This window comes from Ranitomeya variabilis, chromosome 3 (assembly GCF_051348905.1).
Source record: "Ranitomeya variabilis isolate aRanVar5 chromosome 3, aRanVar5.hap1, whole genome shotgun sequence".
Classification (NCBI taxonomy): domain Eukaryota; kingdom Metazoa; phylum Chordata; class Amphibia; order Anura; family Dendrobatidae; genus Ranitomeya; species Ranitomeya variabilis.
In genome coordinates this window covers 217,096,113-217,384,470 of record NC_135234.1, presented here as the reverse complement: position 1 = coordinate 217,384,470, position 288,358 = coordinate 217,096,113, and the positions used below count along the sequence as shown (strand labels likewise).

Genomic DNA, 288,358 nt, shown 5'->3' with positions numbered 1-288,358 from the left:
TCATCAAACATTAATGCCATAGCGGCCAAGAAATCATCCAAGTCATTTAACCGTGGGTCACGAGACTCAATCATCGGATTCGCCCAGGCGAGCGCTCGTGAGGTCAGTAGCATTATTACACACAATACTTTGGATCTATCAGTAGGAAAACGGTCAGCATGCACATCAAAATATAGCATACATTGATTCACAAAGCCAAGAAATTTGTCGCGATCACCATTAAATCTGAATGGGGGCAACTTAGGTGGGCTAGCTGGTGGCAGTTGCCCAGAGGGTAAAAGTCACTTGTGCAGCTATTTGCGTGCTTATGTCCTGAAAAGCCAGTCCATACTGGGACTCTATGCCAGCAAGTTTGTTTTCCTGGGCTGCGATGCGGTTGCTCAAGTCCTGCAAAGTCTGTCCAAACACTTGTTGATTGAGTTCAAAGCTTCCAAACTTCTTTTGCAAACCTTCCACATCTTTCTGCAGTGATCTAATTATGGAAAACATCTGCTCTAATCTGCTTTCTGCAGTCATTGTTCCAGAAGTCTCCTTTTTTTTTTTAGGCTAGAGTATCCTGTAATAATTATAGGGGATAACTCAGGAGACTCTTTGCGTGGAACAAGACAACTACAGGACACAGTTTTATAAGTGGTAAAGTCTATATTATCACACGGTGATTCAAACAGGTGCAGATATAAACTCAAGTCCACAACACTTGGTGCAAATAATAAACGCAGCTTAACAGTCTATAGGAAACTTCAGAGCAAAATGCAATCAAGCAGAACGTCTATGAAGCACAGTTATTCTTGAGGATACTTGACATGAGTAAATCCTTGTCTTAGTCCAGACACAGATAGATATGCTTATAGGCAGTTCAAATCATATCTTAGCTCAACCAGGGAGGCCTGGTTAATAGTCTCTGGTTAATGCAAAGCAGCAGCAGCTTACATGTCCAGCAAATACAGGTGGAAGTAAACACGAGCAGCAGATGAAGGAGGATTACTGGAAACTTGTGAATGCAGCAGGAACTCAGAGCAGAGTAGCAGGATCACCACACAGGTTCACAGGAGCAGGTGTATAGCCAGGGAGTAATCAGAGATCAGGAGCTGGATGCAAGGCAGAATACTCTAGTGCAGACTGAAGGCTGGGGTGGAGTTTTATAGCAGGAAGACACAGTGCACATGAGACCAAAGACGCCATCTTGGAAAAGGGCAGTAATGCACAAAAGGTAAAAAATGTTCAGAGTCCTGACAAATATAGGCCAAAAGCCTGAAGATTGAAGCTCAGCTTTGTTCAGTGGAGGAGAACACCAAGGAGCGGCAGACACCGTTAGTAGGCCCAACCAAACAAGTAGGCCAAATGCATTTTCATATTCTAAATATAGGCCGAAAGCCTGAAGATTGAAGGTTAGCTTTGTTCAGTGGAGGAGAACACCAAGGAGCGGCAGACACCGTTAGTAGGGTCCAACCAAACTAGTAGGCCAAATGCATTTTCATATTCTAAATGTAGGCTGAAAGCCTGAAGATTGAAGCTCAGCTTTGTTCAGTGGAGGAGAACACCAAGGAGCGGCAGACACCGTTAGTAGGGCCCAACCAAACTAGTAGGCCAAATGCATTTTCATATTCTAAATGTAGGCCGAAAGCCTGAAGATTGAAGCTCAGCTTTGTTCAGTGGAGGAGAACACCAAGGAGCGGCAGACACCGTTAGTAGGCCCAACCTAACAAGTAGGCCAAATGCATTTTCTGTTATGATCCTTAGTGGTTGAGGATCACAAATTACTCCAGCTAAGTAACAAACCTAGGACAAGCTCTAGGGAGGTGGCAAACTGGACTGACCGCAAATCTGAACCTATCCAAACACACTAGAAGTAGCCGGTGAACGTGCCTAAAAATCCTAGACGTCTCGAGCCAGCCTGAGGAACTAACTACCCCTAGAGAGAAAGAAAGACCTCTCTTGCCTCCAGAGAAATAATCCCCAAAGATATAGAAGCCCCCAACAGATAATAACGGTGAGGTAAGAGGAAGGCACATACACAGGGGTGAAAGCAGATTAAGCAAATGAGGCCCACTAATACTAGATAGCAGAAAATAGAAAAGAGAATCTATGCGGTCAGTAAAAAACCCTTACAAAATATCCACTCTGAGATTTCAAGAACCCTCACACCAACTAACGGTGTGGGGGGAGAAACTCAGTCCCCTAGAGCAACCAGCAAGTGAGGAAATCACATTTTAGCGAGCTGGACAAAAAAACATAATGATCACTGATAATCAAAAAATGATCAAACAAAAACTTAGCTTGTCTTGGAGAGACTGGGAGCAAGGTAGACACAAGGAATCTGAAGAGCACTGAATACATTGATAGCAGGCAAGGAACTGAGTCTCCAGGTGAGCTAAATAGGAAACCAACCAAGGATAACGAACCAGCTGATGCAGCCAACCTGCAGAAAGACAACACTACACAGTACCGCTTGTGACCACTAGAGGGAGCCCAAAAATAGAATTCACAACAGTACCCCCCCCTTGAGGAGGGGTCACCGAACCCTCATCAAGACCCCCAGGGCGATCAGGATGAGCCGCGTGGAAGGCACAAACCAAATCGGCCGCATGAACATCAGAGGCGACAACCCAGGAATTATCCTTCTGACCATAGCCCTTCCACTTAACCAAATACTGAAGTCTCCGTCTAGAGATACGAGAATCCAAAATCTTCTCCACCACGTACTCCAATTCGCCCTCGACCAGCACCGGAGCAGGAGGCTCAACAGAAGGAACCACAGGCACCACATACCTCCGCAACAAAGACCTATGGAGCACATTATGAATGGCAAACGATGCTGGGAGATCCAAACGAAAAGACACCGGGTTAAGGATTTCCAAGATCTTATAAGGACCGATGAAGCGAGGCTTGAATTTAGGAGAGGAGACCTTCATAGGAACATACCGAGAAGACAGCCACACCAAATCCCCAACACGAAGTCGGGGACCCACACCGCGGCGGCGGTTGGCAAAGCGCTGAGCCTTCTCCTGTGACAACCTCAAATTGTCCACCACATGGTTCCAAATCTGCTGCAACCTATCCACCACAGAATCCACCCCAGGACAGTCAGAAGGCTCAACCTGACCCGAGGAAAAACGAGGATGGAAACCAGAATTGCAGAAAAAAGGCGAAACCAAAGTAGCAGAACTAGCCCGATTATTAAGGGCAAACTCGGCCAATGGCAAAAAAGTCACCCAATCATCCTGATCAGCAGAAACAAAACATCTCAAATAAGTTTCCAACGTCTGATTAGTTCGCTCGGTTTGGCCATTAGTCTGAGGATGGAAGGCCGACGAAAAAGACAAATCAATGCCCATCTTAGCACAAAAAGTCCGCCAAAACCTGGACACAAACTGGGATCCTCTATCAGACACAATATTTTCAGGAATGCCATGCAAGCGAACCACATTCTGAAAAAATAGAGGAACCAAATCGGAGGAAGAAGGCAACTTAGGCAAGGGCACCAAATGGTCCATCTTGGAAAAATGATCACACACCACCCAGATTACAGACATTTTCTGAGATACTGGAAGATCCGAAATAAAATCCATGGAAATGTGCGTCCAAGGCCTTTTCGGAACAGGCAAAGGCAAAAGCAAACCGCTGGCACGAGAACAGCAAGGCTTAGCCTGAGCACAAATCCCACAAGACTGCACAAAGGAACGCACATCCCGTGACAAGGAAGGCCACCAGAAGGACCTAGCCACCAAATCTCTGGTACCAAAAATCCCAGGATGACCCGCCAACACCGAAGAATGAACCTCGGAAATAACTTTGCTGGTCCATCTATCCGGGACAAACAGTCTCTCTGGTGGACAACGGTCAGGTCTATCCGCCTGAAATTTCTGCAGCACTCATCGCAAATCTGGGGAAATGGGAGACAAAATCACTCCCTCTCTGAGAATACCAGCCGGCTCAGAAACTCCCGGAGAGTCAGGCACAAAACTCCTAGAAAGTGCATCAGCTTTCACGTTCTTCGAACCAGGCAGGTATGAGACCACGAAGTTGAAACGGGAGAAAAACAACAACCAACGAGCCTGTCTAGGATTCAGGCGCTTGGCAGATTCAAGGTAAATCAGATTTTTGTGATCAGTCAAGACCACCACACGATGTTTAGCTCCTTCGAGCCAATGTCGCCACTCCTCAAATGCCCACTTCATAGCCAACAACTCCCGATTACCAACATCATAATTCCGCTTGGCAGGCGAAAACTTTCTTGAAAAGAAAGCACATGGCTTAATCACAGAGCCATCAGAGCTTCTCTGCGACAAAACAGCCCCTGCTCCAATCTCAGAAGCATCAACCTCGACCTGGAAGGGGAGAGAGACATCTGGCTGACATAAGACTGGAGCTGAAGAAAACCGGTGCTTCAGCTCCCGAAAGGCCTCCACGGCCGCAGGAGACCAATTAGTCACATCAGAACCCTTCTTGGTCAAATCCGTCAAAGGTTTAACCACGCTAGAAAAATTAGCGATGAAACGACGGTAAAAATTAGCGAAACCCAAGAACTTCTGAAGACTCTTAACAGACGTGGGCTGAGTCCAGTCATGAATAGCCTGGACCTTGACTGGGTCCATCTCCACAGTAGAAGGAGAAAAAATAAAACCCAAAAAGGAGACCTTCTGTACTCCGAAGAGGCATTTTGAGCCCTTCACAAATAAAGCATTAGCACGCAGGACCTGAAACACCATCCTGACCTGCTTCACATGGGACTCCCAATCATCAGAAAAGACCAAAATGTCATCCAGGTAAACAATCATAAATTTATCCAGATATTCTCGGAAGATGTCATGCATGAAGGACTGAAACACAGAAGGAGCATTAGAGAGTCCAAAAGGCATCACCAAGTACTCAAAATGGCCTTCGGGCGTATTAAATGCTGTTTTCCATTCATCCCCCTGCTTAATGCGCACAAGGTTATACGCACCACGGAGATCTATCTTGGTGAACCAACTGGCACCCTTAATCCGAGCAAACAAATCAGACAATAGTGGCAAAGGATACTGAAATTTGACTGTGATTTTATTCAGAAGACGATAATCTATACAAGGTCTCAAAGAACCGTCCTTCTTGGCCACAAAAAAAAATCCTGCACCAAGAGGGGAAGAGGATGGGCGAATATGTCCCTTCTCCAAAGACTCCTTTATATAACTCCGCATCACGGCATGCTCTGGTATAGACAAATTAAAAAGTCGTCCCTTAGGGAATTTACTACCAGGAATTAAATTTATAGCACAGTCACAATCCCTATGAGGAGGCAGGGCACAGGACCTGGGCTCATCAAATACATCCTGGTAGTCAGACAAAAACTCAGGGACCTCAGAAGGAGTGGAAGAAGCAATAGACACCAACGGAGTATCGCCATGAATTCCCTGACAACCCCAACTTGACACAGACATAGCTTTCCAATCTAAAACTGGATTATGAGCTTGCAGCCATGGCAGACCCAAAACGACAACATCATGCAAATTATGCAGAACAAGAAAGCAAATCACCTCCTGATGTACGGGAGTCATGCACATGGTCATTTGCGTCCAATACTGAGGCTTATTCTCAGCCAATGGCATAGCATCAATTCCCCTCAGAGGAATAGGAAATTCCAAAGGCTCCAGGACAAAACCACAGCGCCTGGCAAACGACAAATCCATCAGATTCAGGGCCGCACCCGAATCCACAAAAGCCATAACCGGGTAGGACGACAAAGAACAAATCAAAGTAACAGACAAAATAAATTTAGGCTGTATAGTACCAATGGTGACAGGTTTAGCGATTTTTTTTAAGCGTTTAGAGCATGCTGAGATAACATGAGTAAAATCACCACAGTAAAAGCACAACCCATTTTGACATCTATGACTTTGACGCTCAATTCTGGTCAGAGTTCGGTCACATTGCATAGACTCAGGTCTCTGTTCGGAAAATACCGCCAAAGGATGAGCAGATTTGCGCTCCCGCAAACGCCGACCAACCTGAATGGCTAAAGCCATAGAATCACTCAGACTTGCAGGGGTGGGAAACCCCACCATAACATTCTTAACGGCCTCAGAAAGACCTTCTCTGAAATTTGCAGCCAGGGCACACTCATTCCATCGAGTAAGCACCGACCATTTCCGAAATTTTTGACAATACACCTTTGCTTCATCCTGACCCTGAGAGATAGCCAGCAACGCTTTTTCTGCCTGATTCTCAAGATTAGGCTCCTCATAAAGCAGTCCAAGAGCCAGAAAAAATGCATCTACATTAAGCAATGCAGGATCTCCTGGCGCCAGAGAGAAAGCCCAATCTTGAGGGTCGCCACGCAACAAGGAGATAACAATTTTAACTTGCTGAGCGGAATCACCAGAGGAACGAGGTCTCAGAGATAGAAATAACTTACAATTATTCTTAAAATTTAGAAACCTAGATCTATCTCCAGAAAACAACTCAGGAATGGGTATCTTTGGTTCTGACATATGGCTATGAATAACAAAATCCTGAATACTTTGCACCCGTGCAGTAAGATGATCCACACTAGAAGTCAGAGTCTGAACATTCATGTCTGCAGCTGAGCTCAAAACCACCCAGAGTTCAAGGGGATGAAAGAAGCTAAACAGACTGCAGCAAAGGAAAAGCGGGAAAAAAAAAAAATGTACTCAGGTCTTCTTTTTATCCCACTTCTGCGATGCATAAAACACTTTCAGGCCTGCTATACTGTTATGATCCTTAGTGGTTGAGGATCACAAATTACTCCAGCTAAGTAACAAACCTAGGACAAGCTCTAGGGAGGTGGCAAACTGGACTGACCGCAAATCTGAACCTATCCAAACACACTAGAAGTAGCCGGTGAACGTGCCTAAAAATCCTAGACGTCTCGAGCCAGCCTGAGGAACTAACTACCCCTAGAGAGAAAGAAAGACCTCTCTTGCCTCCAGAGAAATAATCCCCAAAGATATAGAAGCCCCCAACAGATAATAACGGTGAGGTAAGAGGAAGGCACATACACAGGGGTGAAAGCAGATTAAGCAAATGAGGCCCACTAATACTAGATAGCAGAAAATAGAAAAGAGAATCTATGCGGTCAGTAAAAAACCCTTACAAAATATCCACTCTGAGATTTCAAGAACCCTCACACCAACTAACGGTGTGGGGGGAGAAACTCAGTCCCCTAGAGCAACCAGCAAGCGAGGAAATCACATTTTAGCGAGCTGGACAAAAAAACATAATGAACACTGATAATCAAAAAATGATCAAACAAAAACTTAGCTTGTCTTGGAGAGACTGGGAGCAAGGTAGACACAAGGAATCTGAAGAGCACTGAATACATTGATAGCAGGCAAGGAACTGAGTCTCCAGGTGAGCTAAATAGGAAACCAACCAAGGATAACGAACCAGCTGATGCAGCCAACCTGCAGAAAGACAACACTACACAGTACCGCTTGTGACCACTAGAGGGAGCCCAAAAATAGAATTCACAACAATTTTCATATTCTAAATATAGGCCGAAAGCCTGAAGATTGAAGATCAGCTTTGTTCAGTGGAGGACAGCTGTATTGAGTGGCGCAGACAGACACACGTAGTAGGCCTAAAATAAAAAAGTAGGCTCAATGCAGTTTAAAATAGGTTACAGGGGTATACAGGCAGCATTGGTTTGGTCAGCGGAGGACAATTGCAAGGAGTGGCGCAGACTTTCTAGGCCTAAAATAAAAAGTAGGCTCAATGCAGTTTAAAATGGGTTACAGGGGTACACAAGCAGCATTGGTTTGGTCAGCGGAGGACGATTGCAAGGAGTGGCGCAGACTTACTAGGCCTAAAATAAAAAAGTAGGCTCTATGCAGTCTAAAATGGGTTACAGGGGTACACAGGCAGCATTGGTTTGGTCAGCGGAGGACGATTGCAAGGAGTGGTGCAGACAGACTTACTAGGCCTAAAATAAAAAAGTAGGCTCAATGCAGTTTAAAATGTGTTACAGGGGTACACAGGCAGCATTGGTTTGGTCAGCGGAGGACGATTGCAAGGAGTGGCGCAGACTTACTAGGCCTAAAATAAAAAAGTAGGCTCTATGCAGTTTAAAATGGGTTACAGGGGTACACAGGCAGCATTGGTTTGGTCAGCGGAGAACGATTGCAAGGAGTGGTGCAGACTTACTAGGCCTAAAATAAAAAAGTAGGCTCAATGCAGTTTAAAATAGGTTACAGGGGTACACAGGCAGCATTGGTTTGGTCAACGGAGGACGATTGCAAGGAGTGGCGCAGACTTACTAGGCCTAAAATAAAAAAGTAGGCTCTATGCTGTTCTAAACTGGTAACAGGAGTAAACTGGCGGCACTGTTTTGTTCGGTGGAGGACAACTGGAAGAAGTGGCTGACACAGCAAGTTGGCCAAAATAGTAAAGTGGGCTAAATGTCTGCAAAAAAAGTTCCTATATAAACAGGTCGCAAAGCTAGGTACAGGGGTGGGTTCCTCTGCTGAGTAGCAGATAGTGGTAGTTCACGCACACTATGCACAGGTCTAAATGGAGGGCAGGGCACCTGTATATTTTTACTATCATCTATCATTTCAACAAATTTGTATTGGCAGTGCCATTGAAGGATTTAACAGCACAGACTAAACAGTGGTGGAGCAGTGAGAGGTAAGTTTTGCAAGTGGTAGAGCACTGTTTGAGCTGGGGGGGACATGTTCTCGTGGGTGGCGGTACTGGCCCAGGGCCCCTCATATTGTGTCTGACGTTGGGTGTGCACCACCACCGCCAGAGACACTTCATTGTACTATGAGGAACCCTGTGCCAGTGCCGTCGGCCAAAAGTGGGCACACCCACCTGTCCAGGCAAACGGCACTCACAAGGGTGCTTGCGCCAAGTGGTGACCACGGCCCCGTGGGTGGAGTCAGCCCATTTAGGGAGGTGTAAAAATGGCCTATGGTGGACATACAGCAGCTGCAAATGGAGGAATTGGAGTAGTCAGTAAGAGGAGTCCAAAAGCAAGACCTTTTTACAGGAAAGCTACGTGTCAGCAGGGGAAGGTGGGGCAAAATAATTAGAAATCCATGATTGGTTCATTTTAATGAAGGTTGGATCATCAACATTTTGGGTAGCCAGACGAGTCCTTTTTTTGGTCAGTATTGAACCAGCAGCACTGAATACTCTTTCTGATAGCACACTAGCAGCCGGGCAAGCGAGCTCCTGCAATGCATATTCTGCCAATTCAGGCCAGGTGTCTATTTTAGATGCCCAGTAATCAAAGGGGAATGACGTGTGAGGGAGAACATCGATAAGGGAGGAAAAATAGTTCGTAACCATACTGGACAAATGTTGTCTCCTGTCACTTTGAATTGATGCAGCAGTACCTGTCGTGTCTGCGATCATTCCTGTATGTAACCCCTTTCTCATGTACAGCACCATGGAATTAATGGTGCTATATAAATAAATAATAATAATAATAATTGCGAAATCACTCCACAACCTGGTCATAAAACCCCTCTGTCCAATGCCACTTCTGATTTGTGCACCTCTAACACCTCTGCCAAGTTGCCCCCTGCAGCTCGTGTGAGAACCATCACCGCCGCTGTGTGCTGGGAATGCCTGAACCAAATGGTCTACAAGAGTTGCTTGTTTGGTAGCAAATATTTGCTCAAGGTTCTCATGTGGCATGATATTTTGCAATTTCCCTTTATAGCGTGGATCCAGGAGGCAGGCCAACCAGTAATCGTCATCGATCATCATTTTGATAATGCGGGGGTCCCTTTTTAGGATACGCAAGGCATAATCAGCCATGTGGGCCAATGTTCCAGGTGTCAAATCACTGCTTGTGCTGGGTTGAGGAGCACTTTCTGGCAAATCAACATCACTTGTCTCCCGCAAAAACCCTGTACCTGACCTTGCAACGCCACCAGTTTCTATTGCCCCCTGAGAAGCTTCCTCCTCCCATAAATATTCATCCCCATCATCCTCCTTCTCCTCCTCTTCGTCCGCCACCTCATCCAGGAGAGTTCCCTGAGCAGACAATGGCTGACTGTCATCAAGGCTTCCCTCATCCTCGGCTGCAGACGCCTGCTCCTTAATGTGCATCAAACTTTGCATCAGCAGACGCGTTAGTGGGATGCTCATGCTTAGGATGGCGTCATCTGCACTTACCAACCGTGTGCATTCCTCAAAACACTGAAGGACTTGACAGAGGTCTTGTAGCTTCGACCACTCCATGTCTGCCATCCAACTGCCTGCCCATGTATGTGTATTCTCCCACAAATACATTACAGCACGCCTCTGTTCGCACAGCCTCTGAAGCATGTGCAGTGTGGAGTTCCACCTTGATGCAACGTCGATTATTAGGCGGTGCTGGGAAAGCTTCAACGATCGCTGATGGTTCTGCATACGGCTGGAGTGTACGGGCGACCGGCGGATGTGCGAGCAAAGTCTTCGCACCTTCAGGAGCAGGGCTGGTAACCCCGGATAACTTTTCAGGAAGCACTGCACCACCAGGTTCAAGGTGTGAGCCAGGCAAGGTATGTGTTTCAGTTCTGAAAGGGCTATGGCAGCCATAAAATTCCTTCCGTTATTACTGACTACCTTGCCTGCCTCAAGGTGTACACTGCTCAGCCATGAATGAGTTTCTTGCTGCAAGAACTCGGCCAGAACTTCCACGGTGTGTCTGTTATCGCCCAAACACTTCATTTCCAACACAGCCTGCTGACGCTTACCACTAGCTGTTCCATAATGGGACACCTCGTGTGCAACACTGGCAGCTGCGGATGGAGTGGTAGGGCGACTGCGCTCTGTGGACGAGCTTTCACTTCTGGAGGAGGAGGAGGAGGGGTGTCGAATGCCTACTGCTAACTGTTTGCTAGACCGTGGGCTAGGCAGAACTGTCCCACTATGGCTGTCCCCTGTGGACCCTGCATCCACCACATTAACCCAGTGCGCTGTGATGGACACGTAACGTCCCTGGCCATGCCTACTGGTCCATGCATCTGTTGTGAGGTGCACCTTTCTACTGACTGATTGCCTGAGTGCATGGACAATGCGGTCTTTCACATGCTGGTGGAGGGCTGGGATGGCTTTTCTCGCAAAGAAGTGTCGACTGGGTAGGTCATAGCGTGGTACTGCGTAGGCCATCAGGGCTTTGAAAGCTTCGCTTTCAACCAACCGGTAGGGCATCATCTCTAACGAGATTAGTCTAGCAATGTGGGCATTCAAACCCTGTGTATGCGGATGTGAGGATGAGTACTTCCTTTTCCTAACGAGAGTCTCTTGTAGGGTGAGCTGGACTGGAGAGCTGCATATGGTGGAACAAGCAGCGGTGGTGGTGGACATGGCGGATTGAGAGAATTTCCTCTTTGTCACCGTGTAAGGTGCTATAGCGTTCGGGACGGGGCACCATAGTCTCATCAGGGTCAGATTCTGGCTCAGTACACTGCGAGGGCAATGTAGTGATCTGAGTCAATGGAACAGCATAATAATCTATCTGTGGCTGTGCATCTGTGCACTCCATGTCCGATTCATCTTGTAATGGGCTGTTAACAATTTCCCTTTCTAACCCAGGCACGGCATATGTAAAGAGCTCCATGGAGTAAACTGTAGTGTCGCCTGCCTCATCCTTCACTTTTGGTTTGGGTGAAGGACACAAGGAAGCGATTTGTTCCTGCCCGGGAGTACCCACTGACGACTCGCTGCTTTTACATTTTGCACTTTCCGAGGAGGAGGCAAAAGAGCTAGAGGCTGAGTCAGCAAGGAAAGCCAAAACTTTTTCCTGCTGCTCCAGCTTTAAAAGCGGTTTTCCTACTCCAAGATAAGGGAGCCTTCGAGGCCTTGTGTAGCCAGACGATGATGCTGGCTCAACAACTCGAGCCTTAGGTGCTATTTTGCTTTTCCCACTACCACCAGATGCTCTACCTCCACCACCACCATCATTACCAGCTGGCAATGACCGCCCACGGCCTCTTCCACCAGACTTCCTCATTTTTGGGAAAATGTAACCAAAGTAACAACTGTTATATGGTACTGTAAAACAAGGTAGAAGGTGTATATAAACTTGTTGAGAATTTAAATCTCCCTTTTTTGTGTGGGAGACCGCTGCAAAAAAAAAAGGCCCACTGTATTACACTACACAGTATAATTGGCCGAAAGTGGCTGGCAGATATACCACAAACAGGACTGACGCAGATGCACTTAGTGGCAATATAAATCTCCCTTTTTATGTGTGGGAGACTGCTGGAAAATCAGGCCCACTGTATTACACTACACAGTTTCAGTGGCAGAAAGTGGCTGGCAGATATACCACAAACAGGACTGACGCAGATGCACTTAGTGCCAATATAAATCTCCCTTTTTATGTATGGGAGACTGCTGGAAAAATCAGGCCCACTGTATTGCACTACACAGTTTCAGTGGCAGAAAGTGGCTGGCAGATATACCACAAACAGGATTGACGCAGATGCACTTAGTGGCAATATAAATCTCCCTTTTTATGTGTGGGAGACTGCTGCAAAAAACAGGCCCACTGTATTACACTACACAGTATAAGTAACAGAAAGTGGCTGGCAGATATACCACAAACAGGACTGACGCAGATGCACTTAGTGGCAATATAAATCTCCCTTTTTATGTGTGGGAGACTGCTGGAAAACTCAGGCCCACTGTATTACACTACACAGTTTCAGTGGCAGAAAGTGGCTGGCAGATATACCACAAACAGGACTGACGCAGATGCACTTAGTGGCAATATAAATCTCCCTTTTTATGTGTGGGAGACTGCTGGAAAAATCAGGCACACTGTATTACACTACACAGTTTCAGTGGCAGAAAGTGGTTGGCAGATATACCACAAACAAGAATGACGCAGATGCACTTAGTGGCAATATAAATCTCCCTTTTTATGTGTAGGAGACTGCTGGAAAAATCAGGCCCACTGTATTAAAATACACAGTTTCAGTGGCAGAAAGTGGCTGGCAGATATACCACAAACAGGACTGACGCAGATGCACTTAATGGCAATACAAATCTCCCTTTTTATGTGTGGGAGACTGCTGGAAAAATCAGGCCCACTGTATTACACTACACAGTTTCAGTGGCAGAAAGTGGCTGGCAGATATACCACAAACAGGACTGACGCAGATGCACTTAGTGGCAATATAAATCTCCCTTTTTATGTGTGGGAGACTGCTGCAAAAAACAGGCCCACTGTATTACACTACACAGTATAATTGACAGAAAGTGGCTGGCAGATATACCACAAACAGGACTGACGCAGATGCACTTAGTGGCAATATAAATCTCCCTTTTTATGTGTGGGAGACTGCTGGAAAAATCAGGCCCACTGTATTACACTACACAGTTTCAGTGGCAGAAAGTGGTTGGCAGATATACCACAAACAAGAATAACACAGATGCACTTAGTGGCAATATAAATCTCCCTTTTTATGTGTGGGAGACTGCTGGAAAAATCAGGCCCACTGTATTACACTACACAGTTTCAGTGGCAGAAAGTGGTTGGCAGATATACCACAAACAAGAATAACACAGATGCACTTAGTGGCAATATAAATCTCCCTTTTTATGTGTGGGAGACTGCTGGAAAAATCAGGCCCACTGTATTAAACTACACAGTTTCAGTGGCAGAAAGTGGCTGGCAGATATACCACAAACAGGACTGACGCAGATGCACTTAATGGCAATATAAATCTCTCTTTTTATGTGTGGGAGACTGCTGGAAAAATCAGGCCCACTGTATTACACTACACAGTTTCAGTGGCAGAAAGTGGCTGGCAGATATACCACAAACAGGACTGACGCAGATGCACTTAGTGGCAATATAAATCTCCCTTTTTATGTGTGGGAGACTGCTGCAAAAAACAGGCCCACTGTATTACACTACACAGTTTTAGTGGCAGAAAATGGCTGGAAGATATATATATATATATATAAAAAAAAGGGACTGTACTACAATAACAATCTCCCTACAATTATCTCAGAAAAAGTATGGCAGCCAGCAATAAAAAGGACTGCTGCACACAAAAGTGTGGACAAATAAACAATAGAATGGTGCAGAAAGGAGCAACAGGACTTTTGCTTTTAAAAAAGCAGTTGGTTTGCACAGCGGCGTACAAACAGCAATGCAGCTATCAGGCAGCCTTAGGGCTGTCCCACATGTCCAGATAATTCCGGTACCGGAAAAAATCGGTACCGGAGTTATCTGTGTCCGTGTGCCCGTGAGCTCACGTAGGCCATACGTGCGGCACACGTGTGCCGCCTGTGTGCCGAGTGGGTACCACACGGAGCGTGCAGGAGACAGTGCTAAAGTTTAGCGCTGTCCCCTGCATCGTGCTGAAGCCGCGATTCATATCTTCTGTGCAGCAGCGTTTGCTGCATAGAAGATATGAATAATAGTGTTTAAAAGAAAGATCTATCTGTCCACCGCTCTCCCACCCCCTGTGCGCCCCCCCGCTGTTCTGAAAATACTCACCCGCCTTTCTCGTTGGCTGTCGCGGCTTCCTGTCCTGCCTTCCTGCCTTCTACTGTATTCGGTCACGTGGGGCCGCTCATTTACAGTCATGAATAGGCGGTTCCACCCCTATGGGAGGTGGAGCCACATATTCATGACTCTAATCGGCGGCCCCACGTGACCGCATACAGTAGAAGGCAGGACAGGAAGCCGCGACAGCCAACGAGGGAAGCGGGTGAGTATTTTCAGAACAGCGGGGGGGGGCGCACAGGGGATGGGGGGGGTGCACAGGGGGTGGGAGGGCGGCAGACAGATAGATCTTTCTTTTAAACACTATTATTCATATCTTCTATGCAGCAAACGCTGCTGCACAGAAGATATGAATCGCGGCTTCAGCACCTTGTGGGGGGGACAGCGCTTACTGTAGCGCTGTCTCCTGCACACCACACGGAGACTGTCCGTGTGAGGTACGTGTTTTACACGGACCCATTGACTTTAATGGGTCCGTGTAATACGTGCGCTCCCACGAACACTGACATGTCTCCGTGTTTGGCACACGGAGACACGGTCCGCAAAAAATCAATGACATCTGCACAGATGCATTGATTTTAATGGGTCTACGTGTGTCAGTGTCTCCGGTACGTGAGGAAACTGTCACCTCACGTACCGGAGCCACTGACGTGTGAAACCGGCCTAATAAGCTACAGAGCTGATGCACAGAAATCTAGCCTCCACTGTCCCTGCAAAGAAAAGGTGGTGTTGGACAGTGGAAATCGCCACAGCATAAGCGGTTTGGGGGTTAATATTTCCTCCCTAACAATATTCCTGCTTCTGACGAAGCTGCAGCAACCTCTCCCTATGCTCAGATCAGCAGAATTAAGATGGCGGTCGGCATGCACGCCCCTTTATAGCCCCTGTGGCGCCGCAGAAAGCAAGCCAATCACTGTCATGCCCTTCTCTAAGATGGTGGGGACCTAGACCTATGTCATCACGCTGCCCACACTCTGCGTCCACCTTCATTAGCTGAGAAATGTTGCTGAAAGCGTCATACGAAACGCGACTTTGGCGCGAAGATCGCCGACAGCATGGCCGATCCCACGCTGGGATCGGGTCAGGTTTCACGAAACCTGACTTTGCCGAAAGTTGGCGATTTTTGAAAATGTCCGATCCGTTTCGCTCAACCCTAATAAAAGCCTCTATTGCAGAAGAATTTTCAGGTGGAATAAAATTGCTCTTTTTCCTTGGGGCTACTTTTTTTAAACTTAATTCACTAACGGAAATTCTCTCTTCCACAGGTTTTTGACAAAACCACTCTTTTGGTGTTATTGATCTGAAAAATTTTTGCAAATCAATATTTAATTGGAACCAGTTCACATGTGAGCTCAACCCAAAAGACAGTCCCTTATTCAAAACTGACACTTGGTTATTGTTAAGAATTTTCTTAGAAATATTTACAATTAAACCTGTTCCTTGCTCCTCATCGCCATTAATTAATAAACATGGCGCCATGATCTTCAGAGCGTCTCTGTGCAGCCGCGGCTCTAAGCGCTATGGGTCTCTGACATGGACGTCACTGACATGCGCAGTAGCTTCATGAGGACGCCGAGGATCTGGCACACACGAGAAGTATACAATTTTGAGTGTATTTTTTATCATGTTTCATGGGATTGGGACACCTGAATTTGTCTAATTGATTATTTAGTATATTTTAATCAAAAATCACGCTACACAAAATGTTTAATATAAACAAATAATGAATTTGAAAAGATTGTTTAAATATGCACGTATGCACTTTAATAGTCACCTATTATGAATGCACTATTTTTGTTTTTCTAAGATTGTGTGTAATTAACTTACAAGTGAGAAATGTATGTGAACTCAATAAAAGTTTGTTTCACTAATGTGTTCACTGCTTGAGAAAGGATATCACATCTGAAACGTTGCCACTCCATTTGGACAATAAATTCCACTTTTTTTCATACTTCTTTTGTGCTGTTTTCCTTTTTTTACTCTATTATTGGAAACCATTTGATTGCTGGTTGGGAAAGCTCTACATGATACTTGAGATAACACTAGATGCTCTTTTTCTCTCTAGATAGATAGATCTGTCTTTCTGAACATTATTTTTCAATGGAGTATGTAAATGAAGAGGTTGGACAAGAAATTACATCACAATTTTTTTTGTTTAATAATAGATCTTTATGTAGCTTACAAAAACGCATACAAATCTGCATGAAAAAAATGCATGAAAATCCGCATAAAAAACGCATCAAATCCGCACTGATTTTTACGCCCGTTTTCTGGGAAGAGATGCAGATTCTGTGCAGAAAATACTGCAAGCAAATCCGCAATGTGTGCACTTACCCTTAGACTGTTCATTAGGAGTACTAAGTCATACCAAGCTGGTAAGGGGGCATTATTGTGGTGGTCAGCGATTAATAACCAGCTATACACTTAGAAGGGTTTGTTGAATTACATGCACATATGACCAGTAATTGATGGTCGTTGTTCATACATGCAGATAAGTACAATGAGGTTCCAATTTAACTGCATTTTTTTTTTGGGGGGGGGGGGGGGGGGCTGCCACAGAAGATTGTCAGGTTTGGTCTGGTGATACGGTAAACAGCTAGGTAGATGGGTCTTAGACAGATTGGTACACTATTTAAGTTATTTTTGCCTCAATTTGTCTTCTTACGTCAAAACAGAAAATATGTTTGTTGGTTACTTATTTGTTCATTGGGCCATAAGATGAGCCACTAGGCCTACTGTATATATGGTGCCATTATTGGTCTAAGTTCAGACTCTTAGGGTATGTTTCCATGGTCAGGATTGCATCAGGATTTGATGCAGGTAAAATTTGCACCAAATCTGCACCTGAGGTCACTGGCAGGTCACCTGCATTTTGATGCGTTTTTCATGTGTTTTTTTTCATGCGGATTTGTGTGTGTTTTTGTAAGCTACTGTATATACTTGAGTATAAGCCGATTTTCAGCCCATTTTTTTGGGTTGAAAGTCCCCCTCTCGGCTTATACTTGAGTCATACCCAGGGGTCGGCAGGGGAGTGGGAGCGGGGGCTGGCTAATTATACTCACCTACTCCTGGCGTGGTCCCTGCAGGTCCCTGGTTCCCCGGCGCTGCAGCTTCTATCTGTACTAAGCCATCACATGGTACCGCTCATTACAGTAATGCAGGGTGGAGCCGCATATTCATTACTGTAATGAGCGGTAACGGTGACTGCTCAGTACAGGAAGAAGCTGTGGCGCCGGAGAAACAGGGACTGCACCGTGCCAGGAGCAGGTGAGTATAACAGGGAGGGGAGCGCTGCGCGATATTAACCTGCTCCCCATTCCGGGCGCCGCTCCGTCTTCAGCGTCTTTTGCAGTGACGCTCTGGTCAGAGGGAGCGATGACGTGGTTAGTGCGCGCCCTCTGCCTAAACGTCAGTGCAGAAGATGCTGAAGATGGAGCGGCGCCGGAAAAAAGTCAGGTGAATATTAAAAGTGCCGGGGGCCTGAGTGACGAGTGGTGAGTAAGTGATTTTTTATTTTTTTATCGCAGCAACAGCAAATGGGGCAAGTGTCTGTATGGAGCCATAATCAACGTTTGTGCTGCACTATATGGCGCAAATAACTTTATGGAGCATCTTATGGGGCCATAATCAACGTTTGTGCAGCACTATATGGCGCAAATTGCTGTATGGAGAATCTTATGGGGCCATAATCAACGGTTGTGCAGCACTATATGGGGCAGATATCTTTATGGAGCATCTTATGGGGCCATAATCAACATTTGTGCAGCATTATATTGGGCAAATGTGTCTATGGAGCATCTTATGGGGCCATTATTAACCTTTATACAGGATTATATGGGGCATATTTTAATATGGAGCATCTTATGGGGCCATCGTGAACTGTATGGAGCATTATATGGGGCTCCTGATTCAATATGGATATTCAAAAACACTTAACCTACTGATGTCTCAATTAATTTTACTTTTATTGGTATCTATTTTTACTTTTGACATTTACCGGTAGCTGCTGTATTTTCCACCCTAGGCTTATACTCGAGTCATTAAGTTTTCCCAGTTTTTTGTGGCAAAATTAGGGGGGTCGGCTTATACTCGGGTTGGCTTATACTCGAGTATATACGGTAAATAAAGTTATACAAAAAAAAAGGATTATGATGTCATTTCTTGTCCAACCTCTTCATTTACATACTCTATTGTACTCTTCATTTACATACATCTATTATATCTAGCTATCTATTGTATCTAGCTATCTATTGTATCGATAGATAGATAGATACAATAGATAGATAGATAATACCAAGCCCGATGTTTAGTAATAAACATAATAAAATGTTAATAAAGAGTTAGGCCGGGATCACACATGGGAGAAACTCGCACGAGTCTCTCGCCTCAATTCCTGGCACTGCCGCCAGCACTCGGGACCGGAATGTACGGCTGCATGTAGTTCTATATAGCTGAACTCTCCGGTCCGAGTGCCGGCGGCAGTGTCGGGTATTGAGGCGAGAGACTTGTGTGAGTTTCTCGCAAGTATGACCCAGGCCTTAAAAGCAATATCTGTTTAATTTAAAAAAATGTGAAAAAAATTGCTGTGGGCTCCCGCGCAATTTTCTGCACCAGAGAGGGAAAGCCAACAACTGGGGGACTGATGTTTGTAGCCTGGGAAAGGGTTAATACCCATGGATCTTCCCAGGCTATGAATATCAGCCCGTAGCTGTATATTTAGCCTTTACTGGCTATAAATATAGGTGGACCCCCCAAAAAATGACGTGTGGTCGCCCTATAATTTATAGCCAGAAAGGCTACGCAGACAGCTGCAAGCTGATAATCATAGCCTAGAGAGGGGCCATGGATGTTGGCCCCCCTTGGTTACAAATACCAGCCCCCATCCACCCCATAAATGGCGCATCTGTAAGATGCGCCAATTCCAGCGCTTAGCCTCTCTCTTCCCACTCCCCTATAGCGGTGGGATATGGGGTAATAAGGGGTTAATGTCACCTTTGTAAGGTGACATTAAGCCAGCTTAGTAATGGAGAGGCGTCAATAAGATACCTACCATTACTAATCCTATACTTGTGAAAGGGTTAATAAAACACACACACACATGCAGAATAAAGTATTTTAATGAAATAAAACACCACACAGTGACCATATTTTTATTGTATGCTCAATCCATGCGATGCCCTCGTCTCCTGGAAAAAAAGAAAAATAATAAACCAACAGTATACTCTCTGAGTCCAACATAGTCCTTAATAACGAGTGTCCCACGACGAGTCCAGCTCTGCTACATCTGGATGCCTGACATCCAGACATAGCAGAGCTTGTAGATGATCGCCAGAGATAATTCTCCAGCGATCACCTACACTGCAGTGTTCTCACAATCAGCTGATCAGCTGATCGTGGGAACCAGACTAGTGACCGGAGATAACCCCCGGTCATGTGCACGGCAGTTCTCGCGGTAAGCCAATTTATCGCAAGAACTTACTGTAGCTTACCGCGAGAACTGCAGTGGACGCGGGACTTCCAACGGCGGGACAGGTAAGAGCTTATTTAAATTAGGAGACATGCGTAGTAAGCTGCCTCTACGTAGTTACTACCCATGTGACTAATCATTAGATGCGATTTTACCACATCTAATGATTATCTATGGGAAATTTACGGTGCGGCGACGGAGTGTCGACGCATTGTAAACAGACATGCTGCGTTCTGAAAAGACGCGCCGCATGTCCGTTTACGCGGGTCTGCCACATGCATGTTTTAAGGTAAAATGGAGAGGGGATTTCATGAAATCCCCTCCACTATGCTGTAACATCTGGATGCTGTGTGTTTGATGCTGCGGCTCTGCGCAGCGTCAAACACGCAGCATTTCCTGACCGTGGAAACACACCCTTAGATTTTTCCAAGATAATTCCTCAGTTGTTTTGGTCTTGTCTGGATTACAAATCTATGAGCAGAATCAAGAAGGGTATTAGCAGACTGATAAGTAAATTCATGTCATCATAGTGCAGCTTTTCGTATTACCATACAGACTTGGAGGTTTTATCCTGAGTCTTTTTCAGATGTGATTTTGTGCATCTGTCAGAGATTGCTTTAGACACTTTCAATCTTAATATGTAGTACATAATGAACGCCCGGCGGGCTAGTTACACTAGTGTTCATTGAATTTAAATATTTGAGGACAACTCAATTAAGGACTGAACCGCTGTTTACTTAATGGTTATTAATTATTGATTATTTATTATTGATATATTGAATATTATGTTATATTTTAATAACGCCTTAAAACATTGCAGCCTGGCTCCCTCACAGGGGGTGATGTCATGCCTGGAAGCAAGAAGGGATCCCCATAGCAGGTACATCAGCATGCAACACTCTCCTAACTACAGACCAGAAGGGGGAACTCTAACACCTGATTTCAGGGGAGCTTCCCTGATAAGTTCTGGTCTGGAGGCGGGGTTAGTCAGACAGTCAGAGCTAGTCTGAGGAAGAAGAAGCAAGTGAGGTGAACCTGAGGGATTGGAGCTGCAACTGAGCTCATCCCAGGACTGAGCGCCAAAGATCGGACACCGGAATCCATGATTGTTTGGGAACTGCAGGCCCAGCAACTAAAACCAGAGGACCGGAGATTGCAGGTCTTCTGGTCCCATCTGACACCCAAAGGCACAGCGGCATACCAGAGCCTGGAGTCACCACGAGAAAGTGACACTTGGAACAGGCTGGAACAGGCTCAAGCTGTCTGCCATGTGGGTAGTGTTCCATTTAACTGACAGACAGTAAGAGGGACTTAAATAGAGCATAAAGCATCAGGAACCCAGAGAACAGTGCAGTAGGGAGGCTGCCAACCCCACCTGGCTAGGGGTATTCTGAATTGCTTCCAGGCTGCTCGGATCTCCAATACCACCTGTTACCTGTGCTCCAGACTGCACCTTTGACAAGGAATTAAAGGTAAAGAAAACTGCAGCCCTTGTGTCCTCTACTCCTTTTCCCGCACCCTCAGTCCTGCACCTCCACATCTACAATTCCCTTACCAAACTGTACCGGTAGCCCTGGGGCCCCGCTCTGCCTGTTGGGAGCTGAACCATCCCAGCTGCATCACCATTGGCCCCAGCGGTCTCCTTAAGCAGCATCAGCCATTCTTAGCCAAACACCACAGGTGGTGTCACAAACAATCCCCTACAAACATTCCCTCATCCCTTTTATTGTGCACCCAGGGCCATGGACCGGGTCACCGCTGCTGTGACCACCACTTTAAGATCCGGCCAACCCGGCTCTGAGTACACCATAGCCCTAGCGGGTGTCGCATTTCTGGTGTCACGAACAGGATGGACCGACCCAGCAAACTGGGTCCTGTGCGCCATAGACTTTATTAAGTGGTTTAATAACAGCCATTTTTCACGCCGCGTGGCATGCAAGGAGCAGAGGAGGTGTGTCTTCGTGGGCGAAGAAAAGAATGAGCGCGATGAGAAGCTGCACTCTGTGTTCTGCCTTCAGCGGGAGAAGAAGCAGGAAGCACCGTTTGGAAAAACTGTAAGGAACACCATCCAGACAGCCTGCAGAGCAGCTGTTCACTCCGGTAACATGTGCAGGGCCTGACTGAGGTTCACTAGGGAGTTGAAAAGCAAATGTCCAATCCGGGTGGAGACCCAGCGGCAGGCGTAGCCTCAGCCCCCATGATGCAGCCAGATCCAGTGGCGGCCGCAGCCCCCATAAACCGGCCGGATCCAGCAGCAGCCGCAGCTACAGCTCCCATAATGCTGCTATCGATGCCGTACATACCGGGAGCAGCCAGGTTACCGCAATACTCAGGGAAGTCACACACCCTGAGTGATTTCAAGGAGAGACTATGTAGTTTGTTTAAAGTGTATCCCCTGTCTGAGAGTCAAAAAGTCAGCATCCTCACTGGCTAGTTAACCGGTGTGGCCCAGAGGGAAGTAAAGTCATGGCCGGGCACTGATAAACGGACTGTCAAACACATCTTGGGAGGCTGAAGGACACCGTTGACACCCGCACTGCAGCAGATATAAAATTGAGATTCTTTTGGTGCAAACCAAGGGTACAGGGCAGAATACGGGACTATGCGCTTAACCTATAGGAAGCGCTACGGGCTTTAAATAAATAGATAAAAAGATGTGGGGTCCCCCTTTTTGATAACCAGCCAAGGTAAAGCAGACAGCTGAGGGCTAATATTATGAAGCTTGGAATGTCCATGGTTATTTGATCCTTCCCAACCTAAAAATACGATTCGCAGCCATTCCATAAATGACGCATTACATTAGATGTGCCATTTCTGCTGCTTTGCCAAGCTTTTCCCTATTATCCTGCTGCGATGTCAATCGGGGTAATGTTTTTGGGGTTGATGACAGTAGTTGGCTGACATCAAGCCCTGGTGTTAGTAATGGAGATGTGTCAGTCAGACACCCCCATTTCTAACCCAGTAGTAAAAAGAAATAAACACAGACAGAAAACTTTTATTTGAAAAAATCATTCTCCAAAAATTTCCCTCTTTCACCAATTTGTTAAAATAAAAAACCCGCCAGTCTGCCGTAAACCAATGAAGCTGTGTTCAGGTTCCATAGGTTTTGGATGCTTTGAGACCTTGTGGGAATCCATGGACTACATTGGACCTGTGTTTTTTTTATTTTTCATTACTAAATTGATGAACCAGGGAAAAAGTTGGGGTGTTTTTTTTTTTTACAAATAAAGATTTTTTGCTTGTGTGATTATTTCTTTTTACTATTGGGTTTGTAATTGGGGTGTTGAATAGATGCTTCTCCATTACTATCCCATGGGATTGATGCCAGCGGACATTACACAGCTGACATCTATACCCAAAAATATTGCCACCGCACCAGAGCAATTGGGAGGAGACGCACAAAGTGCCAGAATTGTTGCATCTAATGGATGCGCCAATTCTGGGGCAGCTGTGGGCTTGTATTTTTAGTCTGGGAAGGGGCTAAATAACCATATACCTTCCCAGCCTGATGATATCAGCCTCCAGCTGTCTGATTTACCTGTGATGGTTATCAAAAATAGGGGAGACCCCCATGACGTTTTTCATTTATTTATTTATTTATTTATTAACTTGTTAATAAATAAATGAAAAAATTGACATGGGATACAGTCTATTTTTAATAAATAGCCAAGGTAAAACACACAGCTTGGGGCTGATATTATCAGGCTGGGAAGGTCCATGGATGTTGGCCCCTTCCCAGCCTAATAATACAAGCTAGAAAAGGCTCTCATAGAGATGTACTGAAAAAAGGTCACTGCACCCCCCTCCCGCACATCCTCCATCTCCGATGAGCTATTTCAGAGCATGTCGTCTACATCAGCTGGAAGCTGAAAGCTCTGCAGCACTGCTTCAGCAAAGTGGAAACAGGATCTGCTGAAGCTAATTTGTCTAGGAGACAAACCACACACTGCAGCAAAGTTTTTGAAAGAAACAACAGACCAGACAGATCAGAGGCTCTCACCTCTGAACCTACAACCAGGCATGATCGTGTTAGATAATGGCTGTATCCTGGTTGCGGTTCTGAAGCTTGGCAACCTTGCACATGTACCATGCCTGGTGCTTGTGCTCAACTTAGCGCTTCAGAGATTTCTGAAAACCCACGCCGTGTGTGAGCCCATTTCCGCAAGTCCCTACATCTGCCGCTTACAAGTGCCACCTAACCGACTGGTCTGCGATATGATCATGCTCTGCAACTCCACCTTACTTATGTTGGCAAGGCTTTGTGAGCAGCAGAGGGCAGCAGTTGAATACCAGCTACAACATGCCTGTCATTCTTCCGGTAAGCCTTCGCACCTGTGTAGAGATCTTACAATTGCTGTTGAGAGAAGGCGCCTTCAAATTTGAGAGACCTGGAGCAGTTTGCCAAAGAATAAAGGTCCACAATTATTATTTAGAGATGTAAGACGCTTGTTAATTGTTATAGGAAGTGATTGATTGTAGTAATCTATTCCAAAGTTTCAGATAACATTTTCTTATGAAGTGTACATTTGTATTTAATGGTAAGGGATTTTACACCCTTCACAGAAAGTATGCTTGAATGAACACAATACAAATTTGTGAAATGCAATTTTCTGAATGCATTCATTATTAAATTAATAAATTACTGCATGTAAAGGAAAATCCCATCAATTTAGAAAAAAAGAGGAACTTGAGCGTTTCAAAGGTTTCTTTGTTTAAAAACTGGAAATTAGTATATATATTAACTAGGAAATAAATTAATCAGATTTGAATTTGTAACAAATTTTCTGGGAAAAAGACATAGAGATTTCACAATATACTAAAAATAGGTTGTATATGTGGTTGCAACATGTCTTTTGGTACTCTGTGAGTAGTGATTATTGCTTCGTGACGAGTATTTTTTATATCACTGTTATCATTCTTCTTTTTTATTCATATTAGGATTAGAGATAAGCGAACCCATGAATGCCCATGTTCGGCTGGTTCGGGCAGACTTTTTTTAAAGTCCTGTTCGGGTCGCAAACTTGACCGCGGACTCAGAACTATGTCAATGGGGAACCAAACTTGAGAGCTGCAAAATGGTTAAAAAATGATCATAGTAAAGGTTAGGGGGATGCAAAAGGATGTAAAATGAGGGAAGCAGGACAATTACCCTTCAAACAAATGTGGATAAGGAAATGACTTAAAGGGGTTATTTCACCATAGCAATCATGGTAAAATAGGAAGCAAATGGATATCACAGAGACTGAGGTTTGCTACCACCAATCCAGTTAAAAATTTCACCCAGGGGGGGGGCGAGTATCCGCATAGAAGAAGCTTACAAACGACACCACCAGACCATGGGGCACCGAACTCCCACAGATGCTGCTTCAAATTTCACAGAGGATGAAGAACAATACCCCTCACATAAGATTTTTAAAAATGTCAGCCATGGGGAACAATACCACCACAGAAGGTTTTAATCAATTCAGCTTCAGAGCATGGAGAGCAATACCTGCACAAATATTTTAACAAATTTCAGCCTCAGAGCATGGGAAACAATACCTCCACAGAATATTTTTTACAATTTCAGCCTCAGAGCATGGGAACAATACCCCACAGAAGATTTCAACAAATTTCAGCCTCAGATAATGGGGAACAATATCCCACAGAAGATTTTTTTTTAATTTCAGCCTTATAGCATGGAGAACATTAATACCACAGATGATTTTAGCAAATTTCAGCCTCAGAGCATGGGGAGCAATACCTACACAGAATATTTTTTTTAAATTTCAGTCTCATAGCATGGGGAGCAATACCTCCATAAAATGTTTTAACAAATTCCAGCCTCAGGGCATGGAAACAATAGTCCCACAGAATATTTTTTAAATTTCAGCCTCAGAGCATGGGGAAAATACCCCCACTGAAGATTTTTTTTAAAATTTCAGCCTCAGTGCATGGGAACAACACCTCTACAGACACTGATTCAAGTTTTACACCAAGAAGTAATGAGTTCCTGAAAGTTTCTGCTGTAAAATGTTGGTAGTTAGGGTAAGGTGCTGCAAAAGTAAGCAAAATGGAGGTAAGAACAGGACAATAGCCCTGCAAACAAATGTGGCTAGGGAAATTACTTAAAGCGGTTCTGTTGCGAGGCTGTGAACGAAGGTTCTTGCACCCTGTACAAATAGAGATAGGGAACTAACTTAAAGTGAAAAAAAAATCTTGAACCAGGAGGCTGAGGTCCCACTGTAGGTGGAGATGGATGTGGTGATGTACATGTAAGAGGTGAGGTAGGACGTAGCCTACACAGTTTTTTGTTTGTTTTTTAAAAGTGTTTTTATAAAAATAATTTGTTTAGCCCCTTACCAACCTTAACCGTGCTTGGTACATCATGGTGGGCTGGTGCTTACTGACCTTGGATGTGTGAGTACTCAGCACTCGGCACTCAGTGCAGGCGCAGTGCCCATACTGATCCTGGCATTTTAACCCCCTAAATGCTGCATTCGATTTTTGCCATGGTGACCCGATGTCATCATGATAACATCTGGGTCACCAGGCTACGGCAAGATCCTTAGACCATGTGCAGAGCACGGTATCAAGAGCTTGTGTCAATGAAGCACTGACAGTTATAATCCATTGCAATGCTCGAGCATTTCACTTCTGGATCCTGGTCCTCTTCCTGACTTGCTGACATAACATCACTTTTTGGCAACTGTGTCTTATCATCATCCACCACTTGCGACAGTAATTGTATTTTCTCACCATCATCTTCTTGTGAGTGTGGCTACTCAAATATTTGGGCATCGCTACATGCGATCTCATGTCCCACATAAAATGGGCAGGGTGAGAGGCCAAAATCTATAAATGGAAATGTGAACCGCTCTTCTGAGTGACAAAGTGTGGGATTACTATTGTGTGGGCACTCTGCATGGTGGGATCAGGGTGAGGATTATGTGGTTCAGAATCATGGCTATTGAAACTGGACTGTGTGAAAGACAGGGTGGTTCTGGCAAAGTGACCAGAAGTATTATCTGCTATCCATCCAACAACCTTTTCACACTGGTCTGGCTTCAAGAGTGGTGGTCCGTGCCCTTCTACAATTTGGGACAGAAAGCTAGGTCGACATGATGTGTGTGCTTGTGGTGCTCCCGCAGCAGGCACAGTTTCACCTTGCCCACAGCCTCGGCAGTTACCATCAGCATCACATCCACTTTCCTGTCCATTACCATGAGCTTTTCCCATTTTAAATTATGTATGTCGTTTTTCTATTGAGAATACTTTACAGTATTACTATCGCTGGAAAATTTTCCCACCTCAGATGGACTTCTTACTCTGCAGTATCAATATAGCAATGCTATTTCCAACCAACCAACTCTGGCTTTTCTTATTTTGATGCACATGTGCAGGATAAATGGCGTATAATATTTTTCTGATTGAAAAACTGGTTGGAATATTGGCACAGGAAAATTGGGAAAGAAGGAATATAAACCAGCTCACCCGTGACGCATAAACCAATCCTCGGGAGCACGGACCTGCTGTGTCCAGGCGTATAGAGTCCAAAAAAGAAAAGAATGTCCAGCTTTACCGAATCCGTAAAAAAGAGTTTTCTTTATTCACAAACTTTTAAGCATAGAGGATACAGACTTCAGCACAAGCCATATGGGTAAGAATCTCAACGCGTTTCTGGAGACTAAGCTCCCTTAATCATGACCATTCTTAAAAGTTTGTGAATAAAGAAAACTCTTTTTTACGGATTCTGTGAAGCTGGACATTCTTTTCTTTACAGGAAAATTGGACCACCTCACAAGGACTTGTCACTGTGCAGGAGCAATATAGCGATGCTATATCTAACCAACCAACACTGTCTTTTTTATTTTAATGCACAGCTTGCACAGTTTAAATTACATATAATATTTGTCTGATGAAAAAAGTTGTCAGGAATACTAGAACACACAATTTTTTTTAAAAAAACAACTCTGGATTTTTTATCTTGATGCAGAACTGATGAATTATAAATGGTGTATAATATTTGTCTGATGAAAACAATTGGCAGGAATACTGGAACACACAAATTTACCCACCTCCCATGGACTTGTTACTGTGCCAGAGCGATATAGAGATGATATTTCTAACCAACCAACTCTGACTTTTTTATTTTGATTCACAACTGGCACAGTATAAATGACATATAATATTTGTCTGATGAAAAAAGTTGTCAGGAATACTAGAACACACAAAATTGCTCACCTCATATGGACTTGTTACTGTGCCTAAGGGCTGTCCCACACGTCCAGATAATTCCGGTACCGGAATGAATCGGTACCGGAGTTATCCGTGTCCGTGTGCCTGGGAACTCACGGAGGCCATACGTGCGGCACACGTGTGCCGCCCGTATGGCGAGTGGGTACCACACGGAGCGTGTGGTACCCACTCTGCATGGTGCTGAAGCTGCTGAAGCTGCGATTCATATCCTCTCTGCAGTAGCGTTTGCTGCAGAGAAAATATGAAGAATAGTGTTAAAAATAAAGATTTAGGTGTCCGCCGCCCCCCCACCCCCTGTGCGCCCCCCCGCTGGTCAGAAAATACTTACCCGCTCCCTCGCTCCTTCCTGGTCTGGCCGCGGCTTCTCCTGCATGCGGTCACGTGGGCCCGATCATTTACAGTCATGAATATGTGGCTCCACCTCCCATAGGGGCGGAGCCGACTATTCATGATTGTAAATGATCGGCCCCACGTGACCGCATACAGTAAGCCGCGGCCAGACCAGGAAGGAGCGAGGGAGCGGGTAAGTATTTTCTGACCAGCGGGGGGGCGCACAGGGGGTGGGGGGGGGGCGGCGGACACATGGATCTTTATTTTTAACACTATTCTTCATATTTTCTCTATAGCAAACGCTGCTGGAGAGAAGATATGAATACCGGCTTCAGCACCATGTGGGGGGGACAGCGCTTACTGTAGCGCTGTCTCCTGCACGCACACGGACCCCAGACGGAGAATGTCCGTGTGAGGTCCGTGTTTTACGCGGACCCATTGACTCTATTGGGTCCGTGTTAAACGTGCGCTCCCACGAACACTGACATGTCTCCGTGTTTGGCACACGGAGACACGGTCCGCAAAAAATCAATGACATCTGAACAGATGCATTGATTTTTATGGGTCTACGTGTGTCAGTGTCTCCGGTACTGACAGGAAACTGTCACCTCACGTACCGGAGCCACTGACGTGTGAAACCGGCCTAAGCAATATAGCGATGCTATGTCTAACAAAAACAAATCTGGCTTTTTTATTCTGATGGAGAACTGGAGCAGTATATATGGCATATAATATTTGTCTGATGAAAACAATTGGCAGGAATACTGGAACACACAAATTTACCCACATCACATGGACTTGTTACTGTGCCAGAGCGATATAGAGATGATATTTCTAACCAACCGACTCTGACTTTTTTATTTTGATTCCCAACTGGCACAGTATAAATGGTGCATAATATTTGTCTGATGAAAAAATTGGCAGGAATACTAAAACACACAAATTCGCCCACATCACATGGACTTGCTACAGTGCCAGAACAATATAGAGATGCTATTTCTAAAAAAAAAACATTGCAGGCTTTTTTATTTTGATGCAAAACTGGTGTAGTTTAAACGACGTATAATATTTGTCTGCTGAAAACCATTGTCAGGAAAACTAGAACACGCAAAGTTTCCCTGCCCACCTCACATGGACTTGTTACTGTGCCAGAGCAATATAGCGATGATATTTCTAACCAACCAACTCTGACTTTTTTATTTTGATGCACAACTGTCGCAGTATAAATGGTGTATAATATTTGTCTGATGAAAAAATTGGCAGGAATACTAGCACAGGAAAATTTGCCGATCTCACAAGGACTTGTTACTGTGCCAGAGCGATATAGCGATGCTATTTCGAACTAACCAGCTCTAGCTTTTTTATTTTGATGCACCTCTGGCACAGTATAAATGGTGTATAATATTTCTCTGCTGAAAAAAATTGGCAGGAATACTAGAACACACACAAATTCACCCACGTCACATGGACTTGTTACTGTGCTGGAGCAATATAGCAATGCTATTTCTAAAAAAAACCAACTCTGGCTTTTTTATTTTGTTGCAGAACTGGTGCAGTATAAATGACGTATTATATTTGTCTGCTGAAGACAATTGGCAGGAAAACTAGAACACACAAATTTGCCAATCTCACATGGGCTTGTTAATGTGCCAGAGCAATATAGCAATGCTATTTCTTACCAACCAACTCTGGCTGTTCTTTTTTCATGCACAACTGTTACAGTATAAATGACGTATATTTGTCTGATGAAAAAAATTGGCAGGAAAACTAGAGGACACAAATTTGCCAACCTCACATGGACTTGTTAATGTGCCGGAGCAATATAGCAATGCTATTTCTTACCAAACAACTTTGGCTTTTTTTTTTCATGCACAACTGGTTCAGTATAAATGGCATATAATATTTGCCTGAAGAAAAAATTGGAAGGAATACTAGAACACACAAATTCTCACACCTCACATTGACTTGTTACTGTCACGTCGTTCTGTCTGTATCTGGTTTTCGGCATGACAATGCATGTCTTTGCTTTTGCTCCTTTCCCCCTAATTTAGCTGGGATACTGTTGGCTGTTACCTATATGGAGCCTGCTCAGCTCCCTGCTCAGCCGTACATGGGTGGTTAGGTCTTTGCTCTGCTGCATGACCATCTGCATGTGCGGTCCCTGGTTGCCGCTGTGGAAGCTGTCCGCAGCAGACATCACAAAGGTCCTTCGCGGCGCGCAAGCATCCCTGGGAACAGAAGCCGCCGCATGCATTGCGGAGAGGCGGGAGAACTGCGGGGGCCGTGGGAAGGTAAATATATCCATATTTTTTATTTTTATTCTTTTTTTACACGAATATGGATCCCAGGGCCTGAAGGAGAGTCTCCTCTCCTCCAAACCATGGGAACCATCCGGGACCGCTCCCCGCACACGCCGTATAAGATGACACTTGGTGTATAAGATGACCCCCAGTCGTCTTATACGCCAAAAAATACGGTAAGTATTTTAATCCCCTACCAACCATTGAGTTCTGGCTCCTACAGACCAGTTAGACACTCCTAATCAACTCGCTACCTGCATTAAAGACAGCTGTCTTACATAATCACCTTTATAAAAGACTCCTGTCCACAGACTCAATTAATCAGTCAGACTCTAACCTCTACAATATGGGCAAGACCAAAGAGCCTTGTAAGGATGTCAGGGACAAGATCATAGACCTGCATAAAGCTGGAATGGGTTACAAAATCCCCACTGTCAAGCATGGAGGTGGAAACAATTTGTTTTGGGATGTTTCTCTGCTAAGGGTACAGGACTATTTCACTGCATAAATGGGAGAATGGATGGAGCCATGCACCATAAAATCCTGAGTAACAACCTCCTTCCCTCTGCCAGGACATTAAAAATGGGTCGTGGCTGGGTCTTTCAGCAAGACAATGGCCCAAAACATACAGCCAAGGCAAAAAAGGAGTGGCTCAAAGAGAAGCACTTTAAGGTTAAGGTCATGGAGTGGCCTAGCCAATTTCCAGACCTTAATCCCATAGAAAACTTATGGAGGAAGTTGAAGCTCCGAGTTGCCAAGCGACAGCCTCAAAATCTTAATGATTTAGTTATGATCTTCAAAGAGGACGGGACCAAAATTCCTCCTGATTTACACAAACAACAGAGGTTACACCAGGAGGAGAAGTTGGGGTAAAACCAAAGAAGGAGAAGGAGGTGGAGTAGCACTCACCCAAACCCCACCAAATCAAACCATAGGAGATGGGAATGACTAACAGTGAACAGCTGAGAGCCTTAATTACTATTATTTATTATTATAGCACCATTTATTCCATGGCACTTTACATGTAAAAAGGGGTATACAAAATAAAAAACAAGTACAATAATCTTAAACAATACAAGTCACGACTGGTACAGGAGGAGAGAGGACCCTGCCCCCAAGGGCTCACAATCTACAAGGGACATTTAAGGATATAGTAGGTGAGGGTAGACCTGGTCGTGCAGCAGTTTGGTGATTACTGCAGGTTGTAGGCTTGTCAGAAGAGGAAGGTCTTAGGTTCCTTTTGAAGGTTTCCATGGCAGGCAAGAGTCTGATATGTTTTGGTAGAAAGTTCCATAGTAGAGGGAACACGTGGTAGAAATCTAGTATGCGATTCTGGAAAAAGGAGATAAGAGGGGAGTAGAGAAGGAAATCTTGTGAGGATCAGAGGTTGCATGCAGGTAAGTACAGGGAAACTAGGTCACAGATGTATGGAGGAGACAGGTTTTGGATGGCTTTGTATGCTATGGTTACGGTTTTGAACTGGAGTCTCTGAGTAATGGGGAGCCAGTGAATGGATTGATAGAGGGGATAGGCCAGGGAATAGCGGGGAGGGATAAGTCGATTAGTCGGGCAGCAGAGTTTAGAATAGATTGGAGGGGTGCGAGAGTGTTAGACAGCATTCCAAAAAGTAGGAGATTGCAGTAGTCAAGGAGGGAGATGATGAAAAAAAATATATAGTGAACAGCGCTCCATCCAGGTGTAAAAGTCTTCAAAGTAAACTTTATTTAAGCCATAGTAAAATAGCGACGTTTCGACCACAACATGGTCTTTATCAAGCATACATCAAAATACACAGGGCTGGCTTAAGTAGTGTGGGTGCCACACAGTGCACCAATCACCACTCAGTACCGCCCATTCAGTACAATTAACAGATAATATGTAAAAAACAAACATCAGTGGTATATATACATGATCAGTCACAGAAAATACCCATATAGTGTGTAGAACTTACCAAACCTTATCACAGTCATGCATTGATCTTTACGTATTTATTCATGATCAGTCAGCTGTCATTTTCTATTTACACCATCACCATGGGGACAGGCCGTCCCCCGGCAATCCTAAAATGTACCATGCCGTCCAATATAAATTCATGGCGCCAAAGAAGATAGCAACCAATCCCTATATCCGATATCCCAAACACCCCAATCTGTACCAATCGCAGGGAATCTAACAAAGATGCAGGTCAACATACCCGGGTGTACTGCCGGGTCTCCTAGGGCTCACCATACAGCGTCATCATGTGGCGCCGTCGCAGGAGGAAGCAAGCGAACCAGCATCACGTGACCACGGCTGCCGCTCAAACCCTGCCACAGCGCGCACGCGTCAACCACCGGACCTCCCCTAACAGGGCGCCGGAGGAGACCGCATGCGCACAATGCACGGCCGAAGCCGCAACACATGACCTCAGTGCTGGCCCGCCCTCTCCATCCGCGCAGGCGCCCATACCCCACAAAAGGACCATGGGACGTCCCTATCACCAGTGTGAAGGGAGCTAAAGTGCTAGCGCGAAAAGCCCTAAAATAGGAAACCAAACCGCGCAAGCGCATAGCAGCACAAACCCAGCATCTCGGAGGGAACACCCCTCCATCAAAAACATCAATCCCCCTCACATAAACCAGTAAACGGGGGTAGAAAACAGACCAAACAAAAACACTCCAAGGTATTGGAAGGATACCCATCATAATAAAAAACATGCATTTTAACAGTACCGTGCGACAGTCGGCCAGCAAAAAAGAAACTAAAATATATAAATATCCATTTATTATCATTATAGAATAAACATGATCCAAACTGACCAATCCATCCAGCCACCGACTGTCACTGGGTAACCTGAAAAATACAAAGTAAAACCAAGTATTATCAAAAATGTGCAAACCCACAAATATTAAAAACAAGCACACACCGATAAAAAAGCGGCATCACAGAGTCTAAGGCACATCAGGCACAAGCAAGTAGATTAAAGTCTAGATTCAGACCCTTAGGCTGCAGGGACCCCAATGTGTAAATCCACCTCATCTCTTTTGTTTTTAACATTTGTACCCTATCTCCACCTCTCCTTAGCATAGGGACACTGTCAATGACCCTAAATCTCAACTGATTCACAGAGTGTCTTTTCTCTATAAAGTGCCTAGGAACCGGTAAATCTGTCAGACTCGTCCGTATGGTGCTCTTATGCTTACTAATACGATTCTTCACCTCCATCGTGGTCTCACCCACGTATGTCAAGCCACACGGGCACACAAGCATGTACACCACATAGCTCGACAAGCAGGTATATCTCTCTTTCAAAAATATCTTTTTACCCGTGTGGGGGTGATAGAAGAACTCACCCTTCAAGGAGGGAGATGATGAGTCCACGGACTAGGGTTTTTGCAGATTCTTGGTTGAGGAATGTACATATCCGGGAAATATTTTTTAGTTGAAGTCGGCAGGAAGTGGAAAGTGCTTGGCTATGCAGATTGAAGGAGAGATCAGAGTCAAGTATTACCCCAAGGCAGCAAGCTTGTAGCACTGGGGAAAGTGAGCAGCCATTTACTTTAATGGATAAATCTATTACAGCATCAAGTGAGATGAGAAAAGATGATGAATTCTCTTTTGTCCATATTAAGTTTTAGAAATCTAGAAATCTAGCGGAGAAGAAAGATGAAATAGTGGACAGACATTATGGGATTCCGGTTAGTAGAGAGGTGATATCTGGACCAGAGAAGTACATCTGCATGTCATCGGCATAGAGGTGATACTGAAATCCGTGAGATTCTATGAGCTGTCCCAGGCTGAAGGTGTAAATGGAGAAGAGCAGGAGTCCTAGAACTGAACCTTGCAGGACACCGACAAATTGGGGGTGATGTGAGGAGATGGTGTGTGAGTGGGAGACACTGAATATCTGTTGTGTTAGGTATGACAAGATCCAAGATAGGGCCAAGTGTGTGATGCCAATAGATGAGAGGGTTTGTAGTAATAGGGAATGATCCACTGTGTCAAAAGCAGAGGACAGGTCCAGGAGAAGGAGGACAGAGTAGTATCGCTTGGCGGTTAGTAGATCATTGGTGACTTTAGTCAGGGCAGTTTTAGTGGAGTGATGTGGTCGGAAGCCAGATTGTAAGCGGTAGAAGGGAGCCGGAAGAGAGGTGGGAGTACAGCTCAAAATGAACTTATTCTAGTAGTTTTGAGGCATAGAGGAGAAGTGATATAGGGCGATAGCTAGATAGAGGATGGGTCAACAGAGGGCTTTTTGAGGATGGGTGTGATTGAGGAATGTTTGAAGCACCAGTTGATAATGATAACTTGAAGAGATGGGTAAGGGTTGGGCTGAAGACTGTGGTGAGGTTTGGGATGAAGTGGGAATGGATTTGGTCAAGTGCACAGGTGGTGAAATGTGATCTTGAGAATAGAAAGGAAAGTTAATCTTTTGTAATGGTCGAGAAGTTGGTTTTGAGGAGGAGAGCCGAGTAGTTAGGAAGACGGGTTGTGGGGGTTGTAGGCCAAAGCTTTCTCTGATGTAATCAATCTTCTGCTTGAAGAATGAGGCAAAGTCTTCAGCTAAGATAAATGGTTAGGGAGGAGGTGCTGGGGATGGAGGAGAGAATTGAAAGTGTTGAACAGTTGTTTAGGGTTGTGAGACAGGAAGGATATGAGAGATGAGAAGTAGGTTTGTTTTGCTGCAGCGTGTGGCCTTGAAAGTAGTGAGGGACTGTTTGAATATAATGGAGTGCTCGTTGGAGTTGGGATCTTTTCCATCTCCGCTCAGTGACCCTGGAAGCCGGCCTCAGTTCTTTGGTCAGGCTGGTGTGCCAGGGTTGTCTGTTGATTTTGAAAGCTTTGGTATCTGTGAGAAGGGCGACTGATTCAACAGCTAAAGCTATTATGGTGTTATAAAAGAAGCAGCAGTGTCCACATTGTAAGAGAAAGCAAACCCAACAGATCTATAGATAGCCAGAAAACGCACCAAGCAGAAAGTAGATATTAAAATGCCTTTATTAATTATAGTTGGCAAGATAAAAACAAAACAATTGTGCGCACAACAGGACTAAAAAGCAATACATATAATTGTTCAATGAATAAATGGTAATGGCTGACCCAGTTTATATATAAAAAAGTAGTACTTCCCACAAGTGAAAGTTTTTTTACATATGTAGTGTTGAGCGATACCGTCCGATACTTGAAAGTATCGGTATCGGAAAGTATCGGCCGATACCGGCAAAGTATCGGATCCAATCCAATACCGATACCCGATACCAATACAAGTCAATGGGACTCATGTATCGGATGGTATTCCTGATGGTTCCCAGGGTCTGAAGGAGAGGAAACTCTCCTTCAGGCCCTGGGAACCATATTAATGTGTAAAATAAAGAATTAAAATAAAAAATATTGCTATACTCACCTCTCCGACGCAGCCTGCACCTTACCGAGGGAAGCGGCAGCGTTCTTTGTTTAAAATTCGCGCTTTTCTTTCCTTACGTGAAGTCCCGGCTTTGTGATTGATTGCGTCGCAGTCACATGGGCGACGCAACCAATCACAGCAAGCCGTGACGTAATTTCAGGTCCTCAAGGATTTTAAAATTACGTCCCGGCGTTGTGATTGGTTGCGTCGCAGTCACATGGGCGACGCAACCAATCACAGCAAGCCGTGACGTAATTTCAGGTCCTTAAGGATTTTAAAATTACGTCCCGGCTTTGTGATTGGTTGCGTCGCAGTCACATGGGCGACGCAACCAATCACAAGCCGTGACGTCACGGGAGGCTGGACACGCGCGCATTTTAAAATGTGCGCTTGTCCAGCCTCCCGTGACGTCCCGGCTTGTGATTGGTTGCTTCGCGGTCAACCAATCACAAGCCGGGAGGCTGGACACGCGCGCATTTTAAAATGCGCGCTTGTCCAGCCTCCCGTGACGTCCCGGCTTGTGATTGGTTGCTTCGCGGTCAACCAATCACAAGCCGGGAGGCTGGACAACGCGCGCATTTTAAAATGTCTGTAGCCAGCTTCCCTCTCCCATAGAGGCACAATTGCTTACAGCTGCAGTAACAGCATTTCGTAGAGCGTCACTTCACTGCAGAGTAGAACGCAGACCAAACAGGACGCTTATAATCCATGGGCAGTCCGGAAGTAAAAAAGGGTTGTCCATGTTTGAGGACTTTCTTTTTTTTTTTAACGTAAATGCATGTTTGCATTTTGGCTTTTTAAAATGCGCGCGTGTCCAGCCTCCCGGCTTGTGATTGGTTGATCGCGACGCAACCAATCACAAGCCGGGACGTCACGGGAGGCTGGACAAGCGCGCATTTTAAAATGCGCGCGTGTCCAGCCTCCCGTGACGTCACGGCTTGTGATTGGTTGCGTCGCCCATGTGACTGCGACGCAACCAATCACAAAGCCGGGACGTAATTTTAAAATCCTTAAGGACCTGAAATTACGTCACGGCTTGCTGTGATTGGTTGCGTCGCCCATGTGACTGCGACGCAACCAATCACAAAGCCGGGACTTCACGTAAGGAAAGAAAAGCGCGAATTTTAAACAAAGAACGCTGCCGCTTCCCTCGGTAAGGTGCAGGCTGCGTCGGAGAGGTGAGCTTAGCAATATTTTTTATTTTAATTCTCTCTTTTACACATTTTTACATTAATGTTGTTTCGATACCGATACCCGATACCACAAAAGTATCGGAATCCCGGTATCGGAATTCCGATACCGCAAGTATCGGCCGATACCCGATACTTGCGGTATCAGAATGCTCAACACTACTCATATGTGTATAGAAAATAAAAAAGAACAATACTTCTACATAGCAGTGCAAAGTGCAAATGTGCAATGTGCAATACTGCAATTAGTGTTCCATGACACAGCAAAACATGCGATCCTATAAAAAAGTGCAATGTGCATAACATGGGAGGTACTCGATATATACCTTTCTCGGTCACCACGTCCCGTAATAGTGCACCCCAATTGTGTAAGGAACCTATGTAAGAGGGAGAAGAGATTCAGAGAGTGAGTGTGGATCGAGGTGTTTAAGATTTCTGCAAGGGTTTGCAAGTTTGTGGAGTGGGGATTGTTTACCTGGAGAGGAGATGGAAGAGAATATAAGTAGGTTGTGGTCAGAAAGAGGTAGAGGTGAGTTAGAGAGGCTAGACAGGAAGCAGAGGTAGGTGAAGATGAGGTCCAGTGTGTGGCCATCTTTGTGAGTCGCTGCAGAAAATCATTGAGCAAGGCCGAAGGAGGAAGTGAGAGATAGGAGTTTAGTGACAGCTGAAAGGGGAAATGTCAATGGAGATTTTGAAGTTTTCCATGATGATAGTGGGGATGTCAGCAGAGAGGAAATGAAGTAGCCAGGTGGTGAAGTGCTCTAAGAAGGTGGTGGCTGGTCCTGGGGGTGATAAATGACAGTCTGTTCGAGGTTGGAGGAGGAGTAGATGTGCATACAGTGCACCTCAAAGGAGCAGAGGGTAACCGAGGGTGGCAGTGGGATTTGGGTGAAGGAACAATTATCTGACCAGAGAAAACCAACTCCTCCACGTGCTTGCTGCTGAGGCAGAAGGTTTTCGGGAAGTTGGAATCCACCATATGAAAGTGCAGCTGGAGAGGCTGTGTCAGAAGGGGTGTGCCAGGTTTCCGTGATGGCGAGGAAGGAAAGTTTTTTAGTAATAAAAAGATCATGGATGTAAGAAAGTTTGTTGCAGACAGAGCGAGCGTTTCATAGAGCTTGTGTTAGTGGGACTGGGGAATCGGGGGCTGGGTGGATGGGTATAAATTTGGAAATTTGCATCTTTAAAGTTATTGCCTCCTTTTGTTGTGATTTAAAAGGAGTTGCAGTTTCTTTTTGATTTTGTTGCAGATCAAATGAGCACATGAAGTCATTATTGCCCTCTACTCCTCTTTAGTCAGACCGCATCTGGAATAGTGTCCAGTTTTGGGCACCGCATTTTAAAAAAGACATCAACAAACTGGAGCAAGTTCAGAGAAGAGCGACCAGAATGGTGACTGGTCTGCAAACCATGTCCTATGAGGAATGTTTACAGGATTTGGGAATGTTTAGCTTGCAAAAAAGAAGACTGAGAGGAGACTTAATAGCTGTCTACAAATATCTCAAGTGCTGTCACATTGTAGAAGGATCATCTTTATTCTCATTTGCACAAGGAAAGACTAGAAGCAATGGGATGAAACTGAATGGGATGAGACACAGATTAGATATTAGATAAAACTTTTTGACAGTTAGGGTGATCAATGAGTGGAACAGGCTGCCACGAGAGGTGGTGAGTTCTCCTTCAATGGAAGTCTTCAAACAGAGGCTGAACAGACACCTGTCTAGGATGATTTAGTGAATCCTGCTTTGAGCAGGGGGTTGGACCAGATGACCCAGGAGGTCCCTTCCAACTCTAACATTCTATGATTCTATTATTCTAAAAGAATGTTGTGTGTTTTGTTAGTTTCAAGTTGGTATTTATAATTTCTGAGGAAATTAATGCATTTACAGATTTGAGTACCTGTTGAATTGTCATACTTTAATCTTCTTCTTCACACTGGTGTATTTAAGTCTAGATGTGTCAGTTCCTATAACATCCTCACCAATTTCAGATGGGCTACTTGATGTATTAAAGAGTCTTGCTTATAGAAGGATCAGTCACAGTCGTATCTTTCATTTTGAAAGTAGAAGATAGCTTCGTAATTTATTTTGTACAGTTATTCCACAGTTATTGGGAGATCCAAGGCTTCAGTAGTCTCAAACAGGTCAGTATGGTTTATATCATTGTCAGACTCAGATTCAATGAAGATAATTCCTGGGTTGATTTGTAGGATCTTCATGTGAATCGCCTGCTGAGGGAGTTCCATCAGGCTCCTGAGGGTCCAGTGTTGCCTCGTAGAAGGGGGATACTGTCAATGCTTGGTTTGGGGATTTGATTAGCTGACCTGTTGCTGCATGATCTGTTCTCCTGTCTGCTGAGCTATTGCCTTTTCTCCCCTGTCCAAATGCTGATGATTCAAATTGTCATTTTTTTCCCATTCTTAGTTTTCACCTCTTCAGGTGTTCAATATTTCCATGTGTTGGCTTTCCCAATCACATTCTGGCTTGGATTTTCTATGTTTACTTTTCACTGCACTTCCTTGCTGGCTATACCTCCAGGTGGACTTGAGTTTAGAAGTTCCAACCCTTTAGCTAAGGGGTTTACCTTGAATGGTAAACAAATACTAATTGAATTTGTGCAGTTAGGCTATTTGTTTTACTTCCCAGTTCCCCTTCCTTTCACCTCTTTAGGTTTCTGGGAGGTTATACTTTTTCTGTTAACTTTTGGCTACCCTTAGTTTTCCTCTCTACCCTATATGATATGTTTACATTTTTTCACCATGGGTTTTCATATATACCTGCATGCTTTCCTCTCCTCTACATGGCAGTGTGTTGAAACTCCTCGATGTTCTTTTAGGGAGCCAGGTCAGAGGAGGTATTGTTGTGTTATCCAGCAAGGGTTTTTCAGTCTGTAAATGGGCCAGTTGGGTGTGGGTGCGATGTTTCCTTTTCGTAGGTCTTAGCTTTTTCCATTACCCATGAGTCATTGTGTGCCAAGTTCATAGCAATAGGTTCACTGTAAACGGTTTATACTACAATATAAAGCTATAAAGCCTTACTTTTTGCAGCAGCCCGATTGAAGCTCTTTGGGTGTCCATGAAAAAAAACATGCAATATAGTGCAAAAATTGGCATACTGAATAAAATAACTAATTTTGTAGTGGGCACACAAAAGCAAGTAATAACATTGTTTTTCACATCATACAGCCATGGGATTGAACCACCTTATAACATGGTCTTACTGTAGCTCAATTATATATTTAAACTGGTCTGTGTAAAACCCTTAAGTTGGTTGGTCTTGAGCCATGTATAATCAAATATACAAAGATAAAAAGTACAGTTACTATTATATTTACATTATATCTATTCATCCATTTTACAGATAAAAAGTAATGAAACCAGAAAACATTCAATTATCAGAGGAAGTTAAACCATTTGTGTTTCGATTCATAGGAGCAACTGAAATACATTTGTCAGCGCTTTTCTGAACATATGAAAATGAGAGCATTTCTGCTTTTCTGATGTTGATTTGACACTAAATCCTATTGTTGGTGTAGATACATGAGTGAATGAGCAGTTTTATCAGAATAATCTTAATTCATTGAATGGATCATATAATTTCTAATTAATTTAGCAAATAAAGCCACACATCCAGCTGTCCTGTGTCTTACAGGATTGTACTGATTTGTGAAATTAAAATTGGGGAAAATGTGTAAATGAGCCCCAAAGAGCACATTTATTAAATAGTATGTGGATATTCTTGGGTAGATCCGGGATGCGGTTAAATTGTCTCAAAAATGGGGATTCGAGTGGCAGGAGTTGCAGTTGAAGTCATAAATTTATATACACTTGCAGTAGGTTTAAGTAATTAAAACTCATTTTTATCTCCGCTACAGATCCCAAGTAGTTTTAGGAAGTTATTTAGGATGTCTGCTTTGTACACGACATAAGTAATTTTTCCAACAAATGTTAACAAACCGATAATTTCATTCATATTTCACTTATTCAAAATTGAAATGGATCGGAAGTTTAAGTGTCCAGCTTGACTGTGGCTTTGAATAGCTTAAGAAAATTACAAAAAAACAAGTCATGGTTCTAGAAGCTTCTGACCTACTCGCCTCTTTCACGTAGCAAAAAAAGGCAACAGTATTTACCTGCCATGTCACAGAAAGTAATGCACTAACAGGAAAATGCAGAAAACCTCCTTGAGGCAACAGAGGTGCAAAATACTGATGAGTCAACCATTCACAACCTGCCAATTAATGGAAGGGATGATTGCTTAGTTTTAAAATTGCACAAAATTAAAGCTTGTATAGAGCGCCAGTCACTCAGAGACAAGTAGTTTACCATGTCTGGCTTACAGCCTTTTTGTGACTCCCATTCTGTTAGATTAGGCGGACTGCCCAGCACTATGTAAGTACACACCAACAAGATAGACTTCAATACAAAGCTATAACCCCATCCATGAACTGGTAAGTTGCGAGTGGTTGTCTCAACAGTATTTTACACCTGAGGTGCATCCATCTTTTTTAAGGGGGTTTCCTGAATCCTGCAAGCACATTAGTTTCTGTGACCTGGGCAGGTAAATACTGTTGCCTTTTTTTGCCGTGTGAATATTTGATCTTTTTGGGGAAGCTGAATTCTTTTTTTCTGTAGCTATACTTTTAATTCTACTCACCTCTTTGTTTAACATTAGGGAATATCAAAACAAATCAACTAAGACATCGGAAAAATAATTGTGGATTTCCCCACTGTGATACTTGCTTGAATTCATCATTCATCTGTATATGATAGGGTATAAATACCATGGGACTATCATACTTTTCAGAAAGGAGACGCGTTTTTGTCTCCTAGAGATGAACGTGCTTTAGTGTAAAACATATAAATCAATCTAAAAACAGCAGAAAAAGTCCTTTTGAAAATGCCAGGGCAAATAGGTATTAAAGTATTGATATGGCATCCTAAATGGACAAATGTCCTTCTGATCTAGTGAAACAAAAATGTAATTGTTGGGCCATAATGATACAGGAAAGATATATATCTTTGTACTGTGTTAGCCAGTAGATAGAAAAATATTTAGACAAAAGAGTCCTCAGTGGTTGATACCTTTTAATGGCTAACTGAAAAGATGGTAACAAATTGCATGCTTTCGAGACTACGCAAGCCATAATGTGCATCGTTATCTATAGAAAAAAGTGTAAGTTTTATAAGCCAAAGAACACCATCCCAAGCATGGGGGTGGCAGTATCATGTAGTGGGGGGCAATTTGTTGTAGGAGATATTGATGCACTTCACAAAAAGATGGAATTATAAAATACATTATTGTCAAGATATTGAAGTAACATCTCAAGTCATCAGCCAAGATGTTAAAGGTTGGAGGCAAATGGGTTTATCAAATGGACAATGACCGCAAGTAAAGTTCCAGAGTTGTGGCAAAATGACTTAAGGACAAAACAGTGAAGCTAATGAACTGTCCGTCACAAAGTCTTGACCTCAATTCTATGGAAAATTAATGAGCTTTAACTAAGAGTTTGTCCATTTTTCATCAGAATTTAATGGCCAAAGTTCCAGCAACTTATTGTGAGAACTTTGAGCAAGACTTACCAAAATGTTTGGCCCAAGTTACATAGTTACATAGGTTGAAAAAAGAACCTAGGTCCATCAAGTTAGATCATTTAAATTCAAGGTTATCAATACTAACCACATTTATGTAAACTTCTGATACACTGTGTATGTAATGAAAGAAATAAAAGCTGAAATAAATCATTGACTGCAGTATAATTCTGACATTTCATATTCTTAAACTATAGAAGGGATCCCAACAGACCTAAGAGAGGTAATGTGCACTAGGATAAGATGTAAGGGCTTGTAGAAAAAAAACTGAGTTTTAATGAATGTGACTAAAATCTATATAAACGCATGACTTCAACTGTATGTGTTGAAGAAGTTGCTCTACCTACAGGTCAGTTATTAACCCCTACAAAAAAAATACAAAACTCCAGGTTAACCCCTTTAAATTATTAAAAGCACAATGCTGCTGCCCTCAGTATTGTTTCCTATAAAATTGACTTTATATTTTGCTTACACACAGTGACAGAAATCACAGTATTCTGGATGGACATTAGCGGGGTCATGCAAAAACAAATTTAATTGTATACAGTCATGGCCGAAAGTGCTAGCACCCTTGAAATTCTTTCAGAAAATGAAATATTTCTCCCAGAAATGTATTGCTATTGCATGCATTTTGTTATATTCAGTGGATTACGAAAGTATTCACCCATTTGCAGTTTTCATGTTTTGCTACCTCACAATATGGTCTGTTTTTTGTAGGGTTTGCATCAGTTCATGTAAAGAACATGCCTACAGCTATGCACATTTGTTTTTCTTTTCCATCTAAAGAAAACATTAACCCCTTTCTGACCTCGGACGGGATAGTACGTCCGAGGTCAGAAGCCCCGATTTGATGCGGGCTCCGGTGGTGAGCCCGCATCAAAGCCGGGACATTTCAGCTGTTTTGAACAGCTGACATGTGCCCGTAATAGGTGCGGGCAGAATCGCGATCTGCCCGCGCCTATTAACTAGTTAAATGCTGCTGTCAAACGCAGACAGCGGCATTTAACTACCGCATCCAGCCGGGCGGCCGGAAATGATGGCATCGCCGACCCCGTCACTTTATCGGAGGTCGGCGATGCTTCAGAATAGTAACCATAGAGGTCCTTGAGACCTCTATGGTTACTGATCTCCGTCAGCTGTGAGCGCCACCCTGTGGTCGGCGCTCACAGCACACCTGCAATTCTGCTACATAGCAGCGAACAGCAGATCGCTGCTATGTAGCAGAGCCAATCGTGCTGTGCCTGCTTCTAGCCTCCTATGGAGGCTATTGAAGCATGGCAAAAGTAAAAAAAAAAAAGTTAAAAAAATGTGAAAAAAATAAAAAAAATATAAAAGTTTAAATCACCCCCCTTTCGCCCGAATCAAAATAAATCAATAAAAAAAAATCAGACCTACACATATTTGGTATTGCCACGTTCAGAATCGCCCAATCTATCAATTAAATCACCCAATTAAAAAAAGCATTAACCTGATCGCTAAACGGCGTAGCGAGAAAAAAATTCGAAACGCCAGAATTACGCTTTTTTGGTCGCCGCGACATTGAATTAAAATGCAATAACGGGCGATCAAAAGAACATATCTGCGCCAAAATGTTAAAAACATCAGCTCGGCATGCAAAAAATAAGCCCTCACCCGACCCCAGATCATGAAAAATGGAGACGCTACGAGTATCGGAAAATGGTGCAATTTTTATTTTTTTATTTTTAGCAAAGTTTGGAATTTTTTTTCACCACTTAGGTAAAAAATAACCTAGTCATGTTAGGTGTCTATGAACTCGTAATGACCTGTAGAATCATAATGGCAGGTCAGTTTTAGCATTTAGTGAACCTAGCAAAAAAGCCAAACAAAAAACAAGTGTGAGATTGCACTTTTTTTGCAATTTCACTGCACTTGGAATTTTTTTCCCGTTTTCTAGTACACGACATGCTAAAACCAATGATGTCGTTCAAAAGTACAACTTGTCCCGCAAAAAATAAGCCCTCACATGGCAAAATTGACGGAAAAATAAAAAAGTTATGGCTCTGGGAAGGAGGGGAGTGAAAAACGAAAATGCAAAAACGGAAAATCCCAAGGTCATGAAGGGGTTAAATAGGACAAAATAAATGAAAACTTCAGCACTTTGTAGAGCCACCTTTTGCGGCATTTACAGCTGCTAGTTGCTTTGGAAAATTCTCAATGAGCTTTCCACATCTTGCCACTGGGATTCTTGATTATTCATCAAGGCAAAACTGTTCCAGCTCCTTCAATTAGATAGTTGCCTCTGGTGAACAGCAATCTTTAAGTCTGACCATAGATTCTGAATTGGATTAAGCTCTGGGTATTGACTAGGCCATTCCAAGCCATTTACATGTTTCCCCTTTTACCACTCGAGTGTTACTTTAGCAGTATGCTTTGGGTCATTGTCTTGTTGGAATGTGAATCTCCATCCCAGTCTCAAATCACTAACATAGATACAAAGAACCTGGCACTCAACTTAAGTGTGAAGCAACTCCGTATATTTATTGCAGTACCAAATTTGGTACTACAATAAATATACAGAGTTGCTTCACACTTAATTTGAGTGCCAGGTTCTTTGTATCTATTACACATGGTGTGGGAACCTACCTGTGCACCCTTAGAGTAGTGCTCACGTCTATTATCCTTACTCAAATCACTGACAGACTGAACCAGTTTTTGCTCAAGAATATTCCTGTATTTTGCACTATCCATCTTCCCTTCGACTCGGACCATTTTGCCTGACCCTGCTCCTGAAAACGTCCTCACAGCATGATGCTGCTACTACAATGATTCACTGTGGGGATGGTGTTCTTGGGGTGATGAACTGTGTTGGTTTGGCGCCAGACATAGAGTATACTTTGATGGCAAAAAAGATCAATTTGGTCTCATCTGACCACAGCACATTCCTCCATAGATTATGGAGTTGTCTCCCACATGTATTTTTGGCAAACTCAAAACGAGCCTTACAAGTTTTGTGTGTAAGTAAAGGTTGTTTTTCTGCTCACTCTTCCAGAAAGTCCATCTCTTTGGAGTGTATGATATATTGTTGTCATATGGACAGATATTACAGTCTCTGATTGGGAATGCTGCAGCTCCCTCAGGATTGCCTTTGGTTTCTGTACTGCCTCTCTGATTAATGCCCTCTTTGCCCACGCTGAAAGTTTTGGTGGGCGGCCTTCTGTCAGCAGGTCTGTGGTGGTACTATGTTCTTTCCATTTGATGATAAGCAATTTGATGGTGCTCTGGGGGAGCATCGGAGATTGGGATTTTTTTTATATCCCAACCCTGACTTGTACTTCTGAACAGCTTTGTTCCTGACTTGTTTGGGGATCTCCTTGGTCTTCATTGTGGTGTTTAGTTATAGGTGCCTTTTGCTTAATGGTGTTGCAGCCTCTGTGGCCTTTCAAAAAAGGTGTGTATACAATGACAGACCATGTGACACTTAGATATCACACAGTTGGTCTTCCTTTCACTAAGCATGTGACTTATGAATAGTGTTGAGCGATACCATCCGATACTTGAAAGTATCAGTATCGGATAGTATCGGCCGATACCCGAAAAGTATCGGATATCGCCGATACCAATACCCGATACCAATACAAGTCAATGGGACACCAAGTATCGGAAGGTATCCTGATGGTTCCCAGGGTCTGAAGGAGAGGAAACTCTCCTTCAGGCCCTGGGATCCATATTAATGTGTAAAATAAAGAATTAAAATAAAAAATATTGATATACTCACCTCTCCGGAGGCCCCTGGACATCACCGCTGGTAACCGGCAGCCTTCTTTGCTTAAAATGAGCGCGTTTAGGGCCTTCCATGATGTCACGGCTTCTGATTGGTCGCGTGCCGCTCATGTGACCGCCACGCGACCAATCACAAGCCGCGACGTCATTCTCAGGTCCTAAATTCCTAGAATGAGGAGTTTAGGGCCTGAGAATGACGTCGCGGCTTGTGATTGGATCCGATACCGATTCCCGATACCACAAAAGTATCGGAACTCGGTATCGGAATTCCGATACCGCAAGTATCGGCCGATACCCGATACTTGCGGTATCGGAATGCTCAACACTATTTATGAAGCTAATTACTTGCACCAGAAATTGTTAGAGGCTTCATCACAAAAGGGGTGAATACATATGCACATGACAAATTTTAGCTATTTGATCCCATAAATTTAATTTATGTAATAAAATAGGTAAAAAGCAAGGGAATGCATACTTTCGCAATCCATTGTGCATGTTTATTTCCTTTGTGTATTGGAATAATGCAAAAAAACAAAGAAAAAAAAGGCAAATTGGACAAAATTTCAGACAAAATACGAGAGACCTAGAGAGGTTTGCAAAAGACGTGGTGGCTTGAAAGTTGTAAAAGAGAACTATGTTAAGGAGAAGTACTGACCAAATAATGGGAACTTTACAGTAATCTGTATTAAGGTCTCATTATGTAAATGGGAAACTGAAAGATTTTCTGTCTGCTCAAAGTCCCAATCTGTCATTACTGCCTGAAATATTTCTGTGTCAACAAAGGATAATTTAACACAGCATTCATTTGTCAACCGAGGCCACATTGTGCTGTCTGGTGCCTATCACTGGCTAAAGCTAAGGAACCATAAGGTAATTTAGGCAATTTTACAGTTAATATTTTACAAAAGCCTAAGACAATTTGAAAATAATTTTACATGATATTATTGATGTTTATAATATTAAATGTGCAGTGGCGTGATATTTATCAAGTATATTAGTTTTCTAAAGTTCTTCGGCTGCAGATTGAGGCCAATTCATTCACTGTACAATAGTAAGAATTGTAGAGTAACTGTGTATATTTTATGTAAGCTTTTTTATACATTTCTAAAGTATTTGCATCTTGAAATAGCTTTTCGTATTTTCTGAAGTCAATGATTTATTTATGGATGTCGGTAAATTGAGATCCCAAAGATTGCTAAAATGTATCACTTGGATGAGACAGATGATCGTTCAGCTTCACCCACGAAACTCCACATCTCAGACTGTGGCTGGAGGTGTTTACAGTGAAGACATCTGTACTGTTAGACTTCATCAACTTCATTATATCAAAATATTAAGGAAAAAAAATGTCAGCTGAAATTGATCTGTAGTTTAGACTTTAAATCCACAACATCTCAGTTTATGTCATGGAATGGTTGCAGATTTCTCATAGATTTTCCCTACTGAGTTCAATTAGAAAGTCAAATTTGAAACAGATTGGTGTTTAATTATCTGTGATGAGTCTTCTATTTGTGAAAAAAGCCTTTAACTTTTTCCCCATCAAATACATTTTTCGCATTTAAATAAGTATAAGTGCTTACTATATAACAATTCCGCCAGGTAAAGTGTCTGCCAGATGCTGCAATAAGACTTAATGCTCTTTCAGACACTCGTTTGTTATGTACGCGTTCCATATGGGTTTTTTCCAGATAGACCTCTTACCTAGTATAGCCTATGGGGCTGTTGATTTGTCTAATTTATTTTGGGGACAGAGTGGTCAGCGCAAAATCAACACGTCCGATATTGATTCAAGTGACCAAAACGAGCAATGTAAGTCTATGACTCTTGAAAGAAAAAGTACAACACTTCACTAATTGCTAGATAGGAGAAGGCAGATACATTTTTGGAAATTAAGATGAAAATCTAATCAAACTCTATATGAAACCACTGCTGAATTTTAAACCGTTTTTCTCGTATATGAAAAAAATGGACGTCTGAATGAGCCCTTAGACTAGATGGAAAGGTGGCTGTATATTTCTTTAGCCCTCACCATTTAAGGCCTATTCAGATGTCAGTAAATTTTCTCTAATGCAAATAATGGTCCAAGTGTCATCATAGTTTTTGACCCAACTTTCATCAGAGTTTGGTCAGTGTGTCAGTTTTTACCATTAGAGTTTCATCGGTCCTTCTTGTATGAAAAAAATGCCAGTGGCATTATCAAACAATCTGGTAAAAACAGTCAGCACATGGATGGGATCCGAGAACAGTCCAATTTTTTCACAGACCAATAGACTTGCAGAGGCAATTTTAGTTTGTGACTTGATAAATACCGGACATGTCTCCGTATGTCTCCGTGATTTTGTGCGGATCACTTAGTCCTTGAAAAATCCGGATATGTGAACAGCTCCATAGACTATAATAGGTACGAATTCTATACAGTACATGAAAACTACTAATGTCTGAATGAGCCCTTAGGTGTCACCAGTATCCATAAGAGTGTAAGTGCTGATAAAACTAAAAAAAAAGTTCCGGAAACAGTCAAGCCTGCTTACTAAGCTGCTCCTGTGACTCTCAAAGAACTTGACAGAGAGAGAACCTCAAACATGCCCAGCCAAAATAGTTATACATACAAATAGGAAAAGAATTGTAGAACAGAATGAATGTCGAATATCGAATAGAAAGTTCTGCTGATCCAGAAAGGAACAATTTGGAAAGAAAGAGGAAACAGATAATCAAGCAATTAAAGTTCTAACCAGGGATTGCTTCTCCAAAGCGGAGCACAAAACCACACATTGGAAACATTTCTGATGGCAGTGTTTTATATCTACTGATGCTCATTTTCTGTGATGCAGGCACATTTTGGCCAAACCAAGACTCCGCTGTTCACGGATTTTACTTCTTAATTTATTTCTGCATAGCTTGGAAAGGTTCTCAGACGTCTGACAACAATACTGATTTTTTTCAAAAGTGATCCATGATATCTGGAAACCATGAAAACAATTATTTCATTTTCGTTTTTTATCGCAGGCAAGTATTGTAAAATAATCATAGCACTGTGGTGATAGTAATAATACTACTACTAATAATATTACATGGGTTATCCCCTTTCAGGAAATCTTTGTTATCATGCGCAATTTGGTTTCATACGCAGGTGTGCCCATTATCTGGCATGGTCTACTTCACTGACGTCACATTAACAGCGTGGCAGCCAATCAGTGAGCTCAGTGACTCTGAGTGGCACAGCCTATGAACTCACAGATTGGCTGCAGCGCTGATGTCATGATGACAGCAGGGCAGCCAATATCAGACACAGGGAGCAGTGGCAGAGACTCATTTGTGGACCAAGGGATAGTGAGCAAAGCTTTATTTATTTTTCTCATACCAATCTCTGCTCGGGCTGATGATTTCCTATAAGAGGACAACCCCCTTAATTATCACATATAAGTTCACTGTTAAATATTAGTATAATATAGTTACTGTGAAAATGGACTCACATAGGATAACTGCTTACGCTTAGGGGGTGAGTGAAGACCAATATACAGCTCTGGGAAAAATTAGACCACTGCAAAATGTTCAGTTTGTCTGATTTTTCTCTTCATAGGTATAGTTTTGAGTAAAATGTAAATTGTTATTTTATTCTATAAACTTCTGACAACGTGTCTCCGAATTTCCAAGCAATAGGTTTTGTATTTTTTTCTGACAAAGAAAAATGGTCAAAAATGAAAAAAAAACCAGTCCTTTGCGAAGAAAACAAGTTCATAAACAACAATACTAATGTTTTAACTCAGGAAGAGTTCAGAAATCAATATTTTGTGGAATAACCATGATTTTTAATCACAGCTTTCATGCGTTTTGGCATGCTTTCCACCAGTCTTTCACACTGCTTCTGGTGCAAAAATTTAAGCAGTTCTTTGTTTGATGGCTTGTGACTATCTATCTTCCTCTTGATTACATTCCAGAGGTTTTCAATGGGGTTCAGGTCTGATGATTGGGCTGCCCATGACAGGGTTTTGATGTGTGGTCTCTTAATTTTTCCCAGAGCTGTAGTTATAAGCATCCGAACCTGATTCAATATTGCATTTCTGTTTTTTTTTATTTTGCACTTTTTTTGTTTATGTCATATTCATTCTGCAATCTGGGCCTTTTTTTAAGTCCTATCTAATGTGGGTTTTTCCCCACCTGTTTTTTTTTTTAACTTGCCACTGTGGGTGGAATTTAGGGTATCCCATTGTTTCCACCAGATTCATCATGTGCAACCTTTCGAAAGTTGAAAAAATTATTGCAAATATATCCCAGTCCTTCCTGGAGAAATTTTATGTATGCCTGTAATTTAGACACAAATTTTGTAGCATTTAATCAGAGCAGGCCCTTCATGTCTTGACCTTCCTTATTGATGGTGGTCATGGTGCAGTGAGACCCCATTCTAAGCTTAGCTATGAGATCTAATGCGTACTGTGTATCAATTAAAGTTTTCTGCTTAAGCATAGAACATACACTACATGAACATATATTTATTACATTTTGGTAAGCAGAGGAAAGACATTTATAACGTACTAACACAATTCTATTCTACAGTTGGGTCAGGCTATCTTTTTGGACCAAGTGAAATAACAGGAGCACTAGGAGGTTCTGTGATCGTATCATGCTACTACAATCCCATCCCTGCCAACATCCACGGGAGAAAGTTTTGGTGCAAAATTGTCCGAAAAGATTGTATAACTATTATATCAACCAATTATATTGCACCAGGATACGCTAATGGCACTCATCTGCAGAATTATAGAGACCATTTCAAGATAAATATGATAGATCTACAACCAAAGGACAGTGGATTATACCGGTGTGGAATCGGAAATGATAATAGTCGATTTTTTTATCCCATTAATGTAAAGGTTTCTGAAGGTATTTGCCATTTTCTTGCTCTTATTTCATATTTCTGAATGTATGACTAGTGGCAACATTGCTGGCCAAAGCAGCTGATCACCAGGCTTTGTACTATTTTTATTGGTTGTCACTAATGTCTGTAAAGGGGTTGTCTGGTCACACTAAACACAGGATAGGTCATCTATATGTGATTGGTAGAGGACCGACAACCAGCAGCCCCATTGAACTGCTGTTATTTTCTCTGTCGGCCACCAGATGTAAACACTTTGTATGGCGGTAGAAGGCATAGCTCCTTTCAGTGTGTTGAAGCCACTGCCGGCTACTGCAGAACAGCTTCTATTCTTTTGAAGCAGTAATTATTGTTTTCCAGCAATAACATCTGATGAGTAGGGGTGTCTGGTGTTGGACCCTCACCAAATTGATATTAATGACTAATTTTACATATACCTATGTCATTAATATGCCATGGCTGGACAATCCCTTTAACAGATTCTTTTCTTAAAGGGAACCTCTCATGTGAAATAATGCTGTTAATCTGCAGATATGGAGCTAATCTGCAGGTGAATAGCACTCAGAAGTAGTGTTGAGCGATACCTTCCGATATCGGAAAGTATCGGTATCGGAAAGTATCGGCCGATACCGTCAAAGTATCGGATCTAATCCGATACCGATACCCGATCCCAATGCAAGTCAATGGGACGAAAATATCGGAATTAAAATAAACCCTTTATAAACTTGTAGGTTCATTCTACATGAAGGAAAACAACTAAGAATAATGTAGGATGTATTGGGGGACGTGGCGGAGACATTAAAGGCACATAGGTTTAGCCCAAACAAATAGAATAGCAGGTTTTTTTGTTTTTTTTTATGACGTTCGGTGTTAGAAAGATTTTGACTATGTTATTTATTTTTTTTTTTTTCAGATATTGATGTTTCACTACTTCCACGTCCTTCACCTTCTTTTTTACTTCTCCCACACTTTCTTCTTCATTATCCTCATCATCAGCTTCTTTGACATCAACTATCTTCACCTTATTCATCTTCTTCTTCTTCTACCTATTTTTTTTTTTTTTTTTTACATTGTTCATATTCTTTTTATTTAACTATTATCTTTTTCATATTCAACTTCTTCATCATATTCTTATTTGTGACAGGCATTCCCGTAGTTGTTATCTATAAAAGTTTGAAGATTACACCTTCCGTTCTGCCTGTCACAAAAGAGTTACATTTGTCCGCGTTCAGTTTGGCCTGCAGCATCAGGCTTTATCCAGGGGCACCACGAGGAGGAACGGACTCACCCCCATACACTGCTTAGTCTTCTTCTGCTTATAATTTAGATACTATCTTTTGCTCTGATATTTAGTCTTATGCTTAATGTTCTTCTGCTCTTTGTTCTGCAGCCTCTTGTTCTTCTGCTTCTCGGTCTCCCATGTCGTCGTCGTCTCCAGGGTCGTCGTCTCCAGGGTCGTCGTCTCCAGGGTCGTCGTCTCCGGGGTCGTCGTCATCGGGGTGGTCTTCAGGGTCATCGTCTCCAGGGTCGTCGTCATCACGGTGGTTGTCATCTCTGGTGTCGTCGTCATCTTAGGGGTGGTCTTCCGGGTCATCGTGTTTAGTCTCTTGAACTTGGAAATGTAGCAGAAGGTACAAGAAGGCTGAGAAAATGCCGAGAAACAGCTGATGGAACTGGAACTCGGATGGCTACCCGAAGGTCCAAGAGCCAATGGAACTACCGAGGACCAGCTGACGTTACTGGAACCCGGTTACTAAGCAGGAGGTACCCGTGCCTGAAAGCACTACCAAGGACCACCTGACGTTGGTGGAACTCGGATACCCAGAGGGAGGCACCTAAGCCAAAGGCTCTGCCCGGAACCAGCTGACGGTACTGGAACCAGGATGGGGAGCAGAAGGTACAAGAGCAAAAGACACTGCCGAGAACCAGCTGACGGTGCTGGAACCCGGATGGGTAGCCGAAGGACCAAGAGCCAATGGAACTACCGAGGACCAGCTGACGTTACTGGAACCCGGTTACTAAGCAGGAGGTACCCGTGCCTGAAAGCACTACCAAGGACCACCTGACGTTGGTGGAACTCGGATACCCAGAGGGAGGCACCTAAGCCAAAGGCTCTGCCCGGAACCAGCTGACGGTACTGGAACCAGGATGGGGAGCAGAAGGTACAAGAGCAAAAGACACTGCCGAGAACCAGCTGACGGTACTGGAACCCGGATGGGTAGCCGAAGGTCCAAGAGCCAATGGAACGACCGAGGACCAGCTGACGTTACTGGAACCCGGTTACTAAGCAGGAGGTACCCGTGCCTGAAAGCACTACCAAGGACCACCTGACGTTGGTGGAACTCGGATACCCAGAGGGAGGCACCTAAGCCAAAGGCTCTGCCCGGAACCAGCTGACGGTGCTGGAACCAGGATGGGGACCTATTCAAGCTTGTCTTCCTAGAGCCCCAACTAGCAGTGTTGGAGCAAAGGGTCAGCAGGAGGAGGAGATGGAGCAGAGTGTAGGCCGAAGCCTGCACTGGCGGCAGCTTTGGGTCTGTTGTGTCTGCTTGGCAGTTGCAGGACACGTTGCCGGCTGCACAGCAGGGGAACAGCTGGCGGTGCTGAACCCCACTGACACATTGGCTGGTGTTTTTCTCTGTGCAGCTAGCAGTACCGGGCCCCAACTGGCGGTGTTGGAGCCCGGCTCTGCAGGGGGAGCAGAGTGTAGGCCGAAGCCTAATTGAACCAATTTCAAAGGTAACCTTTAACCCCCCCTCAGGTGTTACAAAGTAGAAGAGCCACAGCTTATGCAGCAGTAGTGCTGCACAAGTCAAAGGTTGCTCTTTTAATTTTTCTCCTTGCACACGCTGAATGAAACACGTATAACATTTAGCCCTTTATACAGTCAAACTGTGTTGGAGGCGCGAGTTCCCTTCGTAATGAGACGCAGCACAGATGTCAAGAATCCCACCTTGGTGCTGGGTGCAGCCTCCTGAGCGTTGTTATTTGCTGTACAGGAGTCTGCGCTGTCGTGTTATCCCCTGGCCTAGCGCTGTTAGCGCTGCCCATCTTCTGACATCATTTAATGTCGGCCGGTGCGGTTTGCGATGACCATGAATCCCAGCCCCCCAGTGTCTTAACATTGTTAAAACACTGCGGGGCTGGGATTCATGGCCTGGCGCAGTACATATGTTCGCCTCTCGCTTGGGTTCTTACACCCGCTTCAGACTATGCGGCGTCAGCTGATCCCTTATCGCATGCCACGGCCATGAAGCCGCACAGTCTGAAGAAGGCGGAAGGAGATGAGGGACAGGCGAACTGATGCACTGCTCATGCCCATCAATCACACCCTCGCAGTCCCAATAAATAAGACACCGAGGGGCGTTGTGTGGGTCAGGGCGGCCGCAGAGGCGCAGGCAGCCAAACAATGATGCCAGAAGATGGGCAGCGCTACCAAGGGGGTTGCAGCGTGTCATTACAAAGGAAAGTCACACCTCCGGGACGGTTAAATGGTCACACAGAGGACACATTTTAGACGTGTTTTCAGTTCCACATGTGCGAGGAGAATACGTTTATGAGCCACCTTGCACACATGCAGCATTACCGCTGTACAAGGTGGCTGTAAAACGTACAAACGCCTGGGGGAGGGGGGACAGGTTCCCTTCAATTTCAGTTCTTGTGTCTGCGTGGCTTTTGCAGGACACGATGCCGGCTACACAGCAGGGGAACAGCTGGCGGTGCTGAACCCCACTGACACATTGGCTGGTGTTTTTCTCTGTGCAGCTAGCAGTACCGGGCCCCAACTGGCGGTGTTAGAGCCCAGGGTCAGCAGGAGGAGATGGAGCAGAGTGTAGGCCGAAGCCTGCACTGGCGGCAGCTTTGGGTCTGTTGTGTCTGCGTGGAAGTTGCAGGACACGTTGCCGGCTGCACAGCAGGGGAACAGCTGGCGGTGCTGAACCCCACTGACACATTGGCTGGTGTTTTTCTCTGTGCAGCTAGCAATACCGGGCCCCAACTGGCGGTGTTGGAGCCCGGGCTCTGCAGGGGGAGCAGAGTGTAGGCCGAAGCCTAATTGAACCAATTTCAAAGGTAACCTTTAACCCCCCCTCAGGTGTTACAAAGTAGAAGAGCCACAGCTTATGCAGCAGTAGTGCTGCACAAGTCAAAGGTTGCTCTTTTAATTTTTCTCCTTGCACACGCTGAATGAAACACGTATAACATTTAGCCCTTTATACAGTCAAACTGTGTTGGAGGCGCGAGTTCCCTTCGTAATGAGACGCAGCACAGATGTCAAGAATCCCACCTTGGTGCTGGGTGCAGCCTCCTGAGCTTTGTTATTTGTTGTACAGGATTCTGCGCTGTCGTGTTATCCCCTGGCCTAGAGGTGTTAGCGCTGCCCATCTTCTGACATCATTTAATGTCGGCCGGTGCGGTATGCGATAACCATGAATCCCAGCCCCCCAGTGTCTTAACATTGTTAAAACACTGCGGGGCTGGGATTCATGGCCTGGCGCAGTACATATGTTCGCCTCTCGCTTGGGTTCTTACACCCGCTTCAGACTATGCGGCGTCAGCTGATCCCTTATCGCATGCCACGGCCATGAAGCCGCACAGTCTGAAGAAGGCGGAAGGAGATGAGGGACAGGCGAACTGATGCACTGCTCATGCCCATCAATCACACCCTCGCAGTCCCAATAAATAAGACACCGAGGGGCGTTGTGTGGGTCAGGGCGGCCGCAGAGGCGCAGGCAGCCAAACAATGATACCAGAAGATGGGCAGCGCTACCAAGGGGGTTGCAGCGTGTCATTACAAAGGAAAGTCACACCTCCGGGACGGTTAAATGGTCACACAGAGGACACATTTTAGACGTGTTTTCAGTTCCACATGTGCGAGGAGAATACGTTTATGAGCCACCTTGCACACATGCAGCATTACCGCTGTACAAGGTGGCTGTAAAACGTACAAACGCCTGGGGGAGGGGGGACAGGTTCCCTTCAATTTCAGTTCTTGTGTCTGCATGGCTTTTGCAGGACACGATGCCGGCTACACAGCAGGGAAACAGCTGGCGGTGCTGAACCCCACTGACACATTGGCTGGTGTTTTTCTCTGTGCAGCTAGCAGTACCGGGCCCCAACTGGCGGTGTTAGAGCCCAGGGTCAGCAGGAGGAGGAGATGGAGCAGAGTGTAGGCCGAAGCCTGCACTGGCGGCAGCTTTGGGTCTGTTGTGTCTGCGTGGCAGTTGCAGGACACGTTGCCGGCTGCACAGCAGGGGAACAGCTGGCGGTGCTGAACCCCACTGACACATTGGCTGGTGTTTTTCTCTGTGCAGCTAGCAGTACCGGGCCCCAACTGGCGGTGTTGGAGCCCGGGCTCTGCAGGGGGAGCAGAGTGTAGGCCGAAGCCTAATTGAACCAATTTCAAAGGTAACCTTTAACCCCCCCTCAGGTGTTACAAAGTAGAAGAGCCACAGCTTATGCAGCAGTAGTGCTGCACAAGTCAAAGGTTGCTCTTTTAATTTTTCTCCTTGCACACGCTGAATGAAACACGTATAACATTTAGCCCTTTATACAGTCAAACTGTGTTGGAGGCGCGAGTTCCCTTCGTAATGAGACGCAGCACAGATGTCAAGAATCCCACCTTGGTGCTGGGTGCAGCCTCCTGAGCGTTGTTATTTGCTGCACAGGAGTCTGCGCTGTCGTGTTATCCCCTGGCCTAGCGCTGTTAGCGCTGCCCATCTTCTGACATCATTTAATGTCGGCCGGTGCGGTTTGCGATGACCATGAATCCCAGCCCCCCAGTGTCTTAACATTGTTAAAACACTGCGGGGCTGGGATTCATGGCCTGGCGCAGTACATATGTTCGCCTCTCGCTTGGGTTCTTACACCCGCTTCAGACTATGCGGCATCAGCTGATCCCTTATCACATGCCACGGCCATGAAGCCGCACAGTCTGAAGAAGGCGGAAGGAGATGAGGGACAGGCGAACTGATGCACTGCTCATGCCCATCAATCACACCCTCGAAGTCCCAATAAATAAGACACCGAGGGGCGTTGTGTGGGTCAGGGCGGCCGCAGAGGCGCAGGCAGCCAAACAATGATGCCAGAAGACGGGCAGCGCTACCAAGGGGGTTGCAGCGTGTCATTACAAAGGAAAGTCACACCTCCGGGACGGTTAAATGGTCACACAGAGGACACATTTTAGACGTGTTTTCAGTTCCACATGTGCGAGGAGAATACGTTTATGAGCCACCTTGCACACATGCAGCATTACCGCTGTACAAGGTGGCTGTAAAATGTACAAACGCCTGGGGGAGGGGGGACAGGTTCCCTTCAATTTCAGTTCTTGTGTCTGCGTGGCTTTTGCAGGACACGTTGCCGGCTACACAGCAGGGGAACAGCTGGCGGTGCTGAACCCCACTGACACATTGGCAGGTGTTTGGCTCTGTGCAGCCAGCACATCTGGGCCCCAACTGGCGGTGTTAGAGCCCAGGGTCAGCAGGAGGAGGAGAGGGATTACAGTGTAGGCCGAAGCCTGCACTGGAGCAAGTTGAAAGGGAAACTTTACCCCCCCCCAAGCGTTTGTAGCTGAAAGAGCCATCGTGTACAGCACTAATGCTGGAAAAGGTAAACTTAGCTCTTTTAATTATGGTCCTTGCACATGCTGAACCTAACACTTATGAAAAGTGTCCCCTCCTACCGTGATACCGTCTGGTTGGTGGAACTGTCCTTTGTGATGTGACGCAGCACAGCCGTCATTCTTACCCCCTTGGCGCCGTGCGACGCCTCCTCAGCGTTGTTTGAATCAGTCCCGGAGCCTGCGCTGTTAGGTTAGCCCTTGGCCATGCACACATTTTGCGCTGCCCGTCTTCTGACATCATTTGGTGTCAGGCTGGCTGCGCCTGTGCGGCCGCGCTGGCCGAGAGCCCGCCTCGCAGTGTCGTCTAATGTAATCCCACCGCGGGCCTGGGATCCGTGGCCATGCGCAGTGCATATCCTCGCCTCTCACTCCCCTCCCTACGGCTTCTTCAGACTGTGCGGTGTCACGGCCGTGGCATGCTATTAGGGACCAGCTGACACCGCACAGTCTGAAAAAGCCGTAGGGAGATGAGTGAGAGGTGGAGGTTCAGATATGCACTGCGCATGTCCATGGATCTCAGGCCCCCAGTGGGATTAAATCAGAAGACACTGCGAGGCGGGCTCTCGGCCAGCGCGGCCGCACAGGCGCAGCCAGCCTGACACCAAATGATGTCAGAAGACGGGCAGCGCAAAATGTGTGCATGGCCAAGGGCTAACCTAACAGCGCAGGCTCCGGGACTGATTCAAACAACGCTGAGGAGGCGTCGCACGGCGCCAAGGGGGTAAGAATGACGGCTGTGCTGCGTCACATCACAAAGGACAGTTCCACCAACCGGACGGTATCACGGTAGGAGGGGACACTTTTCATAAGTGTTAGGTTCAGCATGTGCAAGGAGCACCACGAAAAGAGGCACTTTTTCCCTTTGCATCATTACTGCTGCACAAGGTGGCTCCTTCAGTAACAAACGCCTGGGGGGGGGGACAGGTTCCCTTAAATTTAACTTGTTGTGCCTGCGTGGCGGTCGCAGTACACGTTGCCGTATACACAGCAGGGGAACAGCTGGCGGTGCTGAACCCCACTAACACATTGGCGAGGTGTTTGGCTCTGTGCGGACAGCACTTCTGGACAACAACTAGCGGTGTTGGAGCCCAGGGACAGGTGGAGGAGGAGGAGGTCGAGGAGGTAGGAGGAGGTAGGAGGGATTGCCACACACACAGCAGGGGAACAGCTGACGTTACTGAACCCCAATAACAGAGGAGGGACTGTTGGGACTGTGCGGACAGCACTTCTGGACGGCAACTAGCGGTGTTGGAGCCCAGGGACAGGTGGAGGAGGAGGAGGTGGAGGAGGTAGGAGGGATTGCCACACACACAGCAGGGGAACAGCTGACGTTACTGAACCCCAATAACAGAGGAGGGACTGTTGGGACTCTGCGGACAGCACTTCTGGACGGCAACTAGCGGTGTTGGAGCCCAGGGACAGGTGGAGGAGGAGGAGGTGGAGGAGGTAGGAGGGATTGCCACACACACAGCAGGGGAACAGCTGACGTTACTGAACCCCAATAACAGAGGAGGGACTGTTGGGACTGTGCGGACAGCACTTCTGGATGGCAACTAGCGGTGTTGGAGCCCAGGGACAGGTGGAGGAGGAGGAGGTGGTGGAGGAGGTAGGAGGGATTGCCACACACACAGCAGGGGAACAGCTGACATTACTGAACCCCAATAACAGAGGAGGGACTGTTGGGACTGTGCGGACAGCACTTCTGGACGGCAACTAGCGGTGTTGGAGCCCAGGGACAGGTGGAGGAGGAGGAGGTGGAGGAGGTAGGAGGGATTGCCACACACACAGCAGGGGAACAGCTGACGTTACTGAACCCCAATAACAGAGGAGCGACTGTTGGGACTGTGCGGACAGCACTTCTGGACGGCAACTAGCGGTGTTGGAGCCCAGGGACAGGTGGAGGAGGAGGAGGTGGAGGAGGTAGGAGGGATTGCCACACACACAGCAGGGGAACAGCTGACGTTACTGAACCCCAATAACAGAGGAGGGACTGTTGGGACTGTGCGGACAGCACTTCTGGACGGCAACTAGCAGTATTGGAGCCCAGGGACAGGTGGAGGAGGAGGAGGTGGAGGAGGTAGGAGGGATTGCCACACACACAGCAGGGGAACAGCTGACGTTACTGAACCCCAATAACAGAGGAGGGACTGTTGGGACTGTGCGGACAGCACTTCTGGACGGCAACTAGTGGTGTTGGAGCCCAGGGACAGGTGGAGGAGGAGGAGGTGGAGGAGGTAGGAGGGATTGCCACACACACAGCAAGGGAACAGCTGACGTTACTGAACCCCAATAACAGAGGAGCGACTGTTGGGACTGTGCGGACAGCACTTCTGGACGGCAACTAGCGGTGTTGGAGCCCAGGGACAGGTGGAGGAGGAGGAGGTGGAGGAGGTAGGAGGGATTGCCACACACACAGCAGGGGAACAGCTGACGTTACTGAACCCCAATAACAGAGGAGGGACTGTTGGGACTGTGCGGACAGCACTTCTGGACGGCAACTAGCGGTGTTGGAGCCCAGGGACAGGTGGAGGAGGAGGAGGTGGAGGAGGTAGGAGGGATTGCCACACACACAACAGGGGAACAGCTGACGTTACTGAACCCCAATAACAGAGGAGGGACTGTTGGGACTGTGCGGACAGCACTTCTGGACGGCAACTAGCGGTGTTGGAGCCCAGGGACAGGTGGAGGAGGAGGAGGTGGAGGAGGTAGGAGGGATTGCCACACACACAGCAGGGGAACAGCTGACGTTACTGAACCCCAATATCAGAGGAGCGACTGTTGGGACTGTGCGGACAGCACTTCTGGACGGCAACTAGCGGTGTTGGAGCCCAGGGACAGGTGGAAAAGCAGAGGAACACAATGTAAGCCGAAGCCTGATTGGAGAAAGTCGAAAGGGAACCTTTAACCCCCCCCCAAGGCGTTTGTAGCTGAAAGAGCCAGCTTGTGCAGCACAAAAGATGCAAAAGGAAAAGGTGGCTCTTTTCATTATGCTCCTTGCAAACACAGAACTAAACACTTATAAAATGTGTCCCCTGAAACCGTGAGACCGTCCCGGAGGTGGGACTTTCCTTCGTAATATGACGCAGCACAGCCGTCATTCTTACCCCCCCGGCGCCGTGCCACGGCTCCTCAGCGTTGTTTGATTCCGTCCCGGAGCCTGCGCTGTTATGTTATCCCTTGGCCAGGCACACTTAGCGCTGCCCATCTTCTGACATCATTTGGTGTCAGGCTGGCTGCGCCTGTGCGGACGCGCTGGCCGAGAGCCCGCCTCGCAGTGTCGTCTAATGTAATCCCACCGCGGGCCTGGGATCCATGGCCATGCGCAGTGCATATCCTCGCCTCTCACTCCCCTCCCTACGGCTTCTTAAGACTGTGTGGTGTCACGGCCGTGGCATGCTATTAGGGACCAGCTGACACCGCACAGTCTGAAGAAGCCGTAGGGAGATGAGTGAGAGGTGGAGGTTCAGATATGCACTGCGCATGTCCATGGATCTCAGGCCCCCAGTGGGATTAAATCAGAAGACACTGCGAGGCGGGCTCTCGGCCAGCGCGGCCGCACAGGCGCAGCCATCCTGACACCAAATGATGTCAGAAGACGGGCAGCGCTAAGTGTGCCTGGCCACGGGATAACATAACAGCGCAGGCTCCGGGACGGAATCAAACAACGCTGAGGAGCCGGGGCACAGCGCCAAGGGGGTAGGAATGACGGCTGTGCTGCGTCATATTACGAAGGAAAGTCCCACCTCCGGGACGGTTTTACGGTATCAGTGGACACATTTTATAAGTGTTAAGTTCTGCGTGTGCAAGGAGCTAAACAAAAATAGCTACCTTTTCCTTGTGCAGCATTACTGCTGCACAAGGTGGCTCTTTCAGTAACAAACGCCTTGGGGGGGGGACAGATTCCCTTACATTTCTGTTGTTGTGTCAGCGTGGCGGTCGCAGGACACATTGCCGGCTACACAGCTGGGGATCAGCTGACGTTACTGAAACCCAATAACACTGGGTCGTATGTTTTGACTGTGCAGACGGCACTTCTGAGCCTCAACTGGCGGTGTTGGAGCCCAGGAATTACAGTTCAGGTGGTAGAAAGATGAACACAACAGGAGACCTGGATACTGTAGACAGTCACCTAATTATTTAATCAGGAAGAGGAGTGGCAAATTCCTGCGAGATCCAGGCCTTGTTCATTTTCAGGAAAGTAAGCCGGTCAACGTTATCGGAGGATAGTCGCATGCGACGGTCAGTTAGTACACCATCTGCAGCACTAAAGACACGTTCCGATAATACACTGGCCGCAGGGCAAGACAGCACCTCCAATGCATACTGGCTTAGCTCTGGCCATGTATCCAGCTTTGAGACCCAAAACTTGAAAGGTGAAGAGCCGTCTGGGAGTACAGCAAGAGGGCAAGACATGTAGTCTGTCACCATCTGACGGAACCGTTGCCTCCTGCTGACTGGAGCCGTCTGTGATGGTGTAGACTTTTGTGGCGGGCACAGAAAACTGTGCCACAGTTGGGCCATACTGGTCTTGCCTTGGGCAGAGGCACTGCTTCTGCTCCCTCTTTGTGCAGAGCCTCCACCACTGCCTGGACGCACTGAGCTGCTTTGGAATGCACTAGCAGCACTTCTCTCAGTTGGAATGGAGAAGATGATGGAATTCACCAGTGTGTCTTGGTACTCCCGCATTTTTCGCTCCCGGTTCAACAGTGTGATGAGGCTTTCTACATTGTCCCGGTAGCGAGGATCGAGGAGGGTGAACACCCAATAATCAGACATGTTGAGAATGTGGGTGATGCGGCGGTCGTTTCTCAGGCACTGCAGCATGTAATCCACCATGTGCTGCAGACTGCCAACTGCCCAAGAAACGCTGTCCCCTGCTGGAGGCGTGATCTCTGCCCGCTCGTCATCACCCCACCCTCGCTGTACACACTGAGTACTGGACAATTGTGTAACTCCCTCCTCTGGACGGATGTCTTCCTCCTCCATTGACTCCTCCTCATCCTCCTCACAAACTGTCCCCTGCCTACGCGTTTGTGAGGAACCACGTGGCGCTGACTGTCCAGAAGATGATGGAAATGCTGAATCCTCATCCTCCACCTCTTCCACAACATCATCCCTTAGCGCTTGCAGTGATTTTTCAAGCAGGCAGATAAGGGGCACAGTCATGCTGACTAGTGCATCATCTGCACTCGCCATCCGCGTGGAATAATCAAAGGGACGCAAAACCTTGCAGACGTCATTCATAGTGGCCCACTCTGTGGTTGTGAAGTCTGTACGGCGCTGAGTGCGACTTCTTTGCGCCTGAAGCAGCTGGTACTCCATTACAGCTTGCTGCTGCTCACACAACCGCTCCAACATATGTAACGTGGAATTCCACCTGGTAGGTAGGTCACATATGATGCGATGTTCCGGCAGGCGGTGTCGGTGCTGCAGAGCCGCAATGCGCGCTTTTGCCGTGCTGGAACGCCGCAAGTGAGCACACTCTAGGCGGACCTTGTGCAGCAGTGCATCAAGATCCAGATAGTCCCTCAAAAAACTCTGCACGACCAAATTGAGCACATGTGCCAGACATGGGATGTGAGTGAGGTTGCCGAGGCCCAGAGCTGCCACCAGATTTCGGCCATTATCACACACTACCATGCCTGGCTGGAGATTCGCTGGCACAAACCACACATCGCTCTCCTGCTTGATGGCATTCCAGAGCTCCTGCGCTGTGTGGCTTCGATTCCCCAACTAAATTAATTTCAAGATGGCCTGTTGACGTTTGGCCACGGCTGTGCTCATGTCGGTCGTAACAGGTAAACGTTCATCACGGGTCCATGTGGAGGTGGACTGTGACGGCTCCTGCAGCGATGATTCTGAGGAACTGGTGTAAGAGGAGGAGTCAATGCGTACAGAATGGATTCCTGCAATCCTTGGAGTGGGCAGGACAAGTCCTGCGCCACTCGCACGATCTGTACCCGGCTCAACGACATGAACCCAATGGGCAGTGAGGGAAAGGTATCGCCCCTGTCCATGTTGACTGGTCCATGCATCGGTGGTGAGGTGGACCTTGCTACTGACGGCGTTCAGTAGAGCGTGTTTTATGTGTCCCTCCACATGCTTGTGCAGGGCAGGGACGGCTTTCCTGCTGAAGTAAAAGCGGCTGGGCACATTGTACTGTGGGACTGCCAATGACATCAAGTCACGGAAGCTGTCAGTCTCCACCAGCCTGAATGACAGCATTTCCAGTGACAGAAGTTTGGCAATGCCTGCAGTCAGAGCCTGTGCTCGTGTGTGGTTTGACGAGAAAGGCCGCCTTTTCTCCCATGCCTGTACTACCGATGGCTGTAGACTGGGCTGGGAGTGTGTGGATGACTGGGAAAGTGGTGCTGCGGGTGGAATTACAGTGGGTCTCTGGACAACAGGGCCAGAGGTTCTTCCACGGCGATCCTGGGAGGAAGCCGAACCAGCTGCGTGTGAGCTGGAGGAAGAGGCAACACGAGCTGAAGAGGTGGTAGCTGCCGCTGTTGGTTGGCCTAGCTCTTCAGTGTGTTTTTCTAACTCCGCCGGGTGCCTGGTGCGCACATGTTTCCACATGTTGGAGGTATTGAGGTTGCTGACATTTTTCCCTCTTTTGACTTTGTGATGACACACCTTGCATTTGACATAGCAAATGTCATCTGCAACTGTGTCAAAAAAGGACCAGGCACTGCAAGTCTTTGGAGCGCCCTTTTTGGCTTTTGGAAGAGACATGCTCCTAACGGCTGCCAAAGCGGAGGCTGCAGGATCTGCAGTCTTCCCCCTCCCTCTCCCTCTTTGGGCCGTACGGGGAATCTCTTCCTCAGAGCTGCTCCCACCACCTTCCTGTCCCTCACGCCAAGATGGGTCAAGGACCTCATCATCTACACTACCCTCTGCCCCCAACTGCTCCTCCTGGGTAGTCTCAGCAGCAGAGCACGCACCAGTAAGTGGCACCTGAGTGTCATCATCAGCTGATGCGGCCTGCGATGTGGTGAACGGAGCCACTGGCCCACCCGCCTCTTCAGAGGAAGAGAGAAAAAGCTGTTGGGCATCACTGCACCCTGCCTCTTCTTCCATTTCTCCAATGCTGCTTGGCTGGCCCCCTGTTTCCAAGCCAAGAGATTCAGAGAACAGAAGTAGAGACAGCTCCTGTCCTGGGATCTCTGTCTGCCTGGGCAATTTGGCAGGTGGTGAAGAGACAGATGGCTGCTCTCCAGTGCTCTGTGTCTGAGAGGATGTGGCACTAATTGAAGTTGATGCATTAGCTGCCATCCATCCGACAACGGCTTCAATTTGTTCTTCACGCAGCAGCGGTGTACGGCGCTCTGCGACAAAGCTGCGCATGAATGACTGTTCCCTTGTGAAAGTGGGTGCTGATGAGTCACCGGTGCCCGCAGCGGGCACAGAATCCCCACGTCCCCTCCCTGCTCTGCGCCCACGCCCACGCCCACGTGCCTTACTCACTGCCTTCTTCATCTTGGTTGACTGATAAAGATAAGCAGAAAAGTACTAACGGCTTTGTGTGCTTATTCCTGAACAACTCCTCCTAACAGGTATAAGAAACACTAATTTTCTAAAGTGTGGACTAGACTTTAATATGAGCTAATGTGGCCTACAGAAATGTAAAGTGGTGTCACTGGTGTGTTTGGTGAACTTTATTATTTATTTATTTTTTGGGGGCTGAACTGACAACAGATAGAGCTGCAGTCACACGGAGACCGTGCAGACAGCCGTAAACGGCGCTGCAAGGCCCAAAAACCCTCCTCTACGTTATCCTATGTAGTGTTTTTCCACAAGTTAGCTGGAGACGGGTGGAAAGACACTAATAGGAATTTTTTGAAAAAATGTGCAGCAGCCTGCACTACTTAAAACAAAATGAAAATTGATTTTGCGGTATGACGCAGTGAAGAACCCTGAGCTGGAGACAACCAGGCTATGGCTGCTCACAGACTACAGGGCGAGCTGCAGTCACACGGAGACCGTGCAGACAGCCGTAAATGGCGCTGCAAGGCCCAAAAACCCTCCTCTATGTTATCCTATGTAGTGTTTTTCCACAAGTTAGCTGGAGACGGGTGGAAAGACACTAATAGGAATTTTTTGAAAAAATGTGCAGCAGCCTGCACTACTTAAAACAAAATGAAAATTGATTTTGCGGTATGACGCAGTGAAGAACCCTGAGCTGGAGACAACCAGGCTACGGCTGCTCACAGACTACAGGGCGAGCTGCAGTCACACGGAGACCGTGCAGACAGCCGTAAACGGCGCTGCAAGGCCCAAAAACCCTCCTCTACGTTATCCTATGTAGTGTTTTTCCACAAATTAGCTGGAGACGGGTGGAAAGACACTAATAGGATTTTTTTGAAAAAATTAGCAGCAGACTACACTACTTGGAAAAAAAAAAAAAAGAACAGTATGAGGCAATGAACCACCCTCCCTGAACTGAATACAACCAGCTATGGATGGCCTATGTGGCTGCACTCAGACTAGAGAGTGGGCTGCACTCACACACACACACAGACCTTGCAGATCGCTGTGAAAACAGCGCTACAAGGCAAAAGCAAGGTGAATAGTAGGTGAACATAGCGGTTGCTAAATTAGCCTTTGGAAAGCACAAAGAAGCAAATCGCTATCTCTAAACTGGCCCTCAGTCAGCAAACAGCGTCCTGTCACTAACTGAATTCACAGCAGAGTGAGCGCAAAATGGCGCCAGCGACTTTTAAACTGCATCATGACATCATTTCAGCAGCCAATCACAGCCATGCCAGTAGTTTCATGCCCTCCATGCTGAACAGGATGTGCCCACACTTGGAATCATTCTCACTGGATGAATTTGTGCAGTTTGAATCTGTGAACTTCCGATTCCGGTATCCGATACGCGGCAAGTATCGGAATCCCGGTATCGGAATTCCGATACCGCAAGTATCGGCCGATACCCGATACTTGCGGTATCGGAATGCTCAACGCTACTCAGAAGTCATGCGGCCACTGCGCGTGAAGCTTTTCTGCCGAGAGGAAGTGAATTTTATTCCTCCCACAGCCTTGGGCTTTCAATAATGGAGACTAACAGCCATCTGAGCAGTGCAGTGCCAGCTGTCAGTCAGTGTCGGAGCACAGTTACAGCTGTCACTCACTATGTGCTAAGCAGTGACTGAAGGTATGCGGGTCGAGCTTCCATGACTGAAAGGAGAAAGCTGTCAGAAGGAATAAAGTTCATTTCCCCCTGGCAGCTGTAGTGTTACTATGGCTTCTGTTCATCTGCAGATTAGCCCCATCCAATATCTGCAGGTTAATAACATTCCTTCATGTAAAATCTTCCCTTTAAAGTTAAGGTGTCAGTAGAATTTCACATACTTAACTATTTATATTTCCATGTATTATTGTGTAGTACGTTATGTCCGTAAGGCTCCAAATATAAAAAAAATACGTACTGTCCAACCTACGTTTTTTTTCTGCACACCAAATCCACTATGCTATCACCAATAGCAACTTTTTTTAAAAAGTATACCTTTATTTTACCAGTAAACACTGTTACATTAAAGGTATTGTCCCTCGGTTGCACATTCCGATTTTTTGTTTTTTTTCAAAGCAGCTAAATTCAGCTGGAGGTCTTTAACTTTTAGGGTATGTGCACACATTGCGGATTTGGCCCTGCGGATCTGCAGCAGTTTTCCATGCATTGTATAAAACCATGTAAACCTATGGAAAACCGAATCCGATATGCCCATGCTGCGGAAAATTCCGTGCGGAAACGCTGCGTTGTATTTTCTGCAGCATGTCAATTCTTTGTGCGGATTCCGCAGCGTTTTACACCTATTCCTTTATAGGAATCCGCAGGTGTAAAAACGCAGGAGAAATCCGCACAAAAACTGCGCTAAATCCACAGTAAATTAGCAGTGAATCTGCAGGTAAAATACATCTGTATACCGTATTTCGCGGACTATAAGACGCACCGGACCATAAGGCGCACCCCAAATTTGGGGTGAAAATTGCAGAAAAAAAGATTTTTTTATAAGATGGGGGTCCGTCTTATTGTCCGAATTTACAGTATCTTACCTGAAGGCTGGCGGTGGCAGTGCAGGGTCACAGGAGGCATGGTGTCGGCAGAGGTGGGGTGACGCGGTACGGCATGCACCTGAGCAGGGTCCCTTCCTGCTTAGGTGGGCGACGCCACGGCCTGGTGTCCATGGGAGGGTTGCAGCACTGGTTACCCGCAGAGGTGCTGGGATCAGGAGATGCTGGGATCAGGAGGTGCTGGGATCAGGAGGTGCAGGGATCAGGAGGTGCTGCGATCAGGAGGTGCTGCGATCAGGAGGTGCTGCGATCAGGAGGTGCAGGGATCAGGAGGTGCTGGGATCAGGAGGCGCAGTGACAGGTATGGTGTGAGAGGGTCCCTTTCCCCGGTGAGGTGATGCAGCAGCCCGGTAAGCAGCAGAGCCGGGTGAATGCTGTTGTTATCGGTGGTGGTGGCCATCTTCCGGGGGCCGCGCGTGCGCAGATGAAGCGCTCTGCTTCCCGGGGCTTCAGGAAAATGGCCGCGGGAGGCCGTGCGTGCGCAGATGGAGATCATGGCGGCCATTTTCCTGAAGCTAAGAACTTCAGAAAAATTGCCGCCGCGATCCCCATCTGCGCACGCGCGGCCTCCCGCGGCCATTTTCCTGAAGCCCCGGGAAGCAGAGCGCTTCATCTGCGCACGCGCGGCCCCCGGAAGATGGCCGCCACCACCGATGACAACAGGATTCACTCGGCTCTGCTGCTTACCGGGCTGCTGCATCACCTCACCGGGGAAAGGGACCCCGCTCACTGCGCCTCCTCATCTCCGCACGTCTGCCGCCGCACCTCTGCCACCGCACCTCTGCCGCCACGGGTAAGCCTGCATTTCGACTATTAGACGCACCCCCCATTTTCCCCCCTTTTTTTGGGGGAAAAAGTGCGTCTTGTAGTCTGAAAAATACGGTATATATCAGGTGGGCTGATGTATATACAGGGGCTGGGGGCTGGCTGGGCTGATGTATATCCTTCCTCTAGTGTTAGGGTCATGACCGACCCGTTTTAGGTTTTAAATGCATACAAATTCTACATACATTTGTTTATTGCATCAAGACTTTTTGACTTTTTCAGGAACTTATTTTAAAACAAAATACAATAAAATAAAACTATTTTACTAAATTTTAAAATGCTCTTATTAAAATTATAACATTTGTGTTGTTGGGGTCAATTTCGACCCAGGTCTAATATAAGAGTAAAAAAACAATAATAAGTCCCAAAACTGAACTCATAAACACAATATAAACCAACAGCTCACAGCCAGCTCTACCTCCAACAACTTGAGTTAGGGACATGTCCAGGCATGTATGGCCAAATCAGCTTAGAGTTGGTACTTTGCAGAGTATACATCTCCAGTTTACACATGCAACAATGAGAAGATTTGATGCAAGCCAAATTCTGGATTATATCTTAGATGATAATGAATCAGAGGACACACAGCAGCAAACTGATACAGATGAACAGGTTTCTGAGGTGAGGAGGAAGATGATGTGGAGTATCAACCGGAAGACACAGACAGTTCTGATCAGTCTGATGAGGAGGTCACTGGTGCTGAAGCTGCTCCCGCTGAAAGATTCAAATCCAAAAGTGGCAAGATCAGTTGGAGCTCAGTACCTCCAGATGTACATGGCAGGGCAGATGCTGCAAATGTCATAAAAATTACCCCTGGGATCACAAGGTTTGCTGTGACAAGAGTAAGTGACATCAAGACATGTTTTGATCTGTTTATGCCATTGTCAATAAAAAAAAAGCCATTATTGCTATGACAAACCTCGAAGGATAAAAAGTCCACGGCAACATGTGGAATGACCTTCATGATGATGTCCTGGATGCCTACATTGGTGTTCTTCTCCTTGCTGGAGTGTACAAATCCTGCAATGAGGCCACTGATAGTCTCTGGGACGCATCGACAGGCAGGAATATTTTCCGGGCAACAATGTCACTTGAAAAGTATCAAATGATATCAAGAGTCCTCAGATTTGACAACAGAGACACCAGAACAAAATCTGACAAACTTGCTCCCATCAGGGATGTTTGGGAGAAATGGGTGCAGCTCCTTCCACTGATGTTCAACCCAGGGCCAGAGGTGACAGTAGACGAACGTTTTCTCCCTTTCCGCGGAAAATGCCCCTTCCCGCAATACATGCCAAGTAAGCCAGGCAAATACGGCATAAAAATCTGGGCAGCCTGTGATGCAAAAACTAGCTATGCATGGAATCTACAGATTTACACATGCAAGTCTGCAAGCGGCATCCCTGAAAAAACCAAGGAAAACGTGTAGTCCTCGATATGACTAGTGGACTGCAGGGTCACAACATTACTTGTGACAATTTTTTTACCAGCTATGACCTTGGACAAGAACTTCTCAGGAGGAAAATCACCATGGTGGGCACAGTGAAAAAAACCAAACCTGAGCTGCCCGCTGAATTATTGCAGATGAAGGACAGGGCTCCACTTTCCTCAAAGTTTGTTTTACAGACACCACCACTACTGTTTCATACTGCCCCAAAAAAGGACGAAATGTGGTACTGATGTCCACACTTCACAAAAATGCAGCTGTGTCATCAGGAAGTGACAAAAAGCCCAGAATTATCCTGGACTATAACAAAAACAAAGGAGGAGTGGACAACCTGGACAAGCTGACTACCACCTACACTTGCCAGCGAATGACTAGGAGATGGCCAATGGTTGTATTTTACAACATCCTTGATGTGTCAGCATGCAATTCATTTGTGTTGTGGACCCACATTCACCAAGGATGGAATTCAAAGAAAAAAAACAAGCGGAGGATGTTTCTTGAGGAACTAGGAAGATCCCTTGTCAAGGCGCACATTAACCAAAGGGAACGAGTGCCCCGAGACCCAGCCGCTGCAGCCTTGGTCCGACAACTCCAGAGCTCAACAAGTGCTTCGTCCACACCCACAGCAACACAAAGAGCATCATCACCAGCATCCTCCTCAACCAGGCCTGCCTCAACATCAACCACAACAGCCACAACCCCAGTGAGACCACCTGATTCTAAAAGAAAGAGGTGTCAGGTCTGCCCTAGCAATAAGGACAGAAAGACAAACACATCGTGCTTAGCCTGCACCTCTGCAAAGAACACAGAAAAAGTGTCACTTTTTGCCACACATGCATCTAAATACTAATGCATCTAAAAACTAGTACTTGATTTCTGTTGATTTGATTTGCTTGATTGATTGTTGTTTGTTTGTTTGACCTAGAAAAGCTACTTTTTATTATTATAGCTATTAATGTTAATATAATTTTCATCTTTTATTTGTATTAAAGTTCTATAAAAAAAAAAATCTGTTTTTTGCCTTTTTCATAAAGTAGTTAGATATGGGTCAAAATTGACCCGTAACACCGTAGATGTTACTAGAGTTAATAATATAATATATATATATATATATATATATATATATATATGTATATTTTTTTTACATTTAAGAAATGTGTTCTAAAACCCTTCAGTAATAGTCAGGTAATATAACAAACTTTTTTAAGTTTATATTATTCTCTTGAGGTTCATTTGACAATATTTTTATATTGAAAATGAAGCGTATGCTCTCAAATGAAAGGCCCAGGGGGCCACAACAAAAATATTAAAATCAATCCTTCCATGGATGAGAAACCCTAACAAGGTAACTAAGAGGTAAGAAACAAATTGGATCATAAATAACTGATTTTAGGGTATCCTAGGGGTGATTTAAGACACGGGTCAAAACCGACCCGTTAACAAAAGAAAGAGTAACAGAAAGCTAACACTAGAGGAAGGATATACAGGTGCTGGGGGCTTGGGCTTATGTACATTATGTTCCAAATTATTATGCAAATTATATTTTTCTCAGATTTTCCTTAGAAACGGAGGCACCGCTAAGAGCCAGGGTCCGCCGGAGGGGTGAGTATATCAATATTTTTTATTTTTATTCTTTATTTTTTACATGAATATGGATCCCAGGGCCTGAAGGAGAGTCTCCTCTCCTCCAGACCCTGGGAACCATACGCACCGCACACTTCCGATTTCCGATATCACAAAAATATCGGAACTCGGTATCGGAATTCCGATACAGCAAATATCGGCCGATACCCGATATTTGCAGTATCGAATGCTCAACACTAGTCATCATCTGTTAGATATAGATCAAATTTTATTGAAGAAACCTCCCAATGATGACAGAATAATCTCCAAAATGAATAAAAACTCAAAATGCACTGTTCCAAATTATTAGGCACAGTAGAATTTCTAAACATTTGATATGTTTTAAAGAACTGAAAATGCTCATTTATGGAATTTGCAGCATTAGGAGGTCACAGTCACTGACCAAAAAAGCTATTTAACGCCAAAACATCCTAACAGGCCAAGTTACATGTTCACATAGGAACCCTTCTTTGATATCATCTTCACAATTCTTGCATCCATTGAACTTGTGAGTTTTTGGAGAGTTTCTGCTTGTATTTCTTTGCATGAAGTCAGAATAGCCTCCCAGAGCTGCCGTTTTGATGTGAACTGCCTCCCACCCTCATAGATCTTTTGCTTGATGATACTCCAAAGGTTCTCTATAGGGTTGAGGTCAGGGGAAGATGGCGGCCACACCATGAGTTTATCTCCTTTTATGCCAATAGCAGCCAATGGCATTCTTTGCAGCATGAGATGGCGCATTGTCATGCATGAAGATGATTTTGCCCCTGAAGGCACGTTTCTGCTTTTTATACCATGGAAGAAAGTTGTCAGTCAGAAACTCTATATACTTTGCAGAGGTCATTTTCACTCCTTCAGGAACCTTAAAGGGCTCTACCAGCTGTTTCCCCATGATTCAGGCCCAAAACATGACTCCTCCTGGTCATCCACCAACCATCCACTACTCCATCCATCTGGACCATCCAGGGTTACTCGACATTAATCAGTAAAGAAGACTGGAAATTATTCTTCATGTATGTCTGGGCCCACTGCAACTGTTTCTGCTTGTGAACACTGTTTAGGGGTGGCCAAATAGTAGGTTTTTTGCACAGCAGCAAGCCTTTGAAGGATCCTACACCTTAAGGTTTGAGGGACTCCAGAGGCACCAGCAGCTTCAAACAACTGTTTGCTGCTTTGTAATGGTATTTTGGCAGCTGCTCTCTTAATCCAATGAATTTGTCTGGCAGAAACCTTCCTCATTATGCCTTTATCTGCATGAACTCTGTCTGTGCTCTGTTTCAGTCACAAATCTCTTCACAGTATAACGATCACTCTTAAGTTTTTGTGAAATATCTAATGTTTTCATACCTTGTCCAAGGCATTGCACTATTTAACGCTTTTCAGCAGCAGAGATCCTTTTTATTTCCCATATTGCTTGAAACCTGTAGCTTGCTTAATAATGTGGAACATCATTTTTAAGTAGTTTTCCTTTAATTAGAATCACCTGGAAAACTAATTATCACGTGTTTAAGATTGATTTCAGTGATCCATTGAGCCATGAGACACAATACCATCCATCAATTTATTTGAAAAACAAAACAATTAAATCTTTAAGACACTTAAATTCAATTTGCATAATAATTTGGAACACAGTGTATATACAGGGGCTGAGGACTGGCTGTGCTGATGTATATACAGGGGCTGGCTGTTCTTATGTATATACAGGTGCTGGGAGCTTGGGCTGATGTATACACAGTGGCTGGGGGCTGGCTGTGGCTGGGCTGATCTATGCACAGGGGCTGGGGGTTGGCTGTGGCTGGGCTAATGTATATACAGGTGCGGGGGGATGGCTGGGCTGATGTATACACAAGTGCAGGGGGCTGACTGTGGATGGGCTGATGTATATAGGGTCTGGCTGTGGCTGATGTATACACAGGTGCTGGGGGCTGACTGGCTGGGCTGATGTGTATACAGGGGCTGGCTGGTCTGATGTATATACAGGTTCTGGAGGCTGGCTGTGGCTGGGCTGATGTATATACAGGGGCTGGCTCAGCTGATCTATATACAGGTCATGTGCTGGAGGCTGGCTGTGGCTGATGTATACACAGGGGCTGGGGGCTGGCTGTGGCTGGGCTGATGTATAACAGGGGCTGGCTGGGCTGATGTATATACAGGTGCAGGGGGCTTGGGCTGATGTATATGTAGCGCCCCCACTGCCGCAGGGCCGAGGGGTACCCGGTACCGGGCCTCTGGGTCTCTGCTTCTGGGGTTGTCACGGCGGCTAGGCCCCGGCCCGTGACCCTGCCGTGGGGCGCACAGTGAATGATAGGTGTGGATGTTGGTGGTGCAGTTGTGGGGTGCAGTTCGCGGTAAATAACGAGGACACCAGGTTGCAGTCTCTTTACCTCTTTACTGGAGATCTCTGAGTCCTCAGTCCAGAATACGGTTCACCAGGCTGCGCAAGTCCGGCCGGTCCAATGGCACCTCCAGAGTTCACTTCACAGGTGGAAATCGGTGCCTTCCTTCTTAGCGCTATGTGTTGTAGTCCTTCCCTGCTATGCTTACGGAAAGTACCCCACAACCGTTGTGTCTGTTTCTCGTGTTCCCTCACAACTCGATTAACTGATCTTCTGCTAATCTTCCGTCCCTTCCTGATGTTACAGTTAGAACGGCACCCGTTTGTCGGGTAGGCCTGGAGTTCTTCCGGGACCCTAGAGACGCCCCTCTCCCGCAATTGCCTCCCAAGACTTCATAGGTGATTTAGGTGAGACAGCCCGCCTGAGACTGACTGCCCTGCCGCTGTTTAGAGTATTGCTTGAAGCTGTCTAATGAAATACTCCCTCGGCGTTCCGGCCGCCGGTAGTGCGCCTGAGTAGGATGTTGCTCCGGTCTTACAGCACGACCCCTACTGGTATTCTCCTATTGATTGATCTCGTTTCTCACTCAGCACAATCTATCTCGCTTCTAGTCCTTTCTTGGGTCCCGCCGCTTCCCGGAGCTGGCGCGGACCTGTTACGTTCTTTTCAATGCCAAGCCTCTGTCAGGATCCCACCCCTGACAGAGACCCTACTGTCTCTTCCTCCACAACACCCTCTGCCACTAGGTGTTGCTTCGTTCAATCCAGTCAGCTTTCTCCTCTAACTACCTGCCTGACCCCCAGTTTACCCACTATGGTGGGGAGTGGCCTAATGAATAGAACCCTTAGCTCCCCCCGGAGGCCCAGCTGTGAAATCTATTGGTGTCTGTGATACCTGATCAGATGAACTCCTTCAGTGCCATCGGACGCACCATGGCTCCCCATAGTGGCGGAGCCACAGTACTGCAACGACCAGGACTCTGGGGCGCTGCACTCCCCCCTGGTTAAACACAGTACTCCGGGACTGGGAAGAAAACAACAATACAGGTTAGCAAAAAGACATACAATTTTTGTTGAGTGCAAATAATAATAAGTATACTTGAACAGAGCTTCCCTTTATGGGAGGTGAGGACACTTGAACGTTACAAACATGGTTAACATTATAAATTACAGGCTATAAATAACTCCTGTTACCCAACCGGGTATTCTACTAAGTACAAAATTGTTGAACAATAATTTAACATTGCCTTTAAGGACTCACACTCTAAATCCACTAAAGACCTTCCTATAATCACATTATAAGGTATTTTAACTTTCCCATTCGCCTTCTTTAAATCTGCAGGACCGCCTGTCCTATCGGCACCAGACCTACTGCCTCTCCTTTCTGTTACAGGACCGCCCCGTTCAGCCAGGGCCTACTGCCTTTTCAACTACTATACACAGTATAGAACATAACATTACTTTCAGTTTAAGAGCACTAAGTCATCTCTACATGACTCCTATGAGGACTCAGGGTTTACCTTCTATCCTAACTATCTATCAACATTATCTGTCATGATCTCCATGGCCAGAGAACTAGCATAAGCCTCTATAGGAACAAGCTCTTGGAAGATGTAACTATACTGACCATGAACTAAACCTACCGCATCATCTAGAAGTAGCCAGGTAGCATGTCCTACTTTTTATCCCTATATGCCCAGCGCCGGCCGGAGAACTAAATAATGCTAGCAGAGGGAAATATAAGACCTGACTCACCTCTAGAGAAATGCCCAAAAAAAAGGAGACAGAAGCCCCCCACATATATTGGCGGTGATATGAGATGAAACAACAAACGCAGCAGGAAAATAGTTTTAGCAAATTTGAGGTCCGCTTTCTAGATAGCAGAAGACAGAAAGCATACTTTCATGGTCAGTAGAAAACCCTAACAAAACACATCCAGAAATTACTTTAGGACTCTGGCATTAACTCATAATACCAGAGTGGCAATTCCTGATCAACAAGAGCTTTCCAGACACAGTAACGAAACTGCAGCTGTGAACTGGAACCAAAATACAAAAACAAAACATGGACGAATGTCCAACTTATCTAGTAGATGTCTGGGAGCAGGAACAAGCACAGAGAGGCTTCTGATAACATTGTTGACCGGCAAGCATCTCACAGAGAAGCCAGGTTATATAGCGACACCCAGATCTAATCAGAACAGGTGAACAGGGAAGATGATGTCACAAGTTCAATTCCACCAGTAGCCACCGGGGGAGCCCAGAATCCAAATTCACAACAGTACCCCCCCCTCAAGGAGGGGGCACCGAACCCTCACCAGAACCACCAGGGCGATCAGGATGGGCCCTATGAAAGGCACGAACCAGATCAGAGGCATGAACATCAGATGCAGTGACCCAAGAATTATCCTCCTGGCCATATCCCTTCCACTTGACCAGATACTGGAGTCTCCGTCTGGAAACACGGGAGTCTAGGATTTTTTCCACAACGTACTCCAACTCACCCTCAACCAACACCGGAGCAGGAGGCTCAACGGAAGGCACAACCGGTGCCTCATACCTGCACAATAACGACCGATGAAAAACGTTATGAATAGAAAAGGATGCAGGGAGGTCCAAACGGAAGGAAACAGGGTTAAGAATCTCCAATATTTTATACGGACCGATGAACCGAGGCTTAAACTTAGGAGATGAGACCCTCATAGGGACAAAACGAGAAGACAACCACACCAAATCTCCAACACAAAGCCGAGGACCAACACGACGGTGACGGTTGGCAAAAAGCTGAGTCTTCTCCTGGGACAACTTTAAATTGTCCATCACCTGCCCCCAGATATGATGCAATCTCTCCACCACCGCATCCACTCCAGGACAATCCGAGGATTCCATCTGACCGGAGGAAAATCGAGGATGGAACCCCGAATTACAGAAAAACGGGGAAACCAAGGTGGCAGAGCTGGCCCGATTATTGAGGGCGAACTCCGCCAATGGCAAAAAAGCAACCCAATCATCCTGGTCAGCAGACACAAAACACCTCAGATATGTCTCCAGGGTCTGATTAGTCCGCTCGGTCTGGCCATTAGTCTGAGGGTGAAAAGCAGACGAAAAAGACAAATCTATGCCCATCCTAGCACAAAATGCCCGCCAAAATCTAGACACAAATTGGGTTCCTCTGTCAGAAACGATATTCTCAGGAATACCATGCAAACGAACAACATTTTGAAAAAACAGGGGCACCAACTCGGAAGAAGAAGGCAATTTGGGCAGGGGAACCAAATGAACCATCTTAGAAAAACGGTCACACACCACCCAGATGACAGACATCTTCTGAGAAACAGGCAGATCTGAAATAAAATCCATCGAGATGTGTGTCCAAGGCCTCTTAGGAATAGGCAAGGGCAACAATAATCCACTAGCCCGAGAACAACAAGGCTTGGCCCGAGCACAAACGTCACAAGACTGCACAAAGCCTCGCACATCTCGTGACAGGGAAGGCCACCAGAAGGATCTTGCCACCAAATCCCTGGTACCAAAAATTCCAGGATGACCTGCCAACGCAGAAGAATGCACCTCAGAGATGACTTTACTGGTCCAATCATCAGGAACAAACAGCCTATCAGGCGGACAACGATCCGGTCTATCCGCCTGAAACTCCTGCAAGGCCCGCCGCAGGTCTGGAGAAACGGCTGACAAGATAACTCCCTCCTTAAGAATACCTGTGGGGTCAGAGTTGCCAGGTGAATCAGGCTCAAAACTCCTAGAAAGGGCATCCGCCTTAACATTCTTAGAACCTGGTAGGTACGATACCACAAAATTAAACCGAGAAAAAAATAATGACCAGCGCGCCTGTCTAGGATTCAGGCGCCTGGCGGTCTCAAGATAAATCAAATTTTTGTGGTCAGTCAATACCACCACCTGATGTCTGGCCCCCTCGAGCCAATGGCGCCACTCCTCAAACGCCCACTTCATGGCCAAAAGCTCCCGATTCCCAACATCATAATTCCGCTCAGCGGGCGAAAATTTACGGGAAAAGAAGGCACAAGGCCTCATCACGGCGCAGTCAGAACTTTTCTGCGACAACACTGCCCCAGCTCCGATCTCAGAAGCGTCGACCTCAACCTGAAAAGGAAGAGTCACATCAGGCTGACGCAACACAGGGGCAGAAGAAAAACAGCGCTTAAGCTCCTGAAAGGCCTCCACAGCATCAGGGGACCAATTAGCAACATCAGCACCCTGTCTAGTCAAATCGGTCAATGGCTTAACGACATCCGAAAAACCAGAAATAAATCGACGATAAAAGTTGGCAAAGCCCAAAAATTTCTGAAGACTTTTAAGAGAAGAGGGCTGCGTCCAATCACAAATAGCTTGAACCTTGACAGGATCCATCTCAATGGAAGAGGGAGAAAAAATATATCCCAAAAAGGAAATTCTCTGAACCCCAAAAACGCACTTAGAACCCTTGACACACAGAGAATTAGACCGCAAAACCTGAAAAACCCTCTTAACTTGCCGGACATGAGAGTCCCAGTCATCCGAAAAAATCAGAATATCATCCAGATACACTATCATAAATTTATCCAAAAAATCGCGGAAAATATCATGCATAAAGGACTGGAAGACTGAAGGGGCATTAGAAAGACCAAAAGGCATCACCAAATACTCAAAGTGGCCCTCGGGCGTATTAAATGCGGTTTTCCACTCATCCCCCTGCCTGATCCGCACCAAATTATACGCCCCACGGAGATCAATCTTAGAGAACCACTTGGCCCCCTTTATGCGAGCAAACAAATCAGTCAGCAACGGCAATGGGTATTGATATTTAACCGTGATTTTATTCAAAAGCCGATAATCAATACATGGTCTCAAAGAGCCGTCTTTTTTTGACACAAAGAAAAAACCGGCTCCTAAGGGAGATGACGATGGACGAATATGTCCCTTTTCCAAGGACTCCTTTATATATTCTCGCATAGCAGTATGTTCAGGCACAGACAGATTAAATAAACGACCCTTTGGGTATTTACTACCCGGAATTAAATCTATAGCACAATCGCACTCACGGTGCGGAGGTAGTGAACCAATCTTGGGTTCTTCAAAGACGTCACGATAGTCAGACAGGAACTCAGGGATTTCAGAGGGGATAGATGATGAAATGGACACCAAAGGTACGTCCCCATGAGCCCCCTTACATCCCCAGCTCAACACAGACATAGCTCTCCAGTCAAGGACTGGGTTGTGAGACTGCAGCCAAGGCAATCCTAGCACCAAATCATCATGTAGATTATACAGCACCAGAAAGCGAACAATCTCCTGGTGATCCGGATTAATACACATAGTCACTTGTGTCCAGTATTGCGGTTTATTATTAGCCAATGGGGTGGAGTCAATCCCCTTCAGAGGAATAAGAGTTTCCAAAGGCTCTAAATCATACCCACAACGATTGGCAAAGGACCAATCCATAAGACTCAAAGCGGCGCCAGAGTCGATATAGGCGTCAGTAGTAATAGATGACAAAGAGCAAATCAGGGTCACAGACAAAATAAATTTAGACTGTAAAGTGCCAATGGAAACAGATTTATCAAGCTTTTTAGTACGTTTAGAGCATGCTGATATAACATGAGTAGAATCCCCACAATAGAAACACAACCCATTTTTCCGTCTAAAATTCTGCCGCTCGCTTCTGGACAGAATTCTATCACACTGCATGCTTTCTGGCGTCTTCTCAGTGGACACCGCCAGATGGTGCACTGGTTTGCGCTCCCGCAGACGCCTATCGATCTGAATGGCCATTGTCATGGACTCATTCAGACCCGCAGGCACAGGGAACCCCACCATAACATCCTTAATGGCATCAGAGAGACCCTCTCTGAAAGTAGCCGCCAAGGCACACTCATTCCACTGAGTAAGCACAGACCATTTACGGAATCTTTGGCAGTAAATTTCAGCTTCATCTTGCCCCTGCGATAGGGACATCAAAGTTTTTTCTGCCTGAAGTTCCAAATGAGGTTCCTCATACAGCAAGCCCAAGGCCAAAAAAAACGCATCCACATTGCGCAACGCAGGATCCCCTGGTGCCAATGCAAAAGCCCAGTCTTGAGGGTCGCCGCGGAGCAAGGAAATCACAATCCCAACCTGCTGTGCAGGGTCTCCAGCAGAACGAGATTTCAGGGACAAAAATAGCTTACAATTATTTCTAAAATTCTGAAAGCTAGATCTATTCCCTGAGAAGAATTCCGGCAAAGGAATTCTCGGCTCAGATACCGGAGCATGAATAATAAAATCTTGCAAATTTTGTACTTTCGTGGTGAGATTATTCAAACCTGCAGTTACACTCTGAAGATCCATTATTAACAGGTGAACACAAAGCCATTCAAAGATTATAAGGAGAGAGAAAAAAAAGAAAGACTGCAGCATAGACAGACTGGCAAGTGATCCAATTAAGAGCACAAAAAAAAAAAAAAAAAAAAACTCTCAGCAGACTTCTTATTTCTCTCCTTTCTCAGCCAAGGATTTTAACCCTTTAGTGGGCCGGTCAAACTGTCATGATCTCCATGGCCAGAGAACTAGCATAAGCCTCTATAGGAACAAGCTCTTGGAAGATGTAACTATACTGACCATGAACTAAACCTACCGCATCATCTAGAAGTAGCCAGGTAGCATGTCCTACTTTTTATCCCTATATGCCCAGCGCCGGCCGGAGAACTAAATAATGCTAGCAGAGGGAAATATAAGACCTGACTCACCTCTAGAGAAATGCCCAAAAAAAAGGAGACAGAAGCCCCCCACATATATTGGCGGTGATATGAGATGAAACAACAAACGCAGCAGGAAAATAGTTTTAGCAAATTTGAGGTCCGCTTTCTAGATAGCAGAAGACAGAAAGCATACTTTCATGGTCAGTAGAAAACCCTAACAAAACACATCCAGAAATTACTTTAGGACTCTGGCATTAACTCATAATACCAGAGTGGCAATTCCTGATCAACAAGAGCTTTCCAGACACAGTAACGAAACTGCAGCTGTGAACTGGAACCAAAATACAAAAACAAAACATGGACGAATGTCCAACTTATCTAGTAGATGTCTGGGAGCAGGAACAAGCACAGAGAGGCTTCTGATAACATTGTTGACCGGCAAGCATCTCACAGAGAAGCCAGGTTATATAGCGACACCCAGATCTAATCAGAACAGGTGAACAGGGAAGATGATGTCACAAGTTCAATTCCACCAGTAGCCACCGGGGGAGCCCAGAATCCAAATTCACAACAATTATCTAAACATTTTCTATCGAACATTAAGCCTTCTCATTATCTTTCTTCCTTTCTTGCATGCTGGACACCACATCTATCTCTACGGGCCCACTGCATCCTTCTTCTATCTTTCACCTTTTAATTCTCAGAGCACATCATCAGTATTTCTTCACATTTAACTAATTAAACACATATAACTTTTCTCGTACAACATTATCATCACTTTTCTCTTCATCAACGTTATTGCTACTTGTCTTAAGCAATATTACTATCAAAATGCGGCAAATGAACATCCCCTTTAAGAGGGGATCAAGTCTTTCTGAGGTAGTTCGTCTTCTCAGACTACCAGTCCATGCTCAGCAAAGGTTCCAGTGCGGTATCTTCGCAAAGAGTCTTTAAATAAAACCAGTAGGGAGCGCCTTTAATAAGGTGCAAACTATTTACAAAAAGTTCGGATCATGCACTGTTCATGATTTCACAGTTTTTGAAGTAACGTAGAAAAATAGAAAATACCCAAAAACAAAAGGGATCCCAGGTCCATAGAAGGATCCCCTTAAGAATTTACCCTGGACGGGTTTTAGCAATCATAAAAGGCAATAAAACAGTAACTATTTTACAAGTAAGAAAGTACAGTAGAATCTTACTGTGGTGGTCTCCGATCTGGCCTCACCAGGCCAACGGATCGCACTGGTGAGCCAGGAAGCGGTTCCGGTCCCAGCAGCGATAAAATCCCTCGCCGGGAGGCCCTTCTCGTTGGCAGGCGCACACGTTCCTCCGGGGCACAGCGAGGCCGGGCTTCTCGAGGTTCCGCGGGGCCGGGCTCTACTGCTTTCCCCCTGGGATCACCTTCTTCCGGTGTTTCGGCAGCAGCCTGGAGGGCGATGCATCGCTGGACGCCTCGGGCGACCCAGCCCGTCTCGCCAGCGTCCCTCCTCCACCTCGTGTAGGTTACGGCATCACCTGGCTCCAGATCACGAGTGAATCTCCCGCTGCAGGGCTCCACCTCCTCCCGGTCTACGTGGACTTGTAGCGGCTCCCCGATCTCCTGGATCACTCCTCTTCCACACTGAGGGTTAAAGGCCACCACTACACCCCAGTGTGATGGCGGGATCTCCGGAGCGCTAATTAAATCAATCTGCTCTGCAGGCTGGGGCCGGCTCCGCCACGCTGCCATCAGACGCCGTAGATGTTCGGCGTCCGGCATGATCTTCAGGCCCGGCGTCTGTAGCGTACCTTCAGCCGCGGCCAGGTGGGAAGGAGCAGGGGACACTGGGGACAAACGGATCTCCGTGGGCTGGCCTAGCCAAGTAAGCACGCGGGCATCAGCCTCCAGCCTGCGGGCTAGCTGTCGGGCCTCGGCTGCAGCCACACATTCCTCAGACAGCGGCAGAGGGGGTCGGCCCATCGGTGACCCTGTGAGGGTCAGACCCCGCAGCGTTGGCGTTTCTGGGGCTATGTCAGGTTGCGTAGCCTCAGGCCGGACCGGGTCAGCCCCGCGTGGTGCTCCTGGTGTCGCCATCTTGGCCTTTTCTCCAATGTCTTCTTCCCGCGGTCTCTTTAGTGGGCGGCCCCGTCCCCATGGTCTCCACCCTCCAACCAGGATCAGGAGGTGGACCTCGGCTGTTGACGGGCACGTCCTCAGGACACAGAAATACTTAGACTGGGCGGTCATCGCTGTTCGCGCTCTCCAGCTTATCTACGCCTACTTCACGCCCCTTCTCTCTTCAGCGCTGCAATGGCGGCGGATTTTGGCGGTAAATGGCGCAACACAGTCTTTGCAATAAAGTACAGTCCAAGCACAACAAATTACAGTTCCAAGGCACACATGACCCGATTCTTCAGGCTTAAGTAGATCCTGTTCGTGACGCCAAATTGTAGCGCCCCCACTGCCGCAGGGCCGAGGGGTACCCGGTACCCGGCCTCTGGGTCTCTGCTTCTGGGGTTGTCATGGCGGCTAGGCCCCGGCCCGTGACCCTGCCGTGGGGCGCACAGTGAATGATAGGTGTGGATGTTGGTGGTGCGGTTGTGGGGTGCAGGTCGCGGTAAATAACGAGGACACCAGGTTGCAGTCTCTTTACCTCTTTACTGGAGATCTCTGAGTCCTCAGTCCAGAATACGGTTCACCAGGCTGCGCAAGTCCGGCCGGTCCAATGGCACCTCCAGAGTTCACTTCACAGGTGGAAATCGGTGCCTTCCTTCTTAGCGCTATGTGTTGTAGTCCTTCCCTGCTATGCTTACGGAAAGTACCCCACAACCGTTGTGTCTGTTTCTCGTGTTCCCTCACAACTCGATTAACTGATCTTCTGCTAATCTTCCGTCCCTTCCTGATGTTACAGTTAGAACGGCACCCGTTTGTCGGGTAGGCCTGGAGTTCTTCCGGGACCCTAGAGACGCCCCTCTCCCGCAATTGCCTCCCAAGACTTCATAGGTGATTTAGGTGAGACAGCCCGCCTGAGACTGACTGCCCTGCCGCTGTTTAGAGTATTGCTTGAAGCTGTCTAATGAAATACTCCCTCGGCGTTCCGGCCGCCGGTAGTGCGCCTCAGTAGGATGTTGCTCCGGTCTTACAGCACGACCCCTACTGGTATTCTCCTATTGCTTGATCTCGTTTCTCACTCAGCACAATCTATCTCGCTTCTAGTCCTTTCTTGGGTCCTGCCGCTTCCCGGAGCTGGCGCGGACCCGTTACGTTCTTTTCAATGCCAAGCCTCTGTCAGGATCCCACCCCTGACAGAGACCCTACTGTCTCTTCCTCCACAACACCCTCTGCCACTAGGTGTTGCTTCGTCCAATCCAGTCAGCTTTCTTCTCTAACTTCCTGCCTGACCCTCAGTTTACCCACTATGGTGGGGAGTGGCCTAATGAATAGAACCCTTAGCTCCCCCCGGAGGCCCAGCTGTGAAATCTATTGGTGTCTGTGATACCTGATCAGATGAACTCCTTCAGTGCCATCGGACGCACCATGGCTCCCCATAGTGGCGGAGCCACAGTACTGCAACAACCAGGACTCTGGGGCGCTGCATATATACAGGGGCCGGCTGTAGCTTGACTGATGTATATATAGGAGCTGGGGGCTGGCTTTGGCTGGGCTGATGTATATACAGGGGCTGGTGGCTGGCTTGTCTGATGTGTATATACAGGTGCTGGGTGATGGCTGTGGCTGGACTGATGTATATACAGGTGGTGCTGGGCTCAGTGGGCTGGAGCAGATGATATATACAGGTTGTAGCAATATGTTATATGTTCATGTGGCCTCTAGGGGTCTCACTACTTTTATGTGTGTTCTATATTCTTTGTTTGGAACTTGTTGGATGTTGTTGTACACTGGATTTTCATGTAATGGAGGTTGAGACATGATGTGAATAAAGAGCCTGGCGATACTCAAAGAGTGTGATTCATGACAGGATTCATCAAACAGAACATGGTGGCAGCCGGGCACAGAACCAGCAAATTCTCAGAGCTTATATGAGGCTGGAACTGCACAGATCACTGCAACTGTAAGTACAGATTCCCTGACAGTACAGCAAAATGGAGACTGGTCTGAAGCCCCCTCAGAGACTGGATGTCACTTCATGTAATCTGTCCCAGACCTGGAGACATTGGAAGGAAGAGTTTACACTGTATGTGGATCTGACTGTGGGCCCCACTGATGACAAACGGAAAGTAAAGCTTTTTTATTACCTAATTGGGGAATATGGCAGAGAATTAGCCCACACCTTGCTCCCAGACACAGACAACTTCCTCCTAGCAGACATTCTGCAGGCATTTGATAAACACTGTGACCCAAAGAAGAATGAGACAGTGGAAAGATATGTTTTTCACAAGACATCAGGAGGATGGTGAAAATGTGGACAGATATCTGACAGAGCTGAGGAGACTTGCAGAAACATGTGGCTTTGGAGAGATCAGGGACAGTCTAATCAAGGACAGAATGGTGTGTGGCATAAAGGACAGTCATCTCAAAGAAAGATTACTGAGAGAGGAAGGCATGACTTTAGAGAAATGTATGCAAATCTGCAGGGCTGCTGAGCTCACACAGCACAGCCTGAAGATGATGGCAGGCACCAGTGAGAATGATGATGACAAGGTACATGCAGTATCTATGAAAGGAAAGACAGGACCAGACTACCCTATAAACACTGTCCACTGCAAGTATTGTGGGAAAAGACATGAGAGAGACAAAACCAAGTGTCCAGCATATGGGGAAACCTGCAGGTCATGTGGCAAGAAGAATCATTACTCTGCTGTCTGCAGGCAGGGAAGAGGCAAACAGTACAGACAGCTCCACGCTGTGACACCAGACACTGACAGTGCAGAGGACATTACATGGCTACAAATGCAGTCTACAACAGAGAAAGTCAATGTAGTCGGGCAGTCAGTAGTGAAGGATGCCAAGCAGCTTTATGCAACATTCTTGTTGGATGAGAAGCCCATTAGATTTCAGCTGGATTGTGGAGCAAGCTGCAATATAATTTCATTTGATCTGCTAAACAAACAGGTTTCTATTGAGCCAACTGACAAGGTACTGGTGATGTACAACAAAAGTGTTCTGAAACCAATGGGGACATGTAAGCTAAAAATACGAAACCCATGTAACAGAAAGAGTTATAGAGTTGAATTTACCGTGTTACGGGGTGGTAACCATTACTGGGAGTAAAAGCAGTTCAGGCAATGGACTTAATAAAAGTACAGTCTCAGAACATTATGTCTGTTGAAGTTGCCCAGGATATACAAAATCCAAAACTAAATGCAGAGCACAACTTGGACATGCAGAAAATAAAAGCAGAGTATGCTGATGTATTTGAAGGTGATGGGTGCTTTGAAGGTAAATATAGGCTAGAAATTGACAACACAGTGCAGCCCACCAGATTACCCACAAGAAGAGTGCCTGTAGCTTTAACGCAACCGCTGAAAGTAGAACTGCAAGATTTACAGAGAAGAGGCATGATAGCACCAGTCCATAAGAGCACAGATTGGATCAGCAGTTTGGTCATAGTGCAGAAACCATCAGGCAAGTTAAGAATATGTATTGATCCTAAGCCACTCAACAAGGCGCTGAAACAAAACCATTACCCAATGCCAACATTAGATGATATCCTACCAGATTTATCAAAGGCTAAAATATTTTCTGTATGTGATGTAAAAAATGGATTCTGGCATGTGGCCCTGACTGAAGATTCAAGTTTATTGACAACATTTTCTTCACCATTTGGACGCTTTAAATGGCTGAAAATGCCCATGGGACTAAAATCTGCTCCAGAGATATTCCAGCAGAAATTGATGCAGGCTTTGGAAGGACTTACTGGAGTGAAGACAATAGCGGATGATATCCTGGTAGTGGGAGAAGGTGAAAATATGGAATCTGCAGTCGAGGATCACGATCAGAAGATGATACAATTTTTGGTCAGATGCAGAGAAAAAAACATTAAGCTGAATTTGGACAAATTCAAATTGAAAATGACAGAAGTGGCCTATATTGGTCATCGACTGACTTCAACTGGGGTCAGAGTGGATCCTGAAAAGGTGAGAGCAATACAAGATTTGCCTACCCCTACTGATGTTTCTGGAGTACAACGATTTTTGGGCATGGTGAATTATCTCTCAAAATTTTGCAGACATCTGTCAGACATGTGTGAGCCACTGAGACAGCTAACCCACAAAGATGTGCGTTGTGAATGGACAGAAAGCCAGGAGACTGCTTTCCGAGCAGTAAAGAATGCCATTGCAGATACAGCAACCCTAAAGTATTTCGATCCAGATCGAGAAGTGGTGGTACAATGTGATGCTTCGGAAAAAGGCCTTGGAGCCACATTAATGCAGAACAAACAGCCAATTACATTTGCAAGCAGAGCCCTTACAACAACAGAGCAGGGATATGCGCAGATTGAGAAGGAACTACTGGCTGTGGTATTTGGGATGGAGAAGTTTCACCAGTACACCTATGGTCGACGGGTAACAGTGCAGTCGGATCACAAACCATTAAAGAGTATTACAAAGAAACCATTACTAAATGCTCCAAAGAGACTACAGCGCATGCTGTTGCGACTTCAGAAATATGATGCTGACATCGGGTACTGTCCAGGAAGAGACTTACTGATTGCAGATACGCTAAGCAGAGCTTACCTTCCTAGCACAAAGGATGAGGAGGAAGACATTGAAACCATCAACATGTGTAACTACCTTGCAGTGTCAAAAGAAAAGGTCAAGCAACTCCAGATTTTTACAGAGAAGGATAAAAGTCTCCAGAGTTTAAAAACTGTCATCTTGCAGGGCTGGCCAAAATACAAGCAGCATGCTCCGAGGGAAGTCTCACCATTCTTCCACATAAGAGATGAATTGTCAGTGCAGCAAGGAATCATCTTTAAAGGAGACAGGGCTGTTATACCTGAAGTTCTCAGAAGAGACATATTGAAAACATTGCACTCTTCTCACTTAGGCATGGAAGGATGCCTACGTCGTGCACGAGAATCAGTTTATTGGCCAGGAATGAATGACCACATAAAAAATTACATAGCACAATGTGAAATATGTGCATCCTGCAATGATAAGCAACCAAAGGAGACATTGCAACCTCATGAAATTCCACATAGGCCTTGGTCAAAAATAGGAACAGACTTGTTCACATGGAATGACAAAGAATACCTGATTACAGTGGACTATTTCTCTAACTTCTGGGAGGTTGATTTGGTGCAGGACACAAGGGCGAGAACAGTGATTAAAAAACTCAAGGCCCATTTTGCCAGGTATGGCATTCCAGATATCGTTTTCTCTGACAATGCGGCACAGTTTACGTCGGAAGAATTCAAAACTTTCAGTAAGAAGTGGGAATTTGAACACCAGACGTCTTCTCCGAGATATCCTCAGAGTAATGGGAAAGCAGAGTCAGCAGTAAAAACGGCCAAAAGACTCATGCAGAAAGCAAACCAGGCGGGTGCTGATGTATGTCTGTCTATACTGGATCATAGAAACACACCCACCCAAGGCCTAGACAGCAGTCCGGCACAGAGGCTCATGAGTAGGCGTACAAAGACACTAGTACCAACTGCGTGTCATCTGTTAGAGCCAAAGCTGCTGGGAAACATCGAAGCTAAATTACAGAAGAATCAAGTGAGGCAAGCTTTCTATTACAATAATTCTGCAAAGGATCTGCCTGAGCTCCAGAGAAATGACAACATTCGGCTGCAGCCAAGCAGCACATTTGACACACACTGGCAAAAGGCAAAGGTTGTCCAGAAACTGGGACCTCGGTCCTACGAAATTCTAACAGACGACGGAAGAAGACTAAGGAGGAATCGGAGATATTTGAGGAAAACGCGAGAAAGAGATGATTCATGGCCTTTTGAACAGTATCCAGACACCCAAGACAACGAGGCAGAAAGTACAAGTCAGGCACCAACAGTGACAGCTGATCATCAGGGTGAGGACTCTGGCCAGAGACAGACAATATCAGAAGAACTACCAGATATACCAGATGTAGAAAGGGACACATCTTATATTACCAGAGCTGGCAGAATTAGCAAAAAGCCGGCGCACCTCAAAGATTATATCTAACTGGACGTGCTAGGTTAATTTCTAACTTTGTCATAGTATACTTTAGTTTAGTATCTTTTATTGTTCCTCCAGTTAAAAGAGAAAGGATGTAGCAATATGTTATATGTTCATGTGGCCTCTAGGGGTCTCACTACTTTTATGTGTGTTCTATATTCTTTGTTTGGAACTTGTTGGATGTTGTTGTACACTGGATTTTCATGTAATGGAGGTTGAGACATGATGTGAATAAAGAGCCTGGCGATACTCAAAGAGTGTGATTCATGACAGGATTCATCAAACAGAACACAGGTAGTGCTGGGTTCGGTGGGCTGAGGCTGGTGATGATGTATAAAAAAAGGTGCTGGGCTCAGTGGGCTGGGGCTGGTGATGTATATGCAGGTATGGGGCTCATTATACTGTATGGAGTATTATATGGGGCCCATAATACTGCATGTAGCAATATATTGGAATTAGGGTTGAGCGAAACGGATTGGACAAATTAAAAAATCGCCGACTTTCGGCAAAGTCGGGTTTCATGAAACCCGACCCGATCCCACTGTGGGATCGGCCATGAGGTCGGCGATCTTCGCGCCAAAGTCGCGTTTCATATGACGCGTTAAGCGCCATTTCTCAGCCATTGAAGGAGGACGCAGAGTGTGGGCAGCGTGATGACATAGGTCTCGGTCCCCACCATCTTAGAGAAGGGCATTACAGTGATTGGCTTGCTTTCTGCGGCGTCACAGGGGGTATAAAGAGGTTGCTGCAGCTTCGTCAGAAGCAGGGATATAGTTAGGGAGGGAAGATTAACCCCCAAACCGCTTGTGCTGTAGCGATTTCCCCTGTCCAACACCACCTTTGTTTTGCAGGGACAGTGGAGGCTATATCTTTGTGCATCAGCTCTGTAGCTTATTAGGCTGCCTTATAAGGCTCCCTGATAGCTGCATTTCTGTTTGCACCGCTGCTGTGCAAACCAACTGCTTTTTTAAAAGCAAAAATCATGTTGCTCCTTTCTGCAGTTATCTTGTTTATTTGTCCACACTTTTGTGTACAGCAGTCCTTTTTGTTGCTGCCATACTTGTCCTGAGATCATTGTAGGGAGATTGAAATTGTACTACAGTCCTTGGATTTTTTCAGATATCTTCCAGCCACTTGCTGGCACTTACATTGCAGTGTGTTACACACTGGGCCTGAGTTGTGGTGCTGTCTCCCCCCCAAAAAAGGGAGATTCAAATTGTCTCAAAGTGGATATACGTCAGTTCTGTTAGTTTGTCGTATATCAGCCAGCCACGTTCTGCCACTTACATTGTGTTGTAAAATACACTGGGCCTGAGTTTGGGTTCAGTCTCCCCCCCAAAAAAGTGAGATTCAAATTCTCACAAAGTGGATATACCTCAGTCCTCTTAGTTTGTGGTGTATCAGCCAGCCACTTGCTGCCACTCACATTGCATTGCTTTATACACTGGGCCTGAGTTTGGGTTCAGTCTCCCCCCAAAAAAAGTGAGATTCAAATTCTCACAAAGTGGATATACCTCAGTCCTCTTAGATTTTCCCAAAAATGAGGAAGTCTGGTGGAAGAGGCCGTGGGCGGTCGTTGCCAGCTGGTACTGATGGTGGTGGTGGTGGAGCATCTGGTGGTAGTGGGAAAAGCAAAATAGCAGCTAAGGCTGGAGGTGTTGAGTTAGCGTCATCGTCTGGCTACACAAGGCCTCGAAGGCTCCCTTATCTTGGAGTAGGAAAACCGCTTTTAAAGCCGGAGCAGCAGGAAAAAGTTTTGGCTTTCCTTGCTGACTGAGCCTCTAGCTCTTTCGCCTCCGCTTCAGAAAGTTCCAAATTTAAAAGCAGCGAGTCGTCAGTGGATGCTCCCGGTCAGGAACAAGTCGCTTCCTTGTGTCCTTAACCCAAGCCAACAGTGAAGGATACGTCAGGCGACACAACAGGTTACTCCATGGAGCTCTTTACACATACTGTGCCTGGGTTAGAAAGGAAAATTGTTAACAGCCCATTACAAGATGAATCGGACATGGAGCACACTGATGCACAGCCACAGCTAGATTATTATGCTGTTCCATTGACTCAGATCACTACATTGCCCTCGCAGTGTACTGAGCCAGAAACTGACCCTGATGAGACTATGGTGCCCCATCCCGAATGCTATAGCACCTTACACGGTGACACAGAGAAAGGTGCACATGACATTGAAGAGGAGGTGATAGATGACCCAGTTGTTGACCCAGATTGGCAGCCATTGGGGGAACAGGGTGCCGCTGGCAGTAGCTCAGAAGCGGAGGAGGATGATCCACAGCAGCCATCTACATTGCAACAGCTTTCATCTGGCAGGCCCGTCTCAGGCCCAAAACGCTTTACAACAAAAAAAAACAGTTTTAGGACAGCGTGGCCATCCGGTGAAAGTAGCACAGCGTGCAATGCCTGAAAAGGTATTCCATAGTAGGAATAGTGGAGTGTGGCAATTTTTTAACCAAGATCCGAATGATCAGTGCAAAGTTATCTGTAAGAAATGCTCAAAGACCTTTAGCAGAGGGAAGAATCCCCAAAATTTAAATACAACCTGCATGCGTAGATATTTAACCAGCATGCACTTGCAAGCCTGGACTAACTACCAAACGTCCCGTACCGTTGGTGCACCTGCTCAGAATGAAGGTAGTCAGCAACGCTACATTGCTTCTCTCACTGTAAGCCCACCGGTTAGGACACCACCAGCAGCAAATGTGGAGGTATCGTCGCAAGGCCAAAGCAGTCAGGGAATCACAAGGTTTTTGGTAGGAAACACTGTATATAGGTCAAAATCAAGAATACCATCACCAACCCTCTCTCAATCCGCCATGTCCACCACCACCACCACCGCTTGTTCCACCATATGCAGCTCTCCAGTCCAGCTCACCCTACAAGAGACTCTCGTTAGGACAAGAAAGTACTCATCCTCTCATCCGCGTACACAGGGTTTGAACAGCCTCATTGCTAGACTAATCTTGTTAGAGATGATGCCCTACCGGTTGGTTGAAAGCGAAGCTTTCAAAGACCTGATGGCCTACGCAGTACCATGCTATGACCTACCCAGTCGGCATTTCTTTGCGAGAACAGCCATCCCAGCCCTCCACCAGCATGTCAAAGACCGCATTGTCCATGCACTGAGGCAATCAGTCAGTGGAATGGTGCACCTCACAACAGATGCATGGACCAGTAGGCATGGCCAGGGACGTTACGTGTCCATCACGGCGCACTGGGTTAATGTGGTGGATGCAGGGTCCTCAGGGGACAGCCATAGTGAGACAGTTCTGCCTAGCCCACGGTCTAGGAAACAGTTGGCTGTAGGCGCTCGCCACCCCTCCTCCTTCTCCCCCTCCTCCTACATAAGCCAAAGCTCGTCCACAGAGCGCAGTCGCATGACCACTCCATCGGCAGCTGCCAGTGTTGCACACGAGGTAACTCATTATCGAACCGCTAGTGGTAAGCGTCAGCAGGCTGTGTTTCAAATGAAGTGTTTGGGCGACAACAAACACACCACGGAAGTTCTGGCCGAGTACTTGCAGCAAGAAACTCAGTCATGGCTGGGCAGTGTACATCTTGAGGCAGGCAAGGTAGTCAGTGATAAAAGAAGGAATTTTATGGCTGCGATAGCCCTTTCACAACTGAAACACATACCTTGCTTGGCTCACACCTTGAACCTGGTGGTGCAGTGCTTCCTGAAAAATTATCCGGGGTTACCAGCCCTGCTCCTCAAGGTGCGAAGACTTTGCTCGCACATCCGCTGGTCGCCCGTACACTCCAGCCGTATGCTAAACCGTCAGCGATCGCTGAATCTTCCCCAGCACCGTCTAATAATCGACGTTGCAACAAGGTGGAACTCCACACTGCACATGCTTCAGAGGCTGTGCGAACACAGGCGTGCTGTAATCTATTTGTGGGAGGATACACATACATGGGCAGGCAGTTGGATGGCAGACATGGAGTTGTCTGGTGTCAAGTCCTTCAGTGTTTTGAGGAATGCACACGGCTGGTAAGTGCAGACGACGCCATCATAAGCATGATCATCCCACTAATGCGTCTGCTGATGCAAAGTTTGATGTACATTAGGAGCAGGCATCTGCAGCCGAGGATGAGGGAAGCCTTGATGACAGTCAGCCATTGTCTGCTCAGGGAACTCTCTTGGACGAGGTGGCGGACGAAGAGGAGGAGGAGGAAGAGGATGATGGGGATGAATATTTATGGGAGAAGTATGCTTCTCAGGGGGCAATAGAAACTGGTGGCGTTGCAAGGTCAGGTACAGGGTTTTTGCGGGACACAAGTGATGTTGATTTGCAAGAAAGTGCTCCTCAACCCAGCACAAGCAGTGAATTGACACCTGGAACATTGGCCCACATGGCTGAGTATGCCTTGCGTATCCTAAAAAGGGACCCCCGCATTATCAAAATGATGACTGATGACGATTACTGGTTGGCCTGCCTCCTGGATCCACGATATAAAGGAAAATTACAAAACATCATGCCACATGAGAACCTTGAGCAAATATTGGCTACCAAACAAGCAACTCTTGTAGACCGTTTGGTTCAGGCATTCCCAGCACACAGTGGCAGTGATGGTTCTAACACAAGGCGTAGTGGGCAGCATGGCAGAGGTGTTAGAGGTGCACAAATCTGAAGTGGCGTTGGACAGAGGGGTTTTATGACCCGGTTGTGGAGTGATTTCGCAATGACCGCTGACACGACAGGTACTGCTGCATCGATTCAAAGTGACAGGAGACAGCATTTGTCCAGTATGGTTACAAACTACTTTTCCACCCTTATCGATGTTCTCCCTCACAGGTCATTCCCCTTTGATTACTGGGCATCTAAAATAGACACCTGGCCTGAATTGTCAGAATATACATTACAGGAGCTCGCTTGCCCTGCTGCTAGTGTGCTATCCGAAAGAGTCTTCAGTGCGGCTGGATCAATACTGACCGAAAAAAGGACATGTCTGGCTACCCGAAATGTCGATGACCTAACCTTCATTAAAATGAACCAATCATGGATTTCCACTTATTTGGCCCCACCTTCCCCTGCTGACACGTAGCTTGCCTGAAAAATTTCTTGCTTTTGGCCTCCTCTTACTGACTGCTCCAATTCCTCCATTTGCAGCTGCTGAATGTCCACCATAGGCCATTTTTATACCTCCCTAAATGGGCTGACTCCCCCCACAGGGCCGTGGTCACCACCTGGCGCGAGCACCCGTGCGAGTGCCGTTTGCCTGGACAGGTGGGTGTGCCCACTCTTGGGCGACGGCAGTGGCACAGGGTCCCTCATAGTACAATGAAGTGTCTCTGACGGTGGTGGTGCACAACCAATGTCAGACACACCGTTGTAATATGAGGGGCCCTGTGCCAGTACCGCAGCCCACGAGAGAGAGTGTTCCCCCCAGCTCGAACAGTGCTCTACCACTTGCAATACTTACCTCTCCCTGCTCCACCACTGTGTAGTCTGTGTTGTTAAATCCTTCAATGGCACTGCCAATACAAATTTGTTGAAATGATAGATGATAGTTAAAATATACCGGGGCCCTGGCCTCCATTTAGACCAGTTAAAACGTTGCGTCTACTACCACTGTCTGCTACTGAGCAGAGGAGCCCACCCCTGTACCTAGCTATGCCACCTGGTTCTTTCTGAAAAAATGTTGGCAGACATTTAGCCTACTTTATTATTGGGACCTACTCACTGTGTCAGCCACTCATTGCAATTGTCCTCCGCTGAACCAAGCAACGCCGCCAGTTTAGTCCTGTTACCAATTTTGAACTGCTTTTAGCCTACTTAATTATGTCGGCCTACTCACTGTGTCAGCCACTACTTACAATTGTCCTCCGCTGAACCAAGCAATGCCGCCTGGTTATTCCTGTTACCAATTTTGAACTGCATTTAGCCCACTTACTTATTTGGGCCTACTCACTGTGTCAGCCCCTTCTTACAATTGTCCTCCGCTGAACCAAGCAACGCCACCAGTTTAGTCCTGTTACCAATTTTGAACTGCTTTTAGCCTACGTAATTATTTGGGCCTACTCACTGTGTCAGCCACTTCTTACAATTGTCCTCCGCTGAACCAAGCAATGCCGCCTGGTTATTCCTGTTACCAATTTTGAACTGCATTTAGCCTACTTACTTTTTTGGGCCTACTAAGTGTGTCAGCCACTCCTTACAATTGTCCTCTGCTGAACCAAGCAATGCCGTCTGATTATTCCTTTTACCTGTTTTGAACTGCATTTAGCCTACTTACTTATTTAGGCCTACTAACTGTGTCTACCTCCCATTACAGTTGTCCTCCACTGCACAAAGCTATGCCGCCTGTTTAGTCCTTTTACCCGTTTTGAACTACATTTAGCCTACTTATTTGGGCCTACTAACTGTGTCTGCCTCCCATTACAGTTGTCCTCCACTGCACAAAGCTATGCCACCAGTTTACTCCTGTTACCAATTTTGAACTGCTTTTAGCTTACTTATTTGGGCCTACTCACTGTGTCAGCCTCTCATTACAGTTGTCCTCCACTGAACAAATCAATGCTGCCTGGTTAGTCCTGTTACCAATTTTGAACTGCATTTAGCCCACTTTATTATTTGGGCCTAGATCTGTGTTTCCTCCTCATCCTGCCCATTGCCCAGCCACTGCTAGATGAGTCTGCTGGTACATTGACCCAGACCACTACATTCCCCTTACACCCTACACAGCCAGAATCTGACCCTGCTGAAAGTCAGGTTCCCCTTCCCGCATACTATACCACCTTACACGGGGACAAAGAGGAAGGTGCAGACGAAAGTGCAGGTTTCTTCATCAGGTGGGGGGGCATACTCGTTGGCGACGTCACTGGCACAGGGCCCCTCATAGTACGTAAAAGTGTCTCTGCCGGTGGGAGGTGCCACCGCCGTCAAACACACCACCATACTTTGAGGGGCCCTGTGCCAGTGCCAATGCGAATGAGTGCCCCCCCCCTGCTTGCTCAGGATCACAGCACTTGCAAAGTTGAAATACTTACCTCTCCCTGCTCCACCACCGTGACGTATTCCACGTTTCCTGGGCCCACGAAAAACTTGAGCCAGCCATTATTAGCTAGCTATTATTATAAAGTAAATTAAGATTGACAAGCTTCAGTAATAAGAATTGATGTTTTTGGCATTAAAATGGGCACTGTAGGTGTTTTCCTGCCTCCACTCTCTGCCGACTTTGATTCCCCATTGACTTGCATTGGGTTTCGTGTTTCGGTCGGCCCCCGACTTTACGCAATAATCGTCCGATTTCACCCGACCCGACTTTTCACAAAGTCGGTTTTTGCGAAACCCGACTCGATCCCAAAAAAGTAAAAGTCGCTCAACCCTAATTGTAATCATTATTCTGTATGGAGCAATATATGGGGCATGTTATTCTCTATGGAGCGCTATGTGGTGCCCATAATACTGCATGGAGCAATATATGTGGCTTATTATTCTGTATGGAGCAATATATGGGGCTCATTATTCTGTATGGAGTAATATTTGGGGCTCATTATACTGTATGGAGCACTATATGGTACCCAAAATACTGTGTGGAGCAATATATGGAGCTCATTATACTGTATGGAGCAATTTATGGGGCATGTTATTCTGTATGGAGCGCTATGCGGGGCCCACAATACTGTATGGAGGACTATGTGGTGCCCATAATACTGTATGGAGGACTATACTAATAACCAAGAAAAAGACGGAGCCTAAGTACTAAATATATAAAATGTACGTAAATCTTTATTCACCATATTTAAAAAAAAAATAGTTTTCATTTTCAATCAAAGAAAACGTACAAAAATGCCACATTAGAGGCTGCAGAAAAACCATAAAAAACCATCTAAGGAGCCCTTTAATTCATCTTATACTCACATGTGAGATCTAAAATTAGCATAAATATATAAGGTGCAGAAAAAAGTGCTTAGTGCAACTACAAAGCATACCTAATATGTCTATTGACCCTATAGAGTGCTAAATATATATAAAATGTGCTTCCAATCAGATCCACATATAACATGCGCACATAGTTTTAAATGTCATAATAAAGCAGCCAGTGTTGCATAAATAAAGTGCACATATAATTTCAAATAATAAATAAAAAGTAAGAAGCTTACATGTGAGTAATGTCCGACGCAGATGCTCCCGCCGCCCCAACGCACGTTTCATGATAATCACTTCCCCTTATTCTTCCTGTGCTTTATACTTACCTCGCAGTGCTCTCCCAGTGACCACCGGCGTCTTCTGATCCCTTGCCTGGGCCGCAGCAACGGCGGGCTCTAGGACCTGGAAGCTCCATATGACCGGTGACATCTGCTGGTCACATGGTGCTGTTTAAGGTCATGTGCCAGGTCCTGCAGTGCTGGGATGAGGAGCGATCACCGTGGGAACCTGGTGAGCGAGGTGAGTAAAAAGCACGACCATGGCTTGCCCCCCCCCCCTAGTTTTGATCCTGGGTACGCCCATGGATCAGATAGCAAGAGATGACAAGCTAGAGTATAAAAAGGAAAAACTTATACTCACCTTACCTCTCACAGTCCTCTCCTCTCTTCACCATCCCACATCTTCTTATAACCATCACCGAGTGCTCAATCTTCACATAAGCAAGGTCAAGGCGCACATTGTGACATCCTGACGTCGTAAGTTAAAGCGCATTATTTCAGAAATGTCCTCTGGCTCATCAGAGCTGAAAGTCCGAGCTTAGTATAAAGAGGCCCAAGGATTCAGCCCTTGGTGGCAGTGATAAGATGTGCCGAGCATAGGGGTGGGGGTTGCTGAAGAGCAGAGAAGCCGGAGAGATGAGGCAATTATAAGTTTTTCTTCATTTTTCACATCTTTTATTATGCTCTGGGGTATGGGGAATAACTTAGCTGTGAATTGAGTGTCCTAGGAAAATCCACACAATTTGGTAAACACTAATTTTGTCAGATCTGTTCATCTCTAATAAATATATCTTCTTTCTATTAAAGCGCCAAGTAGTTGTGAAATAATTAAGGATGAATGCAAATGAACATATATTTATCCTGCTCTTACAGGAGACAAAATTCCGTACTCTTCGGAGGTTATTGTTACACATCTCAAAGGCTCAATTAAGATTAATTGTCCAGTTCCCCAAGAATTCAACACAAGATGGAAGTACTTTTGCAAAATGAGTACAATGGGTGTTCTATCCTGCCACACAATGGTAAACAGTTCTGGATACGTTCATCAAAATTTCTTGAAAAGGGTATTGATACAGGAGATTTCCAACACAAGTGATTTCAAAATTCTTGTCAATAACATTAAAATGAATGACTTTGGGTTCTACCGATGTGGTACTGGAATATTTGAGGATGGATCAAATTGGAAAGATGTTCACATTCATATCTTAAATCGTAAGTGACATGTAATGGAAAGCTAGTAATACTGTGCTAAAAAGCTACCTTATGTTCTTTCTATCCATACATGCTAAATATTACATTGACAATGTTATAAAAATATGATATATTATTTAATTCAATTCTACTTACATATTCCTTAAAATTAAATTTCAGCTTCAAATAAAATAAGATACCAGATTACAAAGCCACTCAACCGATATCCTGGAGAACTAGTAATGATACAATGTCGGGTCCCAAAATCTTTCAACTCCGATTCCCGGACATATTGGTGCCGATGGAAGAAGACAGGGTGCATGCGTTTGATAGACAATGATGGATTTGTCCAAGAAGGTTTTCAGAACAGAATTTTCTTGAATAACACCAACAGAATCTTTACTATTACACTAAATCATTTAGAATTGGGAGATACCGGATGCTACTGGTGCATCATCACTGATGGGCAGAATGTGGAAACATCGTCGGTGGACATCTACATTTTAGGTAAGGTTGCACTTGCATATTGGATCTGGAGTTTTATCTAATAGAACTTAAGGGTTTGGATCATTTTGAATACTGATGTACAAAATTATAAAGTATAAAAATGATATCAAATTAAATAATTATGAAGTACTCTTTAATACTGTGTAAGAAGATGCTTTGATTACTCTGAGGATCGTAAGTGTTTTCCAGTGGGTGCTATATGAAGGGAAATTATTGTGAAAATGTTTTTACTGTAGTCACTGTCACAGCAAAGTCTGGTGCTGGTGATGGAGGAGATGTTATGGCTAACATTACTGTACCATGCAGGAGTTGTCCAGCCAAAAATATTGGTATACCTGTTATATCTAGACCCTGTGATGCCACCCAGCCAGACAGAATCAGTTTGGGCTGCCCAGCAGCTTTAGCAGAAGTGATCAGTTCCCTACTGTGGCCAATGTGGCAGTACCACACTCTACTTAAACTGCCAGCACACTGCAATGAGTTGCCAGTTGTTATGTTTGGTTTTCCTCGTACATCTCTTGAATTTTATCTGTCAAAGTATATCCAGTCGGCACTCACCGGAAGTGGTGCTTTTGTCATCCCACATTCAATATTCATAAAGACTGTAACAGTGACGCATTTTGGCTTATACAAAGCCTTTTTCAAAAAGCATATATATTCCATAATAAATACATGGCTTAAATAGATTTGTTATGCTAGCCTCACTAGTCATTAGCATATTAGCCTCATAATATTTGACCTTAGCTATTCCTACGACTATAGTTTTGTCTTTTGAGTAATTACTTGGCTACTTTGACAATGTCATCAGAGAATCTGTCTTTACCACTGTCATCTGCAATCCCTGTACTTCCAGCAAAGTTCATTTCTCTGATGAAGCCACCTTAAGACGGGGAATCTGGAAGAGAAGGTGAGTGCTATCATTAGGGCTCCTTTTCACTTGCGAGAAATACAGTACGGCCGAGTCTCGCATGTTAAAACCCAGCTCTGGCAACGGCACTCAGGAGCGGAGCGTGTAGCTGCATAGCAATATATGGAGCTGCACGCTCCGCTCCCAAGTGCCGGCGCCAGAACTTGCTTTCAACATGCAAGACTCGCACATATTTCTCGCAAGTGAAAAGGAGCCCTAAGTCTTATTTCATGCTAGCAGTAAAGCACTCTAAGGGTATGTGCACACGTTGCAGATTTCCTGCAGATCTGCAGCTTTTTTTTCCGTGCAGAAACGCTGCAGATCCGCAAGTGATGTACAGTACAATGTAAATCAATGGCAAAAAAAAGTGCTGTGCTAATGGTGCAGAAAAATCTGCAGGGAAAAGGCAGCATATTCAAAAAAGGACCATGTCAATTCTTTGTGCAGAACTGCTGCGTTTCTGCACCCACTCCATAATAGAAATCTGCAGGGGTAAAAAAAGGAAGAAATCCGCACAAAAATCTGCAACGTGTGCACATACCAAAAAAAGGCGCAGATTCTGACCTGCCTTTTCTGCCAAGAAATACAGAATCTGCACTATGACCAAGCTTTTGTGAGGTTGCTTTTCATTCAGGGAATGGGCTCACTCACAATTTTGCCTAAAAACACTGCCATGAATAAAGATTGGTATCTGAACATCGTCTAACACCAACTTCTCCCAATTATTCAGCAATTTGGTGATGAACATTGCTTTTTTCCAGCTTGATGGAGCACCATGTCACAAGACAAAAATGCTACAGAATACAGATTTTACCCATGAATTAACAATTTTAAAAATTAAAGATCAGTCTTGGTGGAGAAAGGAGCAAATTTCTCTGATCAGATTTATTACAAAGTTTCTTTTTTTATGTGTACTATTGATTTATGAAATAAATTATGGTCACTCTTTAAATGCAACTTTATGCCTCAAAAAGTGTTTGCATTTTTAAAAAGTTTAAGTTTTTCACACTTATTTCAATAGTTTAATACTAGGGCTCGTGCTGACTACCAAATTTTCAGTCTGAGTGCGATCCAATTTCACATTTTACTCTTTACAAACTAGTTTTATTAGTCTAATATTGCATGGTGCCGCATTCCTTTCTAAGCAAGCATATTCATAGCAACGTAGCACTCTTGCTTATGGCTTTTTGTTTGTGAGGGCGTGAGAGAAAAAGAATAAAATTTTTCACAAATTTCACTTCTGGTATACCCATTTTACTAGCACATTTAAGCAACCATCCACCCCAGAACAATACTGTGGGCTGCTGCTATATCTTCCTTTCCGTGCATGTACCTACCAAACATGGTATTTTTGGTTACGTATTTTTGTCAGGAAGGGTGGTATGGTGGTACGTATGTCATCAAAAAAATAGTTTTAAACAATTGAAGAGTATGAATGTTTTAATTAAAAAATATGAACTTTTTTATCCTTCTATATTATTTCAAAACCCTATTTTTCGGTGATTACTTTGTATTTCCGTTCATACTGCACCCACACACACAAATGATACACCATTTGAAAGGTAAACTTGCCCCCTTCAGCAAGAAAATAGCCAAACAAACCACACATCCACGATGTGATCACAAAATACACTTTAAGCACTAATTTTCATAAACCTGTTGTAAGGAAAAATTACCTGCAGGTGGCACCACACTACTCCAAAGCATACTAATACAAAGCTGAAACAAATCCTAACATTTGCCTTGGGGGCTTTCCAGCTTGCCAAACTCTTGGCCCAGCCGATTTCAGGCAGGTACATATAAAATATTTGCTACTTATGTGGAAGTAGAATAAACTGCAGATAGATGGCAGTGCTGTTGTCGAGGGGAAAAAAATTATACTGCCCCTGTTCTTTTGCAAGGTCCTGACAATCAGACCCCTTCTGATCAGTAAGTAAAATACCATTATGTTTAATGTTTGCAGATGTCCTTTAGGCTGGAGTCACACACAACGTATAACAAAATCAGTCCGTTTAACACGGACGAGAATCGCAGAAATGTTCCCTGAACAGTGATCCATATGTCATCCGTGTGCAGTGCGATGATGCGATTTTCTCGCATGTAAGCATCCGTGTGACATCCATATGACATTCGTAGGGCGACATTTTCTGGCCGGCTTGCAAAATGGACATATAATGGATCCATAGGCTCAAATATTTGTGAAAACTTATATATACAGTATATCTATATATATAATTGTCTAAGGGTTTTTCTGTCTGTCTGTCTGTCCCGTTTATTCATTCGCTGATTGGTCGAGGCCGCCTGGGCCTCGACCAATCAGCGAAGGGCATAGCATGGCGACGATGATGTCATAATGGAAATCCCGCGTCTCTGATTGGTCGAGGTCTGGCGGCCTCGACCAATCAGCGACGGGCACAGTATCGACGTAGATGTCATAATGGTTGCCATGGCGACGATGATGTAAAAAAGGTTGCCTCGACCAATCAGCGACGGGCACAGTCGGAATCATCATTGTCCATATACTACGGGGACATGCATATTCTAGAATACCCGATGCGTTAGAATCGGGCCACAATCTAGTATATATATATACCTATATGTCAATGACACACATATCTCTCTGTGCTCATCATCTCATTAAATACATTTACGGGTGGGTTCTGCTCACATGTGTGATGTCTCCTCTCCTCTCCTTCTAGGTGCTTGTAAAAGGATAAGGGAGGATGAAGTTTAGGATCCCAGTGCGAAGACATTTTGTTGATTACAATGTGATACTGATAAGTGTCTCCGAGGATGACTAGCAGCGCCGAATCTGTTGTTGCTCACTGTCATGAGCTGGGATTAGATACACAAGCTGTGTCACGCACTGGGGTTGGATACACAGAGTGTATCACGCCCATGGATTACATATGCAGACTATTTCATGTGCTGGGATTAGACACACAGAGTGTATCATGGGCTGGGGTTAGATATGAGGAGAGTATCATGAGCTGTGGTTAGATACATGGAGAGATTAGATACATGGAGAGTATCATGCCCTAGGATTAGATAAGCAAAGTGCATAATGCTCTGGGATTAGATGTAGAGAGAGAGAGACAGCTAACATAGAAAAAACTCAGAAAAAATACAAACCATGAGATGCAGCCTTCCCAAAATCCTGTCTGATGACAAATGCACACTTAGCAGGATGCAGCAGGCCTCCATTTATAAAGGCTAGGGGTGGCACAGGTGCAAACTACTTGATAAAAACAGCCACCCCCACACCAACCAAACATTGCAGGGGTTGGCTGCCTAGTAGAAAAAATGCACATAGATATAACTCACATAGGACGCCAGTCACACTGGTAAGTGTGGTGCACAGTGTCTGGTATGCAGCCTATTAATGACGCCCCTTGTATTAACAGGAGGGCTGCCCAGCACTATAAGGCCGGCCTCACACTAGCGAGTTTTACGGACGTATGAGCGCATAAACTACGTCTGTAAAATTCGCATTACACACGGCCCAATGATTCCCTATGTCCCAGCTCCTATCAGCCGTATTTTACTGATCCGTATTATACGGTCTTGTACGGCCGTAGAAAATCGCAGCATGCTGCGTTTGTCACCGTATTGCGCAAAAAAATCGCCAATGAAAGTCTATGGGGGCGAGAAAAATACGCATTACACACGGACCAGCAGTGTGACTTGCGAGAAATACGCAGCGGTGTTAGTGAAAAGCCGGTAATTCAATTGCCGGCTTTTCATTTCTCCTTCCCAAACCCGACAGGATATGAGACATGGTTTACATACAGTAAACCATCTCATATCCCTTTTTTTTTTGCATATTTCACACTACTGTTAGGGTGCTGTAGCTGCTAAAATAAAGGGTTAAATGGCGGAAATAATGGGCGTGGGCTCCCGTGCAATTTTCTTCGCCAGAATGGTAAAGCCAGTGACTGAGGGCAGATATTAATAGCCAGGAGAGGGTCCATGGTTATTGGCCCCCCCCTGGCTACAAACATCTGCCCCCAGCCACCCCAGAAAAGGCACATCTGGAAGATGCGCCTATTCTGGCACTTGGCCACTCTCTTCCCACTCCCGTGTAGCGGTGGGATATGGGGTAATGAAGGGTTAATGTCACCTTGCCATTGTAAGGTGACATTAAGCCAGATTAATAATGGAGAGGCGTCAATTATGTCACCTATCCATTATTAATCCAATTGTATGAAAGGGTTAAAAAACCACACACATTATTAAAAAGTATTTTAATGAAATAAACACACAGGTTGTTTTAATATTTTATTGCTCTCTCAATCCACCTGAAGACCCTCGCTTGGCAAAATAATAAACCAACAATATACATACCTTCTGTTTATCTGTCACGTCCCACGAAGTAAATCCATCTGAAGGGGTTAAATCATTTTACAGGCAGGAGCTGTGCTAAAGCACTCGCTCGTGCCTGTAAACCCCGGGTGCTGAAAGGAAAGCTGGGTGATCTGTACTTACATTTGAGTCGCGGTGAGGCGCCCTGTGCTGGATGAACTCATGAACTGGAGCCTTGGAAAAGTTTCCACGCTCGAGTTCATATGAGTTAATTGAGAGAGCAATAAAATATTAAAACAACCTGTGTGTTTATTTCATTAAAATACTTTTTAATAATGTGTGTTTTTTTTTTAACCCCTTCATACAATTGGATTAATAATGGATAGGTGACATAATTGATGCCTCTCCATTATTAATCTGGCTTAATGTCACCTTACAATAGCAAGGTGACATTAATCCTTCATTACCCCATATCCCACCGCTACACGGGAGTGGGAAGAGAGTGGCCAAGTGCCAGAATAGGCGCATCTTCCAGATGTGCCTTTTCTGGGGTGGCTGGGGGCAGATGTTTGTAGCCAGGGGGGGGCCAATAACCATGGACCCTCTCCTGGCTATTAATATCTGCCCTCAGTCACTGGCTTTACCATTCTGGTGGAGAAAATTGCGCGGGAGCCCACGCCAATTTTTTCCGCCATTTAACCCTTTATTTTAGCAGCTACAGCGCCCAAATTTTGCACATACACACTACTAACATTAGTAGTGTGGAATATGCAGAAAAAAAGGGGATATGAGATGGTTTACTGTATGTAAACCATGTCTCATATCCTGTCGGGTTTGGGAAGGAGAAATGAGAAGCCGGCAATTGAATTACCGGCTTTTCACATATATCGCGCTGAATTAAATATAAATACAGAATATATATATATGTGTCTCAATGACATATATATATATATATATATATATATATATATATATATATACATATATATACTGTATATATGTTTTAATGAACATTTGAGCACATAAATCCATTAGATGTCGGTTTTGCAAGCCTGCGAGAAAATATTGCAGTACGGATGCCATACGGATTACATACGGAGGATGCCATGCGCAAAATACGCTGACACACCCTGACTACGGATGACATACGGACCACTATTTTGGGGACTTTTCTGCGTATTACGGCCGTAAAAAACGGACCGTATTTACATACGCTGAGTGTGAGGCCGGCCTAATATGCAGCACACAGTGACAGACGCCCCAGAAAAACCTAACCAACAAAAAGAGGCCTGGCCACATCCTGCAAAAAAAGATATGATATAGTGCAAAAAATGTATGCATATGATAAACACATACATTATATGAGGTATTGGTTTAATATTTTGGCCAAAATAAAGTAAGCTCCTTTAAGCCTGCTGCATCCTGCTAAGTGTGCATTTGTCATCAGACAGGGTTTTGGGAAGGCTGTATCTCATGGTATGTATTTTTTCTGGGATTAGCTGTACAAAGTGTATAATGTCCTTGGATTAGATATATGGCGTTTATATGCGCTGGAATTAGATATACAGAGTGTATATGGTGCTGTGATTAGATACGTGAATATATAATGCTCTGAACTTTCACTTTGGACAAAATTTTGATTTCTCTTTTTCTCATCTTTTATGTTACATCGGGGGCTTATCTACAGCATTACAGAATGCTGTAGATAAGCCCCTGATGCTGGTGGGCTTAGCTCACCCTCGATTTTGGTGGTGACAGGTTCCCTTTAAATCATTCAGCAGTCAGCAATTGACAATGTAATGCAGTAGGTATATTTGCCAAATGTCACAATATTTTTAATAAAAAATGATTTTTAGTTCCAAATACATACATTTAAATAAAAACAACCTTATAGGTGAACAATTCCTTTAAAAGCATTGTTTTACATTTTTACAATACCCAGCCAGAACCTGCCCGTAACAGCTGCAAATGAAGCGAACCTTGATTGCTGAGGTTTAACAGCAGCATTTAAATAGTGCAATCATCGTGCGTGCTTACTGGCTCCCATTAGCAAGCCATAACAAAATCACAAGGCGGCAATGGGTTACCATGGGACTAGCCAATTCTGAGGATCCTCTGAAGCTTAGTCATAGGCCAAGGTCACACTTGCGAGTGCAATGCGAGAAACTCACGCGAGTCTCTCTCATCAATACCCGGCACTGCCGCCGGCACTCTGGACCAGAGCATGCGGGTACATGTATTTCTATGCAGCTGAACGCTCCGGTCCCGAGTACCGGCGGCAGTGCCGGGTATTGATGCGAGAGACTTGGGCGAGTTACTTGCATTGCACTCGCAAGTGTGACCCCGGCCATAGGCTTGGCTTCATAGGAGAACCCGATTTACTGTGTACTACATACTGAAATACTGTGTTATTGCGGTTAACAGTTTAGGCAATCTAACAATTACAAGTTCAAGCCATGTAAAATTAAGGAAAACTAAAACAAAATGTTTTAAAATATATTAAAATATATAGATACATTTTTAAATTATCTCCCACCCTTTTCCCAGTTTTAAAGAAATAAAAAAACAAAAGAAACAAATAAAAAAAAATTATATATATAATTGGTATCACTGCATCCATAAAAGTCCATTCTATCAAAATTGTTAAATGGAGAAGACGAAATAGAATTAATAGGCTTTTGCAATTTGAGCTTTTTCAGTCATTGCAGATATAAAAAAATGCAATAAAAAACAAAACTACATCTTATGTACCCTAAAATGATTAAAAAACTCCGCAAAAATAAAGCCCTGACACATCCACCGACGAAAACCGAAAAAACAAAAAAAGGGTTATTGGTAAATTACTTTTATGTTTTCAAAATTATTTTATTTTATTTCAATAACAATATTGTGGTCTTTTATAGCTTCTCCTACAACTGAATTTTATCTAAGTTCGATCAGTAAAAATAAGCATGAAAATATTTTAACTGGAACAACGGCAAACTCAACAGGTATTACTTTACACAGTGTACTTTTTATTCTCGTAAGTAGGTTTTGAAGTTGAGTGGTTATGTTAATATTTGTACTGAATATACAAGAGAGAGACATGTTCTAACAGTCTAAGGCCATGTGCACACGTTCAGTATTTTTCGCGTTTTTTTTCGCGTTTTTTCGCTATAAAAACGTGATAAAAACGCGAAAAAAACGCTTACATATGCCTCCCATTATTTTAAGTGTATTCCGCATTTCTTGTGCAAATGTTGCATTTTGTTCCACGAAAAAATCGCATCGCGGAAAAAAAAGCAACATGTACATTAAATTTGCGGAATTGCGGGGATTCCGCACACCTAGGAATGCATTGATCTGCTTACTTTTCACATGTGGCTATGCCCACCATGCGGGAAGTAAGCAGATCATGTGCGAATGGTACCCAGGGTGGAGGAGAGGAGACTCTCCTCCACGGACTGGGCGCCGTATAATTGGTAAAAAAAAAAGAATTAAAATAAAAAATAGTCATATACTCACCTTCGATGGCCCCCGGAGTCTTCCCGCCTCTCAGCGGTGCATGCTGCCGCTTTTGTTCCTATAGATGGTGTGGTGAAGGACCTGCGATGACGTCGCGGTCACATGACCGCGATGACGTCGCGGTCACGTGACCGCGACGTCATCGAAGGTCCTGCACCACCCCCATCTATAGGAACGGACGCCGCTGAGGAGATCGGCTGTCTGCAGAGGGTGAGTATAACCATTTTTTAATTTTTTTATTATTTTTAACATGATATCTTTTTACTATTGATGCTGCATAAGCAGCATCTATAGTAAAAAGTTGGTCACACTTGCCAAACAGTATGTTTGACAAGTGTGACCAACCTGTCAGTCAGTTTTCCAAGCGATGCTACAGATCACTTGGAAAACTTTAGCATTCTGCAAGCTAATTTCGCTTGCAAAATGCTAAAAAAAGGGCGGGAAAAAACGCAAAAAAAAAAAATGCGGATTTCTTGCAGAAAATTTCTGGTTTTCTTCAGGAAATTTCTGCAAGAAATCCTGACGTGTGCACATACCCTAAGGGCACAGTTTGAAGACCGTAAAAATTGGACTGAGATTGGAAAGCAGTGCACGAACTGGCTGGTGGATTTTCCGACTCAAGCATTACAGCTGCATAAAAATACATAACACTACCACCCTCCGGTTGGGAGAGCAAGTCGGTGCGCTGCGTTCCGTCTAACCACGCCTTGAAACAGATTTCTGTCCATGTGATAACAAGACAGCTATTTTTATTCTAAAATTATTTAATTAGCAATTCGCAAACATTTTATTTATGTTCCTATAATGACATTTCTATTGCTTATTTAAATGTTATCTTATTCCTGGTCAGGGGAGTACATACTTTAGAAATCATGGGGCCCCATAGCAGTTCTAGTTGTGCCTCCACAAACTCCTCTCCAAAAAATAAATGAATAATTGTCGGGGTCACAGAAGAGCATGCCTCACAACTTTCCAACCTTTACATAGTAATTTCTCTCATGCTGAAGCCCTAGATTAATCTTTCACTGCCCCCATAAAGTATGATGCCCCTATGGTAAAGTCCTCCACATTAGCCGCTACATGCACAGTATAAATACCTTAATGTACCCCACCTCAACTTCAAGGGCAATACAGTACTATCCCCCAACTGTGAACTCCACACATCTCTACATGAAGTATAATGGGCCTAAATACAGTATAATGGCCCCACAATGTATACTGGCCCACATTAGCCCTTCAAATAGTATAATGACCCACACACAGCCCTCCACACAGTATGATGGACCCACACAATTCTTTACACGGTATAATTGCTTGCATACAATATAATGACCCCCCACATAGCTCTGCAAATATTATAATGACTCCACATACATTTCCACATAGTATAATGAGCGGGAGATGGGCCAGGTGTGAGCAGTAAGGGGTGGAGAGATGCCATTGGCTGCACAACAATGTTTCTGGAGAGCCCCTTTAACATCTTCACCACCAAGCTTATTTTCACCTTTCTGACCAAGTAAAATTTTACAATTCTGACAAGTGTCACTTTATGTGACAATAACTCTGAAATGCTTCAACAAATCCCAGTTGTTCTTAGACTGTTTTTTTTTTCGTAACACACTGCACTTTATGTATGTGAGAACAAGAAGAGATCCCAATATCACTAAAAACCAGTATTTTTTGGTAATTAGTTAAAATACATACATATAAAAGGAAGCAAAAAGTACCGTGGGGGACACCATAAAAGACACCAAAAACACATATGCTACAATACAAGTATGTTGCATCTATAAACACACAAAATGGTGCATCTAATGCAATTAAACAAGGGATGCCAAAATCTCTCCAATAAAATATCTAAGCATCTCACCTAAATTTAGCCTAAATATACCCCCAGCAAGTGGAAAATGTAAGCCCATACTCAAATACAAAGGATGGAGATGATCAGTTTACTATAGATCATAGCAGGTAGTCCGGTTACTACCACACAGAGCACAGTGGCTCATAGGTTATACAATCCCCCAAACCTTCATAGACTATACCATCTATAATGACCCATCTGGTGCTAAGATCCAATATGGCCTCACCTATCATAATTCCCCCATAGTGAAGGATGATTAACTGGTGCATGAGCTGGTGTCCGTGGTGTCCCCTCACCCCGATGCACGTTTCGCCTCCTGCTTCTTCCGTCCATGCCCCCAGGATCTAGTTGTTGCATTGATGTGAAGTGCCCTTGAATTTGTGGGATAGATATTATGTACATTATACTTTATGTTAGTGGTAAGTTTAGGTAGATCATTTGTGTTTATTTGTGAAAATAACAGAAGTTTGGCAAAAATGTTATATGCAAATTGCCTCTTCTGAGAAAAATGTTGAAATTTTCCCAGTTCTCAAAGTTTCAATTTTTTATATCCTTAAGCTACTCATGCTGTACAAAATTATTAAAAAAACATTTCCCATATGTCTACTTTACATCTGTATAATTTTTAAACATAATTTTTTGGTAGGAAGTTAGAAGGGTTAAAAGTTTAACAGCAATTTTTAATTTCTCCAACAAAATTTCCAGAACCAACTTTTTTAGGGATCACATCATATTTAAAGTGACTTTGAGGGGCCTATGTGACGGTAAATAGCCAAAAGTAACACCATTTTAAAAACTGCACATCTCAAAGTGCTCAAAACCACATTAACCATTCCAGTGTTTCACAGGAATTAAAGCCATATGGAAGTAAAAAAGGGCATTTTAGTTTTTACTTTAAAAATGTTGCCTTAGCCCCAAATTTTGCATTTTCACAAGGGTAGCAGGAGAAAATTGTCCATACAATTTGTTGTGCAATTTCTTGTAAGTATACCAATACCTCATTTGTTGTGGAAAACTACTGTTTGGGTTCACGGCAAGACTTAGAAGGGAAGGGACACTTTTTATTGGACTTTTGGAGATCAAAATTGTCTGGAATCAATAGTGGATGCCATGCTGTGTTTGCAGAGCCCATGATGTGCATAAACAGTGGGAAACTTACATGAGTGACTCCGTTTTGGAAACTACACCCCTCAACTCAAGATTTTTTTCTAGATGTGTGGTGAGCACTTTGAACCCCAAGGTGCTTCACAAAATTTTATTTTTCTCCCACCAAAATGTTTTAGCCTCAATTTTTTTATGTTCACAAGGGTAACTGAAAAAAAGAGACCCCAAAATTTGTTGTTCAATTTACAGTTACCCAATTTGTTGTGGAAAACTACTTTTTGGGCGCACTACAGGACTTGGAAGGGAAGGAGCACCATTTGACTTTTAGAACACAAAATTGGCTGGAATTGTTTACAGACGCATTTGTCGAGCCACTTATGTGCCTAAACAGTGGAAACCCCCCACAATTGACCCCATTTTAGAAAATACACTACTCAAGGAATTTTTATACATGTGTTCTGAGCACCTTGAACCCCAAGGCGCATCACAGAATTTTATAACGTTGAGCCATGGAAAAAAAAAATCTAATTTTTCCCACAAAATTGTTGCCTAAGACCCAATTTTTAACAAGAGTACCAGGAGAAAATGGACCCCAAATTCTGTTGGGCTATTACTCTTGAGTAAGCTGATACCACATATGTGTCCAGAGGGTGTCACGTCCCCCAGGAAGACCTGAAGTTAGGCAGTCATGTCGGTAATGAATCAGAGGTCTTTTTTAGAGATGGTGTGATTTATGTCTCATATTAAATGGATTTTAGTTTCCTATGGTGCTGCAGAGGTTAAAATTAACAAGCCTTTCTATGCTGGTCAAAAACATGCAGCTCCATTTCAGCTGCTTTTGATCTGGTCATTACCTCTTCCTATAAAAACTGGTCAGACCCTCTTGGTTCTGCCATTGAAAGATTTGTCTTCCTGTGCTGTGTGCTAAAGCTAAGTGGTTGGAGTAGAGTTATTGTGGTAGTGTTCTGTGGTTTGCTGTAGTACGTGTGTGTTTATCTCCTGGTCCCTGTTCCCATTTAGTTTATTCATCCCTGTCCCTAGCCTTCTCCCGATTATTGGCTAGTTCTTTTGTATGATAAAGGTTTTCTGTTATCTGTTTATTCTTTGTGTCTTGTTTACCTTACATGTTTGCCCCATGCCTCATGGGGTGGAGGAGAGGACAGATCAGAGTTTAGCAGGTGCATAGTACGGTCGGAGACTTGGGCCTCTCTACCTTGAAAACTATCCACTGGGACAGGGATAGGTAGGGTCCCAGTTCCAAGGACAGATTGAAGCCCATGTGACAGCATGCCAACTTCCCAGGTTGGGTCGGTGACTTCGTCCTCTACCACTTCGCCTTCCACACCCTGATCCTCCTGACTTGTTTTTTTTTAACTCTCTTTGGAAGTGTTATATACTACTGAAATGTACCACAGCATGTAATAGTATATGCTGCTTTTTTAGTCTGTATATAACACCAAAATATACCATATAGAACGTAATACTCTTTGTATGAGCGATTGAACACAAAAACATTTTCAAAGCTTTTTTGGAGTGTTATATAACACCAAAATCTATCACAAACCATGCAATACACTACAGATGAGTAATTCAATACAGAAAAATGTTTCAATGGTTTTTTGGGAGTGTTATACAACACAAAAATATATCCAAAGCACATAGTACTCTATGATTGAGTAATTTAATCTAGGAAAATGTTTCAACGCTTTTTAGGAGTGTTATATAACACCACAATATATCCAAAGTACATAGTTCTCTAAGAGTGAATAATTGCATAAAGAAAAATGTTTCAATGCTTTTTTGGAGTGTTACATGACACCAAAATTTACCACAGAGCACGTAATAGTATAATGATGAGTAATTGAATACAGAAAAAATGTCAACTGTTTTTTGAATTGTTATATAACACTGAAATGTACAGAGCATGTAATACTCTATGGATGAGTAATTGAATACGGAAACATTTTCCATCGCTTTTTTGGAGTGTTCTAAAACACTGAAATGTACCACAGAGCACATAATACTCTATTGGTCAGAAATTGATTCCAGAAAAATGTTTAAATGCTTTTTTGAGTGTTATATTATGTATAGTACAAATTGAAAGACATTGAATACATTACATAACATACATAACGGCATTTGAAAGCATTTGTAGATCACATGTTTAAAATGTCATTAAATGAATGCAAAATCTCAGAATCTGTAAAAGGACAGGGTTTCCCCCTAAAAATACTAAACCTTATAGTTACCAAAGGAGGAACTCTCCCTAAACCTCTATTGAGGTCCGATATTAACTATTATTGCCAAACTTGACTATTAATAATTAATATCCACTTAATAATGCCTCAACGTAATATTTTTCTTATGCTATATACTAACTGAGACAAAACAGTGTAACAATAAAGGGTATTTATTACACACACAAGTCTGCAGTCTATAACATACATATATTTATACCTGGCTGGCGACTATAAATATGTATATATTTACAAATATATGGATCTACAACTCTAATACAGTAATATCACTACAGTATACAGTGATATCCCAACAGTATCACACAGTAATAACCCACAATGTCCAGTAATATCACAACAATATCACCACAATATAAAAACCCATAATTAACTGCCCAAATTACACATACAATATCAGCCCTCCCACCTATGGCTAGCTATCCCTAATGAATAGTACTGGGCCTATTAAGATGCAGAGTATACTTAAGCCATGTGTGTCCATCATCATTCCAGGCAATGCAACAGAGAGGCAAGAGAGGGCCCCAAGCACATGTGTTGTCCCTTTTATGTCCAGCCAAGAAGAGGTGTGTTCAGCCCCAGGTGTTTGGGGATGAGGTTACAATCTATTATCCACTGGCAAAGGTACATCCCCTCAATCCTGATACAAGCACATGGTGCAAGATGGAGGAGGAGCTACTGAGCACATGTGGAGGAATTATATATCACTATACACATCTCTATGTAAAGATGTACATTTTGGGGTACTTCCCTTCTGCAATCCTCCTGTTGTCGAGAACACAACAATGTAATTTGAGGGAAGTGTTGTGCTGGGATTTATTTGCCTGCTCAACCCCATTTATAACTAGTGACAGTTCAGGATGGAATGAAGTATAATTCTGCATTTAGGTACTTAGACATCATCCACATGGCCGTCAGCTCTTCCATGCCATTCACCGTAACCCACATCTCTATCCACGGAGTACACCTTCTTCTTCTTTCTTGGAGTCTTATTGCAGTCTTCAGTCTCTGTTCTGGTCTTTAATTGTCAATCTTCAGGTATCCGCCTATCCCAAAGCCATTTTTCTCCAGTTGTGACTGGTCAGACTCTGGAACGACTTCACCTTCACAGTCCATAGGTCAGTCAACATCATCCTGTTTGCACCCGTCACCTTGCCAGACTTTATGTTACACTCCTATAGCTTGATTCAGCAGGATTTTGAGTATGTCTGGCATGATGAGACTGCTGGATGTCACAGGTTTTTTTTTTCTGGGCCTCGCAAACTCAGGCACTGGAAATGACTTGACTCTGGCACTGAAAATGACTGGACTCAGGCACTGGAAATGACCTTCATCAGACATGCATCAGACACGACTTCCATCAGGCAGTTCTCCTGTAGTCTTGATTGAAGATCGTTGATGAGGTTCCTCCATAAAAAGATACGCAGATCTTTATTAAGCAATTCAGAATTTCTTGAGTAGGGAGTGATGTCACAATACCTAAGTTGACTGTGGGAAGAACACAGTCTAATTCTAACCGACATTCAATCCATCCCTTACGAACTTCACCATTGCTAGGGTTAAAGTGGCAAATAACTTAGAAGCTGAGAGGACCTGTCCCTAGAGAACCTTACTCTTTCCCCATTCACACAAAACACATATATTACAATTCCATAATGCATATAGAGACCTAAGCTAAAATAGCATGGCTGCTACTGATCCATAATGCACATGCAGATCATTGATCCACGTACAGTTGGAGTTATGTACTGGCTGTAAATGCATGAACACCTTCACATGAACACACTGAGTGTGTCCATGTACAGGTATTCCTGCACTTATACCTAACGTGTCTATATGCACCCATATGGAATTTACTACACAGTAACACAACAATGAATACACATCATTATTATATACAATATATATATATTGGATTTGGGGTAATGGACTGGATTTTTCTTATGTCCTTAACCCCCTTCACCGGCTGAGTTAATGGTGCTCAGCCTGACTTCCGTGCAGTTGGGTGTCCAGTCTTTTGGTCCTCCTGCAGATCATAAACAGTCCAATATATATAAAATAATGACCAGGAGGAAAATGACAGGACGAAGTGGCGTTGGGTTTTATTACCTCCTCATGGCTGAAATCTGAGAGGAGATGTTTCAGCTCAGCACCAAACGTAAGAGGGGTGTTCTGGAGTCTCTCAGGGCCATCTGGGCAAAAGTCAAGACTTCTTCTCTGGAGTGATAGGTGCTCTTCTACATAGATACCTAAAATGGGACAAAAGGAACAATACACTCTGGGAGATCTCCCAGTGCAGTTAATAAACATCCTTATTTGATGCTTCCCTGTCCCACCAAACTCACTCATTCTTTATACTTTTACTTCAGGGTGACTTCTCCCTGTTAACCTTTCTTGAGCTGCCCAGTAATTAGCTAATGCTTCAACTCTCCTGAACCCCACAAAATGAATGCAATTTTCTTATAGTACGATCCTAGTCAATTGCCTCTGTTTCCTATACAGACACCCCTACCAGTTTTCCACAATTCAACAGAGTAACATCCACCCTCGCAGCTACTTAACACCCTAGAAAAACTAAACGTGAAACTAAGGTACACTGAATTTAGTTGTATCCTGCATCAGGTCTTAAACAAAACCATGTTATCCGTCCAAACTTCAAGGTCTTAGCAGCACACAGTATAAAATGACACTTCATCGTGTGCGTCCGCTATCTGTCCATGTTTCTTAGGCCATGTGCACACGTTCAGGATTTTTCACATTTTTTTCGCTATAAAAACGTGATAAAAACGCAAAAAAACGCTTACATATGCCTCCTATTATTTACAGGGTATTCCGCATTTTTTGTGCAAATGTTGCATTTTTTTCCGCGAAAAAATCGCATAGCGGAAAAAAAAGCAACATGTTCATTAAAAATGCGGAATTGCGGGGATTCCGCACACCTAGGAATGCATTGATCTGCTTACTTCCCGCACGGGGCTGTGCACACCATGCGGGAAGTAAGCAGATTATGTGCGGTTGGTACCCAGGGTGGAGGAGAGGAGACTCTCCTCCACGGACTGGGCACCGTATAATTGGTAAAAAAAAAAGAATTAAAATAAAAAATAGTGATATACTCACCCTCTGATGGCCCCCGAAGTGTTCCCGCCTCTCCGGTGCATGCTTTCTCTTCCGTTCCTATAGATGGTGTGGTTCAGGACCTGTGATGACGTCGCTGTCTTGTGATTGGTCGCGTGACCGCTCATGTGACTCACGCGACCAATCACAAGCCGCGACGTCATCGAAGGTCCTGAACCACACCGGCATCTATAGGAATGGACGCCGCTGAGGAGATCGGCTGTCTGCAGGTGAGTATAACCATTTTTTAATTTTTTTATTATTTTTAAACATTCTATCTTTTACTATAGATGCTGCATAAGCAGCATCTATAGTATAAAAAGTTGGTCACACTTGTCAAACAGTATGTTTGAAAAGTGTGACCAACTTGTCAGTCAGTTTTCCAAGCGATGCTACAGATCGCTTGGAAAACTTTAGCATTCTGCAAGCTAATTACGCTTGCAGAATGCTAAAAAAAACTGCGAAAAAAACGAAAAAAAACGCAAAAAAAAAAATGTGGATTTCTTGCAGAAAATTTCCGGTTTTCTTCAGGAAATTTCTGCAAGAAATCCGGACGTGTGCACATACCCTTAGCCTGTCTTAAGGTACCTTCACACGAAGCGACGCTGCAGCGATAGCGACAACGATGCCGATCGCTGCAGCGTCGCTGTTTGATCGCTGGAGAGCTGTCACACAGACCACTCTCCAGCGCCCAACGATGCCGAGGTCCCCGGGTAACCAGGGTAAACATCGGGTTGCTAAGCGCAGGGCCGCGCTTAGTAACCCGATGTTTACCCTGGTTACCAGCGTAAAATGTAAAAAAAACAAACAGTACATACTTACATGCGTCCCCTGGCGTCCGCTTCCTGCACTGTGTGAGCGCCGGCAGTAGCAGGGCACAGCGGTGACTTCACCGCTGTGCTGTGCTTTCACTTTCACTTTGCGGCGCTCAGTCAGTGTGGGAAGCGGACGCCGGGGGACGCATGTAAGTATGTACTGTTTGTTGTTTTTACATTTTACGCTGGTAACCAGGGTAAACATCGGGTTACTAAGCGCGGCCCTGCGCTTAGCAACCCGATGTTTACCCTGGTTACCAGTGTAAAATATCGCTGGTATCGTTGCTTTTGCTGTCAAACACAACGATACACGGCGATCGGACGACCAAATAAAGTTCTGAACTTTATTCAGCGACCAGCGACATCACAGCAGGATCCTGATCGCTGCTGCGTGTCAAACTAAACAATATCGCTAGCCAGGACGCTGCAACGTCACGGATCGCTAGCGATATCGTTACAAAGTCGTTTCGTGTGAAGGTACCTTTAGTTCATGTAACAACAACCTTTATCCAATCTAAGATGCACAGGAAAACAAACAAACAAAGTCAATTTTACAGCTGAACTTCAAAGCTTAGGTGAACACACACCTCCCTACCTATCTTAGTTCAACAAATCAGAGCATCCATGGATGTGACTCTACTATCCTGTGATCTGTGTTACTCTTATCATTATGAATTATATGGAAAACTGGAGCTAAAAATACAAGTACCAGTAAATAAACCTAATTCACTTCACAGGGGGTCTGATAGAAAACAGCAAACAACCAACAACTTAGGCTACTTTCACACTAGCGTCGGGAACAACCCGTCGCTGTGCGTCGGGCCGACGTTCCCGACGCTAGTGTGGTCTCCGCCGCACAACGGGGGCAGCGGATGCATTTTTCCCACGCATCCGCTGCCCCATTGTGAGGTGCGGGGAAGTGCGGGGAGGTGGGGGCGGAGTTCCGGCCGCGCATGCGCGGTCGGAAAAAGCGGACCGTCGGGAGCAAAAAACGTTACATGTAACGTTTTTTTCTCCCGACGGTCCGCTACCACACGCCCAAGCGTCGCAAAACGGACGCGACGTTTGGCAATGCGTCGCAAATGCGTCGCTAATGTTAGTCTATGATGAAAAAACGTATCCAGCAAGAACTTTTGCTGGATGCGTATTTTCGGCAAAACGACGCATTTGCGACGTATTGCAGTTAACGCTAGTGTGAAAGTAGCCTTAAGGTACCTTCACACTGAGCGACTTTACAATGAGAACGACAGCGATCCGTGACGTTGCAGCGTCCTGGATAGCGATCTCGTTGTGTTTGACACGCAGCAGCGATCTGGATCCTGCTGTGATATCGCTGGTCGGAGCTTGAAGTCCAGAACTTTATTTGGTCGTCAGATCGGTGTGTATCGTTGTGTTTGACAGCAAAAGCAACGATGCCTGCAATGTTTTACAATGGTAACCAGGGTAAATATTGGGTTACTAAGTGCAGGGCCGCGCTTAGTAACCCGATATTTACCCTGGTTACCATTGTAAAAGTAAAAAAAAAAACACTACATACTCACCTTCTGATGTCTGTCACGTCCCCCGGCGTCCACAGGGTTAAACTGCTTTCGGCAAGAGCGCTGCTAAATGCATGCGCTGCTGCCGAGAGCTTCCCTGCACTGACTGTCAGTGCCGGCCGTAAAGCAGAGCACAGCGGTGACGTCACCGCTGTTACTGCCGGGTGCCGGCGCTGACACATTCAGTGCAGGGAAGCTCTCTGCAGCAGCGCGTGCATTTAGCAGCGCTCCTGCCGAAAGCAGTTTAACCCTGTGGACGCCGGGGGACGTGACAGACATCAGAATGTGAGTATGTAGTGTTTTTTTTTTACTTTTACAATGGTAACCAGGGTAAATATCGGGTTACTAAGCGCGGCCCTGCACTTAGTAACCCGATGTTTACCCTGGTTACCCGGGTGCTGCAGGGGGACTTCGGCATCGTTGAAGACAGTTTCAACAATGCCGAAGTCGTTCCCCTGATCATTGGTTGCTGGAGAGAGCTGTCTGTGTCACAGCTCCCCAGCGACCTAAACAGCGAAGCTGCAGCGATCGGCTCGTTGTCTATATCGCTGCAGCGTCGCTGAGTGTGACGGTACCTTAATAAATCCTGTTATCATTGCTATCACATTGCACCTCAGATAAGGCTCTTCTGCCTCCTGTCTGAACCTCACTAGTTTAACAAAACATTTCAATTACAAAAGAGCAAACTTAGCAAATAACAGAAGAGCAAAAGAAAATAAAACAAAACAAACAATCAGAAAGACCAGAGGCCAGACAGAAACTCTTATGGCACCGTCACATTAAGCGACGCTGCAGCGATATAGACAACGAGCCGATCGCTGCAGCGTCGCTGTTTAGGTCGCTAGGAGACGTCAGACACCGGCAACAGCAGAACGATGCAGGAGCGATCCAGTGACGTACTTATCGTTCTCGCTGGTTGTTCGCTCCAGTTCGCTCCATGAAGAAACATTGCAGGCATCGTTGCTTTTGCTGTCAAACACGACGATACACGCCAATCTGACGACCAAATAAAGTTCTGGACTTCTAGCTCCGACCAGCGATATCACAGCGGGATCCAGATCGCTGCTGCGTGTCAAACACAACGAGATCGCTATCCAGGATGCTGCAACGTCACGGATCGTTGTCGTTCTCATTGGAAAGTTGTTTAGTGTGAAGGTACCTTTAGAAGCTGAGTTTACATTAAGGCCTCCCTAACTTCCCTGGTTGTAATCAGCCAAATTGACGACTCTGCCCACAGCCTGGCACATGACACAGAGAAAATGCCATTATGTCTGTGAAAATGCCTGTGATCCTTGACAATATTGTTAGGCCCCTCACAATTACTTGTGCAATAACAGTTCCTTGCAATATGTCCAAAGTGACCACATTTAAAACATTTCACAGAATGATATTTCCTCTCCCTCATTGTAACCGGCCATTTGCAGTACCTGGCAATATGGCCGGAGCCAGCACAGGCATAACATCTAACACATGCCATTCCTGATTTAGGGGCCTGGACAGAACATACTTCCTTCTGTCTGTAATGTTTAAACTCTTCCATTACTAAGGATGCACTCTTAACAAAGTTACGTTTGCACTTTCTTTGTAATTTAGACAGCACATATCTGTCATTACTTTTCGTTATTGGATCAAAATTTGATAAAATATTTGATCCCTCACCTGTCTTCTGCCTACATGCAGGAACTGCGGTAATTTAACCTTTATTTAGAGTCAGGTGAACTAATCTTCATTGTACGTGTAGCGAATGATATGACAGCCTTATGCAATGAGATCCGATCTAGGACTGCACGATATCAGGATGTACAACGTTATCTCATATCTGGGGACTGTCTGAATTGGTGGACTTGTCGCCACAGCTACAAGGTGTCACGGAGTTTCCGCGACAGAACAGTGCCAGAAGATCGCAGCGTCTGATGACTCCTGCTTCACCACTGAGAAGAAGCACTTCTCCGGTGTATTAAATGTGTTTGTTTTTCTTTCATCAGGACAGGGGTTAACCGGCCATGTGGAAATCCCTGCATTCAGCTGTGCTCGGTTAGCCACTCCTCTCTTCTATAAAAGCTAGGCCTTCTGGCCAGGTCCTTGTCTGAGTTAGCACTTGCTACATAGATCTGGAGAGTGAGGAGCTGGTGTTTGGAGAGCTGTAGGAGTTTAATGTGTGACAGTTGCTTGGTTTGAATGCTTGGAAATTCCTCATTCTAACCTGCCTTGTGTGACAGTTGCTTGGTTTGTACGCTTGGAAATTCCTCATCCTAACCTGCCTTATTTTCTTCCTCCGTCCTTCACATCCTGGTGAATTCCTCTGTTATTTGAGAGAGTATATTTTGTGTGAGTGGAATTTTCTTTTACCTTTGTCTTTGTTCCCCTGTCTGTCGGGTTGGTGTACTGCGGCACACGGTAGTGCCTATCTTCCGCTGGTGGGGGAAGGAGACAAATGCAGGGCTACAGCTAGGAGACAGGGCAAGGGTGGAGGCCCCAGCATCCTCACCATCTGAGGTATCCCAGGGAACTGGGCAAGCTAGAGTGCCCCCTAGTGCTAGGGCCAGGAAAGGTGCCCCTGGTCCCAGTTTACTCGCCAGTCCTATCGTGAAATTAACTCAGACCAAAAGTCCTTTTTATGATCCATGATGGATCCTATCACAGAGCTGACAAAGCCAGTTAGTGGCGACAGGCGTTGGGCATCCGCTCTTCCTGTGCTTGACTCCTTAAGGAATAGGTTATCATACTGGGCCGTCCTGTGGTATTGGTATTGGTGTGTACTGACAACATCGCACTCTCACTACTCACTGTGATGGGTACGGGTATTGCAGTCGGCAGGTAACCTGTGAAGGTGTGAATATTATCTGACTGCTCACTCTTTATATTGTGTGCTGTTGTAGGGTCCACTATTTTGCTTATTGGTGGGTATTCTGCGACAATATCTAGGCTACATCGAGTTGCAAGGGTATACGCTCGTTTAATGAGAGCATATGTGAATTTACCAACTGAGATTCTTTGCCCACCAGGGCTCTTAACACAAACAGGTTACGAATAATCAGGTTGCGTATCTGATATGCTGTCTATATAGGTGTCTGATTTCCTAGGAGTCATGCTCAGGCTGTAACCTTATTTTGGGCTTTTTTCTGTATAGGGCGCATGTGTGACCCTTTTTTTTAAATGCTTTTAAGCGTACGTGTCTTGTGAGTTTAATTAAATAAAGCTGTGTTCATTTTATGTCATATCCTTGTCTCTGGTGATCCCCATGGTATGGCCTATTCTTTTTTCTTTTTAAGTGCTGACAGGGCAGTTGCAGCAGCTCAGTTTGCAGGTGGTGGATTTACGCACTGTAGTTTCACAGCACCCTGTTATATCTGGTGTGGGGATCTTGCCCTCCAGGCTAACCATTGTGGATCCCAAGGTCGCGCTGCCAGACAGGTTCTCAAGTTTGTTGTGTTCTGTGAGTCCTGTAAACCATATTTCCGACTGCATCCAGTATCCTCTGGTACAGAGGAGCAACGGGTGATGATTGTTTTCTCGCTCCTGCAGGGGGACACACAAGCATGGGCATTTTCTCTCCAATCTGACTCACAGTCACTCCAGACAGTAGAGAGCTTCTTTCAGGCTTTGGGCTTGGTGTATGATGACCCTGATCGCGTCTCCTTGGCTGAGTCATCTCTGCGCCAACTTCAGCAATTAGACCGTCTGTAATACTCCTCCGAGTTCCGGTGGTGGGCCACTGACACTAGGTGGAATGACCCGGCCCTCCATATTCAGTTCTGCGAGGGTCTCTCTGTGAGAGTAAAGGATGCATTAGCTCTCTATGAGAGTCCTGACTCCCTAGAGGCGGCCATGTCTCTGACAATCCGGGTTGATCACCATTTTCATTAGAGATATAGGGAGTCACCTCTGGGGGCAGGAGGTCCAAGTTTGAGTGTGGTCAGTACTGATCTTACTGTGGAACTCATGCACGTGGGTGTGGCGTCCCAACATAGCATTAATCCGACGTAAGGGAAGTGTGTTTTTGTTGTGGCACTTAGGGTCATTTTTTGAGCACATGTACTACCCATCACTTGTTTAAACAACCGCAAGAAAACTAGAGGGCCTGGGTTGCGTGGAGGTTGGCAACTTGGGTGCACTCCAAACCTCGGTGGGAAAGACTCGTTTTTTCCTTCCAGCCATTTTATAAGTGGGTGAAAATAAGGTGGACATTTCCGCCTTCTTGGACAGTGGGGTTTAATTTGGTCGACACTAGGTTCATCCGGGACCAAGACCTTGTCCCACATAACTTGTCCAGACCGATATCCATTATAAATCACTTTTTTTGGTTATTATACTAAATAGTAAATTCCTCCTGAAGAAGCGGTCAGTGAAACGCGTGTCGGGGCAGAGGGACGCCGAGGATTTACCACGCCACGTCACTCTGGTAATGTGCCTTTGTTCACATTGTTTCATAGAAGCTTCGTTTGCACAATAATCACTTACTATTACCAACAACTCATTCTCATACTTCTCAACACGTTGTCATTGCTGTCATACCTGATAGTCTAAGAGTTAGACATCAGCTTAATATTTTTATCAGCACAGACTCTATAAATTGTTTCTACTGTGTTTAAGTATGAGAGTTAGAGGTCATCTTATGTAGAACTTAGCTTCCTTCTTTTGCAATCATTGTGCACAGTTGTACCTTAGTGTTACAGGAAACTGGTGGTTTTCCAATGGCTATAATGTCCCTCTTTTAATTGGATACTGCACTTTTTTGTACATGTTGTTTCTATGTGTTTCCAATTTTAATCATGTTTAATAAATTATATTTTATCAAGTAAAGCACCACCGGTTTTGGAATTTACTATTTAGTATAATAACCAAAAAAAAGTGATTTATGCATAAAATATTTAGTGGTACTTGTTTCTCCCGGACAAAGGGGTATTGCATTAAGGGCAATTTTTTGTGAGTTGAACGATATCCATTATAGCTATTGATTCTGGCCCTCTAAAACAGGGGCACTTCGCAGGTGGTCCATGACTTGCGGCTACAGGTGGGGGCCATACACTATGAGTTGTTAAACTGCTACGTGCTTGAGGGCCTGCCCTCACCTGTGGTATTGGGACTTCCTTGGCTCGCTCTGCACAATCTGGTAATTGATTGGCAGACATAGGAAGTGGTAAAATGGAGTACATATTGTCAAATACACTGTTTGGGTACCCAGTTGGCAAGGGTGGATACCCTGTCTGTGCCCCATTACCTGTCAGACTTCGAGGATGTGTTTTCTGAAAAGGGGAGCCAAGAGCTTCACCCTCATCATCCTTATGATTGTGCCATTAATCTGGTTCCTGGTGCCAAGCATGGCAACCATGTGCATACTTTTCTAAAAAACTTTTGCAAGCTGAGAAAAACTATGGTATTGGTAATAGGGAACTCTTAGCTATCAAATGGGTATTTGAGCAGTAGCATCATTTTTTGGAGGGAGTGGTCTGATGTGCTTTGGTCTAATGAGTCCAAATTTGAGATCTTTGGTTCCAACCACCGTGTCTTTGTGCGACGCAGAAAAGGTGAACAGATTGACTCTACATGACTGGTTCCCACCGTGAAGCATGGAGGAGGAGGTGTGATGGTGTTGGGGTGCTTTGCTGGTGACACTGTTTTTTCAAAACTGTAGGCATACTGAACCAGCATGGCTACCACAGCATCTTGCAGCAACATGCTATTCCATCCGGTTTGCGTTTAGTTGGACCATCATTTATTTTTCAACAGGACAATGACCCCAAACACACCTCCAGGCTGTGTAAGGGCTATTTGACCAAGAAGGAGAGTGATGGGGTGCTACGCCAGATGACCTGGCCTCCACAGTCACCAGACCTGAACCCAATCGAGATGGTTTGGGGTGAGCTGGACCGCAAAGTGAAGGCAAAAGGGCCAACAAGTGCTAAGCATCTCTGGGAACTCCTTCAAGATTGTTAGAAGACCATACCCGGTGACTACCTCTTGAAGCTCATCAAGAAAATGCCAAGAGTGTGCAAAGCAGTCATCAAAGCAAAAGGTGGCTACTTTGAAGAACCTAGAATATAAGACATAATTTCAGCTGTTTCACACTTTTTTGTTAAGTATATAATTCCACATGGGTTAATTCATAGTTTTGATGCATTCAGTGTGAATGTACAATTTTCATAGTCATGAAAATACAGAAAAATCTTTAAATGAGAAGGTGTGTCCAAACGTTTTGTCTGTACTGTATATATACATACATGTATGAATATTTCCTTTGAAAACAATGTGTAAATGACAGAGAATTGCACAATGTAAAAGCGCATGTTAAAACTGCATTGCAATTGGATCGCATTTGCATGTAAATCGGATGTCATTCGGATGCTAGGTGCTAAAGGTCACGTTATACTCGCAAGAAAATCGCATGAAACTCGTCCAACTTTTCTGGACTGATATTGGACCATTTTTTGACCCCAAAACCGAACCCAACAGAGGCTAATGGCGGCCCAAACTTTGGTGCTGTAAAATAGTGGTAATAAGAATTAGTGGGCTGCAAAAGGAAGAACTAAAATTAGGGTAAGAGAAGGACAATTGCCCTGCAAACAAATTTGGGTAGGAAAATTGCTTAAAATAACATACAGTAGAGGAGGAGTAGGTAGCCAACACTGTTTGTGTATTTTGTTTCTTTGTCTTTTTTTAGGTAAATAACTGAAATAACTTAAAATAACATAGAATAAAAAAATGAAAAATAACAATCTTGAACTAGGAGGCGAGGTCTAAGTGGAGGAGGAGGTGGAGCCAACACTGTTTTTGTGTTTTTTGTTTGTTTGTTTTTATGGAAATAGCTTAAAATAACAGTGAATAAAAAACTAAAAAAATAACAATTTTGAACTGTGAGGTGGATACATTTACCCAATTGGCAGTTAGGGAGATATAACATCCCTGTCAGCACTTACTAGTCCACGAATCGGTGGTTATGTGGACCTTACCACTGATGGAGTTGCACAATGCATACCTAAGTTTATCTAAAACATGCGTGTGCAGGGCAGGGATGGCTGATGTTATGATCCTTAGTGGCTGAGGATCACGAATAGACCAGTAAGTGAATAAACTAAGGACAAGCTCTAGGGAGATGGTAACTGGACTGATCGCAAATCTGAACCTATCCAAAACAACTAGAGGTAGCCGGTGAACGTGCCTAAAAAATTTCCTAGATGTCTCGAGCCAGCCTGAGGAACTAGCTACCCCTAAAGAGAAAGAAAGACCTCGCTTGCCTCCAGAGAAATAATCCCCAAAGATATAGAAGCCCCCAACAAATATTAACGGTGAAGTAAGAAGAAGGCACATACGTAGGGATGAAATCAGATTCAGCAAAAGAGGCCCACTAGTACTAGAAAGCAGAAAATAGAGCAGGGGTCTATGCGATCAATAAAAAACCCTTACAAAATATCCATCCTGAGATTTCAAGAACCCACGCACCAACTAATGGTGTGTGGGGAGAAACTCAGTCCACTAGAGCATCCAGCAAGCGAGGGAATCACATTTTAGCAAGCTGGACAAGAAAACATGATAAACACTGCTGATCAAAAAAATGAACAAACAAAACTTAGCTTGTCCTGGATGGACTGGGAGCAAGGTAGTCAGAAGGAATCTGAGTAGCACTGATTACATCGACAGCCGGCAACAAGTGGAAGTAAAACAGAGCTACATAGGAACCTCCCAGAGGATAACGAACCAGCTGATAGCCAGAGACCAGCAGGATAACCAACAAGGCCACCAGGGGGAGCCCAAAGCAGAAGTCACACCATACCACCAGTGACCACAAGAGGGAGCCCGAAAACAGAGTTCACAACAGTACCCCCCCCTTAAGGAGGGGTCACCAAACCCTCATGAAAACCCCCAGGGCGATCAGGATGAGCCACATGGAAGGCACGAACCAAATCGGCCGCATGAACATCAGAGGCGACAACCCAAGAATTATCCTCCTGACCATAGCCCTTCCACTTGACCAAATACTGGAGCCTCCGTCTAGAAACACGAGAATCCAAGATCTTCTCCACCACGTATTCCAATTCTCCCTCAACCAGCACCGGGGCAGGAGGCTCAACCGGAGGAACCACAGGTACCACATACCTCCGCAACAACGAGCGATGGAACACATTATGAATAGCAAATGATGCCGGGAGGTCCAGACGGAATGACACAGGGCCAAGGACTTCCAGAATCTTATAAGGACCGATAAACCGAGGCTTGAACTTATGAGAGGAGACCTTCATAGGAACGAAGCGAGAAGACAACCACACCAAGTCCCCAACGCGAAGTCGGGGACCCACACAGCGACGGCGGTTGGCAAAGAGCTGAGCCTTCTCTTGTGACAATTTCAAATTGTCCACCACATGATTCCAAATCTGATGCAACCTATCCACCACAACATCCACTCCAGGACAGTCAGAAGGCTCCACCTGACCCGAGGAAAAACGAGGATGAAAGCCCGAATTACAAAAAAAAGGAGAAACCAAAGTAGCAGAACTAGCCCGATTATTAAGGGCAAACTCGGCCAACGGTAAAAAAGTAACCCAGTCGTCCTGGTCAGCAGAAACAAAACATCTTAAATAAGTCTCCAAGGTCTGATTAGTTCGCTCGGTTTGGCCATTCGTCTGAGGATGGAAGGCCGACGAAAAAGACAATTCAATGCCCAACTTAGCACAAAAGGTGCGCCAAAATCTAGACACAAACTTTGATCCTCTGTCAGAAACAATGTTCTCAGGAATCCCGTGCAAACGAACCACATTTTGAAAAAACAGTGGAACCAACTCGGAGGAGGAAGGCAACTTAGGCAAGGGCACCAAATGGACCATCTTAGAAAAACGATCACACACCACTCAGATAACAGACATTCTCTGAGAGACAGGGAGATCTGAAATAAAATCCATGGAAATGTGCGTCCAAGGCCTCTTCGGGACAGGCAAAGGTAACAGCAAACCACTTGCACGAGAACAGCAAGGCTTCGCCCGAGCACAAATTCCACAAGACTGCACAAAGGAACGCACATCCCGCGACAAGGAAGGCCACCAAAAAGACCTGGCCACCAAGTCTCTGGTACCAAATATTCCAGGATGGCCCGCCAACACCGAAGAATGAACCTCGGAGATGACTCTGTTGGTCCATCTATCCGGGACAAACAGTCTCTCCTTTGGACAGCGGTCAGGTCTATCCGCCTGAAACTCTTGCAGCACACGTCGCAAATCTGGGGAGATGGCAGACAAAATCACCCCTTCTCTAAGGATACCAGCCGGCTCTGAATCTCCAGGAGTCAGGCACAAAACTCCTAGAAAGAGCATCAGACTTCACATTCTTCGAACCAGGCAGGTACGAGACCATGAAATTAAAACGAGAGAAAAACAACGACCAACGAGCCTGTCTGGGATTCAGCCGCTTGGCCGACTCGAGAAAAATCAAATTCTTGTGGTCAGTCAAGACCACCACACGATGTTTAGCTCCCTCGAGCCAATGTCGCCACTCCTCAAATGCCCACTTCATAGCCAACAGCTCCCGATTACCGACATCATAATTCCGCTCGGCAGGCGAAAACTTTCTTGAAAAGAAAGCACATGGCTTCATCACAGAGCCATCGGGGCTTCTCTGCGACAAAACAGCCCCCGCTCCAATCTCGGAAGCATCAACCTCCACCTGGAAGGGAAGTGAGACATCTGGCTGACATAAGACCGGAGCCGAAGAAAACCGATGCTTCAGCTCCCGAAAGGCCTCCACAGCCGCAGAAGACCAATTAGTCACATCAGAACCCTTCTTGGTCAAATCCGTCAAAGGCTTAACAACGCCAGAAAAATTAGCTATGAAGCGATGGTAAAAATTAGCAAAACCCAAGAACTTCTGAAGACTCTTAACAGATGTAGGCTGCGTCCAGTCATGAATAGCCTGAACCTTGACTGGGTCCATCTCAATAGAAGGAGAAAAAATGAAACCCAAAAAAGAAATCTTCTGGACTCCAAAAAGACATTTTGAGCCCTTCACAAATAAAGCATTGTCACGTAGGACCTGAAAGACCATCCTGACCTGCTTAACATGAGACTCCCAATCATCCGAAAAAACCAGAATATCATCCAGATACACAATCATAAACTTATCCAGATATTCACGGAAGATGTCATGCATAAAGGACTGAAAGACTGAAGGAGCATTAGAAAGTCCAAAAGGCATCACCAAGTACTCAAAATGGCCTTCAGGCGTATTAAATGCAGTTTTCCATTCATCACCCTGTTTTATACGCACAAGGTTATACGCACCACGAAGATCTATCTTGGTGAACCAACTAGACCCCCCTAATGCGAGCAAACAAATCAGTTAACAATGGCAAAGGATACTGAAATTTGACCGTGATTTTATTCAAAAGGCGATAATCAATACAGGGTCTCAGGGAACCATCCTTTTTAGCCACAAAAAAGAATCCTGCACCAAGACGGGCGAATATGTCCCTTCTCTAAAGACTCCTTTATATAACTCCGCATGGCAGCATGCTCCAGCACAGATAAATTGAAAAGTCGTCCCTTAGGAAACTTACTACCAGGAATCAAATTTATAGCACAATCACAGTCCCTATGAGGAGGTAGAGAATTGAGTTTGGGCTCCTCAAATACATCCTGGTAGTCTGACAAAAACGTAGGGACTTCAGAAGGAGTGGACAAAGCAATTGACACCACAGGAGCGTCACCATGAATTCCCTGACAACCCCAACTTGACACCGACATAGCTTTCCAATCCAGGACTGGATTATGAGTCTGCAACCATGGTAGACCCAACACGACGACATCATGCAAATTATGCAGTACAAGAAAGCGAATCACCTCCTGATGAACAGGAGTCATGCACATGGTCACTTGTGTCCAGTACTGAGGTCTATTCGTAGCCAATGGTGTAGAATCAATTCCCCTTAGTGGAATAGGGAATTTTAAAGGCTCCAAATCAAAACCACAGCGCCTGGCAAATGACCAATCCATCAGACTCAGGGCGGCACCTGAATCTACAAAAGCATTAACCGGGTAAGATGACAGGGAACAAATCAGGGTAACAGACAAAATGAACTTAGGCTGTAAAGTACCAATGGTGACAGATTTATCAACCTTTTTTTTGCGCTTAGAGCATGCTGAGATAACATGAGCTGAGTCACCACAGTAAAAGCACAACCCATTTTGCCATCTATAATTTTGCCGTTCACTTCTGGTTAGAATTCTGTCACATTGCATAGATTCAGGTGTCTGTTCAGAAGACACTGCCAAATGGTGCACAGGTTTGCGCTCCCGCAAACGCCGATCAATCTGAATGGCCAGAGTCATTGACTCATTCAGACCTGCAGGCGTAGGAAACCCCACCATGACATTCTTAATGGCTTCAGAAAGACCTTCTCTGAAATTTGCAGCCAGGGCACACTCATTCCACTGAGTAAGCACCGACCATTTCCGAAATTTCTGGCAGTACACCTCTGCTTCATCTTGCCCCTGCGAGAGGGCCAATATCGTTTTTTCAGCCTGGTTCTCAAGATTAGGTTCCTCATAGAGCAATCCAAGGGCTAGAAAAAAATGCATCTACACTAAGCAATGCAGGATCCCCTGGCGCCAATGCGAAGGCCCAATCTTGGGGGTCACCACGCAAAAAGGAAATGATAATCTTAACTTGCTGAACGGCATCACCAGAGGAACGAGGTTTCAAAGAAAGAAACAACTTACAATTGTTCCTAAAATTCAGGAACCTAGATCTATCTCCAGAAAACAACTCCGGAATAGGTATTCTAGGCTCTGACATAGGACTGTGAACAACAAAATCCTGAATACTTTGAACCCTAGCAGCAAGATTATCCAGACTGGAAGCCAAGCTCTGGACATCCATGTCAGCAGCTGAACTCAGAGCCACACCAAGATTAAGAGGAGGAGAGAAGCTAGCCACAGCAGCTAGACACACAGCAACAACAACAACAAAAAATAAAAATAAATAAAATTTCTCAAGGCTTCTTTTCTCCTGCTTCTGCCATGCAATTAACACTTTACAGGCCGGCTGTACTGTTATGATCCTTAGTGGCTGAGGATCACGAATAGACCAGCAAGTGAATAAACTAAGGACAAGCTCTAGGGAGATGGTAACTGGACTGATCGCAAATCTGAACCTATCCAAAACAGCTAGAGGTAGCCGGTGAACGTGCCTAAAATATTTCCTAGACGTCTCGAGCCAGCCTGAGGAACTAGCTACCCCTAAAGAGAAAGAAAGACCTCGCTTGCCTCCAGAGAGATAATCCCCAAAGATATAGAAGCCCCCAACAAATATTAATGGTGAAGTAAGAAGAAGGCACATACGTAGGGATGAAATCAGATTCAGCAAAAGAGGCCCACTAGTACTAGAAAGCAGAAAATAGAGCAGGGGTCTATGCGATCAATAAAAAACCCTTACAAAATATCCATCCTGAGATTTCAAGAACCCATGCACCAACTAATGGTGTGTGGGGAGAAACTCAGTCCACTAGAGCATCCAGCAAGCGAGGGAATCACATTTTAGCAAGCTGGACAAGAAAACAAGATAAACACTGCTGATCAAAAAATGAACAAACAAAACTTAGCTTGTCCTGGATGGACTGGGAGCAAGGTAGTCAGAAGGAATCTGAGTAGCACTGATTACATCGACAGCCGGCAACAAGTGGAAGTAAAACAGAGCTACATAGGAACCTCCCAGAGGATAACGAACCAGCTGATAGCCAGAGACCAGCAGGATAACCAACAAGGCCACCAGGGGGAGCCCAAAGCAGAAGTCACACCATACCACCAGTGACCACAAGAGGGAGCCCGAAAACAGAGTTCACAACAGGCTGACCTGGAAAAGTAGTATTTGCTGAGAAGCACGCACTCTAGGACAGCCACCGCTTTAAGTTTTTTAAAACTGTTCATCTCCACCACCCAGAATGGCAGCATTTCAAAGGCCAGGAATTTTGAAATGCTGTCATTCAGGACGAGTGCTCGTAGTTGTGTAGGGGGTACTTTTTCTTTGTCTCCAGTGTTTGGTTGATGGACAGCTACGCGCTTCCATGGGATAGTGTGGTGATGCTCTGTGGCACTGCTGGTGGTACTGCCATATCTTCTCTTTGCTTTGAGCCAGGTGGCCCTGTTAAATGGGAGCCTTTTGTGATTTTTCAGGTGTGCACTCCACTGCAGCTTGTGCTTTGAATTCAGATGCCTCGTCATGCAGGTGGTCTTCAGGTTCAGAACACTTGTGTCTTGCTTTGGGCTATGATGGCACAGCATGCAAGCCAACTATCTCTTGACTTCAGTATATTGACTAAAGAAATGCAACATCAGGGTGCTCCTTTGAGCTGGCTTTGGTGTGCTCAGTTTGTCGGCTTGGTGGGCAGCAGCAGCCGAAGTACCAGTTAGGGCCTGGCTGCTGTGCTATTGCATCCTCCTTTTTTGCAGTGCAGCTGTGGCAGCATGACCACCTCCTCTTCCTGCGTACTAACACGGATGGCCTTCACTCCAAGTGGGATCTAGGACGTCATCATCCCCCTCTTCATCTTCCAGTCAGTCCTCACAATTTCCCTATTTGACGGTTTGCACACTGGAGAAAGACGCAGCAGTTGGAACAAATGTTTTATCATCATCAGAGATGTGTTGTGGTGGTCCACTGTGTTCACTAGCCCTAACAAGTACTCATGCTCAAACTGAAGAAGTGGTTGGGCATCACTCCACTCAATCTCTTCTACTTTTTGGGCAGGGCCAGATGGATGGAACCTCAGCCAGCGGAATCATCAAAAAGCAAAAGTGGCTCCTGCATGACTTGAGGCCCAAACTGCTTGGCTAATTTGCAATGGAGTGAGGTGGAAGACAGATGCGCAAAGTCCGCAGGTGACAAAAGTTCAGTCGGGTACCAGAACGCGTACTTCCACGGGTCTGCTCATCTCTACTCATCTGTTATATTAGTCTAATTTGCCAACCATAAACGCTACACCTATATTTTGGCCTATTGTTACATTTAGCTTCTTGTAGATGACCTACCTACCCAGTATTTCTTAATACGTCCCTTTAGGCAAAGGTTGAATAAGCGGGGTTGAAAATATTGTCAAAAGTTAAAGTGTTGTACAAAATGGATGGTAAAAGTGTGGGAGCTGCTAGCAAAATCAAATGCAGCACCAGCTGTCCACACAGTAGTTCTACCAAGGCAGGCCACAATTGGCCCCCTTTGCCTCTGGCAAGAATATAGGTGCGGAAAGAGTGAGTGGGTGTTATGCAATATATGGCACATAACTTGTCTCAGTCACAGCAGAATGATGTTACATCTAACAGCAACACCATCAGTTTGAGTCAGTGTTTATTTTACTCAGTTATATAGCACCATTAATTCCACAATGCTTTACGGGCATTACCACTATCCCCAATGGGGCGCTAGATTCCCCATCAGTATGTTTTTGGAATGTAGGAGCAAACCGAGAGAAATCCACAAAAAAAACAGGGAGAGCCTACAAACTCCTTGCAGATGTCCATTGAACTAAGGACCCCAGTGCTGCAAAACAATAGTGCTAACCACTGAACCAGTGTTTTGAACAGGATGGTGTGCCTGTTCATAAATTGCTAAAAGGGATCTTTTTTGGGCTTTTTTATTTAAAAAAAACATGAAATGTCTATCAGTAAGCTTATTAAATAGGTTGCCAAAACAGGTTACCATCTGCTTGCATACTGAGGTGACATAAATATTACTAAGGTTGAGTTCAAATTAAAGAGATTAAAAGGGGTTGTACACAGTGTATGTAAGTGGAGGTGCTGCCCACAACTTACTTAAAGATATGTGTTGTATATACTGCATTGCACTGTTTAAATGTAATTTTATCTGTTTAGTAATTTGCATATACTTAGTTGGGTAATAGATAGACTTAACAGGTCGGATTAGCTTAGAATGGGAGGAGCTATGTGGGAAGACAGAAGACAACTCCCTGATAGAGAGTCAGTTAGAGCCCAGTGTTCGGCAGAGACAGACCTAAGGTCTGACAGTGGGCAGACTGACAAGATATAGAGTGTTGTATGGAAGAGGGAAGATTGCAGGACATCAGATAATATGTCTTAAGAACCAAGGAAATGTGACTGACAGATTTGACGGAGACATATGACTGTTTGAAACCGAGGCCAGGGCGGCCACCTAAACGGTACGTAACTTAACCCAGGGGAAGTAAAAGGCCCGCTTAAAGGGGATTGAAGGAGAAAGAATTGTATCAGCAGGACTTTAGTGAACGTAGTCTACAGTGAAAGGGAACTTAATTGTGTGCATAGAAAGAAAGCAATGGTCACCATATTGGGACTCAAACTGTGTTATGGAGAACAGTGGACTTCCAAGGTTCTAGTAAGGAGCCATACAGATGCACCCCAAGCAGTGGAGTCCTCGTTAGACAGCTGGGAACTGAGAGTAGCTAGCCATAACATTACCCCTAGACACGTGTGGTCCTTTTAGGAGAAGTCTCCCATAACCGTTTGCTAGATTGTCATGAGATGAAAAAGTATGAAGCGCAAGATAATGTATGAAGTGTTATTAAATGTAACTGCCTGCTTAACGCAAGAGAAAACATTGTGAAGAAACATGACTAATATCGCATGTATATACAGGTCTTAGCAAGTTCACATTCAGTAAAAAACAAGTTTAATGTTGGACTTTGGTCTCTCTCAATTCTTTAACATCTATTCCTGGCGACATCATACAGTCTGCAGAGGTGTATGACCCAGATTTTCATGTAGCATGACAGGGTGTGAAAGACGAGTATCTTGTCCATGGCAATCACCCTGCGCCATGTTACAACAGTCTTAGGAGACATCACAGTATTATACACTTTTGTTTTCAGGGCAATTAATTTAGCGCTAGTCAAATGTTTTGGAAAAATCAAGAACCTGGTGAATTTGAATTTCAAAACATTTTATCATCTCTAGGCTACACAAGAACCATGTGCTCTAAAGATTATCTGACACAAAGACCAGGAGATTGAAAAGTTAATACTCCATAACAATAGAAATATAATATTTAATAGTAATAATGACATCATGGTATTACTGCATATATTTTGATAGGACCACATTTTTTCCTCTAAATAATTTATTTCTTTGATTTTTCTATGCAGAAAGTCATATAAATCCCACCCTCAGTCCTATTAGCCCGGAGAACCTTTCACCCACATTAATCCCCAATCACACTGTCCTGAATACTGAAACATCTAAATCTCAAACTGAAGGTTTGTTATGATTGCACAGATCAGAGTTTCCGGGACTGTGTTACATTTATGTACTGATATATACAATCTTGTTCAGAGAACACAACATGGCAGCATTATATGACTGCTCAAAGAAATCCAACTGATGGAGGATCCACTGTCCATTTGCCTGCTGTTTCTGCATCTGCTACACATAGTATTCAAGGTTAGCCAGTTTTCTGTAACAACATCATATACAATAAAAAAAATAACTGTTGGTGATATTTTATGGAATCTGTGTTTTTTATGTTTGACATTTACTACTCAGAGATTACTATTACTACAAGCAAAAACCATGTCACAGCTAAGAGAAAGGAATATATCAGCTCTTTTCTACCCACAACTAAAGACTCTGCTCTTACTCACATTAAGCAAGGTTAGTGATGATGACATGTACAAATCTTAAATGTTAATAGCTGAATTGGGGAGATATAGCTTGTAAAGTACAGGTTATAATTTACACTATGTCCTAGGGGGCGTTACCAGAGACTTTTCTCTGTGGATGTGTGCTTTTTGCTCTGCATGGCAATGACCAATCATAATCAGCTTCTTTCAGCTTCATCTCACAGTGTAGGGCGAGGCAATACAGAACTCAGCATTGAGAGGCATATTTGATGATGAGTTTGTAGTTAGACTTAGCTCTGCTGTGGTTATCCTCCTCCCACACTTACTGCCATGAGATGATAGCTGAAAGTGTATGTAAGCACACTCAGCACTACTTTACTGCTAGCAAGAATAATTACTTTGCATTGAGACCAGTGAGGAGAACTGGCTGTTTGTCATTACATGTTTCAAACAGGAAAAATAATGTTCTAAGTTATTATGTGGGGTATGATCTTTTTTTTCCCAAATATGGTCCTATCACCTTTAGATTGGCCAATGTCAATCAGGGTCCAAAGTACATGCCCAGAGTAATACCCTCTCAGACTTAGCATGTAAACATTAGGTTATCATTTATACTAATATCTCCTCATTGCCAGAGAAATTAAGAAATAAAAACTGTTTTCCTACAGCTCTGCAGTCACTATTCTATGATGTGGCCAGTTTAACATGGTCAAACTGGTGAAAGGTCCTCTTTAACCCCTTCATGACCTTGGGATTTTCTGTTTTTCCGTGCTCGTTTTTCGCTCCCCTCCCAGAACCATAACTTTTTTATTTTTCCGTCAATATGGCCATGTGAAGGCTTATTTTTTGCAGGACGAGTTGTACTTTTGAACGACATCATTAGTTTTGCCATTACATCTATTAGAAAATGGGAAAAAAATTACAAGTGCGGTGAAATTGTAAAAAAAGTGCAATCCCATGCGTGTTTTTTGTTTGGCTTTTTTGCTAGGTTCACTAAATGCTAAAATTGACCTGCCATTATTATTTTCCAGTTCATTACAAGCTCATAGACACCAAACATGTCTAGGTTATTTTTTATCTAAGTGGTGAAAAAAAATTCCAAACTTTGCTAAAAAAAAATTGCGCCATTTTCCGATACCCGTAGCGTCTCCATTTTTCGTGATCTGGGGTCAGGTGAGGGCTTATTTTTTGCGTGCCAAGTTGACGTTTTTAGTGATACCATTTTGGTGCAGATATGTTCTTTTGATCGACCGTTATTGCATTTTAACGCAATGTCGCGGCGAACAAAAAAACATAATTCTGGAGTTTTGAATTTTTTTCTCGCTACGCCGTTAAGCGATCAGGTTAATCCTTTTTTTTAGTTGATAGATCGGGCGATTCTGAACGCGGCGATACCAAATATGTGTAGGTTTGATTTTTTTTTTATTGTTTTATTTTGAATGGGGCGAAAAGGGGGGTGATTTAAATTTTTATATTTTTTTATTTATTTCATATTTTTTTATACTTTTTTTTTTACTTTTGCCAAGCTTCAATAGCCTCCGTGGGAGGCTAGAAGCTGGCATAGCCTTATCGGCTCTGCTACACAGCAGCGATCATCAGATCGCTCCTATGTATCTTAATTACAGGCTTGCTATGTCTCAAGGAGACCTCTGGTTGCTATGCCGATGCATCGCTGACCCCCGATCATGTGACGGGGTCGGCAATGAGCGCATTTCCGGCCGCACAACCGGAAGCGGTAGTTAAATGCCGCTGTCAGCGTTTGACAGCAGCATTTAACTAGTTAATAGCGGCGGGTGGATCGCGATTCCACTCGCCGCCATTGCGCGCACATGTCAGCTGTTCAAAACAGCTGACATGTCGCGGCTTTGATGTGGGCTCTGCGCCGGAGCCCACATCAAAGCAGGGGATCTGACCTCGGATGTACTATCCCAACCGAGGTCAGAAAGGGGTTAAATGAAAGCTGTCAGCTGATTCATGTGACCCAAACCATATGCGATTTTCATGCTACTAGTCATGTGCCGACTATCCTCTGTTCCTGCCTCTCTCAATGTTCAATGAAAAACTTCAGCCAACTGCTTCAGTGAGAGAAGCAAGAAGAGAAGCTGGCTGGCATGTAACCGTAGTATGAAAATCGCTTATTAGTGGTTACATGTTGACTGTTATACCTGGCAACCAGAGCCAAATCCACATAGTGAGTATATTACACATTGTAAGAATTTGGCATGCTATACTGAAGTGCTTGCCAGAAATGTTTTCTGGCCCGGAAAACACTTTCATCTATATTCCCTTGCCAGATATCTTAAACATACTGTAGGTCTCCAACTTCATATGAACAGAGGATTTTCCAAGATTATTTTGTTTGGCCAATAGGCTTGTAGACTAGTGATGAGCAAGCACTAAAATGCTTGGATGCTTGTTACTTGAACCAACCAAGCAATTCCTAATAGTCGGATGCTTGTTTCGAGTAATAAGTGAAAAGGGGATCAATGGGAAATCCGAGCATTTTTCCGGCAGACCCTACAAGGAGGTCTGGAGGGCAGTGAAAATTTTGACATAGATGGAAAAAGTGCTGAATCGAAGGAGAACAGGAAGGGGAAGATACCTGGAAGCATCTCTAACTCCTAGATCGCTGCTGAGAACAATGGTGTCACATTTCTCCACTTTAAGGACTAACAAAACATTTAAAATCGAAGAGAAATTTGAGTTTACAGGAAAAAAAGTTAAGAAACATTCTTTCCTGTATATTGACTTGCATGTAAGACAAAATGGTAAAAAATAACAATTTTAAATTAAAAATCAAATCAAATTGTCATATATATTCTGTTCAAAATGATATTGCTTTTTTATTTCCTGAAGAAGTGGGTCACACTTTGAAACGCGTAGAAAAAATAAAGAAACGGTTTATTTTATATTCTCAGGTGTTTTCTTCACCAGCTAGCAGAGCGGATATGAACCACAAACTTTTCACATTTTTATGCTTTTTTGCTGATTTCCATCAGTGGATCTGCAGTATCCATATTATCCTGCATTAGGTCAACATATATTGATATGATTCCTGATATTTATCCAGCAGACAAGACCTTATTTTTTAACCCCTTTACCCCCAAGTGTTGTTTGCACGTTAATGACCGGGACAATTTTTACAATTTTGACCAGTGTCCCTTTATGAGGTTATAACTCTGGAACGCTTCAACGGATCCCAGTGATTTTGACACTGTTTTCTCGTGTCATATTGTACTTCATGACAGTTGTAAAATTTCTTTGATATTACCTGCATTTATTTGTGAAAAAACAGAAATTTGGCGAAAATTTTGAAAATTTTGTAATTTTCCAAATTTGAATTTTTATGCCCTTAAATCACAGAGGTATGTCACACAAAATACTTAATAAGTAACATTTCCACATGTCTACTTTACATCAGCACAATTTTGGAACCAACATTTTTTTTTGTTAGGGAGTTATAAGGGTTAAAAGTTGACCAGCAATTTCTCATTTTTACAACACCATTTTTTTTTTAGGGACCACATCACATTTGAAGTCACTTCGAGGGGTCTATATGATAGAAAATACCCAAGTGTGACTCCATTCTAAAAATTGCACCCCCCAAGGTGCTCAAACCCACATTCAAGAAGTTTATTAACCCTTCAGGTGTTTTACAGGAATTTTTGGAATGTTTTAAAAAAAAAATGAACATTTAACTTTTTTTCACAAAAAATTTAATTTAGCTCCAATTTGTTTTATTTTACCAAGAGTAACAGGAGAAATTGGACCCCGAGGGTTGTTGTACAATTTGTTCTGAGTATGCTGATACCCCATATGTGGGGGCGCATGGCAGAGCTCAGAAGGGAAGGAGCGCCATTTGACTTTTCAATGCAAAATTGACTGGAAATGAGATAGGACGCCATGTCGCGTTTGGAGAGCCCCTGATGTGCCTAAACATTGAAACCCCCCACAAGTGACACCATTTTGGAAAGTAGACCCCCTAAGGAACTTATGCAGATGTGTGGTGAGCACTTTGAACCCCCAAGTGTTTCACTACAGTTTATAACGCAGTGAAGTGAAAATAAAAAATATTTTTTTTTTCCACAAAAATTATTTCTTAGCCCCCAGTTTTGTATTTTCCCAAAGGTAACAGGAGAAACTGGACCCCAAAAGTTGTTGTCCAATTTGTCTAGAGTACGCTGATACCCCATAAGTGGGAGAAAACTACTGTTTGGGCGCATGGCAGAGCTTGGAAGGGAAGGAGCACTGTTTGGAATGCAGACTTAGATTGAATGGTCTGCAGGCATCACATTGCGTTTGCAGAGCCCCTGATGTACCTAAACAGTAGAAACTCCCCACAAGTGACCCCATATTGGAAACTAGACCCCCCAAGGAACTTATCTAGATGTGTTGTGAGAACTTTGAACCCCCAAGTGTTTCACTGCAGTTTATAACGCAGAGCTGAGAAAATAAAAAATATTTTTTTTTCCACACAAATTATTTTGTAGCCCCCAGTTTTGTATTTTCCTAAGGGTAACAGGAAAAATTAGTCCCCAAAAGTTGTTGTCCAATTTGCCCTGAGTACGCTGATACCCCATATGTGGGGGGGAACCACTGTTTGGGCGCATGGCAGAGCTCGGAAGGAAAGGAGCGCCGTTTGGAATGCAGACTTAGATGGATTGGTCTGCAGGCGTCAGGTTGCATTTGCAGAGCCCCTGATGTACCTAAACAGTTGAACCCCCCCCACAAATGACCCCATATTGGAAACTAGACCCCTGTTGTGAATTAGACTTTTTTGGCTCCCTCTTGTGGTCACTGGTGATATGACTCTGGGATTGTCTTTCTCAGTTTGGCACCCACCTGGGTCGTTAGTCCAGGGGTGTTGCTATATAAGCTTCCTGGATTCTCAGTCCAGTGCCTGGCATTGTTGTAATCAGATCCTTTCTGTTTGCTCCTGTCTGCTGGTCCTGATTCTTGCAAAATTAAGCTAAGTCGTGCTTCCTTGTTTTTTGGTTATTTGTATGGCTCTTATTTTCTGTCCAGCTTGTACTAAATGTGATTCCTGATTTTGCTGGAAGCTCTAGGGGGCTGGTATTCTCCCCCTGGGCCGTTAGATGGTTCGGGGGTTCTTGAATATCCAGCGTGGAAATTTTGATAGGGTTTTTGCTGACCGTATAAGTCATCTTACTATATTCTGCTATTAGTCAGTGGGCCTCTCTTTGCTAAATATCTAGTTCATTCTTACGTTTGTCTTTTCTCCTTACCTCACCGTTTTTATTTGTGGGGGGCTTGTATCCAACTTTTGGGTCTTTTCTCTGGAGGCAAGAAAGGTCTATCTTTTCCCTTCTAGGGTTAGTTAGTTCTCCGGCTGGCGCGAGACGTCTAGAACCAACGTAGGCACGTTCCCCGGCTGCTGCTATTTGTGGTGCTAGGATTAGATATACGGTTAGCCCAGTTACCACTGCCCTATGAGCTGGTTTTTTATGTTTGCAGACTTGGTATGTACTTTTGAGACCCTCTGCCATTGGGGTCATAACAGTATGCCAGGCCAAAGTTGAATGTTTAATGCATTGCAGAAGTGGGATAATAAGAAAGGAAATTCTGAGGTTTTTTTTTTTTTTTTTCCTCTCTTTGTTCCTCCCCTTTACCTCTGAGTGGCTTGTGCTTGCTGCAGACATGAATGTCCAGGCCTTGATTACAAGTGTGGATCAGCTTGCTGCTCGTGTGCAGGGCATACAAGATTTTGTTACCAGTAGTCCAATGTCTGAACCTAAAATACCTATTCCTGAACTGTTCTCTGGAGACCGATTCAAGTTTAGGAATTTCAGGAATAATTGTAAATTGTTTCTATCTCTGAGACCCCGTTCATCTGGAGACTCAGCTCAGCAAGTTAAAATTGTTATCTCTTTCTTACGGGGCGACCCTCAGGATTGGGCCTTCTCGCTAGCGCCAGGAGATCCGGCATTGGCAAATATTGATGCGTTTTTTCTGGCGCTCGGATTGCTTTACGAGGAACCCAATCTTGAAATTCAGGCAGAAAAAGCCTTGCTGGCTATTTCTCAGGGCCAGGATGAAGCTGAAGTGTATTGCCAAAAATTTCGGAAATGGTCCGTGCTTACTCAGTGGAATGAGTGTGCTCTGGCCGCAAATTTCAGAAATGGCCTTTCTGAAGCCATTAAGAATGTGATGGTGGGTTTCTCCATTCCTACAAGTCTGAATGATTCCATGGCGCTGGCTATTCAAATTGACCGGCGTTTGCGGGAGCGCAAAACTGCTAATCCTCTGGTGGTGTTGTCTGAACAAACACCTGATTTAATGCAATGTGATAGAATTCAGACTAGAAATGAATGGAAAAATCATAGACGTCAGAATGGGTTGTGTTTTTACTGTGGTGATTCTACACATGTTATATCAGCATGCTCTAAACGCCTAACAAGGGTTGTTAGCCCTGTCGCCATTGGTAATTTGCAACCTAAATTTATTTTGTCTGTGACTTTAATTTGCTCATTGTCTTCCTACCCTGTTATGGCGTTTGTGGATTCAGGTGCTGCCCTGAGTCTTATGGATCTGTCATTTGCCAAGCGCTGTGGTTTTGTTCTTGAGCCTTTGGTAAATCCTATCCCTCTTAGAGGTATTGATGCTACGCCATTGGCGGAAAATAAACCGCAGTTTTGGACACAGGTAACCATGTGCATGACTCCTGAACATCGGGAGGTGATTCGTTTTCTTGTTCTGCATAAAATGCATGATTTGGTCGTTTTGGGTCTGCAATGGTTACAGACCCATAATCCAGTCTTGGATTGGAAGGCAATGTCTGTGTCAAGTTGGGGCTGTCAGGGAATTCATGGTGATTCCCTGCCAGTGTCTATTGCTTCCTCTACTCCTTCGGAAGTTCCTGAGTATTTGTCTGATTATCAGGATGTATTCAGCGAGTCCAGGTCCAGTGCTCTGCCTCCTCATAGGGACTGTGACTGCGCCATAGATTTGATTCCAGGTAGTAAATTTCCTAAGGGAAGACTAATTAATCTGTCTGTACCTGAGCATACCGCAATGCGTTCGTATATCAAGGAGTCTCTGGAGAAGGGGCATATCCGTCCATCCTCTTCCCCTCTTGGTGCGGGATTCTTTTTTGTGGCCAAGAAGGACGGATCTTTGAGACCTTGTATTGACTATCGGCTTCTGAATAAAATCACTGTTAAATTTCAGTATCCTTTGCCTCTGTTGTCGGACTTGTTTGCCCGGATTAAAGGTGCCAAGTGGTTCACCAAGATAGATCTTCGTGGTGCGTACAACCTTGTGCGCATTAAGCAGGGAGATGAATGGAAAACTGCATTTAATACGCCCGAAGGTCATTTTGAGTACTTGGTGATGCCTCTTGGGCTCTCTAATGCTCCTTCAGTGTTTCAGTCCTTTATGCATGATATTTTCCGGAAGTATCTGGATAAATTTATTACATAGTTACATAGTTATTGAGGTTGAAGGAAGACTTTAAGTCCATCTAGTTCAACCCATAGCCTAACCTAACATGCCCTAACATGTTGATCCAGAGGAAGGCAAAAAAAACCCATGTGGCAAGGAGTAACTCCACCATGGGGAAAAAAATTCCTTCCCGACTCCACATACGGCAATCAGACTAGTTCCCTGGATCAACGCCTTATCAAGGAATCTAGTGTATATACCCTGTAATATTATACTTTTCCAGAAAGGTATCCAGTCCCCTCTTAAATTTAATTAATGAATCACTCATTACAACATCATACGGCAGAGAGTTCCATAGTCTCACTGCTCTTACAGTAAAGAATCCGCGTCTGTTATTATGCTTAAACCTTCTTTCCTCCAGACGTAGAGGATGCCCCCTTGTCCCTGTCTCAGGTCTATGATTAAAAAGATCATCAGAAAGGTCTTTGTACTGTCCCCTCATATATTTATACATTAAAATAAGATCACCCCTTAGTCTTCGTTTTTCCAAACTAAATAGCCCCAAGTGTAATAACCTATCTTGGTATTGCAGACCCCCCAGTCCTCTAATAACCTTGGTCGCTCTTCTCTGCACCCGCTCTAGTTCAGCTATGTCTTTCTTATACACCGGAGACCAGAACTGTGCACAGTATTCTAAATTCTAAATTTATGATTGTTTATCTGGATGATATTCTGTTTTTTTCTGATGATTGGGACTCGCATGTAGAGCAGGTCAGGATGGTATTTCAGGTTTTGCGTGAGCATGCTTTGTTTGTTAAGGGCTCAAAGTGTCTCTTTGGAGTACAGAAGGTTCCCTTTTTGGGGTTTATTTTTTCCCCTTCTGCGGTGGAGATGGACCCAGTCAAGGTCCGAGCTATTCATGATTGGACTCAGCCCACGTCAGTTAAAAGTCTTCAGAAGTTCTTGGGTTTTGCTAACTTCTACCGTCGTTTTATCGCTAATTTTTCTAGCGTTGTTAAACCTTTGACGGATATGACCAAGAAAGGTTCTGATGTTGCTAACTGGGCTCCTGCAGCCATGGAAGCTTTCCAAGAGTTGAAGCGCCGGTTTACTTCGGCGCCTGTTTTGTGCCAGCCTGATGTCTCACTGCCCTTTCAGGTTGAAGTGGATGCTTCTGAGATTGGGGCAGGGGCCGTTTTGTCGCAGAGAGGCCCTGGTTGCTCTGTAATGAGACCATGTGCCTTTTTCTCTAGGAAGTTTTCGCCTGCTGAGCGGAATTATGATGTTGGCAATCGGGAGTTGTTGGCCATGAAGTGGGCATTTGAGGAGTGGCGTCATTGGCTCGAGGGTGCTAAGCATCGTGTGGTGGTCTTGACTGATCACAAAAATCTGATGTATCTTGAGTCTGCTAAACGCCTGAATCCTAGACAGGCCCGCTGGTCATTGTTTTTCTCCCGTTTTGACTTTGTGGTCTCGTATTTACCAGGTTCAAAGAATGTGAAGGCTGATGCTCTTTCAAGGAGCTTTGTGCCTGACTCTCCTGGAGTCGTAGAACCAGTTGGTATTCTTAAAGAGGGAGTTATCTTGTCAGCCATTTCTCCGGATTTGCGACGTGTGTTGCAGAGATTTCAGGCTGGTAGACCTGACTCTTGTCCACCTGACAGACTGTTTGTTCCTGATAAGTGGACCAGCAGAGTCATTTCCGAGGTTCATTCCTCGGTGTTGGCAGGGCATCCGGGAATTTTTGGCACCAGAGATCTGGTGGCTAGGTCCTTTTGGTGGCCTTCCTTGTCACGGGATGTGCGGTCATTTGTGCAGTCCTGTGGGACTTGTGCTCGAGCTAAGCCTTGCTGTTCTCGTGCCAGCGGGTTGCTCTTGCCCTTGCCTGTCCCGAAGAGGCCTTGGACACACATTTCCATGGATTTCATTTCAGATCTTCCGGTGTCTCAGGGCATGTCTGTCATCTGGGTGGTATGTGATCGCTTTTCCAAGATGGTCCATTTGGTATCTTTGCCTAAGCTGCCTTCCTCTTCCGATCTGGTTCCTTTGTTCTTTCAGAATGTGGTTCGTTTACACGGCATTCCTGAGAATATTGTGTCTGACAGAGGATCCCAGTTTGTTTCCAGGTTCTGGCGATCCTTTTGTGCTAAGATGGGCATTGATTTGTCGTTTTCGTCTGCCTTTCATCCTCAGACTAATGGACAAACGGAGCGAACTAATCAGACTCTGGAGGCTTATTTGAGGTGTTTTGTTTCTGCAGATCAGGATGATTGGGTGACCTTCTTGCCGTTGGCTCAGTTTGCCCTTAATAATCGGGCTAGTTCCGCTACTTTGGTTTCGCCTTTTTTTTGCAACTCTGGTTTCCATCCCCGTTTTTCCTCGGGACATGTGGAGCCTTCTGACTGTCCTGGGGTAGATTCCGTGGTGGATAGGTTGCAGCAGATCTGGAATCATGTGGTGGACAACTTGAAGTTGTCACAGGAGAAGGCTCAGCGTTTTGCCAACCGCCGCCGCGGTGTGGGTCCCCGACTTCGTGTTGGGGATTTGGTATGGCTGTCTTCTCGATTTGTTCCTATGAAGGTCTCCTCTCCTAAATTTAAGCCTCGCTTCATCGGTCCTTACAAGATATTGGAAATCCTTAATCCTGTGTCCTTTCGCTTGGATCTTCCGGTGTCGTTTGCCATTCACAACGTGTTCCATAGGTCTTTGTTGCGGCGGTACGTTGTACCTGTGGTTCCTTCTGTTGAGCCTCCTGCTCCGGTCTTGGTTGAGGGCGAGTTGGAGTACGTGGTGGAGAAGATCTTGGATTCTCGTCTCTCCAGGCGGAGGCTTCAGTATCTGGTCAAGTGGAAGGGCTATGGTCAGGAGGATAATTCCTGGGTGGTTGCCTCTGATGTGCATGCGGCCGACTTAGTTCGTGCCTTTCACGCTGCTCATCCTGATCGCCCTGGTGGTCTTGGTGAGGGTTCGGTGACCCCTCCTTAAAGGGGGGGTACTGTTGTGAATTAGACTTTTTTGGCTCCCTCTTGTGGTCACTGGTGATATGACTCTGGGATTGTCTTTCTCAGTTTGGCACCCACCTGGGTCGTTAGTCCAGGGGTGTTGCTATATAAGCTTCCTGGATTCTCAGTCCAGTGCCTGGCATCGTTGTAATCAGATCCTTTCTGTTTGCTCCTGTCTGCTGGTCCTGATTCTTGCAAAATTAAGCTAAGTCGTGCTTCCTTGTTTTTTGGTTATTTGTATGGCTCTTATTTTCTGTCCAGCTTGTACTAAATGTGATTCCTGATTTTGCTGGAAGCTCTAGGGGGCTGGTATTCTCCCCCCGGGCCATTAGATGGTTCGGGGGTTCTTGAATATCCAGCGTGGAAATTTTGATAGGGTTTTTGCTGACCGTATAAGTCATCTTACTATATTCTGCTATTAGTCAGTGGGCCTCTCTTTGCTAAATATCTAGTTCATTCTTACGTTTGTCTTTTCTCCTTACCTCACCGTTTTTATTTGTGGGGGGCTTGTATCCAACTTTTGGGTCTTTTCTCTGGAGGCAAGAAAGGTCTATCTTTTCCCTTCTAGGGTTAGTTAGTTCTCCGGCTGGCGCGAGACGTCTAGAACCAACGTAGGCACGTTCCCCGGCTGCTGCTATTTGTGGTGCTAGGATTAGATATACGGTTAGCCCAGTTACCACTGCCCTATGAGCTGGTTTTTTATGTTTGCAGACTTGGTATGTACTTTTGAGACCCTCTGCCATTGGGGTCATAACAGACCCCCCAAGGAACTTATCTAGAAGTGTTGTGAGAACTTTGAACCCCCAAGTGTTTCACTACAGTTTATAACAAAGAGCCGTGAAAATAAAAAATCTTTTTTTTCCACACAAATGCCCCCCGTTTTGTATTTTCCCAAGGGTAACAGGAGACATTGGACCCCAAAAGTAGTTGTCTAATTTGTTCTAAGTACGCTGATACCCAATATGTTGGGGTAAACCCCTGTTTGGGCGCACGGGAGAGCTCGGAAGGAGCACTGTTTTACTTTTTCAACGCAGAATTGGCTGGAATTGAGATCGGACGCCATGTTGCCTTTGGAGAGCCCCTGATGTGCCTAAACAGTGGAAACCCCCCAATTCTAACTGAAACCCTATCCCAAACACACCCCTAACCCCAATCCCAATCCTAACCACTCACCTAACCCTAATCCCAACCCTAATCCCAACTGTAAATGTAATCCAAACCCTAACTTTAGCCCCAACACTAACCCTAACTTTAGCCCCAACCCTAACCCTAACTTTAGCACCAACCCTAACCCTAACTTTAGCCCCAACCCTAACCCTAACTTTAGCTCCAACCCTAACCCCAACCTTAACCCTAACTGTAGCCCTAACCCTAAACTTTAGCCCAACCCTAACCCTAACTTTAGCCACAACCCTAACCCTAACTTTAGCCCCAACCCTAACTCTAACCCTAATGGGAAAATGGAAATAAATACATTTTTTTAAAATTTTATTATTTTTCTCTAACTAAGGGGGTGATGATGGGGGGTTTTGATTTACTTTTATAGCGGGTTTTTTAGCGGATTTTTATGATTGGCAGCCGTCAAACACTAAAAGATGCTTTTTATTGCAAAAAATTGATTTTGCGTCTCCACATTTTGAGAGCTATAATTTTTCCATATTTTGGTAAACAGAGTCATGTGAGGTCTTGTTTTTTGCGGGACGAGTTGACTTTTTTTGTACCATTTTCGGGCACGTGACATTTTTTGATCGCTTTTTATTCTGATTTTTGTGAGGTAGAATGAACAAAAACCAGCTATTCATGAATTTCTTTGGGGGGGGGGCGCTTATACCGTTCCGCGTTTGGTAAAATTGATAAAGCAGTTTTATTCTTTGGGTCAGAACGATTACAGCGATACCTCATTTATATCATTTTTTTATGTTTCTGCGCTTTTATACGATAAAAACTATTTTATATAAAAAATAATTTTTTTTGCATTGCTTTATTCTGAGAACTATAACTTTTTAATTTTTTCGTTGGTGATGCTGTATGGCAGGTGTTTTTTTTGCGGGACAAGATGACGTTTTCAGCGGTACCATGGATATTTATATCTGTTTTTTTGATCACGTGTTATTCCACTTTTTGTTTGGCGGTATGATAATAAAGTGTCGTTTTGTGCCTGTGTTTTTTTTTCTTTTTAACGGTGTTCACTGAAGGGGTTAACTAGTGGGACAGTTTTATAGGTCGGGTCGTTACGGACGCTGTGATACTAAATATGTGTACTTTTTTTTTACACATGTAAATGTTGTTTTTTTTTTACTTTTTTACATTGCCCCGGGGGGACATCACTATATATGATCAGATCGCTGATCTGACACTTTGCAGGCGTTGAAAGCCACCTCCCTGCAGGACCCGGAAGGCCCCCCCGTGGCCATTTTGGATCCGGACCTGCAGGGAGGAGGAGGTAGGAGACCCTCGGAGCAACGCGATCACATCCCGTTGCTCCGAGGGTCTCAGGGAAGCATGCAGGGAGCAGCATTCTGGGGGTTAATGTGCCAGGAGCAGTCCGTGACCGCTCCTGGCACATAGTGCCGGATGTCAGCTGTGATAGTCAGCTGACACCCGGCCGCGAACGGCCGCGCTCCCCCCGTGAGCACGGCTGATCATGCTGGACGTACTATTCCATCCATGGGAAGTAGGGCCCACCCCACATGGACGGAATAGTACATCCAAAGGTAGAAAGGGGTTAACTATTCTTTCTCCTCAGCTTTTTTGCAATTTCAAATTACCATGTAGTGGTACTTCTAGACTCATAAAGACTAAGTGTAAAGCCTGCCGAAAAAATACAAGCAGGTTATCCATACACTTTTGAAGGCAACAACTGGGGAGCCTTATTAAAATATTGTAAATAAAGTGTAGTTGTGGTACTCCTACACTCATAAAAGCTCTGCACACATCCATAGACCCTTGAATACAACAACTAGAAGGCCTCATTCAAATATTAAAGGGAACCTTTCACCCCCAAAATCGATGGTGAGGTAAGCTCACCATCATCAGGGGCTTATCTACAGCATTCTGTAATGCTGTAGATAAGCACCCAATGTTACCTGAAAGAGGAGAAAAAGAGGTTAAATTATACTCACCCAGGGGCGGTCCCGCTGCGGTCCAGTCAAATGGGTGTCTCAGGTCCGCTCTGGCGCCTCCTATCTTCATTCCATGACGTCCTCTTCTGTTCTTCACGCTGCGGCTGCGGCGCAGGCGTACTTTGTCTGCCCTGTTGAGGGCAGAGCAAAGTACTGCAGTGCGCAGGCACCAGGCCTCTCTGATCTTTACGGCGCCTGCGCATTGTAGTACTTTTCTCTGCCCTCAACAGGGCAGACAAAGTACGCCTGCATCGGAGCCGCGGCGTGAAGACCAGAAGAGGACGTCATGGAATGAAGATGGGAGGCGCTGTACCGGACCTGAGACGCCCATTGGAGCGGGACCGCCCCTGGGTGGGTATAATCTAACGTCTTTTTCTCCTCTTTTAGGTAACATCAGCGGCTTATCTACAGCATTACAGAATGCTGTAGATAAGCCCCTGATGACCGCGAGCTTACCTCACCATCGATTTTGGGGGTGACAGGTTCCCTTTAAAGATTAAAAACACTTTATGTGATGTTGTCATCTGGTGATGTGGAAAAGTCGGAGCTAATCCTGGTTTTGTTTATTTTTAATAGAGTGGGTCTGTCAGCATTTTCTGTTGCCAGGCAAAGGAGCCTGTCTTTTATGATCCGTGGCGGCACTAAAAGCCCTCTCAGACAAGACACAAGGTATAGAGGGACAGCTCATGCCATGGTTCAGGTTTGAAACCCAATAGTTGAAGATTGCAGAGAAATTAGGGAGTACGCTAGTTAGGTCGGCCAGGAATTGCTTGACCATCTTTATAAACTTTTCCGTCCTTGTCAAATAATCCCCGGTCATCAGGACATCAACGCTGGGAGGGTGTAATAAAGTTGGCCTAAGCCTTCGACAGTATACCCCTGCCTCTGCTGTACCTGGTATATGTCTCCATTGCCTCTCCTCTTTGGTTGGGAGAAGGAAGCTTGCCCCTGCTGCTAGTGGAGCGCCCCCACATAAGGGCAATGGGGTACTCGGTACCGGGTCCTTCAGTTCCCGACGGGGATTGTTGTGAATTCTGCTCTTGGGTTCCCTCCGGTGGTTGTTGATAGTAATGCAGTTGTCCCTGGGTTGCAATCCTGGGCAGGTGTCCCTGCTGATTGCAGCTCTGTCTGGGATATTTAGGTGTGCAGGATTCATTAGCCCTTGCCAGTTGTCCATTGTTCTTGGAGGTTTTGCATCTCTGTCTGGTTCCTCCTGCCCTGCTGCCAAATCAGCAAAGATAAGTGTCTGGTTTTTGTTTCTACAGCACACATGCTGTGTGCTTTACAATTCAGTGCTATTCATGATTTTTTCTTGTCCAGCTTAGACTGTGTTTGGATATTTTCAGTCAAGTTGGATTCTCAGGAGAAGCAGATATACACTCCATGTCTTTAGTTAGATGGTGGAATTTTTGTATTATCTGCTGTGGATATTTTTAGGGTTTTAATACTGACCGCTTAGTATTCTGTCCTATCCTTTCCTATTTAGCTAGCGTGGCCTCTTTTGCTAAATCCTGATTTCTGCCTGCGTGTGTCTTTTCCTCTAATACTCACAGTCAATATTTGTGGGGGGCTGCCTATCCTTTGGGGTTCTGCTCTGAGGCAAGATAGAATTCCCATTTCCATCTATAGGGGTATTTAGTCCTCCAGCTGTGTCAAGGTGTCTAGGATGTTAGGTACACCCCACGGCTACTTCTAGTTGCGGTGTCAGTTTAGGGTTTGCGGTCAGTACAGGTTCCACCTACTCCTGAGAAAGTCCCATGCGGCTCCAAGGTCACCAGATCATAACAGTACAACTGGCCAGCAATGAGTTAAATGCATCTCAGAGGAAGGGAAGAAAGGTGTTGAGCCATTTTTTTTTCTGTAGCCTGCTTTGTCTTTTCTTCCCTCTTTTTCTCTGGGTGACTGAGGAGTCTTGTGCTAGCATGGATGTTCAGGGATTAGCTTCTCGTGTAGACCAGCTTGCTGCTAGGGTACAGAGTATTTCTGATTATATTGTTCAGACTCCAGTTTTAGAGCCATTTCCATCTATAGGGGTATTTAGTCCTCCGGCTGTGTCGAGGTGTCTAGGATGTGTTAGGTACACCCCACGGCTACTTCTAGTTGCAGTGTCAGTTTAGGGTTTGCGGTCAGTACAGGTTCCACCTACTCCTGAGAAAGTCCCACGCGGCTCCAAGGTCACCAGATCATAACAGGGGATGTCACGGTGGCCCGACCCGGCCCGTGGCCCTATGAGGGGCGCCCAAATAAATGGGAATAAAGTTTGTAGAATGGTGATGTTCGTGACGCCACCTGTGGTGTTCAGTCAGGGCGACCGACGCTGCTTAGGGGTCCGCTGGGGTGATGGAATGGCAGCTAGATGGTATACCTTCCCACAGGTGAAGTATGTCCCCAGGGCTTCCCAGATGTGTAGGTGGTGATGGTGGACGTTGTAAGGCGCAGTGAATAACGAGGACACAAAGGTTGCAGTCTCTTTACCTTTTACTGAAGACTTCAGAGTCCGCAGTCCAGAGTACTGTTCACAGGGCTGGCTGAGTCCGGCCGGTCTGAAGGCACATCCAGAGTTCCCTTATCCAGGTGGAAATCAGTAGCCTTCTTACTAGCGCCTGTGTGTTGTAGTACCTCCCTGCTGAGCACCACGGGATAGTCCTCACAACCTTTGTAGATGTTACTGATGTTATTTCTCTCTGTCCCCTAGATGGTATAGATAGGACAAACCCGTATGACGGGGTAGGCCTGGAGTTATTTTATAGGGACCCTATTGATGCCCCTCTCCCACAATTGCCTCCGTTGTCTGCTTAGGTATTTAGGTCGGGCAGCCAACTTGGAATCGACTGTCCTGCCGTCTCTGAAGTAATTCGTAGAGTCAATTACTCCCTCGGTGTTCCAGCCACCGGCTACGCGCTTCAGAAGAATGTTGCCGATCTTAAGGCAAGACTCCTCCCGGTATTATCTCCTTTTGCTGTGACTCCATTTCTCACTCTCCACAATATACTTCGCTTCGTGTCCTTTGTTAGGATGCTGCCGCAAGGGGTGCAGGCGCAGCTCCGTAACGATCTATCTCTTGCTGGGCCTCTGTGAGGATCCCACCCCTGGCAGGAGCCCTCTGTCTGCAGCTCAGATGTTCCTCCTTCTCCCCCTGTCTGCCTGACAGGTCTTGTCCGGGCCTCACCCAGGTAGCTTCTCTCTCACTAGATGTTCCCTGGGCCGAGCCCAGCTTGCTTCTGCCTGACTTCCAATCCAACCCACCAGTTTTACCCGTATGTGAGGAGTGGCCTAGTAAATAGCACCTTTGCTCCCCCTGGTGGACTGGAATGTGAAGTGTAGTGTGTGTCTTGTGATACCTGGAAAGATGAACTCCTTTAGTACCATCAGACGTAACATCACTCCCCCTAGTGGAAGAGCGACATTACTGCAACGACCAGGACTCTGGGGCGCTGCACTGGCATTGTCTGATCTGAGTTTTTTCAACATTTTTTCCACAATGGCCATCTGGTGTAGCACCATTTTAATAGACCTTTCTGCCTCAGTACAGAGAGATGCAAGGTTCTTCTTGCAGTGTGGGTCTACCAGGATGAACAACCAGTACTCTGTTTTGGGCAAGATGACTATAACATGAAAGCCATGGGAAAGACAGCTTTACATAAAGTCGGCCTTATGTGCCAAACTCCCTCCCTGTTTTTGCCATGAAGATGACTCTCCTTCTCTTCTCTCTTCACACTCTTCCTAATCATCCCCCTCCACAGCCTATTCACATAGGAGAGAAGGTACAAAGCTTGTGTACGTACTAGCTTTCGTTGTACTACTAACCAGCTCCTGTTCCTCCTTCTCCTTAGCCTCCTCCTCTTCCTCATTGTTACCCAATCCATTTTGAACAGATGAGTGAGGTTGCAGAAACCCTGATAGAAGTAGGGCCAGCAATTCTTGGCATCAGTGGCACATGTGTCATGCCAGGGTGGGAGTCAGCCTTGAATTTCACAAGTTTGACCCAGTGTGCTATAAGGGAGATAGCAAAACCGAAGAAGAAAATGTGCCAGGGCAATAGGGAGATGTAGTGTCCCTGGCCACAAGCGCTAGTCCACATGTCGGTCTTTAAGTGGACAATCCCAGTAACTGCATTGGTAAGGGCACATGTGATGTTCCTGGACACGTGGTGGTACAAGGCGAGGACGCCACTATGGTAGATATAGTGGCAGCTATGGATCAAGTATATAGGGATGGGTACTGCAATGAGTCAGTAGAAATCCCCCTCATCCACAAGCCTAAACGGAAACATTTTCACTACAAGCAGCTAGGAAATGTACTCATTTAGTGAACGTAGTGCTGGGATAAGAATTTGTAAATGCCTGATGATGGTGCCTCCGAATGTACAAGGACAGGGCCAGGGTAGGAGGCACCTACATTATCTACCACCTCACCTTCCACCACTGAACACTAGTCCTCCTGACTTTGTGACTTAACAACAACAAGACTTAGCGGCAACTGTATCTCATCATCATCTTCCTTCTTATCCCAAATTTGCCATTCCCCACCGTCATGTTCTTGTGGTCATTGTTACTCTACGTTTTGTGCATCACTATCCAGCATGTCCTTTTGTCCCTCTTGGAGCATGCAGACTGAAAGGCCACAATCAAGAATTGATCTTGTAAAGTGCTTCTCAGAGTGTCCTATTGTGGGATCACTGGTTTCCTAGGACTGGACATGGTGGGAGGAAGGATTATCAGGGTGAGGTTTAAGTGATCCAGACTGTAGGCTGGTGAGACTGGACCAAGTGGAAGGCTTAATGTTGCTGGTAATCACGCTGGAAGCATTATCTGCTATCCAACCAACCACCTGTTCGCACTGCTCTGGCTTCAGAAGTGGTGTACTGTGCCTCCCTGCAAAGTGGGACAGCATGCTATGTTTCACGTTTCTTGTGCTGGAGCAACAGGCATAGTCACACCTGCCCCATGTCCTCGGAGTCTGCATGCACCATCATCAGCACTTTCACTTCCCCGTCCTTTACTGCACATGTAATATATACAAAATGGTCACCGGCAGCACACAAAGCATTATTTTGGAGTTTAATAACACCATAATGTACCACTAATCACGTAATACTCTATGGATAACAAATTCAGGCCAGAAAAATTTTCAAATGATTGTTTGAAGTGTTATATATCACCAAAATTTAAAAAAAATCATGTAATGCTCTATAGATAACAAATTGAATTAAAAAAGTTTTTTGACTCATTTTTGGAAAGTTGTATACCACAGAAATGTAACACAAAGCACACAATACTCTACGGATGACAAAGTCAATCCATAAAAATGTTTTATTGCTTTTTTGGAGTGTGATATACCACTGAAATGTAAAACAAAGCGCGTCATACTCTATGGATGACTAATTGAATCCCAAAAAATGTGTTAACTCTATTTCAAGTGTTACATACCACAATGCTGTCATACAAAGCACACAATACTCTATGGATGACAATAAAGTATATTTTTTCACCACCACCCCAAAAAAAGGTGGTTACGTGCTGCATCTATATATTTAGCAGTGGACTGCAAAGCCCTAAGCCCTGCCTTGAGCCTTTATTCTGCCATTCTCTCTGCTCCTGCAATAGTCCCTAGGCTAAAAGCAAAATTTATCTGATATAATCAGCAAAGCACAAGATTAATCCTTAGGACTGTTAAGGTACCTTCACACTAAGCGACTTTGCAGCGAGAACGACAATCCGTGACGTTGCAGCGTCCTGAATAGCGATCTCGTTGTGTTTGACACGCAGCAGCGATCTGGATCCCGCTGTGATATCGCTGGTCGGAGCTAGAAGTCCAGAACTTTATTTGGTCGTCAGATCGGCGTGTATCGTTGTGTTTGACAGCAAAAGCAAAGATGCCAGCAATGTTTAACAATGGTAACCAGGGTAAATATCGGGTTACTAAGCGCGGCCCTGCGCTTAGTAACCCGATATTTACCCTGGTTACCCGGGTGCTGCAGGGGGACTTCGGCATCGTTGAAGACAGTTTCAACGATGCCGAAGTCGTTCCCCTGATCGTTGGTCGCTGGAGAGAGCTGTCTGTGTGACAGCTCCCCAGCGACCTAAACAGCGACGCTGCAGCGATTGGCTCGTTGTCTATATCGCAGCAGCATCACTGAGTGTGACGGTACCTTTAGTATGAAGGTTCAGCATCAGCACCATATCAACAATAGAGATCTTTGATTAGTTAAACTGTACACACATAGGTTTGGATAGCTGTGAATAAATTATCTCTGAGCTTTTTAATGGCGTCAGTGAGCCAAGCGCGGTGGCACCAGTCCTTTTACAACCTCTGACGAGGGAATGTGGCCAGCCAATCACAGTAATGTCACTACCAAGATAGCTACGGCATTACAAAGACTGGCAGGCAATACCCGCATGCTTCTTGGCTGTATAACAGGTGCTAAACATGTTGGGCGCGGATTCGAGTTCCAAATCTGAGCACCAGTCAATGCCCGTTGAATGATGAGCACAACCAAGCACCCAGACACTCGAGTGATATCCGAGCATTATTGAGCACGTTCACGCATCCCTGATGATGCTATACAAATCTACCAACCTGTAGTCTGTGAATAGACATCAGACTATCCAAACAGTATGTAATCTAATGATGTTCTGATGAATATTACAGGAAATGTAATAATTGCAATATTACTGTATTACTGTACAATTCTGATGGTACAACATTATATCTTCTAAACACGAGTTTATTATTATTAATTTGTCTGTGCAGAAATCCATCTAAATGCCACCCCCAGTCTTAGCAGCACGAAGAACCTTCCACCCACATTAATCCCCAACCACACTGTCCTGAATACTGAAACATCTAAATCTCAAACTGAAGGTTTGTTATAATTGCACAGATCAGAATTACCGAACTGTGTTACATTTATGTACTGATATATACAATCTTGTTCAGAGAACACAACATGGCAGCATAATTTAACTTCTAAAAGAAATCCAACTGATGGAGGATCCACTGTCCATTTGCCTGCTGTTTCTGCATCTGCTGCACATAGTATCCAAGGTTAGCCAGCTTTCTGTAACATCATCATATACTGTAAAAAAATACATGGTGATATTTTATGGAATCTGTGTTTTTTATGTTTGACATTTACTACTCAGAGATTACTAGTACTACAAGCAAAAACCATGTCACTGCTAAGAGAATGGAATATACCAGCTCTTTTCTATCCACAACTAAAGACACTGCTCTTACGCACATTAAGCAAGGTTAGTGATAATTACATGTACAAACCTGAAATAATGATAGCTGAATTAGGGAGAAATTAGCTTGCAAAGTTTAGGTTATAATTTACACTATGTCCGAGGGGGCATTACCAGAGATTTTTCTCCGTGGGTGTATACTTTTTACCCTGCATGATATTGACCAATCATAAGCGTGCAGCAGCTTACTGGGGAACAAAAAACACTCCTCCACAGGATCTTAGAACAATATTTCTCCTCTGTTAAGACGTGAAGTTCAGACAGGTCTGATCTCCCCACTGGTCTCACTGCAGAATGATTACAAGTGCCTAAAGTAGAGTAGAGATTGCAACCACCTTTCAGCTTTATCTCACTGCAGTCAGTGTAAGGGGAGGAGGTACAGGAGATAACTTAGAATTGAGAGGCATATTTGAAGATGAGTTTGTAGCTAGACTAAGCTCTGCTGTGATTATCCTCCTCCCACACTTACTGACAATAAATGATAGCTGAAAGTGTGTGTAAGCACACTCATCAATACTTTAGTTGTAGCACTTATAATTACTCTGCACTGAAACCAGCGAGGAGAACTGGCTGTCTGTCGTTATATGCTTCAAACAGGAGAAGGAATGTTCTAAGCTAGACTGCAGAGACTCATGTGTCATAAACAGTGCCTTCCCCCCTCCTACCAAATGAAATCACGGCCAGGCCTAGATGGGTTGAACAGGTCGGTCACAGTTTATTAATTACATATGCAGAGAAAGGCAATTACATTTCATAACTGGCTCATCGCCTAAGGCCCTGTCTGCGACCGACAGGCGAGCAGGCCAATGAGTGGTGACGAACCTTTGCCCATCTCTACACTTCCGCTGTGACTTAAAACAGAAAATTCCTTTATTTTTATTTTACATGATATATTTTTTCTGGCAGCGCAAAACATCAATGAATATATAAGGGAGGGAGGCTGGGACAACAGCTTCCAGGGGTCAGCCGGGGAGAAAGAGAAAGGCACTGACCCCTGGCACCTGAATTTAACCCATGTGCGTGTGGCCGGACGCCACTTCCCCTTTGCCTCATTGGTCAGTTGGGCGCCCCAATTACTGCATCACCTGTGGGAGTAGCGGGAGGGGGGAATAAGGCACCAGAATGTATTTTCTCTAGCTTTGGTTATAGGGGCTCCGCAGTCAGAGACACGTTCCTTAGTACCGTGCCTGCCAGACTGTGGAGACCCATGTGTTGTAAACAGTGCCTTCCCCCTGCCACCAATCCCACAATTAAATCGCGGCCAGGCCTAGATTGGTTGAACAGGTTGGTCACATTTTATTAATTACATATGCAGAGAAAGGCAATTACATTTCATAACTGGCTCATCGCCGAAAGCACTGTCTGCGACCGACAGGTGAGCAGGCCAGTGAGTGGTTATGAACCTTTGCCCCTCTCTACACTTCCACCACGGAGGATCATGTGTATGATCTACCTGGTCTCAATAGTGCCGAGTTATCTCTCTCCAGCTGGTGATGGCAAACCACGATGTCGTAATTTCCTTTTTACCAACATTGCCATCCACGCATTGATCATTTTTCTTGATCTCTCTATGACTTTTGTATCTTTTGCTCCATGCCAGACTGCTCGTGGCACTATCTCCGACCACACCAATACCAGATCCGGTAAAAGCCAGGTAAAACTCTCTATGTCTGTTGACATCGCTGTACAGAGCGCAAATCATTGCCACCGGCATGTAACACTAATATCACCGGCCCTTTGGCCTTCTTAGAGATGTTAACTACTTCTGGGAAGATCTGTTGCCATTGGAGCCCCCTGATACCTCTCCAGTTGACTTCCAGTCTCGGGAAGCCTAGATTTTTTTCACCAGGTCAAAGTTTGGCCATTTTGTTCGCCCAGTAGACATATGAATGTCCTACTACCCAAACTGCGGGCTTACGGACATCTGCAAGAGACAAAATTCGTTACTTGAGCATATTATAACCTGCGAAGCATGTGGATTTCCCGTGACCCATTCTCTGCACTTCGGCCTCTGATACTCCTGCCCTAGCTGCTTCGGTTGCTGCCCTTGCGCCGAAAAATGCGGTTGCGAAAGCTGCAGATACTAGGGTTGACTCATATTGCGACTTGCACGCTGATAAGGATATTGTGATAATATCATGCAATAGTCTCAATGAGATGGGGCACTGACATTCCTGACTAGGTTGGCGCCTTTTCCAGCCTTTAATGGCTTGTTTGATGAAAAAGTACTTAGTAACTTCCGCCCACCCCATTAGTTGGAAGATAAAGCTATTCCCAATAAAAAAAAGTTTGCGCCGATGTACCCAACACGCCTCTTTGCCTGAGCAGATTCTAAAATTTACCCCTCGCACGATCACACTTATCAACCGGCCTACCGTGAATTAGAGAGCACTACTCTTTCCATGCCTTACCATAAACCTGCCAGGTAGCCAGTGTAACAGAAGCACGGATTAATGGCATCAGTGATTGACCACAGTGTCCCACAGGGATGGAGGACACTGGAGGCCAGATGGCTTTGCATTGGGGATAAGGACTTTGAAGGCCTGCCAATCGGAAGATAACAGTGAGTTGACAAGTTCATCGTCTACGTTATTAATTAGTGGTCGTTGGTGAAAAGGAGGGCTGTTCCTATGACAGCATTAGTTGTAGCCATTCATCTGTCGATTTAACTCCCAGCCTAAATCGGTCTGCAGGGCTAGCCGCCTGCAGAACTCCTCATCATACCGCCTCCAGGCAGAACTGCCATTGGATTTATATGAATTGTATATTAGGTCCTAATAAATAAATAGTTCTGAACAGCATTCTGGATGGGTCTGGCCCATAATGCCGCTTAGGACAACGAAGGCTTGCAGCCAGTTGTTCACATTCGTGCTATTTTTGGCTTATTCCTCTCATATACCCATTCGCCTGTCCTCCTTTCCTTATCTACGGACTGTTGGTCTGCAGATAATAATGACCATATGTCCACGTAATCATTATTCCATATTTTCTGTTTAGTCTCTTGGTCTATGTGAGCCCCTAGCAGGCTAATTCAGCAAAAAAAATGCGTCTTTATGTAGACTAGCAGAATGAGGTGTTATTTTAATGTCGGTTGACCCTCGTGGATGATTTAAGTGTTGAACTAGCGCCTTGATAGCTGATGCTAGTTTGTTGTCTCCTGTGTTATGTACAGTGTGGTGTTTGTTAGTTTCAAAGCACTCACCACTGTCTAATGCAGACCGGGCATCTCCAGGTGATGGAGGAACTCCGGTTCCCATTGTAGCAATGGTTTGGTGTTGGCTGGAAGCCCAGGGAGATGGGGATGAGACTCTCTGGCCGTAATCTAATGAGGTAACACGTAGCTGCTGTTGACTGTTGTGTGTGTGAGCACGAGTGGCTTCAGGTGATGGAGGAATTCTGGCTCCCATTGTCGCGATGATTTGGTGTTGGCCGGAAGCCCAGCCAATGATGGAGCACATGACAGCTGACATCTGTCGCGTTACTGAGCCCAAGTGACTCCAGGTGATGGAGGAACTCCGGCTACGGTTATATCGATGGTCAGATGTTGGCTGGTGGCCCTGGGAGATGGGGATGGGTCTTTCTGGTCAGCAGCCAATGATGGAGCATCGTGTGCCTGATGCCGGGTGACTCCAGGTGATGTAGGAACTCCGGCTCCTGTATGGGCGATGATGTGGCTGGAAGCCCTGGGAGGTGTTGATGGTTCGCTCTGGCTGACAGCCATGAATAAAGGCCTTGGCCATCATCTTCTGTCTCGTGTTCGATTCCGGCTATCATGACTCTCAGGTGCATATGGGGAATGCCATCTAGAGGACCGAGATCTATGACAGCTCCTATGCAAGCTGTGTCTGTGGCGGTAATGGGAATAGCGACATTTAGAGGGACAGCAAAAATGATGGCGGGAATCTTCAGAGGATGGGGAGGGTCTGCAGCATTTATGCCTGCGACTGCCATGGCTGGGGGAGCTTTGTTGTGAACTCTGTTTTTGGGCTCCCTCTTGTGGTCACAACTGGTACTGTGTGAGTGCTGTCTTTGGGCTCCCTCTGGTGGTTCTTTGTGTCATTCTGCAGGTCTGAGGCAGGATCAGCTGTCTCGTTATCTCTTAGCTGGTTTCCTATTTAGTTCACCTGGACTCTCAGTTGTTGCCTGCTGTCAATGTCTTCAGTGCTATTTTGGAGCTCTCCTGCAGTCCTTCGTTATCAGTCTCTTCAAGAGAAGCTAAGTTTTGCTTGGTTCATTTTTTGACCATCAGTGGTCACATGTTTCTTGGTTTATTTTTGTCCGGCTTGCTAATATGTGATTTCCTTGCTTGCTGGTAGCTCTAGGGGGCTGAGTTTCTCCCCTCACACCGTTAGTTGGTGTGGGGGTTCTTGTATTCTCAGCGTGGATATTTTGCATAGGGTTTTTTTACTGACCGCACAGTTCCCTATCTGTCTTCTGCTATCTAGTATTAGCGGACCTCATTTGCTTAATCTGTTTTCATTTCTACGTTTGTGTTTTCCCCTTACCTCACCGTTATTATTTGTTGGGGGCTTCCTATATCTTTGGGGTGATTTCTCTTGAGGCAGGTGAGGTCTTACTTTCCCTCCAGGAGTAGATAGTTTCTCAGGCTGCGTCGAGACGTCCAGGATTTTAGGCACGTTCACCGGCTTCCTTTAGTGTGTTGGTTAGGATCAGGTTTGCGGTCAGTCCAGTTACCACCTCCCTAGAGCTCGTGTCTATGTTCATAAACTTAGCTAGTCCATTTTGTGATCCTCAGCCACTAGGATCATAACAGTAGAGCAGGCCCAAAAAGTGTTTAATGCATCGCAGAAGTGGGATAAGAGAAGCCCTGAGTACAATTTTTTTTTTCTCTCTATCTTTGCTGCAGTCTGTCCAGCTTCTCTCATCCCCTTAATCTCTGGGTGGTTTTGTGTTCAGCTGCAGACATGGATATTCAGAGTCTGACTTCTAGTGTGGATCATCTTGCTGCAAGGGTGCAAAGCATTCAGGATTTTGTTGTTCATAGCCCTATGTCAGAGCCAAAAATACCTATTCCTGAGTTGTTTTCTGGAGATAGATCTAGGTTTCTGAATTTTAAGAATAATTGTAAATTATTTCTATCTTTGAGACCTTGTTCCTCTGGTGATTCCGCTCAGCAAGTTAAAATTGTTATCTCCTTGTTACGTGGCAACCCTCAAGATTGGGCCTTCTCTCTGGTGCCAGGAGATCCTGCATTGCTGAATGAGGATGCGTTTTTTCTGGCGCTTGGACTGCTTTATGAGGAACCTAATATTGAGAACCAGGCAGAAAAGGCCTTGCTGGCTCTTTCTCAGGGCCAGGATGAAGCTGAGGTGTATTGTCAAAAATTTCGGAAATGGTCGGTGCTTACTCAATGGAATGAGTGTGCCCTGGCTGCAAATTTCAGAGAAGGTCTTTCTAAAGCCATTAAGAATGTTATGAGTTCCCCACTCCTGCAAGTCTGAATGACTCAATGGCTTTGGCCATTCAGATTGATCGGCGTTTGCGGGAGCGCAAATCTGCGCACCATCTGGCGGTGTTTTCTGAACAGAGACCTGAGTCTATGCAATGTGACCGAGTTCTGACCAGAATTGAGCGGCAAAATCATAGACGTCAAAATGGGTTGTGCTTTTACTGTGGTGATTCAACTCATGTTATCTCAGCATGCTCTAAGCGCGTTAAAAAAATTGCTAAACCTGTCACCATTGGTACTATACAGCCTAAATTCATTTTGTCTGTTACTTTAATTTGTTCTTTGTCATCCTACTCGGTTATGGCTTTTGTGGATTCAGGTGCTGCCCTGAATCTGATGGATTTGTCGTTTGCCAGGCGCTGTGGTTTTGTACTGGAGCCTTTGGAATTCCCTATTCCACTGAGGGGAATTGATACTACATCATTGGCTGAGAATAAGCCTCAATATTGGACTCAAGTGACCATGTGCATGACTCCTGTACATCAGGAGGTGATTCGCTTTCTTGTGCTGCATAATTTGCATGATGTTGTCGCTTTGGGTCTGCCATGGCTGCAGGCCCATAATCCAGTTCTGGATTGGAAAGCTATGTCTGTGTCAAGTTGGGGTTGCCAGGGGATTCATGGCGATGCTCCTTTGGTGTCAATTGCTTCTTCAGTGCAGTTCAGTTCAGCTGCAGTGTTGTGGGCTCTGCTACGCATTCCCATGCCCCCCCATGCAGGCAGTGCGACTGCGCTTACTGGAGGGACGGTGTGGAAAGCGTCTGGGCTGACCTGGTGGTAACCGATATGACACACAGAAGTGGGTGGGGCTTGCCCAGACCACACTGGAATGTGGGCGGAAGCTGCAGGGACTCAGGCCTGGTGTGTCCCAGCCATCTGCCTGGGCCCCGTGGTGTTCTGAGCAGTTATCCTGGGCATCACTGCGTTTCTAGCAATCTCAAGAATGATCGGTGGGGCAGTGGTGCGAGCACGATGACTTGGAACCGGCGGTCCCCAGCCAACATGGAGACGCTCAGGAGGTCGGGAGAACCACGCTGAAGGCCTGCTGACCCACACCGCTGCTTCTGGTGGGACGGAGGAGGGGGGAGCCACAGATGGTTCAGAGGACATGCACTGGCCCGCCAGCACAGTGGCCAGCGGAGGTGGGTGAAGACAGGAGGCCAATGAAGGAGGGGAAGCCATGGGGGAGTGAGTGTCACAGTCTGCATGGCCTATGGAGAGGTTATGGGGGGCAGGGGAGGATGGGGGATGAAGAGGGAGCCTGCGGCACAGTTAGGGGGTCATGAGAGGGCACAGGGAGGTGAGCGCCAAGGCCAGTCATAAAGGCTTGTAACCATTGCTCACCTTTCTGTGCTGCTCTCTACTGCAGGGCCTCAATCATGGCGTCAGACCTGGCTGTAACGACGACAACAGCTTCCAGGGGTCAGTCGGGGAGAAAGAGAAAGGCACTGACCCCTGAATTTAACCCATGTGGGTGTGGCCGGACACCCCTTCTCCTTTGCCCCATTGGTCAGTTGGGCATCCCAATTGCTGCATCACCTGTGGGAGTAGCCGGAGTGGGGAATTAGGCACCACACTGTATTTCCTCTTGCTTTGGTTATAGGGGCTCCGCAGTCAGAGGCACGTTCCTTAGTTAGTACCGTGCCTGCCATTGTGGGGGGGGGGTGATCTTTTTTTCCACAAAATGTTCCTAACAGCTTTTGATTGGCCAATGCCAATCATGGTCCAAAGTACATGCCCAGAGGAAAATCTTTAGTAATACCCTCTCGGACTTTGCATATAAAGATTAGGCTATAATGTATGCCAATATCTTCTCAATGCCATAGAAATTAAGAAATAAAACAATGTTTTTCTACAGTTCTGCAGTCACGATTCTATGATGTGGCCAGTATAACAGTCAAACTGGTGAAAGGTCCTTTTTAAATGAAACCTGTCAGCTCATGATCAAACCACATGCGATTTTCATGCTACCAGTCATGCACCGACTTTCTTCTGTTTCTAATTCTCTCAATGTTCAATTAAAAACTAAAGCCAACTGCTTCAGTGAGAAGAGAAGCTGGCTGGCATGTAACCGTAGTACGAAAGTATGAAAATCGCTTATTAGTGTTCATTTGTTGACTGTTATACCTGGCAAGCAGAGCCAAATCCACATAGTGAGTACATTACACATTGTAAGAATTTCGCATGCTATAGTGCTTGCCAAAATTGTGTTTTGGACCGTAAAACTCTTTCACCTATGTGCCCTGCCAAATATCTTAAACATAAGTGTCAAGCTTCATATGCACAGAGGATTTTCCAAACTTATTTTGTTTGGTCAATAGTCTTGAAGACTAGTGAAAAGCAAGCACCTAAATGCTCGGATGCTTGTTACTTGAACAAAGCAATTCCTAATACTCGAATGCTTGTTACGAGTAGTGAGTAAAATTTGAGTCAATGGGAAATCTGGCCATTTTCCAGCAGACCCTACAAGGAGGTCTGGGAGTCAGGGAAAATGTTGAAATGGAAAGACAAAGTGCTGAATGGAGGAGAACAGGATGGGGAAGTGCACAGGAAAAAAATGTTAAGAAACATTCTTTCCTGAATATTAATTGGTATATAAGCCAATATTTAAAAAAAATAATAATTGATGTAAACCAGAACTGAAATTTTTATTAGAAAAATTGAAATTTTAGTGTAATTTATAAAGGAAAAAAGACCTGTCAAAAATTGGATGAAAAAGGGACTCAGATTCCACCTGTATTAGACATAATGGAGGGCCTCAGACACATTTTGTTCAAATTGTCATACACATTCTGTTCATATTGATATTTTTTTTATATCCTGAAGAAGTGGGTTAGACTTTGAAACACTTAGAAAAAATAAAGAAACCATTTATTTTACATTCTCTGGTGTTTTCTTCATCAGCTAACAGAGCGGATATGAAAAGCAAACTTTACAGATTTGTATGCTTTATTGGTGATTTTCACTACTGCAATAGCCATATTAACCTGTATCAGGTCAGAATGTATTGATACGATTCCTGATATTTATCCAGCATCAAGACCCTATTTTTTCACAACTCTTTCTCCCCAGCTTTTTTTGTAATTTCAAATTGTCATGTAGTGGTACTTCTAGACTCATAATGACTAAGTGCAAAGCTTGCCAAAAAAACAAGCAAGGTCATCCATACACCCTTGAAGGCACCAACTGTAGTACCTCATTCGAATATTGCTAGCAAAGTTTAGCTGTGATACTACTACACTCACAAAATCTCTGCACACATAGTGCAAAGCCAGACAAAAATTAGAAGCAGGGTCATCCATAGACCCTTGAATGCAACAGCTGGAGGGCCTCATTCAAATATTGAAGATAAAAAACACTTTATGTACTGCTGCCATCTGGTGGTGTGGAAAAGTCAGGGCTAATCCAGACTTAACACTTCCCTATATCCACCATGAAGAAGACTTTCCATCTCCTTCTCCTCTTCCCTCTCTTCCTCCTCATTTCCTGCCTCAGGAGGCAATTCTTGTAGGAGAGAAGGGACTAAGCTTCTGTTGTGAAATTGGATTCTGGGCTCCCCCGGTGGCCACTTGTGGAATTTAACTTGTGTGCATCATCCCCTCTGTTCACCTGCTCCTATCAGGATGTGGGAGTCGCTATATAACCTTGCTCCTCTGTCAGTTTCATGCCGGTCAACAATGTAATCAGTAGCCTTTCTGTGCATGTTCCTGCTACTAGACAACTCCCAGCTAAGTTGGACTTTTGTCCTTGTGTGTTTTTGCATTTTGTTCCTGTTCACAGCTGCTGTTTCGTTACTGTGTCTGGAAAGCTCTTGTGAGCGGAAATTGCCACTCTGGTGTTATGAGTTAATGCTAGAGTCTTAAAGTAATTTCTGGATGGTGTTTGGATAGGGTTTTCTGCTGACCATGAAAGTGCCCTTTCTGTCTTCATGCTATCTAGTAAGCGGACCTCGATTTTGCTAAACCTATTTTCATACTACGTTTGTCATTTCATCTTAAATCACCGCCAATATATGTGGGGGCCTCTGTCTGCCTTTTGGGAAAATTTCTCTAGAGGTGAGCCAGGACTGTCTTTTCCTCTGCTAGGATTAGGTAGTTCTCCGGCTGGCGCTGGGCATCTAGGGATAAAAAACGTAGGCATGCTACCCGGCCACTTCTAGTTGTGCGGCAGGTTTAGTTCATGGTCAGTATAGTTTCCATCTTCCAAGAGCTAGTTCTCATATATGCTGGGCTATGTTCTCTCGCCATTGAGAATCACGACAGTTTGACCGGCCTCAAAAAAGGGTTAAATTACTGGCTAAGAAAGAAGAGAAAAAAGAAGTCTGCTACAATTTTTTTTTTTTTTTTTTTCCCTCTAGTTCTGAGTGTGCTCTTAATTGAATCACTTGCTAGTCTGCCTATACTGCAGCCTTCCTCTCTTCCTCTCCTTCTAATCCTTGAATGGCTCTGTGTTCACCTGTTTCAAATGGATCTTCAGAGTGTAGCTACAGGTTTGAATTATCTCGCCACAAAGGTACAAAATTTGCAAGATTTTGTTGTTCATGCACCTATGTCTGAGCCTAGAATTCCTTTGCCTGAATTCTTCTCGGGGAATAGATCTCACTTTCAAAATTTTAAAAATAATTGCAAATTGTTTTTGTCCCTGAAGTCTCGCTCTGCCGGAGACCCTGCACAGCAGGTCAGGATTGTAATTTCCTTGCTCCGGGGCGACCCTCAAGACTGGGCTTTTGCATTGGCACCAGGGGATCCTGCGTTGCTCAATGTGGATGCGTTTTTTCTGGCCTTGGGGTTGCTTTATGAGGAACCTCATTTAGAGCTTCAGGCGGAAAAGGCCTTGATGTCCTTGTCTCAGGGGCAAGATGAAGCTGAAATATACTGCCAAAAATTCCGCAAATGGTCTGTGCTTACTCAGTGGAATGAGTGCGCCCTGGCGGCGATTTTCAGAGAAGGTCTCTCTGATGCCATTAAGGATGTTATGGTGGGGTTCCCTGTGCCTGCGAGTCTGAATGAGTCCATGACGATGGCTATTCAGATCGATAGGCGTCTGCGGGAACGCAAACCTGTGCACCATTTGGCGGTGTCTACTGAGAAAACGCCAGAAAATATGCAATGTGATAGAATTCTGTCCAGAAGCGAGCGGCAGAATTTTAGACGAAAAAATGGGTTGTGCTTCTATTGTGGTGATTCAACTCATGTTATATCAGCATGCTTTAAGCGTACTAAGAAGCCTGACAAGTCTGTTTCAATTAGCACTTTACAGTCTAAGTTTATTCTATCTGTGACCCTGATTTGTTCTTTGTCATCTATTACCGCGGACGCCTATGTCGACTCTGGCGCTGCTTTGAGTCTTATGGATTGGTCCTTTGCCAAACGCTGTGGGTATGATTTGGAGCCATTGGAGGCTCCGATACCTCTGAAAGGGATTGACTCCACCCCATTGGCTAGTAATAAACCACAATACTGGACACAAGTGACTATGCGTGTTAATCCGGATCACCAGGAGGTTATTCGCTTTCTGGTGCTGTATAATCTACATGATGTTTTGGTGCTGGGATTGCCATGGCTGCAATCTCATAACCCAGTCCTCGACTGGAGAGCTATGTCTGTGTTAAGCTGGGGATGTAAAGGAACTCATGGGGACGTACCTTTGGTTTCCATTTCATCATCTATTCCCTCTGAGATTCCTGAATTCTTGTCTGACTTTCGTGACGTTTTTGAAGAACCCAAGGTTGGTTCACTACCTCCGCACCGGGAGTGCGATTGTGCCATAGACTTGATCCCGGGTAGTAAATACCCTAAGGGTCGTTTATTTAATCTGTCTGTGCCTGAACACGCTGCTATGCGAGAATATATAAAGGAGTCCTTGGAAAAGGGACATATTCGTCCTTCGTCATCTCCCTTAGGAGCCGGTTTTTTCTTTGTGTCTAAGAAAGACGGCTCTTTGAGGCCGTGTATTGATTATCGTCTTTTGAATAAAATCACGGTTAAATATCAATATCCGTTACCACTGCTTACTGATTTGTTTGCTCGTATAAAGGGGGCCAAGTGGTTCTCTAAGATTGATCTCCGTGGGGCGTATAATTTGGTGCGAATCAAGCAGGGGGATGAGTGGAAAACCGCATTTAATACGCCCGAGGGCCATTTTGAGTATTTGGTGATGCCTTTTGGTCTTTCAAATGCCCCTTCAGTCTTCCAGTCCTTTATGCATGACATTTTCCGCGATTATTTGGATAAATTTATGATTGTGTATCTGGATGATATTCTGATTTTTTCGGATGACTGGGACTCTCATGTCCAGCAGGTCAGGAGGGTTTTTCAGGTTTTGCGGTCTAATTCCTTGTGTGTGAAGGGTTCTAAGTGTGTTTTTGGGGTTCAGAAGATTTCCTTCTTGGGATACATTTTTTCCCCCTCTTCCATCGAGATGGATCCTGTCAAGGTTCAGGCTATTGGTGATTGGACGCAACCCTCTTCTCTTAAGAGTCTTCAGAAATTTTTGGGCTTTGCTAACTTTTATCGTCGATTTATTGCTGGTTTTTCTGATGTTGTAAAACCATTGACTGATTTGACTAAGAAGGGTGCTGATGTTGCTGATTGGTCCCCTGATGCTGTGGAGGCCTTTCGGGAGCTCAAGCGCCGCTTTTCTTCCGCCCCAGTGTTGCGTCAGCCTGATGTTGCTCTTCCTTTTCAGGTTGAGGTCGACGCTTCTGAAATCGGAGCTGGGGCGGTGTTGTCGCAGAGAAGTTCCGACTGCTCCGTGATGAGACCTTGTGCTTTTTTTTCCCGTAAATTTTCGCCCGCCGAGCGGAATTATGATATTGGGAATCGGGAGCTTTTGGCCATGAAGTGGGCTTTTGAGGAGTGGCGTCACTGGCTTGAGGGGGCCAGACATCAGGTGGTGGTATTGACTGACCACAAAAATTTAATTTACCTTGAGTCTGCCAGGCGCCTGAATCCTAGACAAGCGCGCTGGTCGTTGTTTTTCTCTCGGTTTAATTTTGTGGTGTCTTACCTACCGGGTTCTAAGAATGTTAAGGCGGATGCCCTTTCTAGGAGTTTTGAGCCTGACTCCCCTGGTAATTCTGAGCCCACAGGTATCCTTAAAGATGGAGTGATATTGTCTGCCGTTTCTCCAGACCTGCGGCGGGCCTTGCAGGAGTTTCAGGCGGATAGACCTGATCGTTGCCCACCTGGTAGACTGTTTGTTCCTGATGATTGGACCAGTAGAGTCATCTCTGAGGTTCATTCTTCTGCGTTGGCAGGTCATCCTGGAATCTTTGGTACCAGGGATTTGGTGGCAAGGTCCTTCTGGTGGCCTTCCCTGTCACGAGATGTGCGAGGCTTTGTGCAGTCTTGTGACGTTTGTGCTCGGGCCAAGCCTTGTTGTTCTCGGGCTAGTGGATTGTTGTTACCCTTGCCTATCCCGAAGAGGCCTTGGACGCACATCTCGATGGATTTTATTTCGGATCTGCCTGTTTCTCAGAAGATGTCTGTCATCTGGGTGGTGTGTGACCGTTTCTCTAAGATGGTCCATCTGGTTCCCTTGCCTAAGTTGCCTTCTTCTTCCGAGTTGGTTCCTCTGTTTTTTCAAAATGTTGTTCGTTTGCATGGTATTCCGGAGAATATCGTTTCTGACAGAGGGACCCAATTCGTGTCTAGATTTTGGCGGGCATTCTGTGCTAGGATGGGCATAGATTTGTCTTTTTCGTCTGCTTTCCATCCTCAGACTAATGGCCAGACCGAGCGGACTAATCAGACCTTGGAGACATATTTGAGGTGTTTTGTGTCTGCGGATCAGGATGATTGGGTTGCTTTTTTGCCTTTGGCGGAGTTCGCCCTCAATAATCGGGCCAGCTCTGCCACCTTGGTGTCCCCGTTTTTCTGTAATTCGGGGTTTCATCCTCGATTTTCCTCCGGTCAAGTGGAATCTTCGGATTGTCCTGGAGTGGATGCTGTGGTGGAGAGGTTGCATCAGATTTGGGGGCAGGTGGTGGACAATTTGAAGTTGTCCCAGGAGAAGACTCAGCTTTTTGCCAACCGCCGTCGTCGTGTTGGTCCTCGGCTTTGTGTTGGGGACTTGGTGTGGTTGTCTTCTCGTTTTGTCCCTATGAGGGTTTCTTCTCCTAAGTTTAAGCCTCGGTTCATCGGCCCGTACAAGATATTGGAGATTCTTAACCCTGTGTCCTTCCGTTTGGACCTCCCTGCATCCTTTTCGATTCATAATGTTTTTCATCGGTCATTGTTGCGCAGGTATGAGGTACCAGCTGTGCCTTCCGTTGAGCCTCCTGCTCCGGTGTTGGTTGAGGGTGAGTTGGAGTACATTGTGGAAAAGATCTTGGACTCTCGTGTTTCCAGACGGAAACTCCAGTATCTGGTCAAATGGAAGGGATACGGTCAGGAGGATAATTCTTGGGTCACTGCCTCTGATGTTCATGCCTCCGATCTTGTCCGTGCCTTTCATAGGGCTCATCCTGATCGCCCTGGTGGTTCTGGTGAGGGTTCGGTGCCCCCTCCTTGAGGGGGGGGGTACTGTTGTGAAATTGGATTCTGGGCTCCCCCGGTGGCCACTTGTGGAATTTAACTTGTGTGCATCATCCCCTCTGTTCACCTGCTCCTATCAGGATGTGGGAGTCGCTATATAACCTTGCTCCTCTGTCAGTTTCATGCCGGTCAACAATGTAATCAGTAGCCTTTCTGTGCATGTTCCTGCTACTAGACAACTCCCAGCTAAGTTGGACTTTTGTCCTTGTGTGTTTTTGCATTTTGTTCCTGTTCACAGCTGCTGTTTCGTTACTGTGTCTGGAAAGCTCTTGTGAGCGGAAATTGCCACTCTGGTGTTATGAGTTAATGCTAGAGTCTTAAAGTAATTTCTGGATGGTGTTTGGATAGGGTTTTCTGCTGACCATGAAAGTGCCCTTTCTGTCTTCATGCTATCTAGTAAGCGGACCTCGATTTTGCTAAACCTATTTTCATACTACGTTTGTCATTTCATCTTAAATCACCGCCAATATATGTGGGGGCCTCTGTCTGCCTTTTGGGAAAATTTCTCTAGAGGTGAGCCAGGACTGTCTTTTCCTCTGCTAGGATTAGGTAGTTCTCCGGCTGGCGCTGGGCATCTAGGGATAAAAAACGTAGGCATGCTACCCGGCCACTTCTAGTTGTGCGGCAGGTTTAGTTCATGGTCAGTATAGTTTCCATCTTCCAAGAGCTAGTTCTCATATATGCTGGGCTATGTTCTCTCGCCATTGAGAATCACGACAAGCTTCTGTGCATACTAGACTCTGTTGCACTACTAACCAGCTCCTGTTCCTCCTCCTATTAATTTTTACCCAGTCCTTTTGAGCAGATGGAGGAGGTGGGGAAAACCCTGATAGAAGTAAGGCCAGCAATTCTCGGCATCAGTAGCTCATATGCTTTGCCAGGGAAATGACATGGCGGTTCACCCTGTGTGCCATCAAGGAGATAGCAAAACCGAACAAGACAATGTGCCAGGGTAATAGGAAGATGTAGTCTCCCTTGCCACAAGCATTGGTCCACATGTCAGTCGTTAAGTGGACAATCCCAGTACCTGTGTTAGTAAGGGCCCTGTCATGTTCTTGGAGATGTGCAGGTACAAGGCGAGAACGCCACTACGTGAGATATAGTGGCAGCTATGGACCGAGTATTGAGGGACGGCTACCGCCATGAGATGGTAGAAATCCCACTCGTCCACAAGCCTAAACGGCAACATTTTCACTGTAAGCAGCTTGGAAATGTAGCCAACACAGTGCTGGGACAAAAATGTAGAAATGCCTGGTGATGGTGCCTCAGAATATACAAGGACAGGAATATAGCTAAAAAAACAAATAAATATCGTAGGATCTTTGATCAATATGGAAAACCAAAAAATCAAAAAGACCTAAAAAATATTATTTATTGATATATTTTTAAAAATTCAAAAAAACAAACTAAAATGCAACAAAAAAATCACAGGGGAAAAACTGGAGGGTCCAATCTCATGCTAAGTATCCAAAACTCCATATATGTTTATACAGATGTCTGTTTAAGGCCAAAAAAATGGTCAGACATAATACAATATACAGAAAATGGGTTAGGGAGGATAGACAGTGCCTTCCCTTATCAATGTCCCTTCCTTGCAGCAGAGGTTGGCACCCTTGGAAATGATATGGCGCCCCCACTCAACGTAGACTGACCCTAAGAGACCCTCCAAAGGAATCCCTGTCAAAGCCACCACCAAACACACACATTAAAATAAAGTGCTGTTAGTGCTAATAATGTTGATCTGTTACAGCGTCCTGCTATTTACAGCTGCCCATCACCTATTATTGGCATTCCCCTGATGAACCCCTCTGGATTGCCTATTGGGGGGAAACGCATTGGAATGGGACTAACTCCCTAAGATGAGTTATTTCCATTATGGCTCTGATTATCTTTATGGCCACACACTTTTGCGGTTGGCCTGATATACTTGCTTCCCCTTGCTGAATAAGTATGTAATTTATAATATATGGGACACCTGTGACAATTAACTATATACTATATGGGTCTATTTGAATAACTCAGTGTATACACTGTGTTCCAAATTATTATGCAAATTGGATTTAAGTGTTATAAAGATTTAATTGTTTTGTTTTTCAAACAAACTCGTGGATGGTATTGTGTCTCAGGGCTCAATGAATCACTGAAATCAATCTTAAACACATGTGATAATTAGTTTTCCAGGTGATTCTAATTAAAGGAAAACTACTCAAAAATGATGTTCCACATTATTATGCAGGTCACAGGTTTCAAGCAATATGGGAAATAAAAAGGATCTCTCTGCTGCTGAAAAGCGTTAAATAGTGCAATGCCTTGGACAAGGTATGAAAAAATTAGATATTTCACGAAAACTTAAGAGTGATCATCATACTCTGATGAGATTTGTGACTGAAACAGAGCACAGACAGAGTTCATGCAAATAAAGGCATAATGAGGAAGTTTTCTGCCAGACAAATTCATTGGATTAAGAGAGCAGCTGCCAAAATACCATTACAAAGCAGCAAACAGTTATTTGAAGCTGCTGGTGCGTCTGGAGTCCCTCGAACCTCAAGGTGTAGGATCCTTCAAAGGCTTGCTGTGGTGCATAAACCTACTATTCGGCCACTCCTAAACAGTGTTCACAAGCAGAAAAGGTTGCAGTGGGCTCAGACATACATGAAGACTAATTTTCAAACAGTCTTGTTTACTGATGAGTGTCGAGCAACCCTGGACGGTCCAGATGGATGGAGTAGTGGATGGTTGGTGGATGGCCACCATGTCCTAACAAGGCTGCGACATCAGCAAGGAGGTGGCGGAGTCATGTTTTGGGCTGGAATCATGGGGAACCAGCTGGTAGGGCCCTTTAAGGTTCCCGAAGGTGTGAAAATGACCTCAGCAAAGTAAATAGAGTTTCTGACAACTTTCTTCCATGGTCTAAAAAGCAGAAACGTGCCTTCAGGAACAAAATCATCTTCATGCATGACAATGAATACCTCTGAGTAATTGGCTGCTATGGGCATAAAAGGAGATAAACTCATGGTGTGGCCACCATCTTCCCCTGACCTCAACCCTATAGAGAATCTTTGGAGTATCATCAAACAAAAGATCTATGAGGGTGGGAGGCAGTTCACATCAAAACAGCAGCTCTGGGAGGCTATTCTGACTTCATGCAAAGAAATACAAGCAGAAACTCTCCATAAACTCACAAGTTCAATGGATGCAAGAATTGTGAAGGTGATATCAATGAAGGGCTCCTATGTCAACATGTAACTTGGCCTGTTAGGATGTTTTGGAGTTAAATAGCTTTTTTGTTCAGTGAATGTGACCTCCTAATGCTGCAAATTCCACAAATGCGCATTTTCAGTTCTTTAAAACAAATCAAATGTTTAGAAATACTACTGTGCCTAATAATTTGGAACAGTGCATTTTGAGTTTTTATTCATTTTGGAGATTATACTGTTATCATTGGGAGGTTTCTTCAATAAAATTCGATGTATACTCTAACGGGTGATGACTTTTCTTAGACCTACTGTTATTTGCACTGACCATTTAGGAAAATCCGAGAAAAATGTCATTTGCATAATAATTTGGAACATAGTGTACATAAAGGTGCAATTTTCTATTGACCATCAGCTGTACCTTGTACCTTGGAAACGATATCTCTATTTGAATCTATCCAGCACAATATACCATTTTATGTCTAGAAAAGAAGCAGTATTGAATGTGTTTTGAACTGGAATATATCCTAGTGATTTATCAGCAGGATAGAATAGTATATCTATATTCATAATCATTGTATACTTTATGTAATACTGTTCGGTAGTTAATCTGTATCATTACATATTCTCTTTCACTCTATACTATTATGAGATCTTGTTGGATAATGGCTATGTCCCGGTTATTTCCAAATATGATGGAGTCCCTATCATAGTGGCTCAATAGTTATTCTAAAAGCACATACAGATCAACATTATAAGCACTAACAGCACTTTATTTTAATGTGTGTGTTTGGTGGTGGCTTTGACAGGGATTCCTTTGGAGGGTCTCTTAGGGTCAGTCTACGTTGAGCGGGGGCGCCGTATCGTTTCGCAGGGTGCCAAACTCCGCTGCAAAGAAGGGACATTGATAGGGGAAGGCACTGTCTATCCTCCCTAGCCCATTTTCTGTATATTGTATTATGTCTGACCATTTATTTTGGCCTTAAAAAGACATCTGTATAAACATATGTGGAGTTTTGGATACTTAGCATGAGATTGGACCCTCCAATTTTTTTCCCTCTGATTTTTTGGTTGCTTTTGGGTTTGTTTTTTTGAATTTGTAAAAAATATATCAATAAATAATATTTTTTAGGTCTTTTTGATTTTTTGTTTTTCTATACAAGGACAGGAGCAGGGAAGCATCTACGTCATCCATCACCTCACCTTCTACCGCCACACACTGGTCCTCCTGACTTTGTGACTAAACAGCAACAAGACTTTTAGAGGCAACTTTGACATTCCTCACTGTCATATTCTTGTGGTTGTTGCTGCTCTCAGTTTTGTGCATCACTAAACATCATGTCCTCCTGTCCCTCTTGGAGCACATAGGTGGAGAGGCCACAATCAATAAATTATGTTGTAAAGAGCTCCTTGTAGTGTCCTAGTGTGGGCTCACTGGTTTCCTAGGACTCGACATAGTGGGAGGAAGGAGTATCAGGGTGAGGTTTAAGTGATCCAGACTGTTGGCTGGTGAGAATAAGCTGTGTGGAAGACTGAGTGTTGCTGGCAATCACGCTAGAAGCATTATCTGCTATCCAACCGACCACCTGATTGCACTACTCTGGCTTCAGAACTGGTGTACTGTGCCTCCCTGCAAAAGTGGGACAGGATGCTATGTGTCATGTCGCACCTGTTCCATGTCCTCATCATCTGCGTGCACCATCAACAGCACTTCCACTTCCCCATTCCTTGCCGCATGCCTTATGCATTTTCTAACTGATATGTCTCTGGAAAAGTTTACGTGTAATAAAAAAAAATTGGTCACTGGCAGCAGGCAAAGCTTTTTTTTGGAGTTTAATACCATTGTAATTTACCACATATCACATAATACTCAATGGATGACAAATTCAAGTCGTAAACATTTTTGAACACTTTTTTTTAGTGTTATGTATTACCAAAATGTAAAACAAAGCATGGAGTACTCTATGGTTAACAAATTAAATCCAGGGGGAGGCGTGGTTTGCAGGGGACAGGAGCAGACATGCCTTTACAGAGCTCCTGAATAATCACCTATATTGAGCTACTTCTGGCTTCCAAAAAGTGGAACTTATAGATCTATAGGCTTGGAAAACCTTTGGTCCTTATCTACAACAAATAAAATGAAGAATATAGCGGATATTACAAGGACAACAAGCACTACAGCTTCTCAGCCTGTAACAAGGCCTCCAATCAAGATGGCCACCACACAGGCAAACATGAGAGGAAAGTCCTTCAGAATTTCTGTCACCCATGGAACAGAAAGAGCTGGAGCCAAGAAGTTTCTGGTAAAAGATAAAAGTCCCTTTTGCTCCTTTGTTGGGGAGGACCTCAGATGTTCACCCAGAAAACAGGGATTCAAGACAGAAGAATACCAACGGCTGTGCTGAATCGTCGTTGGCTGTTGCGGAGGTGATATGTCAGACGACGTCAGCGCTGCCACCAGCGAAGAACCTTGCACTCCCCATGGCACCATTACCCACTGAAAAGGAGGGGAAGAAGAGACGGGAGTTTGCGGTGAGATCGGGAGCTGCGACGCTGAGGAAGGAAGGACCCCAGGACTTGTCCCTTACCTTAACACCAGGCAAGTCCTTCAGGACCGACTCGGTCCGGTGGGAGCTGGGAATTGAGGCCCGGTGTGGCCCGGTGATTACTCCGCCGGCCGCTTGCGACGTCACCGCATGCAGAGCGCTGATGCAGCAGCGGTGAGGGAAGAGGGAGTCCCACCGCTGTGAGGTGTTCAGCTGTATTGTGAAGCAGCGAATGGTACACCGCCACTACTACATAGCGCCGCTCAGCCTCTTAGTGCTTCAGAGAGGTATGCTACCTCTAATCCTTCATATAATTGCCCAAAAATCACAGGGGAAATTGACAATTACCCAAACAATAAGGGGCAATCATGCAGAAGCTACACTACAGAGGGTGAAGAGGCTGATGCAGCGACAGTTAGGGAGGAGGGAGTCTTGCCACTGCAAAGTGGTGGTATAGCGATTGGAACACCGCTACAGTTATATAATGCCTCACAACCTCTTCCTATATTGAGGAGAGGTACCAGCCTTAAACCTTCTTTTGATACCCCCAAAATCATAGGGGAAACTCATGAAAGCATTGACAATAATGGGCAACTATGTAGAAGCCCATCTGTTAAAGGGGTTTTATGAACAAATTGGAGTGGCTGTGACCAGTCCTCTGACACATCAGATAGTGACCCCTTTAAACAAATACGGTCACAACAAAAATCTATACTAGAAACTAGGCTTCTTTGTACTAAAAGCTTTGAAGAAATAATTCAAAAAATACTTCCTAATTTGACCTCTACTATGGAACCAGCTGACAAAAACAATAGGGGCACAGTAGATCAATAGGAACAGCTGGATGTAAACCATGATACAGATAATTCTTCTAATTCATCAGAGAGGCTAGAAAGTGTCCACTCAGAAGAATTTACCAAAATGACAGATACCTCTGACTATGGGGACTGCGACTTTACTAATTTTACAGATTCTGACAAAAATTCATCCCAACATTCCTCCTCAGAGGGTTCTACTGAATACGACACTTATGAGCCCATAGGAAAATTCCTATTCCAGCCAAATAAAATTAACTTGGGTTAATTTTAGAGAAATCGGATGCAGGGCCTGAGGACCATATCTCTAATGTTTCTTTAATAGATAACATACCAGCTTCTGACGACTACCCATCTGAGAGCTTTATGATCAATATCTGCAGAGCCTTTTTAACATCGACAAACATCTTGGAAAAGGGTACTAATACACGTGGATACGAATCTAAAATATCCGACCTTCAACAATCAAATACAGTAGAAGCCTCTGAATCTGTTATCAAGAAGCTATTTAAAGATACACTACATTTTATAGTCAAAGACTCTAACTTAAATTCTACCAAGGCCCCCGATGCCCCTCTTCAAGACTCAAAAATAACAGACTCTCTACACAAAAACTACCGGATCTCGCCCTCTATCCATGCTCATAATCCACACATACTCTCGGACTCTCTGGAGAGGATCCAAAAAGACATCAACTATTTTAGAGACTACTTGGCTAATTATGAAGACTTCAAAAGGAAAAATAACATAAAAATCAGAGGAATACCGGAGTCGGTCCAGCCCTCACAGTTAAAAAATTATATTTCTTCAATGATCTCTCACTTATTACCCAAAAACAAAGGAAAAAATGGGATCGAGAAGGTTTTCAGAATCCAAAGGCCACTCTCTCTCCCTACAAACATTGCTCGAGACGTCAATGTGTCCCTCTATCCTACAGGGGTAAAGAACGATCTCCTTATGCTGACAAGAGACTCAAAGCACCTTCCATCTCCGTACAGCAACTTATCTTTTTTCAAGGACTTGTCTAAAGATACCCTACAAAAATGAAAATCATTCTTTCAAACCACTCAGGAACTTTTACACGCCGGAATACCCTACCAATCAGGGCCAGCTCCAGGTTTTTGAGGGCCCCGGGCAAAAGAGTCTCAGGGGGCCCCCCTTTAGCACATACCACGATTCATGATGCACAGATACAGCAGAGAAATATAGCACAGCCACGTAGCATATAACACAGCCCATGTAGTATATAACACAGCCCACGTAGCATATAGCACAGCCACATAGCATATAACACAGCCACGTAGTATATTGCATTGCACAGCCCAAGTAGCATATAACACAGCCCACGTAGTACAGTCATATGAAAAAGTTTGTGCACCCCAAGGACAATCCTCAGACCATCTCCAGAGAGCTGCAGCATCAACTTGCTGCAGATGGTGTCACTGTGCATCGGTCAACTATACAACGCACTGTGTTTTTTTGCCGCCATGCATAACTACTTTTTGTATTACCAAACAACTCAATCTTGGTTTCATGAGTCCACAGGACCTTCTTCCAAAAAGAAATTGGCTTCTCCAAATGTGCTTTTGCATACCTCAGCCAACTTTGTTTGTGGCGTGCTTGCAGAAACGGCTTCTTTCGCATCACTCTCCCATACAGCTTCTCCTTGTGCAAAGTGCGTTGTATAGTTGACCGATGCACAGTGACACCATCTGCAGCAAGTTGATGCTGCAGATCTCTGGTGGTGGCCTGAGGATCGTCCTTGACTGATCTCACCATTCTTCATCTCTGCCTTTCTGATGTTTTTCTTGGCCTGCCACTTCTGGCCTTAACAAGAACTGTATCTGTGTTCTTCCATTTCCTTACTATGTTCCTCACAGTGGAAATTGACAGGTTAAATCTCTGAAACAGCTTTTTGTATCCTTCCCCTGAACAACTATGTTGAATAATCTTTGTTTTCAGATCATTTGACAGTTGTTTTGAGGAGCCCATGATGCCACTCTTCGGAGGAGATTCAAACAGGAGAACAACTTCAAGTGGCCACTTTAAGTAGCTTTTCTCATGATTGCATACACCTAGCTATGAAGTTCAAAGCTCAATGAGGTTACAAAACCAAAAAAAGTGCTTTAGTAAGTCAGTAAAAAGTAGGTAGGAGTATTTAAAACAAGAAAATGATAAGGGTGCCCATACTTATGCACGTGTCAAATTTTGTTTGAATGCAGATTGCACATTTTCTGTTAGTACAATAAACCTAAATTCAAGGCAGAAACATTACTGTGTCCAACAGTTATTAGATATATGAAATGGAAATAGCTGTTGCAAAAAAAACATAATTATAAAACATTAAGCTTAAGATTAATAGGGGTGCCCAAACTTTTTCATATGACTGTATATAGCACAGCCACGTAGCATCTAACACAGCCCACGTAGTATATAACACAGCCCACCTAGTATATAAAACAGCCCACGTAGTATATAACACAGCCCACGTAGTATATAACACACAGCCACGTAGTATATAACACAGCCCACGTAGTGTATCACACAGCCCATGTAGTATATCACAGCCACGTAGTACATCACACAGCCACATTGTATATAGCACAGCCACGCAGTATATAACACAGCCCAAGTAGTATATAACACACAGCCACGTAGTATATAGCACAGCCCACGTAGTATATAACACACAGCCACATAGTATATCACACAGCCACGTAGTATAACACACAGCCACGTAGTATAACACACAGCCACATTGTACATAGCACAGCCACGCAGTATATAACACAGCCCAAGTAAGATATAACACAGCCCAAGTAGTATATAACACACAGCCCACGTAGTATATAACACACAGCCCACGTAGTATATAACACAGCCACGTAGTATATAACACAGGCAGCCCAAGTAGCATATAACACAGCCACGTAGTATAACACATCCCAAGTGGAAGACACCCTCACTCACTGCTTCAGTTCACTGTCACGCCATTGCCCCCGTTGTGGACAGAGGGTGTGTGCACCATCCGTGCACCTGAATGCTGCTGCTGCTCACCTTGCTTGGCGCTGGACCTGGCCGTTGCCCCCGTTGTGGACAGAGGGTGCACCGTCCGTGCACCTGACTGCTGCTCGTCTTGCTTGGCGTTGGACCTGGAGTGGACAGTGGACGAGCTCTTAGGATGACGAGCTCTCACCCAGCCGGAAGTGATTACACAGATGACCGCTGGCCGGCGGAAGTGACTCGTATCCATGGTGACGGGTTGTCGGCGGTGACGGTGAGTATTCCTGCAGCTGCGCAGGAGCTCCGTGCGGCTTGCTGCCGGGCGGGGATGGATGTGCTCCGCATCGGCGCCTCCGAGTCCTGGCTGGCTGGGAGTTGACTGTCACACACAGACACAGCACAGGGATGTAGTCCGGCTGTGGGGGGCCCCCAGGAGCGCATCAGTGTGTGTGTGTAATGTACTGTTACTACTGTAAATGGACCCCCCGTCTCGCCAGGGCCCCGGCACTTGCCCGGGTGCGCCGGGTGCTGACGCCGGCCCTGCTACCAATTGACAAAGACTTCCAATCTACAAGTGAAATTTGCTTCAAAATTGTTCACACTCTCATCTCCGGAGGAAGGAATTAACTTTCTGAAAAGAACAGGATTGACATCTTTTCCTGTTTCTTCCGATACCTCCTCTCTGTGTACATCAAATACATATCCTTCTTAAAAAGACCTTTATTCCACTTGTTATTTTAATAAAAACAACTGAACATTGCCCTCCAGCCAGTCTTAGGGTCACCTTAAGGTGTTCCCAGACTTGACAGGTTTTCATACTTTACATAATATATACTGACTTTTATTTTCAGACGCTGATATTGAGCAACATATAATTTGATGTCATACGCAATTGTATATGTTTACTGTTTGAGTTTCTATTTCAGGTGCTGATATTAAGCGACAGTTGTGTTGTGTAAACCTACGGGAATGTCTGTATGTATACCTGTCTTTTTTCCCTTTTCCCCATATTATATGGGGGTTTTCCTTTTTTCCCCTCTACCTTGCTTTCCCTTATTCTTTACCCTTCCCCATTATAAAATTTATAAAACCAATAAAGATTATTGGAAAAACAAATTGAATCCAGAACTTTTTTACCGCTTTTTTAGAGTGTTATATACCACCGAAATGTAACACAAAGCACGTAATACTCTATGAATGGCAAAGTCAATCCAGAAAAATGTTTTAATACTTTTTTGGAGTGTTATATACCACCAAAATGTGAAGCAAAGTACCACATATACTCGAGTATAAGCCGACCCAAGTATAAGCCGAGGCACCTAATTTTGCCACAGAAAACTGGGTAAGCTTATTGGCTCAAGTATAAGCCGGGTTTGTATTGTGCCCTTATCCCTGTCCTGCTCTGTGTGGCTCCTTCCGTCCTGTCCTGCTCTGTTTGGCTCCCCCCGTCCTCTCCTGCTCTGTGTGGCTCCCCCTGTTGTAAGCATGGCTTCCCCCTTCCCATCTAATATGCATGGCTCGGCTTCCCCATCCCATCCTTGTATGCATGGCTCCCCCGTCCCATCTTGTATGCATGGCTCGGCTCCCCCCATCCCTTCCTTGTATGCATGGCTCCTCCCGTTCCATCTTGTATGCATGGATCGGCTCCCCCATCCCATCCTTGTATGCATGGCTTCCCCCTTCCCATCTTGTATGTATGGCTCGGCTTCCCCATCCCATCCTTGTATGCATGGCTCCCCTCATCCCATCTTGTATGCATGGCTCGGCTCCCCCTGTCCCATCCTTGAATGCATGGCTCCCCCCGTCCCATCTTGTATGCATGGCTCGGCTCCCCCCATCCCATCTTTGTATGCATGGCTCCCCCGTTCCATCTTGTATGCATAGCTCGGTTCCCCCCTCCCATCCTTGCATGCATGGCTGGGTTCCCCCTATCTCATCTTATATGCATGGCTGGGCTCCCTCAGTCCCATCCTTGTATGCATGGCTGGGCTCCCCCCGTCCTCCCCCGTTCTTCCCCATCATACTCACCCTCCTTGCGCCATCGCTAAACGTCCCTGCATCTCCATTGTCCCAGTGCTGCAGCGCTTCCTGTGCTGAGCGGTCACGTGGTACTGCTCAATAAGGTCATGAATATGCACTCCATGCCAATGAAACTCAGATCTACCTCCCTGGCCCAGATGTCACCTCTCTGCTCTCCAGAATCCCAGAGTGTCTATCAGCCATAGCCTCCTTCTTCTCCTCTCGCTTCCTCAAGCTCAATGTGGACAAATCTGAACTCATTATCTTTCCTCCACCACGCATATCTTCCCTACCTGATCTATCTATCAAAATAAATGAAATCACACTTTCCCCTGTCCCCAAAGTCCGCTGCCTCGGAGTAACCCTTGACTCTGCCCTGTCCTTCAAACCGCACATCCAAGCTCTCGCCACCTCTTGTCGCCTCCAGCTCAAAAATATTTCCCGAATCCGTCCTTTCCTCAACCCACACTCTACCAAAATGCTCGTGCATGCCCTAATCATCTCCCGCCTCGACTACTGCAACATCCTCTGTGGCCTACCTTCTAACACTCTCGCACCCCTCCAGTCCATCCTTAACTCTGCTGCCTGACTAATTAATCTCTCTCCTCGCTACACTCCTGCTTCACCTCTTTGCAAATCCCTTCACTGGCTCCCAATTTCCCAGCATATCCACTTTAAATTACTAACACTGACCTACAAAGCCATCCATAACCTTTCTCCTCCGTATATTTCCACACTAATCTCTCAATATCTTCCTTCACGTAATCTCCGGTCCTCCCAAGACCTCCTCCTCTCCTCCACACTTATTCGCTCCTCACCCAATCGCCTCCAAGACTTCTCCCGAATATCACCTATCCTCTGGAATTTAGTGCCCCAGCACGTCCGGTTATCCACTACTTTTGGATCCTTCAAAAGAAACCTGAAAACCCACCTCTTCAAAGAAGCTTACAGCCTGTAAAGACCACACGGCCACCTCAACACCATTGGAGCTACTGCAACCCTCGACCTACTGTCTCCTTCCCCATAATCCTGTAGAATGTAAGCCCGCAAGGGCAGGGTCCTCTTTCCTCTGTACCAGTCTGTCATTGTTAGTTTTGTTTACTGTAAGTGATATTTGTATTTTGATGTAACCCCTTCTCATGTACAGCACCATGGAATTAATGGTGCTATATAAATAAATAATAATAATAATAATAATAATAATAATAATGCCTATGGGAGTGGAGATGCGTGCATATTCATTACCTTAATGAGCGGTACCACGTGATCGCTCAGCATAGGAAGTGCTGCAGCACCGGGACATCGGAGATGCAGTGACGGCGCAAGGAAGGTGAGTATGATGTCACAGCCACCGGCTCCTGCTGCTGTTCCGCTGCTCCCCTCCCCCACAAAAAAAGTGCTGAAAATCTCGGCTTATACACAAGAATATATGGTACATAATACTCTGTGAATGACTAATTGAATCCTCCAACATTTTTTAACTGTTTTTGGCATGTTACATACCACTGTACTGTAGCACAAAGTACGCAATACTCTATGGATGACAATAAAGTAATTTTTTTCACCCCCCAATGCTCGTTGAGTGCTGAGCATATCCAAGCACCCAGATACTCAAGTGGTATTCGAGTATCATCAAGCATGTTCGCTCATTCCTAATAATTTTCTCATGCCCTGCAAATCTACCAACCTTTGAATAGATATTAGACTTTCCAAACAGTATGTAATCTAATGATGTTCTGATAGAAATTACAGGAAACGTAATAATAATATATTATTAGTACATTATATCTTGTAAACACAAGTTTATTATTATTCATTTCTCTGTGCAGAACATAATATAAATGTCACCCTCCGTATTAGCAGCACGAAGAACCTTCCACCCACATTAATCCCCAATCACACTGTCCTGAATACGGAAACATCTAAACCTAGAATTGAAGGTTTGTATTAATTGCACAAATCAGAATTACCAGGACTGTGTTACATTTTATGTACTCATGTATAGAATTTTGTGCAGAGAACGCAACATGGCAGCATTATTTAACTGCTCAAAGAAATAGAACTGATGGAGGATCCACTGTCCATCTGCCTGCTGTTCCTGCATCTTTTACACAGAGTATCCAAGGTTAGCCTGTTTTTGGTTCCATTATCATACACAGCAAACAATACCTTGTGACAGTATAGGTCATCTGTGTTCTTTATGTTTGTTATTTACTACTCAGAGCTTACTAGTACGATGAGCAAATACCATGTCACTGGTAACAGAATGGCATATGTCAGCTCATTGTTACTCACAACTAGAGACACAGCTCATACCCATTCTATTCCCACTAAGCAAGGTTGGTAATAATGGCATGTACAAATATCAAATGTACATCAAATAGTTATATGATATCCATTCTTCGCAGAGCTGTACCCCAGAACATCCAGCAGATGGCAGGCTAGTAATAAAGTATTCATCTCCACTTCAAACATCAAACAAGGTTGGTGGAGTCTGTTCAGCAATGTCATAAATCATTTTCTAATATTAATAATTTTATATAGTAGTATGCAAGTTTTAAGCAATTACTTTTTTTGGCAAAAATTACATTTATGAAGACAAAAGAATTGTGATGAGTTAAAAGATTTACGTTACGATTAGTGATGAGCGAATACATTCAGCACTATTCGTTACTCGCATGAGTACTACGCTATTCGGGCTATTTGTTACTCAATGAGTAATTAGCTATTCACTTTGGTCTATTCGAGTGAACCACCTAGCATGTTTGGCTTCTTTTTTGCAGCCAATGACGATGCTGGGCTAGCATCCCAATCACAGTAACGCCGTCGCCATCTTTGGTGTGGCATTACTGTGTTTGGCTGGCCTTATAGTGTCATAGGGGATATTTAAGCCCTGCCGGAGCCATCTTCCACACATTACATGCGGAAACAGCGCAGTGTGAGCGTAGGGAGGGTGAAAGCAGCATATAGGACGAGTTCCTGAGTCCAAAAAGCTCTTTTAAGAGCTGCTGAGAGTGAAGATTAGTTCTCTGTTAGGTTGAGATAGCGTAGGGAGAGATTTAATACGAGGGAGAGGGAAAGGCAGAATGTTAGCATTGTAAGTATACGCTGCAGATCTCTGCTACGTTGCATTGAGTATAATGTAGGAACAGATTGTGGAAGTAGGGAGAGAGGCAGGATTTCATATCCAGTACCATAATATAGAAAACAGGTCTTTTTAGAGCAAAATAATATTGCTCAGTGCCAGCATATACTAACCAATTTTTTTTAGAGCTCAATAATATTCCTCAGTAGCAGCATATACTAAACATTTTTTTAGAGCTAAATAATATTCCTTGCCTATTGCTAAAATAGCATATTTTTAGCTGGCATTTGTGCAACTGGCGCAAAGGCTGCTGACATACGCAAACATCACTATTTACCAGTAATTTTCCCGAGTCTGCTGTTTGTGTGTGTCATAAAGGTGATATAAAAGAAAAATTACTGTGCTATTGGTTAAATAAATAGTGTATATTTAGCTAGCAGTTGTGCGACTGGTGCAAGGCCTGCAGAGATACACAAATGTCACTGTTTACCAGTAATTTTCCTGAGTGTGCTGTTGAAGTGTGCCATAAAAATGATACGTAAAAAAATGACTGTGCTATTGGTTAAATAAATAGCGTATCTTTATCTAGCAGTTGTGCGTCAGGTCTAAAGCCTGGTGAGATATGCAAATTTCACTATTTACCAGTAATTTTCTTGAGTTTGCTGTTGGCGTGTGTCATAAAGGCGATATAAAAAAATAATTACTCTGATATTTTAAAAAAATTACTGTGCTATTGGTTAAATAAATAGCGTATATTTATCTAGCATTTGTGCGTCCAGCACAAAGCCTGCTGAGATATGCAAATGTCACTATTTACCAGTAATTTTCCCTAGTCTGCTGTGGGCATGTTTTAAAGATGATTTCTAAAAAAAATTATCCACACATTGGTAGATACAGGTAATTTGTACATGACACCTCTGTGAGGGTACCTGTGAAAAATAACGCTAGAATTTTTTTTTTTCATAACGCATTCAATGTGGGAAAGTGTGATGTTAAGGAACGGAGATGTGGGTGTGGTGGTGCCTGCCAAGGCTGTGTGACAGATCAGAAGGTGACTGTATCTCATGCAACCTTCCTGTCAAAATTCGGTCTGTGCGCTACACCAATGTCGACTCCAGACAAGTGCAAGGATGTTGTGGGTTGGATGGCAGACAAAGGCTCTAGTGTGTTGACAAGCAGCACCAACAAGTTTTCCACATGGTCCAGTCTCAATAGCCAAAACCTGGTCCTCCTTCCTTCCCCATACGAGAGTACCAGCATATACAAAACTGCTTTTTTTTAACAGCTAAATAACATTCCACAGTGCCAGCATATACTAAAATATAAAAATATTTCTCGCCTCTTCCTATTTCTGAAAGAGCTTATATGTATCTAGTAGTTGTGCGACTGGCACAAAGCCTGATCACATACACAAATATCACTATTTAACAGTAATTTTCCTGATTCTGCTGTTGTCATGTGTCATAAAGGCAATATAAAAAAATTACTTTGTTATTGGTTAAATAAATAGCGTATTTTTTTAGAAGTTGTGCGACTGATGCAAAACCTGCTGAGATACGCAAACGTCACTATTTACCAATAATTTTCCTGATTCTGCTGTTGGCTTGTGTCATGAAGGTGATATTTAAAAAAATACTGTGCTATTGGTTAAATAAATCACATATATTTATCTAGAAGTTGTTCGACTGACACAAAGCCTGCTGAGAAAGGCAAATGTCACTATTTGCCAGTAATTTTCCTGAGTCTGCTGTTGCCATGTGTCACAAAGGTCGACATAAAAAATAATTACTCTTCTATTGGTTAAATAAATAGCGTATATATATCTAGTGTCACGGATTCCGTGTGTAACTACTGCTGGGATGCTACTCGCCACAGTAATTGAGCCCAGAGCAGAATGGCGGAGAACTCACTGGGTAACAAGCAGGACCTGAACCATGTCACAGAGGGGGAGTGGCCAGGGGAGCAGCCCGGCGCCGGGTGCAAAGGAGGCGAACATTGCTGGAGAGTAGTCAAACGTGCCGAGGTCAATAACCAGGAGATAAGCGAGGTACAGGAGGGTGAGACAGAAGGATAGTCAGGTGGAAGCTAGAGGTCAGAAAGCCAAATGAATCAAACAGACCAGATCGAGCACGAAGAGCAAACAAACAAGAAAGTAAGCACACGCACACCAGGGGGTCAGGCACACAGACAGAACGAAAGTATAACTGACAGAGAATCCAAGTCCAGCGTGCGTATAAATATCACTCCCAGATCCAAAAGGAGGCCAATATAATTAACCCTGAGAGGGCAAGGCATTAACCCTGTTCAAACCATGGCATCTAGCAGTTGAGCGACTAGTGCAAAGCCTGCTGAGATATGCAAATATCACAATTTGCCAATAATTTTAATTTTCCTGACTCTGCTGTTGGCGTGTGTCATAAAGGTGATATTTTTACAAAATTATTGTGCTACTGGTTAAATAAATAGCGTATATTTATCTAGCATGCTGATATACGCAAACATCGCTTTTTACCATTAGTTTTCCTGAGTCTGCTGTTGGCGTGTGTCATAAAGCTAATAGTTAAAAAAATGTACTCACACATTGCTAGATACATGAAATTTGTTCATAACACCTTTGTTAGGGTACTTGTGAAAAATAAAGTAAGAATTTTTTTTTCATAACGCATTCAATGTGGAAAAGGGTGATGTTAACACTAGCAATACTGAACTCTTGACCCCGACTAGAACTACTGAATGTAGTCATTTTGACTACTGACTTGTTTTCGTTTATTTTTTGAGTTTCATTTGTGGTTATTTATTAATATTTTTAATGTATTATTATTGTGAGATCCAACTGTAATGCTTTGGAATGTTTTTTTTCTGATTTTTCATATTTTTATACAGGAAATAACAAAAGTAAACTAAGTAAAACAGCTGTAAACTATAACTAATAACATCAAGCTGTATGCAAATATAGTTTCCCCCCAAAAAAAATTGCTGCTTCACACTATACAGTACAAAATAATTGAATAATATGACAATAAAATGTTGTATCTGCTATATACTTGTGTGAGTTTTTTGAGCTCTTAGGCCATGTGCACACGTTCAGGATTGTTAGCGTTTTTTTCGCGTTTTTTCGCTATAAAAACGTGATAAAAACGCGAAAAAAAACGCTTACATAAGCCTCCTATTATTTACAGTGTATTCCGCATTTTTGGTGCAAATGTTGCGATTTTTTCCGCGAAAAAATCACATAGCGGAAAAAAAAGCAACATGTTCATTAAAAATGCGGAATTGCAGGGATTCCGCACACCTAGGGGTCCATTGATCTGCTTACTTCCCGCACGGGGCTGTGCACACCATGCGGGAAGTAAGCAGATTATATGCGGTTGGTACCCAGCGTGGAGGAGAGGAGACTCTCCTCCACGCACTGGGCACCATATAAGTGGTCAAAAAATAAGAAATAAAATAATAAACAGTCCTATACTCACCCTCGATGTCTTGCCGCCTCCTCGCACGCTGCCGTTCGGTTTCTGTACCTGGTGTGCGCTGAAGGACCTCGCCGAATGACGTCACTGTCCTGTGATTGGTCGTGAGCGGTCATGTGACCGCTCACGTGACCGTGACGTCACGGGAGGTCCTGTGCGCACAGACCAGCTATACGGAACGGACGCCGGTGAGATGTCTGGGTGAGTATAAGCATTTTTTTATTTTTTTTATTATTTTTAAACATTCTATCTTTTACTATAGATGCTGCATAGGCAGCATCTATAGTAAAAAGTTGGTCACACTTGTCAAACGCTATGTTTGACAAGTGTGACCAACCTGTCAGTCAGTTTTCCAAGCGATGCTACAGATCGCAGGGAAAACTTTAGCATTCTGCAAGCTAATTACGCTTGCAGAATGCTAAAAAAACGCGAAAAAAACGGAAAAAAAACGCAAAAAAAAAAATGCGGATTTCTTGCAGAAAATTTCCGGTTTTCTTCAGGAATTTTCTGCAAGAAATCCGCAACGTGTGCACATACCCTTATGTCTGCATGTGTTAGCTTTGTCTCTTCAGCTGAACTGAAAGTAAACTTACTATCCAGACTACTGTCTACTGCTAGGACCAGAGAAAAACAACACCCTTCTTTAGCATAAGAGCCTAAAGTATTTCAAACAAACTCTTTTCAGTTCAGGATTACACAGTATGCATGAGACAGGGATTGGATTATAACCAAATTGGATTATGTAACCCATGCTTTATACTACACCTCTTCTCTCTGAGGTCAGTGCTATGGTAGGTGACGTTGGATAAGGCTACTATCACACTAGTGTCGTTCGACGCACATCGCAATGCGTCGTTTTGGAGAAAAAACGCATCCTGCAAAGTTGCCCGCAGGAAGCGTTTTTTCTCCATAGGCTTTCATTAGCGGCGCATTGTGACGGATTGCCACACGTCACATCCGTCGTGCAACGGATGTGGAGCGCCCCAGACGCAGGACCGCGGGGTACTCGGTACCGGGCCTCTCTGTCTCGGTCCTGGGGTTGTCACGGTGGCTAGACCCGGTCCGTGACCCTGCTTAGGGGCGTCCAATTAAAGATGATGGTGCCGTTGTGCAAGGCGCGATGAATAACGAGGACACAGGGTTGCAGTCTTTTTACCTCTTTACTGAAGGCTTCGGGATCCGCAATCCAGAGCACTGCTAACAGGGCTAGCTGAGACCGGCCGGTCCGAAGGCACATCCAGAGTTCCCTTTGCAGGTGTAAATCAGTGCCTACCTACTAGGTACTACTGGGTGTTGTAGTACTTCCCTGCTGAGCACCACGGGATAGTCCTCACAACTGTCGTGTCTGTTTCTGATGTTCTTTCTCTCTCCGTCCCTCAGTTCGGATAGGACGCACCCGTATGACGGGGGTAGGCCTGGAGCTATTTTATAGGGACCCTAGAGACGTCCCTCTCCCACAATTTGCCTCCGTTGTCTGCTTAGGTGATTTAGGTGAGACAGCCAACCTAAAGTTAACTGTCCTGCCGTTGGTTTGAAGTAATGCGTGGAGCCTAATACTTCCTCGGCGCTTCGGCCACCGGCTATACGCCTCAGTAGGATGTTGCCACGGTGTTAGGGGCACGACTCCTACTGGTTCTATTCTCCTTTGTGCTGTGATCTCGTTTCTCACTTCTCCACAATAAACCTCGCTTCGTGTCCTTTCTTAAGATGCAGGCGCGGCTCCGTAACGATCTGTCCTTTTCGCTAGGCCACTGTCAGGATCCCACCCCTGACAGGGACCCCCCTGAATCTTCCCAGTAACTCCCTCTCTCACAGGATGTTGCCTGGGCAAAACCCAGTCAGCTTCTCTCTAACTTCCTATCCAACCCCCAGTTTTACCAGAGTGTGAGGAGTGGCCTAATACATAGAACCCTTTGCTCCCCCTGGTGGCTGAAGTGTGAAGTGTAATGTGTGACAGTGATACCTGGTCAAGTGAACTCCTTTAGTGCAATCAGACGTAACATCACTCCCCTTAGTGGCAGAGCGACATTACTGCAACGACCAGGTCTCTGGGGTGCTGCAGATGCGTCATGTTTTGGCGGACCGTCAGCACCAAAAAACATTCCATGTAACTTTTTTTGTGCGTCGTGTCCGCCATTTTTGACCATGCATGCGCGGCCGAAACTCCACCCCCTCCTCCCCGCAACTCACAATGGGGCAGCGGATGCGTTGAAAAACTGCAACCCCTGCCCCTATTGTGATTTTATTTCACAGGATGCGTCGGTACATCGACCCCACACACTGCGACGGGTCCGTACCGACGCTAGTGTGAAAGTACCCTAACACAAGGAAAATGTGAAAAGTTGCCATCTGAATTGAACTACATCTATATTGTAGCGTGGCTAAAGGTTGTATAGTCGACAGGAGGTATGTATCACAGGGATGGATGCTCCCTGCGATGTAACCCGGAGTGTTTTTGCACATAAAGCAATAAGGAGTTGCTTAGTATATTTGGGTCCGGGTTACGGGTAGCTATGAGAGATGGGAGGGTCTGGCTACCCATATACCTCACCCCTGGGTAAGGGGTATAACCATGCCTATCTATATGTGTTTCAGGACCTGTGGTGATGTCACGACCACATGTCTAATCATGTGACAGGTATCTGGGTGTGGTTACACCTTTGTAAGGGAGGTGTGTGTAGCACATGGAGTAAGTGTTTGGGAGACTATCAGTGTGGACAGATTTCCATGTGTCCAGGCGGGACACTACAGACAGGAGTCTGTGTATTGAGAGGAAGAAGCCCTTCTGTGTCTGTGGCTTCGGATAGAGGACTGAGTGCTGGACATTGCACAGCCTGTGTGCCGTCAGGCCTGAGAAGAGCAGAGCCCTTCTATGGACTTTTATGCTATGTCGGCCTGATGTACGGACTGTTTTCCTTTTTGTTGCTGCCTTGCTGGTTTAATGGAGCAAATAAACCCACATGGACATCAACCCCTTAACGACCGCCGATACGCCTTTTAACGGCGGCCGCTAAGGGTACTTAAACCACAGTTTAAGGAAAAAGTTTAAGGAAAAAGTGAATAGCGCCCCCCAAAGTCGGATTTTCTCTGGGGTCTCGGTTGCCGAGGGTAGCCGAGACCCCAGAGAACATGATTCGGGGGTTTTTTACCGACCCCCGAGTTGCGATCGCCGGTAATTAACCGTTTACCGGCGGTCGCAACAAAAACAAACTGCGATTTGCCATTTAATTTCTCTGTCCTCCGATGTGATCGCACATCGGAGGACAGAGAAATAGGGTCCCCGATGGCCTCCCAATACTCACCTATCTCCCCCGCTGCTCCTCGTGGCTCCCCATGGGCGCCGCCATCTTTTTTCCGGGAAAAAATGGCGGGCGCATGCGCAGTGCGCCCGCCGCCCGGCACCTGGAAGATCTTTGGGGTCTCGGCTGTCGGGGGTAGCCGAGACCCCAAAGAACATGATCGGGGTCGGTTTGCACCGACCCGTTTTGCGATCGCCGGTAATTAACAGTTTACCGGCGACCGCAAAAAAAAAAAAAAAAAGCAATCTGTAATTCTCTGTTCTCTGATGTGATCGCACATCAGAGGACAGAGAAATAGGGGGATTCGGGGACCCTATCATACTCACCCGGTGTCCCTGGGTCCTCTTCTGTCTCCTCCTGCCGGCCTTTTCCTCATGGCGGGCGCATGCGCAGTGCGCCCGCCATCTGCTGCCATCTGCCGGCCGGCAGGAGAGACGAGTTGGGGCTAAAATTAGGGTTAGGGCTAGGGCTAGGGTTAGGGCTAGGGTTGGGGCTAAATTTAGGGTTAGGGCTAGGGTTGGAGCTAAATTTAGGGTTAGGGTTAGGGCTAGGGTTAGGCTACTTTCACACTAGCGTTTTTTGGCTTCCGTCGCAATGCGTCGTTGGAGAAAAAACGCATCCTGCAAAAGTGCTTGCAGGATGCGTTTTTTCTCCATTGGCTTGCATTAGCGACGCATTGTGACGGATTGCCACACGTCGCATCCGTCGTGCGACAGATGCGTCGTGCTTTGGCGGACCGTCGGCACAAAAAAAGCTACATGTAACTTTTTTGTGCAACATGTCCGCCATTACCGACCGCGCATGCGCGGCCGGAACTCCGCCCCCGCCTCCCCGCACCTCACAATGGGGCAGCGGATGCGTTGAAAAAACAGCATCCGCTGCACCCGTTGTGCGGCGCTTACAACGCCCGACGTACCGACGCACGTTGTGAAAATTGTGCACAACGTGGGCAGCGGATGCAGTTTTTCAACGCATCCGCTGCCCAGTCTATGTCCTGGGGAGGAGGGGGCAGAGTTACGACCACGCATGCACGGAAATGGCGGACGCGACGTACAAAAAAAAGGTTACATTGAACTTTTTTTGTGACGACGGGGCTAAAGTTATAGTTAGGGTTGGGGCTAAAGTTAGGGTTAGGGTTGGGGCTACAGTTAGGGTTAGAGTTGGGATTAGGGTTAGGGTTTGGATTAGGGTTGGGATTAGGTTACGTTTGGGATTAGGGTTACGTTTGGGATTAGGGTTGGGATTAGAGTTAGGGTTGGGATTAGGGTTGGGATTAGGGTTAGGGGTGTGTTGGATTTAGGGTTTTTATTAGGGTTATGGTTAGGGTTGAGATTAGGGCTGTTTTGGGGTTAGGGTTGTGATTATCGTTAGGGTTGTGATTAGGATTATGGATCGGGTTGAGATTAGGGTTAGGGGTGTGTTGGAGTTAGGGTTGGAGTTATAATTTGGGGGTTTCCACTGTTTAGGTACATCAGGGGGTCTCCAAACACGACAGCCAATTTTGCGCTAAAAACGTCAAATGGTGCTCCCTCCCTTCTGAGCTTTGCCGTGCGCCCAAACAGGGGTTTACCCCCACATATGGGGCATCAGCGTACTCGGGATAAATTGGACAACAACTTTTGGGGTCCAATTTCTCCTGTTACCCTTGTGAAAATAAAAACTTGGGGGCTAAAAATCTTTTTTGTGGGAAAAAAAAATATTTTTTTATTTTCGCTACTCTGCATTATAAACTTCTGTGAAGCACTTGAGCATTCAAAGTTCTCACCACATATCTAGATAAGTTCCTTAGGGGGTCTAGTTTACAAAATTTGGTCACTTGTGGGAGGTTTCTACTGTTTAGGTACATCAGGGGCTCTGCAAACACAACATAACACCCACAGACAATTCTATCAAAGTCTGAATTCCAAAATGGCGCTCCTTCTCTTCCGAGCTCTGCCGTGTGCCAAAACAGTGGTTTACCCCCACATATGGGGTACCAGCATACTCAGGATAAATTGGAGAACAAATATTGGCATCCAATTTCTCTTGTTACCCTTGTGAAAATAAAAACTTGGGGGCTAAAAATCTTTTTTGTGGGAAAAAAAAATATTTTTTTATTTTCGCTAATCTGCATTATAAACTTCTGTGAAGCACTTGAGCATTCAAAGTTCTCACCACATATCTAGATAAGTTCCTTAGGGGGTCTAGTTTCCAAAATTTGGTCACTTGTGGGAGGTTTCTACTGTTTAGGTACATCAGGGGCTCTGCAAACACAACATAACACCCACAGACAATTCTATCAAAGTCTGAATTCCAAAATGGCGCTCCTTCTCTTCCGAGCTCTGCCGTGTGCCAAAACAGTGGTTTATCCCCACATATGGGGTACCAGCATACTCAGGATAAATTGGAGAACAAATATTGGCATCCAATTTCTCTTGTTACCTTGTTACCCTTGTGAAAATAAAAACTTGGGGGCTAAAAAATCTTTTTTGTTGAAAAAAAAAATATTTTCTATTTTCACTACTCTGCATTATAAACTTCTGTGAAGCACTTGGGTATTCAAAGTTCTCACCACATATCTAGATAAGTTCCTTGGGGGGTCTAGTTTTCAAAATGGGGTCATTTGTGGGGGGTTTCTACTGTTTAGGTACATCAGTGGCTCTGCAAACGCAACATAACGCCCGCAGACCGTTCTATCAAAGCCTGCATTTCAAAATGGTGCTCCTTCCCTTCCGAGCTCTGCCGTGCGCCCAAACAGTGGTTTACCCCCACATATTGGGTACCAGCATACTCAGGACAAATTGGACAACAACTTTTGGGGTCCAATTTCTCTTGTTACCCTTGTGAAAATAAAAATTTGGGGGCTAAAAAAATCTTTTTTGTGGGAAAAAAAATATTTTTTATTTTCACTACTCTGCATTATAAACTTCTGTGAAGCACTTGGGCATTCAAAGTTCTCACCACATATCTAGATAAGTTCCTTGGGGGGTCTATTTTCCAAAATGGGGTCACTTGTTGGGGGTTTCTACTGTTTAGGTACATTAGGGGTCTGCAAACGCAACATAACGCCCGCAGACAATTCTATCAAAGTCTGCATTCCAAAATGGCGCTCCTTCCCTTCCGAGCTCTGCCGTGCGCCCAAACAGTGGTTTACCCCCACATATGGGGTACCAGCATACTCAGGACAAATTGGAGAACAACTTTTGGAGTCCAATTTCTCTTGTTACCCTTGTGAAAATAAAAACTTGGGGGCTAAAAAATCTTTATTGTTAAAAAAAAAAATATTTTTTATTTTTACGACTCTGCATTATAAACTTCTGTGATGCACTTGGGCATTCAAAGTTCTCACTACACATCTAGATAAATTCCATGGGGGGTCTAGTTTCCAAAATGGGGTCACTTTTGGGGGGTTTCTACTGTTTAGGCACATCAGGGGCTCTCCAAACGCGACATGGCGTCCGATCTCAATTCCAGTCAATTTTGCATTGAAAAGTCAAATGGCGCTCCTTTGCTTCCGAGCTCAGCCATGCGCCCAAACAGTGGTTTACCCCCACATATGGGGTGTCGGCGTACTCAAGACAAATTGTACAACAACTTCTGGGGTCCATTTTCTCCTGTTACCCTTGGTAAAATAAAAATTTGGAGGCAAAAAAATCATTTTTGGAGAAAAAATGCGATTTTTTTATTTTCACGGCTCTACGTTATAAACTTCTGTGAAGCACCTGGGGGTTTAAAGTGCTCACCACACATCTAGATAAGTTCCTTAAGGGGTCTAGTTTCCAAAATGGTGTCATTTGTGGGGGGTCTCCACTGTTTAGGCACATCAGCGGCTCTCCAAACGTGACATGGCGTCCGATCTCAATTCCAGCCAATTCTACATTGAAAAAGTAAAACGACACTCCTTCTCTTCCAAGCTCTGCGGTGCGCCCAAACAGTGGTTTACCCCCACATATGGGGTATCGACGTACTCAGGAGAAATTGCACGACATCTTTTGTGGTCTAATTTCTCCTGTTACCCTTGTGAAAATAAAAATTTGGGGGCAAAAAGATCATTTTTGTAGAAAAAATGCGATTTTTTATTTTCACGGCTCTACGTTATAAACTTCTGTGAAGCACTTTGGGGTTCAAAGTGCTCACCACACATCTAGATAAGTTCCTTAAGGGGTCTAGTTTCCAAAATGGTATCACTTGTGGGGGGTTTCCACTGTTTAGGCACATCAGGGGCTCTCCAAACGCGACATGGCATCCGATCTCAATTCCAGCCAATTCTGCATTGAAAAAGTCAAACGGTGCTCCTTCACTTCCAAGCTCTGCAGTGCGCCCAAACAGTGGTTTACCTCCACATATGGGGTATCGACGTACTCAGGAGAAATTGCACAACAACTTTTGTGGTCTAATTTTCTCCTGTTACCCTTGTGAAAATAAGAATTTGTGGGCGAAAAAATCATTTTTGTGAAAACAAATGCGATTTTTTATTTTCACGGCTCTACGTTATAAACTTCTGTGAAGCACTTGGGGGTTCAAAGTGCTCACCACACATCTAGATAAGTTCCTTAAGGGGTCTAGTTTCCAAAATGGTGTCACTTGTGGGGGGTTTCCACTGTTTAGGCACATTAGGGGCTCTCCAAACGCGACATGGCGTCCGATCTCAATTCCAGCCAATTCTGCATTGAAACAGTTAAACGGTTCTCCTTCACTTCCAAGCTCTGCGGTGCGCCCAAACAGTGGTTTACCTCCACATATGGGGTATGGGCATACTCAGGAAAAATTGCACAACAAAATTTGTGGTTAAATTTCTGTTTTTACACTTGTGAAAATTTAAAAAAATGGTTCTGAAGTAAAATGTTTGCAAAAAAAAGTTAAATGTTCATTTTTTTCTTCCACATTGTTTCAGTTCCTGTGAAGTACGTAAAGGGTTAATAAACTTCTTGAATGTGGTTTTGAGCAGCTTGAGGGGTGCAGTTTTTAGAATGGTGTCACACTTGGTTATTTTCTATCATATAGACCCCTCAAAATGACTTCAAAGGTGATGTGGTCCCTAAAAAAAACATGGTGTTGTAAAAATGAGAAATTGCTGGTCAACTTTTAACCCTTATAACTCCCTAACAAAAAAAAAAATTGTTTCCAAAATTGTGCTGATGTAAAGTAGACATGTGGGAAATGTTATTTATGAACTATTTTTTGTGACATATCTCTCTGATTTAAGGGCATAAAAATACAAAGTTTGAAAATTGCAAAATTTTAAAAATTTTCGCCATATTTCCATTTTTTTCATAAATAATCGCAAGTAATATCGAAGAAATGTTACCACTAACTTGAAGTACAATCAGCGGGATCCGATAAAGCATTCCAGAGTTATAACCTCTTAAAGTGACACTGGTCAGAATTGTAAAAATTGTCTCGATCATTAAGTACCAAATTGGCTCTGTCACTAAGGGGTTAAAGAGAATGTGCCTCCTGTTTCCTCCTACGCACTTGAGTGAGTACAAACCTTACAATATGTACATCAGGGTAAATAAGATACAGTGAAAAAACTATGCACAAAACTTTACAGCAACATTTAGTGACAAAAGGACAGCAAAATATAGTAGGTAGTCAAAATGACTACCTTTTAGTAGTTAAGGTAAATTGTGAAAAAAAATGCGCAATTTTTGCACCAAAATTATTTATTGTCACAAAATCTTTTTTAACATCCTATTTTAGGAAAAGTCACTGAGTCTCAAGCCGGAATTCCAAAAAATGTAGTCACAGAAGAGAAATAAAAAATGAAAGTAGTCAAAATGACTATACCAGTAGTTTTAGGAGCGGGGATGTGGATTTGATGGTGCCCGCCCAGGCCATGTGACAGATCAGAAGGTGACTTTATTTCATTCTAGCTTCCTGTCAAAATTCGGTATTCGCGATATACCACTGTCGAACCCAGACATGTGCAAGAGTGTTGTGGATTGGATGGCAGACAAAGGATCCAGTGTGTTGACATGCAGCACCATCAAGTCTTCCTCATAGTCCAGTTTCAATAGACAAGAGTCTTGGCCTCACAATCCTCAACTTGGTACTCCTTCCTCTCCTCCATCAAGAGACTTTATAGACATATGACCCCAACGCTGGCCAATCTGAGGAATTGTTCCTCAGAGGGTCATGAGGAGGTGGGGTGCACTAATACACAAACATTTGAGCACCCATGGGCAGGAGAAAGCCACGTTGGAGAAGGTCAATTCATGTCTGAAGAAGTTGAGGATAATCATGACGCACAGTTGCCATCAGGTCAGCCTAAAATCGCAACTCAGAAAGGGGATCAGATTGATTAATTGGAAGACAATGCGGTCGATGATGAGGCCACTGATCCAACCTTGCACAGTAGCAAGCACAGCAATGCAGGGAGGGATGGATCTATAGCACGAAGACAGGCAAGAAGAGGTAGTGGTTTGACCAGATGGAGAACTCGGTCAGTTGTTCCACAGAACCCCCCCACTTGACTAGATAACAGGCCAAGTGTGCATTGCTCCCCTGTATGGCAGTTTTCTTCTGAAAGTCCTTAAGACAAAACAATTTTAATTTTCAGCATCAGCTATGCCAAGTTGAGAAGGGACAAGAACACTGCCAACCTGAGCACTACCAGCATGCAGAAGCACATGGAAGCCAAGTACCACAGTAGGTGGGCGAAACGCCTGGGTACAAAATCTGTTTCTGAGGGTGCAACCACTGCCCCTTCCCCTGTATTACTGTCTTCCCAATGTGCTGTCCAGGAAGCAGGCGCTGATGCCTCCTGCCAACAACCTGCAGTTGCAAAGACACAACAGTCAGCAACCACGTCCAGTTCATTGTCCCCAGCACAGTGTTCAGTTGTTCTTGCCACAGACATTTCACAGGAAGCAGAAATATCCACCCACTCACTCACTGGCCCAAATGCTAAACACCCACATTGCCAGATTGCTAACCATGGAAATGTTGCCGTTTTGGTTTGTGGGAACTGAGTCTTTCCATGACCTCTTGGCAGTGGTAGTCCCACAGTACTCGATTCCCAGCCGCCATTATTTTTCCCGATGTGCCATCCCAGCGTTACAGAAATATGTGTTACACAATATCAGCTGTTCTTTGGCCAATGCAGTGACAGGAAAGGTTTACCTAACCACAGACACGTGAACAAGTTCTTGTGGACAGGGACGCTACATTTCCCTGACAGCACACTGGTTGGACCTAGTGGAATCTGAGACAGAGTCAGAGGCTGGGACATCACACATCTTAAGGCCCCGTCTCACATAGCGAGATCGCTGCTGAGTCACTAGTTTTGTGACGCAACAGCGACCTCAGTAGCGATCTCGCTATGTGTGACACGTACCAGCGATCAGGCCCCTGCTGTGAGATCGCTGGTCGTGTTGGAATGACCTGGACCTTTTTTTGGTCGTTGAGGTCCCGCTGACATCGCTGAATCGGTGTGTGTGACACCGATCCAGCGATGTCTTCACTGGTAACCAGGGTAAACATCGGGTTACTAAGCGCAGGGCCGCGCTTAGTAACCCGATGTTTACCCTGGTTACCAGCGTAAACGTAAAAAAAAACAAACAGTACATACTCACCATCTGATGTCCGTCAGGTCCCTTGCCGTCTGCTTCCTGCTCTGACTGACTGCCGGCCGGAAAGTGAGAGCAGATCACAGCAGTGACGTCACCGCTGCGCTCTGCTCTCACTGTACGGCGGCTCAGTCAGAGCAGGAAGCAGACGGCAAGGGACACCGAAAGGCGAGTATGTACTGTTTGTTTTTTTTGGTAACCAGGGTAAACATCGGGTTACTAGGCGCGGCACTGCGCTTAGTAACCCGATGTTTACCCTGGTTACCCGGGTGCTGCAGGGGGACTTCGGCATCGTTGAAGACAGTTTCAACGATGCCAAAGTCGTTCCCCTGATCGTTGGTCGCTGGAGAGAGCTGTCTGTGTGACAGCTCCCCAGCAACCACACAATGACTTACCAACGATCACGGCCAGGTCGTATCGCTGGTTGTGATCGTTGGTAAATCGCTATGTGAGACGGGGCCTTTACTTACACCAAGAATAATGGGCCCAATTTCCATCAGGGTTTCAGTCTCCTCGAATGCCAGTTCCTGTCTCTTCTCCTCATCCTCAACTGAACATCCGAAACTCAGGTTTCATGGCACCTGCTGGCATTCTGTAAATGTGAAGCGAGGACCGCATAATGACATGGCGGTGATGGCGGGCAAAGCCCAAAGTTATAATGGGCATGTTTTAGTTGGCATTGTAAAGTGCTGGGGAATATGTATTCCACTGTCTAGCAAACAGTTTTGAATAAGGGAGGGACCTCCCAAATGTAGGAGTGAGAGCCCTTACAAATGTAAAAGGAAAAGCAAAAGCCAAAACACTACATGTGAACATTTGCTAAAGAGGAGGTATAATTTTTTTACTACTATTATTTTAAATTTTTATTTTGCGTTATAAATAAGTAATTATGAAGGAAATAATGTTTTTGCATTTTTCCCTTAAAAAAAAATTGGTTTGGTTTGATAGGTCTTATAAATCTGTAAAACTGGCGCAATAGTCTGACAACAACATTCCCAGATATCATATATGAGTCAGAAAAGCATGCAGACATCTTCTCCATGCTGTTCTCATTTAGTTTTAGCACTGTCCCATCCATTTCAGTTTTTTTTCTCAGACCCTCAGACCTGTTTGTTCGGTCCAACAAAAAAATATTCGGCTTTCCCATTGAATTGCATTGGATTCGTTATTTGGGACGAATACAAGGATATTAGAAATTATTTGATTTTCCCGAATCCGAATATTTCACTATTCGATCATCACTTAGGTAGTTATGATAATCTATTTATTTGCCAGAGATCTTTCTCTGTGGGCATGTACTTTTTTACCCTGCATGATATTGACCAATCATAAGCAGGCAGAAACATACTTGTGAACAAAGAACACCCCCCACAATAGCTTAGAACAGGATTTCTCCTCAGTAAGACATGAGATTATCATGCATTTTGTATAGTACAGTAGTATTGAAGTTTTAAGTAATTTTCAATGGCAAAAATTAAATTTATGAAGACAAAAGAAGAATCCTGATAAAGTAAAAGAAATTGATACAAAAAAACTCTCAAAATCACTCACTATCCCCCATTGTACAGCAAGTCCATCAATAAGATGTAAAGGACTGGTGCAGATTTGCAGAATTCTGTGCTACTCATTGCAATGTAAAAATTGTTTCAAAATAGTTGAAATAATAATCCAGAAGGATTCTATTATTTTACATTATTTGCCATGACCAACAGTATTCAGATTAAAGTTAACCTTTAGGATGTCAATTACCGTCCTGGAAAGTGGTCATCATGTATTGAGGGGGCACAGGAGCTTAGTTCTCTTGACACTCTGCTTATGCCAGCCATATATCATAGCTGGCATCTGTCTTTAACCCCTTTCTGACATCCGACATTCTATCCAGTCGAGGTGACCTGGGTCCGTATGACCATCGTCGGGATAGTAAGTCATAAGCAATCAGCCGCGCTCACGGACGGAGCACAGACAATCGCGGCCGGGTGTCAGCTGATTATCACAGCTGACACCCAGCACTATGTGCCAGTAGCGGTCATGAACCGCTCCTGGCACTTTAACCCCCGGAACACTGTGATCAAACAAGATATTAGGGGTCGAGTTCCTGCCTCTGCACAGGGGGAATCTCGAGCCATCTTCGCTGCGGCCTCCCATTCTTCTCCTGCCGCAGTGGAGCCTGCTCAGCGGAGGCGTTGGTCCCAGCGTCATGCTCAGTCTGACACTGTGCAAAGGGTTACTGCTGCCTTTCCAGCTTCTGCCATTATAGTCAGTACTGGTCAGCAGCGAGCAGACATCTTTGGGACTAAGTCCTACTTTTCCCCTTCTGAGCATGCCCAGGGTAAGATCTCTCATTGGAGATCAAGGGTCACATGCTCAGATACTGCAGCTATTCCCATTGGTACTCTAGGAAGGTCCTGAAGTTGCTCAAGTTCTGTGGCAGCTTCCCATTGGTCCTTTTTTGGAAGGTCCTGTAGTTGCTGCAGCTATAAAAGGTGCGCATGTCCGCACGGCCATGCGCTAGTATCTTTCTGAGTTATGTGCTTTGCGCCAGTGTGGTCATGTGAGATTGTATTCAGGGACCCAGCTGAAATAAGCCCCTAGAATACCGGCACCTCCGGTGAGGAGATTCTGTGTTTGAGTGTATTCAGGGACCTGGCTGAAATAAGCCCTTAGAATACCGGCACCTCCGGTGAGGAGATTGTGTGCATGCATGACCACTGACTGCTCTCTGTTGGGCAGTTAGCCTGTGCTCCTGTGAAGTCTAACAGGGCACAGTGCTTTCCTTTCACGGCTACTCTGTGAAGTAACAGAGCTAGTCTATACCGCCAAATAGTGCCACCATTTACTAGCAGCAGGTTCCCCTGCACGGTGGACCCCGGGCTGCGAATGCATCAATAATAATAAACATCTATATTTACTCGGTGCGTTCCGCTAGCCCTAACACAAGATCGCAGCATTCTGGTGGCATAGTAAAGCATCGCACAGGGAGGGGGCTCACTGCGTGCCTCCCTGAGACTCAACGCGATGTGATCGTGTTGTTCCGAGGGTCTCCTTCCTGCAGGCCCCCGGTTCCAAGATGGCCGTGGGGTCCTTCTGGGTCCTGCAGGGAGGTGGCTTGTCAGTGCCTGAGAAGCCTCCCTCACTGCCTGTCAGATCGCTGATCTGACACAGTGCAGTGCAAAGTATCAGATCAGAGACCTGACTTTATACAGCGATGTCTCATCCTGAGACAATGTAAAAAAGTTTAAAAAAAATTAACATGTGTAAAAATATTTTAAAAAATTTCCTAAATAAAGAAAAAAAAATATTTTTCCAAAAAAATACATGTTTTTATGTACCGTATATACTCGAGTATAAGCCGAGATTTTCAGCCCAAATTTTTGGGCTGAAAGTGCCCCCTCGGGTTATACTCGAGTCACGGTCGGCGGGTGAGGGGGAGAGGGCGCTGAGGCATACTTACCTGTTTCTGGGGCTCCTGGCGCTCCCCCTGCCCGTCCCACGGTCTTCGGTGCCGCAGCTCTTCCCCTGTTCAGCGGTCACATGGGACCGCTCATTAGAGAAATGAATAGGCTGCTCCACCTCCCATAGGGGCGGAGCCGCATAATTCATTTCTCTAATCAGCGGTGCCGGTGACCGCTGACAGAGGAAGAGGCTGCGGCACCGAAGGCCAGCTGTCCGGGGGAAGGAGCGGGACGCCGGGAGCAGGTAAGTATTACATATTTACCTTCCCTCGTTCCACCCGCCGGGCGCCGCTCAGTCTTCGCGTCCTCTTGTTCTGACTGTTCAGGTCAGAGGGCGCGATGACGCATATAGTGCGCGCGCCGCCCTCTGCCTGATCAGTCAGTGCAGAGAGATGCCGGGACGGGACGCTGGGGAGCTGCAAGCAAGAGAGGTGAGTATGTGTTTTGTTTTTTATATTGCAGCAGCAGCAGCAATGGCACAGATTTATGTGGAGTATCTATGTGGCAACGGTGCAGAGCACTATATATAAGGCACAGCTTTATGTGGAGCATCTATGGGGCAACGGTGCAGAGCACTATATATAAGGCACAGCTTTATGTGGAGCATCTATGGGGCAACGGTGCAGAGCACTATATATAAGGCACAGCTTTATGTGGAGCCTCTATGGGGCCATAATCAAAGGTCAAAGGTGCAGAGCATTATGTAGGCACAGCTATCTATGGGGCCATAATCAAAGGTGCAGAGGTAATATATAGCACAGCTATCTATGGGGCCATAATCAAAGGTGCAGAGCATTGTATATGGCACAGCTATCTATGGGGCCATAATCAAAGGTGCAGAGCATTGTATATGGCACAGCTATCTAAGGAGCATCTATGGGGCCATTATGAACTGTGCAGAGCATTATATATGGCACAGCTTTATGTGGAGCATCTCTGGGGCCATAATGAACGGTGCAGAGCATTATATGTGGCACAGCTTTATGTCGAGCATCTATGGGGCCATAATGAACGGTGCAGAGCATTATATGTGGCACAGCTTTATGTCGAGCATCTATGGGGCCATAATGAACGGTGCAGAGCATTATATGTGGCACAGCTTTATGTCGAGCATCTATGGGGCCATAATGAACGGTATGGAGCATCTATTTTTAATTTTGAAATTCACCGGTAGCTGCTGCATTTTCCACCCTAGGCTTATACTCGAGTCAATAAGTTTTCCCAGTTTTTTGTGGCAAAATTAGGGGGGTCGGCTTATACTCGGGTCGGCTTATACTCGAGTATATACGGTAAATAAAAAAGACAATAAAAGTACATATATTTAGTATCGCCGACTCGACCTATAAAACTGTCCCACTAGTTAACTCCTTCAGTGAACACCATAAAAATAAAAAACGAGGCAAAAAACAATGCTTTACCATCATACGGCCGAGCAAAAAGTGGAATAACACTTTAATACGTAGACATGTGGGAAATGTTACTTATTCTGTGTGACATATCTCTGTGATTTAAGGGCATGAAAATTCAAAGTTGGAAAATTGTGAAATTTTCAACATTTCACCAAATTTCCATTTTTTTCACAAATAAATTTTACCACTACCATGAAATACAATATGTCACAAAAAAAAAACTATCTTAGAATCACTGGGATCCATTGAAGTGTTCCTGAGTTATTACCTCATAAATTGACAGTGGTCGCAATTGTAAAAATTGGCCTGGCCATTAACATTCAAACCACCCTCGGGGGTAAAGGGGTTAATGCTTTCCTGACTGGTTGTCAGATTTCACAATGAATTGTTTTAGTAAAGATCAGGCATACTAATACTGATAAGCTACTTTTTACTGATTATCATTCATTTACTTGACTGTTTACCCAGGCAGATCGTACAGGCAGATGTGCACTGAATGATCTGTTAGGGTATGTGCACACGTTGTGAAAAGGTGTGCGGATTTTTCCGCACTGATTTTGGTAAATCCGCACTGCGGATTTACCGCGTTTTTTTCATGGTTTTTGTGCGGATTCCACCTGTGGATGCCTATTATGGAGCAGGCGTAAACCGCTGCGGAATCTGCACAAAGAATTGACATACTGCGGAATAAACAACGCAGCACTTCCGCATGTTTTTTTCCACAGCATGTGCACTGCGGATTTTGTTTTCCATAAGTTTACATGGTACTGTAAACTCATGGAAAACCGCTGCGAATCTGCAGCGGCCAATCCACTGCGGATCCTCAGCAAAATCCGTAATGTGTGCACATACCCTAATAGATCTTTCAGTGCTTATTGGCTGCTATTATTCTCGGCAGTGCAGGTCCTTTTTACACAGGTTGATACTGTCATGGTGGAACCACTGTGCCATGGTCCAAGGAGAGCCTGGAGGCGCATAACTAGGTGAGCACCTGACTCATCACTAGAGACTCTAGTCTAGAGTCTAGTCTAGACCCTTTAGGTAATTTTGCAAATTGTATTGGTCTGTGTGTTCTATATAATTATTGTTTTGCTACATTATTAAGCAGGATCATCTTTTCATACTGTCAGTCTTCCACACTGGCTGGTGATTTTTATAAGTAATTAATATATACTTTTTAAGGGATTATGTTTCACAAACAAACTGACTTAACAGCTAGAAAGCGTGCAGAAGACTAACTGTATACGTTGCTCAGGCACCTCCATTCAAGTGGAGATGACTTAAATAGGAAGTGTCTCCCTGCCATTGGAGAGTATGTGCATTAGGTACAGTGCTCAGGAATCTGTGCACCATGTGCAGACACCAGGTACCAGTTGGAGAAGGAGTAGGAAAAAGAGTGGGAAGGGGGCCATGGAGGTGAGTTAGTTGGTGTCCCTGAAAATTCAAGTAGAAAACCATCCCAAAAACGCAAAAAGATGATCAAATAAACCACTAGCGGTCAAAAATGGAAAACAACTCAAGAGACAAACAAAATGTTGCAGAATCAATACTTGAGGAAAGAAATGCCACCATGTCCTAAAGCACCTTCCTCTAAAATATGAAAATATCCTCTTCAAAAAGGAAGAGTGCAAGAATTTTAGTGCTACTTATTGAGGTATCAATCCTAAAAGGCTTCACTCTTGCCGCCTTCAAACATATCACATACATTCAGAGAAAATGAGAGAGCCACAGCTCTGACTTCCAAAGGCAGGGAGACTGAAGCCAGCGCTGGTTAGTCGCAGGGATTGCATAACATAACAGTGATATGTAATCTCCGGGAGCGCCAGTTCCAACTGGAGTTGAGTACAAATGTTATTATTTTGAAAAGAGGAAACATGAAGATTAAAAGCGGTTGTCCGAAAAGTGGATAACTTTTCTGAGGGTGTTTGTTCCTCATCAGTACAAAGCAGGAGGTCTGATTTGATTAGGTGAGAGCATTTGGCTAGGTGAGAGTCCTCTGACTTGGAGTGTAAGGCCATGTTCACACTTTGCGGTTTTTACCGCGGAACCGCCGCGATTTTGATGCTGCGGGTCCGCAGCAGTTTCCATTGCGTTTACATTTACATGTAAACCCTATGGAAACCGCAAACCGCTGTGCACATGCTGCGGGAAAAAACGCGCAGAAACGCAGCGGTTTACAACCCGCAGCATGTCACTTCTTTGTGCAGAATCGCTGCGATTCTGCACCCATAGAAATGCATTGAACCGCTTACTTCCCGCATGGGGCTGTGCCCACGTTGCGGGAAGTAAGCCGATAATGTGCGGGTGGTACCCGGGGTGGAGGAGAGGAGACTCTCCTCCAGGCCCTGGGAACCATATTTGTGTGTAAAAAAAAAGAATTAAAATAAAAAATCATGTTATACTCACCTCTCAGCGCTGCACGCGGCCGGCCGGTCAGAGTTGCTGTGCGAACAGGACCTGCGGTGACGTCGCGGTCACATGACCGTGACGTCGCGGTCACATGACCGTGACGTCACGAAGGGTCCTTCTCGCACATCATCTTTGGAACCGGAGCGCCGGGTGCAGCGCTGAGGAGATCAGGACGTCAGAGGGTGAGTATATAAACATTTTTTTTTTATTTTAACATTACTATTGATGCTGCATATTGCTGCATATGCAGCATCAATAGTATAGGCGGAAACCCGCAGCGGAAACCGCGGAACAAACCGCGATAAATCTGCAGGGATAACCACAGCGGTTTTGCCCTGCAGATTTATCAAATCCGCTGCGGGAGAACCCGCAGAGGTCACCCGCAAAGTGTGAGCATGGCCTAAGGTGGAACGTTTCTTCTTGTGGAGAATGTTAAACTGGCATCAGTTTACATATACACCATGCAAATAGCTTCTTTAGAGAGGACAATGACAAGAACACTATTGAGGGTATTAATCCCGTTAAAAAGTCAATATTGCTTTGCATGGTTTATAAGTCTGCTTACATTGGCTTGGCACTCTCTACAAAGAGAAATGTTCCCACTTAGAATTCCTCTTCGAAAACATGACTGGTTTCACAGCCTGGAAAAGATGTTGTGTGCACATACCCTAAAGATAAACCATTCTAGTAAAGTAAATCTGGGTATTCTGCGAATTATGTATGCGTGTCTTGTACCCTGGTAGTGCATGTAGACAATTGATCCAACTTCAAGATGGTACACAGTATGTTCTCATTTGGACAGTGAGTAGATGATTCATATGCATCAAGAGTCTAAGTGAGTGGAGCAGTTGTTCACCCTACAGATGTCTTGTATGTAGTATGTAAAGGGCTACCAATGAGATGTCTTTTAGATAAATAAGGTAGAAGTAATTAACATATAACTTTTAACCCCTTAGTGACAGAGCCAATTTGGTACTTAATGACCAGGCCAATTTTTACAATTCTGACCACAGTCACTTTATGAGGTTATAACTCTGGAACGCTTCAACGGATCCTGCTGATTCTGAGACTGTTTTTTCGTGACATATTGTACTTCATGTTAGTGATGACATTTCTTCGATATTACTTGCGATTATTTATGAAAAAAATGGAAATATCGCAAAAAAATTTAGAATTTTGCAATTTTAAAACTTTGTATTTTTATACCCTTAAATCAGAGAGATATGTCACAAAAAATAGTTAATAAATAACATTTCCCACTTGTCTACTTTACATCAGCACAATTTTGGAACCAAAATTTGTTTTGTTAGGGAGTTATAAGGGTTAAAAGTTGACCAGCAATTTCTCATTTTTACAACACCATTTTTTTTTAGGGACCACATCACATTTGAAGTCATTTTGAGGGGTCTATATGAGAGAAAATAACCAAGTGTGACACCATTCTAAAAATTGGACCCCTCAAGGTGCTTAAAACCACATTCAAGAAGTTTATTAACCCTTTACGTGCTTCACAGGAACTAAAACAATGTGGAAGGCAAAAATGAACATTTAACTTTTTAAAAATTTTTTTTTACTTCAGAACCATTTTTTTTTATTTTCACAAGTGTAAAAACAGAAATTTAACCATAAGTGTTGTTGTGCAATTTCTCCTGAATACGTCGATACCCCATATGTGGGGGTAAACCACTGTTTGGGCGCACCGCAGAGCTTGGAAGAGAAGGAGCGCCATTTGACTTTTTCAACGCAGAATTGGCTGGAATTGAGATCGGACACCATGTCGCGTTTGGAGAGCCCCTGATGTGACTAAACAGTAGAAACCCCCCACAAGTGACACCATTTTGGAATCTAGACCCCTTAAGGAACTTATCTAGATGTGTGGTGAGCACTTTGAGCCCCCAAGTGCTTCACAGAAGTTTATAAAGTAGAGCCTTGAAAATAAAAAATCGCATTTGTTTACACAAAAATGATCTTTTCGCCCACAAATTCTTATTTTCACAAGGGTAACAGGAGAAATTAGACCACAAAAGTTGTTGTGCAATTTCTCCTGAGTACGTCGATACCCCATATGTGGGGGTAAACCACTGTTTGGGCGCACCGCAGAGCTTGGAAGAGGAGTGCCGTTTTACTTTTTCAATGTAGAATTGGCTGGAATTGAGATTGGACACCATGTCGCGTTTGGAGAGCCCCTGATGTGACTAAACAGTAGAAACCCCCCACAAGTGACCCCATTTTGGAAACTAGACCACTTAAGGAACTTATCTAGATGTGTGGTAAGCACTTTAAACCCCCAAGTGCTTCACAAAAATTTATAAAGTAGAGCCGTGAAAATAAAAAATCCTTTTTTTCCCTCAAAAATGATTTTTTAGCCTGCAATTTTTTATTTTCTCAAGGGTAACAGGAGAAATTGGACCCCAAAATTTATTGTGCAATTTATGGTGAGTAGGCTGATACCCTATATGTTGGGGTAAACCACTGTTTGGGCGCATGGCAGAGCTCGGAAGGGAAGGAGCGCCGTTTTGGAATGCAGACATTGATAGAATGGTCTGCGGGCGTTATGTTGCATTTGCAGAGCCCCCTGATGTACCTAAACAGTAGAAACCCCCTACAAGTGACCCCATTTTGGAAACTAGACCAACCAAGGAACTTATCTAGATGTGTGGTGAGAACTTTGAATGCCCAACTGCTTCACAGAAGTTTATAATGCAGAGTAGTGAAAATAAAAAATATTTTTTTTTCCACAAAAAATATTTTTTAGCCCACAAGTTTTTATTTTCACAAGGGTACAAGAGAAGTTGGACCCCAATAGTTGTTGTCCAATTTGTCCTGAGTACACTGATACCCCATGTGTGGGGGGGGACCACTGTTTGGGTGCATGGCAGAGCTCGGAAGGGAAGGAGCGCCGTTTTGGAATGCAGACTTTGATAGAATGGTCTGCGGGCATTATGTTGCGTTTGCAGAGCCCCCGATGTACCTAACAGTAAAAACCCCCCACAAGTGACCCCATTTTGGAAACTAGACCCTCCAAGGAACTTATCTAGATGTGTGGTGAGAACTTTGAATGCCCAAGTGCTTCACAGAAGTTTATAATGCAGTCGTGAAAATAAAAATAAAAATTTTTTCCACAAAAAAGATTTTTAAGCCCCCAAATTTTTATTTTGACAAGGGTAACAAGAGAAATTGGACCCCAAAAGTTGTTGTCCAATTTATCCTGAGTACGCTGATGCCCCATATGTGGGGGTAAACCACTGTTTGGGTGCACGGCAGAGCTCGGAAGGGAGGGAGCACCATTTGACTTTTTGAGCGCAAAATTGGCTGTCGTGTTTGGAAACCCCCTGATGTACCTAAACAGTGGAAACCCCCCTAATCTAACTCCAACCCTAACCCCAACACACCACTAAGGCTTCTTTCACACTTCAGTTGTTTGGCGTCAGTCAGCTCCGACATAGTGACGGATCGACGGATCCGTCACAATTGTTGAGAAAACGGTTCTAACGGATCCGTTTTTTTGACAGATCCGTTACTTGGGGGTTGTCTGTTAAAAGTATCTACTTTTTGGAGCATGCGCAATTGAAAAAGCGGATTGGGGCGACGGATCCGCCGAAATGGCGGTAACGACGGATCCGTCGCCCATAGGCGGCCATTCTATGGAATGACGAACGCGACAGATCCATCGCGAACCGCCATTTCGGCGCAGACAAAAACATTACAATGGCCGTCAATGTCTAGATGACGTCCGCCAAATCTCGACAGATCCGTCGCATGGCTGATGGAACGGACGACCATCCGCCACAATCCGTTGCTAATGTATGTCTATGGGAAAATAGCGGATCCGCCCCCCAAAAAATGGCGGATCCGCTATTTGACGAAAATGGCGGTTTCAGACTGACTCCAAAAGACTGAAGTGTGAAAGAGGCCTAACCCTAATGCCAACTCGATCCATAATCCTAATCACAACCCTAAGGATAATCACAACCCTAACCCCAAAACAACCAGAACCCTAATCAGAACCCTAAATCCAACACACCCCTAATCCTAATCTCAACCCTAACCTCAAACCTAACCCTAATCCCAATACACCCCTAATCCCAACCCTAACCTTAACCCTAATCCCAAACCTAACTCTAATCCCAAACGTAACCCTAATGCCAACCCTAATCCAAGCCCTAATCCCAACTCTAACCCTAACTTTAGCCGCAACCCTAGTCCTAACTTTAGCCCCAACCCTAACTTTAGCCCCAACCCTAACTCTAAATTTAGCCCCAGCCCTAACCCTAAATTTAGCCCCAACACTAACCCTAAATTTAGCCCCAACCCTAACCCTAAATTTAGCCCCAACCCTAATGTTAGCCCCAACTCCTCTCTCCTGCCGGCCGGCAGATGGCAGCAGAGAGCGGGCGCACTGCGCATGCGCCCGCCATTTTCTTTCCATAGGAAGAAGCCGGCGGGCAGGAGGGGATGCAGGAGGACCCAGGGACACCGGTAAGTATGATAGGGTCCCCGAATCCCCCTATTTCTGTCCTCTGATGTGCGATCACATCAGAGGACAGAGAATTACACATCGCTTTTTTTTTGCGGTCGCCGGTAAACGGTTAATTACCGGCGATCGCAAAACAGGGGTCGGTAAAAACCGACCCCGATCATGTTCTTTGGGGTCTCGGCTACCCCCAGCAGCCGAGACCCCAAAGATCTTCTGGGTGCCGGCCGGCGGCCGCCATTTTTTTGCCGGAATATGGCGGCGCCCATCGGGAGCCACGAGCAGCACCGGGGGAGACAGGTGAGTATCGGGGGGCCATCGGGGACCTCATTTCTCTGTCCTCTGATGTGCGATCACATCGGAGGACAGAGAAATTAAAAGGGAAATTGCATTGTTTTTCTTTGCGACCGCCGGTAAACGGTTAATTACCAGCGATCGCAACTTGGGGGTCGGTAAAAACCCCCCGAATCATGTTCTCTGGGGTCTCGGCTACCCCCGGTAACCGAGACCCCAGAGAAAATCCGACTCTGGGGGGCGCTATTCACTTTTTCCACAGCTTAACGGCGCTGTCGTTTAAGTACCCTTAGCGGCCACCGTTAAAAGGCGTATCGGCGGTCGTTAAGGGGTTAAAATTTGAAAAGGGCCCTCAGACTAATGAGACTAAATTATGACAGACAAATAACAAATAACCTATAAAGTCATATGAACATCAGCATTGATGTGTTTATACATATGTGTGAAACAGGAGGTGTATCTCCATACACAATGACGAATATCTAGATATGAGCACTAATGTGTTTTAGAAAATTTAAACAGATGGACCTGTATCCTCAAACACAATGCAGTGTTGTTAGACAGTAAACAATAAAGTGATAGTTATTGTTTCCAGATAGAGCATTTGAGGTGTTTAAAAAGATGATCATGAGTTATTTTTTACATCTAGACTGCTTTAAAGTTGATTTCTGCTGTTGAATATATATTTTTCTATACCCCATAAGGGAATTACAGATAGAGGGGATCCGCTGTTTAGGTGTCACGGGGCTTCCGCGACAGAGAGGTTCCAGAGAACCGCAGCGCTCTGGGCCTCGTTCACACAGTGAACAGAAGCTCTCCACCTGTTTTTTGACCTGGCTGCTTTGTGCCAGCAGTGCAGGAGTTAACCTTGTTGCTGAGAGCTGGGTCTCAGCTGAAGTGGATCTTGTAATCTGATCCTCTATATAGACCCAGTCCTGACTTCAGCTAGTGTCAGTGATCAGTTCTACTGCCTGGCTTGGAGATTGAAGGAGCGTAGTGTTGGAGTTTTATTTACAGAGATTGGTGTCTGCTATTTCGGTTGCATGTAAAACCTGTTTTACTTCCTGGTTTATACCTTCTCTTCCTTTCTCTGTGTTTCCTCTGTGGTTGTGTGAGCACTTGGTGAGTTTGAGACTTTTAGTTACCTTGTCTGTTTACCCTGTTGTTTGTTGAATTGTCCACCTCCTTTGGGGGGAGAGGGGGCCACTGATAGGGCCAACTCAGGAGACAGGGATACGCTGGCGGCTCAGGCCTCCTAACCATCATAGGTACCCCTTAGACAAGGGAAAGCCAGGGCCCCATTATAGTGGCAGGGTCAGGTGCGGGTCCCAGTACGCCGTCCTGCCCCTTTATCGCCGTTTACGGCATGACATTAGGGTCCCTATCTCTTGATCAAAGTTGTGGCACATAAAAAGAGCATGTCTTGCAATGATCCTGAATGACTTTGTGCATACCAGTCTTAATGAATGCACCACTGGAGTAAGGTGCAACTCCAACCACTTTATTGGAGTTGTCCAAGACTGGTGTAAAAAGACCAAAAGTCCCAACATTTTTGTGTACTTCAAGTTGTTGTACTTAAGAATTCTGACAAAGACACTCAGATGATTCTGGCCCTTATTGCCAGGATTCACCACAGATTGCAGCTGGTTATGGAAGTTCACAGTAGAGGGGGGAGGCACGTTGCGATAAATTTATTATTATTTAACTACAGTATGGGGATTGCTAGAATTGGAGAATCCTTTATATTAATAGGAACATTGCTTTATTCTATACAACTCTAATTTCTTTTCAATATCTAAATGAAATGCCATGCCGAATATTTTTCTTTTCTTTTTAGGAATAGATCATTCTGAAAACATTACACCCTTTACTACTGATCAACTTCCTGGGACAGAGGAGAATAATGAGACTACTCCAGTGTACATACTGAACTCAAATGTGACAATATTGCAAGGAAATTCTACATTAGACCCTCAGTCCAAACCAGGGCAAAACAATAGTAGTTATCAGAGGTATGTCTACAATTTGCATAAACAAGAAGAATCTATGTGTTTCCTAAAGATATCCTTTATGTCACTGCACAGAGATTGTAAATCTGCACAGAAAGTTTCTGTGTAGTAAGGAGTGATACATGCATTGGCAGATTATAATGAGTGCAATCAGGGCTACCACCTGGGGTTCCGAGAGGGCCCATGGCCAGATTGCCGTCATTATAATGCTTTTATGGCACTCAGCTGCCGGCGATACAAAATTGTAGCGCAGCTCCACGGGAACTCCTGTTGACTCTGCTGGCACTGGCCATCGTGATGACATCAGCACGCCAGCATGTACGCACTTACCATAAATAGAAGTGGTGCCTCGAGGACTGGAGAAGATCGCCGAGGTAACGGGAGTGAAGTGAGTACCGTTTTTTTCGGACTATAAGGCGCACCCAGGTTTTAGATGTGGAAAATAGGGGAAAAAAATATTTGAAGCAAAAAAATGTGGTAAAATATTTAATAACATACTATTATATGTGGTGTTATTATATATAATAGTATGTTATTATGTTGGAAGCTGCAGGACCAGTGTGGTTTCTGTGAAGTACTATATGAAGACGCTGGAGGGTGAGCATAAGAATGGGGGCACAGGGCTTATATTGAAAGCACCACTCCAGCACTGCAAAATAACACTGGAGTGCTGCTTTAAAATCCCATGGGAGAACTATAACTCCCAGCATGTCCTGCAGATCCTATGACATGCTGGGAGTTATAGTTCACTAAAGGAGTGGCAGAGTGTGTTATTGTGTTTTGGAAAGACTAACCTCTTGTGGCAGCCAGCCTGTGGTGAGGTAAAAGCATCCCATGACTGCACACACAGAGCCCTCCCTCTTGTTGCCTTTCCATAGCACAGGTAATGGAAGCCAGCAGATTCTAGTGTTGGAGTCTGAAGGACCTGTGATGATGTCAAGAAGAGGGAGGGTTCTGTGATGCTCCAGCCCGCCCACTTCTGACATCATCACAGGTCCTCCTTGTGCACAGTTCTCAGCGTGGAGCCCAGGCAGGTATGCAGCGATCTCTCCCCCGGACCCTGCTGCTGCTGCCTCCTCCTCCCCCGGACGCACAGATCTCCCCAGCTGCTGCAGGAATCAGCGCTGAGGAAACCCTGTGTCGCTGCTTAAGTGCAGTATTCATTTGCTGCTCCCGGCTCATGCTCAGCTGATAGGTGGGCGGGGAGTAGCTAATGAATATTCACTGCAGTTAATCATCGGGACCACATGGTTTCCCCAGCGCTGATTCCTGGCCGTGGGGACATTTTTCTGCCTCCTGAAGTGGGATAACAGTGCGATCCCACTCGCTGCTGCCCCCCTCCCCACATGCTACATCCCGACCATAAGACGCACCCACACTTTCCTCCCAAATTTAGAGGAAAAAAAGTGCATCTATACTCAGAAAAATACGGTATGTGTTATTTTTGTAATATGTGTATGGGATGTGTGCATAATTATTGGGGCTCTCTGAGGGCTGGTATTGTATATAGGGGGCTATGTGGGGTTCTCCTATGGTATGTAGGATACTATGTCGGGGCTCATACTGTATATAGGTAGATATGTGGGGGCTCATACTGTATAGAAGTGTTTATGTGGTGGCTCATATTGTATTTAGGGGCTATGTCAGGGCACATACTGTATATAGGGGCTTTGTGAGGGTTCACGCTGTATATAACAGTTATTTAAAGGCTCTTGTTGTATATAGAGCCATTTTGTGTGGACCCATACTGTATGTAAGGGGCTATGTGGGGCTCATACTGTATATAGGGGTTATTAGCATACTTAATTCTGCTTAATAAGTGATACAATATAAAAAATAATTATAATATGTTAATATTAATATTGAGCAGAATAATTTTCAGCCTATTGGTTAGGCCTTCCCAACAGTCAGTCTCTCTAATTTCTCACCCCTGCTCCTTTATGTATAGCGCTATGCTATGTATAGTGGGGCACCCCATAGGGCCGTGGGGTACTCGGGCTGGGTCCGGCAGTACTTATAGAGGTGTTCACAGCAGCGGTGACCCGATCCGTGGCCCTGGGCATCCAACTAAAGGGAATAAAGTGTAGTGAGAAATAAAGCCTATGGAGAAATGTCCGTGACGCCACCTATGGTGTTTGGTCAGTGTGACCAATGCTGCTTGTTCAGACCCTCTGGAACTGGTGGTATGGCAGCAAGGCTGTTTCAGCTCCCCACAGGCAGAGCTTAGTCCCAGAGCAGATGTTAAAAGGCAAAAGGATAGTGATTTGAAGTGGTGCTGAGCAGATGACGCAGAAATAACCTTTAAGACACAGCAGGATGCAGTTTTCCAGATTTTACTCAGATTCCAGGGTGTGCATGCTTGCTTGGTGCCGTGCCCTCCAGGCAGGGGATCCAGCCAACTCCCAAGTAGATTGGTGAAACTTGCCCAGGACTCCCCTTTATGTTCCTCTCCTGGCCGTGTCCCTACACTGGTGTCCTCCTCTCATGCCCAGTGTCTTCACCCACAGGGTCCCAAGCCAGCAGCTTCAAACCTGGTCGGGCGACGTCCTCAGTGTTCCCTGGGTTCTATGCAGCTGCCTTTTTGGCGAAGTATGGGTGGTGTTTGGGTGTAGCACTTAAAAATACTACACGCTCCGGTCCATGCATTCCGGTCTCACGAGATGATGAAGTAGCGGTCTCGCGAGACCGCTACGTCATCAGCTCGCGAGACCGCAATGCATTCTTGGGACCGGAGCGCCGCGAGGAGCATCGCTAAATGCCTGGCCTGGATCCGGGGGCCGCCAGAAGGTGAGTATATAACTATTTTTTATTTTAATTCTTTTTTTAACAGGGATATGGTGCCCACATTGCTATATACTACGTGGACTGTGTTAGATACTATGTGGGCTGTGTTATATACTGCATGGGCTGTTATATACTGCGTGGGCTGTGTTATATACTGCGTGGGCTGTGTTATATACTGCGTGGGCTGTTATATACTACGTCTCTGTGCTATATACTACGTGGGCTGTGCTATATACTATGTGGCTGTGCAATATATTATGTGGCTGGGCAATATACTACATGGCTGTTATATACTACGTGAGCTGTGCCATATACTACGTGGGCTGTGATATATACTACGTGGCTGTGTTATATACTACGTGGGCTGTGCTATATACTACGCAGCTGTGCAATATACATGGCTGGACAATATACTACGTGGCTGTGTTATATACTATGTGGGCTGTGTTATATACTATGTGGGCTGTATTATATACTATGTGGGCTGTTATATACTGCGTGGGCTGTTATATACTGTGTGGGCTGTGCTATATACTACATGGGCTGTGTTATATACTATGTGGGCTGTGTAATATACTACGTGGCTGTGCTATATACTACGTGGCTGTTATATACTGTGTGGGCTGTGTTATATACTATGTGGGCTGTGTTATATACTGCGTGGGCTGTGTTATATACTGCGTGGGCTGTGCTATATACTACATGGGCTGTGCTATATACTACATGGGCTGTGCTATATACTATGTGGCTGTGCCATATACTACGTGGGTTGTGTTATATGCTACATGGACTGTATATAATACGTGGCTGTGCTATATGCTACGTGGGCTGTGCTATATGCTACGTGGGCTGTGCTATATGCTACGTGGGATGTGCTATATAACGTGGCCTGTGCTATATACTACATGGCCTGTGCTATATGCTATGTGGCTGTGCTATATGATACATGGGCTGTGTTATATGCTACTTGGCTGTGCTATATTTCTGTGCATCATGAATCGTGGTATGTGTTAAAGAGGGGGGCCCACTGAGACTCTTTCGCCCGGGGCCCTCAAAAACTTGGAGCAGGCCCTGGCTTCACTGATTTGTTCATGGCCGGCTGGGCGTGACCATCAGCGACAGGTGCAGTCCGGCCGCGAATTGGCGCAGAATTTGAACCACGCTTCGCTAATTGGTCGCACCCGGCCATCCGAATCCTGTGTATAAATTGCATTATTCTGAAAACTTAATAAATAAACTACATACATATTCTAGAATACCCAATGCGTTAGAATCGGGCCACCATCTAGTATCCTTTATAAAACATTAACATTTACTTTCAGTAGGGATTCCTTTTAAACACTAACATACACGGTATACTATTCTCTATCAGACACTAACATTTTCCTCATAAAATTCTAGCATTTCCCTCTATAACCATTAGTATACTCTTAACATACTAACATACACTCTCCATAGACTTCTCTTTCTTTTGAGCCTACCAGGTCACACGCTCTAAAATATTCTTAATTAAACCCACTAAAACTTCCTATAAGACATTCACTATGAGGTGCATGAGAACATCTTTTCATTAAGCGCAACTTGCTGTCAAGCCTCACAAACTTTAGTGGGGTCCCCAGCCAGGGTGTCTCTCTCTTTGGTGTGATGATGGGGGAACAGTCCCAAGCCCCCAACGTAGGCATTGGGTGTGACTACAAGGCATTGTTGATCACCTTTCAGACGACATCTTCGGTCACACCAGACGGTTTTGCTTCTGTGATCATTTTAGCATGTAAAACCAGTAGAGAGCACATAAGGTGCTAACTATATACAAGGAAAATTTTGATCATGCATTGTTCATGATTCCTTAGTTTTAACTTGCAACACCTAATCAGGTAACAGTAACTTTCAAATATTTACATTTTCCTCTGGTGACAATGTCAGTTTACTTTTTCTTCTGCCAGGACAGGACCTGCGTACTGCCACCTTCTGGATGCCCAAGCACAGGGTTATATCTGGCCATGGGCACACTGCAATAAGCCAAGGTAGTTGATTCCACCACAGGTGTCTGGGTGGACTGATGACGCTGAGTAACTGGCCTTGCTGGGCCTGTTGCTTCACCTGCAGGGACTGATGCTGCAGTTAGGGGGTCTGATGTTGCAGCCCAGTCTGTAGCCTTTAGTTGCTTTTGTACTGGGATGCACTTTTTACAGTCAAGGGCGTACTTTCCTTTGTCACCGATGTGGTGGGTGTAAGTTACCCTGTCTCTGGGGTAAAGGTCTCGGTCGAGGTGACCTTCCATAAGGTGGGACTCTGTCTCTACGGTTGATAAAAATCTAATTTAGTATCCCAGACTCCTTGATGAAGCCCCAGCCTTTCTTTAAATTAAAGACGACTACTTCTCCCTGCCGTAGTGGTCCCGTTTGCCTGAGGGACCTTACGCGCTTGGGCTTTTGCTTGCAAATTCCTTTTCTCATACTCTGCTTGCCGGGCCAAGTACTGTTGTCTTTCCTGCTCCTCCCGCTGTCTGCAGTGCTCCCGCCAGGTCATGTTGGGGATTTCATATCATATTTGCCCTGGTTGGTCCCCTGTGAACACTACGGGTTTGGTGTATTTAACCCGGGGCCCACTGGTTGGAGTTAATGGACTGTGATTTGGTCAAGGCTGCCATCCCCTTGATCCCAGTGAAATCAATGAATCACTTCTCCGCACGTTGGAGTCGGCGGGGGCGGTAAGGGACCTACCAGGGTGTCTGGCACAGGAGGTGCTTCGGGACTTGACGCCTGAGTACCCTCGGTGTCCGGTGACAATTCACCAAGGAACTCAAAACCCTGGCCGGGAGTGTATAGCGGTGGAGGTGACTGGGGCCAAGCTGCACCCCTTACCTTCTCTTCCAGGGTGCTGGATCTTCTTCCCTGCTTCAGGATGGATGTCGCTGCCATCCTGTCACTGCCGCCTGCTGCGTCCTCATGAGCTGACGGGTGAACGCCTCCACTTTCACGCCTAGGAGGTCCAGATCCAACACCGGCAGCTGGGAAGGATCATCAGAGGGTCAGCTGGGGGAGTCCTCCTGCTTCACCCCACACACCAGCCTTTTCTCCTTCCCTCACCATGTTGCTTGCCGGGTCTCCTGCATCAGTCTCGTTTCCTGCGGTTTTGCTGTACCATGCCCATCTTTGTGGACGGTTCCTCGGTCTGGGTGGGCAGTTTCTCTTTCTCTTTCTACCATTCCGGGCCAGGAGTCAGATCCCCCTGGCCGATAAGCCTGTTGATTTTGCACCATATTCTTTGTATGGCACGGGCAGTTCTTTGGTGCTATCTAAAAACACAGTCCAAAACAGGCGCACAGGACCAGTTTTTAAGGGTCGGTCCATCGTTCATGATGCCAAGATTGGAGCACCACATAGGGCTGTAGGGTACTCGGGCCAGGTCCACCAGTACTTAAAGGGGTGGTCATGGCAGCGGTGACCCGGTCCGTGGCCCTGGGCATCCAATTAAAGGGAATAAAGTGTAGTGAGAAATAAAGTCTATGGAGAAATGTTTGTGACGCCAAGATTAGAGCACCCCATAGTACCGTGGGATACTCGGGCCAGGTCCGACGGTACTTAAAGGGGTGGTCAAGGAAGCGGTGACCCAGTCTGTGGCTTTGGGTATCCAATTAAAGGGGATGAAGTGCAGTGGGAAATAAAGTCTATGGAGAAATGTTCATGACGCCACCTGTGGTACTTGGCCAGGGATGGCCAACGCTGCTTAAAGGGGACCACTGGGGCTGATGGTGTTACAGCAGAGTTGGTATAGCTCCCCACAGGTAGAGCTTAGTCCCCTGGGCTACTGGTGCAGTTGGAAAGGGATGATAGCTGGTGGGGTGCAGGACTGAGGGTGCAGGAAATAATTGGAGGACACAGGGTTTTCAGTCTCCTTTACCTTTTACTGGTGAATTTCAGGTGCAATCCAAGGCACAAGATACAGGTGTAGATGGGGTCCAGGCGGCCTGGGAGTTACTTGGGTTCCACTTAGGCAGGTGGGTTCAGAGGCCTTCCTTCTGCGCTGCATTCTCTGTACCTTGATGCCTGAAGCTTTACAAAAGTTCCTCTCAGTGTCTGTTACTCCTAACCCGTATGGTTAACAGCATGAGCCTGTCAAGGCTCTGTTTTCTCACTGGCAGCCCCAGGCTTCTGACTTGCTGTGTTGCCTCCAGGAATTAGATTGGCCAGGAGACCTGCAATCTCCTGCCCTCCGGTTCTAGCTGCTGGGCCTTTAGTACCCTTGCAACCACGGACTCCGGTGACCGGTTTCTTTTGCGCTTTGTCCTGGGAAAAACTCAGTTACAGCTCCATTCCCAGTCTCTCTCTCCTCACATGCTTCCTCTCCCTTCACTGTCTTGCACTACAATCCCTAACCATGCCTCCAGATCAGAACTTATAGGGAAGTTCCCCTGAAACCGGGTTTAGAGCTCCCCCTTCTGGTCTGGAGTCAGGAAGCTGTTGTATGTTTATGTTACCTGCCAAGTGGATCCCTCCTTACTCCCAGGCATAACATCATTCTCCCCATGAGGAAGGAAATGCCATTGTGGCAACCAGACTCCTGGGGTGCCACAATAGTGCTTTACAAAAGGGAAAAACTTGTGCTGCTATCTTTCTCATTTTCCATCTACAGATGGGCATCATAGCATCTGTGTGTTAAACACATGACCTATCAAAGAGGATCATGTGATACGTCATGTGACACATCAGGTACGGGGGAGAGGGCGCCCACCCCATCTAAATAGCCCTGGCTATTAGTGATGAGCGAATATACTCATTGTTCGGGTTTTCCCGAGCAAGCTCGGGTGGTCTCCGAGTATTTATGACTGCTCGGAGATTTAGTTTTCCTTGCAGCAGCTGGATGATTTATGGCTGTTAGCCAGCCTGAGTACATGTGGGGGTTGCCTGGTTGCTAGAGAATCCCCACATGTAATCAAGCTGTCTAGTAGCTGCAAATCATCTAGCTGCGGCAAGGAAAACTAAATCTCCTAGCAGTCAAAAATACTCGGAGACCACCCGAGCGTGCTCTGGAAAACCCGAGCAACGAGTATACTCGCTCATCACTACTGGCTACTCTTAATCCACCCCTGGATTCATGAATTGCCTTATGTATGGCATTATCCTGCTCTAGAAGCAATGCATCTAGGAGAGAAAAGCCCTGCTGGGGATAAGCTGGCTTCTGGATGCTTGGTTTCCTTCTAGGTTTAACTGGCTCAATAAAGAAGTGCTTATCCGAAAATGTACAACTTTTTTGCATCCCCTTACGAACAGCATGTGATAAAACATGGCATAAATTTATATTGTGTTGGATTCCTATAAAATCCAATAGGACAAAACCTCTGAGTCCTTTAGTAGCCATACAGAGGTACAACAGAGGCTTCTTAGACTTTTTTTGGTGCTCTTTTATGGCTCATGAGTCATGACCAAAATCTTTTAATCTGTATCTTACCTAATCTATGGTAAAATTTTCACAATCTATTATACTGAATTTATTAACTTGTTAGGTTTTAGCAGTATTATTTATAATTATATTTTTGCTCTATAGTTCATAATGATATTTACATATGCAAGTAAATGTTATCTCATAATTATTTCCATACAGCAATGTTTCTAGTCCAAAGACCCTGATCCTCGTTTTGATCCTACTACTGGCCATTATCTGTGTCTTTGGTTTTGCAACGCTGATTCCCATTTTAATAAAGGCTCGAAAAAAAAGAGGTACAAACTAGCAATAGTGATTTCGTTGACTATTTTAACTGTGGGGTATGTGAGTTCTCTCTGATCTAGACAGTTTCAGCAGGATCAGGGGTGGTGTATCTGTACTGAAAAGTTTGGGTTTCATACCAGACACTCAGTATCGGGTGCTAAACTCTGAACAAGGACTTTTCCAGGAAGTCCATTTTAATGTTTGGAGTTCTGTGGGAAGTCCAGAGAGAGAATAAATGTTTTCCAGCTCCAAAGTTCAGGTGCTCATTGTTTTCAATGGTGTTCGGTTCTGGTTCAAATTCGAGTATGTTTCTGGCACCCAAATTGAACTTTGGACTAAAGTTCGTGTGTAGTGATGAGCGAATATACTCATTGCTCTGCTTTTCCCGAGCACGCTCGGGTGGTCAGTATTTATGACTGTTCGGAGATTTAGTTTTCCTTGCTGCAGCTGAATGATTTACAGCTACTAGCCAGCCTGAGTACATGTGGGGGTTGCCTGGTTGCTAGGGCATCCCCACATGTAATCACGCTGTCCAGTAGCTGTAAATCATTCAGCTGCGGCAAGGAAAATGAAATCTCCGAAGTCATAAATACCCGGAGACCACCCGAGCGTGCTCGGGAAAACCCGAGCAACGAGTATATTCGCTCATCACTATTCATGTGGGGTTTCAGAACCCAAACTTCCACGAGTCCACTAATTTCTTGTGTATTATGGCTAGGTTAGATGAGCATATAATATAAACACGTGCTCTCCGAGTAGAAATCGCACAGCACACTGATCAATATAATTACAATAGAGCTGGCCTGATGACGACAGTTTTTTTTCACATGGAACAAGTGTGATAGCAGTGTTTTGGAATCTTGAATGGATTATCCGTGTAGCATCTGATTTTTACAAATAAAATCAGATGCCACATAAATGCCATACAGTCGTAAAAAAACAGACGCATAATAAATTTGCATGGCACAAACAAATGAGAAAATTCTTTGTTTGGTCCAAATGGAGATCACATCCAATGGAAGTGCAGAACATCATTATACAATTCACAATTATTACAGCCGTTGGGAAAAGGCCTCATTGAGATGTCCATGATTCATCAACTTGTGCTCATGGATAAAACACATAACCAATATAGTCCACGTGGCTGTTCACATGTCTGTTTTTCTTTTTTGCAAACAAAGTTGCCCTCAAAAAGAAAAAAAAATGGAGATACGTCCATTTTGATCCAAATCATAGATCAAAATTACCCATAAAAATCCATGGGTCCTTGAAAAATCCTAGACGGCAAAAATTGTGTCTGTGTGCTATCTGTTTTTTTTAACAATGTAATGGGTAGACAATGCTTTTCAATTAATTAATTTTTTTTTCATATGAGAAAATCGTTGAGGAAACTTTGATAAAAATTGAATCCAAAGTACGGAGGATCGCAGTTTTTTGCGTAACAGAAAAGTCAGACATCTAAATGAGGTCTAGGGGTGTGGACACAATGTCTTTTAGAGCATCATTTTTGAAGCAAAAGATACTTCAGGAAATTTTTTTAAAATGCCATGTAGAACATAGTGGCGGCTTCTAAGAGGAGGCCTCCAGAAGAATGGATCAGTCACTTACTTTGGCCTCTTTTGGCTTTCAAAGCCATTAAAAGAAGTCACAAAAGACAGAACACATGCACAGCAAGTCATTTCGACATTGATGTACATATGATCATTCTTTTTGTAGTCTTTTAGCGCTTTTTCAGGCGGTTTCCAGCTGGAATGCATTTGAAAAAAGACGCAGTGAACACAGTGTCCTGTGATTGTCACTGTGATTGCTGTTCCATTTAATGACCCTTCCTTTCTCTTTAAATATACAGGCACAACCAATTCTGTTCTCCACCAAGAAAATGTTTTAATGATAAAGGAAGGCCCAGCAAGAGAGGAAAATCACGAAGATGAGATGTCAACTGTTGAGCTGATAAGCCACAGTAATAACTTTGGAGAAACAGGTATGTACAGTATGTGTACAACATAAGCAGTTACTTGTGCTGCTTATTAATTCTTATTCATTCTTCACTAGAGATGAGTGAGTATACTTGTTTCTTGGGTTTCCCGAGCAGGCTCGGGTGATATCTGATACTTTTAATCACTCGAGAACATGTTTGTATGCTGGATGTGTGAAGAATAGTGATGAGCGAGTATACTCATTGCTCGGGTTTTCCCGAGCATGCTCGAGTGGTCTCTGAGTATTTGTGACTGCTTGGAGACTTAGTTTTCCTTGCCACAGCCACATGATTTGCTGCTACTAGACAGCTTGATTACATGTGGGGGATTACCGAGCAACTAGGCAACCCCCACATGTACTCAGGCTGGCTAGCAGCCGTAAATCATGCAGCTGTGGCAAGGAAAACGAAATCTCTGAGCAGTTACAAATACTCAGAGACCACTCGAGCACGCTCGGGAAAACCCGAGCAATGAGTATACTCGCTCATCACTATTCTTCACACATCCAGCATACAAACTGTCAGGGAGAGACTAGGTGAGTGAGAGCTAATAACCCGGGCCCCTGCAGTTTCCCTCAGACTAGGGAAATCCTGACTGACCCTCTACCTGGAGTTTACACTGATGGTGTGCATGTCCAGGCCTCGAACCTCACCCTGTCTCCTGAGCTCAGCCCTAGGCTGAAACCTCCGCCCACCACCCAGTGAAGATGTTATTCCCCAATACCCACAGTTAGCACAGACAAGGATAAAGGAAAATATACACCACGCCGCAGTCACTCAGGAATACACTATAAATGTGCAGGGCAAAATAAATACAAATATAGGAAGGAGTTAATAAGACAAAGGAAAATACACCACCAGCAACGAATCTCCAACCACCAGCTCTCCTCACCAGACCGAGATAACAACGCACAAGACAGAAGCTATAATCGGCGACGCCCAAAGATCAGGAGAACTATTTAAAGGCAGTGGGCATGGCCCAGCTTCCAATCCAAGGATTAGGTAAATTAACCCCGGAACAGCTAGATAAAATCTAGCAGACGCCAATGAGCAAATAGTGGTCAAAAGCGGAATTACCGCTGTCTGTCGGACGACCTGGTCTGAACAGCGTCCGTCATGACAGTACCCCACCTTCTACGAGGGACCCCAGGGCCCTCACGGCTAATAGGACCCGGCTTGTCCGGATGACGGCGGTGAAACAACCTGACCAGCCGGTCAGCATGAATGTCCGAGGCTGGTACCCAGGACCTCTCCTCAGGCCCATAACCACGCCAATGTACCAAGTACTGTAAAGTGCGACGCACTACACGAGAGTCAACCACCTTGGAGACTTCAAACTCCAAATTACCATCCACCAAGACTGGAGGTGGCATAGGCGCCGCGTCCACAGAACCCACCACCTTCTTTAGAAGAGACCTGTGGAACACGTTGTGTATCTTATACACCGTAGGGAGCTCCAATCGGTACGCTACTGGGTTAATGACGGCGGTGACCCTAAATGGACCTATAAACCGTGGACCCAATTTAAGGGATGGTATTTTGAGTCTTATGTTTTTTGTGGATAACCACACCCAGTCATCCACACTCAGGTCACACGCCTACTGTCAGCCACATGTTTGTACCTAGCACCCACACTCAACAGGAGCTGTTTAACTCTGCTCCAGACTGATGACAATTGTGTTCCTAACTGGTCCTCCTCCGGAACGCCGGAAGAGCCCCTCTGACTCAAGGTGCAAAATTGAGGATGTAGCCCGTAAACACAAAAAAACGGAGACTCCCCAGACGACTCCTGGCGGTGATTATTGATGGCAAACTCAGCCAAAGGAAGAAAGGTAGACCACTTCTCCTGGTTTGCAGAGACAAAGCAGCGTAAGTACTGTTCCAAATTTTGGTTCATAGGCTCAGTCTGACCATTTGACTGAGGATGAAACGCCGAAGAATGAGACAACTTGATTCCCAGCCGTGAGCAAAACGCTCTCCAAAATGTTGCCACAAACTGAGACCCCCTATCAGACACGATGTCAGACGGAACCCCATGAAGTCTGACCACCTCCTGCACAAATACTTGGGCCTGAGTCTTAGCGTTAGGCAACGCAGGCAAAGACACAAAGTGCGACATTTTAGAAAACCGATCAACAATCACCAAGATGACCGTGTTTCCAGCTGATGAGGGCAAATCAGTGATGAAATCCATGGAGATTTCCGTCCATGGCTTACTAGGTACCTCAAGAGGAAGTAGTGTGCCAACAGGATGGGAGCGAGGCGTCTTAGCCCTAGCGCACGTGGTACAAGCTGACACGTATGAGACCACGTCCTGTCGGATCTTGGGCCACCAAAACCGACGTGACACCAACTCCAAGGTACCTCTAACCCCTGGGTGACCAGCCAGGACAGCATCATGATGCTCCGCCAAAACCTTTAGGCGGAGATGAAGCGGTACAAAAGATTTGTTGACGGGAAGCTCAGATGGTACCTCCTCCTGAGCCTCGGCAATCTCAGCCTCAACCTCGGTAGTGAGAGCCGAAACCACAACACCCTTTTGGAGGAAGGGTACTGGATCTTCTTGAGGTTCTCCCCCTGGAAAACACCTGGACAGAGCATCCGCCTTAAGTGTTTTTAGACTCCGGTCTGTAAGTGACCACAAAATTGAAAAACAATGCCCAGCGAGCCTGCCTGGGGGACAGACGCTTGGCAGACTCCAAATACAGCAGATTCTTATGATCGGTAATAACAGTTACCTGATGTACCGACCCCTCCAAGAAGTGTCGCCATTCCTCAACTCCCTGTTGCCGATATCGTAGTTACGTTCGGCGGACGACAGTTTCTTGGAGAAATAGGCGCACGGACGTAAGCCACTCAAAGATGAGCCTAGAGATAGTACCGCCCCCACACCTACCTCAGACGCATCGACTTCCACAACAAAAGGTTTTGATACGTCTGGCTGCACAAGAATGGGGGCTGAAACAAAACTGTTAAGAAATTCAAATGCGCGCACAGCAGCCTCAGACCAAATGGAGAAATTGGTACCCTTTTTAGTCATGTCAGTTAGCAGTTTAGCAATGATGGAAAAATCCTTGATAAATTTCCTATAGTAGTTAGAAAACCCAAGGAACTGCTGAAGTGCTTTCAGGTTATCAGGACGTTCCCAAAGCAGCACCGCCTGCACCTTAGCGGCGTCCATTTTAAAACCAGAAGCAGACACAATATAACCCAAGAAAGGCAACTCTTGAACAGAAAATACACGTTTTTGAAGTTTAGCATACAGCTTATTCTCTCTGAGAAGCTGTAACACCTGCCTGACATGATCTAAATGAGTATCACGGTCGCAAGAATATATGAGAATGTCATCTAGGTACACGATAACGAATTTCCCCAAAACATGCGAGAAAACATCATTGATGAAATGTTGGAACACTGCAGGTGCATTAGTCAACCCAAACGGCATCACCAAATTTTCAAAATGACCCTCAGGGGTATTAAAAGCCGTCTTCCACTCATCACCTTGACGGACTCTTATGAGGTTGTACGCCCCCCTGAGGTCTAGCTTGGTAAACCACCTAGCACCTGCCACCTGGTTGAACAAATCTGGTATCAGAGGCATAGGGTATGGATCACGAACCGTAATCTGGTTCAACTCCCTGAAATCCAAACACAGGCGTAATCCTCCATCTTTCTTCTTCACGAAGAAGAACCCTGCTGCCACCGGCGAGGATGACGGCCTGATGTGCCCTTTGCTCAAGCTTTCAGCAATGTAATCTTTTAACGCTTGTCTCTCCGGACCGGAGATGTTAAACATCCTTGCTTTAGGCAATTTGGCCCCTGGTTTAAACCTGATAGAACAGTCATAAGGACGATGTGGCGGCAACTCTGAACAACCCTTCTCAGAGAACACATCCACAAAATCCTGAAGTGACTCCGGAACGCTTGAAGTCACTGCAGCCACACATGTGGCCAGGCAATTCTCCTGGCAGAACTCGCTCCACCGAATTATGTCCTGAGTTTTCCAGTCAATTACCGGGTTGTGCATAGACAACCAAGGAAAACCCAAAACCACCTGAGCAGGAAGATTCCTGAGCACCTTACATGTAACCCGCTTGGAATGTAGAACTCCAATGTGGAGTTTCACCTCAGCCACAAATTCAGTAATCTCCCCCTGAGAGGGAGAGGAGCAGCATTGATGGTGACCACGCGGATAGGATGAGACAGTTTTTCAATCCTAAAACCTGCTGTGCGCGCAAACTCCTCATCAATGAGATTTGTGGCTGAACCACTATCCACAAAAACAGTAATTGGCAGCTCACTGCCAGCAACAAAAACCTTAGCATGGAGCATGCACTGAGAAACCACCATGGAGGATATACATAAGCTCAGACTGGTCTCCTCCACACCCTCTGAGCTTAGAAGTTTTCCGCCGTTGCGTTTTTCTTAGGCAGCAGAGGACTGATGTTAATAAAATGACCCGTTTTACCACAGTAAAAACAGGCTCCCTGCTTCCTGAGCTCAGGGACTGGACGCTTCACATGTGACACCCCTGCGATTTGCATAGGCTCTGTGGGCTCACCTGCAGCAACCTCATGTGAACCTAAACCCTCTCCCATAGGCGGTGTCACATGCTCCCCCTGACGCAAACGGCGATCAATGCGGACAACCAGACTCATGGCGGAATCTAGAGAGTCTCGTACATCAGAAGGGCTTTTTTAACCCTTCCAGAAATCCCATGTATAAACTGACTCCGCAATGCTGGATCATTCCATTGTGTATCGATCGCCCAGCGACGAAATTCAGAACAGTAATCCTCTGCAACTCGCTCCCCCTGGCGAATAGAGCGTATCTTAGATTCTGCTAGAGCCATTTTGTCAGGTTCATCGTAGATTTTCCCAAGACAGGAAAAAAACTCTCCACAGAGTCAAATGCAGCAGAATCAGATGGCAAAGAAAACGCCCATGCTTGGGGATCCCCACTCACCAATGACAACACCAGGCCCACACGCTGATCCTCATTACCTGAAGATATCGGGCGCATACGGAAATATAGTTTGCAAGCTTCACGAAAAGAAACAAATTTACTGCGTTCCCCAGCAAATTTTTCAGGCAAAGGAAATTTAGGCTCAGCAACTCTTCCTGTCGCTCCAGCTTGCACATTAGACACTGCTAGTCCCTGTTGCTGTACTGCCCCCCTCAACTCAGTGACCTGTAGGGACAGCGCCTCCAACTGGCGGGTTATGGAAGTCATGGGATCCATGACAAAACACAAAAAAAAGAAACCCCCTTTTTTTTTTTTGTGTTCTTGGGCCGATTATAATGTCAGGGAGAAACTAGGTGAGCGAGAGCTAATAACCCGGGCCCCTGCAGTTTCCCTCAGACTAGGGAAATCCTGACTGACCCTCTACCTGGAGTTTACACTGAAGGTGTGCATGTCCAGGCCTCGAACCTCACCCTGTCTCCTGAGCTCAGCCCTAGGCTGAAACCTCCGCCCACCACCCAGTGAAGATGTTATTCCCCAATACCCACAGTTAGCACAGACAAGGATAAAGGAAAATATACACCACGCCGCAGTCACTCAGGAATACACTATAAATGTGCAGGGCAAAATAAATACAAATATAGGAAGGAGTAAATAAGACAAAGGAAAATACACCACCAGCAACGAATCTCCAACCACCAGCTCTCCTCACCAGACCGAGATAACAACGCACAAGACAGAAGCTATAATCGGCGACGCCCAAAGATCAGGAGAACTATTTAAAGGCAGTGGGCATGGCCCAGCTTCCAATCGAATGATTAGGTAAATTAACCCCGGAACAGCTAGATAAAATCTAGCAGACGCCAATGAGCAAATAGTGGTCAAAAGCAGAATTACCGCTGTCTGTCGGACGACCTGGTCTGAACAGCGTCCGACATGACACAAACATGTTCTCGAGTGATTAAAAGTATCGAATATAAGACTAACAGGGGCACAAAACACATATAAATATGGTCACAAAATCTATTTAAATAAGAGGACATGCAAAGAAGGAGCGCTCAAACACTAGGACAGACAGAACGTCCTGTAAATAAAAACACATAGGGACATAACTATAGGGGGCATAGATTATCCTGTTTCACTTAAGGCACAAACACTGAGGGGGCACAAAAGTTTCATCTGCCTCCTTTGAAGAGACCAGTATTATAAATAGAGATAAGAGGATCCATCCTCAGGGGATCAAGCGCAAGCTAAATTTCCTGAAATTGGCGGTTTAGTTCAAATTTGAAAATGTTTACGTTCGATTTGCAGTTCCTCCCAGTTTCCTTCCTAAACTGCTAAAGAATCAGAGAGCAGGCTAAAGTCATTTTGCACTGCATTGCGGGCCTCGCCATAATGCCCTACAGCTATGACATCTTATAGATATATACTTTGTACAGCGGTGGTCAGTACCTGGGCCATCCCAGATCAGCGGTTCTCAGTGGAGCGCAGTTTGTACTGCACAGTCATTTTCCATCTACAAAGTCACTGGGTAATTCTCTCCATTCAGTGATATGTAAACTCTTATGGTCAGCTGTGTCCTCTCTCTCTTTCTCTCTCTATCTCCAATAGAGTGTAAGCTTTTATGATCAGAAGGGTCCTCTCTCTCCCGTAGAGTGTAACTTCTTATGGTCAGTGGGGTTCTTCATATCTCTCGCTACCACATGTGTATTTTCCTAGCAATTACAAGCTTTTCAGTATTGAGATTTGCTCAAATTTATGCTCAGCAAATCAATTTTTTTCATGAAAGTTAAGCAAAGTTAGGGAATTTAAATTTCAAAAGATCTGCTCATCTCTAATTATAAATAGAATATATTCGTTGCAGACTTTGAATTATGGCCCAAGAAATTCCAGTTATGACAAAAGATAATGAAATCCAATGTTGCAGGTCTTGGAGGAATCATAGAAGGCAACTCATTGTTTCTATGTGGATTTTGAAGCAAATTTTCTTTAAGATTCATTTAAGAAACATGCTTCAAATACTCTGGGATGTGGATGTTGAAGCTAATCCATTTCAAAATCAGTGTATAAAAACTCCATTTTAATATACCCTGAACTTGAAAAAAAGTCACCCCTCTAAGGGACAACCCCTCCAAGTTAATCAAATAATAGGAGTTTGCACACCAACTCTTCTTGCTGTTCCACTTAGATGTGGCAAGAGCAAAGTATTTTTTTATGAATTTACTCCAGAAAACATGCATTAATATTTATAAAATTCTTTTATATAGCCGTAACATAAGCTATAATGATGTACATCAATTGTCATTAGTCACATCAGTCTCTGTCCCCCAACTATCTAACTTCCTAATTAGCCTAATATGATTTTGACCCCAGTACTACATTTTAAAAACAGTGTTACTGATTGTCCCTGTTGTAGCTGTTCCTTTAATGAACCTTCCTTTTTGTTTAATTACACAGCCACAATCAATTCTGTGTTTCTCCAGAAAAATGTTTCGATGATAGGTAAAGGAGCAGCAGGAGAGGAAAAAGTTGAAGGAAAGGAGATGAAGGAGCTGACAAATAATGGCCATCTTTTTAAAGAAACAGGTATGTATGCAGGTATGGCATATAAGCAGGGACTTCAGACTTTCTCAGTTTTTTTTTTATCCTCGTTACAAAATGGAGTGGCTGGTTGGATGAATGATGAACGATCTATTCATTCTCTATTGGGCTGCTGGGAATAAATGGAGTAGCGGTCAAGTATGAGCACTGCCCTCCAACGAGAATAAAACTTTGCCGTTCTGCCGTTTGGTTCAGATCCCAGTGGTCAGACCCCCAGGATCAATATGTGATAACTTGTTTTAATGAAAAATTCCCAATTAAATCTTTAAATTCACTGCAAACATCAATATTCTAGGGAACTTAAAATGAATTGCTATTGAAATTGGACTTTGCTGAATTAAAGTGCACACATAGCACATAGCATTTGAGAAGATCATAATAAGGATTTTTCATATCTGTTTAATACTTCAACACTTGGACCTTAAATCGTTCATCAGATCCAGACTTAGTGCCCCAATAGAAGCTATTCTGCACTAAGTCACCCCACACCCAATAGAATAGAAGTATTGTTTGGCTGATGGCTTAGCTGGCAGTTATCTCTCTCGACACCTCCATACCCAGGAGTGCCGCTCTGCTGAGCATGCCTGTGTGCTCTATGAAAGAGCCACTGCCAGACTCCTCTTGAGTTGAGTTATCTCACCAAAAACAAAAGGATCCTTAATTTGAAATCAGACATGTCAGAACCTTATCTCACCCAAACATCATTGGGAGGCCCCCATACACAGTAAACTATCAGATCAGCCTGCCAAAGCTGGCAAATTTCTCCTACATTAGTCTAATGTGTATGGGGGCTTCAACTCTGGTTCTGATAAACTGAGGGAGATGATGTTTCTGGTGCATTTTTTAGGCAAAGCAATAAGTGAATGCAAAATTAAAGTAAATTCACATCTACTTATTTTTCAGTATTTTTTTTTTTTTGCAAGCATGGCAGCTGGTTCATATGTTTGTATTTTGTTATGTTTTAACCCCTTTCTGACATCTGACGTACTATCCCGTCGAGGTGGGGTGGACCCGTATGACCACCGACGGGATAGTACGTCATAGCAATCGGCCGCGCTCACGGGGGGAGCGCCGCCGATCGCGGCCGGGTGTCAGCTGCCTATCGCAGCTGATATCCGGCACTATGTGCCAGGTGCGGTCACAGACCACCCCCGGCACATTAACCCCCAGCACACCGCGATCAAACATGATCGCAGTGTGCCGGCGGTACAGGGAAGCATCGCGCAGGGAGGGGGCTCCCTGCGGGATTCCCTGAGACGATCGGTACAAGGGAATGTACTCACCTTGTACCGAGCATCTCCTCCCTGCAGGCCCCGGATCCAAAATGGCCACGGGGCTGCATCCGGGTCCTGCAGGGAGTACTTCCGGGTCCGGAGCAGGCTGCAGCTGCAGCTCTGTAAGCCTGCAGCGATGAGTGAGATCGCCGATCTCACAGAGTGCTATGCAAACTGTAAGATCGGCGATCTGTGATGTCCCCCCCTGGGACAAAGTAAAAAAGTAAAAAAAAAATTTCCACATGTGTAAAAAAAAAAAAAAATTCCTGAATAAAGAAAAAATATATATATATATTATTACCATAAATACATTTCTTTATCTAAAAAAAAAAAAAAACAGTAAAAGTACACATATTTAGTATCGCTGCGTCCGTAACGACCCAACCTATAAAACTGTCCCACTAGTTAACCCCTTCAGTGAACACCGTAAGAAAAAAAAAAACGAGCCAAAAAACGCTTTATTATCATACTGCCGAACAAAAAGTGGAATAACACACGATCAAAAAGACGGATATAAATAACCATGGTACCGCTGAAAACGACATCTTGTCCCGCAAAAAACGAGCCACGACACAGCATCATAAGCAAAAAAATAAAAAAGTTATAGTCCTCAGAATAAAGCGATGCCAAAATAATTATTTTTTCTATAAAATAGCTTTTATCGTATAAAAGCGCCAAAACATAAAAAAATGATATAAATGAGATATCGCTGTAATCGTACTGACCCGAAGAATAAAACTGCTTTATCAATTTTACCAAACGCGGAACGGTATTAACGCCTCCCCCAAAAGAAATTCATGAATAGCTGGTTTTTGGTCATTCTGCCTCACAAAAATCGGAATAAAAAGTGATCAAAAACTGTCACGTGTCCGAAAATGTTACCAATAAAAACATCAACTCGTTCCGCAAAAAACAAGACCTCACATGACTCTGTGGACCAAAATATGGAAAAATAATAGGTCTCAAAATGTGGAGATGCAAAAACTTTTTTGCTATAAAAAAGCGTCTTTTAGTGTGTGACAGCTGGCAATCATAAAAATCCGATATAAAAAAAGCTATAAAAGTAAATCAAACCCCCCTTCATCACCACCTTAGTTAGGGAAAAATAATAAAATTAAAAAAATGTATTTATTTCCATTTTCCCATTAGGGCTAGGGTTAGGGTTAGGGCTAGGGTTAGGGTTGGGGCTAGGGTTGGGGCTAAATTTAGGGTTAGGGTTGGGGCTAAAGTTAGGGTTTGGATTACATTTACGGTTGGGATTAGAATTAGGGGTGTGTCAGGGTTAGAGGTGTGGTTAGGGTTACCGTTGGGATTAGGGGTGTTGTTGGATTAGGGTTTCAGGTAGAATTGGGCAGTTTCCACTGTTCAGGCACATCAGGGGCTCTCCAAACGCGACATGGCGTCCGATCTCAATTCCAGCCAATTCTGCGTTGAAAAAGTAAAACAGTGCTCCTTCTCTTCCAAGCTCTCCCGTGTGCCCAAACAGGGGTTTACCCCAACATATGGGGTATCGGCGTACTCGGGACAAATTGGACAACAACTTTTGGGGTCCAAGTTCTCTTGTTATCTTTGGAAAATAAAAATTTGGGGGGTTAAAAATCATTTTTGTGGGAAAAAAATGGATTTTTTATTTTCACGGCTCTGCGTTGTAAACTGTAGTGAAACACTTGGGGGTTCAAAGTTCTCACAACACATCTAGATAAGTTCCTTGGGAGGTCTAGTTTCCAATATGGGGTCACTTGTGGGGGGTTTCTACTGTTTGGGTACATCAGGGGCTCTGCAAATGCAACGTGATGCCTGCAGACCAATCCATCTAAGTCTGCATTCCAAATGGCGCTCCTTCCCTTCCGAGCTCTGCCATGTGCCCAAACAGTGGTTTCCCCCCACATACGGTGTATCAGAGTACTCAGGACAAATTGGACAACAACTTTTGGGGTCGAATTTCTCTTGTTACCCTTGGGAAAATACAAAACTGGGGGCTAAAAAATTATTTTTGTGAAAAAAAAAAAGAATTTTTATTTTCACGGCTCTGCATTGTAAACTGTAGTGAAACACTTGGGGGTTCAAAGCTCTCACAACACATCTAGATAAGTTCCTTAGGGGGTCTACTTTCCAAAATGGTGTCACTTGTGGGGGGTTTTAATGTTTAGGCACATCAGGGGCTCTCCAATCGCAACATGACATCCCATCTTAATTCCAGTCAATTTTGCATTGAAAAGTAAAACGGCACTCCTTCACTTCCGAGCTCTGCTATGCGCCCAAACAGTGGTTTACCCCCACATATGGGGTATCAACGTACTCAGGACAAATTGCACAACAACTTTTGTGGTCTAATTTCTTCTCTTACCCTGGGGAAAATAAAATATTGGGGGCGAAAAGATCATTTTTGTGAAAAAATGATTTTTTTACGGCTCTGCATTATAAATTTCTGTGAAGCACTTGGTGGGTCAAAGTGCTCACCACACATCTAGATAAGTTCCTTAGGGGGTCTACTTTCCAAAATGGTGTCACTTGTGTGGGGTTTCAATGTTTAGGCACATCAGGGGCTCTCCAAACGCAACATGGCGTCCCATCTCAATTCCAGTCAATTTTGCATTGAAAAGTCAAATGGCGCTCCTTTCCTTCCGAGCTCTGCCATGCGCCCAAACAGTGGTTTACCCCCACATATGGGGTATCAGCGTACTCAGGACAAACTGTACAACACCTTTTGGGGTCCATTTTCTCCTGTTACCCTTGGTAAAATAAAACAAATTGGAGCTGAAATAAATTTTGTGTGAAAAAAAGTTAAATGTTCATTTTTATTTAAACATTCCAAAAATTCCTGTGAAACACCTGAAGGGTTAATAAACTTCTTGAAAGTGGTTTTGAGCACCTTGAGGGGTGCAGTTTTTAGAAAATACCCAAGTGTGACACCGTTCTATCATATAGACCCCTCAAAATGACTTCAAATGAGATGTGGTCCCTAAAAAAAAAATGGTGCTGTAAAAATGAGAAATTGCTGGTCAACTTTTAACCCTTATAACTCCCTAACAAAAAAAAATTTTGGTTCCAAAATTGTGCTGATGTAAAGTAGACATGTGGAAAATGTTACTTATTAAGTATTTTGCGTGACATATTTCTGTGATTTAAGGGCATAAAAATTCAAAGTTGGAAAATTGCGAAATTTCCGCCAAATTTCCGTTTTTTTCTCAAATAAACGCAAGTTATATTGAATAAATTTTACCACTAACATGAAGTACAATATGTCACGAGAAAACAATGTCAGAATCGCCAAGATCCGTTTAAGCGTTCCAGAGTTATAACCTCATAAAGGGACAGTGGTCAGAATTGTAAAAATTGGCCTGGTCATTAACGTGCAAACCACCCTTGGGGGTGAAGGGGTTAAACATGTGTTTTTTTTGTATTTTAACCTGCTCCCAACTTAGTGCAGCGTAAATATCCCTGGGCAGCCATGCAGGGATAGGTTTCAGGACTCTGGTACTAGTCACCACCTCGGACGAACACAATCATCAGTACCTGAATGGTTCAGGTACCGATGATGTTATCCCCATGTTAGCCAGCCTCTGGCTGTCTTATCTCCTAGATGTTATGATCATTAGCGATTGCAGCATTTAGAAGGTTGTGAGATGGAGTGTGCTCCCTTCCTCACCCCATTCGAAACCCCCATGATGCGATCGCAGGGAGTTGAGGGCTGTCATGGCAGCCAGAGGTCAAATAATGACCATCAGGTCTGCAACTGCAGTGACCTGTTAGAACCAGCCAGAAGCAGGGTCTATCAGGCGTTCTGTCAGTGTAAAGTTTACAGCTCTAACACATTGCAATACAAGTGCACTAGACCGGTGATAAGAGAAATAAAAGTTGAAATCCCATATTGGGGCAAAGTAAAAAAAGAAAAAAATTCACAAAATAAAGAACTGAAAAAAATCACGAAAAAAAATTCCAACAATATGCATTTTTATGTAAGAACAGAAATAAACAGATAAAGTACACATATTTGTTATCGCCACATTCAGAAAAACCTGATCTATCACACTATTTAACCCCTACAGTGAACACCAAAAAAAATTTAAAATGTGGCAAAAATTCTGTTTGTTCATAATACCATCAAACAAAAAGTGGAACAAAACATGATCAAAAAGTAATATGAGAATAGACATGGTGTCTCTGAAATTGTCATCTTTTCTTGCAAAAAAATAAGTCCCCACTCAGCTTCGTCAGTGGAAAAATAAAAACACAATAGCTGCCATTCTATGAACATGCAAAAACAAATAATTTTTTTACATAAAATAGTTTTTAGTGTGTAAGAGCAGGAAAGAATAACAAATATGGTGTAAATGTGGTATCTCTATAATTATACTGATTTGAAGAGTAAAGCTGTCTTATCACCACATAGTGAAAGGTGTAAAAAAAATACAATTAGTGAACTGGTATTTTCTCATATTTTAGTCTTCCACAAATCGGAAGAAAAAGTGATAAAAATTGTTATACATCCCAAAATGGTACCAATTAAAACTTCAACTAAATCCCTCAAAAACAAGTCCTCACATGACTGTCGACTGAAGAATAGAAAAATTATAGCTCTCAAAATATGGCAATGCAAAAATAAGTTGTTTTTTTTTTAAATGGTTTTTAGTGTGTGATAGTAGCAACCCCCCAAAAAGATACAAACCTGTTACAGCTGTAATGACACCATCCCTAAGAATAAATCCATCTTATCACTTTTACTGCAAGGTAAAGAATAAAGAAAAGCAATTCTTCACTTGTGGATGGATCCATTGGAGTTCCATCTGAATCACATATTTTGGAAATTTAGGTGGAAACATCCCATGTAAGTGTTCAGCATAGAGCACAGGATAAATGTGAAACGAGCCTTAAAAGTGATCCAAAATGTTATGTACCCCAAAATGCTTCCAATAAAAGCTTCAACTTAATCCACAATAAACAAGCCCCTTCTCAAGTCTGTCATCTGTTAATGGAAATATATAAAGTCATGCAAAAGTGACATGGCTCTCCACAAAAGGAATCCAACTAATTTTGTGCTCCACTATCAATGTGCCTAAATTGCAGTTTGCGTCCACATGTTTGGCATTACTGTAGTGATGAGAGCCCACATAATTTAAGGGGTGCATGTCTTCAGAAATACAAGCTCGGCACAATGCATTGGGCATTACAATGTATTGTTAACTAGGGTTGAGCTAAACAGATCGGACAAATTAAAAAATCGCCGTCTTTCGGCAAAGTCGGGTTTCATGAAACCCGACCCGATCCTAGTGTGGGATCGGCCATGCAGTCGGTGATCAGCGAGCCAAAGTCGCGTTTCGTATGACGCATTCAGCGCCATTTTTCAGCCAATGAAGGAGGACGCAGAGTGTGGGCAGCGTGATGACATAGGTCTCGGTCCCCACCATCTTAGAGAAGGGCATGACAGTGATTGGCTTGCTTTCTGCGGCGTCACTAGGGCTATAAAGGGGCGTGCACGCCGACCACCATCTTACTTCTGCCGATCGTAGCATAGGGAGAAATTGCTGCAGCTTCATCAGAAGAAGGGATATGGTTTGGGAGGGAAGATTAACCCCCAAACTGCTTGTGCTGTAGCGATTTCCACTGTCCAACACCACCTTTTTTTTTTGCAGGGACAGTGGAGGCTATATTTTTGTGCATCAGCTCTGCTGCTGTGCAAACCAACTGCTTTTTTAAAAGCAAAAATCCTGTTGCTCCTTTCTGCACAGTTATCTTGTTTATTTGTCCACACTTTTGTGTGCAGCAGTCCTTTTTATTACTGCCATACTTGTCCTGAGATCATTGTAGGGAGATTGAAATTGTACTACAGTCCTTGTATTTTTTCATATATCAGCCAGCCACTTTCTGCCACTTACATTGCGTTGTTTTATACACTGGGCCTCAGTTTTGGTTCAGTCTCCAAAAAAAAAAAGGGAGATTGAAATTCTCACAAAGTGGGTATATTTCAGTCCTGTTAGTTTGTCGTATATCAGCCAGCCACTTTCTGCCACTTACATTGCGTTGTCAACAAGTTTATATACACCTTCAACCTTGTTTTACAATATCATATAACGGTTGTTATTTTGGTTAGATTTTCCAAAAAATGAGGAAGTCTGGTGGAAGAGGCCGTGGAAGTAGGTTGCCAGCTGGTACTGATGGTGGTGGTGGTGGTGCATCTGGTGGTAGTGGGAAAAGCACAATAGCACCTAAGGCTGGAGGTGTGGAGCCAGCGTCATTGTCTGGCTACACAAGGCCTTGAAGGCTCCCTTATCTGGTAGTAGGAAAACAGCTTTGAAAGCCGGAGCAGCATGAAAAAGTTTTGGCTTTCCTTGCTGACTCAGCCTCTAGCTCTTTCGCCTCCAAGCAGCGAGTCATCCGTGGATGCTCCCGGTCAGGAACAAGTCGTTTCCTTGTGTCCTTCACCCAAACCAAAAATGATGGATGCATGAGGCAACACTACAGGTTACTCCATGGAGTTCTTTACACATACCGTGCCTGGGTTAGAAAGGCAAATTGTTAACTGCCCATTACAAGATGAATCGGACATGGAGTGCACTGATGCACAGCCACAGCTAGATTATTATGCTGTTCCATTGACTCAGATCACTACATTGCCCTCGCAGTGTACTGAGCCAGAATCTGACCCTGATGAGACTATGTGTAATAATTATAGGGGATAACTCAGGAGACTCTTTGCGTGGAACAAGACAACTACAGGACACAGTTTTATAAGTGGTAAAATCTATATTATCATACGGTGATTCAAACAGGTGCAGAGAGAAACTCAAGTCCACAAGTCTATAGGAAACTTCAGAGGAAAATGGAATCAAGCAGAAAGTCTATGAAGCACAGTTATTCTTGAGGATACTTGACACGAATAAATCCTTGTCTTAGTCCAGGCACAGATAAATATGCTTATTAGGCAGTTCAAATCATATCTTAGCTCAACCAGGGAGGCCTGGTTAATAGTCTCAGGTTATTGCAAAGCAGCAACAGCTTACATGACCAGCAAATGCAGATGGAAGTAAACACGAACAGCAGATGAAGGAGGATTACTGGAATCCTGTGTATGCAGCAGGAACTCAGAGCAGAGTAGCAGGATCCCCACACAGGTTCACAGGAGCAGGTGTATAGCCAGGGAGTAATCAGAGGTCAGGAGCTGGATGCAAGGCAGAATACTCTAGCACAGACTGAAGGCTGGGGTGGAGTTTTATAGCAGGAGACACAGTGCACATGAGACCAAAGATGCCATCTTGAAAAAGGGCAGTAATGCACAAAAGGTAAAAAATGTTCAGAGTCCTGACATTACTCCCTCCTTAGAAGCGGCCTCAGGACAATCCTGGACCTGGTTTCTCAGGGAATCTCTGATGAAAACGAGAAATCTTCTGTTGGGCATTGATGTTTTCCACAGGTTCCCAAGAGTCTTCCTCAGGGGGATATCCCTGCCATCCTATCAGACATTGGAGCCGATTCCTGTGAATCCTGGAATCAATAATTTCCTCCACCACGAATTGTTCTTGCCCATCAATCATCACAGGCTGCGGAGGTGGCACAACACGTCCCTGGAAGGTATTAGGAGATACAGGCTTTAGTAAAGATACATGAAAAACTGGGTGAACCTTCATAGTCCTAGGCAGCTTCAGCCGGTAGGCCACAGAGCTCACAATACCGTTGATCTTGAAAAGGCCAATGAATTTCTGTCCAAGTTTTTGTGAAGGAACGTTTAACTTCAGATTCTTAGTTGCTAACCACACGGAATCTCCTACCTTGAACATGGGTGCAGGTTTACGGAATCTATCAGCCGATCTCTTATAACGTTCTTGAGCTGTGGTCAGGGATTCCTTCAGAACCTCCAGATTCTGTCTCATCGTAGTCAGCCTTTCCTCCACTGCCAGAACCGGAGAATTGGAGACCTAGGTAAAATACAAGGATGATAACCCAGATTGGCAAAGAAAAGTGTAAATTTAGTGGAGGCGCTCTGAGAATTATTATATGAAAATTCGGCTAACTGCAACAACTCCAACCAATCATCCTGGAGATGGCTGACATAACATCTTAGATATTGTTCCAGCGTCTGGTTGGTACGCTCAGTCTAACCATTTGTCTGGGGATGGTAAGCAGAAGAGAGACAGACATTAATATTTAGTGCAGAGCAAAACCCCTTCCAGAATCTTGAAGTAAACTGTACTCCACGGTCAGAGATGATCTCATCCAGAACCCTGTGCAACCGAAAGACATTCTGTATAACCAAGTTCACTGTATCTTTAGCTGAGGGGAGGCCGGTGCATGGAACAAAATGAGCAGCTTTAGTCAGGCGATCAACTACCACCATGATTGTATTCATGCCCCCCTATGTAGGCAGCTCCACAATAAAGTCCATTGATATAGACTCCCAAGGGCGGGACGGAACAGGTAATGGTTGTAGAAGACCCGTAGGTGCCACATGAGGAGTCTTGTAACGGGCACATACCTCGCAAGACAGAACATAGTCCTTGGTATCCTTCAGGCAAGTTGGCCACCAGAAGAATCGGCTCAGGAACTCTTGTGTCTTCTGTACCCCCCCTGTGACCAGCCAACTTGGGAGTCATGTACCAACTTGAGAATCTGCAGACGGATGACCTCAGGGATGTAGATACGTCGATCTCTAAACCACATGCCACCCTTAAAGACAAGATTAATATCCACAGGTGGGTTGGCCAGAAATACATCACCTTCACAGGCCTCCCTGCACTCCTTCCACAAGTCCTGATCGTGGATAACTCTGATGAAATTGGCATCAGATAGAACGGTCTTGGACGGGGCTCCAGGTACGGAATCCGCAGCATGGATTCGGGATAAAGCATCAGCCTTCCCATTACGAGAACCTGGACGGTACAAGATAACAAAGTTAAATTGATTTAAAAATACAGGTCCTTCTCAAAAAATTAGCATATAGTGTTAAATTTCATTATTTACCATAATGTAATGATTACAATTAAACTTTCATATACTATAGATTCATTATCCACCAACTGAAATTTGTCAGGTCTTTTATTGTTTTAATACTGATGATTTTGGCATACAACTCCTGATAACCCAAAAAACCTGTCTCAATAAATTAGCATATTTCACCCGTCCAATCAAATAAAAGTGTTTTTTAATAACAAACAAAAAAACCATCAAATAATAATGTTCAGTTATGCACTCAATACTTGGTCGGGAATCCTTTGGCAGAAATGACTGCTTCAATGCGGCGTGGCATGGAGGCAATCAGCCTGTGACACTGCTGAGATGTTATGGAGGCCCAGGATGCTTCAATAGCGGCCTTAAGCTCATCCAGAGTGTTGGGTCTTGCATCTCTCAACTTTCTCTTCACAATATCCCACAGATTCTCTATGGGGTTCAGGTCAGGAGAGTTGGCTGGCCAATTGAGCACAGTAATACCATGGTCAGTAAACCATTTACCAGTGGTTTTGGCACTGTGAGCAGGTGCCAGGTCGTGCTGAAAAATGAAATCTTCATCTCCATAAAGCATTTCAGCCGATGGAAGCATGAAGTGCTCCAAAATCTCCTGATAGCTAGCTGCATTGACCCTGCCCTTGATGAAACACAGTGGACCAACACCAGCAGCTGACATGGCACCCCATACCATCACTGACTGTGGGTACTTGACACTGGACTTCAGGCATTTTGGCATTTCCTTCTCCCCAGTCTTCCTCCAGACTCTGGCACCTTGATTTCCGAATGACATGCAAAATTTGCTTTCATCAGAAAAAAGTACTTGGGACCACTTAGCAACAGTCCAGTGCTGCTTCTCTGTAGCCCAGGTCAGGCGCTTCTGCCGCTGTTTATGGTTCAAAAGTGGCTTTACCTGGGGAATGCGGCACCTGTAGCCCATTTCCTGCACACGCCTGTGCACGGTGGCTCTGGATGTTTCCACACCAGACTCAGTCCACTGCTTCCTCAGGTTCCGGTCACCTCTTCTCGTTGTACAGCGTTTTCTGCCACATTGTTTCCTTCCAACAGACTTACCATTGAGGTGCCTTGATACAGCACTCTGGGAACAGCCTACTTGTTGAGAAATTTCTTTCTGGGTCTTACCCTCTTGCTTGAGGGTGTCAATGATGGCCTTCTTGACATCTGTCAGGTCGCTAGTCTTACCCATGATGGGGGTTTTGAGTAATGAACCAGGCAGGGAGTTTTTAAAAGCCTCAGGTATCTTTTGCATGTGTTTAGAGTTAATTAGTTGATTCAGAAGATTAGGGTAATAGGTCATTTAGAGAACCTTTTCTTGATATGCTAATTTATTGAGACAGGTTTTTTGGGCTATCAGGAGTTGTATGCCAAAATCATCAGTATTAAAACAATAAAAGACCTGACAAATTTCAGTTGGTGGATAATGAATCTATAGTATATGAAAGTTTAATTGTAATCATTACTTTATGGTAAATAATGAAATTTAACACTATATGCTAATTTTTTGAGAAGGACCTGTAAGTTCCAACAAGCCTGATGAGGAGAAAGACATCTAGCGGATCTAAGGAACTCTAGATTGCGATGGTCAGTTAGCACTATGATCTGTTGTGCAGCTCCTTGCAGATGATGCCTCCATTCTTTGAAAGCCGCAATAATAGCCAGCAATTCCTTGTCTCCCACTTCGTAATTCTTCTCTGCTGAGGTTAGTCTACGGGAAAAGAAAGCACAAGGATGTAGCAGACCCTTCTCTCCAGTTCTTTGGGAGAGAATAGCCCCCAAAGCATTATCAGAAGCATCCACCTCCACAATGAAAGGAAGTGTTGGTAGCTCCTCCTATATCTCCCTTAGCAGCAATTACAGACTTCCTAGATTCCCTCCCAAAACAGGCTTCACAAATCTCACTGGAGCATATACTGGAAGACGGTGCCCTTTTATCATTAGAAAAATTGCACAAAATTTCGGGTCTCTCAGGCCTCACATTTCTGCAACACAGAAAACTTTCCCATATAATCAATCAATATGCCCGTCAGGCCGATCTTAATAGATCATTAACCGCTTACGAAAGATTATGTGCTGAACTGAGGCCCCCTACCAAAATTTTGTCAACCATATATCAATCATTAATCAAAATTGACACAACGTTGAAACGCGCCTACTTAGCCAGATGGGAGAGAGATCTAGGTTGCTCCCTTTCTGACTCACAAATCAAACACATTTATAGGAACTCACATGGCCACTCAAAATGTGTGAGAATCCAAGAAAATTCTTTTAAACTACTCACCAGATGGTATATCACGCCCAAACAAATCCAAAAATGGAATCCTGATGCGTCTACAGACTGTTGGAGATGTGGAGTGGAAGAAGGAAATTATCTACACATATGGTGGTCCTGCTCGGCATTAGCCCCCTTCTGGAAAGATGTTAACTCATTATTATGCAAGCTACTACATAAACGCATTATGTGTGAACCAGAGAGTGTATTCCTCCACTTCCCAACTGTGACAGGCGACAAAACAACCGACAAACTAGCTCAATTTATTATAGCAGCGGGGAAATCCTTGATTCCTCAACACTGGAACTCCAAAACAATACCCACTAATAACCAACTACTTCTCAAAATAGAACAATTATATCACATCGAAGAATTGGCTGCCAAAGTCAATCATAATCTAGATAACTTTAACCGCGTCTGGAAACCTTGGACTCTTTACAGAACGCAACAACCCTTTATTTCTGAAATAACAGAAAAAACATCATAAACCTACTCATTGTTATCACAGGTGCCGTAGTCCCCCCCCCCTTCCTCCTCTCCCATTCCTACTCTTTTGACCCTAATTTTCACTCCTTTGCTTCTTCCTCGCTCTTCCTGCTATTATACAGGTGATCTCTTTTTTAAATCAGAACTGTTTATCAAATGTGCGCCAAGAATGCAGTTTATTCTATTATTTGCATATGTTATTATGTAGGTATGTTTGTGTATATTTACTAGACAGTGGCGCTTAATGAATGAGAAACCGGTGTTATTCTGTGATTTTACTCTATATCCTAAAATTACCTTATATTAATGGGTATTCATTGTTTTGTTTGTATAAACATGCTTTTCAATAAAAAGAACGTTGAAAGAAAGAAAGAAAGAAAGAAAGAAAGAAAGAAAGAAAGAAAGGAAGTGTTGGATCAGGGTGTATCAACAGCGGTGCTGATGTGAAACAGACTTTAAGCCGATCAAAAGCTTCTTGAGCCCGTGATGACCACTTAAAGGGCTTTTCCTTCTTTGTCAAGGAAGTAATAGGACGGACAATATCAGAAAAATTTCGAATGAAGCGTCTGTAGAAATTTGCAAAACCAATAAAACGTTGGACTTCCTTAACGTTCTTGGGTACCGGCCAGTCAAGGATAGCCTGAATCTTACCAGATTCCATGTTCAGCCCCTGGGGAGAGATGATATAACCTAAGAACTGTATGTTAGGTGTCGAGTTCCCGCCTCTGTACAGGGGGAATCTCAAACCATCTCCGTTGCGGTCTCCCATTCTTCTCCAGCCGCAGTGGAGTCTGCTCAGCGGAGACGTCGGTCCCAGCGTCTTGCTCAGTCCCACTCTGTACAAAGAGTTACTGCTGCTTTTCCGGCTTCTGCCATTGAAGTCAGTGCTGGGCAGCGGCGAGCAGACGCTTCTGGGACTAAGTCCTGCTTTTCTCATTCTTTGCGCTAGTGTACATTTGTATACGTGTGTGTTGATGAGTGCAAGTCGTTCTTTAATATCCCCTCCCTTGTGTATGACTGCTCGCGAAAGGTGGATGCTTGCTGTCTAGCGCCCGACTAAGCTGTCAACAGAGACACACGATACAGCGTCTACTGCTGTAGCCGCCAATGCGGCGCCATGTGCTTATAGAGTGCTTTCCTATCCCAAGTCTGGGTGGTTAGTGGCGTCCGCCAAAGCGGCACAGCACGCACTCTTGTGCTTTAGTTATATTTTTCAGTTACCTTGACACCCCAGTTGCGGTGTCGAGCGCAAGTGGTCAGTAAGTACTCTAATCCTGTGTCTTGGGATAGAGTCCTGAGACTCCTTGCTTGCGCTCTTGGTGCGGTACCGTGGCCCTGTGACGCAACAGGGTTTGCTTCCTTCACACAGGGTGACATTAACCCGTGTGAGTATCCACATTGTACCGCCATATAGTCCGTCATTACTCAGCAGCAGGTTCCATCTCTGCACAGTGGACCCCGGGCTGCGAACGCACCTCACACCATCTCTCTTATAATTTGGTGCGTTCCGCTAGCCCTAACATTACACTAGCGCCAGGGTCTGGCTAGTAATGACGGACAAACAGCAATCCTTGCTGTACATCCAGCAGCTGGAGGGTAGGTTAGCGTCTCTCAAGCGCACAACCTCAGCTGTGGATGTAACCGCAGTTGCTGTTCAGGCTGCTAGCGTGGCTGCAGCAACCTTGTCCACTGCCACCCCTGTACCGACTCTATCTCGCCTCCCGCTGCCAGAAACATTTTCGGGTGAAAGTAAGTCTTGTAGGGGTTTCGTGAGTCAGTGCTCCATACATCTTGAGCTTCTGGCCTCTCGTTTCCCTACAGAGCGGGCTAAGGTGGGGTTTATTGTGTCTCTCCTGTCGGACAGGGCGTTGGAGTGGGCTAAGCCGCTGTGGGAGCATGGCGATCATGTGGTGCAGAGTGCTTCGTTGTTCCTGAGCACTCTGAAGCAGGTCTTTTTAGGACCTCGTGTCACCCATGATACGGCGCTCCAACTGTTGGCATTGACTCAGGGCTCGTCCTTGGTCAGCCATTTTGCCATCCACTTCCACACTTTAGTATCTGAGCTGGAGTGGTCGGATAAAGCCCTTATTCCCATATTTTGGAGGGGGCTGGCTGACCACGTGAAGGACGCTCTGGCCACTAGGGAGATTCCTGCCACACTGGAGGATTTAATAACTGTCTCCACTCGTATTGACCTCCGTTTTAACGAGTGGAGGTTAGAGCGAGCCCAGTGTAGGCAGAGGTTTCGGCTGGCTCCCACCTTCGCCAGACCTCTGGAATCTCCGGTCCAGGTTCCTGAGTCACATGAGGCCATGGAAGTGTCACGAGCGGGATCTAAGTCCCGGACCGCTTGTGCACTCAAGGTCTGTCATGTTTGCCAGCAGTCAGGACATCTTGCCACCAGATGTCCCCAGCGGTCGAGGAAACGTCAGCGTCTAGTGGTAGTAGGTGGAGGTACACTAGACACGGCGACGTTTGCCTCCAAATTGTCCTTTAACCACTTAAGCCCCGAGGGTGGTTTGCACGTTAATGACCGGGCCAATTTTTACAATTCTGACCAATGTCCCTTTAACTCTGGAACGCTTCAAAGGATCTTGGCGATTCTGACATTGTTTTCTCGTGAGATATTCTACTTCATGCTATTGGTAAAATTTATTCGATATAACTTGCGTTTATTTGTGAAAAAAATGGAAATTTGGCAAAAAATTTTAAAATTTCACAATTTTCCAACTTTGAATTTTTATGCCCTTAAATCACAGAGATATGTCACGCAAAATACTTAATAAATAACATTTCCCACATGTCTACTTTACATCAGCACAATTTTGGAACCAAAATTTTTTTTTGTTAGGGAGTTATAAGGGTTAAAAGTTGACCAGAAATTTCTTATTTTTACAACACCATTTTTTTTTTAGGGACCACATCTCATTTGAAGTCATTTTGAGGGGTCTATATGATAGAAAATACCCAAGTGTGACAACATTCTAAAAACTGCACCCCTCAAGGTGCTCAAAACCACTTTCAAGAAGTTTATTAACCCTTCAGGTGTTTCACAGGAATTTTTGGAATGTTTAAATAAAAATGAACATTTAACTTTTTTTCACACAAAATTTATTTCAGCTCCAATTTGTTTTATTTTACCAAGGGTAACAGGAGAAAATGGACGCCAAAAGTTGTTGTACAATTTGTCCTGAGTACGCTGATACCCCATATGTGGGGGTAAATCACTGTTTGGGCGCATGGCAGAGCTTGGAAGGAAAGGAGCGCCATTTGACTTTTCAATGCAAAATTGACTGGAATTTATATGGGATGCCATGTTGCGTTTGGAGAGCCCCTGATGTGCCTAAACATTGAAACCCCCCACAAGTGACACCATTTTGGAATGTAGACCCCCTAAGGAACTTATCTAGATGTGTGGTGAGCACTTTGACCCACCAAGTGCTTCACAGAAGCTTATAATGCAGAGCCGTAAAAATAAAAAATCATATTTTTTCACAAAAATGATCTTTTCGCCCCCAATTTTTTATTTTCCCAAGGGTAAGAGAAGAAATTGGACCCCAAAAATTGTTGTGTAATTTGTCCTGAGTACGCTGATACCCCATATGTGGGTGTAAACCATTGTTTGGGCGCATGGAAGAGCTCGGAAGGGAAGGAGCGCCATTTGACTTTTCAATGCAAACTTGACTGGAATTGAGATGGGACGCCATGTTGCATTTGGAGAGCCCCTGATGTGCCTAAACAATGAAACCCCTCACAAGTGACACCATTTTGGAAAGTGGACCCCCTAAGAAACTTATCTAGATGCGTGGTGAGCACTTTGACCCACCAAGTGCTTCACAGAAGTTTATAATGCAGAGCCGTAAAAATAAAAAATCATATTTTTTCACAAAAATGATCTTTTCGCCCCAATTTTTTATTTTCCCAAGGGTAAGAGAAGAAATTAGACCACAAACGTTGTTGTGCAATTTGTCCTGAGTACAACGATACCCAATATGTGGGGGTAAACCACTGTTTGGGCGCATAGCAGAGCTTGGAAGGGAAGGAGCGCCATTTGACTTTTCAATGCAAAATTTACTGGAATTGAGATGGGACACCATGTCGCGTTTGGAGAGCCCCTGATGTGCCTAAACATTAAAACCCCTCAAGTGACACCATTTTGGAAAGTAGACCCCCTAAGAAACTTATCTAGATGGGTTTTGAGAGCTTTGAACCCCCAAGTGTGTCACTACAGTTTATAACGCAGAGCCATGAAAATAAAAATTCTTTTTCTTTTTCAGAAAAATGATTTTTTAGCCCCCAGTTTTGTATTTTTACAAGGGTAACAGGATAAATTGGACCACGAATGTTGTTGTCCAATGTGTCCTGAGTAAGCTGATACCCCATATGTGGGGGGGAACCACTGTTTGGGCACATGGCAGAGCTCGGAAAGGAAGGAGCGCCATTTGGAATGCAGACTTAGATTGATTGGTCTGCAGGCGTCACGTTGCATTTGCAGAGCCCCTGATGTACCCAAACAGTAGAAACCCCCCACAAGTGACCCCATATTGGAAACTAGACCTCCCAAAGAACTTATCTAGATGTGTTGTGAGAGCTTTGAACCCCCAAGTGTTTCACTACAGTTTATAACGCAGAGCCGTGAAAATAAAAATTCTTTTTTTTTTCACAAACATGATTTTTAGCCCCCCAAATTTTTATTTTCCCAAGGATAACAAGGGAACTTGGACCCCAAAAGTTGTTGTCCAATTGGTCCCGAGTACGCTGATGCCACATATGTTGGGGTAAACCCCTGTTTGGGCGCACGGGAGAGCTCGGAAGGGAAGGAGCACGGTTTTACTTTTACAACGCAGTATTGTCTGGAATTGAGATCGGACGCCATGTCGCGTTTGGAGAGCCCCTGATGTGCCTGAACAGTGGAAACTCCCCAATTCTACCTGAAACTCTAATCCAAACACACCCCTAACCCTAATCCCATCTGTAACCCTAACCACACCCCTAACCCTGACATACCCCTAATTCTAATCCCAACCCTAATCCCAACCGTAAATGTAATCCAAACCCTAACCCTAACTTTAGAGCCAACCCTAACCCTAACTTTAGCCCCAACCCTAACTTTAGCCCCAACCCTATCCCTATCTTTAGCCCCAACCCTAACTTTAGCCCCAACCCTAACCCTAGCCCTAACCCTAGCCCTAACCCTAGCCCTAACCGGAAAATGGAAATAAATACATTTTTTTAATTTTATTATTTTTCCCTAACTAAGGGGGTGATGAAGGGGGGTTTGAATTACTTCTATAGCGTTTTTTATATCGGATTTTTATGATTGGCAGCTATCACACACTAAAAGACGCTTTTTATAGCAAAAAAGTTTTTGCGTCTCCACATTTTGAGACCTATAATTTTTCTGTATTTTGGTCCACAGAGTCATGTGAGGTCTTGTTTTTTGCGGAAAGAGTTGACGTTTTTATTGGTAACATGTTCGGGCACCGAAGATTTTTTGATCGCTTTTTATTCCGATTTTTGTGCGGCAGAATGACCAAAAACCAGCTATTCATGAATTTCTTTTGGGGGAGGCGTTTATACCGTTCCACGTTTGGTAAAATTGATAAAGCAGTTTTATTCGTTGGGTCAGTACGATTACAGCGATATCTCATTTATATCATTTTTTTATGTTTCGGCTCTTTTATACGATAAAAGCTATTTTATAGAAAAAATAATTATTTCGGCATCGCTTTATTCTGAGGACTGTAACTTTTATTTTTTCTTTGATGATGCTATATGGCAGCTCGTTTTTTGCGGGACAAGGTGACGTTTTCAGCGGTACCATGGTTATTTATATCCGTCTTTTTGATCGCGTGTTATTCCACTTTTTGTTCGGCGGTATGATAATAAAGCGTTGTTTTTTTGGCTCGTTTTTTTTTTTCTTACGGTGTTCACTGAAGGGGTTAACTAGTGGGACAGTTTTATAGGTTGGGTCGTTACGGACGCGGCGATACTAAATATGTGTATTTTCATTGTTGTTTTTTTTTTAGATAAAGAAATGTATTTATGGGAATATTATTATTTTTTTTCTTCTTTATTTAGGAATTTTTTTTTTTTTTTTTTACACATGTGAAAAATTTTTTTTTTACTTTGTCCCAGGGGGGGACATCACAGATCGCCGATCTGATAGTTTGCATAGCACTCTATCAGATCGGCTGCTCTGCAGCCTGCTCCGACCCGGAAGTACTCCCTGCAGGACCCGGATGCAGCCCCGCGGCCATTTTGGATCCGGGGCCTGCAGGGAGGAGACGCTCGGTACAAGGTGAGTACATCACCTTGTACCGATCGTGTCAGGGAAGCCCGCAGGGAGCCCCCTCCCTGCGCGATTCTTCCCTGTACTGCCGGTACACCGCGATCATGTTTGATCGCGGTGTGCCGGGGGTTAATGTGCCAGGGGCGGTCCGTGACCGCACCTGGCACATAGTGCCGGATGTCAGCTGCGATAAGCAGCTGACACCCGGCCGCGATCGGCCGCGCTCCCCGCGTGAGCGCGGCCGATCGCTATGACGTACTATCCCGTCGGTGGGAATTAAGGCCCACCCCACCTCGACGGGATAGTACGTCATATGGGATTAAGGGGACAATTACAATAGGCTCATTCACTCACTTGGTAGAGCTCTGCGTGGATTCTGGAGCGGAGGGCAATTTTACGTCTTCTGCCTTCGCCCTGCGTCACGCTATACCCCTGGTTATGCTAGCTCAACCAGTAACTGTACGAGTGGTGAATGGGTCAACACTGCCCTCACAAATAACACACCAATCCATCCCTTTCACTCTGTCCTTGCTGCCATCTCATCAGATTATATCTCTCCTCGTCATTCCTGAGGGAATTGATGAGATCCTGTTAGGGATGCCTTGGCTACGGTATCACTCTCCTCATATCGAGTGGTCCTCAGGCAGAATTTTAGGATGGGGTGAATCTTGTGGGGGTAGATGTCAGAGGGAGAGCGTACAGGTTGCTACTACTGAGGTACCCGCAGATTTATCCTCACTTCCCAAGCAATATTGGCCCTATGCAGACGTGTTCTCCAAAAGGGCTGCGGAGACCCTTCCGCCTCACCGCCCCTATGACTGCCCTATTGACCTCTTGCCTGGTGCTGAGCCTCCCCGGGGTCGAGTCTATCCTTTGTCTCTCCCAGAGACAGAGGCAATGTCACAGTATATCCGAGAGAATCTGGCAAGAGGATTCATTAGGAAGTCAGTGTCACCTGCAGGGGCTGGGTTCTTCTTCGTACAGAAGAGTGGAGAACTGCGTCCATACAGGGGTCTTAATGCCATCACCGTTAAAAATAAGTATCCACTACCCCTTATATCTGAGCTTTTTGATAGGCTACGGGGAGCAAGGGTATTTACCAAATTAGATCTGCGGGGTGCTTACAACCTGATTCGCATCCGTGAGGGGGACGAATGGAAGACGGCTTTTAACACCAGGGATGGGCACTATGAATATCTGGTGATGCCCTTCGGGCTCTGTAATGCCCCAGCCGTTTTCCAAGACTTTGTAAACTACATCTTCCGGGATATGCTTTCCACCTCGGTCGTAGTTTATCTGGATGATATTCTCATCTACTCTCCAGATATAGACTCCCACCGGAGAGATGTTTGCAAGGTCTTCGACCTCCTACGGGCTAACTCCCTCTATGCCAAGTTGGAGAAGTGTGTGTTTGAGCAGGAATCCTTGCCTTTCCTTGGCTATACCATCTCTGCCCAGGGATTGGCTATGGATCCTGCCAAGCTACAGGCTGTGATGGACTGGCAGGAACCCCATTCTCTTAAAGCAGTGCAGCGCTTTATGGGGTTCATTAATTATTATCGCCAGTTCATTCCCCACTTCTCCACTTTGGTAGCTCCCTTGGTAGCCCTCACCAAGAAGGGAGCAAATCCCAAATTGTGGTCTGAAGAGGTCTCCAAGACCTTCTCTTCTATTAAGTCACATTTTGCTAGCGCTCCCATCCTACATCGCCCCGATGTAGATAAGCCATTTGTCATGGAGGTAGATGCCTCATCCGTTGGTGCTGGAGCAGTCCTTTTCCAAAAGGATGCTCAAGGTCGGAAGCATTCATGCTTCTTCTCCAAGACCTTCACACCAGCGGAGAGGAATTATTCCATCGGGGACAGGGAGTTGCTAGCCATGAAGTTAGCTTTCTCTGAGTGGAGACATCTCTTGGAGGGGGCTCGCTTTCCCTTTCAAGTATCCACAGACCACAAAAATTTGGTTTATTTACAGACCGCCCAGCGGCTAAATTCTCGCCAGGCCAGATGGTCCTTGTTCTTCTCCCGGTTCCATTTCACCCTCCATTTTCTTTCCGGGGAGAAGAACGTTTGTGCCGACGCCCTCTCTCGCTCTGTAGTGTCATCAGAGGAGGAGGAGGAGGAGCCTCGGCTTATTGTCCCTTCAGAGAGCCTGAGAACTGTGGCTCCGGTTTTGCTAGAGTCTGTGCCCCCAGGCAAGACTTTTGTTCCTTCTAATTTGCGATCGGAGGTTCTCTCTTGGGCTCACTCGTCCAGGCTGGGTGGACATTTTGGGACCAAGAGGACATCTGAGCTCTTGGCGAGGATGTACTGGTGGCCGCATATGGCTCGTGAGGTCACAGACTATGTTTGGGCGTGTGTCTCCTGCGCCAAGAACAAGTCTCCTCGGCAACGACCAGCTGGGTTGCTTTACCCTCTGCCGGTGGCGGACAGGACCTGGGAGATGGTCGGCATGGACTTTGTGGTGGGCTTACCCAAGTCTCGTAATTGCACCATTATCTGGGTGATCACCGACCATTTTTCCAAAATGGTGCACTTGGTGCCTCTTCCACGGCTACCTTCTGCACGGGCTCTGGCTGCATTGGTCATCAAACATATCTTTCACCTACACGGTATGCCGGACAAAATTGTCAGTGACCGGGGTCCCCAGTTTGCGTCTCGATTCTGGAGAGAGCTTTGTCATTTACTCACTATTGAGTTGAATATCTCTTCGGCATATCATCCCGAGATGAATGGGTTGGTAGAGAGGGCCAATCAGACCCTAGTCACTTATTTACGACATTTTGTTTCTGCCAGGCAGGATGACTGGGCATCTTTGCTACCGTGGGCAGAGTTTGCGCTTAACAATGCCGTAGCCGACTCCACCGGTCAGACTCCATTCCTCCTAAATTACGGCCAGCATCCGCGTGTCCCTGTGCCCATGCCCGTGTCTTCCGCCGACTCCAGGGTGGCAGATTGGGCTGTGGAACCACGGGACATTTGGGACCGCACTCAGGATGCCATTCGGGCCTCCAAGGAGAGAATGAGGTCCTCCGCCGATGCTCATCGGCGCCCCGCTCCGACCTTTGCTCCTGGTGACTTGGTGTGGCTCTCCGCCCGTAACATCATGCTGCGAGTTGAGTCCACTAAGTTTGCACCTCGCTACTTGGGTCCCTTCAAGGTCCTCGAACAGGTTAACCCTGTGGTCTACCGTCTGGCCCTTCCTCCACGCCTGGGTATCACCGACACCTTTCATGTGTCCCTTTTGAAGCCCGTATACATGTCCCGGTTTTCCGAGTCATCTGCTGGGACATCGGGTTCGTCTACGGATGATTACGAGGTGAACGCTATTTTGGGGTGCAAGGTGGTACGTGGCAAAAAAAATTCTATTTGGTGGATTGGAAGGGTTATGGCTCAGAGGACAGGTCCTAGGAGCCTGCTGAACACATTCGAGCTCCAGAGCTCATTGCTGCCTTTGAGCGTAGCAAGGTCCGAGGGGGGCCCTAGGAGGGGGGGTAATGTTAGGTGTCGAGTTCCCGCCTCTGTACAGGGGAATCTCGAACCATCTCCGCTGCGGTCTCCCATTCTTCTCCAGCCACAGTGGAGTCTGCTCAGTGGAGATGTCGGTCCCAGTGTCTTGCTCAGTCCCACTCTGTACAAAGAGTTACTGCTGCTTTTCTGGCTTCTGTTATTGAAGTCAGTGCTGGGCAGCGGCGAGCAGACACTTCTGGGACTAAGTCCTGCTTTTCTCGTTCTGAGCATGCCCTGAGTAAGATCTCTCAGTGGAGATCGAGGGTCACATGGTCAGATACTGCAGCTAAGTCCATTGGTCCTTTCAGGAAGGTCCTTTAAGTGCTAAGGCTAAGTCTTGCTTTGCACACACTGAGCATGCCCAGGGCAAGATCTCTCAGTGGAGATTTAGGGTCACATGCTCAGGAATGGCAGTCTCTCATTGGTCCTTCTAGGAAGGTCTTTTACTTGCTGCAGCTATATAAGGCTCGCATGGCCGCACGGCCATGCTCTTGTGTACATTTGTATACGTGTGTGTGTTGATGAGTGCAAGTCGTTCTTTAATATCCCCTCGTGTATGACTGCTCGCGAAAGGTGGATGCTTGCTGTCTAGTGCCTGACTAAGCTGTCAACACAGAGACACACGATAAAGCGTCTACTGCTGTAGCCGCCAATGCGGCGCTGTGCGCTTATAGAGCGCTTTCCTATCCCAAGTCTGGGTGGTTAGTGGCGTCCGCCAAAGCGGCACAGCACGCACTCTTGTGCTTTAGTTATATTTTTCAGTTACCTTGACACCCCAGTTGCGGTGTCGAGCACAAGTGGTCAGTAAGTACTCTAATCCTGTGTCTTGGGATTGAGTCCTGAGACTCCTTGATTGCGCTCTTGGTGCGGTACCGCGGCCATGTGATGCAACAGGGTTTGCTTCCTTCACACAGGGTGAACTTAACCCGTGTGTGTATCCACATTGTACCGCCATATAGTCCGTCATTACTCAGTAGCAGGTTCCATCTCTGCACAGTGGACCCCGGGCTGCGAACGCACCTCATACCATGTCTCTTATAATTTTGTGCGTTCCGCTAGCCCTAACACTGTATCTCAGAGCGATGGAACTCGCATTTCTCCGGCTTAATATACAGATGGTTCTCTTTCAGATGTCTTAAAAGTTTTGACATGTTCTTCATGTTCCTGTAGAGAGTCAGAAAAGATTAGTATATCGTCCAAATAGATCACTACAAACTGGTCCAACAAATCTCTGAAAATGTCATTAGCAAGGTGTTGAAATGCTGCAGGGGCGTTACAAAGCCCGAAGGGCATCACAAGAGATTCAAAGTGTCCATACCGGCATCTGAATGCTGTCTTCCACTCATCCCCTGGACGAATACGCACCAAATTATAAGCCCCACGAAGATCCAGTTTAGAGAACACCTTAGCATGGCGGACTCATTCCAGTAATTCGGGAATCAGAGGCAAAGGGTAACGGTTTCGTACGGTTACCTTATTGAGTTCTCAATAGTCAACTCAGGGTCCCATCCTTCTTTACAAAAAAGATAGGTGCCCCTGCTGGTGAGGAAAAAGGACCTTTTCAACCCTTTGGCCAGATTTTCATCAATTTGCTCCTTTAAGGCTTGAAGCTCAGGTGCCGCCAAAGGGTATACGTTACTAAAAGGAATGGCTGCCCCGGGAAGCAGCTCAATGGGACAGTCATAATGCCTGTGTGGAGGAAGCTGATCTGCATTCTTCTTGTCACAGAGGTCAGAGAACTCTTTATATGCTGGAGGTAAAGAAAATACCTGTACATGTGGTTCCGTACCTGTGGACTCAGGGACAGCTTCTGTTAACGGTGAGTTGCTCCTTGTTGGTAAGATGGTCTCCCAGTTGATAATTGGGTTGAGAACGCAACCAAGGAATGCCTAAAATCACAGGAAAATGAGAAGAAATTAGCAAGAAAGAAAGTTGCTCCTGATGCTTAGGTTCCAACAAAATTTCAAGGGGTACGGTCTCCTGATCCACAGGCCCAGAGATTAAAGGTGACCCATCCACGGTAATTGGAGAGGCTCTTTGCTGAATTTTAATATCATGTTCCTTGGCAAATGCGATATCCATGAAATTGCCACCTGCACCAGAGTCAATCATAGCTGAACTGGAAATCCACTGTCCTAAACACAGGATCTTAATAGGGAGAGAACAGTGATTGTTCTTTTCCTTCAGCTCCTTGAGGGGTGAAGTCATAGAAAGTGAATGGAATACAGTGTTTAAAGGCAGGCTACATTCAGAGATGTCAGATTCATCATCACAGTTGTCATACTCCCCTATTGCTGCTAGCACCTTGTCAGGCCATCTAGGACACTTGATCAAGAAGTGGTCAGACTGGCCACAGTAGAAACATAGACTTTCACGCAGGCGATGCTCCCGGCGCTCATTGATCTCGCGCCTCTGAACGGAATCAATTTGCATGGGCACCTCCTCCACCTCCCGAGAGGTTTTACCTGCAGGCTCTTTGGAAGGAAGGGAAAAGTTAGAAACACGGTTATAAGCAGCAAATTTCTCCTGCCTACGCTCAGTAAGGCGAATGTCTATGCGCACACAATGCTGTATAAATGTCTCTAGCTCTTGTGGTGAAACAGAGCGGGCTAGTTCATCTTTTACAATACTAGACAGACCCCTTTTAAAAATAGGCAATTGTGCATAACTGTCCCAATTGGTATCTACCGCCAATCTCCTGAATTCAGTGGCATACTCAATAACAGAACGTTTAGCCTGACGTAAAGACAACAAAGCAGATTCAGCGGTTGCACGGAGATTAGGGTCATCAAACATTAATGCCATAGCGGCCAAGAAATCATCCAAGTCATTTAACCGTGGGTCACGAGACTCAATCATCAGATTCGCCCAGGCGAATGCTCGTGAGGTCAGTAGCATTATTACACACAATACTTTGGGTCTATCAGTAAAACGGTCAGCATGCACATCAAAATATAGCATACATTGATTCACAAAGCCACGAAATTTGTCACGATCACCATTAAAGGGACACTGTCACCTGAATTTGGAGGGAACAATCTTTAGCCATAGGGGCGGGGTTTTCGGGTGTTTGATTCACCCTTTCCTTACCCACTGGCTGCATGCTGGCTGCAATATGGGATTGAAGTTCATTCTCTGTCCTCCGTAGTACATGCCTGCACAAGGCAATCTTGCCTTGCGCAGGCGTGTACTATGGAGGACAGAGAATGAACTTCAATACCATATTGCAGCCAGCATGCAGCCAGCGGGTAAGGAAAGGGTGAATCAAACACCCGAAAACCCCGCCCCCATGGCTAAAGATTGTTCCCTCCAAATTCAGGTGACTGTCCCTTTAAATCTGAATGGGGGCAACTTAGGTGGGCTAGCTGGTGGCAGTTGCCCAGAGGGTAAAGTCACTTGTGCAGCTATTTGCGTACTTATGTCCTGAAAAGCCCGTCCATACTGGGACTCTATGCCAGCAAGTTTGTTTTCCTGGGCTGCCATGCAGTTGCTTAAGTCCTGCAAAGTTTGTCCAAACACTTGTTGATTGTGTTCAAAGCTTCCAAACTTCTTTTGCAGACCTTCCACCTCTTTCTGGAGTGATCTAATTATGGAAAACACCTGCTCTAATTTGCTTTCTGCAGTAATTGTTCCAGCAGCCTCCTTTTTTTTTTTAGGCTAGAGTATCCTGTAATAATTATAGGGGATAACTCAGGATACTCTTTGCGTGGAACAAGACAACTACAGGACACAGTTTTATAAGTGGTAAAGTCTATATTATCATACGGTGATTCAAACAGGTGCAGAGAGAAACTCAAGTCCACAACACTTGGTGCAAATAATAAATGCAGCTTAGCAGTCTATAGGAAACTTCAGAGGAAAATGGAATCAAGCAGAAAGTCTATGAAGCACAGTTATTCTTGAGGATACTTGACATGAATAAATCCTTGTCTTAATCCAGGCACAGATATGCTTATTAGGCAGTTCAAATCATATCTTAGCTCAACCAGGGAGGCCTGGTTAATAGTCTCTGGTTAATGCAAAGCAGCAGCAGCTTTCATGTCCAGCAAATGCAGATGGAAGTAAACACGAACAGCAGATGAAGGAGGATTACTGGAATCTTGTGTATGCAGCAGAAACTCAGAGCAGAGTAGCAGGATCCCCACACAGGTTCACAGGAGCAGGTGTATAGCCAGGGAGTAATCAGAGGCAGGAGCTGGATGCAAGGCAGAATACTCTAGCAAAGACTGAAGGCTGGGTGGAGTATAGTGCACATGAGACCAAAGACTCCATCTTGAAAAAGGGCAGTAATGCACAAAAGGTAAAAAATGTTCAGAGTCCTGACACAATGGTGCCCCGTCCAGAACGCTATAGCACCTTACACGGTGACACAGAGGAAGGTGCACATGACATTGAAGAGGTGATATATGATCCAGTTGTTGACCCAGATTGGCAGCCATTGGGGGAAGAGGGTGCCGCTGCCTGTAGCTCAGAAGCGGAGGAGGATGATCCGCAGCAGCCATCTACATCGCAACAGCTGTCATCTGGCAGGTCCGTATCAGGCCAAAAACGTGTGTCAAAAACAAAAACAGTTTTAGGACAGCATGGCCATCCGGTGAAAGTAGCACAGCGTGCAATGTCTGAAAAGGTATTCGATAGTAGGAAGAGTGCAGTGTGGCAATTTTTTAACCAAGATCCGAATGATCAGTCAAAAGTTATCTGTAAGAAATGCTCAAAGACCTTTAGCAGAGGGAAGAATCTTCAAAATGTAAATACAACGAGCATGCGTAGACATTTAACCAACATGCACTTGCAAGCCTGGACTAACTACCAAACGTCACGTACCGTTGGTGCACCTGCTCAGAATGAAGGTAGTCAGCAACGCTACATTGCTTCCCTCACTGTAAGCCCACCGGTTAGGACACCACCAGCAGCAAATGTGGAGGCATCATCGCAAGGCCAAAGCAGTCAGGGAATCACAAGGTTATTTGTAGGAAACACTGTATGTAGGCCAACATCAAGAATGCCATCACCAACCCTGTCTCAATCCGCCATGTCCACCTCCACCACCGCTAGTTCCACCATATGCAGCTCTCCAGTCCAGCTCACCCTACAAGAGACTCTGGTTGGGAAAAGAAAGTACTCATCCTCTCATCCGTGTACACAGGGTTTGAACGCCCACACTGCTAGACTAAACTCGTTAGAGATGATGCCCTATGGTTGGTTGAAAGCGAAGCTTTCAAAGACCTGATGTCCTAAGCAGTACCACGCTATGACCTACCCAGTCGGCACTTCTTTGCGAGAAAAGCCATCCCAGCCCTCCACCAGCATGTCAAAGACCGCATTGTCCATGCACTGAGGCAGTCAGTGGAAAGGTGCACCTCACAACAGATGCATGGACCAGTAGGCATGGCCAGGGAAGTTACATGTCCATCACGGCGCACTGGGTTAATGTGGTAGATGCAGGGTCCACTGGGGACAGCCATAGTGGGAAAGTTCTGCCTAGCCCACGGTCTAGGAAACAATTGGCTGTAGGCATTCGCCACCCCTCCTCCTCCTCCAGAAGCGAAAGCTCGTCCACAGAGCGCAGTTGCATGACCACTCAATCCCCAGCTGCCAGTGTTGCACATGAGGTGTCCCATTATCGAACAGCTAGCGGTAAGCGTCAGCAGGCTGTGTTACAAATGAAGTGTTTGGGCGACAACAGACACACCGCGGACGTACTGGCCGAGTAATTGCAGCAAGACACTCAGTCATGGCTGGGCAGTGTACATCTTGAGGCAGGCAAGGTAGTCAGTGATAACAGAAGGAATTTTATGGCTGCCATAGCGCTTTCAGAACTGAAACACATACCTTGCCTGGCTCACACCTTCAAACTGGTGGTGCAGTGCTTCCTGAAAAATTATCCGGGGTTACCAGCCCTGCTCCTGAAGGTGCGAAGACTTTGCTCGCACATCCGCCGGTCGCCCATACAATCCAGCTGTATGCTGAACCATCAGCAATCGCTGAATCTGCCCCAGTACCGCCTAATAATCGACGTTGCAACAAGGTGGAACTCCACACTGCACATGCTTCAGAGGCTGTGCGAACAGACGCGTGCTGTAATTTATCTGTGCGAGTGTACACATACACGGGCAGGCACTTGGATGGCAGACATGGAGTTGTCTGGTGTGCAGTGGTCGAAGCTACAGGACCTCTGTCAAGTCCTTCAGTGTTTTGAGGAATGCACACGGCTGGTAAGTGCAGACAACGCCATCATAAGCATGAGCTTCCCACTAATGTGTCTGCTGATGCAAAGTTTGACGCACATTAAGGAGCAGGCGTCTGCAGCCGAGGAGGAGGGAAGCCTTGATGACAGTCAGCCATTGTCTGCTCAGGGAAGTCTCCTGGATGAGGTGGCGGACGAAGAGGAGGATGATGGGGATGAATATTTATGGGAGGAGGAAGCTTCTCAGGGGGCAATAGAAACTGGTAGCGTTGCAAGGTCAGGTACAGGGTTTTTGAGGGAGACAAGTGATGTTGATTTGCCAGAAAGTGCTCCTCAACCCAGCACAAGCAGTGAATTGACACCTGGAACATTGGCCCACATGGCGGATTATGCCTTGCGTATCCTAAAAAGGGACCCACGCATTATCAAAATGATGACCGATGACGATTACTGGTTGGCCTGCCTCCTGGATCCACGCTATAAAGGGAAATTGCAAAATATCATGCCACATGAGAACCTTGAGCAAATATTGGCCACCAAACAAGCAACTCTTGTAGACCGTTTGGTTGAGGCATTCCCAGCACACAGCGGCGGTGATGGTTCTCACACGAGCCATAGGGGGAAACATGGCAGAGGTGTTAGAAGTGCACAAATCCGAACTGGCGTTGGACAGAGGGGTTTTATGACCAGGTTGTGTAGTGATTTCGCAATGACCGCTGACACGACAGGTACTGCTGCATCGATTCAAAGTGACAGGAGACAGCATTTTTCCAGTATGGTTACGAACTACTTTTCCTCCCTCATCAATGTTCTCCCTCACAGGTCATTCCCCTTCGATTACTGGGCATCTAAAATAGACACCTGGCCTGAATTGGCAGAATATGCATTACTGGAACTCACTTGCCCTGCTGCTAGTGTGCTATCCGAAAGAGTCTTCAGTGCTGCTGGTTCAATACTGACCGAAAAAAGGACATGTCTGGCTATCCGAAATGTCGATGATCTAACCTCCATTAAAATGAACCAATCATGGATTTCAAATTATTTGGCCCCACCTTCCCCTGCTGACACGTAGCTTGCCTGAAAAATGTCTTGCTTTTGGCCTCCTCTTACTGACTGCTTCAATTCCTCCATTTGCAGCTGCTGAATGTCCACCATAGGCCATTTTTATACCTCCCTAAATATGCTGACTCCCCCCACAGGGCTGTGGTCACCACCTGGCTCAAGCACCCGTGTGAGTGCCGTTTGCCTGGACAGGTGGGTGTGCCCACTCTTGGGCGACAGCACTGGCACAGGGTCCCTCATAGTACAATGAAGTGTCTCTGACGGTGGTGGTGCACAACTAACGTTAGACACACCGTCGTAATATGAGGGGCCCTGTGCCAGTACCGCCGCCCACGAGAGTGTTCCCCCCCAGCTCGAACAGTGCTCTACCACTTGCAATACTTACCTCTCCCTGCTCCACAAGTGTGTAGCCTGTGCTGTTAAATCCTTCAATGGCACTGCCAATACAAATTTGTTGAAATGATAGATGATAGTTAAAATATACAGGGGCCCTGACCTCCATTTAGACCAGTTAATACTTTGCGCCTACTACCACTGTCTGCTACTCAGCAGAGGAGCCCACCCCTGTATCTAGCTATGCCACCTGTTTATTTATGAACAATTTTTTGGCAGACATTTAGCCCACTTTAATATTTGGGCCTACTAACTGTGTCTGCCCCCATTACAGTTGTCCTTCACTGAACAAAGCAATGCCGCCTGTTTAGTCCTGTTACCACATTTGAACTGCATTTAGCCCACTTTATTATTTGGGCCTACTAACTGTGTCTGCCCCTCATTACAGTTGTCCTCCACTGAATAAAGCAATGCCACCTGTTTAGTCCTGTTACTAATTTTGAACTGCATTTAGCCTACTTAATTATTTGGGCCTACTAACTGTGTCAGCCACTCATTACAGTTGTCCTCCACTGAACAAAGCAATGCCGCCTGTTTAGTCCTGTTACCAATTTTGAACTGCATTTAGCTCACTTTATTATTTGGGTCTACTAACTGTGTCTGCTGTCATGAATCCCAATGGCTAGGGATAGCACAGGACAAGCAAAGTACAAAAATATTACGGACGAGCTCTAGGGTGATGGAACCTGGGCTGACCGCTGCCCTACGCCTGACAAACGCAACTAGAGATAGCCAGGGAGCGTGCCTACGTTGGTTCTAGACGCCACGCACCAGCCTAAGAGCTAACTAGCACTGCAGAGAAAATAAAGACCTCACTTGCCTCCAGCGGAATGAACCCCAAAAGATATAGTTGCCCCCCACATGTATTGACGGTGAAATGAGAGGAAGGCACACACATAGAGATGATATATATAGTTTTAGCAAATTGAGGCCCGCTGTAAACTAGAAAGCAGAACGATACAAAAAGGGGACTGAGCGGTCAGCAAAAAACCCTAATCAAAAAACCATCCTGAGATTACAAGAACCCATGTGCCAACTCATGGCACATGGGGAGAACCTCAGTCCACTAGAGCTACCAGCTAGCATAGAGACATAATAAGCAAGCTGGACAAAAAACCAAACAACTGAAAATCAGCACTTAGCTTATCCTGAAAGATCTGGGAGCAGGTAGGCAGGAACCAAACAGAGCACATCTGAATACATTGATAGCCGGCAAGGGAAATGACAGAAAGGCCAGGTAAAATAGGAAACACCCAGCCACTGATGGACAGGTGGAAACCAAAGGCCGCAACCCACCAAAGTCACCCAGTACCAGCAGTAACCACCAGAGGGAGCCCACAAACAGAATCCACAACAGTCTGCCACTAATTACAGTTGTCCTCCACTGAAAAAAAGCAATGCTGCCTGTTTAGTCCTGTTACCAATTTTGAACAGGACTACTTTATTATTTGGGCCTACTAACTGTGTCTGCCGCTCATTACAGTTGTCCTCCACTGAACAAAGCAACGCCGCCTGTTTAGTCCTGTTATCAATTTTAAACTGCATTTAGCCCACTTTATTATTTGAGCCTACTAACTGTGTCTGCCACTCCTTACAGTTGTCCTCCGCTGAACAAAGCAATGCCACCTGTTTAGTCCTGTTACCAATTTTGAACTGCATTTAGCCCACTTTATTATTTGGGCCTGCTAACTGTGTTTCCTCCTCATCCTGCCCATTGCCCAGCCACTGCTAGATGAGTCTGCTGGTACATTGACCCAGACCACTACATTCCCCTTGCACTCTACACAGCCAGAATCTGACCCTGCTGAAAGTCAGGTTCTCCTTCCCGCATACTATACCACCTTACACGGGGACAAAGAGGAAGGTGCAGATGAAAGTGCAGGTTCCTTCATCAGGTGGGGTGAGCATACTCGTTGGCGATGTCACTGGCACAGGGCCCCTCATAGTACGCAAAAGTGTCTCTGCCGGTGGGAGGCGCCACCCGCCGTCAAACACACTGCCGTACTGAGGGGCCCTGTGCCAGTGCCAACGAGTGGGCCCCCCCTGCTTGCTCAGGATCACAGCACTTGCAAAGTTGAAATACTTACCTCTCCCTGCTCCACCGCCGTGACTTATTCCACGTTTCCTGGGCCCACGAAAATCTTGAACCAGCCCTACCCCCCACAACTTTAGCCAAATGACCCCCAGTTTTCAATGCCTAACTATTATTATAAAGTAAATTAAGATTGACAAGCTTCAGTAATAAGAATTGATGTTTTTGGCATTAAAATGGGCACTGTAGGTGTTTTTCTGTCCTCCACTCCCTGCCGACTTTGATTCCCCATTGACTTGCATTGGGTTTCGTGTTTCAGTCGGCCCCCGACTTTACGCAATCGGCAGATTTCACCCAACCTGACTCTTGACAAAGTCGGGTTTCGCGAAACCCGACTCGATCCGAAAAGAAAAAGTCGCTTAACTCTAGTTACGTATACAGGAGGAAACACATGGGGACCCCACAGATGTATGAGAGCTGCGCATGTGACTGTTTAGCCGGATTAAAAAAGAAGGGGAGACAGTGACACAGTTCGTGAACGTATTGCAGGAAATACACACTGCCATATCCCAGAAAGACGGTGTGGGGGTAGGGTCGATTGACGTGGTGCTGCGTGATCAGTTAGTGACCGGGTTGATAGATGTGCTGCTGAAACAGGCCCTGCGGGAGCGTTTGCGTGCGAACCCACACAAGACTTTTACAGAAGTTGGAAGTGAGGCACGCGCGCGAGTAAGAACAGGGGGCGACAGTTCTGGTGGTGAAGGTCTGGACCGGAGAGGTGGCCGTGAATGCATTGGCTGCTCCCGGATGGTTGGAAGATTTGCAGAGAGAAATCCAAGAGATGAGGGAAGACTTGACAGAAACTAAAAAGAAGGTGACCTCGCTGAGCTCATCTGGGAGCAGGGCTGTCTCAGAATCGCGACGGGGCGGAAGAGCATCTTGCCGGGAGGAACTTCCTACCTGCTTCCTCTGTGGAGAGCTGGGGCACATGGCCCAAATGTGCCCACAACATGGGCGGCCTCTCCAGCGTCACCTATTAAACTAGGAGGCACCGATGCTGGGGGACGCCGCCCGGAGCCAGAACAGCCAGTAAGAAGAACCAGAAGTCCCACCAATTTAGTTTCAAGGTGTCCATTAGTCTGGGACGAAATAGATGGACGGGCCATACGCTGTCTAGTAGATACCGGCTCCCAAGTAACCATAATGTCAGAGAAGTATTTCAGAAATCATTTTCCTGAGGCGATGAGGACTGAGTGGCTACAGGTGATAAGGTTGACTGCCGCCAATCAGCTCCCCATCCCAGTCGCAGGGGTGGCATGGATACAAATTAGAGTCTGCGGCAAAGACTTGGTTCGCCGAGGTGTAGTACTGACTTTGGGTGACACTGAGCGTGGATATACTGTTACCCTAGGGATGAATGTGCTTAAGGAGTTCGGAAGTTTGCTTATCAACAAGTCCCGAGACCTGTTTCTGAGACAATGGAGCCCCATAACACCTCAAAGGAAAATATTTCAAGTTGATTTGGACGGTTCAGAAGCAAGAATTCTGCGATAGAAAAGTGCTGGGCAGAGTGGTCATTCTGGCTGCAAACAGTCTTGAAATACCTTCGGGGCAGACCGTGCTCTCTGTCCCTGTCCGGGCCTGCACCCCTCTGGAAGGAGTGGAAGTAAAACTAGAACCAGCTGCTATAAAGACTCTACCACCCGGACTCCTAATTGCCTGAACATTGGCTACCGTACAAGATGGGAAAGTGCCCGTGAGATGTGTAAATTTGAGAGAGGACACACTGACACTTTTCCCCAGTCATGAAATAGCACAAATAGTCTTCATGCCGGAGGAGCTGATACCATCACAGTCCGTAAAGTTGACGGCAAAAAAAGGAGACCCTTGGACTGTAACAGGTTTAGCAAAGGATAACATACCGCTATCACTTGATAAATAGAAACAAGGAGAGGGGGCAACTGTACAAAATTGAAAACCCACAAAGAACCTGAGTTAAAAGCCTTGAATCAGATGTGTAATGTCTGAATAGCCAAGTAAGAAAAATGGACCACCAGTGTCTCATTATAAATATATCAAAAAAGTTTATTACATACACATACCATGAAGATAAATACAAAAATATCCTATATAATGAGCTAGATGATTGAGGTGACAAAGACAAATGACAGGGACACTGGATACTGCAAGTGTCTAGTGGCATGCATAGACCACAGTGCAGATTGTGGCGGTAAGTCTGAGGAGCAGCCATGACAATTGTATCATCTTATTGTAATCGGATGGTGGTGGATCCATAAAGTATGCCCTCGGATCCAGAACCGGCCTTTCCCGCTCCTTGCGATGCTCCGGTGACCGCTCCATGCATTGCGGTCTTGCGAGATGATGAAGTAGCAGTCTCGCGAGACCGCTACGTCATCATCTCGCGAGACCGCAATGCACTCTTGGGACCGGAGCGCGCGAGGAGCATCGGTAAACGCCTCGCTTGGATCTGGGGCCAACGGAAGGCGAGTATATAACTTTTTTTATTTTAATGCTTTTTTTTAACAGGGATGATACCCACATTGCTATATACTGCGTGGGCTGTGCAATATACTACATGGGCTGTGCAATATAATACGTGGGCTGTGCAATATACTACATGGGCTGTGCAATATACTACGTGGGCTGTGCAATATAATATGTGGACTGTGCAATGTACTACATGGGCTGTGCAATATAATACGTGGGCTGTGCAATGTACTGCGTGGGCTGTACAATATACTACGTGGGCTGTGCAATATAATACGTGGGCTGTGCAATATAATACGTGGGCTGTGCAATATACTTCGTGGGCTGTGCAATATACTACATGGGCTGTGCAATATACTACATGGGCTGTGCAATATACTACGTGGGCGGTGCAATATACTGCGTGGGCTGTACAATATACTACGTGGGCTGTGCAATATAATACGTGGGCTGTGCAATATACTACGTGGGCTGTGCAATATACTACGTGGGCTGTGCAATATACTACGTGGGCTGTGCAATGTACTACGTGGGCTGTGCAATATACTGCGTGGGCTGTGCTATATACTACATGGGCTGTGTTATATACTACGTGGCCTGTGTTATGCACTACGTGGGCTGTGTTATACACTACGTGGGCTGTGTTATACAATACGTGGCCTGTATTATACACTACGTGGCCAGTGTTATACACTACGTGGGCTGTGTTATACACTACGTGGGCTGTGTCATACACTACATGGGCTGTGTTATACACTACATGGGCTGTTATATACTGCGTGCGTGGGCTGTTATATACTACGTGAGCTGTGTTATATGCTACGTGGGCCGTTATAAACTATGTGGCTGTGTTATATGCTGTCGGCTGTTATACACTCCGTGGGCTGTCTTATATACTACGTGGTTGTGCTACATATACTTCGTGGGCTGTGCTATATATTCCGTGGGCTGTGCTATATTCTACGTGGCTGTGCTATATACTACGTGGCTGTGCAATATACTATGTGGCTGTTCTATTTACTACGTGGGCTGCTATATACTACATGGCCGGCCGCGAACAATCAGCAACAGGCGCAGTCCGGCCGCGAATTTGCGCGGGATTTGAACCACGCTTCACTAATTGGTCGCGGTCGGCTGAATCCTGTGTATTCAATGTATTATTCTAAAATCTTCATAAATAAACTGCATACATATTCTAGAATACCCTATGCGTTAGAATCGGGCTACCATCTCGTCGATTATAATTAGTGATGAGCGAGTACACTCGCTGCTCGGGTTTTCCCGAGCACGCTCGGGTGATCTCAGAGTATTTCTAAGTGCTCAGAGATTTAGTTTTCCTCACCTGAGCTGCATGATTTGCGACTGCTAGCCAGCTTGAATAAATGTGGGGATTCCCTAGCAACCAGGCATTCTTCACGTGTATTCAGCCTGACTAGCAGCCGTAAATCATGCAGCTGTGTCACCAAAAACTAAGTCTCTGAGCACTTACAAATACTTTGAGATCACCCAAGCATGCTTGGGAAAACCGAGCAACGAGTATACTCCCTCATCACTAATTATAATAGCTACTACTTGCATCCATTGAAAACACGGATGTGAAACACGGATGACTGAACGAGGCCTTATAGTGAGGTGAAACGTCCTTGAAGTACATTGGTCATTTTTTGAGTTACACTTTTTTGTGTGAAAATGCAGTTTAGGGGGCATACACCACTTATTTGCAGATAATACATTGATGTGAAAATGTTTTTTACTTTGCAGAGTAACAACTTTACTTTTTTTTTTGCAGAAGTCTGAGGATGAAACCCTTGTGATAATTAAAAAAAAAAAATTTATTTTTTTCTACAACATCTGTTCGTGTTCTTCATCTTTTCCTCAAACTTATCAACCACCATCAAGCCTTCAGAAAATATAAATTGCTGCAGTTTGTGATTTTTCTTACTGTACAAATGCTTGTTTTGCTTTGTTACTTATATGTTTCTTGATTTTATAAGTCCATATATAATATATATACACTTGAAAAAACTTTTGAAAATGTTAAATTATTCCTCCTTCCAGCTACGATCAATTGTGATTCATTTTTTTCTAAGGTTATTGCAAAAATGCAAAAATTGTCAACATCTTGAAGTTACACAAAAGTTTTGCAACTTTTGACGTTTCATCAGAATTTATGGTACAATATAGGGTAAATAACAGAAATGTATACCAGTCCTAACAAAAAAAAAAGCACATGCAAGTTTTCGATCTCAGTCAAGATCAAATTTAACCATACAAATCTACATACCTGATTCATTATTGCATTGCACCTGTTTTTATATAATTTTTGGTGTTTTTCAATTAGTTTACATTTGCACCTTTTTATCTGGCTGCCTGTTTTTTCTTATGTTCGTCACTGTTGATGGAGTTTGGGGTTTCAAGATGTTTTTGTCTGATTCAGCGACTGATACTTTAAAACAGGGGTGAAGAACCTCCGGCCCTGGGCACATTCCTTGGGACCACAGTGCTTGGGCTGCTGCCGCTTGCCCTTTGAATTACCCCTTACATTTGCATGCAGTGTTCTTTTCCAAATGCTGTGTGAACATCGGGCAGGGCCATAGTCATGGCCCACATAGGTGTCTGCTCAAGCGCGCCCTGACCGCCCGCATCATATAGATAAAGTCCCACTGTCTTACTTGCCTGGTCCTCAGTGTCTTCTCTGAAGTGCAGGAAAACTTCTTCTCATCGAGTACACAATAAGGCAGAGTCTGATTTAATCTTTAACCAAAGAACTTTACTTGTTTTCATACGCAGCACGTCCATTTCAGTTACAGCATCAACATTAGGTTCCACACAGCATGCTTCCTTTGCCTTTTCAGTTACAGCATCAACATTAGGTTCCACACAGCATATTTCCTTCACTTTCCCTGTGCTTTTCAGTATGTTCCCAGGACGTCCCATCCGGCTCGGTATTGCGGGGTCCTCCCTGTCCTGCTGTGACTCCTGCAGTAGCTTCTGCACTAGCCACTGCTGTAACCGCTGCTATCTACTGTTTCTGATGCTGTCTCTGCTGCTGTCTGCAGTAGGCCCATGAACAGCTGGGATATTTTCCTTAAACATTACGAAGTTCAGCTGCCCTGCACGGGCTCCCAGGCCCTTCTGCTTAGAAACAGGAAAACCCTCTATCCTATACACAGTTGGCTCCTCCTATGTTAACTATTTCCTAACTCTAAGTACTTTTCTCTATAGTATTCTAACATACCCCACTCTAGTGGCTGAACTGCATACTACGCCAAATGTGCTAATTAGAATACGGCACATTCCCTATAATACATTACATGACACAATAGAAGTATATACATTTATCAGCATGGAAGACATAACACATATACAAGTAATAGTGTCAAGGGCATTAAACCATTTCTGCAACACAAGATATACATGTAGCAGCAAACACGTGTAAAACATTAACCGTTAGTTTAGCAGGACATGTGTGAGGGAACAAGACCATTTTTATGACCCCCTTACAGCTGCAGCATATAAAATGAAGTATAATGACCTGATGCTGGTGTGTCACCCCAGGAGTCAAGGCACCACAGTGGTATTGCCTGCCTCACAGGAGGGTGATGCCATGCCTAGAAGCGAGGAGGATCCCTTTAACAGGTAACACGTACATTCAACACTTTCTGACTCCAGGCCAGAAGGGGGAGACCCGGTTTCAGGGGAGCTTCCCTATATATATTCTGGCTGGGGGAGGAGTTAGTCTGTTAGTCTGTGGAGAGTGTGAGTGGAGAAGGAGCAAAGGAGAAGTGAGGAGCTGGAGGGGAGCTGCGACTGAGCTCCTTCCACACTAGAGCGCAGGAACCAGACCGGGAGTCTGAGGCTGTGTGGGACTGTATACTCCACAGCTGAAACCGGAGGGCAGGAGATTTCAAGTTGCCTGTCCACAACTACACCCGAAGGCACAGCAGCTTATAGAGCGCAGAGTCGCCGCAAGTAGGGACACCTGTAAAAAAGGCTCGCGTTGCCTGCCATGCTGGTACTGTCCTACATATAGGACAGAGAGAGAGGACCTTGTGTGAAGCCTCAGGCAGCAAGGGATGCAAACTACAGCACAGTAAGGAAAGCTCCCAACCCCACCTGGCTAAGGGGATTCCAAACCACTTCCAGGCTGCCCGGATTCCAAAGATCGCCTGTAATCGGGGTACCTGAACTACATCAGTAAAAGGTAAAGAGACTGCAACCTTGTGTCCTCCAATTCTTTCCAGTATTACACCATTTGTCATCTTTATCCACTACACCAGGAGCCCTGGAGACTAAGCTTCATGTGTGGGAAGCCATACCATCAATGCTGTAGTATGATCATTCCCAGTGGACCCCTTTAGCAGCGTCGGTCATCGCTGACCGAATACCACAGGTGGCGTCACGAACATTCTTTATTTTCTTACAAACCATTCCCTTTAAAGACCTTCACTTTGACTTGGATGTGTCCAGGGCCACAAACTGGGTCCTTGCCACTATGACCACCCCCTTTAAGGACCACTGGACCTGGCCTGAGTACCCCACGGCACTAGCTGGCGTTCCACTGCCAGCGCATTAACCCCTTCAAGTCACGGCCCTTTTTCGTTTTTGCGTTTTCGTTTTTCACTCCCCTCCTTCCCAGAGCCATAACTTTTTTATTTTTCCGTCAATACAGCCATGCGAGGGCTTATTTTTTGCGGGACGAGTTGTACTTTTGAACGACACCATTGGTTTTACCATGTCTTTTACTAGAAAACGGGAAAAAAATTCCAAGTGCGGTGAAATTGCAAAAAAAGTGCAATCCCACACTTGTTTTTTTGTTTGGCTAAATGCTAAAACTAACCTGCCATTATGATTCTCTAGGTCATTACGAGTTCATAGACACCTAACATGTGTAGTTTATTTTTTTATCCAAGTGGTGAAAAAAAATTCAAAACTTTGCTTAAAAAAAAAAAAAAGTGCAATTTTCCGATACCTGTAGCGTCTCCATTTTTAGTGATCTGGGGTCGGGTGAGGGCTTATTTTTTGCGTGCCGAGCTGATGTTTTCAATGATACCATTTCGGCGCAGATATGTTCTCTTGATCGCCCGTTATTGCATTTTAAAGCAATGTCGCGGCGACCAAAAAAACGTAATTCTGGCATTTCGGATTTTTTTCTCGCTACGCTGTTTAGCGATCAGGTTAATGCTTTTCTTTATTTGATAGATTGGGCGATTCTGAACGCGGTGATACCAAATATGTGTATGTTTGATTTTTTTTTATTGTTTTATTTAGGATGGGGCGAAAGGGAGGTGATTTAAACTTTTATATTTTTTTCATATTTTTAAAAACATTTTTTTTTCACTTGTGCCATGCTTCAATAGCCTCCATGGGAGGCTAGAAGCTGGCACAACTGGATCGGCTCTGCTACATAGCAGAAATCATCAGATCGCTGCTATGTAGCTGAAAAGCAGGTGTGCTGTGAGCGCCGACCACAGGGGGGCGCTCACAGCAGGCCGGCATCAGTAACCATAGAGGTCTCAAGGACCTCTATGGTTACTGTCCTGACACATCGCCGACCCCCGATCATGTGACGGGTCGGCGATGACGTCATTTCCGGCTGCCCGGCCAGATGTGGTAGTTAAATGCCGCTGTCTGCGTTTGACAGCGGCATTTAACAGGTTAATAGCGGCGGGTAAATAGCGATTTCGCCCGCTGCTATTGCGCGCACATGTCAGCTGTACAAAACAGCTGACATGTCGCGACTTTGATGCGGGCTCAGCGCCGGAGCCCACATCAAAGGGGGATTCACGGAATGCGCAGTACATGTACGGCGCATGTCGTGAAAGGGTTAAAAGACATGCAGTTTAAAAGCATCTTTAAAGGGAATTTATCAGCAGGTTTTTGCTATGGAATCTGAGAGCACCATAATGTAGGGGTAGAGAGCCTGATTTCAACAATGTATCACTTACTGGACTGCTTGGCGCTGTTTTGACAGAATATCTGTTTCCTCTATTGTAGATATTGTATTTGTCAGAATGCTGAGCTCTGTATAACCCCACCGCACCCCTCATTGGCAGCTTCTTGTGTACACTGTACATTCTCAGCAAACTGCCAATCACTGGTGGGGGCGGGGTTATACTGATTAGCTGGACTGGCCTGCAGGAGAGACCTAGTCCTCTAGTAATAATCTCCTGCTGATAACACATTAATTGTACTGAAACTACAGCATAGAGCCCAGTACGTCACACAAGTCATGCTACACTCAGGTTAAATAGCAAAAAACACAGACAGATTCCCTTTAAATACAAAGTGGGTGTAAGTCTTCATGAAATCACACTTACTTTGCTTGAACTGTGAAACACATTAGGATTTCTGCATTTTTCTCTATAGGCTTTTAACACATTTAAAAACATAGTTGTGTTTAAGCACAGAATCAAAACTTTCCTACAGTAAAATAATGCATAAAAATGCATCACATCTATACCAAAATTGAATCAATTAAAGGGGAAAACGTAAGAAAAAAATGGCAAAAACACAATAATCAGAACAGATTGCTATTATGTATTTTGTTACAGGCACCTTCCGAAAACTTACAGAAAAAAAAGCAGCAGAAAAACACAGCTTTGAAAAAACCTTACGTATAAACATGGTTTTAAAATGCCTCTTGGGTGTCTTAAGTTTTCTCAAAGTTTTGCACTAAGATTACTTTCTCCCAGCAGCTGCACTTTCAGTAAAGCAACCGGGCAGCATTTTGATGCAATTTAAATAAATATTAACTCTTTATCCAAAGTGACAGGTGTGATAGAAATATATATATCATGTAGATCTCACTTGCATGTATACTCCTCTATAATAATATATACATTATAATCAATGGTTTAAAATGGCTGACATGAACTGATATAGGCCAGACAGATTGTATGGGGTTTTCCATCCCAAAAGCGGAACACCACCAGATGTATTAAGTGCTGATCAAATGTCTCAACTTTGTCCTAGATACAGAGCTACATTTTAGTTGCTTAATCAGCAGTCATATGAGCATTAATCACAATATTCCATATATGTTTAGATAACCAATGACAGAGGAGCTAGACAATATGGTAATTAACTAACCACCCCTAACCACTCCTTTCTATATGCTATCATAAAAACTATGTATGTACAATAAAGTATCAGTATTGATGGAATGTTATTGACACAATGATGTTTCAGTCTCATTCCTTGAGCGCTCAAAATACTCAGTCTTATTGGGAGCGGCCACAGCACACACAGGGATACATTTATCCAACCCAAATTTTTCCATAACAAATGGCCCCCAACAGCGAGGCAAAGGGACGAAACGCACCCTACTGACCGGAGAGACGGAGGTGTTAGCCACGGCCTTGGTTCACGGGACGGAGACTGCGCAGCTCCATAAGTAAGGTAAGAAAATGTTATCATCTTACCTGAAAGTCCCCTGTGCCCAGTCCGGGTGTATACCTCTTGCCGGTCAGGTGTGGTCACCAATTCCCAGGTAGTGTAAAAAGTCCGAAGCCTGAATCCAAACCCTGGGAGGTGTCTGCTGTGTGCCGTGTATGTGTTCTGTGTTTGTGTAAGATCCGGGAGAAAAAGATGGAACAGTGACTGTTTTGTGGTGGCTGGGTAACAGACCGCAGGAGGTCAAATCACTCGATAAGTTATTGCAGGATTCCCGTGCATAGGAGGAACAGGTAGAGTTTCGGGGCAGGTAGTCCCATGTTCCAGGCACGGGTAGTGATAACTTAGAGGGCTACTGCAGATTCCCGTAGTGCCGGCGATCCAGTTAAGACGACCGGACCGGGGTGGTAGATTTCCCGCTTGTTGTCCTTCTCACTCAGGCGGCCCGGGCACAGGATGTGCCCAGTGCAATTGGCAGTAGTCTGTTCCCAGAGCAACCTGCACGTGTCACAGAATTTAAAGGGGCATCTCCCGGATTGTCTATCTGTTTCTGTTTGTAAAGTATTGCTGCTTTAAAAGCATGAAATTATAAAAGAAAGTTGTTTTTTTTCTCTTTCCTTTTGTACTTCCTCTTTTCCAGCTGCTGTGGCAGGGATATATGCATTGTAAATCACACTGTCACATCTGGTTTTTTTTTTCTGACTGTTTTCAGCTGCAATGCTGGCTATGTGTAGCTTTTTGTGAAGTGAAACAAATTGTATCTATCATTTTTGATGCGACATACGTGTTTTCAGATACGTGATTTTAGTGACATTGATTGCAATAGCATAAGAAAAGGGGAAGTGTGTCTCTGACTGTGTTAAGCGCAGAGAGAGAGGGGAGAAGAAATATATATATATAGGGTTTTTTTTACTCTTTTGAAAGTCTTTATTGTTTTTTATATATTTTTTAAAGTTTTTCTTAAGTTTTTTTTAAGTTTTCCAAAGTTTTTTCTTTTGTATCAAAATTTTGAGTTTTTGATCATTTTGGGTAATTTTTGGAGTTTTATATACTCATTTTTTAGAAATTTTTTGTGTTGTTTTATTTTTTTTTTCCTTTTTGTGTCTTTTTCATTTTTTGCTTTTGCCATGGGGAATAAGGTAGCCAAGCAACAGGAAAATCTTTTTATTTCCTGATGAGAAAACAGCCCCCCAGATAGTGGCAGAATACGAAGGTGTTAAGTATGTGAAGAACTTTGGAAGGTATAAAGTATGTGAAATTCATAAGAATGGCAGACTTCAAGCTGCGGAATGGCATGACGTAGAAAGGAAAATAAGGGAAGTTAGCTGATGTTAAATTGCTGAATGCTAATACATGGTATGAAGTGGCAGCAGAGCTTACATCGTTTAGGTGGTACAGAAAGTTATGTGAGCAAACCAGGAAGTGTTTTTTTTATTTTGTGTGTGTATAAGACAGGAAATATTGGATCTGTGCAGTCTGCTTTTAGCAGAATCCATGGTATAGGGAGTTTTTTTTTTTTTTTTTTTGCACAGTATGTGGTGCGCCCCGACCCTCCCTACAGGGAGAAGGCATAATTGCTCCACTCTATTGTTCTCGATCTTCTCTATCCTCCTTTTCTCTGTCACTCTTTCTCTCCTCATTCTTCTCTCTCACTCTCCTTTCCTCTCCTCTCTCCACACTTTTCTCTTCTCTCTCTCCCTCTATCTCTCCTCCACACCTTCCATCTTTTCCTCCCTCTTCTCCTCACCCTCTCTCTCTCCTCGTTCTCCACTCCTCCTTCCACACCCTTCTCCACTCCTCTCTTCTCCTCCCTCTTTCTCTTCCACACCTCCCATCTTCTCCTCACTCTCTCTCTCCACCTCCTTCTGCACACCCTGATTCTCCCCGTTTCTCTTCACCACACCTTTCTATCTCCCTCTATCTCCTCCTTCTCCACACCTCTTTCCTCCTTCTTCACTCATCTCCACATTTCTCTCTCCCCTCCTTCTATTCCTTTTTCTCACTCATCAACCCCTCCTTCTTCCTTTTCGTTGCCGGCTGGGCAAACGCCCAATTCAAACAATGTGGTGTTTACAGCACAAGGTTCCCCATTCCATGTCCCTGGCACAGTCCAGCCATTGCTAATTGTGATATCCAGGGGATGAAGGTGAAAATCCCACTACACACAATGCAGTAGGCAACCCCCAGACATATCAGGCAGCAGACAGCTCAGCCCTGGGTGCAGAGGGGGGAGGAATGATATCACCATGTATTGATAATGTACAACTTCAGCACCGGTCAGAGCTGCCTACATTCACACCAATATGAAACTATAAGCCTAATCCATCATAGCTTCAGCAAGGGGGGAGACATCCTCACATATAAAGGCAACTTCTAAGTCCAATATCAGCCAGTGTATGACCCCAGTACATGCTATTACAACTATTCCTCTGATGAAGATGAAGAGGGAACATCAGACATGCTGTCCAGCACTAGGAAAAGAAACCCACAGGCACCAAGAATGCAGGGGCAGATAGAGGCACCACCATGACACTATGTGCACTGCACTTCAAGTCAGGTGACAATCTTCCAGACCCAGGGATGCATCCCATGCCATTTTACCAAAGAATGTAGCAGAACCAGCGAACATATGCAGCCACCTGGAATGATCTCTGGGCCATAAATGTAAGTAGAAGCAGGTGATGCACTCTGGCCAATCATGAAAGAACACTTCAAGCTTGCAGCAGAATAATTAGATGTACACGCTTGGGAGTCAGGGCCACAGCTAATTGAACAACTCAGAGAGTGGGCCAAAGGCAGATTGGCAGGATAAGCCCTCGGCTTACGGGACATGAGCCAAGAAAAAACAGAGTCTGTAAAGAAGTTTCATGGCAGAGTAATGCAAGTATTCCAAGACTTGGGCTTCACCATTCATGACCAGATACACAGGCAAATGTTGGCACAGGCCTTTGTGCATGGACTGAGACAGCCAATTAGGAAACCACTGATAGTGGCTAGGCCTGAGAACAGGTCAATAGCAGTGGACTGACCCAGCAAAATGTTTTATGTGCGCCTAGGACTGTTTATTGCCGATTGTCACCAAAACTGCCGCCATTATAGCACCACAAAGAGCGCGAAGGACACGGGTGCCGTGCTGCTGAGAACGCCAGAAGGGGAGCCAGAGGTGAAGACGCTGCAAAGTGCCGAGCAACACACCGGAAGAAACGCTGCAGACTCCAGAGAAGAGACACCGACCTCAATAAGGTTAGCAAAGGGGAGAAGCTATGTCAGAACAGGGGGAAGAAGTGATGGCAGATGCAGCCACAACTCCTGTAATGCCCCAAGACCTTGGGTTGGATGCAGCCGCCAGTCTCATGGCACCCCCGCACCTGCAGGCCCCATCTTACCACCGCAGCTTCAATCAGCGGGCCGGACCCCGCTGCCGCTACAGTACCCATCATGTTGTCCACAGTGGCCAAAGGGATTGAGTCCCAACCAGGGGTGCAGAAGACAGCCCCTCTCATGGTGACTACTAACCTGGAAGCGCAACCACCCTACAAAGACAGAAGTGTCAAGTGTTACATCTGTGGCAAGTTTGGCCATTTCCGGAACCAGTGCAAAGCACCCACGCCCCCGAAGAGACTGGAGCCATGCAATCCAAGAGTTGGTCCAGAGAAACAGGTCAAGGAAGAAGTGCAGAAAGCAGTGAAGTACCCCGTCCATAGGACAGAGGCAAGCAAGCCAGGTCCGCAAGACACTACGCTCCTGACATGTAAAACTTCATCTGCAAGACCAATACCTCAAATTATCCTTAAAGTGGATGGCGTTGTCGGATCCAACGTGGTGCAGCCAGAAGTGTGATGACACCTGTGGAACTCGCTGATCCCACCTGCCTATCAGAATCCTCTGTGCCTCGCATGGGCATTGATGGTCAAGTCAGACATTCTCAGCTTACAAAGTCACTGAGCGTGTGCACTCAGAAAGGACACTCTATCCTGCCCCAGTTTGTGGTGTCAAAGACCTTCCACTCAACCTGCTGGGAGTGAACCTACTGCAGATGCTGAAGGCAACCAGTGTTCCAGGAAGATGGGACAGTGACACTTTCTTCATCCCTGACCCAAGAAGAATCATGCTGGCGGCCCTACAAGAACCTTAAGCAACTGATGAGGCCTACTCAAGAAGGTACTGGACGTAGTACCAGAAAGTCTATGGTCTAAGGGACCCCAGGACGTGAGAGAACCTCAACTTGCCCCAGTACGGGTGTCACTCAAGCCAGGTACCCCGTACCCACGTAAGGCCCAGGCCAGGCCTAGAGTCAAGCTGCCTCTGACCAACTGAAGGTCTACCTGGAAATAGGAATCATTGTTCCTTGCACATCGCCTTGCAATCCTCTGCTTTCCCCGTCAAGAAAAAGACTGTAAAATGAGAGCCAGCCAAGTTCAGAATGGTACATGACCTGAGAGCTGTGAATGACGCCACGGTGTTTAAAACTGCAATTATGCTGAATCCGCACACTCTGCTCTCGAATGTGCCTGTCACGGCAAATGTGTTCACAGTGACCAACCTGGCTAATGCTTTCTCCAGTGTTCCCCTTCATCCGGAAGACCAGTTCCTGTTTGCCTTAACGCACCAGGGGGGACACCACACATGGACAGTGATGCCACAGTGGGCCCAGAACAGCCCTTCACAGTTCACCAGAGCAATGTCCACAGTCCTCACCAACTGGGTCACAGAACATGCAGAAGTAACCAAAGTAACCCTGCTACAATACGTGGACGATCTACTCCTTTGTGCAGTTGGCTTTGGCCCATCTCTTGTCTCTCCTACTCTACCTGGTGGAGCAGCACTGCAAGGTCTCAAAGAACAAAGTCCAGTGGTGTCTGAAGCAAGTTACATTCCAGAGGCACTGTATTGCTCACCAGGCGAAACACCTGACAGATGACCGGAAGACCACAGTGGAGAAGATGGTTCCTCCAACAACTCCAAAGGTGCTACAGGCCTTCCTTGGTCTAGTTTCATATTGCAGAGCCTGGATCCCTGATGCTTCTGTCCTAATGCAGCCTCTGTGTGAATATCTCAGCGTGACCTCGTTCCTCCAGACAGATGTGACCTTCAGTTCGTTCAAGAAGTTAAAAGGCTCTGTAGTCTCAGCGCCAGCACTAGGCCTATCTGACTACGAGAAGCCATTCCGTCTCTACTTGATGAGAAAAGGAGGCCTTGCTACTGGAGTCCTGACGCAGCTTCAGGGGGGAAAGCCGAGACTTTTGGACTACTTTTCAGCTCGCCTGGATCCAGTTGCAAGTGGAGCCTCTTCCTCCCGCTTGAGAGCAGCAGTTGCAGCACACGCCCTCCTGGACAGGACTACTGACATCAGTGGAAAAACCAGTGGAAACCCTGGCTCTGCATGACATCTCAGCAATCCTCAACCAAACCCAGCTAAAACATCTCTCCACCGCCAGGCATCTTCGCCTCCAGTGCTTTCTACTCCTGCCCGACAATGTCACCATCTCCAGATTCACAGTCCTTAAGGTACCTTCACACTAAACGATATCGCTAGCGATCCGTGACGTTGCAGCGTCCTGGCTAGCGATATCGTTTAGTTTGACACGTAGCAGCGATCAGGATCCTGCTGTGATATCGCTGGTCGTTGAACAAAGTTCAGAACTTTATTTGGTCGTCAGACCGGCGTGTATCGTCGTGTTTGACACCAAAAGCAACGATACCAGCGATGTTTTACACTGGTAACCAGGGAAAACATCGGGTTACTAAGCGCAGGGCCACACTTAGTAACCCGATGTTTACCCTGGTTACCAGTGTAAAATGTAAAAAAAACAAACAGTACATACTCACCTTCGCGTCCCCCGGCGTCCGCTTCCCACACTGAGCGTCGTAAAGTGAAAGTGAAAGTACAGCACAGCGGTGACGTCACCGCTCTGCTGTTAGGGCCGGGGCTCAGTCAGTGCAGGAAGCGGACGCCGGGGGACGCGAATGTAAGTATGTACTGTTTGGTTTTTTTACATTTTACGCTGGTAACCAGGGTAAACATCGGGTTACTAAGCGCAGCCCTGCGCTTAGTAACCCGATGTGTACCCTGGTTACCCGGGGACCTCGGCATCGTTGGTCGCTGGAGAGCGGTCTGTGTGACAGCTCTCCAGCGATCAAACAGCGACGCTGCAGCGATCGGCATCGTTGTCGCTATCGCTGCAGCGTCGCTTAATGTGAAGGTACCTTTAATCCGCCCACTCTACTCCCACTCCCAAGGGGGGATACAGATACAGATCCTCAGATAAAAAGTCTGATCAAAATCTGCATGATACCTTCTGCAGGGATCTGAATTTGATCCGGACGGATGACCATGATTGCTTCAGCATCATGCAACAGGAAACAGCAGGACTACCCAAGGTGGCAGAAGAGCCACTGACCAACCCAGAGTTGATCCTCTATGTGGATGGCTCCAGATTTGCAGATGATGAAGAAGATTCCACACGGGATGTGCATTGACCAGCAATCAAGAGATCCTGTGGTCCAGAAGTCTGCCACCCAGTCTGTCAGCCCAGGAAGCAGAACTGATAGCGCTGATGAAGGCCTACCAGATGGCGGGAGACAAGACTGAGAAAATGTATACTGATTCAAGGTACTCGCATGGCATAGCACACGACTTCGGACCCATCTGGGCTGCAAGGGACTTCATCACAGCAAGCGGAACAACCGTGAAGCATCATGGAGCCATTAAGGACCTGCTGAACGCACTTCAACTTCCAAAAGTGGTGACAGTACTAAAAGTCAAAGCGCATGGAAAACTGAACACAGTAGAGGCACGAGGCAACAACATGGCGGATATGGCAGCCAAAGAAGCAGTCAAGGGAAGACAATATGGAAAAGTGGAAGAGGTCGTAGAGCCGGACGGCTACTACATGATGACTGAAGACAAGAAACCTGACCAAATAAAGTCCTGTGATCTGCTCAAAAAGCTGCAAGGGCAAGCCCCAAAGGACAAGAAGGAATGCTGGATGCGGAAGAGAGCAGCACATGAAGAAGGAAGGGTATACTCAATGGACTACAAACCCTGTTTACCACGAAGCATGTACCCTATGGTGGTCCAGTGGGCACATGGGCCCACACACAGAATAAAGACACAGATGAATGATCCGATTGGTGCTTACTGGTTCGCTCCAGAAATCTTCACCCTAACAGCCAAGTTCACTAGCAGCTGCCTGACCTGCGGCAAATGCAACCCTGGAAGAATGGAGAGAGTTCCCACACATCGTCTTGCCAGACCACTGTACCCATTCCAGAGGATCCAGATAGACCACATCCAGATGCCGCCAAGTGGAGGTTTCGAATATGCCCTTGTGGTCGTGGACATGTTCTCAGGATGGCCAGCTTTCCCAGTGAGGAACCAGTCAGCAAAGACTACTGCAAAGAAGCTACTCTCAGAGACGAGATGTGCAGCTATGGGGGCCCAGAAGTGATAGAGAGTGACCAGGGACCCGCATTCACAGCAAATCTCACACGGAGAGATCTATTCACCAGTAGGGTCAGACTTAGGCCTACACACTCCCAATCACACTACTTAGTGTTAGGCACACTCCCAGAGGCCCAGAAAAGCAGTTACCATATTAAATTTTGTTTGGGTCTAGTCCCAGGTTAGGGGTATCCTTTCCCTCAGCAGCTGATTATGCAATATGATACTTTGTCTGCTTATGTAAATTGAACTCACGAAGAAACTTGCTAACATTCATTCTCGAGTTTTTTCTTCATTGCCAGATCCAGATTCAGTGTCCGGTATGCACTCCTAGAAGCCAGGAGACTGGGTGTTGGTGAAAAAGTTTGTAAGGAGAACACCACTCGATCCCAGATTTGATGGTCCTGTTCAAGTGCTGCTGATGACACCAAACTCAGTGAAACTGGAGGGAAGACCCACTTGGAGCCACTCATCGCATTGCAAGAAAGCTCCCCTACCAGATGACACCCAAGCCAGAATGATGTTGTGGATGCCCTGCATGACCGAATAGATGACCTACCTGATAAAGACTACACATTGCTCACTACACATGCTGTTGACTAAGAGACTGATTGCAACGAACCCTGTTGTGAATTTGGATTCTGGGCTCCCCCGGTGGCTACTGGTGGAATTGAACTGGTGTCTTCATCTTCTCTGTTCACCTGTTCCCATCAAGATGTGGGAGTCGCTATATAACCTTGCTGCTTTGTTAGTTGCTTGCCGGTCAACAATGTTATCAGAAGCCTCTCTGTGCTTGTTCCTGCTCCTAGACAACTACTAGATAAGTTGGACTCTTGTCCATGTTTGTTTTTGCATTTTTGTTCCAGTTCACAGCTGTAGTTTCGTTACTGTGTCTGGAAAGCTCTTGTGAACAGGAATTGCCACTCTGGTGTTATGAGTTAATGCCAGAGTTTTAAAGTAATTTCTGGATGGTGTTTTGATAGGGTTTTTAGCTGACCATGAAAGTGTTCTTTCTGTCTTCTGCTATGTAGTAAGTGGACCTCAAATTTGCTAAACCTATTTTCATACTACGTTTTGTTATTTCATCTTAATTCACCGCCAATACATGTGGGGGGCCTCTGTCTCCTTTCGGGGTATTTCTCTAGAGGTGAGCTAGGACTTATTTTCCTCTGCTAGCATTATTTAGTCCTCCGGCTGGTGCTGGGCATCTAGAATCAACGTAGGCATGCTACCCGGCCACTGCTAGTTGTGTGTTAGGTTTAGTTCATGGTCAGCTCAGTTCCCATCTTCCAAGAGCTAGTTCCTATATATGCTGATGCTATGTTCTCTTGCCATTGAGATCATGACAGTTTGACCGGCCCACAAAGTGTTAATTGTTTGGGCTGAAGCAGGAGATAGAGAAGTGTTTAAGGGAAATTTTTTTTTTTTTTTTTTTTTTCCCTTCAGAGTTTTGCTGTCTAGCCCTTAATTGCTGTCTAGCTGCTTCTTACCTCCTCTTAACCCTTGAATGGCTCTGTGTCCACCTGTTTGTAATGGATCTTCAGAGTGTAACTGCAGGTTTGAATAATCTCGCCACGAAGGTACAAAATTTGCAAGATTTTGTTTGTCATGCACCTGTATCTGAGCCGAGAATTCCTTTGCCGGAATTTTTCTCGGGGAATAGATCTGGGTTTCAGAATTTTCGAAATAATTGCAAATTATTTTTGTCCCTGAAATCTCGCTCTGCCGGAGACCCTGCACAGCAGGTCAGGATTGTGATTTCCTTGCTCCGGGGCGACCCTCAAGACTGGGCTTTTTCATTGACACCAGGGGATCCTGCGTTGCTCAATGTGGATGCGTTTTTTCTGGCCTTGGGGTTGCTTTATGACGAACCTCATTTGGAGCTTCAGGCAGAAAAAACTTTGATGTCCCTATCTCGGGCAAGATGAAGCGGAAATTTACTGCCAAAGATTCCGTAAATGGTCTGTGCTTACTCAGTGGAATGAGTGCGCCCTGGCGGCGACTTTCAGAGAGGGTCTCTCTGATGCCATTAAGGATGTTATGGTGGGGTTCCCTGTGCCTGCGGGTCTGAATGAGTCCATGACAATGGCTATTCAGATCGATAGGCGTTTGCGGGAGCGCAAACCAGTGCACCATCTGGCGGTGTCCACTGAGAAGTCGCCAGAGAGTATGCAGTGTGATAGAATTCTGTCCCGAAGCGAGCGGCAGAATTTTAGACGGAAAAATGGGTTGTGTTTCTATTGTGGTGATTCTACTCATGTTATATCAGCATGCTCTAAACGCACTAAAAAGCTTGGTAAATCTGTTTCCATTTGCACCTCACCGTCTAAGTTTATTCTATCTGTGACCCTGATTTGCTCTTTGTCATCTATTACCACGGACGCCTATGTCGACTCTGGCGCCGCTTTGAGTCTTATGGATTGGTCCTTTGCCAAACGCTGTGGGTATGATTTAGAGCCTTTGGAGACTCCTATTCCTCTGAAGGGGATTGACTCCACCCCATTGGCTAATAATAAACCACAATACTGGACACAAGTAACTATGCGTATTAATCCGGATCACCAGGAGATTATTCGCTTTCTGGTGCTGTATAATCTACATGATGATTTGGTGCTAGGATTGCCTTGGCTGCAATCTCACAACCCAGTCCTCGACTGGAGAGCTATGTCTGTGTTGAGCTGGGGATGTAAGGGGGCTCATGGGGATGTACCTGTGGTTTCCATTTCATCATCTATTCCCTCTGAAATTCCTGAGTTCCTGTCTGACTATCGTGACGTCTTTGAAGAATCCAAGCTTGGTTCGTTACCTCCGCACCGAGAGTGCGATTGTGCCATAGATTTAATCCCGGGTAGTAAATACCCAAAGGGTCGTTTATTTAATCTGTCTGTGCCTGAACATGCTGCTATGCGAGAATATATAAAGGAGTCCTTGGAAAAGGGACATATTCGTCCATCGTCATCTCCCTTAGGAGCCGGTTTTTTCTTTGTGTCAAAAAAAGACGGCTCTTTGAGACCATGTATTGATTATCGGCTTTTGAATAAAATCACTGTTAAATATCAATACCCATTGCCGTTGCTGACTGATTTGTTTGCTCGCATAAAGGGGGCCAAGTGGTTCTCTAAGATTGACCTTCGTGGGGCGTATAATTTGGTGCGAATCAGGCAGGGGGATGAGTGGAAAACCGCATTTAATACGCCCGAGGGCCACTTTGAGTATTTAGTGATGCCTTTTGGTCTTTCAAATGCTCCGTCAGTTTTCCAGTCCTTTATGCATGATATTTTTCGCGATTATTTGGATAAATTTATGATTGTGTATCTGGATGATATTCTGATTTTTTCGGATGACTGGGACTCTCATGTCCAGCAAGTCAGGAGGGTTTTTCAGGTTTTGCGGTCTAATTCTTTGTGTGTGAAGGGTTCTAAGTGTGTTTTTGGGGTACAGAGGATTTCCTTTTTGGGATATATTTTTTCCCCCTCTTCCATTGAAATGGATCCTGTCAAGGTTCAAGCTATTTGTGATTGGACGCAGCCCTCTTCTCTTAAGAGTCTTCAGAAATTTTTGGGCTTTGCTAACTTTTATCGTCGATTTATTGCTGGTTTTTCGGATATTGCTAAGCCATTGACCGATTTGACTAAGAAGGGTGCTGATGTTGCTGATTGGTCCCCTGATGCTGTGGAGGCCTTTCGGGAGCTTAAGCGCCGTTTTTCCTCTGCCCCTGTGTTGCGTCAGCCTGATGTTGCTCTACCTTTTCAGGTTGAGGTCGACGCTTCTGAGATCGGAGCTGGGGCAGTGTTGTCGCAGAAAAGTTCTGACTGCTCCGTGATGAGGCCTTGTGCCTTCTTTTCCCGTAAATTTTCGCCCGCTGAGCGGAATTATGATGTTGGGAATCGGGAGCTTTTGGCCATGAAGTGGGCTTTTGAGGAGTGGCGCCATTGGCTTGAGGGGGCCAGACATCAGGTGGTGGTATTGACGGACCACAAAAATTTGATTTATCTTGAGACCGCCAGGCGCCTGAATCCTAGACAGGCGCGCTGGTCATTATTTTTCTCTCGGTTTAATTTTGTGGTGTCATACCTACCGGGTTCTAAGAATGTTAAGGCGGATGCCCTTTCTAGGAGTTTTGAGCCTGACTCGCCTGGTAACTCTGAGCCCACAGGTATCCTTAAGGATGGAGTGGTATTGTCAGCCGTTTCTCCAGACCTGCGGCGGGCCTTGCAGGAGTTTCAGGCGGATAGACCTGATCGTTGCCCACCTGATAAACTGTTTGTTCCTGATGATTGGACCAGTAGAGTAATCTCTGAGGTTCATTCTTCTGCGTTGGCAGGTCATCCTGGCATTTTTGGTACCAGGGATTTGGTGGCAAGGTCCTTCTGGTGGCCTTCCCTGTCACGAGATGTGCGAGGCTTTGTGCAGTCTTGTGACGTTTGTGCTCGGGCCAAGCCTTGTTGTTCTCGGGCTAGTGGATTATTGTTGCCCTTGCCTATTCCTAAGAGGCCTTGGACGCACATCTCGATGGATTTTATTTCAGATCTGCCTGTTTCTCAGAAGATGTCTGTCATCTGGGTGGTGTGTGACCGTTTCTCTAAGATGGTCCATTTGGTTCCTCTGCCCAAGTTGCCTTCTTCTTCCGAGTTGGTTCCTCTGTTTTTTCAAAATGTTGTTCGTTTGCATGGTATTCCTGAGAATATCGTTTCTGACAGAGGGACTCAATTCGTGTCTAGATTTTGGCGGGCATTCTGTGCTAGGATGGGCATAGATTTATCTTTTTCGTCCGCTTTCCATCCTCAGACGAATGGCCAGACCGAGCGGATTAATCAGACCCTGGAGACATATCTGAGGTGTTTTGTGTCTGCTGACCAGGATGATTGGGTTGCTTTTTTGCCATTGGCGGAGTTCGCTCTCAATAATCGGGCCAGCTCTGCCACTTTGGTGTCCCCGTTTTTCTGTAATTCGGGGTTTCATCCTCGATTTTCCTCTGGTCAGGTGGAATCTTCGGATTGTCCTGGAGTGGATGCTGTGGTGGAGAGTTTGCATCAGATCTGGGGGCAGGTGGTGGACAATTTGAGGTTGTCCCAGGAGAAGACTCAGCTTTTTGCCAACCGCCACCGTCGTGTTGGTCCTCGGCTTTGTGTTGGGGATTTGGTGTGGTTGTCTTCTCGTTTTGTCCCTATGAGGGTCTCTTCTCCTAAGTTTAAGCCTCGGTTCATCGGCCCGTATAAGATATTGGAGATTCTTAACCCTGTTTCCTTCCGTTTGGACCTCCCTGCATCCTTTTCTATTCATAACGTTTTTCATCGGTCATTATTGCGCAGGTATGAGGTACCGGTTGTGCCTTCCGTTGAGCCTCCTGCTCCGGTGTTGGTTGAGGGTGAGTTGGAGTACGTTGTGGAGAAAATCTTAGACTCTCGTGTTTCCAGACGGAGACTCCAGTATCTGGTCAAGTGGAAGGGATACGGCCAGGATAATTCTTGGGTGAATGCATCTGATGTTCATGCCTCTGATCTGGTTCGTGCCTTTCATAGGGCCCATCCTGATCGCTCTGGTGGTTCTGGTGAGGGTTCGGTGCCCCCTCCTTGAGGGGGGGGTACTGTTGTGAATTTGGATTCTGGGCTCCCCCGGTGGCTACTGGTGGAATTGAACTGGTGTCTTCATCTTCTCTGTTCACCTGTTCCCATCAAGATGTGGGAGTCGCTATATAACCTTGCTGCTTTGTTAGTTGCTTGCCGGTCAACAATGTTATCAGAAGCCTCTCTGTGCTTGTTCCTGCTCCTAGACAACTACTAGATAAGTTGGACTCTTGTCCATGTTTGTTTTTGCATTTTTGTTCCAGTTCACAGCTGTAGTTTCGTTACTGTGTCTGGAAAGCTCTTGTGAACAGGAATTGCCACTCTGGTGTTATGAGTTAATGCCAGAGTTTTAAAGTAATTTCTGGATGGTGTTTTGATAGGGTTTTTAGCTGACCATGAAAGTGTTCTTTCTGTCTTCTGCTATGTAGTAAGTGGACCTCAAATTTGCTAAACCTATTTTCATACTACGTTTTGTTATTTCATCTTAATTCACCGCCAATACATGTGGGGGGCCTCTGTCTCCTTTCGGGGTATTTCTCTAGAGGTGAGCTAGGACTTATTTTCCTCTGCTAGCATTATTTAGTCCTCCGGCTGGTGCTGGGCATCTAGAATCAACGTAGGCATGCTACCCGGCCACTGCTAGTTGTGTGTTAGGTTTAGTTCATGGTCAGCTCAGTTCCCATCTTCCAAGAGCTAGTTCCTATATATGCTGATGCTATGTTCTCTTGCCATTGAGATCATGACAGAACCCCCTTTAGGGACAGATCTCCTGACCGCCCATTTGCAAAAAGTCTGTACGGAGTGGGGCGCAGGCGTTAGGCTTGTGTCAGTTCACCGACAGCACAAAAGAGTTGCAGCGCTTTGGGACAGGAGGCTAGGATTAGGGCAAGTGATATCTAAGGGGGGCTTGTGATAGAAATATATATATCATGTGGATCTCACTTGCATGTATACTCCTCTATAATAATATATACATTATAATCAATGGTTTAAAATGGCTGACATGAACTGATATAGGCCAGACAGATTGTATGGGGTTTTCCATCCCAAAAGCGGAACACCACCAGATGTATTAAGTGCTGATCAAATGTCTCAACTTTGTCCTAGATACAGAGCTACATTTTAGTTGCTTAATCAGCAGTCATATGAGCATTAATCACAATATTCCATATATGTTTAGATAACCAATGACAGAGGAGCTAGACAATATGGTAATTAACTAACCACCCCTAACCACTCCTTTCTATATGCTATCATAAAAACTATGTATGTACAATAAAGTATCAGTATTGATGGAATGTTATTGACACAATGATGTTTCAGTCTCATTCCTTGAGCGCTCAAAATACTCAGTCTTATTGGGAGCGGCCGCAGCACACACAGGGATAAATTTATCCAACCCAAATTTTTCCATAACACAGGTTCCTGTAAACTCATCCACTTTGTCGTTACTGTAAAATGTGTTGTTTGCGAAAAATCTGCACTAAAATTGCAACATCTGAACTCATCACGTAAGGCTAAGTTCCAATGATGAGTAAGAGTACAATCGCAGGGAGCCGATTGGATGCTATGATTGTTGGGGGCCGTCTCAACACCCTCGTGTCTGTCATGTGGTCTCGCCTGTGATGACCAGCCTGTGTCATATGAGACTGTCATTATTACTATATATAGCAGGGGTGGGGAACCGTTTTCCGTCCGGGAGACATTTGGAAATTTGAAAAAGACAAATGAAAATGCACTGTTCCAATTAGGCACAGTAGAATTTCTAAACATTTGATATGTTTTAAAGAACTGAATATGCTCATTTGTTGAATTTGCAGCACGTTCACTGAACAAAAAAGCTATTTAACTCCAAAACATCCTAACAGGCCAAGTTACATGTTAACATAGGAACCCTTCTCTGATATTAGCTTCACATTTCTTGCATCCATTGAACTTGTGAGTTTTTGCTTGTATTTCTTTGCATCAAGTCAGAATAGCCTCCCAGAGCTGCTGTTTTGATGTGAACTGCCTCCCACCCTCA

At 45.0% G+C, this 288,358-nt stretch overlaps 1 protein-coding gene across 5 annotated transcripts; it reads left to right on the top strand.

Moving 5' to 3' along the window:
• The first annotated feature begins 51,344 nt into the window (after positions 1 to 51,344).
• On the top strand, positions 51,345 to 270,884 carry LOC143815672 (uncharacterized). 5 transcript variants are annotated; one of them, XM_077295171.1, is made up of 18 exons: positions 51,345 to 51,575; positions 98,316 to 98,654; positions 98,814 to 99,140; positions 107,253 to 107,339; positions 134,652 to 134,762; positions 134,839 to 134,946; positions 135,049 to 135,156; positions 155,404 to 155,514; positions 155,590 to 155,697; positions 155,796 to 155,903; positions 183,310 to 183,420; positions 183,498 to 183,605; positions 183,889 to 183,963; positions 212,757 to 212,931; positions 221,329 to 221,432; positions 223,271 to 223,402; positions 230,816 to 230,944; positions 267,719 to 270,884. In XM_077295171.1, exons 1-18 carry the CDS (start codon positions 51,476 to 51,478, stop codon positions 267,724 to 267,726), a joined length of 2,349 nt encoding a protein of 782 aa, XP_077151286.1. In that variant the 5' UTR covers positions 51,345 to 51,475; the 3' UTR covers positions 267,727 to 270,884. The 5 variants fall into 5 exon arrangements, 4 of the variants coding, with proteins under 4 accessions (XP_077151286.1, XP_077151285.1, XP_077151287.1 ...); XM_077295170.1 differs by having other exon boundaries at positions 221,317 to 221,432; positions 267,719 to 270,883; XM_077295172.1 differs by lacking the exon at positions 107,253 to 107,339 and having other exon boundaries at positions 221,317 to 221,432; positions 267,719 to 270,883.
• The last annotated feature ends 17,474 nt before the right edge of the window (positions 270,885 to 288,358 follow it).

Bases quoted from the DNA above. Each gene is read 5' to 3' on its own strand.
- LOC143815672 (XM_077295170.1), top strand. From the start codon at position 51,476: ATGATAGATCTACAACCAAAGGACAGTGGATTATACCGGTGTGGAATC. The intron at 51,576-98,315 runs GTATTTGCCATT...CTGCTCTTACAG, and splicing joins TAATGTAAAGGTTTCTGAAG to GAGACAAAATTCCGTACTCT. The intron at 212,932-221,316 runs GTATGTCTACAA...ATTTCCATACAG, and splicing joins AACAATAGTAGTTATCAGAG to CAATGTTTCTAGTCCAAAGA.